Below are 288,358 nucleotides of genomic sequence, written 5' to 3' on the forward strand. Positions count from 1 at the left end.
TTTCTCTCTCCTCTCCTGCCAGCTGTCATTCGCATGAGATGAGCAATTAACAAATGACAGCGAGCCAATCAATTTCTTATATTTTTTTTTCTAATTGAAAAAGCTATTTTACTCCTATATGAATCACAAAAGGGAAGATAATCACGTGCAATGAATTTTCAGTAATATTTAAAGGGGGGGGGGGGTGAAATGCTATTTCATGCATAATGAGTTTTTTACACTGTTAAAGAGTTGGATTCCCATGCTAAACATGGACAAAGTTTCAAAAATTAAGTTGCACGTCTTAAGGAGTATTTCTGTTCCAAAAATACTCCTTCCGGTTTGTCACAAGTTTCGGAAAGTTTTTTTCGAGTATGGCTCTGTGTGACGTTAGACGGAGCGGAATTTCCTTATATGGGTCCTAAGGGCACTTCTGCCAGAAGAGCGCGCGCTCCCGTATAGCAGAGCACTGAGAGCACAACAGACTTCACTGATCAGAGCGAGAGCGTCGCGAAATGTCATAAAAGAAGTGTGTTTTTGGTTGCCAGGATGCAGTACTACTCTATAGGTACTCAAGATTAACATGATATTGAGTGAAAACGAGCATTTCATTTTTATTCATTTAAAGGGGACATCGGGTGAAATTTTCACTTTTTTAGCCTTTTTTGCATTGGATTCTGGCGTATCTGCCAGCTCAGACAACTGAAAAGAGAACATGCAGCCAGTTTGTTATGGGCTGTCTGAGTCTGAAACCGTGTCATCCAATGAGCTGTTACAATTTGCAGCCGGTTTCTATGTAGATAGCTAGCTATTTGAATAAGACTACCTCTGAACCATATACAGAGTCTAAGGCAGCACTTGTACATGAGACATGCACTGAAAAGAGTCACTGTGAACAGAGCTGTTTTTGACAAGGTAAAAAGGGGGTTGTTTTACACAACCATTGAGGAATTTTAACCAAAGTAAGTTACAGACATTTCATGAAGACCAAAAAGAATCATACCAACTTGTGGAAAATGGGCTTCCGATACCCCTTTTAAAACGTTTTATTCAAAGTAAAGTCTGAATTTTGGAGTCAAAATTACTGTAACCATTTTGAAATGCAAGATAGCACCAATTACATTTAATTTATTTTTTTCTCAAAAGCTTTCCAGAAAAAAAACGTTTGCAGAACGCGTGGCGATTATTCAGAAATATTTAAACGAAACCGACTAATCAGAGTCAAGGGCTAGAGAGCCATGTGATAATATATACTGTATTATAGATGCAAAGAATGTGCTGTGCCACATAGTATGTACTTAATTTCCTGTAAAAGGACATTTGAAATACTGAAACATGTACACCCACAAAAAAAAAAAAAAAAAAAAATCTTTCACAGCCTACACAATGATTAGATAGGATAAATCCATCCACCCACTATAACTGACAGAAAGCAGATAAGTATAGACATGTATACACTCACACTCTCTCTCTCTCTCTCTCACTCTCTCTCTCAGGTAAAGCTTTCTTCACTCCAGGTTGTTTCTTTCCTCTCAACAAGTCTCTGCAGGGAAGCAAGTGTGTGGGAGTGCTTTCAGCGAGCTCTCCACGCTTTCTCTGTGAAACGAGCGCAACCTTCCCTTCTTCTTTTTGCTCACTCTTTTCACCCTCACACTCCCTGAGTACTGTCTGTTGTCTCTGCCCCACCTATGTTCCCGTTCATCAAACCAAGAGCAGGATACCTAAGCTTGACATCTGGCCCTGTCTGACATATCTCAAGTGACAGTATGGGCAGAAGGCTGAGAAAGTGAACCTCACTGTAACCCCTTCCCCTAGCACCACTCAAAGCACCAGCAGATAAGCTGTTGTAACTGCAGGCAGGCTGCCTGTGAGCAGAGACTCAGCAGAGGTGGAAGGAGGAAACAGTGAGTCCACCATGACTAGTGCAATTATCTCTTATTGAACTACACCAAAGAGTTGCCCCGGACCAGTGGTGACTGTCTCATCAGCTTGTTGTAGAATGATATGCATTTCCTCTCTAAAGAAACATATTTCACCAAGATGTATGTTTAATACTGATAAATATTGCTTCTACATCACATGTTGTGGAGGTTCCCTCTTATTGACTAACATCATGCATAGGCTGTGACTTGTGAGTGTATTTGCGAATGCACTTTTCTTTTTTTTCTTTTTTTGACTATGTAAATGTACTGCGTTCATTTTTGGGATCGGTAAAAAAAAAAAAAAAACACCTACTAATAAAATCTAATTAGCAAGGATACATTAAACTGGAGTGACAGGAAATAATATAATGTTATAAACAATTTATGTTTCAAATAAATAATGTTCTTCTGATTCTTTTTCTTTTTTTCCTAAAAAATGAATGGGTTATGTTACAACTTCTTTCAACTTCACCTCATCATAATACAAAATGTTTCTTGAGCAACAAATTAGCATATTAAAATGTTTTCAGAAGGATCACATCACACTGCCGACTGGAGTGATGGCTGCTGGTAATTCAACATTGACATCACAGGCATAAATTACATTTAAAATGTGATCAAATAGAAAACATTTCAAATTGTAATAATATATTCCAATATTACTATTTTTTTTGTATTTTTTACTATTTAGTATTTTTGATCAAATAAATTCATCCTTGATGAGCATAAGATACATGTCTAACAAAAATTGTTAAAGAAGGTGGTTTAAAAAAGTGGTTAAAATGTTGGCAAGGCAATATATATATATATATATATATATATATATATATATATATATATATATAATCCTTATTTTTATGTATTTGTATATTTGCTTTTATATTGTATATTTTGTACAAACATAACTGTTGGTTCTCTGTGATGTTTAGAGAATACAATCACAGGCTAGAGTCACTGCATGAAGTGCTTCCACCATGTACACCTAGCTGAAAGTCACCCAGGGGACGGAGGGGCGGGTGATTTAGAGGAGCAGAGGGATGCATGCCTGACCTTTTAGGTGGCAGTCAGGTGCATCATCAGTCCAAAGAGAATGCAAAAGACAGGAAACCAGATCCCTGCATTTACACATACATGGCTCTGACGTTTTTAGGTGATGGTGACCTGAGGACACAGCCAGTAAATAAATACATGAGAAATAAAACGAATAACAAAAATAAAGTGTAAATGCAAAATATGCAATTCAATCTTAACATTTCCTTTAAGAGATGATTGTACTGGTTTATATTTCTCCTCCTCAGGGCTGTAGAGATGACAGATTATTTGTGATTATTTTCCTATTAGGCCTCTGCTCTACTCTGCCACTGCTCGAGAGATAATCAGTCAACAGCTGCAGCGCGTGTCAATAGAGTTGTAAGTTGATGGACTACAGACAAATATCAATCAATTTGCTGGAAATTATTTTGGACTTGCGTACAGCCAATTCTAAAAAATATATATCAGTGTAGAGTCAGTTTGACAAACTTTATGGGATTGGGTGGGGATGTTTTTACAATAGCATGACTCAAGGTTTTTGATAATACTGACATCATAGAGAAAATGCATAATTTGAAACATCCGTATTTAAATAACTCATCAACCATCTGCCATTATGTGTTAACATAACTATTTATGCAATATCTCAGGCTTGGCAAAAATTACAAACATAAGAATTGACTCCCTTTCATCTCATGAGTGAGAATTTGAAGTGAAATTGCCACACCTCATTGGAAGTTGCATTGGAATTAAAATTAATTAGAAACAGGATCTGAAATTCAACAGTTAATGGCATTCTGTGAAATGAAGTGTTCTCCACCTGTTTCATAATTCTGTCTGTCTGTCAGGTATTGAAACTGTATGAATCTTAATTCATTTCAATTCTACATTCTACTTCACATTCAGTTCAGATACATCAAAAAGCATTCCCAATTCATTGTGAATGGTGCACAACTCCAAAACTAAGATTCACAATGGTAGCCAAAAGCATTTGAGTAGAGAATAGACTTAAGCAACTGTCATTTGCATTTATTCTCTATTCAGTTGATTACTGTGGAATTTTACAGTTCAAACATAAAAAATAACACAAGACATAATGTCTCTCAACACAGCAAGTGTTCTTTGCTTTTTATAGATGTCTATAATGTTCCCTGTTTTAATAAGCATAAAATGATGAGAAAACTGAATTCACAAAAGACATAGACCTGAAGTCACTCATTCAAATGACTGAGTAGATCCATTCTGAGAATTACAGATTTGTGAAAAATGAATAATTAGGCCTCACAAAACAGTGCTCCTTCAGCAGGTAGATTGTCTTTCACAGCTTGATGACTTAGAAAACACTGTAATAAATTGGAGCAAATCAGCAGGAGAGAGATTCATCACAGCACAGACCAGCATCCTAGACCAGCAGTCTGAGACGAAAAATCTAATAAATGAAAACACAGAGTAAGGAGGTGAAAGAGAGATCATAAACAGAATGCATGACTTTAAAGGAGTTATTTCAAAAATTGTTTAACTATAACTATATAACTATATATATATATAATTTTTTTTTACATTAAATTTTTTCCCCTTTTTTGAAAAGTTCAAGAAAATACACTTTGTAATGAGCAATGTATGTTGCTATAAGTAAATATAAAGTCAATTCCATGACATGTCTTTATCATAAACTCTGTTGAACCAACAGAAGAGCAGACAAGCCGAATCAAATATGCTAGAAACGAGCTACACATGTGACAGGTTTCATGCTATTGCTAATTAAAACAAGTCAAGCATGTTCCACCTACTGCCATCACTTTATTGATTCCATTAGTGCTTTGTAGATGCCATGCTGGCCTACTAATGGCCAACTGACTATACGAGAGTGCCTGTGTGTTTGTACAGCTATAATTGTGTATACTGAAGCATCTTGACATATCCCTATTTTGTTATTCCCTCAATGCTCGTCAAAATATTATGGCCCAGGTACACTAGGATTGTTTTAAACAAGTTAAGATCCCAAACCCACTTTATCTATTTCTATTAGTGGTGGGAGGTCTATCCAGCACATCTGTGTCACACATTTGGCTTTATGTACAAATTTTTCCATGTGTATGTGAGTCAGCTCTTTAGAAAAACAAGACGAAAAGGGTCAAAATGTTTTTTATTTTTTTTTTTATTTATTTTTTTTTTTCATTATGATAAAATATTAGCTGTATTTGGAGAGGGGCCATATTTCCATTTACAAAAGCCTGAATGACTAACAAAAAAGCATTTGAGTCTGTGTGGCAATTCAAAAAATAAAAATAAATAAAACTCCCTGTGCATTCCCACAACCTCAGAGGATCCATTATAAAGTTGTTTTTGAATTTAGAGCTGCTGTAAATGTGGGGGACAGACAGTGAGTTGGTGGGAAGATAATTAAAAAGAGAGAATAAAGGTTTAGATTTGAAATATGCTTTTGTCTGTTGGCACTTTAGACCACTCCGGCATGTATCTTTACCTAAGGTATCATAAAAAGAGTTCCCACACAGTTAACCTGACAAGTGAATGACTACTCTGATAAGAACAGAAAAGATTCGACATCACCATTTGTAACATTTCTCTCAATATTCTTGCCCATCCTTTGAAAGTCACACATTAAACAGCATGAATCAAGTGGTTTCTGAAAAGACATGATTGCTTTTTATGATGAACAGATTTAATGCATGTAAACAATGCATCAACATTATGGTAAACATGGAGCTCATAAAACATGGTAAACATGGAAGCCCAATTGTATATGTTCGAGCATGTACCTGCTTGAAGTTTGGGAACAAACCTCTCGTTTCAGTTGTGCATGTTTGAGCTTCCATTTACCATATTTGACATGCTCTGCATGTGTGTTCAATGTTTATATCTAAATAAAATCTTGAATTATCTCATAAATCTATTGTATCTTCAGAGGACTTGTGTTGAACTGATCGAATGATATGGATTTAATTTATGACCATTCTCAGAGTGATTTCTAACCAGCATTGGCATGTATGTTTGAATTTGTCAGACAAGATCTTCTATGCTGCTGATTATGAAAAAAAAAGGATTTGTTCAGCTAACATACAAAATAAGGAAATATAATAAGAACAAATAGAGAAGGCCTGTAGCAGATCTGCACAGGTGGTGCTGGGGAGGAGGAGGAGGGTAAATAAGATGTATTATATTACGCTGTAGCACATCATTGGCTAGGTAATGGCATAAATAGTTATGTGTATTAAGAATCTGATCAGGTGCTGCCAAGTTTCATGACTGAACTACGGATTTCTGTTATGATCTCAATGGAGGAACAGATTACATTAAAAAAATATCATAATTTGTGTTTTGAAGATACATTAAACGTCTTAAGGGTATGGAAGAACAAGAGGGTGAGTATATGATGACAGAATTTTCCCTTTAAGTGGCACAAAACCGAGTGCTAATGCCAGGCTTGTGAGGATGGCATGATGGTTTGTCCTTGGACAGAATGACACTTGCCTGCTGACTGCTACAGTCTGACACTGCTGACAGAATCCTAGTGAAACGGGGCTCAGGGTATAGTGAGAAAGAAAAAAGAGAGAGCCGGCGGGGAGAAATGCAAGTTGCTCCCCAGCTGTGCAAGAAAATCCCTATTTCTATGTGCAAGTGTGCACACATTGAACTTCATTTGAGTGTGTGTGTGTGTGTGTGTGTGTGGTTATTTCTCAAAAGCAGCATGACATATTCACAGACTCTAGATAAACAACTAATGAAATCCCTCTTTGCCTCCTAATCTAAATACCAGAGATCACCTTGGGCACTTCAGCAGACTCCTGGCAGGAAACCAACCTGCTGCTCAGAGCTTTCCCAATACCCTCCACGTCTTCCCTCTGCCTTGGCCTGCACATCAAACAATTTATACCTACAGCACAGGCAATGCAGAGATTCTCAAATTGTACTCTGTTTTATGGGTGCTGGGCTACACACAGTGACAAATGTAAAATAAGCACCTGAAAGACTAATGGCCCGGTCGTCTACTGAGGCCATGAAAGAGCTGTAATTTTTGCTTGAGTGACAGGTAACATGGCTCTAAATCATTCGTTCTCTTTCTCTCTCACTCCGGTTGTCTTGTTTCTCCACCCCTGCAGTCTCCAGCTGAGCCCGAACACGGTCCTGCTCTCGCAGCATTGGAATTACTATTGGCAAATCGAGCAAGGCTGGATTAATTGTAATTCAAGGTCTATTACTGCAGCGCTTGCTTGCTTTTGCTGGATTGCCGGTTGGGCACAGAAAGAATGACTGTTCTGAGAACTGCCCCGCTCAGAGATTGTTGATTAGCTTTTTGATGGAATTGGTAAAGCAGTGGAGCTTGACTGACGGTGGCCCCTCACAAAAAATCAGAAGAGTATAGATAGAAGATGCAAAAAAATAAAATAAAATATGATGTGAATCTCTGTGTGGGGGGGCATGAGAGGATTATCAGATTTCCATCAAATGTGGATAGGTGCTGCCCCCATGAGGACAGATGAAAATCAAAGGAATCGGAGAGAGGGACACACTCAAGACAGAGGGAGAGCAAAGAGAAAGAGAGTAAATATCAGTGTTGTTATTAGGTTTTGCATGCCGGCACTGATTTCCAGCTGTCTTGCAGCCGGGGCTCTTGCGACTCTCTCAGCACTCGTAAATGTCAAGCCTCGTATATGCCAGTGTGATTCAACACAGCCTATATTTACCTCCCAGAATGGCATCGTACACAGCCACGGATCACCACTGCAAAGGCTGTTGAATCTTATGAGAGAGGATTTGGATGTTAAGCCTAGTTTTGAAGAGGAGGACACCGTCCCACACCTCCACCTGCCAAACATAGAAACGCATTATGCAGATCTTAAGATCACAGACTACAGAAAGTGTCTGTATAGGAAGCAAACCAAGCTGTCGGTTAGTCAAGGCTTTTATACATAATACAGGAGAACATTAGAGAGAGAAAAGCAAGCAAGGTTATGTAGAGTGCATCACTGAGAACCGACATACAGAGCCCTGAGTATGCTTAACAACACCTCAGGAATCTTCGTCCGCTTCAGTAATACCACATATGATATATGCACAACAAAAATGAAAATATGTATATGCATGTGTATATTTATTATGTATAGATACCATGTGATAGATAAGAATCTTCATAAAAACACAGACAAATACATAAAACTGTACTGCTGCAGATGCATTTCTACTTGTTATATATATATATATATATATATATATATATATATATATATATATATATATATATTTCACTTATATCTTATTATTTAAGTTTGCATTATATTATTATTTACTGAATTTTAAAAACACTGAAAATATTTCTGACATGAATAAAAAAAGAACATCATGAAATTAGCATCTTCACCTGCACTTCGTGGCTTCTACGTCTAACTGTAATTTTTACTTAGAAACATAATTACATATAATAAAGTAGTATATATAGTATATATATATATATATATATATATATATATATATATATATATATATGATAAAACATATGATTAAATAACTTATATTGTATAAATAATTAAAAACAAAATGAACTATATAAAAAATAGTTTATCACTGAAATTTTATTTAAAAAAAATTACAGATAAAGATAGACAATGACAGACGATTATTAACTTAGTCCATTAGTCTGATGGGTAACGATTATTTGAAAAGCAACTGGTGCATCAAAAAACGTTTGGCACTGAACACACAATCTCACTTAAACCTACTTTAAAGTCCTGTTGTGTCAGGGCCATTTGAAAAGAGTATGCATGGCCGGCTGATTGGCTGCATGGAGCAGATCTCTGGCTTGCACAGAAATTCTGATGCTATCTGCACAAATCTGCACAGGTGATAGGTCCACTCCACCACCCAACATATATGTTGTGCATATACAACCTTGTAGCCTTTTGTCTCCCCAGGGAACACAGGCATAACTCTTTTTACACTTGGCTGCACCGACTATGATTATTTATTTATCTCTGGCTGCATTTATTCCCTGTGCAGCTTTCTGGCTATCTGTTCCACTCTGCTCATTAAAGTTTGGCTTTCTCCTGTCCTTCATCTTCTCATTGTGGCTCTTTGGTGGAAGAAGAGGGCGCTGTGGTTGAGGGAGCTCAGTGTGAAGCCGATTCGGCCGACTTGGTAAACATGTCAGACCTTCATCAGAGAGAGGACTAAAAAAAAAGGGCCTGCTGGGTGAGTTGGGCCCCAGACTGAGGGCCTTCCCTCTCGGGGGGAGCTTGAGCGCAGCAGGGGGCAGCCTTTCAACTGGAACTTTGATAAGTACAGAAGGGACACTTTCGCAAGGAGGGTCCCGCACAGATTCATCTGGGGAGGTTGCTGTGTCTGCAACAGATATCCCACCGTATCAACAGCTCATCTATCAAGATGGGGAGACAGCAGGAGGATTCATTAGTGCCTGACTAAACAAAATAACTATTCTATTTTTTTTTTTTTTTTTTTTGCAGAATTAGCATCCTAGCATAGCGACACACACCACATTGTATCAACAGTTTAAATGCAGTCTCATTGCTATGCCAATCTCATTCGTACAATGAGATGTTTCCTCTGTTTTCCTCTGCTGCTAGATTTCTACAAGGACAACATCTCTAATTGAAGAATAAAGACTTTTTTCAGGCATAAACGTATCATTGATTATGAATCATGATCAAAAATTCTGGTTGATGAGGAAATTGGAATGGATGAATGGTAGTTTTCTTTTTTAAATATAATCTACTCATTGATCTTTCTTTCACAGACCAGATAATGTATTTCATCCCTTTGCATCATCTAAGTGAAGTCACCATTTTTTTTTTCTCCCTCAAGCCTCGCAAGTAATTTCATTTTAAATTATTCCCACTTTGAATTGAAATCGATCTATGAATGAACGGCAATTAAAAACCACAGAGCCTTTCTAAGTAAGCCTCACTCACGTTGTATTATTGATAACTGAGTAGATTTAGACAAATTACCTAGGTGACTGAGGTTTAGCCTTTGATGTTTTACTGTATTGAAGAGGAAACTGCATGTTTGTTTTCCCTTTTCAGGCCCCTGTGTGTGATGTTGGGGGAAGAGAATATGTTACCACCAACCCTGGAGGATCAGACTTCAGAGTGATCAACATGAGGTCCGGCTCCTCTCTTCCTCTTTGGACGCTACAAATTTTGGTCAAGAGTTGTGCAATTAAAGGAAGAGTTCACCCAAAAATGAAAATCGTGTCATCATTTGCTCACCCCTCATGTCATTCCAAATCAGTATGACTTACTTCATTCTGTGGTACACAAAAGGTGCAATTTCAAAAAATGTGATGGCCACTCTTTTCCATTTAAAATTAAAGGGGACTGGGGCTGTTTAGGTTCCAAAATAAGAAGTATTATAGAAGTGCTCCATGTCACTGTATTTTAAGCCACTGCAACGGCAATATAGTTCTCAAATCAAATCAAATGGGTTTCCATAGATGCACTGTATTACAGTATCTGATGTTGGATACATGAGACCAAGCAGTGTTTGCATCTTTGTACTATTTTTGTAGTGTATTTTAAATTTCCACTCAAGTTGATTACAACTGAATAATAACATAAATGTTGGTTCTGTTACCCACACAAAACTCTCAATGTTTTCAGAAATCTTGGAATATACAGTAGAACACTTGGACTGCTTTTATGAAAGTGTTTTATTTTGTAGCTGGACAGCCCTGTGGCCCTTTCATTACATGAAAAAAGAGCAGCAAGGATACTAGAATGGGGAAAAAATATTGATTTCTTTATTAATCACAGTTTTCATTTGAACAATTGTGATTCTTACATTTCCAAGATTGATCTTTTTACTCAATTATCTATTTTCAGTGCCTATGTGAAGATTTATTGGTACTGCACTTTTTTTAAGGTACCAAATAAGCAGATTCACTTTATCAGTGTTTTATGTAGCACTTTCCTGCCTAAACTTCAGCATCATGGCAAAAGAAAACTTACTTTGCAAGAGCTGTGATTGTAAGAAATCTACAATAAATGTGACTGAATAAAAAGAGTGCAAGACACACGTGTATTGATAGTCATATATGTGCACATGCATGCATACAGAAGAGAGAATGTCAAACAGGTTTGAAACATCATGATGGCTAATGATGACAGAATTTTCATTTCCGAGTGCACTAACCCTTTTATGAACACAGAAAACGGATTTTGTACAGTTAATTTCTTATAGTGATTGAAGATTGTCGGTGCGTAAAAAATAAATAAAAAATGCTGCTTTATATTTCTATATTCTAGGCTCATCTCTTTGAACGCTGTGTGACACTGTGAGGGAGGTCAAGGCACATTGTGGAGAGCATAGTTTAATTGTATTTTAATCCAGGTTCTCCACAACAGGTCACAGTTTCTCTCACTTCTCTTTTCCTTGCATAGTCAAATCATTAACACTCATTAAACATTAAGAGCTGAGAAGATGGAAAGGCTAACTGTTTTGTTCCAGAGCTCGTAGAAACAGACTTCTGATCTCTTAATGTCACACAGAAAAAGGTACTATCCAACAGTAAGACAAAACAAGTGGATCAGTGTTATATGCCACCCTTGCGCAATTAACTTCCAAACTTTTATAAACCCTCCATAATCTGCACAGCAATATCACATCAAGTCGTATTTAGCTAGACCTTCACTTTGACAGCATATTAGGTCTGGACTCCATAGCAGCCTTTATTTGTAAAGGACTGCACAAGAAGCTGTCTGACTGACATGTAAAGCAAGCAAACACAGTTTTGTTTCATATCACGTTTAGGGGTGTGAAAATGTAAAGTTGATGTCCCTACAATAACGAACCATCACACAATCAATAAATAATTCATTCAAGAACGTTGTCTTCTGTCATTATGAGTCTATGCTCTGAACTTCACATGCTTTTGAAAATCCATTGTTTAGTTGATCCTGATATGCACTCATTGTCAAAAGCCCTATTCAGACAGTAATTGTTTTTCATGGTGATGTAAGCTATTTTCTACCTCTACAGGGTTTAGTCTGATTTTATATCTGTCTGAATCCAGAATGTCAGTCTTTTTTTTTTTGCCCAGTACCCACTTAAAAATCTTCAGCTCAGTTACTTATTGTTTTTTGACAAACACCAAGTTTGTGTGGTAATCTACCATATTTTCTGGACTATAAGAGGGCTTTACACTGGGCTCGTTTGCTGCGGTCCAAGCCTGAGCGCGATTGTTCCTGGCGCCGCCCGCAGCATTGGTCTGCTTTCATACTCAGAGGGCTTTTACACAACTCGACTGAGTATAGTTGTATTTTTTGTTATGTTGGTGCTATTATGCAGAGTATAATAATTAATTTAAATTATTTAAATTATTTAATTTTAATTAATTACATTTTGACTTTTAAGAGTGTGTGGAACTAACATCGGCTCTCTCGTGTGGTGAGGAAACAATGATATTGACAGTGTTACGCATGCGCGGGATACTTTACTTCCTGAACAAATGTGCACCCGAGTCCATGTTGCTTGCACATTCACGCGAACCGCGCCACAGCTCGGGAGCAACCGCACACAGACCACCTTCTTCAGGTAGTCTCGGGTTCGGTACCCCAGTGCGCACCAGTGACAGCCCCCTAAGTCACACTTTTTTTCATAGTATGGCTGGTCCTGCGACTTATAGTCAGGTGCGACTTATTTATCAAAATTAATTTGACATGGACCAAGAGAAATTAACCCAGAGAAAACATTACTATCTACAGACGCGAGAGGGCGCTCTATGCTGCTCAGTGCTTCTGTATCCTACCACTGAAAATTCAGTGATTCAGGGATTCAGTGAAGTGGAATAAGATCACGGGAGCTTTATGAACTTGCTTAACGTTACCGGTAACTGTTGGACTCGCTGGCTTGTTGTATTAATTTTAGCCTATTCAGCCTCCCGGCTATTTTCTTGTATTTTCTATGCTATTGTGTAGCTAACTGTTAATGTGTTATGTTAACATATCGGCACCTATTCAGCCTGTTGTTCCGTGTACTATTGTGTACCGTTAGCTGAATAACTTGCCTTTCCAGATTAACAATATCTGTTCTTGGTCTTGGATTTTGTTAAATAAATTAAGTTAATATTTCAGTTAACAGTTTTCAGTTGTATTCAATGGTATGCTACAGGAGCACTGAGCATTATGGAGCGCCCTCTCACGGCTGTAGACAGTAATGTTTTCTCTTGGTTCTTGGTTCTAAATAAATGCAACTTATAGTCCAGTGCAACTTATATGTTTTTTTTCCTCGTCATGACGTATTTTTGGACTGATGCGACTTATACTTAGGTGCGACCAATTCAAAATCGAAAGGGATCAATTCAGAAGTCACTGATCAATTCTGAGCACTGTACAGTGACACTGTACTATAATTTGCATGCATTTTAAAGATGAAATATTTTATCATTGAAATGCCGGAAAGTATTTACAACAACAGTGGGAGATGTTTAGAACAAAAAAGAACATAGATAACAAAATTACATAGACATTTGAACAGGTAAGAATATGAAAAAAATAATAATAATAATAATCATATAAAATTCTATATATACACACACACACATACCATATATATATATATATATATATATATATATATATATATATATATATATATATATATACAGTAAACAAAATCTGATTGGCTATATATATATATATATATATATATATATATATATATATATATATATATATATATATATATATATATATATATATATATATATATATATATATATATATATATATATATATAAAAGAGGTTGCTTTAATTTATTTCTGCTTATTTCCACATCTTTAATGACATCCATCATTCTGAACAGAAAGTAATGATAGCTTGTCTATCTTGCTATTTTTAAACAGGAGATTTAAATAATAAATAATAAAAATGAGATTATCTGTCTAGTAATAAATTTAATATTACTTTATTCTTATAATTCCAAGCATACGACATTTTAATTATAGCAGACAATCATTTTATTAACCATGGGAGCAGAACGGCCTGTGTTCATAGGGTAACAGAATGTGCTACTTCACTGTGAATAAATCACCATCCAAAGTTTTATAAAAGTCCACATAAAAAAAAATAAAAAAGTATCACCATCTGAAAAGGACTACGTCTGTACACACAACGGCTTTTGTCTTCCATTAAGGGGTTTGGCATCACAATTGCTTTGTTTCAAGGACTGTTGAACTGTTAATGGAAGCAGCACACACATCTTTTGGAAGTCCTGCAGAATTCCTGTAGAATCAATCAGATGACAACTTTGAAACTGCTGAAGTGTTTCCCATTTTGTTTGCCTTATGCATCAGACGTTTAGCCAACAGTCCATGGGCCTAACATCTGAGGCTGAAACTATCTAGCAGACGCCTTTATCAGTGGGGGACATAAATTACAGGGGTGCACATAAGTGGTCTGCAGATCCGCATGCGAGAACAAAATAAAAAAAATGCATTATATAAATATGTTCTGACAGCGCATTTGCGTACCGACATGGTTGACAGCTGTTAATACACAATTACAGATCACAAACTGTAATATATGTTTTATTTATAACCTGAAAGCATAAATCTAGTCTATGCTATGCTTTTTTCAAAGCACAATGCAAAACTGTGAAATTCATCCACTGACGCTCTTTAATCAGCAGCACTAAATCCGGAAGCGCGTATACTTGCCGGCAACCTGCCAAAATAAAAGCCGGCTGATTTTAATTTTGAATAAGATGAAAACACTTGAATTTATTTATTTTAAGATGCTTTTACCTAAAGTGACTTAAAATTAGGGAATACATAAAGTGATTATACTTAAAGAGGCAAACAACGAAAGTAGTAGTAAATATTAGCATTTTATTTTTAAGTTTACTATAAAATAAATGTATTTGTATTTAATAGTAGGACTGCCTTTTATTTTTAATAGTATTATCACATACTATTATTTAGTTTAAAAACTAAATAAATAAAGTGCAATAATATTATAACTATTCTTTTTTTTATATATATAGTTATATTTAATGGGTCACGCTATATGCAGTGTGAGGACCAAACCAAATCTCGAGGTTCTCTTATAAGAACCAGGCTGAAAAAATTATGTGCACCCCTGTATAAAGGTTACGCTGGAACCAGACAGTATTTACAAGTAAGGATGAGACTACAAAAGTGCAAATGAAGATGCTAAGTTGCACAGACAAGCTATTGACTCAAAGTCTGACTTCCTTAAAAATGAAAAGTTTTTTTTCGCTATATATATTTTACTTCACAATTGTTTAATTCTTCTCATAAGAGTTTATATGTTATCAAGGACAGCTGCATCTGCATGAAATGCCTCACTATAGATTTCATCTCATGTCGTAATGTCTCCGCAGCTTGGTGTTAGACCGAGGGCAACTTCCATTAAACAGGCATTGTCCACATCCCAATGGCATTTCATTTGTCAGTTTCACTCGGTAAGTGCCTGAGATATATCATCTTCCACTGCCTTCCTGATAACGAGAATGGAAACTAAGCACTTTCGCTGCACCCCTTCCCAGAAGCCTTGGCATGGAAGTGGAATATGAAGCGAATACAAACAGTGCAATGCACTCACTGAAGGAGGAGTCATCTTCATAGATGTCTGAGTAACTTAAGTGATAAATATAGAGCGCATGGCTAGATACAGTTAAGTATTGATCAGATTTACCAGAAAACCTATTTTGAAGCTCAAGAAATCATGGTTAGCTTGACAACTTTATGGAGAGGTCTGTGCCAACTGGTCTACCATTTAATACTAAGCTTTGTTAAATGAGTTTTAGCCTGATACATCTCAAAGTACCACTTACAACATCTCAGGCTCAAAATTTAAAAAGTATTTTCTTTCATTCGTTATTTTCCTCAAGCTTCATTTGCTTCATAAAATCCAATTATGATTACAGGAATGATGATCGCATAGAATAAATCAACAAGCAGTAGTCAGTGGCTGCTATTTTTCTCTGACACTATTAGGTCTCTGCATGAAGCCGGTCTCCAGGGAGCCTGCTCTGTCTTTCGCTGCTGCGAGAAAACGTCTAAAGAGCATGGCTTCGTTCTTTTTAGTGAGACTGACAAGTCCAGACGGGATATATTGATTTTCTCACCTCTATTTCTTATTTCAGTATAAATGGAGAACATTCGGTAGGCGCAGAGTATTTTTTGAAGACCTTTACGTCACCCCTTCTAGGCCATTTCACACCCATACTGCCCTCTGAGGACAATAAATATCTGAAAGCAAGCACAGCCGTCAGAGCAAAAGGTAATTACGGCAGGTTTTCAGCGGAGCACATAAATCTAACTTTTTATATCATGGGAATTTTTCTTTCTGGAATCATTTGTTCAGTTTTGTAAGCAAAAGAAACAAAACATTTTAAAAGTGAAGGCTGCCACCTTCAGTTAGCGGCACGCTGTTGATGAGAACTCATGCTGACACAGACACCTCCAGAAAACATGCAGTCGCAACCAATCTTCTAAAAGATCTCTATTTATAGCCCTCTGAAGAGCTGCAGCATGCTACAAAGGAGATTTAAAACTGCTTAATTGTGCACATTATGTCTCTAAAATGAATCCCATTCAAGGCACTCTTGTGTGCTACACTCCAACAAACTTGCATTTTCCTCTTTACTCTTTTATCCAATGTTCTGTTTGCACTAATTAGGGCTTAGTTGACATATGGTAAACATTTGTTGCCAATTTGTTCCCGCTTGCTTTCTGTGCATTTGGTTGAGTTTAATGCACCTTGTGCCTGAATGAGAAAGCTCAAATGCACTCTTAGTGCAGGGAGAGGCCTTTCATTAGTGATATTAGAAAGTGGCAGGAATTTAAATTGGCTGCGATAAATTTACAGCCCCACTGGGGAGCTCAGGCCTGAGCCAGCTAATATGCAATTATATTAGGCAGCTTTGCATCTCCATCTCTCCTTATCTGGAAGAGTGCATGCTGGGAAAGGGGCTCTCCCACCCAACTCAGGGATGGGAAGCCTGATGGATTAAATGTTCAAATGGTTAATTTGGAACAGCTTGTATCTGCAGCACTTACGATGAGACATCAACACTGTCTACTTTAAAAGCACACAGATATTATCCCAAACAGATGATCTTTTCAGTATTCCCTTCACCTTTATGTCTTCAGAAACAAAGCAGCTTAATTTTCGATCAAAACATAGTGGACGCTCTTTGTAATGATGTAGCATGTTAAAAGGAATACATCAGCCAGAGCAGTTGAATCATGCTGTTTTCTCATCTAACACCTGTTGGCTTCAAATATGCATTATTGAAAAACCTTGTGGAGAAGACGTAGGCAACCATGTAGAACACAGCGCGAAACAATGTTTGGATTCCCGATTGCTTTGAGTTAAGCATTTGTTCGCATTCTAAGGCGTGTTTCCTACTGCATGTCTTTTACCATTTCTCGACGGCGCTTAAACACATGCCTGTAAGCCGTGGGATGCCTATCAACAAATTTGCCCACTATTGTGCTCTAGAAACTATAGCTGTTCTCTTTAATGGAAACGTGTAAAAACAGGCTTCGCTGTTTTGATTGAAATTACATTGAAATTGACTTGTCATGCTGCGTGGTCTACCAACTCCAAATGATCCAAGTAATCAAGGAAGACATGACAAATTCTGAGGAAAACCTTGACAGGGTTTAACATGACATTCTGGGACAAACAAATTTACGTGCTAACATGTCTGTCATGTGGATGTCATCTTCTCAAATTCATTTTTCACTCAAAGGAGTCTTGAATTCAATTTATTTCACTTTAAAGCTCAATATTGTGCACATGCTGATAGACCTGATAAAAAAGACCTGCATCAGGAATTATCAAACGCTCTCCGGCATCTCTTGAATGCAATATAATTTCTTATGCTCACCAAAGATGGTTATCACAATCTTCTTAACACAAGAGACAGCAAATGTTTTCTTCTTCTGGATGCTATTTGGAGATTTACTACAAAGTGTATCTCAATCAGCTGCACACGAATGGTTTCGCCAGGCTCACGTATTCCTGAGATAAGAAAACACAGCATGCTGAAGACAATCAAACAACCTTGTCCTTTGGACAGTGCACAGTGTGGTTAGTGACCACGATTAACCTCCTTCTCATGGTGCTTGTGTTCATGGGGATTTAAAGAGATAATTCATTTAGCTGGATCACATCAGCTGGATTCAGATATGCAGTCTGATTGAATGTTAGGCCACTGAGTAAAGGAAAGCCTCTTATTGTACCGTCATGCTATGAGCATCCAACTGATAGCCTCTTGTGCCAAATTAAAGTCTGATAGCCTCCACTTTTGTTCTTCAAAATTACTAATGCTAGTTTTGGGAGTTACATTGGAAATCATGTTTGTACATTTATAGTTAAAATCAGGGACGATTCTAAGGTCAGAGCTTTAGGGGTGCTGAGCACCCAATGATCCCCACTGCCACCACCCACCCTCTTTTCACACAAAAACAAAAAATATGTCTATTGGAAAATAACTTTATCATTTTAACATTGATTCAACTAACTCCAAAATCCAGATTTAAATTATTTTTAACCTTTTCAGATCAACATCTTAATTGTGAGAGTTCACAAAGACAGCTCCCAAACACAAAACTTTCTTCACTCAGCTGGTTTTCCTGACCGTTAACTACATTTGCCTCCTTTTTGTATCAATAGTCATCAGATTGGTTAGATTAGATTCAACTTTATTGTCATTGAACAAAGTAACAGGTACTTGGACAGCAAAATGTAATTCATCTTCTGTAAATTATGTTTACATGACTCCCGATTGTTAAAATGAGTATCAAATTAGCGATAAACTTTAACAACAGAGATACATGTACGCACTACACAGGTAGTCAGTTTATTTGTCGCGCTACTATTTTTGTTTCACGCTCTAGCAGTTAATAAACAGAACTGCATGCGTCTTGCGGAAGAACATTGTAACCAGCGCTACTTCTCTCCGTTTATGACTATGGACGAGTCACCCGGGTACTGTGCTCCTCCACAGCGGCGGCGACCCGCTGGACTAAAATAGTCCGAAAATAAACACTCATTATAGGTGTACCATTGTAGTTCAGAATACTGACTCCAGTACTCACCGATTTGGTTTCAGAATCGGAACAACTCTAGGTAAAAGGAAAAAACTTGGAGTATTTCTTACTCCAAGTTTTAGGGGTGCTGAGCTCCTTTTTAGGGGTGCTAAAGCACCCCTAAAAAGGGGCTAGCCTCGCCCATGGTTAAAATCATGGTATAACAACATATTTTTTTCTTCCATGTTGTGAAGTAAAAGTGTAAAGGATTATCAATAAATAAATAAATAAATAAATAAATAAACTTAATGGTGGGGACTATATTTTATTTGAGAAGATCAGGTAAAGGTGTGTTCATAGATGTTTTTTTTTTTCTTGTATCTCACTTTTTCCTCACGTCCTAGCTAACATTTAATCTGATCTCTGCATTGTGGCATGTTTTTTTTTTTTTTTTTTCTCCACAACACGTCTCCTATTACTCAATCTTTCTTGAATACCAAACTGTAATTTTCACATACTATCATGGATTTGCATATTTTTGTTGACTACAGCAAAGTCAAGTAAGTTCTTGATTTCTTAATTTCTTTCTTAATTATGTTTATATCACTCATTCCAGTCTTGTTTATACAGACATGGTGAATCCCTTTCAATATACTGTTTATTTGTTATTCATGCGTTGGTTAAATAACTATATTGTCCAATCTCTTAAATTATAACATAATTATAACTTACATGCACATTAAATAGATGTCTCCACAATGGAAAACATACAGGCCTAAGTCTGAGTGCAAACCAGAATAGACTGTAGACTTATATGAATCCAAGTTTTTTGAACAGGCTGATGGCTTTAAATCTATTTCTGTACTTTTGAAATCAAGTAGTAGCTTACATTTTAGGCACAATATTCCCAGATTTTTATTTCTGCTTCCTGAACAAAAATTGTCCTAAAAAAACCAGCTGTTTTGCTTCTCCAAGTGTGGAGTTTCATCTGTGTTTTGAACGAATCGATACAAAAACTTCAGTGAATCACTCACATGCTGTCACAGAGACACCATCCACAGCCACAGATTCAATCACTCAGCCGTGTGGCCTCGCTCCAGATCATTGGAGTACTGAGAACCTGCACCTAGTTATCAAGGCACTAGAAGAGCAAACTCACTCCTCTGGCTGATCGACTGGTCTCAAGGATACTCCTTCAGTGTCCTTCTCTTCGGCTGTGCTAATAGACTTTTACTTACTGGTGCTCTGCCTAACCCAAAGATCTTTGTGTGCTGATTAGACTGTGGACTAAACCGGGTGCTTGAGATAAGACTGTTTCCATGCACTCTCTGCAACACTCATCTCAGTTGCTTTAACAGAAATGCCTATGTTGTTACAAATTTGTTTATTCTGGTGAGGTGTCAGAATGTAATGGCTTCATGTTGCAATGTCAATTGTATTTTGGGATGCTTCCCCATCAGTATATCCTTCATCTCTCTGCTGTCAGGAAGAGCTCATCAATGGGCTGAATCTCTATGAAGCTCAAAGAATGGTAATTCGATCCCTTGACTCTTTCATAGGCCATTTTAAAGATGTGTTTGGTACTGGTAACTCTTCTCTCTCTGTGCATGAAGAACTGTTCAGACTGTGACAAGCTGAATGGACAATACATGTATACCCCATTCATTTCCACATTCTAATGGAATCTAGAAGCTGGAACGAGATTGCACTCCTCTCAGCATACTGATGCAGATTTTACCCCAAACTTCGTAAACAGATGGCAGAGTATGTACACTACTCATTTCGTCAGGAGTCTACCAGCCTCACTCCCTTTCAGTGTATATTCAGCTACCAACAACGACTATTCCCTTGGACAGGAGAACTGTCCAAAGTCCCATCCATGGACTATTGGTACCGAGAGGGTATGGGATTTAGCTCACGTCCACCTTCAGAAGGCACAGGCAGATGTCTGTCATCGGGATACTCGTCTCTACCATCCAGGTGATCGAGTTTGGCTCTTCAATAGAGACATCTGCCTTCGACTGCCCTGCAAAAAAAGCTGAGTCCCCACTACATAGGTCCCTTCAACATCTTGAGGCAGATAAATGAAGTGACTTATGAACTCCAGCTACCCAGATAATACCATATTTCACCAACCTTCCATGAGTCCTTACTCGAACCCGTCACTGATCCTGTTCTCCCTTCTTCCACAGAACCGGAAGTGCCGCCTCCACATGAGGTCGACAATGACGACACCATCTACTTGGTCTGGTAAAATGCTAAATTCCAGGCGACGAGGTGGCTACCTGCAATACCTCATCAACTAGGAGGGGTATGGCTCTGAAGAGAGATCTTGAGTGGACAAGGATGACATCCTCGACCCTTCATTACGTGACTATTATCACCAACTCTATCCAGACTGTCCTGCTCCCAGGGGCCGAGGCCAGCCTCGTTGTTGTGGTTCCCGTGGGGGAGGGGGTACTGTCATGGAAACCCCAGCCACAGATCCAATCACTCAGCCATGCCCCCAATCACTGGAGTACTAAGCACCTGCACCTAGTTATCAAAGCACTATAGACGGTTTCATCGGGCGCTGCGCCTGGACCTAAGTTAACTTCCGGTCTGTTGGCTGCAGTGCCTTGCCTTCTACAAACGCAGTTAAAGCCAAGGTGATGAGTAGACTCAAGTTTGGCTCAGGTGGTTGTGCTGCGGGGTGTGTTTCCCATACATTTATTTTATTTTTGGAGACTCGCCACAATTTTAAAACTGATCGATTTTCAAAAAGGCTTCGTTGAATAAACATGAGTAACGTTACGTACTGCACTTTTATTAATAATAATTCCTTACATTTATATGTTTAAATATCAAAGCGAGGCACAGGTGTTTTCATATCGCTGTATTTCTGAAGGAAGACTTGCATGTTATATGCCTGATAAAGCAGCGTGTGAGCGTAGCTCTGCTTTGTTTACAGCTGTTACTGGGGAAACCTCTATTTCTCGCGCTTTATGTCTATGCTTTAAAACATCTCCTGCTGGCAAAGAATGAATTTGAATATTCATCAAGTCCGCCTGATCCACGCAGCAAACATATTTTGTTTATTATCAAAAAATATCTACTCTAGAGGGACTTGGCTATTGTTATTTATTCTATTTGGAAGTCTACCGGAAGTTAAGTTAGGTCCACAATACGGGCACGCGCAGTAACGTTTGTTTATATTGTTGCTGTTGAAACTGTTGAAATGTCTATAAGAGAAAATAGCTTGCGTGAATGATTTGGTGACTCATTCATAGATGCTGCATACCAATGAATGAATCAGGGATTTGTACAAATTGGTTGAATTAATGATTCATTGATTCACTAATATCTTTTTAACACCCACTGGTGCATACATGTAGCTTGCATATAGTGTCACTCGTGTGTGTGGTTTCAGTTTAATTTTGTCCAGTTCAGTCTTGAATGCCCAAAGACTTAAACCCAGATAGCACACTTATGTCTGCAAGATGTCTGTTAAAGACCACTTCTTCTGGAAAGCATCTGCTGAGTACAAAAATCTAATAGACATCTTTAAGATGTCAGTTTTACATACATTATAAATCATAAACATCTTAAAGACATTTTCAAACGTCTATTTGACATGTAATAGGAAACGTCCTACAGATGTATTGCAGATGAGCAAACATTAAAAGATGTGTAATTCTCCAAACTTTCTGTTGTAAATAGCTGTATAATAATACTTTGTTTGATAGAAGTTCTTTACATATAATGACATTATGTGATTGACAATATGTCATTGTCATATTATGCAATGACATGACTAAAAGGTTGTATACTGGCTGCTCTGTGATCGTAACAGTGGAAGTAACAAGGATTTTATGCATTTACATGTGTGTTGTGGAAAGCAGCCAGACATTTTTATACGTCATCTACTAGATGTCTTATTCTGGCAGACCTCTTTTCTACAAACTTACTCTCCTTTCATTGTTTGAACATATTTTAGGAAAGATTCTTTCATATGACTTCCCTTATGACTGGTTCAGAACCTCACTCCAGTCTTCAGCAGCCTGACTGAAGTTGACAGGATGTTTCTGAGAGCATATCAGTGGAGTCGGCAGCAGTGAAAGCCCAGAGTTTCATAAGCATGTCTTCTTTAAGTTATGGCACGGCAGAGAGGTGACATGTAGGTGCAGACATGAGTCAGCTCCTGTTGAGCTCAAGTAAACAAGTCCCACCAGCTGTCACTGACAGATAACTGCATACATCATAACATCAAAACAACACAGTGGACAAACACAAAAACACATCTCTGACGGAAAAATAGAGAGGAAGATAAATGCAAACCTCGGTGGGACACTGAGCTGAATACATAAGCGTAGAAAACCCATTTGAAATCACAATTAAATCAAAAATGGCATTATTTTTGTGCCATATTGCAGTATTTGTTATAAATGATTTACATGAACATTACGTTTTCAATTCATGTGTCCTTACAATCTTTAATCAAAAACATTCATGTCCCTTTAACATGACATCTGTGGTGATGTGTACACAACAATTCAAAGAAATCCAATGAATAAAATCAAGTCCCATCTTTTCTTGTTCTTCAGGCCAATTCACTCGTTATATTTCACAACAGAAAAGAAAAGTTTGTAGATTTCCAATTTTTGCTGACTTTAACTGTTTGTATGCAGTGTCACTGCTTATTAAAGTAGGTGTACAAAAAGACAGTTTTAGATCCTCAACATGAATCTTCAGCAAATTGTAGATTAGAAATATCTGACAGCCCTGACTTTGCTTTCCCCACAGTCACCACATCTGTCTTAAAGATGTAGCATCATTATTTGTAATTTAGCAAATGCTTTTTAATGATTTTGTGAGTCATTACCCAAGCAGTTCACATAAATCAAGCTAAAAGATAATTAAAGACAAATACTGTTTGAATGGTTCATATTTCTGTGATAAGAAGTCTGTGGCTGATGGTTTTTCCCCACATACTTGCTGTTATGCCTTTTTATTTAATTAATTATAGTGATTTTTCTCTGTACTAAAGCACAAACATGTTCACTTTATTTATTGTACTTATTTTAGTAAAACCCTTTTTAAGTTAATTAGGTCTTTATGGAGTCCTTTTGAGATGTGAGTCATCCTCTGGCCTTGATGTTGCTCATGATGCAATCTGATCTCAAGATGTAATTCTGATGTTTAATGATCCAGTGCATGAACGCCTCACAACCTCTTGGGCTGTTTGATTCACACATATTTAACCCTCAAGTTTATTTTCACGTCATTCAGCTTATGGGTAGTCAATTCTATCATGTTCACTGATTTTTACAATAGATATGGAATATGTAATGGAATACCCCTGATAGGGATTCACATCGCACCTTCTATAATGATGTGGATGAGTCTGCCCTGACTTTTTTGGGGAATATGTCCATGTTGCATTTTTTTTTTGACAAAATCTTCTGCATGCATCTCTTCTCGACAATTTTTCTTTTAAAAAAAGTTTTATGTAATAGTCAGTGAATTTTGTTTTGCGAAAGTTAATTGTGTGTTTTCATGTTTTATGCCTGTAATGTAACACTAGTCACGGGGGATGTGTTATGAATGTCACAATCGGTTTTCAAAATCATATGATTTGGAAAGTCATGAGTCAACCTAAAAAAATTTGAATGAAAAGTATATTCTTGAAGTCATTAAATGGCTTTAGCATCCAAAAAGAACACAAGGGTTAACCGCAAAGGCAAGAGGAGTTTTGTGTTTAATACTAGTTCAACATTTTTTGAAAGAATGCTCACCAAGGCTGTATTTTTTTTCATCACAAACCCTGAAAAAACAGCAATAGTGTGAAATACTGTAACAGTAAACTCTTTTCTATTTTGAATATGTAAAGATGTAATATATTACTTCAGCAGATGCTTCATGCGTCACAATGTCCTTCAGAAATCATTACAGTTTTTATTTTTTTCAGTCACTAGCAAGCATTTGTCCAACCAGTTAAAAACTCTAAACACAATTAGCACAGCATTGGCCTTTTGTGGCCATACCATTCACACATTTCTTGTCGTTTTCACACAATATGCAGTCAGTGAACACATTTCCTCAATGCTTACATTTTCTGAACAGACAAGCTATACCTCCCAACAAAATGTTCAATGTTAACACACAACATCCCACAATAGCAAAAATAATATTCCAAACCCTAGATACAGTATAAAAACCTCTGCTTCTGCAAAAGATATCAGCTCAAAAACAATATATCTCAGCTGATAATAAACAAACAATTGAATAATTGAATGATTTACATTGGGCCGACCACAGCTGATTTAAAGCTGGCTTAGATTCAGTGGGAGGGATTATTTATTTCTATTACATTGACACCTATTCAGTAAAAGGAGGACTTTGAGGAGTGATGTTTTTGGAAACAGAAACAGAAAAAGACAAACACTGTAATGTCTGGATGAGGAAGAGTAAGAGCAAGGGGCCCAGGGAGAAGAGCAGGCCCAGGAGGACTTTCACACTAAATTGTTGTATTGAACCCAGGTGCATTTGCAGTCACCTTCATCATCGCAAACGCACACGGTAAACGCATGGAGAACACAACACGACTGAGCATAGTTGTAATTTGTTTTTGTTATCTATTATGCACAGTATTATAATTAATTGTAAATATTTAATTTTAATTAATAACATTTTGACTTTTAGGAGTGTGTGGAATCAAACTCGGCTCTCTCGTGTGTTGAGGAAACAACGATATCGACAGTGTCATGCAGCAGGATACTTTACTTCCTGAACAAGTGCACACCTGAGTCCGTGTTGCTTGCACATTCACGCGAACCGTGCCACAGCTCGGGTGCAACCGCACTCAGACCCCATTCGCCAGGTAGTCTCAGGTTCGGTACCCCAGTGTGCACCAGGGTCCGATGACAGCATTCACATTAGCGATTTTTCATGCGAACCGTTCCCCATTCCGCACTAAACTGCCAGTGGGAAAGCCCTCTAAGAGGTGCAGTGAGAGACGCAGGGCCAGGGAGAAGAGCAGGCCCAAGGAGAGGGCAAGGTAAAGGAGTAAGAATGTGTGATGGTGGCATTCCAAAGGCTAGAAGAACTGTAGTCAGTGATGAAATTCGAGCCACTATCATTGACCATGTAATCAACCACGGTCTTTCACTAAAAGATGCTGGTGAAAGAGTGCCGCCCAATTTGAGGCGGTCAACAGTTGCCTCCATTATACGCATCTTTCCACTAACCAACAGGTAAGTATTGCATTTTACGTGGATTGCTTCTATTCTCACTTGACATGTAAATTAGGTCATACAGTAATGCATATGTTGATTTTTTTTTGTCCCTCTAAAAATGCAACGTCTTCCACTCTCTGGGAGAAGAGGAGATCTCCTCAATAATGATCAAGAACCTGCCATTGTAGAAATGGTTGTTGCAAATAATGCAATAAAACTGCATGAAATTTAAACTAGAACTGTGGAGGACCATGAGACATTTGAAAATATTGATAACATCAGCCACACAACCATTACGCGGACATTGTCCAAACACAGAGTGCGGATGAAGCAGCTCTACACTGTTCCCTTTGAGAGGAGCAGTGAGAGAGTCAAGGAGCTATGATGACAATATGTCCAGGTACACTGTATATTCAATTCAGTGTCCAGTTCTATAAGCTTTGCACTTTACAAGTATGTAACCTACACAATAATAGGTTACAGTACAGTATGGTATACAGTAATGACATGATTTACATAAACTTTGTCTCAGAGAGTTATGGAATTGGAGGCCAACCAGGCCCTTCATGAATTCATATACACAGATGAGGCAGGATTCAATCTGGCCAAAAGGCGTCGAAGTGGACGAAACGTAATTTGAAAAAGGGCCACAGTTGATGTTCCAGGACAGAGAGGGGCAAACATTTCCATGTGTGCAGCAATTGCAAATGCAAGATTACTCCTTCACAGATGTCAGGTTGGACCTTATAATAAACAAGCACCTCCTTGCCTTTCTCAATGATCTCCACCAGTGCCTGGTTCCAGAGCAGGATGAGGAGGGTGAAAACATGAGGACCTTTGTAATTACCTTGGACAATGTAGCTTTCCATCATTCGCAAGCAATAACAACATGGTTTGAAGTCTACCCAAGACTGGTAAGCTTCTTCCTTCCACCCTGTTCACTTTTCCTCAATCCCATAGAGGAGTTCTTTTCTACATGGAGGTGGAAGGTTTATGACCATCAGCCACATGACCTCCTTGAAGCCATGGATTCTGGCTGCAGGGCCATCACAGTTCATGATTGCCAAGGGTGGATCTGACATACCAAGCGGTTTTATCCCAGGTGCATTGCCTTGGATAATATCAGACGTGATGTTGATGAAAACATGTGGCCTAAACCTGAAGATCGAAGAGATTAGATACAGTAATTTTGTGCTTATTTTACTTGTTGTAATTTGATTGACTGCATGTACAGTACCTTGTGAACTGAAAACTATTTTGAAATGAACAGTAGGTATATATTTAACAAAATGTGTTGTTGAGAATAAAATTATGCATTTGGCTATAAGTGTGTTTTGTAGGTGTGAGTCTGTGTTAATTAAGAGTCTAGAAAAAGTATTAGAAGTATGGGTTAACACTTGTTGAAAAAAATAAAACCGTAATATGCTGATTGGGTGCTCAAAAAAACAACTTACTAGTATCAGTTAGGAAAGCATTTGTTCTGCTTGATGTTTTTTGCTTAATGGAAATCATTATATGTTTTATCAGGATTCTTTGATATGATGATTCATTGAATAATGGTTCTGGGCATGCCATGCACACAGGAGGTATTGTGTGCAATTGCCATATCTGCATTTAAAATCTAAAATTAATTTGCAATTGGTATAGCACTGATCAAAGCTGTATCATGTAAAGAGATTGCATAAATTATTATGGGGGAAAATTGTATGGTGTTTGCCATTTAATTTAACATCCTCTGCCTCCTCTGTAGTGTGTCCATGTCTGTGTACCTGCATACGTCTGCATGGAATCCCAGATAACTGTCTCTGAATGTTGTCCAAGTTTGGAATGAGCCTCTCCACCACAAGCATGCACATCAGTGATAATTACACAGAATAGCTCGCTGCCTCTTCAAATATGGCAGCCAATGCCATTTGGAGATGCTCCAACGAGGGCTGACAGAGAAGCCTTGATGAAGACACATAGTCACTAGCAGGCTAATCACTGTCTTTCTCGAAAAAGTCTCTGATTATTAGTTCACAAGGAAATTACAGCGATTCAAATTTCCAGCACTCTCCTCTGTCATGTGAGAACATGGACTAATAGAGGCTGCAGAATCGCGTTTGTCCACAAGATGGAGATACAGAGCTATTAAAGCTCTCGGGAATCTCTAAAAAATTCACAGGTGGAGGTGTAAAGGCTAAGATATGGCTAAAAACTAAATATAAATGTGACGTAGCAGCTGCCCAGAGAGTGTTGTTCCTCTATGTCTAGAAACACCCTCTCAAAAACATCTGGATAAAACCAGACCTCTGTCTGTCTTTCTGACCCTCACTAAGACATATTCTTTTGGTATAATATGACATTAACATTTGTAAGAAATGATGCAAGACACAGAAATTCACAATATAGCTTGCACTGGAACAAAATAAATACTTTTTGTGACTGTAGCGGGACAACTGTTACTTTCGTCCCAACAGGAACTCCTGACATTTAAACTCGATTTAATTTTATATAAAAAAAAAATAAAAAAAATTGAAAATGCAAACTTTAGGATGTGTTAAAGCACTAAATAACCTGTAGATTGATCATTACTTTGACACATGAAACAAGAAAAACAACACGACTAATAAAAAAAAAAATTACCGCTTCAATAATTTACTTTTTGTACTCGAAAACAGTTTTACGGTCCTAACTTCGGGAAACGATGAGGAAATCACATGATATGCAGCAGGGATTTCAGACTTTGCATTGCCATGTAAATGCACTTGTTTTTGTGTTCTGTTTCCCAAGTGGGGCTTACTATCGTTAGGAACTTAAGTGATACTAACGTCAAACCTAGAGAGGAGTCACTAGATCGAGATGATTATATCAGAGATACAGGTTACTGTAGAATTCAATCAAGCAGCCTTACATTCATCTTTTCATCCCTCCAACCAAACAGACAGTGCTTCTAAAGTCAAGACATAGTAAAAGACTAAATACTTCATTTAATTTTTAAACTGATTATTGTGTCTAAGATATCCTGTTGATATGTGCTGTTGTTTATTATTTTAATCTATTTAATTCCTGATATATTTCCATAATGATCTTAGTTACACAATCTTTCAGATCTGTTTCATCTTCAAGGACAGACATTGAGCGCATACACATGGTGAAACTGGTTTTAATTGTATTTATATGTTTGGCATGCATAACATATAAATGTTTGTGTCACTTGCAAGACCCGTATTCAAAATCAGAACCATAGTTATACATAAATAATATAATAAATAAATAATTAATATGTACATTTACAGACAAAGTGCTTTGATATAAATATATATAGGGCTGGACGATTAAGGCCTAAAATCTATATATATATATATATATTTTTTTTTTTTTTTTTTTTTTTTTTTTAAAGAAGTCGCTCACCAAGGCTGCATTTATTTGATCAAAAACACAGTCAAAACAGTAATGTTGTCAAATATTATTAAAATTTAATATAACTTTTTTGCTGTTTTAACCCTTAATCAGTCATTGGGCTTCATCTGACCCCACTGAAAGATTGCTTCGTTATTAAAAATTGTTTCCTTCTTATCAGGGGCATGAGACTGTGACTTTTCCTAAATAATCTATTTAAACACATTGGAGATGATCTGGTTGTTCTAAAGGTGTGTTAAAAAAAAAAAAATACAGTTTAAGGTCCTTTGGGTCAGATTAAAAAAAGTAGTAAACCCAGAATAAATCTGTTACATTTTTATTATGGCCTGGATCTAGAGCACAAATGCAAACTGGAACAAACATTCTATCTAATGTGCACACAAACACTGACTGAAATGGAGTGCATTATTTTAGAAATTGTCATATTAAATCAACAAATTTGGCATAAAAATGAACATTTCCACTCATAAAAGAAGGACAAATGCAACACAGAACAAGCATGTTCACACACGCACACACATGTGTGACATAGGAGTCCAGGGCATTTTTCTTTTTTTCTTTTTTTGGTGAATAAAGTGCACAGAACATAAATGCATAACAATGTGAAGGGGTAGACATAACACAAACACGTACAGAGAGAGGGAGAGAGAGAGAAAGAGAGAGAGAGAGAGAGAGAGAGAGAGAGATGATGATGATGCATTTTTTTCTAGTATTTGATTAGAAAGTTCAAAAGCATAGTAACATTATATGTGTCATTGCTGTCACTTTCAATTAATTTAATGTGCCCTTGCTGAATACAATTATACACTGATTTAAAAATGAATAATCTCTGAGGAAAGGAATATAATTTTTTATAGGCACAAGTGATGACGAATAAAGTTACATGGAACAATACTCACTGAAAATAACAACAGTGATTCCATTCATACCAGTTTTACTCTATTGATGAGGTCTCCTATTGTTATTTTCAAAGCACAGCTGAAATGTTTATGCTCTGTATTTAAAAAAGACAGCTAAGCTTATGAGCTAATAACAGACAACTGAAGTGTAATGCACAAAACAAATTAGTGATATTTATATTTAGAGATAATCCATAATATGTGGGAGTGAACTTTATGCTTCAATTAAGACTAAACAAACCCAAAAAGCCTTTTTCGATGACTGCACTGTAATTCCATAAATCTCCTGCCTCTCAAAGAAGCATATTTACAGGAATAGTAGCTTTTGTGCCGCTGTTTGCCCACTCTGTCAGGTAAATTATATGTGTGACTAAAAGATTTAAATAGATGTTTTAGATAATTAACTCTCTCAGAGGCAACATTTAGCTATTATAAATTACAAAATAAAGTTCCAACTCCCAGAGAAGACAAATGTCTGGATCAGTTTACAGCAGAAATCCTGGGAAAATGTAGCAATGTCCCTGATAATACAGCAAAAGAGAATGAAAATCGCTAAGAAGGTGTGGGAAGGGGGGTGGCTTTCAAATCTCACTAAATACTCAAAAACTCAAATATATATATATATATATATATATATATATATATATAGAACCGTGAGAGCACAACACTATAAAACATTATACCATAAGTATGGTTGAATAAGCTTTACCTTGTTTTTGTTGTTGTTGTTATTGTTGTTTATTGAGTAATTGAGCAGTCAGTCTGATATTTCTAAGATTGCTTCAGTTGAAATACAATGATCAAAATTAAATCTGCTGAGTATAAGGAATTGAATATATAAGGATTTTTTATTATTATTATTATTATTATTTTTTTTTTTTTTTTTTGTATTTAAACTAGACATAGCTCAAAGTCCCCAGTGGAGTGGAATTATGTTTATCTTCTAGCTAAGGAATTCTTCAGTCAGCCTTAGGTCAATTCACTTCCTTCTATTGAAACAGTAGCAACATCCCCATTTAAACCCAAATCTTGAGCTTCCTGTTGACAGAATGGAAATCCCACAGATCCAACACAGCTGGCCAGTTCACAACAATTGTCTCTGCTCTCGCTGAGATGATTACACTCAGGAGACTTGACAAAAGGAGTCTCTGTGTGAGAGATATGTGCTTCAAGTCTAAAAAAATATATATTTTCATCTTTGTCCCCAGTTACCTGCCATAAAGACCAAGGTGACCAAGATGTGCTTTCAGTTTCAACACCCCTGCCCTTTAACAGCACATGTCAGCACATGTGTGTAATCGGTTCGCAAAACACAAATCTGTGGTGATTAAGAGCTCAGGGGTGCTAGTCCAAGCCTCCGCGTGTCTGAAGGTTCACACACAGGACATGAGCCGAAGATTAGTTTGGGTCTGGGAGGAAGTCGAGTTTGGCGTTATGGAAATTAATACAGGGCTGAAACTGCATGATTAGGACTGAGGTAATGGAATTAGCAGACCTCTCCATTTTGGAAAGGTCTAGGAGCGGAGAACAGACACTTTGAACCTGGCATTACTAATCACGGTGGGCGTAATGCTCTGCATACCATACACGGGATTGTGACATCAGAAATAAAAATGTTATGTGGTTCATTCCGCGTGACTAATTCCGGTCATCGATGTCTTGCTCAACAGCCCTGCCTTTTGCGAATCTCACACCCCAAAACAGTACCGCAGAACAGAAGCTTTCAATCTTTCACCTCAGTGGTTACATCTTGATTCTGATGCTACAATTCACAATTATTATTTTGTGGAGTACCATGTTGCTTTTGAAATAATATTTAGAAAATCACATGTATTTTCCACCTTCCCGCTATGAGGCAATCCCTCTGCTGTGATTACCCACCCTTAAATATGCTTCCTTCGTTTGTTATTGAAAAAGGTATGAAGGGCAAATTGGCCCATGATGAAACTCTCTGGCAATTTGAACTCTCTCAAGTCCTTAAAACTTAAGGGAATATGTTCTGGGAATGAATGAATTCAACATGTGAGTGCAAAGAAAAGTGACATGAAAGTATTGCCGCAGTCTGTTTTCTCTTACAACTGTGGCTGCATACTTATTTTGCAGCTTTCTGCTCCGGGTCGTCTCTTCACACATCTTAACATCAAAAATGATGTGCTAACTGGCTGTTGAAAGCTGCATTGCAAGCACTGGCTCTGTTAGGCTATTTGCCTGATTGTATGGGTAATAAAATTAGCATTAATATGCTTCCTGAAAGATAAATCAGTAACTAGCTTTGATATTTCTGTGTATTTATTTCTTTGTTATTGAATTAAGCAAAAGGTTTTTAATATCTAAAACCAATCCTGACAACTTATCACAACAATGTGAATGTAACTTTTCCCAAATCTAAAGAAAACAAAAGCCATTTTTAAACTTCAGATTTCATCAAAAGCAGAAACATCCTTAGCCTGAATGTGTCTTGATGATCGTATTCTTCATGCTGCATAATTTAGCTGAAGCCTTGCAGGGTGCTTTCAATGCATATTCCTCAGGTAGTTCTCATTAGCTTTTGAAGGGGTTCTTTGTGTTTCATTATTAAAACAAATTTTTTACTGGTATGACCGTAACAATTATTCATAGACATGTTACAAAAGCAAAACATTTCCAGCTTTTATGCTCTCATTGCTTCATTCCCAATGTGGCAATAAATCATTTGTGCTCAGTGTGAAAGTCTGATTTATTTAAAGTGGGCCATTTTCAATAAGACTTAAGTGGAAGGAGTGCGATTCAAACATGTTATTCCATCCAGACTTATCATGTTAAGTGAACATTAGTGTCTCGTTAAGATCAGTCCAAACGCCTCAAATATGCTGTACATCAGCTTTCTCCAAGGGCCTCCAAGTGCTTGGCTGCTCACCCAGGGCAAATAAGAGAAGACAACAACCCTGCTGTTTTTAAATCACACACTTCACAAGGCATCCATTGTCTCATGCTCTCTGGTACAGTAGGTGTTGGTGCAAACAATGTCTGCTGGACAGCGACAGGGTTAAACACCACAGTTGTGCCTGTAGGAGGCATAAGGAAAGGTCTCCATGACGATGAAGAACATAAGGTATGCTAATCCTAGCTTCTGGAATGAGGAATCCACATGCAAGAAGCAGTTACATTTCGATACTACACTCATACTAGTAGTAGTAGTAGTAGTAGTAAGAGCAGACTGCTGAGGCTACACTGCTGAGACAGACTGCTCTTACTACAAGAGTTCATGTCTCGCTCTGCTCTGCTTGCGGCTCGCTTTTTTGAATAAAGACGGTCCCGCACCTCATCCGCTACAAGCCGATATGAAGAGAATGAGCGTAGCATTTTTTATATGCCAGAATGTGTACACATAAAGATCATCAAAATTCCTCTTATACAAGTGGTTTTATCTTTTTTAAGCCGATTAAAATGGAATGCTGTCACTATGATTTTTATCACTGACAGCTTCAAATTGGACAGGTCTGGGCCACAACCACGCTGAGGCAGCGCACATGGGAGCTGACTGCTCTGCTATGAGAGCATAAAATCTGGCAAAGCATTTTCAGGGAAAGCTAATTTCTTCTTCTGAGTTTGGGCTCCCTATATGGTGACCTGTCTCAATTTAATCCAAGCCCTTGTCACGCGGGCTGAGGCCTAAAAGGCCATCCTCGTATTGCCAAACTAGGTGTTGGAGACAAAACTGGGTTATTCATTGCTATTCACTCGAATACTAGCGATTCACAAAGGTGATGAATTTGCTGGCTTTATGAGCCGTTTAAATGATTCAACCAGCTCAGAGTGAGTCTAGCTTCCACAACCGCTACTGCCTCGTCCCCAGAAAAAATGGTTGCCTCCGGCCCATCCTTGATCTCACACCCTCATGAAAAGATTGTTTAGGGTGACTAGGCTGAAATAGATCATTGTGCAAATTCGCTCAAGAGACTGGTTCCCTATCACTGGATGCATACTTCTACCCCCTTGTACTTCTAGGAAGTACATGGACGTGGCTTTCTCCCCTCGGAAACAGATGGGAAACCGCATTATCAACTATCTCAACAACTAACTCCTTCTGGCCCAGTCAGAGGGAGGATCAATATTACACAAGACCCTCCTCCTCAGCCACCCGGAGAGCCTGGGTTTCAGGGTCAATTTTGCCAAGAGCATGTTGTTCCCCAGCCAGCAAATATATTTCCTGGGAACAATTTTTGACTCAGTCCAAATGAGAGCTGTAGCCACACCAAAACGGGCTCTGGCTATAAAGAGGCTGGCAACCACCTTAAAGAAGAGTTCCACTCGCCCCCTCAAAGTGTTTCAAAGGATGCTGAGCCTCATGGCAGCAGCATCGCGAGTGCTACAGTTGTATCTGTTTCGTATTTGCCCCCTCCAGAACTGGTTGAAACCACAAGTTCCATCCCATGTGTGGCATCATGGACGCCTGAACATCAGGTTGAGTCAGGTCTGTGTAACAGCTCTGCTCCCCTGGACAAATTATCTTTGGATGTAACAGTGCGTGGCCATGGGGATGGCTTGCAGAAGGACTGTTGTCACGACTGATGCCTACGACTCAGGTTGGGGCGCGCTGTGTGAAGACACACCAACTTTTGGCAACTAGTCAAAGGCAGAAAAAGGGCTTCCACATCAACTGCCTGGAGATGCTAGCAGTATGTGGAGCCTGTCAGTTCTTCCTCTCAGTCCTAAAAGGATGCCATTTGCTAATCTGATTGGACAACATGTCTGTGGTTTCCTACATAAATTGCCAGGGAGGCCTCTCCTCGAAGCATCTCTTAAGAACTTGCTGAGGGTAGCACATATAACGGACAAATTTAACCAAGGAGCGGACATGTTATCGAGTAGCAATATCCCCTCAGGGGAGCGGACGCTCCATCTTCAAATGGTTCAGTGTATCTTGGAGATCTTCATCAAGCCCGAGGTAGAGCTCTTTGCCTCAAAAGACAACTCTTAAAAACCAAGTATGCGTTGGCCCACAATTGGTCCGACCTTCTTCTTTATGCTTTTTCCCCAATAGTGGGTTCTCATGCAGGGGGTTAGGGCCAATCTAACCCTAAGGGCCAATCTAAGTGGTGACAGGAGGCTGAATCCACCTCGTCCCTCTACCATCCCTTCATGGGATTTGCCTATGGTGCCGAGGGCCCTGAAGGGCCCCGCCCTCGAGCCGGAGTCTGCGCAAACATGGAAAGTGCTGGTAGTTATCTCTTGCGCGTGCACATCACTCATTGTTTAGGGAATTGTTTAATTTGGATTTCTCTGTGCATGCTCTTTGTGGTGGTGACCATATACCTCAATTATGTGAGTCACAGACAAGAACGGTTTGACCTAAAAATATCAAAATGGAAACTACTGCAGAAACAAAGACACCTACATCTTGGGTGCCCTTGAGGTAAGCTAAAACATACCAAAATTTTATTTGAAAGTGAACCATCCCTTTAAGTAACAGAGTACGTTTTTAACTTTTAAAATGACTATTTTAAATGGCAATGGCAATTGTATGTATAACACCATTAAATACAACCCAGGTTGTCCTATGTGCTTTACAATCAAATAAACAAAAACACATTACTCATGAAATTAAAAACAGAAAGAAAAAAATTATGCGTCAAAATAAGTTGTATGCTTTGTTTTTATGTATATATATATATATATTCCTTCTAAAAAAAATAGTTAATACTATAAATACTATTAGAAATTATCACAAATAAAAACTAATATAAAAATGAATAATAACAATACACATTTTTAATCAGTGAAAATACAGTAGGTACAGTATGTTTTTTTTATGCTCATCGAAGTCACAAAATTCCTTATATATGTATATATATATATATATATATATATATATATTACCCTTATCTGTTATTTTTTTCCGGATTAGATTTTCCTGTGTAGGGTTTAAGGGGCTGCTGGTTCATCCCGGACAGGTGGCCAGTCCATCACTTTTTCTAATTATTACTGGTATTATTCTTTTTATTGAATAATGAAACTCATGAAAGGTTTACTACATTTATACTAACTTGAGTTTTTATTTCTTGCTGAGAAATAAACCTGATACGTGTACTGTATAGTAGCACTTTATGTTTACAATGACAATAATACTGTAAAAAAAAAAAAGTTTACATTTTTCATAAAGGTACTTGGAGAGAGCTGACCTTGACGATTAATTCTCCAAGACATCCACTAAGCATACAATTCTTGCCTCAGTCTCCAACTATGTAACATTCCATATTGTATAATTATATATAAATCTTTACAATTGAACCAGTATCATAGAATGGGGTGTGTAAAATGTTCTTAAGTCAAGTTAGCTGAAGGTTTCCAAATCATTTATTTTTGAAACAGTTGTTTCAAGACCACAACATTAAGCAGGTTAACATCTCTTCAAAGACAGGAAGCAGATTTAAAATGACTTAAAGAGTGGTCTGAGCAAGGGCTAAAAAAGGATCAAAGGTCAGACCTGAATTTATTTTATTTATTTTTTTAACCAGAGTCCTTGTGTGGGAGTCTGTCAGCTCTGTCTTTCAAAGTGAAGTCCAGTGGATGTATTCAAAGAAATAATAATATCCTCACAAAAGCCAAGAAGCAGACAAACAAACAAAATCAAATGTCAAGCAGGGCTGCAATTCAGCAATTGCCTCTGTCTAGCGCCCAGGGGTATTTATCTTAGTTCTGCTGTCAAAACAGCCCAGCCATTCCATGCAATTAATCCTACTAAACTGACACTTAGATCATATACATATATCCACCACAAGTCCCAGTCCCTAAACTAAACCCTCCGCTGAACGCACGAGTAGATTAACCCACCCGCCCCTTTCTCACTTACTAGTTTAGACAAGATCACTGAGGCAGATATGACAGTCACCACCTCTTTAAAATGTAATACCACTCTGAGGAAAACCTCTTGGGATTACTTTAACTCCTTAACCTGTTTATCATGCTCTTTATTCTATAGCTTTGGATAGTAAGTCACTTTTGCTTTCCTCTCCTTTTAAAGCGAGCGAGCGGGAACTTAATGATCTCCCACCTCCAGCCCCCTCAGTCGCAATCGCTCCCCATCTCTCGCTCACTCTCTCTCATTCAGCGGCACAATGCTCCGCTTGCCAGTAAGAGCTTCTGGTGGTCAGGGGGGCTGTGAATCTTATCTGATTTTCCAGAGAGGGGTTTGGAGCTGGACTGAAGCAGGGACAATAACAGGAAGCGGCCAGAGGAACTGCTGGGCTGGGCTGATCACTTTTGCCTCTGTAGGGGCCTGATTAACCAGTGAGCAGCTCTGTGGGAGCTCAGACAGGTTCACATGCAGCTGGAAACAGACACTGCTGACCTGAAACTGAGGAGGATAATTCATTTACTGAAGGGATTTTCAAATCAAGGAAGACTGTTGAAGGGACCCTGGTAGGTGAATATTTTTTTTTTTTTTTTTATGTTTGACAAAACTGTATTTAGTGTATGATTATATTTATGTTTCTAGAGATATTTACATCTTTTAATAACTGTGTAATATATACAGTGTCTCTGTGTGTTCTATTTTATTTGAATTCAGTTTCAATGTATATTGCAATATTTCTTATATGTATCTTATAAAATCTGAAAGTCTGATTTGAATGACACTTCCTGGACTAATGGGAAGGAAATTCCTAAGGAACACTGATTACCCATGGGAAGACTTTGAACTTATCTGGATGGGACATTTTTAGAAAAAAAACACTTATAAATCCATACACCATCTGTTGTGCTTTCTTGAAGCAGCACAGCAGCTACAGGTTATTCTTAAAGTCTCCTCCTATATGCCACTGTAAGAATGTTTTAAAAGGTGCAGAAATGAATGATGTGTCATCATACAAAGAATTAAAGTCGGTGATGTTAATTATTAAAGGTCATATGAAACATCTCAGTTCAGTCTAGAAATAATAAAAAAATAATTAAGAGAGGTGTAGCAGATGAGTCAGAGGTGAGAACAGGTGCAGTGCACACACTTCAGACAATGACAACTTTAACAGGTTTCTGGAACTTGTGACACAGAAGACATGAGATAGAAATGAGGGGAGAGTTGATGTATGTCAGGCTGAATTTCCTAGAGGAGAGAGTAGGCAGACTGCAGATTGCTGGAAGCTGCTCTGTGATTAAACCTATTTTAATGTGAAACCCACACATGGACACACACACACACACACACAGACAGACTTTCAAATGACTGGTTTAAACTGCCAACTGAATTATCTAGAACTTAATATTTAGTAACCAATAGTCCAAATAAAATAAAAGAAGTAAAGCAGAATCAAGAGTTGGAATTCAGTGTAGCAAACACAGACAGGCGAAGTGGTGCTGTCACAATAAATATCAGCACTCATGGAACACTGCTTGTCCAGTAAAAGTAGTTTAAGTTTAAGTAAAAAAATAAATAAATAAAAAAACACAAACTGATATATTTAACTCAAACCGTTGCAGTCTGTCACTCTTATAGTGTAAGTGGATAGGAATCACGGCTAACCCTGCGGCTTGTGATGATACACTGATGTGTAAAGACACTAAATTATCATTCTGTGCAAGAAACTGAACAGTATTTATATTGTTTTTTACCTCTGATTCACACAATGTCTTTACTATTAGAACTGTACTGGGCATGTCCTCCTATGCTCGTTCTCAACAGCAGGAGCGTGAGGTGTCTTCTTCTTGCTTTATAATTTCTAGGAGTCACTCAATTAGAAGTGTCAATGGAGATTACAATTAAGAGATTACACTAACAATTAAGCTGTCTATAACTAACATGATCTGTAAAGGTACAAAATCCAATTACTATGCAAAAGTATTAGGCCACTAGTATTTTCACTAAAATAAATAAATAATAAAAAAAAAAATTGTTGTAAGTCTATTTCTATCTTTTGCTGTAGTGTGTGATATCAGTTTACATTTCCAAACATTATTTTTGCCATTAACTGTAACAATCCAGTGAGATTTTTCTTTGCACAAGGAGTCTGACAGTGGCCATTGATCCACACAGAGATCTGGAATAACATGAAGAAACTGAGACAGACTAAATCCAGAAGAACTGTGGCAATGTCTCCAAGATACTTCAAGAAACCTAACTGCAAATCTACCTGAAAAACTATGCGCAAGTGCACCTAGGATAAAAGTGTTTTTTCAACGCATAGTGGTCACACCAAATGTTGATTTAATTAAGTTAATAGAAGTTAATTTATAAAATCTATAATCAATTTACAGCATTTTTATAGCTTCACGTGTCTAAAACATTGCCACAGTTCTTCTGGATTGAGTCTGTCTCAGTTTGTTCTGTTTCTTCATGTTATTCCAGACAGACTGGATGATGGTGAGATCAGATCTCTGTGTGAAGCACTGGCTACTGACTCCCTGTGAAAACAAAACCTCACTGGATTATTACATGTAATGGCAAAAATAATGTTTGGAAATGTAAACTGATATTTCCTACTGACACACTACAGCAAAACATAGCCATTTTTTGTTGGTGACAATACTACCAGCCTATAAGACTTTTGCACAGTACTGTATATCTGACAAAAATGCAGTGGCGGCATCCGGGCAGGGTTTGATGGGGACTCCTACTATTTCCCCACCAGATTCCCTTAATATTTCTCCTGTGGTCTGTATAGTGAAAGCAGGAGGATAAATTTATTTTTATCGTTAAACATGCTGTTTTTGAATTTTCATTGATGACTGCAGTGTTAATATTTTTTAATAGGCCTATAATTCATTATATAAAATAATAGACCTGTTAAAAAAAAACAAAAAAAAAACATTTTCAATGATGACAGTACATCATGGAGATTACATTTAATAATAAAAGTAACCTAATAAGAAAAATGTAAAGGCCTGCTTTTTAAAATTTCTCTGGCTATCTTCGACACATGATACGATGCATCTCAGCCCCACGGCGTGCACGTCCGCTATCAGTGTGTGGAAATGGTTGAAATTGTCTGCACTTTATCTATGGTTAAAAATAAATAAATAAATAAATGAAGTATATTTTACCATGTTTTCCTGCCAATTGCCACTGAGAGCGACTGACACTTGATGGTCATAAAAAAATGACTAAATAGCTTAGATGTGTAAAAAATAAATACATAACAATAAAATATAATAATAATAATCCTTTCTCTCTTTTCTATCTGCGTTCATAAATTGTATTAATTTGAAAATTTAATATTTGGCAGTTGGGATTAGAAGTTATAATACCAGAATTATTATTATTATTGTATATATATATATATATATATATATATATATATATATATATATATATATATATATATATATATATATATATATATATATATTATATATATATATATATATATATATATATATTATATATATATATATATATATATATATATATATATATATATATATATATATATATATACTTTTTTTTTGTAAATCTGTCTTTTTCGAAGCTGCTGTACATAAAAAAACACAAGGTGGCTGAATTTGCATGCTATTTAGACAGCAGAAGCTTATAAGCATTCATTACTTTAACTTAATTTTTAGCACCCCTCTTAAGCCCTTACTTAGCACCCCCAACAAAAAAATCCTGATATACTGCTATTAAAATACTGCTAAAAAGAATGCAAATTCAATTGATGGGGGCTTTACTCAATCTGTGCACCGCTGCATCATATAATCCGTCCCTGCAATACATTATTTTCCACAAGTATGTTCTTAACTTCTAACTTCTATTCACTAATGCAAAAGATAATTTGTCATGACCTTAAAGAATAAAGTCATTATATAAATTTGCCTTCTTAAATTTGTTTATATTTCTATAATGATTCTTTTAAATAATATTTGTAAGAGAGAATGTGTACAAAAAATATTTTAACTCTTACCAAATAGCAGATAATGAACAACGTTTTCCTTTTGCCCTTAACTTATGTTTGGAGAATGAAAAAAAAGAAAGCACAGACATGATAACAGGAACATCCAAGTAGGAATGAACTCAAAGCATAGTTAGCATAGTATATTATGCACTGCCCTTAAATTTCTGAATCCATTGTTATGATGTGAGGGCTTTTTAAACATTATGTGAAACTAACCATTTTGAGTGGAACAATTTAGGAGTCCCTATAGCAAAGATTTAGCAATTTGGGAAAATTTAAGAAGCATAATCCACCTCATCTTAATAGCATCATAAGAATAACATAACATAAGAATTGTCCATCAAGCTAAAGCATGTTATCTGAGATGGGAAAGTAGTAGGCTAGGCAATGTATTAGTAGGCTTTAACAATGTCACAGAGTTAGTGTCTGCTGTTTCCCATGATTCATAAGAATACAATCTAAAGTGTGTGTGATAGGAGGAAGTTGATAAAAATGAACTTTATATTTCTCTTTATTTCTTATTTCTTTCTATTTATATTTTCCTATTTTTAAGGAATCCTGGAACATCTATGTTTATCATCTTTACAAGAAGCTCTGTCTTTACATCGAAGTCTAAACTCTCTCTATATTTCACAGTAAGTCCTCTCTATGCTAAATCCAATCCAAGTTTTAGCTCATTGAGAAATCAAGCAAACAGTTATCTCTTTCATAGGGTTGGACTGGTGCCTATTAAAAGAGAACAGTTTGTTGTTAGTTAAACAGCTTACAAAGAACTGCTATAAGACCATTGACTTATCAAGTTGCAAATTAATATGGCAAATCAAAAATCTTGCCTCTCCCAAGATGTCTTCTTGTTTCTTCTATAAAATGAACACTTCAGAGAACTGCATTATAAACTTTGACCACAACTGCATATAAGCAATCTTTCTATGGTCAGTCATCTTGTGCAATAGTCCAAAATTTAAGGAATCTCATCCAGTTTATCAATATATAGCAGTTTTATTTTAATAAGCAAGTTCTTCTTTGCTGGAAAAAAGCAAGCAATTCCTTATTTGCAGAATGCAGAAAAGAGTAACCTATTCTGTCTGATATGAGCATTTACTACAATTCTTATAAATACATCAGCATGATGCATATTATTATAACTTCAGACTGAAATCATATTAATAATCTACCAAATACAACAACCAAAGTAAAATATATACAGTACAGACCAAAAGTTTGGACACACCTTCTCATTCAAAGAGTTTTCTTTATTTTCATGACTATGAAAATTGTAGAGTCACACCGAAGGCATCAAGGGCTATTTGACCAAGAAGGAGAGTGATGGGGTGCTGCGCCAGATGACCTGGCCTCCACAGTCACCGGACCTGAACCCAATCGAGATGGTTTAGGGGTGAGCTGGACCGCAGACAGAAGGCAAAAGGGCCAACAAGTGCTAAGCATCTCTCGGGGAACTCCTTCAAGACTTTTGGAAGAGCATTTCAGGTGACTACCTCTTGAAGCTCATCAAGAGAATGCCAAGAGTGTGCTAAGCAGTAATCAAAGCAAAAGGTGGCTACTTTGAAGAACCTAGAATATGACATATTTTCAGTTGTTTCACACTTTTTTGTTATGTATATAATTCCACATATAATTCCACATGTGATAATTCATAGTTTTGATGTCTTCAGTGTGAATCTACAATTTTCATAGTCATGAAAATAAAGAAAACTCTTTAAATGAGAAGGTGAGTCCAAACTTTTGGTCTGTACTATATATATATATATATATATATATATATATATATACCTCTTTTTTTCCCTTTCTTAATTGTTAGCTTAATATGGCCGTCTAAAATAGTCACTGAATCTTGCTCCCATTGATCACAATGCACAAATTATTTTAGTTAAAACAAAAACTATAGTCTCAATCTAGATAACTGACAGAAACTTCATGCCCATAAAGATAAGATGTAGCCTAATGCAATCCATCTCTCTGAAATCATTTAACGTTATACTATTTGTTTATTCATCAATATGATTCCCTTGTGGCACCCACTTTTCATATAAACTAGCCTTTAAAGGCCATGTTGCAGGTTAACCACCACTTTCGATTAATGGGTACATAAATCACTCAAGATATGTATATCATTTTAAAAATGTCTCCAAAATGGTCTTAAAGATCAGTTTTTTTAAAAGTTTTTGGTATTAATGTTTTTTTATGCAACTCTGTAATGACATCAAATTGGGGAGAAGTGGAGGAAAGGTAGCCTCTGTAAAAAAAAGCCCATTCTCTAGCAACCTCTGAAGCACTCGTTGGACGTGCTGCACATGTTCCTGTAGAGAAGAAGAAAAAATAAATATGTCGTCCAGGTAGACATATATGAACTGATCAATTATATCTCGCAGCACGTCATTGACGACTGCCTGGAAGACCGCTGGGGAGTTGGAAACCCGAAGGGCATGACCAAATATTAAAAGTGCCCTCTGGGGGTATTAAAGGCGGTCTTCCATTCATCCCCCTCCCTGATACGAACCAAATGATAAGCATTGCGTAAGTCCAGTTTTGTGAAAATTGACGCTCCCTGCAACCTCTCGAAGGCCGAAGACATCAACGGCAAAGGATAAGTATTATTTACCGTGATGTTGATCAGTCCCCGGGAATCAATACAAGGTCGCAGTGATCCGTCCTTCTTTCCCACAAAAAAGAACCCCGCCCCCGCAGGAGAAGAGGAAGGGCGGATGAACCTCGAAGCTAGAGAATCAGAAATATATTTCTCCATAGCCTCCCTTTCCGGAACAGAAAGTGAATATAATTTTCCTTAAGACGGAGACTTACCTGACAATAAATATATGGCACAGTCGTAGGGACGATGCGGAGGAAGAGAAGCAGCACGAGACTTATTGAACACTTCCTTCAGATGGAGGTACTCCGCGGGCACGTTAGACAAATCCACCGCCTCCTCCTGTAAAACAGACATAGACACAGATGGACAGGCAGACACTAAACAAGAATCATGACACTTTTTGCACCAGGAAAGAATGGAATTGGAGGACCAGTCTATTTTGGGGAGATGGAGGAGGAGCCAAGGGTGACCGAGGACTATGGGTGCCAGGGGAGACTCAAGTATGTGGAAGGAAATAGTTTCAGAGTGATTGCCTGATGTGATGAGGGTGATGTCTTCAGTGATGTGTGAAATGGCTGGGAGTTTCTGTCTATTGAGTGCGTGAACCGCGATGTGGCGCGGAAGGGGTCTGAGGGGAATGTGGAGCTTGTGTGCCAGTGTGTTGTCCATGAAATTACCTTCTGCCCCTGAGTCCAGTAGTGCTTGACAGTGGTGAGTCTGTGCTGACCATCTCAGTCTTACCGGGAGGAGTGTAGATGATGATGATGATGATAGTGATGAGGTCTTCTCGGCGGAGATCCCACCCGATAGTAGCCCCCTAACGTATTACCGGGCTTGGCCTTTTACCGGACTTGATGTCCGGCTCCCCCGCAGTAGAGGCACAGGCCAAGGGACCTCCGCCTCTCCTTCTCCTCCCGGGAAAGCAGAGCTTGCCCTACCTGCATGGGCTCGTGATCGTAGGAGGGGCTAACCTCGTCCCTGCCGCTGAATCGCACGTCCGCTGGTGTTCTGGATGTGGTGCTGGGTAAGCTACTCCTCTCCATCCGCGTCAGAAGTGCATCGACCCGCAAGGCCAGTTCCTTCAGTCTGTAGAGAGACGTGGGGAGATCCAGGGCATAGATCTCCTTCTGGACGCGGTCAGGCAGCCCATGCAGGAACATGTCCCACTTCGCCGCCTCGTTCCAATGACACTCCACCGCCAGGGTCCGGAACTCGATGGAATAGTCCGAGATGGATCTCTCATGCTGACGTAACTCCACCAGCCTCCTGGCCGCCTCCCTCATGGCGACGGCCCGATCGAAGACCCGTCTCTTCTCGGCGGAGAGTGCCTGAAACGAGGCGCAGCATGGATCCTGGTTCTCCCACACCGCTGTCCCCCATAATGCTGCCCTCCCAGAAAGCAGAGTTAGCACAAAGGCCACTTTGGCCCTTTCACTGGCGAAGGTTCTGCGCTGTAGGGAAAAGTGCATGTCACATTGGATTAAAAATGCTCTACAGAAGTTGGGCTCACCCGAGTGCATCTCCGGGATCGGGAGATGTGGTTCCGGCTGGGACGGGGTCTCTGATGGTACTGGGAGAACAGGCTGTGTGGGCGGCACAGTGGGAGCTCATAGTAGCTGGAACTGTTGAGTGAGCTCGGACACCTGCGTCACCAAGGCTTGAACTGCGCGACCAGTGTCATTAAGATTCCTCTCCTGGGAGTCCATCCTCCGAACACTGGCGCTGAGAAATTCTTCGAGAGTGGAAGGTTGAGTACTCGCTACCTCCATGATAGTCGTATGGAAGACAGGAGGCAAATGCAAGTTAACAGAGTTTATTGTAAAGAGGTGTGATGGATGATGGTTAGAGAGTGACGCAGGGACCTCGATGGCAGCACAGACTGGTGAGTAGTGGGTTGAGTGCGCTGGTAAAGATGACGGTGGTGGTAGATCCGTGAGAGGTGAAGATAATCCGTGAGTAAATGGTACAATCCAGAGACAGCCGAACAGGAGACAAAGCAAGGGCAGGAACACGAGAGACTGAACAAACACGGAGGATCTCAAAAATCAGACGATCAGAGGCAACACCCACATGAAACAATCAACATGAATACAGCAGGAGACGGTGCATTCATGAAACATGACAGCCTCAGCCTAGTATGATGCCGCATTCCAGGCAACCCATAAGAGGTGTTTTTCCAACCTTAAACCCATGAAAGTGCACTGGAACGGCATTCAAACCCGTGACTTCCCACCCGTGAACTCGTACTAGATCGATGTACTCCGAGTTCCGAAGTCACACAGCACGCTAAACAATGAAGACAGCCCCTAGTAATAATACTACCTACGGATGCAGTGTTTATGCAAGTGGTACACGTAAAAAAAAGATTTTAGGTCAATGTAACGTTGCAATAAAATAAATAATCTAGCTACAATTCCTTGTGCTCAGAAAGTTTGGCGTTACTTGCCTGGAACAGTACAAAGACATTAGTCGTGGTATGAAATCGTGATTACGAGCTCAAAAACCTGCCTGGAATGCAGCATCAGAACAATAGCGACTGACTGGGATGAGGAAGAGGTGGCAAGAGCTAACATGTATGATGGCCCGTAGGGGTATAATTTCAAACCAGCCAGATGTGAAAGGGCAAATGAGGAATTGCCAAGAACTGATAGCCGTCAAAGGCAATTAAATGCATGGTCCGAGGAGAATGAGTGGAGAGTTGGTGAAGTGTCCTGGTGAGTTGCTATCATTTAGCAACGCAGCAATGAGCACTGTAACTAGTCTACGAGCAGCAGTGCACAATAACGATGCATATATTTTTTTTACTGTCATTGAATAGCACCGAGTGAAAAATCAACGTTTTCTTTATATCTAGTGGCAGTGATAATGACGTTAGTTCAGATAAGTACCGGTCAACTTTGTCTTTGTCATCTAGAAATAGAAGGCATCATGCTAGTTATATCGGCGTTTTTAAGCGTTTATCTCTTCCTCCGGTGAAAATGTTGTTGCAAACGTAGCCGCATGTCTGTCGCTGTGTTGGGCAGGTGCTTGTGTGGGTGCTGTCCCATGGAAACTGCGTTGGAAAGCTTGTGTGTAGGGAAACGAGTGCGTTTGGGTCTCTGTTGGTCGATATCTATCTATCTATCTATCTGTCTGTCTATATATATATATATATATATATATATATATATATATATATATATATATATATATATATATATATATATATCTACAGTATGTATTTATCTATTTATCTATAATCTGAACTATCTTAATACTCTCGTCTACTACTCGTCTCTCTCTAGTCGCGCTCAATGCTCTCAATGCGGGCTTTGGTAAATTATCTCTCCAATGTGACGTGATACAATGCATTGTGGGGGAAAGGAGACTGCTGTAAGGTAGGACCTACTTTTTCGTATTATATTCCATTTTGTGATAACAAACAATATAAAATACAATGAATAACAGTTTAAATGTTTATTACCAACAAGCAAATTGCACAAATTCATTAAAAAATTAACCCTGCAACATGGCCTTTAACTTTACAGAGCCAAATAATACTTCTTAATAAAAATTCAGCCAAGTCATCTAAATACAGTTTTCATTTCTGCTCTATTCATTGTTGTCCCTCTAATCAACAGTACCTACCTTTGGCTGTGTTGGTGACTGACAAAGCTGTGCTTTCATTTCTCTTCAGATTGCACAAACTGACATTGCGAATTGAAAATACGCCTAATGGAAATCCACCAATTTAGCAAAAACTTGCATGAGGTGGTTTTCCAGGCAATGCAAAAAATGAAAAATTTGCAAGACTGAAAAGGAAAAGGGGTTTTCACATTTACAGGTGACCTGTAACAGGTCACATGTATGTAAAAGTCATATGATAATTATTCCATGTACTATAACCTCCAAAAAACACATCATACCTGGCCGTTCTCCAGTATAAGGGCTTTCCCTACCATTAATGCTTAGACAATTTACACTGCACACGTATGCGGTGCAGTGTGGCTCTGATACAGCCATTGAAGCTGTTTGTTCCTGAAGCGCCTCTTGCGGCTCTGCTTCTGTAAAGATACATGCATAGCCTCCTTTGAATGAATAGTCACTTTCACTTTCACCATTCTCAGTCCTTGCATGGGCCCATGGAAAGTATTATGAACATTAAGCCTTTTAGTTTGCTCACAAACTTCTTCCAAAATGTATTACATTCACACATTATATAGTTGTGTGGCGCGGGGAGTCGGTGGGGACTGAAAATGTTACGTCACGGGGGAGCGACTTACAATAATAAATATAACCAGACTACGCCACGATGGGAATTTCACCCAAAGATTTTAATCAAACCACCTTTTAAAAGGGCAAACACAGGTTCGTATCACCAATTATATACGAGTCAGAGACAGAGGTAACAATATAAAAATAATCTTTTTATTGACAGTTATAACCAATATTAAAATAGGCAATGGAGCATTTGGTTATTCAGCCCAATGGGCCACCAAGAGAAATTTGATACAACGCCAAAAGGCAAGGGGCTGGAGCTTACCACAGGACAGCGGCTGACCAGACCACACCACCTATAAGTGAATCACGGTGTGCACACACACACACACACACACACTTGAAGACGCACCACAACACACTGTGAGAAATCACTGCACACTGTGACGGGGGTGCCACCACCTAAAATAAGCTGGTCCTCTGCCCTGGTGCCCAGACCCTGCCAAGACAAAAATATTTATATGAATATGAAGAAACAAAACAACAATATAAACCTCCCACAGAAATAAACAAATAAATGGAAACAGGAACAAATTCAACAAGATATAAGAATATGAAGAAAAGGAGGCAGAAAGGAGGTCAAGCAATTAGGACTTTGTCGTAAAACAATTCAAATATCAAAAATAATAGCAAAGAATGCAACTGATGCAGGTAGACAAAATCAATGAAAAACAACCAGAGCAACAATATTGAAAAAAACAAGAAAGAGAAAAAAATAATATTTGAAAACAAGAAGATAATATTAGAAACCCAAAGGATTGTTTGGTAAAAAAAGGAAAATAATAATAAAAAAATAGTTTCTGGAAACAGGACAGCAATGCAGCTGTAAAAGGACACGAGTGCCTCAAATGAAAAGCAGCTTCTTTACATAGCCGCACGGCAGCAATCACTGAATCGAAACCGATGCTCCAAATTAATTGCAACCTTGATGTTTGCTAGCGCCAGGGAATGACGGAAGTGCGGAAGTGACGGAAACGCGTTACCGACGCAACAATTCAACAGGTGACGTATCTCAGGTAGCACATCATTTACCTTTTTATAGCCTGTGAGCGCCCTCAATTGGCTAAACACAGCAGGTGACGTAACAACTGCCACATCTGCATTGCAAGGGGTGGTGTTTTAGTTTATCCACTGAGATATGGATTACAAGTTAGCTGAGGTAAGCATATAGTCAGCAATTACTGGACATGTAAGGACTAATATTGGCGGAACACTTCAACTTTCAGGATAGGACATACTAAACCCAGTAACCTGTGCCCACAGAGGTCCCCCACCATTCTTAGATGATTCAACTCTATGTATCATCTGCACATGTGCATATACATTGAGGTAAAGAGACATAAAATTAAAGAACAGAGAGAGAGAACCCAGATGGGAGGAGGGATTACACACTCCAACAATAATAGAAAACATCTGTGGACTGGAGCCAGTAAGGGAGAAGGGATTGCAAAGAGGCAAACTCACAGTAATATCTGACAGAGATCATGATATAATCTAACACTTTCTTTCTTTCCAGCATTAAACATACTGAAGTTTGTCAGGCTGAAGAAACCATCTCCAAAGACATGTATTGATGTATATATTTTTGTTCTGTTGTTCCATTCACATGTGCAGATGATGAAACAGTCAGCCTGCAGGCAGTTGACTGAGCCTGGCTTCTGGGCAGGTGTCCTGGTTGTTTTATGTACCCTCAGCATGGGAGCTGATGTCCACCAAGATCTGAAAACACAATCCATGCCAAGCAGAGTGCTTAAAAGACATAAGAGAGACTGGAATTGGGATAAACTTTATGTGTCTGAGGAATTGCCTCCACAAAACCCACCTGGTAAAATTGGAAAGGTAAAGGGTCTTTACAATGACTTAACAATGACACTGTAAATTCTAATTAGTAAAGCTTACTTAAAAAAAGCATGCGAACCGATTGCCTTAGAAAAAAAAAAAGTAAAGTGAAATAAGAATAGGTTTATTTAGTATTGTAAACTTACACACAAGTTTTGGTAATTAATAATTACTTTTTTCAACAACTAAATGAATAAGTACAATATACTATTTGAGCATTTCAAACAACTTTTTTTTGTAAGTTGTATTTAGATTGAACAGCAATCTAGTTTGAACCAACTGTCTTAAAAAAAAAAAGTTAGCATTACTCCAGTAACTTAAGTGCTTCAAACATTCATTACAAATTACTGAAAACTATGTTGAATTCATCACACACAATTACAAAAAAATTAAGATAGTGACAGTTCAAGGGTAAAGGTTTTTTTTTTTTTTTTATGCAGTTTTAACTTGTATTGCAAACATTTTGAAACAAAGCAAAAACATGACATCTGATTTAGGATAAGCTTCTTGTAAACTGAGGAGGTAGCAGTATGATGAGTTTAAGTATGCCACTGGGTTGGATGTACAAGCATAATTACTTTTTTTTTCGTTCTTTCTTGAAGTTACTGAGGAGCAGAAGCTGTTAGTTAACCACATTCTTCAAATTATCTTATTTTGTGTTCAATGGAACAAAGTACTTTATGCAGATTTAGAACAACCTGTGTACATTATGACAGAATTTTCATTTTGGGGTATGAACCAGTGGCGTTTTCTCCATTGGGGCGATTGGGCAATGCACCACCAAAGGAAAGGGAGTTTTTTTTTTTTTCTTTTACATTCAACCACAGTGTTATGCTAGCTTTCACTATTCTAGACTGATTGTGCTGCCTCTTCATAGTCCAATCGGCGATGTTTTGTTTTCTTTTGTGTGGTACCGCCCCTTTTTTGGTGATTTCTGTCAAACTGAGAATCGACCGAGTACTCTCATAGACTTCCATACAAAGATCCTTTTTTTCGAACTGCAGGCACTGCAATGCAATCTCAATGAGTTACGGGATGGCTAGCCCTAACGTGCTTTCGTCATCATGCATAACCTTAACTTGTGCAATGACTGGTGGGAACAGTGACATCCAATAATATTTAAAAACAATTAAAAATTTTAACAACAATAAAAAATAAAAAAAAATACTTTAATATCTTTATCAAATGCGAAACCCCCCCCCCCCCCCCCCCCCAAAAAAAAACAGAGAGACGGGGACAGCCATGCCTTTATCAGGTGAACTTGATCGAAATCATGGTGAACATTACTTCAGCGCAAATTATTTCTATCATGTCATTGAAAGAAATACCATTAATTCATCGTAGCAATAAGGATAACCAAGACCAAATTTAAACATCAAATAAGTATCTACAAAGGGCGGGAAGTCGTATAAACGAGGATTTTCGAGGACCTGGTATGAGCGGAGAAAAAGGCTAATAGGCTGCGAAGTAGCTGAGGCTTTATATTGCTAATTTAACACTGCATTTTGTTCCATCGCAAGAGCGTGACGGACATCACATAGACAACTACAACGTATCACCGAAATGCATCATCTCTCGAAGAAGGTGCAAAAACATGAAAGAGCAAAGATGCATATGGATAGTAGGGAGCAGTGTAATATAAGTGATTAACTTAAGTGAGTAATGTAATATAAGTGAGTAATGTAAGTAAGCAGTGTAATGTAAGTGAGGAATGAGATATAAATGAGCAGTGTAATATAAGTGAGTTGTGTAAACAGTGATTTATGTGACTTCAATTATTTCTTATTAAACTGAAATTTAAGTAAAATGTTTTTTTGGGAAAAACCACATCCTGGCGTCAGTGTTTGCTACTGAATTGTGTTAACACGCATATAGAAAAATAAGGAGAGCAAGAGATTGGTTTCTAACGTCAGTTTATTTTTAATTAATACTACAGTAGTTCAGTTTCCTTTACATATTTAACAAGCCGTTAATTTATCAATTGAATGGGTTACCTATCCTCATTATTCGAGCAAACATTTGGGAGAAGGAGCCGAGGCAGAGACAGAGAGACGAACAACCAGGGTGACTGGGAGGATCCGAAGGTCCAAGGGGGAACTGATGGCTCTGGCGACCGACGCGGAGAGTGGATCGGAGCCGGAGGGACAATGCAGCCAAGCGGAGCTTGTGGACTACAAGGCCACGGTGGAGAGGAGGGAGCTAGGAGCCATGGTGGAGCCGACGGGTCAAAGGGCCGAGGCGGAGTCCAGGCCTTGGAGGCTGGAGGCGGAGGTGAGGGAGACTCCGACCACAGCTGCGCTGGAGGATGGCAGTCCTGCGGAGCTCGCACCGCAATGATGGACACAATGATGGACACTAAATTTAAACTTATGTAGGTCGGGTCTTCTGTCACGTTACGCTGCCCAGAAGGAGCGCAGAGCCAAGGATAGTCGAAATAACACTTTATTAATCCAACACAGGGTATATCCAACATGGAACACAGAGGAAGACACATGTATGTGGTTTGTATAATGAAGGGCAGACAGGTGCATGGAATAACTTAATTAAAAGGGCTTGGAAAACATTTGGAAGAAACTAGACACACCTGGAATCAAACTAACCAAACACGGGAGACAGAAACTGGGTCACAGAGAATTTGGGCAATGGAAAACACACAAAGAGTGTGACAGCAGGTTAGTTAGAGAAGTATCTGGGGTGATCATGAAGTAAAACAAGTAGGCCTCATATGGGTGTGTAGTTCTGTCAAATCTGGGTTCTAAAAGTAAAAACAGAAAAACTAAGTTTAAGACATTTATAAAATACATTACAAATATGTTTGTCAAAGTGTTAATAAACTGTGCAATTGACTTATTTATTTTAAATATTATTATTAATTATAATAAAAATATTGAAATGTGTAAGCTATCAACATAGAAGTTGTAGGCTGTGAAGTGCTTTTATAATGAAAAAAATAAAGAAAAAATAAAATACAGTGGTTACAGGTATACTGCATCCGCAAGAAATTATTTGAAATTAAAAATAAAATGGCCCCCTTAAAATGACTCGTTCTAATACACCCCCACATATCTACTTCAGTATGTGGGAAGATTTGCATAACGCCGCCCAACTTTTATTCTCATTGTAGTATCATTGTTGCCGCTACATTATATTTTTTTTTCACTTCAGTAGTTTCTTTTGTCCTGCACCTGCCAGAAGGTGGGATGTGCACACAATTACTTATTTAACAATATTATGATGTTTATGTCTCATCGCTCTGGCCAGACAGGGCATCACAATATGTTAAAGGGGTCCTATTATGCTGTTTCACTTTTGGAATTGTAGTCTGTGTGTGGTGTGTATGTGTGGTCATAAAAAAAAATCTTCAAATGTACAAATATCACTCCAAAGTCCACTCAAAGAAATGCTGCTGTAGCCATCTAGTTTTTGCTAGTTATTACACATGCATCTGAATAATTATGTATGTTACAATTATGAAAACATGTTTATAATAAATTAGAATAAATTGCTGACAGTACAATAATAGACAATGATGTAATCTGCATAATTTAGAATTATGAGATTACAGTGTTCCCCATACATTGAGTGTGGGTGATTTTATCTCACTGTATTTCTGAAGGAAACGGACTGTCTTGGTTTGGACGTCATTTTAATTTAATAATGCATGTAATGTCTGATAAAGCAATTTTTTGAGTGAAGCGCTGCTGTGTGTACAGCAGTTACACGGGAAACCTTGATCCCTACTAACTGTATAACAGTTTCACTGCAGTTCATGTTATTATGATATAATTAAATAACAATAAAAAATAATGCATATGCACTTATATGTACAGTCATGCCCACAAATATTGGCACCCTTGGCAAATATGATCAAAAAAGGCTGTGAAAATTCATCTGCATTGTTAATCCTTTTGATTTTTTATTAAAACATTTCACAAGAATGTATCCTTTCATTGGATAATAAGAATTTAAAACGGAGGGGAAATATCATTATGAAATTAATGTTTTTCTCAAATACTCGTTGGACACAATTATTGGCACCCCTAGAAATTCTTATGAGTAAAATATCTCTGAAGTATATTCCCATTCATTTTCACAATTTTGAGCACTCCAGCATGATTATAAACATGAAATTATCCAGCCATTGCTTCCTGTTTCACAGAAATTTAAAGTGGAGGGAAAACAAAGCCCAGATGCCAATAATCATCCATCACAATCAGAAAAACCAAAGAATATATTTCTGATGTGCAGCAAAAGATGATTGAGCTTCACAAATTGGTGAAGTGGCTTTAAGAAAAGAGCTAGAGCAGTGACAATTCCCATTTCTACCATCAGGTCAATAATTAAGTATTTCCAATCAACAGAAAATGTTAGAAAACTGCCTGGAAGAGGATGTGTGTCTATATCGTCCTAATGCACTGTGAGGAGGTCAGTTTGAGTGGCTAAAGACTCTCCAAGGATCACAGCTGGGGAATTACAGAAAATAGTTGAGTTTCTGGTTCAGAAAACCTTTAAAAAAATTGTCAAACAGAACCTACATCAACACATGTTGTTTGGGAGGGTTCATCCAAAAACAAACTAAAGCATATTCAGTTATCAGACACGACTGGAACTTCAAATGGGACTGGCTTCTATGATCAGATGAAACTAAAAATGAGCTTTTTAGCAGTAAACACTCAAGATGGGTTTGGTGAAAACAGGGATAAAAAGTACCCCATGTGTACAATGAAATACACAGCTGTATTTTTGATGTTGTGGGCCTATATTTCTGCTGGAGGTCCTGGACATCTTGTTTAGACACATGGCATCATGGATTCTATTAAATACCAACAGATAAAAAATCAAAAAGTGACTGACTCTGTTAGAAATCTTATAATGGGCCATGTTTGGATCATTCAACCGTACAATAATCCAAACACAAACCTCAAAAACAACACCGAAATGGGTCACTGAGCTCAAAACCAAGCATCTGCTATAGCCATTCCAGTCCTCTGACCTGAACCCTACAGAAAATGAGAGGAGTGAACTGAAGAGGAGAACCTGGGAATCTGAAGGGTCTGGAGTGATTCTGGATGAAGGAATGGTCTCTGATCTCTTGTCAGGTGTTCTCTAACCTCATCAGGAATTATAGGAGACAGTTTTGAGCTGTTAAACTGGCAAATGGAGGTTTAAAAAATAATTCAACAAAAGGGTGTCCTTAATTGTGGCCAATGTGTATTAGAGAAAAACATTTATTTTATAATATTTCCCCCCCATTTTAAATTCTTATTATCCAATGAAAGGATACATTTTTGTTAATTTTTCAAATAAAAAATCAAAAGGATTAACAATGCAGATTAATTTTCACAGCCTTATTTGATCATATTTGCCAAGGGTGCCAATATTTGTGGGCATGACTGTACATAGTACATGCAGTTATTTTAAGTGGTTGTAAATAAAAGGTGATTTAGCCAAAAAAAAAAAAACAATAACATTACCATTGTAATATGTCTTGCAATAACAGTGCATGCAAAGGTTTCTGCTCAAACTGATATGTCATACTGACACCATCCTTAACTAAACCGGAGCAGACGGAGGAACTTGCTGCTTTGGCAAGGGACAGGTCAGTAATGAAGCACTGTCTAAACAGTTCACCAATCTAAAGGCACTGGTACAGCTAACCAATCACATCACATTTTGTATTTCAAAAGGTGGGCCTTCATCAAACCCGGAACTAAATAAGCCATTTGTGCCAGGATGGGGAGAAAGTTGTTGTAATAATGTAAATTATGTAAAAAAAAAAAAAAAAAAAAACTTTTTTTTAACCACCAAGCATGCAAGCATGTTCTAGTACACCCCAAAACAAATTCAAGACATTGCAAAAGAGCATAATAGGATGCCTTTAAGGGGCTTAACATTTCTGTCAGACACTTGAGGTTTTCAGCCAGTCACAATGCACTGGGTAGCTGGCCAACCAGTGCGTTTCTGAAGGTGGGACATAGAGGAGGAACTATCATGTATGTGGAATATAATGTGTTTTTCTAACCTTGAACTGCATAACCACATTTCATTACACCAAATAATGTTGTTTTTAGCAACATCATATGACCCCTTTAAATGTGTGATCATTTAATTACTATGATTGTGATGTAGTACAAATATTGACAATACAAGTATGAACTGAAAAATTACTTTTTAACCTAAAAAGTAACCAAAGACTTAGTGTCATACAATTATAGAGAGAACAGTACAAAATATTACAGTAAACAATTAATTATCAGTGGCACATAAAGATTCATTTTAAAACCTACTGTGAGCTCATTTTGAGAACTTTTGATATGTTCTCGAATTATATCTCAGAATTTTCATGCTTTAATTTTTATCTAGTTACAAGTAATTCGCCACAAGATCTGTATTTCTAGTCTTTGTTCTAACAGCAGAGTAGTTCAGAAAAATTGGCGGACAAATTCAAAACATTGCTTGTTCCGCATGCTCTCAAACCGTCCTTATTTCTTCTTCTGTTTTGTTGTTGCACATTAGCAATACATCAGCGCACAGCTGCCACCCACTGGTAAATTAATGTAATTGGTTTTGTTGCGGCTACTTGAATATGCAAGTCGTTTTATTCACCTTAAAATTAGCTGTAACTTAATAAAACCGAGTAAGTATAACAACTAAGTGTAAATTATATCGATGTTTACTTGTTATCTATCTTTTGGCTCTCTTCAAGAGATGCCATAGGAGGTCTGGGGGATGATGGGTGGAGGACGGAAATAATAAGATAATGTTTTGTATAGTGAATAAAGCGAGACCTCGGCTTTACAAAAAGTGTCAGTCAATCTGTCTATACACATCTACATGGTGTCAGAAGTGTGCCTGTAGTGATGATGGCACAAGGACTTCGTAAAATTGACCCCCTCGTCTTTGACGAAAATATTGCGGACAACTGGCCGAAATTCAAGTGCGAGTGGCGCATTTACAGCAACGCCAGCAGCGACAAAAAAAGTGCAATGACACTTTCACTTTCGAGGAGGAGGAGGATCCGGAGTATTCAGAGGTACTGGTAAAGAAGTTTGAGGAAATCTGTCTGCCTGTAAGGAACGTAATTATGGACAGACATGCATTCAATACAACAAACCAGAAGCCAAATGAAACAATCCAGTCGTACATTGTCACGTTAAAAACAATAGCAAGAAAATGCGAATTTGGCACTCTGCATGACAAACTGATCGATTAGTATGTGGCATTCACAATGACAATATCCGCACACAGCAGCTGAAAGAAAAAAAATCAAACTTTAAACTCAGCTGTCGAAATATGCATGCTACATGAGCAGTCTGAAAAAGGCAACAAAGAAATAAAAAAAGAACCAAAGAAGGACAGCGAAGTTTGTGCAGTGCAATTTTCTACATGTTTAAACTGTGGTGGCCAGCATTCACCCAACCGCAGCAGCTGTCCAGCCTTCAACAAGCGCTGCAACACATGTGGAAAATGGAACCACTTCTCTAAATGGTGCAGAACAAGCAAAACACGCACTTATAACAGACTAGGACAAGGTCCATCTCAGCCAAACAGAGCACCCCACACCATACGCAGGGGAGGACAGACACACAGAATCAGTGAACTTGATGCACAGATTGCATATGAACCAGCAGACTTTTTTTTCTGTGAAAGTGTAGAGGTGCCAGCTGATAGAGCAGAGATATTTATATTCCTGTCCACTTCCAACACAGGGAAGCAACTTAAGGTGAAGGTTGACACTGGAGCTTGGTGCAATGTACTGTCCAGAGGTGTTCTCCAGCACATCGACCCAGGCACTCATATCAATCACAGCCATGTTGTCAACCTTGTGGCTTATGCTGGTCAGATCGTAAGGACTTTAGCTCTCACTGATTTAAACTTCACATGTGGCACACTAAAGTTCCATGTCGTTGACAGTGATGTAAAACCTCTATTGGGTCTTAGAGACAGCATCAAACTAGGCTTTCTTCAACTTGGCCTGAATGTGCACGCTCTCCAGCAGGGGGCCCCTGAGCTCACAGTGTATGAAGACCTTTTGACTGCAGCACTATAGGCAAACTGCCAGTAGTGTATCACATGCACCTAGACCCCTCTGTGCACCCTACAATATGTGCTCCCAGACGAGTGCCATTGGCAATGAAAGACAAAATAGTCAATGAACTCAACAGAATGACTAAACTGGGAGTCATTAAGCCAGTTCAGGAGCCAGCCAAGTGGGTGTCTTCTATGGTGGCTGCACGTAAAAAAGATGGTGCTGTGTGACTGTGTATTGACCCTGTACACCTCAACAAAGCCCTCCTCAGACCACATCATCCCATGAAAACAGTAGAACAGGTGATCGCTGACATGCCAGGAGCCAAGGTGTTCAGCATCCTTGATGCAAAGTGTGGTTTCTGGCAGGTGCCACTCAGTGAGGAGTCATCAAATCTGACCACCTTCATGACCCCGGCGAGCCGATATACCTTCCTCCGGATGCCCTATGGAATCTCCACAGGAAGTGAAGTCTTACAAGTGTGCATGGAGCAGCTCTTTGAAGGACAGCCATGTGCCATTGTTATTGATGGCATCCTTGTTTGGGGCAGCCCAGAGAAGAGCATGATCTGCACCTCCGGCAAGTCATGGACAGAATACGTGCCATAAATCTTAAGCTCAACCTTGACAAGTGCCGTTTCCGGGTATCTGAGGTGTCATATGTGGGTCACCTTCTAACTGACCAGGGCATAAAACCTGACCCTACAAAGACAGATGCAGTCCGTTCTATGCCAACCCCAGCAGACAAACATGATGTTCAAAGGTTTTTGGGCATGACAAACTATTTATCAAAATTCATCCCGGGTTATAGTGAAATTACAGCACCGCAGGGGTCAGCTCCTGATTCAGGATGCAGAATGGAGCTGGCTAGAGCACCACATGGCAGCATTCACTAGACTTAAAGAACTCCTCACAAGTCCTCCTGTACTCCAGTACTTTGACACTCACCAGCCAATGGTGTTATCTGCAGATGCCTCTCAGCATGGCCTGGGTGCTGTCTGTCTCCAAAACAACAAACCAGTGGCGTTTGCCTCAAGAGCACTTACAGAGACTGAGTCATGCTACGCTCCGATAGAAAAGGAGCTGCTGGCCCCTGTCTATGCTTGTCAGAAATTTCATGATTACATATATGGCCGTCCATTGACCGTTGAAACGGATCATCAACCCCTCATCACTATTCTAAAAAAAACAATACACACGTTTTCAGAGGATGATGCTTAAGCTGCAGCACTATAACCTCAATGTCGTCTACAAGAGAGGCAAAGAGCTACACGCTCTCACGTGCACACCTGCCCTCGACTGACTGGGCCGAATCTACTGAGGACTATGATGTCATGACAGTGGAAGCCCTCTCCTCAAGGAGAACTGAGGAACTGAGACAGGAGACACAGGCAGACTATTTATGCAGGCGCTTATCTGAAGTTGTTGCCGTGGGCTGGCCGGACTCATCAAAGAAGCTGCCACATGTCCTCAGGCAATTCTATGCCATTAGGGATGAACTCACAGTTGATAATGGCCTAATGCTCCGTGGTCAGCGTTTTGTCATTCCCCACTCACTGCAACACTATTATGTCATACAGCTGCATCAAGGGCACCCAGGCCTAGAACCAACAAAGCGCAGGGCCAGAGAAACCATGTTTTGGCCCAGCATATACCAGGACATTGAACATGAAATCTCCTGGTGCGCCCCTTATAATGCCCTCAGACCACACCAAACAAAGGAGGCCCTTCATCTGCATGATATACCAGACTTACCATGGGCCCTTACAGCAGCAGACGTATTTGAGTGGGGCGGGAAAGAACATCTGGTACTCGTTGACTCAAACTCCGGCTGGTTTGAAATAGACCAACTCCCAAACATGACCAGTGCGACCATTATAACCAGACTAAAGCACCACTTTGCCACCCATGGAGCTCCTCAGCAGCTAATGACTGACAACACAACACATTTTACAAGCAGGGAGTTCAAAGAATTTGCCTGCATATGGGACTTTTGTCATGTCACCAGCAGCCCCATTACCCTCAATCAAATGGGCTTGCTGAGAGGGCTGTTCTCTCAGCCAAACACCTACTAGAAAAAATGCAGGCATGATGGAACAATGTATATGCGGCACTGTTCAATCTACGCAACATACCAAGGGATGGGCTGCCCTCACCAGCCCAGCGCCAGCTTTCTCGACACACCAAGACCCTTATTCCCATGACCAAAGCCATGTGTGTGCCAAAGGTAGAAACACAGGTCCAGGCAGCTTTAACACGTATCAGAAAAAGGGGAAAGACACACTATGACAGGTCAGCCAGACCCTTGGCCTCATTGCAAGCAGGGCAGACAGTGAGATTACAAACGGAAAGGGATATGACAGACTGGGAACAGTAATAGGATAAGCACCACAGTCAAACAGCTACAAGGTCCAAGCCGGAGATGCCTCATATGTGAGAAGCAGGCGCCACCTCCTACATACACATGAACAGTACACCCCACCTACAACAACAGAGGTCCCACTTAACACCAACAATTAACCTCTGCCAGAATCCCTGCCTAATGTCGACCAGCCACAGACAGAACAGGTACAGGAACCACCTGTGGTTGTCACCTGATCAGGGAGAATATAAAAGCACAACCCCCTATACAAAGACTAAACTACATAAGCTCAGACTGTTCATAACTCTCCTATTGCAGCGGTCCTTTTACTTGTGGTCGTTAATGGGGGTTGGAAGAATGTTGCATCCTGTTCTGGTATGTGGGTTGTACACAGCAAAATCCCCAGTGTTAATTAAACACTCTTGAGTGTGGACTCATATAAACACTAAAGCAGTGTTAAAAGTAACACTGAAGCAGAGTTGAAGTTAATGAGAGAATTAAGAAGTTAATTGAGTTATGATTGAGCATTATTGAAGACACCTGATGTTAACAAGCAGAATCACAAACAAGAAATTCACAATTTGTGTATCACCATTATAGTGGTCAGTGTTTGCTTTAGTTGGGATCTTGACCCTTCAGTTAATTAACTTTAGATTTTATGTGGCTGTGGTGACTGAATTATATCTTACATACAGACCACAGCAGAGGCAATCGTGTGTGCCATTGATTGTAGTTAGAGCTATTTGTTATCGAGTGACCTGAATGCCTGAGTTTAGGTTTCTTTACTGCATACATAAATTAAGTGAAAAAGAAAAGTAAGCAACCCAGCATTTCTGACATAGTATGACATGTTTTTAATAGTTAGTTCTACGTAAAAAAAGAAATCTTTTGTTTAGACACACAGAGATCAGGAATCAGCGTGAGCATCACAACAATGGTGACCATCAAAAAAGCATGTTGTAGCCAATAAAAACTCATCCATGGCTCCCATCATGCATTGCGGCATGAATAAATTATGAGCTGAACTGTCTTTTTAACTTTTTATTCTAACTATATTTTATTTTTGCTGTTTTTATGTACATTTTTTGTATCTAGTTTTGTGATGTTCAGAGTTGGTCTGTTTATCTGAGTATGTTGTTTGTCACCGTTGTTGAGATTCATACGTTGATTATTGTTATCTGTGTGTGCCTAAAATTAAAATTCTTTAATAAAAAAAAAAAAAAAATCAGAATCACTTGCAAGAGATACCTACAAAATGTATAGAAAATACAGATTTTTTCATTGTGGAATCAAAGCTGTGACAATCAATATGGAAGATTTACTTTGAGAAAAGACTGTAAATGAGTTCAGTGACTCATGTCAAACAACGATTACATAATCAACAAAACGCGATGATTTTTGCTCTTGGTTTGACAAACAAACTTTAAAAGTAAAAAGTTACAAGCCAAGATCCCAGCTAAAGCAAACACTGAACACTATAATGGTGATACACAAATTGTGATTTTCTCGTTTTTGATTCTGCTTGTTAACATCAGGTGTCTTCAATAATGCTCAATCATAATAATCATAATAATTAACTTCTTAATTATCTCATTAACTTCAACTCTGCTTCAGTGTTACTTTTAACACTGCTTTAGTGTTTATATGAGTCCACACTCAGAGTGTTAAATTAACACTGGAGATTTTGCTGTGTACACTGTTTACCAGTTCCACTGTTCATGTTCACTTTCATAACAGGTAAAGCTAAAGGGCTAACTATATATTGCTAGCATATATATATATATATATATATATATGTAGCTGTTCAAATCTTTTTGTTGTTGTTGTTTATTTAGTTTTATTTTTTTAATTATGTTAAACCTATCCAGGTATCTTATCATTTAGAAGGGGGATGTAGATTATATCGATGTTTACTTGTTATCTATCTTGTGGCTGTCTTCAAGAGTTGACGTAGGAGGTCTGGGGGATGATGGGCGGAAGACGGAAATAATAAGAGAATGTTTTGTATGGTGAATAAAGCGAGACCTCGGTTTTACAAAAAGTGTCAGTCAATCTGTGTATACACATCTACACTAAGTAAAGATAACTAATTATAAGTAAGGTAAACTATTAGATTTTACAGTGTATATAGTGCTTTTTGAATAAATACAAAATCTACTACTTAAAGGGATAGTTTACCTCTCAGTTGCTGGTCCCCATTGACTTCCATAGTATGGAGAAAAAAAAGAAAGAAAAAAAAAGCTATGCAAATCAGAGGGGACCAGCAACTGAAAATGAACTACAGCTTTAATTCAAACACACTTCAAGGAGAGTAATTTGAGGAGTTACTAGTAAATATTATGAACATAATATTTGATTATTGTCTTTGCTTTTGTTTCTACACCTTTTTTCATTGCTTTGCCTTTCTTTTCTAGCTAGATAATACATTCTTCAATACATCCTCAAGATACATTCTCTCAGGGGAAGGTGCTAACAAATTTTTTACTGTAAATGAAAATGGGGATATCAATGTCAATGCAAAGTTGGACCGGGAGGAGAAAAGTATCTACAAACTGTCAGCTTCAATCATCAACAAAGAGAGCGGTAAACCGCTTGACAAAGATGAAACATTTGTAATAGTGGTCCTGGATATTAATGACAATAGCCCTGTCTTTCCACCTGACCTCTCCGGGTCCATCAGCGAGTCTTCTGAAACAGGTATCAGAGTAACATAGACATAGATCTTTTCCTATAGTCACCAAGATGTCCATGTGTATACAGCAATACAGAAAGAACTAAAGACGGATTATGTAGTAGAACATCCATTTATTTATTTATGTATTGATTGATTGATTGATTCTAGGATCAATAGTAATGACAGTAAATGCAACTGATGCTGATGATGGCAGCACTCTGAATGGAAAGATCGAATACAAACTGCTAAATGGGACAGACCTCTTCTACATCAACAAAAAAAGTAAGCAATTATAAAGTTTGGGGTCAAAAAATGTTTTATTTGTATTATCACACACGCACATACATATATATATATATATATATATATATATATATATATATATATATATATATATATATTTTTTTTTTTTTGAAAATGTTTTTGAAAGAAGTCTCTGTTGTATAGATCTTAAGTAACTGGATTTTCTTCTTCTTCTTTTATTTTGTTTTATTTATTTATTTAGGATTAGATAATGTAGGTGAAATCAGATTATTGAAAAGTAGTCTTGACCGTGAGAAACAGAGTCAGTATATAATTGCCATACAAGCCAAAGACCTGCCAGGAAAGGAGATTGGGAATTCTGCTACTACCACTGTGACCATAAACATTAATGATGCAAATGACAACATTGCCACTTTCAAGAAAGGTAAGTTAACCGTAAACCTTTAAACAAATATTTTGCAAAGAAACACTGCATGCTAGACTACTTGCAAAGTCAACTTCAACATAATGTCTTTTTCTCCTGCAGGAAAATACACATTTAATGTAAAAGAAGACAGCAAACAGGAATACGAAATTGGCGTATTAGACGTGGATGACAAAGATGAGATACAAAACAAAGATCCAACGTTTACTATACAACATGAATTTGATGAAGTCTTTGACATTAAACTAAATAATGAAAAAGATGGAATTCTTACCCTCAAAGTGGTAAGCATTTCAAGCTTTAATACTAACCTAGCTACTAGCAAATTTTAATATTTCAGACTAAGCAATACCATTCAATATTTAAGTTAAAGCTGAAATTTTAGCTCTTGAATTATTGATGTTTTGCTCTTTTTCTCTCTCTCTCTCTTTTCACTCACAGCCACTTGATTATGAAACAAGGAATATATACACATTTCATGTAAACGTGGACGAGCACACAGTGTCTAAATCACCAGATAATCAAGGACCCAACCTGCAGAAGACAGCGGAAGTTTCCATCAATGTAACTGATGTTGACGAACCACCTGTTTTCAACCAAACTAAATACAACTTCAGTTTCTACGAAGGCCAATTCAGTAGTCCAATCATTGGAGCCGTTTTAGCAAAGGATCCAGATAAAACTGGTAACAAAATACGGTAACTCTATTTTCATTCATCAACAAACAAAAAAAAAAAGCCTTCTGTATCATCCTGTACTGTCATAAAAGTTACAAAGTCAACAGATGAAAATGGTTTAATCTAAAGATGACATCTGATCACTCTAGGTACTCTATTGAAGATTCAAACTGTCCTGTAGCTGTGGATCCTGTACAAGGACATCTGTCCGTAAAGAGACAACTGGACAGAGAGCAACAATCCTTGCACACATTCAAGGTTACAGCACATGAGGATGTACCAAATGGTAAGATATAAAAAAGCTTTCACAACTTACCCATCAACACTACCAGTCAAAAGTCTGGGCAAAACTTCATATTTTGTATTCTTACTTTTTCCAAATTAGAAAAATATTTACTGTAAAATAAAATAAATTAATACATTATGTGAATGTGAATTGTGTGAATTATTATTCAGAGAATAAGTTGTGTTTTCTATATTAAAATGATTAACTGTTACTTTTAATTCATCCATAAGCACAATACATATTTACGATAACAATTTAAGAATTTTTGCCTAAGCCTTTAAATGAAAATATATTTATCACCATGTCGAACATTAATTCACTTAAAGGTAGTATTCACACACACATACAAAAAAAAAATAATAATATGTCATTTATTACTTACCCTCATGTCATTCCAAATCCATGAGACCTTCATTCATCTTCGAAACACAAATAATAATCTGAGAGCTTTCTGACCCTGCATAGACAGCAACACAACTGAAATGTTCCCAGGCCCAGCAACTTAGTAAGGAAATTGTCAAAATAGTGTGTTACATCAGTGGTTCAAACGTAATGTTATAAAGCTACAAGAAAACATTTTGTGTGCAAATAAACCAAAAATAATTAATTTATTCATTGCATTTCAGGTTCATCCAGGTTCTGTGCATGTGCATGCATCGTGTTACTCTTGTGAACATGCAGCGAAGACTGACATTGTTTATTGTTAAATAACGTGTGCAAAACGTAATCTCGTAGCTTTATTGAACAACTGATGTCACATGGACTATTTTAACAATGTGTGACGGTTTTGGAATAAACCGCACTGTTTGTTGTAAGAGCTAATCAGGAGAAAGGTGTGAAGGATTATGAGCGGAAATGGAGGAATAAAAGAGGAAGTGGAAGGAGAAGCGAAAAAGAAGAGATGGTGACGTGTTGAGTTGCAGTGAGAGGGCAGGCAGGCAGGCAGGCAGGCAGGCAGGCAGGCTGCCGAGTTGCGGGCTGTTTAAATTATCATGTACACGCCGGTTTTTGCAAAAGGTACTACAGCACTGAAAGCGGAATGGTTTACCTGCTGAACTTGTTTGATCCTGTGTCTGACGCCGACAGCAGAGCGTTACCTGACACGTACGACAGAGAGTTGCTGGTTCCTAGCGCTTCCGTGATCGTTTGCTGAGCTCTTGCGTTTCTGACGCCGACTGCAGAGCGTGAGTAAGTCCACTCGCTGGCATTCTGCCTTGGGTCTTCGATTTCGGCGGACAAAGAGGATTAATCGCTATCCTGGCGTATTGTCTCACCGATGTCCATCGAAGAGAGTGTTTATTCATAAAACTGCTGAGACTCAACTCCGGTATTCATTACCAACGACGCACTTTAAAACTTCCAAAATATCCCGCATCATTATTCACATATAATTCAAGAACACACACATACACACATATTCTCCTTTGCTTTCAAAGTTTTATTTATTTAGTTTTCTTTTTGGGGAAACCTTTAAATATTTGATTCTGAACTGCTTTTGATTATTTTGATTGTCTGTTTGATTATTGAACTTTTGTCACTTTATTTTTTATTTGAGTAACAATTTTTTTTTTTTTTTTTTTTTTCATGGACTAATCATTTCTGGTACTTGTTGCACCACAGGAGTGATTTGTGTTTATGAATTTGACTCTCTGTAAAAATGTTTCGTCATCTTGATATTGCACATTACAATTTGATGAAATTGAATTTTTTCTTTTGTGTGTGTGTTTCATTACATTGATATCTATGTGTGTGTAAATGGTGTATTTAAGTCTGCCTGGTGCCCGAATTAGTGAAGATTAGTTTTGAGATTAATTTTTTTATTAATTTCCAATAGTTAGTGTAACCACAGTTACAAATGTCCTTACTAAGGTTCATGGGTCTGGGAATATTTTAGTATCTCAGTATATTAGTCTTTTTTTATATATATTCTGGGGGGGGGATCACAAGCTCACTCAATTAGCTCTGGCTAAATTATCTGATAATCAAAGATTTTGTTCAACAAATCCAACACCGTATAAGTTCTGGGAACTGTTGTGTTTTTCTAATTATGATGTTTATTTGAAAGCGTATACTTTGATTTAACTAGAAGTGAATGTAGTAAAAATGTATTTGTATCATTACATATTTACCCTAGCCAAATAACAATAATATTCATAGGCAAATTCTTTTTTTTTTTAATAGTAGTAGGTCACTGTCATTTTTTACATAAATTGTATATTTCAGTTTTATCCTCTGAATCCTCAGGTCTAATGTCATATGCACTGGTTAATCTGACGGTTCTTGACATTAATGACAATGCACCAGAAATAACTAATGGGACTTTGCATGTTTGTGAGAGTGACACAGCAGGAACAGTAAGGAGTCCCCTGAATACATTCCACATTAACAAATGTATAATGCTTTTCCTTTTGGCTGTCTATTTCATTCCTTTAATCCTTCATTTATTACCCATCTTGCAGATCATTGGGACTGTGGGAGCCAATGACAAGGATGAAAGTTCGCAAAGGTTCACTTTCACTCTGGCAAAAAAGAGCACAAACTTTACCCTTCGTAGGCATCCAAGTGAGTTCATTCATGTTCACTAAAGTCGGTCCACAGTGTAGTTCTAACCGACTTTAATCAGTCATTATAATGTTTGTAAAGATGAATTCAAAAGATGTGAGGTCATAAAAGATACGTTCTAGTGCAGGCACTGTTTCATGAGAGACAATACGATTTTTTTTTTTTTATAGTCCTCCATCTACTCAAAAGCAAACTAACTGATGCTCATTCCTAATCAGGCATAAAAGGTATTGGAGAAAACCCACCAAAATGTTGTAAAATCCATTAGGTAAAATCTTTCTAAAAGCAGCAACCATGCACAATGAATATATGATCTGACACACCATGTTCTAAATGTGCCAGACTGAGGAACAGAATTGAGCTTTACAATGAACTAAAATAAAATTTTACACGGTGGCCGAGAGAGCTCAACATGCTGCAACTTAAGAAAACACATGCAAATTGAAAAAAACACCAGCAAATCAAGAAAACATCTTCATCAGTTTGTCAACAAAAGTGTTGCAAATCATCACAACACATGCATATAATGAAACACACTGCAAATCCTCACAACACTTGCAAAATAAGAAATGCTGCAAATCCTTACAACACAGGCATATGACAAAATGCGCTGCAAATCCTCACAGCACATGCACATTAAGAAACAATTAATGAAGCATTGCAAATATATTTTCATTAACCTTATAATTATATTTAGCTGAAGATATTAGTTAGCCATCTTAAGTAACGTTTTACATTGAATCATTTAATTATTCAGCTTACCGTATTTTTCGGACTATAAGTCGCACCTGAGTATAAGTCACATCAGTCCAAAAATACGTCATGATGAGGAAAAAAACAGATATAAGTTGCACTGGACTATAAGTCGCATTTATTTAGAACCAAGAACCAAGAGAAAACATTACCGTCTACAGCCGCGAGAGGGCGCTCTATGTTTTCAATGTAGAAGCGCCCTCTGGCGGCAGAATACGGTAATGTTCTCTATTGGTTCATTTCTCTTGGTTCATGTCAAATTAATTTTGATAAACAAGGCCACCCGAATGTCAACGTGAAGATTTACTTTTCCTACTATTGTGTGAAATGGGATATTCTTAGGCCTGGTTGCACTGAATTGTCAGAAGAATCTCAGGAACATTTCCCTCCAAGCATCAACAGAAAACAAAAGCAGAGTCCAATGACAACCATAGCACTGCTGATGAAAATTGTTAGCTGGCACCAGTGGCATACATAGTCAGTCATTTCTCCTGAATAAGAGCAAAATGACAGACTGCATCTATCAATTCTTAATATTTGTTGTAGATAACACTGCAAGCATAGAGCTGAAGCATGGTGGTTTCAGTACTGAAAGCTCAATGAAATATGAGCTGGAAATCGAAATCAAAGATGGAGGTAACCCAGAAAAGCAGAGCATTAACCTCGTCCAGATTAAAGTGTGCACGTGCCATGCGGGACGACGGATCGAGTACTGCAAGGCCTTCGCCCAGACCGGAGTGAGCGCCAGCGCCCTCTTAGCCATTCTTCTCTGCATCGTCACCATCCTGGGTACATTTACACACATCTCTTATCTCACTTGCTTTTCTACTTTTTGTAAAAAAAAAAAAAAAATATCCATCTTTTTTTTTAAAAAAGATAAAGCATAATTTAATCAAGCCCAGCAAAACAGATTATGAAGGATTCATGACCTGACATGAAGGTGGTTACATTCTCATTCATTATACATAGATTCTTGTGAATATTTAAAATCATGTCTTTGAGGAACGGCTTTCCACCGTAATATCCCAAGTGGAGACCCTGTTTATTTAATTCACATTCAAAGGATCTTTTAAGTGGCCTGGTGGTATAAACATCCCAGGTATGGAGCGCTGTAAATATGAGCATGTAAGAGAGTCATATAGCTCCATATTCTCTGTCATTGTTAGTTAGTGTACTGTATATCACCATGAAAAAAAAAAAGGTGCAAAAGCTGTCAATGGTGTGGTACCTTTTTAAAGCTACACTTTTTGACTTCTTTACAGCTAAAGGGTGCATATAGTACCTTAAAGTGTTAGTTCACCCAGATAACAAAGTTATGTAAGTAATAACTTTCCCTCATGTTATTTCAAACCCGTAAAACCTCCGTTTATCTCCAGAACACAGTTTAAGATATTTTAGATTTAGTCAGAGAGCTCTCAGTCCCTCCATTGAAGCTGTGTGTACGGTATACTGTCCATATCCAGAAAGGTAAGAAAAACATCATCAAAGTAGTCCATGTGACATCAGAGGGTCGGTTAGAATTTTTTGAAGCATTGAAAATACATTTTGGTCCAACAATAGCGAAAACGACAACTTTATTCAGCATTGTCTTCTCTTCCGTGTCTGTTGTGAGAGAGAGTTCAAATCAAAGCAGCTGGATATCTGGTTCGCGAACGAATCACTCGATGTAACCAGATCTTTTTGAACCAGTTCACCAAATCGAACTGAATCGTTTTAAACTGTTCGCATCTCTAATACGCATTAATCCACAAATGACTTAAGCTGTTCACTTTTTTAATGTGGCTGACACTTCCTCTGAGTTCAAACAAACCAATATCCTGGAGTAATGCATGCACTCAAACAGTAAACTGACTGAACTGCTGTGATGAGAGAACTGAAGATGAACACTGAGCCGAGCCAGTTAACGAACAATAGACTGACTCGTTCACGAGTCAAGAACCGGTTGCATCGGTTTTCGGATCACCAGTAGTTCTTTCAGACAGTTCGATTCAATAAACCGGTTGAAGAAAAAATATCTTAAACTGTGTTCCAAAGATAAACAGAGGTCTTACGGGTTTGAAACAACATGAGGGTAAGTTATCAATTACATAATTTTGCTATCTGGGTGAACTAACCCTTTAAAGGTACATATTATTACCTAATATAGTACAAGTACAAATTATTAAATTTTAAAAGGTATCGACTCAGTGACAGACTTTGTACCTTTTTTTGTGTGTGTGTCTGTGAGAGAGATGACATTTTGCTTGCATCTCTACACATTTTCCAAAATAGAGGTTTGCGCTTGCATTTCTAGATGTGAGAAACAAGGCAGAAGTGATGACAATCAAGACGATCCACTGATCTGCAGCCACACCATCAGACAGACGAGAAGTGTTGAAGTATTCTGAAGCTCTCATACTCCCATAATAAGAGTCTTCCTTTTCAACACCGAGGCTATTTTGAAATTCCAATGGGTCCCACCTTCTGTTCATTTTTCTACTTGCGTTGTCAGTCAACATTTATAATGAGTCTACATTACGGAAATAAACCAGGAAGATGTTAGAATGATTTTTAATGAAAAAAATAATAATATTGACATCTGTACGTATTTCTTTCATCTTTTAGTCATTGTCATCCTCATCGTGTTGAGAAGGCGCTATCAAAAAGAAGTTTTGGTTATCAAGTCTTCTGGCGATATCCACGAGCAGCTGGTGAGCTATGACGAGGAAGGCGGTGGAGAAATGGACACAAACGGTTATGATGTTTCCATCCTGTCCTCTGCTTGTCAAGACAGCAGCTTTCGGCCCGGCCTGGGGCCTTCGCTGTACGCCGTGGTGAAGAAACCTCCTGCTTGTAAGGGAGACATGGGCATGATGATCGAGGTGAAGAAGGATGAGGCCGACCATGACTGGATTCCCTATGATACTTTACACATCTACGGCTATGAGGGATCTGAATCCCTGGCCGGTTCCCTCAGCTCTTTGGACTCGTCCTCCAGCGGATCCAATCTGGACTACGACTTCTTGCATGAGTGGGGACCTCGTTTCAGGACCCTGGCTCAGCTCTATGGAGTAGACGACTCGGACACTGATAGCTTCGACTGATCCTGCTGAAGGTCAGGGTTATCAGAAAACATCAGCTTGATGGAGACTGTTGTCTTCTCTTCATGGGATTTTTTGTAAGGGTCCCTTTAAGAAAGGGATTAACAAGTGCCAATACTTATTTCTTTCAAGTATTATGACATTATGATGAGCACTACTGCATTTGTAATTTTCATAGAATAGGTGTTAGTAGAAAAACGTGCCTTGCTTTTTCAGACTGGTTTTAGTCCAGCTGGATTTTGTATAAAAGGGCATTGGACACTGGTTGGACAAACTCTTCTTTTCAGGTTAATTTAACAGCAAATCTGATCTCATTTTAACAGGAAAATATGTTCATTTTGTGAAGCTTTTTTCCGTTTCTTTTCTTTATGTAGATATTGATATTGAGTCTCTTGAGAAAACAGAATTATTTAACATTTTGGCGACTTCATAAAAAAATGTTACCCACTCCTCAAAACTGAAAACACACAAATGAGATCATACAAATCAAATGAATTTGTACCCCAACATAAAACGTAAAAGTAGCAATGAGATTGTGTTGTTCTTAATATTTTTTCTTTTTTTTTTTTTTTTTTTTGTAGTCCTGTAAAAATCCCCAGTTTGTTTGTATACACGTGCTTTCTGGACTCATGGTCAGTGTAATTGCAGAGCCAGCATTGTTCAGCAGACTTCTCATCAGGATATCACTGTATTGCTATGGGAGCAACAAAGGAAATTGTGATAACTGTACTTTGAAAGAATTAAAGGCTACTCCAAGTTTATTTGACAGATATCATCAGCACATCGATTGTTATGAGTAAAGCCCAAATCTCAAAGGTCGACCAATATAAGGCAATTGCAGACAACGTGCAGTGAGTTTTTTGCCTGTTGAAATGTGAAAAGTGGTCTGAATAACTGTATCACCATGTGAATCATAAGTGGGGCTATATATTTAATAGCGTCATAAAAGAAAAAAAAACAGAAACACTGAACTTGGTAAATAATATTTTGATGATAGTTAAAACATAAATACGTATGTAGCAAGCCAGGCATTATTTTTCATCCTTCATTTGAGACTAAATAGACAAGTGGGTCTCCTTTTATTAAAAAGAAATGTGTAAATCATCTTTATACCGTTTAATATTTACAACTGTGCACAAACTCTACCCTGTTTCCCTCAATAACCAGGGACACAATATGTGGAAGCCACCTTCTCCCTTTCCTGCAGGGAATTACACGCCAAGCACTCTTCTCTCGTCTTATTTAAAATGAGCAGCTCCATCACTGAAATGTCAACTTCCTCTCTGTGTGAGCACAAGCAAACGCACGTCCTGTTCTCTTATCTTTCAAGCGAAGGAACAGATTGAAACTGTTTTCCTGTTTTCTTGTCTGGAAAAAGGATAAAGAAAGAAAACTTGGGAGGGTAGGAAAATGTTAAAGAACAACATAAACCACACCGTCTTGGTCACAAAGACATTGCTGCATTGTTCTTCAAGAGAAACAGTGCTGCTTTTGACTCTTTTAATCATACAATGTAATTGGTCTGTTTTCACCTTTTTCTTAGAGAAACTGCTGGGTAAAGACTATTACAGTAAAAGAAAATCATCTTTTCATGATGGAAATCATATTTCTCAAGTAAAACTGTTGAAGAAAAACTGGAAACATTAACTAAAATGGCCTTCGGTAAATATGTGATTGTTCATTATTGTTATCATATTTCCTGTATGTATGTTTTGAATTAGTGGTTATTGACATTATGGCCAGTTTTAAGTATAATGTTATATGAACGTTTTTCTTAATGAACAAATGTGTCTGAGATTTGTTGGGAAGGTCCAGTAGATGTCAGTGTTGGGCAGTCAGACTTAACATTTCAGTATGGCTGTGTAAGACAGACAAAAATATGTGCCTTTCTATTGTAAAAAAAAATATATTTTTTTTCTCTCTCTCTATTGAAAATGCCAATTTTGTATTTGAATAATAAACTTCATATTATATAATAAAGTTTAACTGTCCTTAATTTAAAATAAGTTGTAGAATAACATGAAGTTTACTGACAAAATGTCAAATAATGACTCTTCTATTACTAAACAGCGTGTGTGTGTGTGTGTGTGTGTGTGTGTGTGTGTGTGTGTGTGTGTGTGTGTGTGTGTGTGTGTGTGTGTGTGTGCGTGTGGAGGCAGAGGAGCGTTTATGTATCGTTAAACCAATGTTGTCTGGATAGCAGAGGGTGCCTTGAGGTGAAGTTCACAGTATCTGTTGTTTATCTCACAGACAAGCCGATCACACAGATAGCGGCACATTAGCAGAAATTCCACAGTGATGTCATATCTAACACATCTGTGAGACACCCAGCTGGGACGTCCTGAGGCTCCAGAGTCATTCATAGTATATACAACCAATTGCTTTCTTACAATGAACACAGAGATAATGCAATATAACATGGTGGGGGGGGGGGGAATCACACTCTAATATGTTTTGCCATCACAATTTTCTTGTATAACCGATGCTGTCTTGTATAATGTAAGAAGTACACTACCATTCAATAGTTCTTTTTTGAAAAAAAAAAAAAAGTATTTTATGGTGATCCAAAATACAGTTAAAAACGTAATGTTGTGAAATACTATTACACTTTAAAATAAGTGTTTTTTTTTTTTTGTGTTATTATTAGTATTAATTTTAATTTGTATTAAATTTAACACTTGTTTTCACAAAAAAAAAGTTCAATTAATGTGTTTGATATTATTAACTAACAATGTGCAATATTTTATAGCATTATTCTTTAAATTAATTAATGTTAATTAGTTAATGATTTATACACATTTATTTTATAATTCATACATACACAACCATTTAAATGTAATAATTTATGCTCACCAATAAATTTTTTTGATTAAAAATACAGTAAAATGTACAATAACTGTTTTTCTATTTTAATATAATTTTTAAATGTCAATTATTACTGTGATGGCAAAACTGGTTTTCAGCATTACTCCAATCTTTAGTGTTACACGATCTGTAAATTTTTTTGCTCAAATATTTCTTCTTATAATCAATGTCAAAAATATTTGTGCTGATTAATCTCTTTGTAGCAACCATGATAGGATTCTTTTCAGGTTTCTTTAATGAAAAAGTTCAACAGAACAACTTTCATTTGAAATCGAAATAGAAGAAAAAAAATAAAAAGCAAAACATGAACAAACATGTGAAGGCAATATACAGAACATACATTTTATCATGTATTGGTCACTTTATTATTTATTGAAAAAATTAATGAGGACTTTTATTTATTATCATTTTCATGTCATCTGAAATTGTAGTAAAAATTATATTGCTCTACCATGATTTTTGCAAAATGCAATAAATGTCAAATGATATTTACCTTAAATAAATACTTCAATAATTCATGTCCATAATTATGTGTATTTGGGAGAGATTTAAGTGGCAGTTTCTCTCTGAAGACGATGAGGAAGTTGAGTTTAGAATTACAATGTTTCTCCTTCCAGTTGTTTATGTAAAATAATTGTTTAAGAAGGTCAAAACTAGCATGAAAGCACTTCGCAATGTTTAAATTAAGAAGAGATATAAAGTAATAGGATAGCCTGTGACTGGGTATGAGATTCTGAACTCCAGAAAATCAGTAATGAGGTGCTTTGACAGTTACAGATTTGAAAAACAAAAAGGCGGGAATAAAGCACCCTAACCATTTCAGCATTAAAGGTTTCTTCAGGATGCTATGGCTCTAAATGAAACCATTACTACATGTAAAGAACTTTTAGAGACACATCTTTTTTAGAGTGTAGTTTGACAAAGTAAACACAAGAGGACACCACAATATCATTACAGTAAATGGACGATGAAGCCTGGCCTATTTTAAACAGCTTGAATACACAAAAACAAAGCAGCAGGACTCGTTTTACATTGACATTTTATTTATTTGGTGAAGATTTGTGATCTGCAAGCATACATTTGTATGTCAGAGAAACAAAGATCTGAAAATTAAAATACATTAAGGCAACAACTATTTGCTTTTGCTTCACACTATGGGAAAACTCTCTGATATTGAAGCCTGATTTGATCACGTTCATGTAGCTGCACAAACCAATAACATTTTCATCAAAACTTTCTCCTTCAGCGCTTGCAGATCACCTTCTTCCTTAAAATCAGTCCTCGCAAGCCTGCTCTTCCCTTTCCCCCCTCCCCTAGGAGAACGAAACTGGGGAGAAACCGGGCTCTAACACCAGGTTCAACTATGAAATCACGCTGGGTCAGTTCCCGCTTGTTTCACCCTTCCTTCAGTACTTCAGTTCACCCATGTTCTTCACACGCGAGGATTAGCGCCCCTCATCAACTATGAGAAGTTTGATTTCCTTCGTCGGGTCAGAGGAAGAGTCCTCCCATAGCCTCCTTGAACAGTGGTTCCTGACAGGACAACGTCAACAACTCTCCCGCCAACAACCCGCCCCGTTACTTCCAGCAGTTCACAAGGAAACTTACCAGGACGTGGTGTGCCTCCTACTCGGTGTGTGGTTGCAGCAATCTCTCCCCTCTGGAAGAGGCAGTCGCTGCACATCTTTGCCCTCCATCAACCCTTTGGTTAAAAGCCCATGCAGTGTATCCATCCAAGGCCAGTGGCCAAGCTGGGTCAGTGCTTGACACGATGGTGGTGCTTCATGCATTCTTTTTTTAAACACTTATGGGTAAAAATGTGGGTAAGTTTCATGAAACAAAGAAATAACATTTTAAACAAAAACCTAAAAAAAATAAATAAATAAATAAATAAGAGACTGAATTGGATTCAGAATGAGAATCAAAATGTAGATGGAGTCGATGAACTTCCCAAAGCTTGACTGTAATTATTACCTCTTCATCGGTCGACATTTTATTCCATTGCATTCAAGTTTTGATGCTGTTTCATGTCAGATGATCATGTTAGATTACATGTGCCAGTTTCTTTTTTTCTTCTTCACTTGTGTTTTTTAGGAAATTCTGTGCAGATGTGTACTAGTGCCCTCGGTTGTGCCCTCAGCCATATAGCAATGAAAACACAGATTCTAGGAGTATGGCTCAAATATATTTAGACTTTTTGTAAGCATTAGTTTTAGTAAGTCAAGTATACTTAGTATAAGTACTAAGTATATTTCTAAAAGGACATAAAGCCCATTTCTGAGACATACATAAAATAAAAAAAAACTAAAAGCATACTTTCCTATTTTTAGTTTAAAAGAAGTATACTAATAGCACACTTGAATAAACTTATTTTTCATAATGGTAGTGGTTCACAGCACCATAGAAGTTATTGCAGGCAATGTGTCACTTCCTGCCAAAGCACTCCAGTGCATGGGCTTCATCTGCTCTGTAGCCCAAGTCTGAGCATCAGCAGTGCCCCCGGACAGCAAAACACTACCCGTTTCCTATGCGTCAAGGTCCCCACCACAGAGTAACATTAGATCCTGAATCTCAGAAGCCTGATATTTAAAATGATGACTTTGAAATATATCCTCACACAAGTATGACTGGTTTATATCGGTGGATCTAAAAGATTTACTTCATTTGAAAGATTCTGATGAAATGACACTCAGAGCCAACTTATATAGCAGTCGACTCCACCCCTTTTGGCAGGTTGAAACACCATTGGTTCATGCAGCTAAACGAATTTGATCAAATCAGGCTTCAATATCAGAGTAAACAAGAGTTTCCCCATTGCATGATTAACAACATTCATTCGATTATCTCAGGGAACCGAGGTTACACAAGTAACCAGAGCTTTTTACTTCCATCCAGATTTAGGGTTGTTGAGAGGTTTTGGGTTAATAAAGTTTTATTTATTTATTCACAAATTGTAATGTTTTAAAGCTGCGGTAGGTAACTTTTGATGCTCTAGCGGTTAATAAACAGAACTGCTTGCGTCTTGCGGAAGAACATCGTAGCCGGAACTACTTCTCTCTGTTTATGTCTATGAAGAATCACAAAGGTACTGGGTTACTCCGCCGCGGTACCCCCGAAGCAATCTAAAATAGTCCGAATATAAACACTTATTATAGGTGCACCCTAGTGATTCAGGACAAGCTAAAAACACGGTTTGGAAAATGGATTCATGGTGTACTCGCTTATTATATACATTTTTCTCCATTTTGAAAACAATCAAAGTTACGGACCGCAGCTCTGATTGGTTGTTTCTTAACGGGAGCGGATGACTTTCTGCAAATGGCAATAGGACCACTGGGAGGAGCCAGAGGAGCTTGATTTTTTCACAGATTATCTGTCTCATATTCTACTGTCAGGACATAATGACAGGTTTAACAAATATGTACAAAATATATTTTTACAAAAGTTACCTACTGCAGCTTTAAGGATTGATAAAAGGTGACAGTTAAAATGTTTATATTGTTACAAATATTCCTACTTCAGGTAAATTATGTTATCTTGAACGTTCTATTCATTAAAGGATACTGAATTCTAAAATTTTCAAAAAATAAAAATAAATAAATAAATAATTAAACAGCACAGTTTATAATCTCTATTAATAAGAATAATAATTTAGCACCGAATCAGCATATTACAATAATTTCTGCTGGAAATGCTACAAATTCAGTTTTGCCATCACAGGAATAAATTGTATCTTTAAACCAGTAGAACAAAGAAGTGTACTACATTTAATCAGTGCTAATTTAATACAGGGACTCTCTTATTTACAGTACACTCAGTTAGACTCAATTGAGATCAGATAAATTATTTGGGAAGAGAAATGGATTACATTTAATGTCTTCATGATGTAGAGAAATGAGGAGGAAAAGTGAGGTCAGCAAATCCAAGGAAATCCCTTTATGACAGTTTCTCTCTCTCTCTCTCTCTCTCTCTCTCTCTCACACACACACACACACACATATACGTAGACTATATGAGAGTGTATTTTCTTAAAATAAAGAAAAAAGTAGATTGGCCCTATTACAGAATCCTGCACAAGAATGTAATATAACCTCATTCAGAAACACTTCCTGTCACATTCCCTCTCTCTCCCTTCCTATCCTTTCTCTCTCTCTCAGCAAGCCACAATGTACCTTCCACTCTGATGCCCTCACATACAGTTCAATCAGATGTCTTCCTTGGCTTATGTCATGCGTATGTTACACACTCACTCGTTCTTTCTCACAAACACACCGGGGACAGCATATGTGTCTGTCTCTTGTGTGCATGTGGATCATAATCTTTAGCCTTTTTAGTAGCACTAACAGCAAAACTGGAGATTTGAAGCAGAAATATACACTTGTCAGCTATGCACTCATAAATAAAGGTTCCAAAAGGAATTTGGGGTTCCCCAAAGTGAATAGTTGTTAAAATAATATTTTGTGCATCTGAAAGGTTCCATGAATGTTAAAGGTTGTTCACAGAATGACTGACAAAGAACCTATATTTTTTTTTAAAGTGTAGTCACTGAGATCACATCACCCTCTCCAAGCCCTTTGTACCATATGGTGTCATATTCATATATTATATTACCCACAGTCTGAACTGGGACCTATCTTAGGACTAGAGATAGCGGGAGTGATGTGGATTTTAGCACTGACCTAACAGATTGGAAGGTGGGATCAGCAAATTTGGCCCCCAGGTCAATCCTGTAAGACACTGGGGAGCACAGGCGGAGATGGGTGGTCTGAGCCCTTGGCCAGGTATGTGGAGGGTCCCCTCATGGGGTGAGCTGGAGAGGCACTGTGGTTTTCATGAGGGGCTGGATGAGAATGACTCATAAATTCTTCTACCTCAAAATTTGAACCATTTAAGTAAAGGACAAGATTAATCAACTCGCCCAAGGGAAAAACAAACGTAGGGAGATTGCAACTGATTGTTTTTTCATACAGCCCCAGCTGAAAACAGTCACAGAGTGCGGCGGCGTCCCAGCTCACCCAATTGGAGAGCTCAAGGAATTCCTCCACATACTACCTCTACAAAGGCCGGCCACCCTGTCACAGGCACCACAGCCGATCTTTAGCATCAGTCATCTTGTTTTGGGTGCAGTGTTCGCTCATGGTTATGCTGCTGCATTGGAATTAGGAGCACAGAGTCGAAGGAGCTTATACTTTACAAACTTTAATAAACTAAAAAGCAAGGAACATAGGCTACGTAGGAGATTCAAAATGATGTTAACACTGGACGAAGGAACTCAGGGAAGACAAGACTTTAAATACACAGCATAACGAGGAACTTAATGAGACACACATGAAATCAATGAAAATAATCAGCACAAGGGAGAAACTAGGTCACATGGAGCACATGGGGAGAAAACAAAAACAAAGGCAGTCCAGGGGCATGACAACTACTGGCAGCTGAGGTGAATAATTGTAATAAATATAATTAATTAATTGTAGGGTCATTTTTGTTTGTTGTTGTTGTTTAAATAAATAAAAAATAAAACAATGTGATATAACAGAAACAGATCAAAGTGCTAGTGTTAGAGGGTCAAGTTTTTATACAAAAAAAAAAAAAACCCTAGTAGATAGAATAGAAATAGAGAGTACGTACAAGTGTTAGAGGGTACATTTTTTTTTTATATAAATAACAAGAAAAGTAGATAAAATAGAAATGAAACAGAGTGCTATTAGAGGGTAGATCTTATATATATAATAAATAAAAGACAACAAGTAGATATAATAGAAAGTGTTACTTCGAAAGTGCTCATTGGATGAAAATCTAACTGACATGCCATGTCACAACCACTTTCTGTGCACGTTTCTGTGCGCTCAGAAAACCCTATGTCAGAAGTTTAAACTGATGGCTTTAAAACATGATTTCAGTGTGATATACATGATAATCAAATCCAGACAGATGTTTTTTGAGTATATGAGGTATAAGCTGTAAAGGCACAGCCCTATTTTGGAAATTGGCATTTGCATTTAAAGATACATGCACAAAAAAACAGTGTGTCTCCGCTCAAAATAGGCATTTTCAAAATTATATAATAAATTATATGTGGGGTATTTTGATCTGAAACTCCACAGCCACATTCTGGGGACAACTGAGAGCTATATTACATCTTGTAAAAAGGGTAGGTGCCCTTTAAAGTGTCAAGTATTTTGTAATAAATACAAATAAAACAAGTAGAATAGAAACACAACTGAGAATGCAAGTGTTATAGGGTCTTTTTTAATAAATAAAAAGAAAACAAGTAGATAGAAATAAGAGTGCTAGTGTTAGAAGGGTAACTGTATATCGAAGAGATGTGTCTTTAGCTGTTTCTTGAAGATGACTTAGGACCCGAGTTGGGCAGGTCATTCCAAATGGAGGGGAAGAGTTAAGATAAAAGTCTGTGAAAGTGATTCAAACAAGTGCAAACCCATTCCACAGACGATCATAGCTCGTGGTGTAGTTCCAAAAAGAGCAGAGTGATTCAAACAGTAAAAACTGGCTTGAACTGGGTTGTAGGCTGTGGTTGTTATTTTTGTAAAAATCTATCTGTTCAGCACACAAATTTAGTTGGACTGTGTGTGGCCAAGGTGCCACAAACACATATACAGCTCTGGGATACAAATATAGAGGATTTAGAACTTTAAAAAATGTTTAGACATTTTGAGTATGATAATAATAATAGATGTATTTTTAAGTTAATTATGCAAAGTGAGTGATGTATGGTGCAGCAAAGTTCATGCCAAGAGCAAGGGGCTGGGATTTGAAACAAGCAATGGCAATTCGTCTAATGGCTTATGCACATTCTGCTCCCATTTATATCTGCTGAGCTGTTGCATTCTCAAATCCCAATGGTGTGATCTTGTACTAGTGTGAGAAAGTGATTCACACTTGCACTTAGAAAATGCTGACCTGCTGTACTATACCTCCTCTGAGATTTAACAGCTGCAAAAAGACAAGTAAAATGAAGGGGCCTTCCTGAGTTGTATGTGAGCCACACTTCTTTGATCATATTTACCAAGAGGGGCTGATATTTTTGGCCACGACTGTATCTCTCAATAAATGTCAGAAAGAACCAGGATCATGTTCTGAGGTTCTGAAACGTAATTATTTCTGGCTTTAAAAAACAGTGAATGGTAAATCACTTGGCAGTCTAAATGTTTTTATCATGTTATACAATACATTAAACAATTTCTGTCATGTGCTTTTATTTATTTATTAGAAATGTATCTAGATTTTATTCATTATTAAAGCCAAAATTTTGGTTGATTTTTTTTTTTTCTACAGTGCAAGTGAGACTTTCCAAATTTCATGTAGTTAAAATTAGCAGCACAATTCTTCAACATTTTGATACAATACTATAGTGTCTGGCCATGGATTTGGCCATGAATTAAGAATTAGTTTCCACCATAAAATTTTTTGGCCACAATTTCACTAAATCAAAGAAAGAAATGTCACATAAGCCTTTTTACTGTTAAAATATTACACAAATAGTTTTTGTTGACATTAACTGGGCAGGGAATTTCAAATTCCCAGCATGTTTTGCATGTGACTGCGTGGGAAAAGTAAATGTTAAAATAAGTCATTATTGTTTGTGGTTTGAGCAAGACAGAGGAGAAAGAGGAGGGTGTTTAAAGGGACACTCCACCCCAAAATGAAAATTTTGCCATTAATCACTTACCCCCATGTTGTTCCAAACCCATAAAAACTTTGTTCATCTTCGGAACACAATTTAAGATATTTTGGATGAAACTGGGAGGCTTGCGACTGTCTCACAGACTGCCAAGTGAGTTACACTGTCAAGATCCAGAAAACAATGAAAGACGTTGTCAGAATAGTCCATCTGCCATCAGTGGTTCAACCTCTATCCTGACTATCCACATCACAACAGCGCCATTTGGGAGAGTCTTTTTTGGAGAATCTTTTCAGAAGCTTTTACGGGGTTTGGAAAAACATGGGGGTAAGTGATTAATGACAAAAATTTTCGTTTTGGGGTGGAGTATCCCTTTAAAGTTCTGTTATGTTGGAATTTAGAAGGATTCATGTTGCAGTGCAGTTTTGGGAATTACTATTAGAGGAATGGACACATTTTATTGCACTCATGATTGTGCTGCTGTAATTGCTGGATGTATTTGTTTATTTATCTATTGTATTTTGAAAACAAATTACTGAATTGATTGAGCCAACTGAATTAAGTTTAGCCAAATAATTATTATTTGAGTGTAAAATAGTGTTGCTTCCTGTTATTATCCTTGTAGTATACAGTACTGTATAAAAATATATGTACACTCATGACAAGTGTGCCAACTATGTGCCCTTTGTTCAAAGTAAACAGAAATGTGAGAGGTGAGAAAGTCACCTAAAAGGTTATGATTCTTCTCTTTTTAAATAAAGAAATGTATTATTTATTTTCATAGCATTCGTCTGTCTTAAGTGCAGTATTCTCTCTCTCTCTCTCTCTCTCTCTCTGTTTAATGGCACAGCATCACCTGCCCTCATTTCTTTATTCAGAAAGCCTATAGGAAGCGCCGGGAGACTCAGCCATGAGGCGGAGAGCATACAGATGCACCAGTTGTTTACAGTGATTTTTTTTTACAGTCACTGCATTGAAAGTGCTGTGATCAAGTAAAGAAATCGTTTGGATTCGGAGTAAAGCGGCGTTTGCGCATCTCTGTCAGATGATTTGATGTAACAGTCTGTGATCGATGGCACATGCATGCAAGACCAAGCGAGATATTTATACGAGTAGAGGAGCCGGATTTGCAAGGATTGTGGTAAAACATGTCTGAGGAGGTTAGCAGAGTAAAATTCAGCTGAGGCTCTGAGTCCATATGGCTTTTTAGAGCACTCCGAGAAACACTGACGTTGAAGTTGCATGGGGCTATTTTCTCCTCTGCGAGCGGGTAAGTAGGTTACGTTACTTCACCTGTTTCTTACCTTAAAGTCATACGGTCTCCACAGTATGCAAGTTTCACAGACTCTGGTCTCTTAATTCAGAACTGTAAAGTATTTTGTCAGGTAACCAATGTGCTTTGCTTCATATGGAAACGCTAACTGTTTAGTTAAAAGAATCAACCAACTGCATGTTTTTAGCTATTTTTTGTAAATTATCGTATTTGACGTAAAATGCACGAACTATATATATATATATATATATATATATATATATATATATATATATATATATATATGTGTGTGTGTGTGTGTGTGTGTGTGTGTGTGTGTGTGTGTGTGTGTGTGTGTGTGTGTGTGTATAATATATATGTATGTATGTATGTAATGTATAAATATATGCATACAGTACATATATTCACACACCAATGCACACACGCACACACACAAACACAAACACATACACACGTTTGTTTTTGTGGAAAGTGGGGACACCCCATAGGCGTAATGGTTTTTATACTGTACAAATTCTATATTCTATGGCCCTACACCATTCCTACACCTAACCCTAACCCTCACAGGAAACTTTGTGCATTTTTACTTTCTCAAAAAAAAAAAAAAAAAAACTCATTCTTTACGGTTTATAAGCGTTTTGAAAAATGGGGACATGGGTTATGTCCTCATAAGTCACCCTCTCCTTGTAATACCTGTGTTATACCCATGTCATTATACAGAGTTGTGTCCTGATATGTCACAAAAACACGCACACATTCTGGTGGGGACTTAAACCTGAATACACACAGACTCATGGGGACTCGTGTCATGGTGGGGACCTAAACTGAGGTCCCCACGGGTAAACAAGCTAATAAATTACACAGAATTAAGTTTCTTGAAAATCTAAAATGCAGAAAGTTTCCTGTGAGGGTTAGGTTTAGGGGTAGGGTTGGTGTAGGGCGATAGAAAATACGGTCTGTACAGTATAAAAACCATTACTCCTATGGAGAGTCCCCACAAGGATAGCTGACCAGACATGTGTGTGTGTGTGTGTGTGTGTGTGTGTGTGTGTGACAACAGCAACCTTTATAATAGTTGAAAAGAAAAGTTGATGTTATTGTGAATAGTTGGGTCTGATCTGTCTGTCTGTCTGTGAATTGTGTATTTTCATAATAAAATGAAGCTTACTGTGTAGTTTGTTAGATTATTAGCAAAGCTGCATGGTGGCTTGTTGCTGTAGTCAGTTGGTCTCCCTTGATTCTGAATAATTGCACTTGCACACACACCTGAGACACTAAGATCCCATGAGATGCAACGCTGTCAGCATCAAAGCTGCAAGCAGGAATGTAGAATTACAATAAAATAATACCTTATGGTAATGAAGGTAAACTTTTTGTCCCCTTCTTGCGTTCACTCTTTTTTGTCTCTCTCCTCCATTGTTTTTCTTCATTTTTACTTCTCCTCCTGCACTGTCATCTTGTTTTCACTACTTCAGATATAACCAAAGTTGGAAAGAATTACACCAAAGCATGTGAGTACTTTTTATTTTAAGTCTTTCATGCATGTTTTCACATGTGAGTCCTGAATTAGGTTATCTAGTAGTGTGCTTTATGTATGCAATTTGATTATGTGCTGTTGTTCCATTTTAACCCATGTTGTGTTCCAGTCATTTTGACCCGTCGTTTTCTTTTTTAATGAAAATGTTGGTTAATGTTATTGCATTGGACTACAACTTACTGACTTTGCTCACATAGGGAATAAAGGATAATTTCCCCAAAAAATTATCTTTTTTATTTTACTTTTTGGAGGGGATTTCCCCCACCTTGTTAGACTTTTGATGTTCTTGGTAAAAAATGACCAGTCTACAAAAATTGCTTATAAATTTCTTCTGATGCTATATTATTATCAGATATTGGATTTATTTAAAATTGAATCTGATATATTGCAAAAATAAAGCAGAAGACATAAGACATTTAAAAAGGCAGTTTTTTGACTGTGAACACCAGATTAGATAAGGGATATTCTGCATAGCATATGGGCTAAATTTACTGTATGTACTCAACTTGGCTGCTGTTCAAGGAAAAAAAAAACGTCACTATTTTTTATTGCCCTGAGAATCAGCTAGAACAAGAAATCAAGAACAAGTTTAAATTCCATTTTCATATTGTTGTGACAACAATGTTGTTTTTGAAAATTATTTAATATGGTCAAATGGAGAAAGTAAATAAATCATTAGTAGCCTGGGAAATGTATGGAGGCCCATTTCTGCCACTCAATAATAATAATAATAATAGTAATAATAATAATAATAATAAAACGGTTATTGCAATTTTTTTATTTCAAAATTACACACCATTTTGAAATATAAACTCAAAATTGCAAGTTCTACAGTAAGAATTGTGAGATATAAAGTCACACTTGCAAGATTTTTTTTTTTTTTGCGAGTTTATGTCTCACAGCTCTCACTATTTTTCAGAATTGTAGGTTTATATTTCACAGTTCTGACTTTATTTTCTCAGATTTGCGAGTTTATATCTCACAATTTATAACCTTTTAACTCGCAATTGCAAGTTTATATCATATAATTCTGAGAAAAAACTCAGAATTGTGGGTTCGTATCCCAAAATAATGAGAAAGTCAGAATTGTGAGATAAAAAAAGTGTCAATTAAGTTTTTTTTTTTTTTTTTTTTTTTTTTCAGTGACGGAAACAGGCTTCCATAGAGCCCTGGTAAATTACATAAAATAGTACATAAAATAAATAACCCAGAGTATTGAATTTGAAGTCATCAGGTTTGATAATAAAGATGCTGTTAAACTCTTTTCAACTCAGTTGTGTTTTTCTAATTATCTCAATATTTGTGCAAACTGGACTTGCAGAGAATACAAAAATAATATTTAAAATCTGAAATTATATGTTTGCAATAAAGTCAGGCATAATACACAAGCTGAAGTGTGAGAGGTGGTTAGTTGGCGTACCTCTCTGGATAAATGTCCTCTGAACTGACTTGATGTGTTTTGGCTTGGAACAGGGTGGGTGGACACTAGGTGAGATGTAGCCAGTGCCTTTAAACATCTGGATGGCTGTAGTTTTCTTTCTCTTTGATCTCTCGCTCTCATACCTGCAGATAAAAACATCTTCCTTCTTTGTCCAAAGGAGAAGGTCAGAATTGGAACCTGCGTTTAAGATGTCACTATAGGAAAGACTGTGGCAGGGAGTACATGTTGATGAAACTTATTTGTTCAGGTAAGTCAAATGTCCATTTTCCGGCATTCACAATGTATTCAAAGAGTGGAGATGTTTTCTGTCATCCTTTACTGTCCCGTCCAGTCCATGATTTATATCTCACCTTTTGCTGCACACCTTGGAGTTATTGAGCACGATTTTACACAAATTTATAGAACAGAGGTTTCACACACTTGTAATGTTGTAGCAGTTTTATCCTGAGGAATAAACAAACAAACCAAACAGTAGGCAGCTAGTTGGTGGTTGAGACAGAAACCATGCCAACGTGGCTACAAGTTGTAATTCAACTGGGCTATCTTGACACGGAGTTGATTAAGCAGTGTTGTTTTAAAGAGATCCCTTTTTCCCTTACTTTGCCTGGCAGTTAAAATGAGCTCAGAGTCACAGCACAGCAAACTATAAAACATCTAAACTACTACTCAGAGTGCCAGAAATGTCATCTAAGGATGATCATTTAAATGTCATACCTAGAGTTGGGTCCGAGTCCACCTTTGTCCAGTACGAGTCAAGACCAAGTCCACAAACATCGAGTCCAAGTCCGAGTCCGAGTCCAAAAGTGGCCGAGTTGGACTCAAGTCCGAGTTCTTAAAGGCAGAGTCCGAGTCGAGTCCGCCCGAGTCCAGAAAGTAATTAAATTAAAAAAGATTATAAATTGGTATTGTACATTTTACATTCTATTAATATTTTAACCTTTCAACCCATTAAACCAATGGCAATATACAAATGTAATAAAAAAAAAAATACCACTGTTACATCTAGTCATTGCCATTGAACATTTTTATTTTATGTCAACAGAACTAGTTTCCTATCAAAAAAGTTTTCAAAGGTTTTATTGTATTACAAGTGCATGAAAATACAAATGAACCTATTTTATTATTGTATCACACTATATTGTCCTCCAGTTAAAGATGACATTTCAGTTATTTAATGCCTCTCCCCCACATTTGACAGAGGTAAAGTGCAGCCAATGAGGAGATCCTTAATGATGACATTATGAATTTCTTGTTGTCTTGGAGAACTTGCATCATAAAGTTGCATTGCTTGTTTGGTCAGTTCTGGTCTTGCAAATCCTGCAATGCTGAGCTATGCAGCATCTGTTGGTTGCTGCTGCTGTCTCTGGTAGTCGGTTGCATTGGTTTTCGGATCACCAGAACACTGAACCGAAAACCGTTTCTTTCGGAGGCGTCCGATTTGAGAACAGATGAACTGATGATACTGCGCATGCGTGTAATTTTTCAAGTATTTTGTTAAACATCGGAAAGTGTGATAAAACTATAAAAAAATATGTATATATATATATATATATATATATATATATATATATATATATATATATATATATATATATATATATATATATATATATACAAAATTACACGCATGCGCAGTATGCGCAGACAAAAAAAACCCTATATATATATATATATATATATATATATATATATATATATATATATATATAGGGTTTTTTTTTTAAGATAGGGGCTACATGTTTCTAATCTGTATATTGTAGATTATGTATGGGCCAAAGGGGTTTTCAGAGAAATTGGACAATAATTAAGACTCTAAAGACTGCATGTTTAATATGAATAAGGGATGATTTATGAAATATCTGTACTGTATTTATAGTTAATGATGACAGATTCACAAACTGAGTTTGTAGTAAACAGAACATGAACACGAGTAGAGCAGCTGATGATACTGAACTGCAGCATGTGCCGATGTCCTGACATTTTATCCTACCCTGTCAGATTTCCCGTCCGAAAGAACCGGTTCGCGGAAAAGAATCGAACTTCCCATCACTAATCCACACTGATATCCAGTGAGTGGTGCGTGTGTTTCGTCTGCAAGCATGAGACTTCTGCCTGCCGGTGTGGTGCAGTAAAATGGCAGAAGGGCAGACATTCATTAATTTATCATTTCAATTTTATGCTGGTTTTATTGTTACACATGACGTGGACTCGACTGTACTCGGAATATTTTCCGAGTCCAAAATGTTCAAGTCCGTGTCAAGTCCGAGTACAAATTCACCCGAGTGCGTGACAAGTCCAAGTTCATTCAAAATTGGACTCGAGTCCGGACTCGAGTCCGAGTCCAAGTTCGAGTACCCCAACTCTAGTCATACCTATATTTGACTGAGAACAATACATCTTCTCCCTGAATTACTGTACATAAAGGCGGGTTGTCAGCCATCAGGGCTCATTCTCTACCTTGCAAACAAATCCAATAAGAAATTAGTTTTGCTAGTCCATTCAGTATGAGACAAATGGTTTCTGAATGTTAATGCATGCCCAAGGGACTGCAGTTACTTCTTTTCCTTGCAAATTTTTAATCAGAATCTCATCTTTTGTTATTGCTGTAATTATTATATGAGACCAGTATTGTAAAAACCTGAGGCAATGCTTGTGATTATGTTACTGTTCTTTCACTGACACATAATCTTGTTTGTTTGCTAAATGGCCACCATTTTTTTTTTAACGCCTTTGTAAGGGACAGGTAGCCCCCTGAGCCAAAGCGTATTTAGGACTGACATTTGGCTAAACTCTTTCCAGACAGAGAGATTGTATCTACTTACATTGATGATGTCACAAGGCTTTTGACACGTAGCAAAAGATCATGACGACTGCATTTCGTTTTACCTCATAAAGCACAACAGTCGGGTTTCAGAAGTAAAAGCTTCTTTTTCTCCATAGAGCCATGAAGACAAACCTACTATAAATTTATGTTGTCCAATGTACTGTTATATACTTTTATTAAAGCCATCGGTTGCCACTATTAATAGCTGAATTTGTTGTAAAAATAAAAATGTCTTTGTTCTTTGCCGGATTTTCTGAGTTTTTAATGTGATTCACCTTGTAGCTGGTTGGCTAGGTTCATGGCTTAACACTTTATTAAAGATTTTTAGAGCCTTATGGAAAAATAGTGTACACACTATTGCACTCTGATGACTTTGAAAATGGCGTTTCGTTGGAAATTGTTGCATCTTGTTGTACTTGTTAGGAATTATGAACAGGAAGAGGAAGGGAATGATGCGCTGTGACAATCCATGTACTGCAATAACAAAGACAGCAGGAACTAGGTGTGATTTTAGTACCGGACTGCCTTTTTTGAGAACCAAATTAGCTCCTACTCCGGAGCAGGGTCTAACCAGCACAACTGGTACTAACCGTGACATTAGTAGACATTGATTGGCCAGAAGAGTTCGAAAACGCCTTCACCCACCATGATTTAAAACACTGTGTAAACATACTGTAAACATTGTGTCAACTTATTTCACAAGTATGGTGAACAGTGACGAAAGGACAGACACTGAAGTGCAGGCACTTGTAACAAATGTAGCACTGCCAGCGTTGTTGGAGATTCTTAGTTTAGCTTTACGTATACGTCGACATTCCATGGCCATTATTGTGAAACCCGTGAGACACGACAAAAACACAGCTGCGATCACAGCCTCCTGTTGTTAACGTTGTTCTTCTTTGTTTTCGTTGTTTAACGCCACACACAAATGACATCACTGACGACCGGCTTACGTCACGTCCTAGTACACACAGTCGGTGCGAATGCAACCCTTTAAATGGCCCTGGGAAATAGTTTGTGCAAAATCATCCCAGCACTTTACTGTACATTTAGTTCTGAAACTAAAGCTGTGTGAAAGGCCCTATAGAGTAGTGCTGTCTAGTTACTCCCCTCAATTCACTCCGATACATGATACATTGCTCATCTATCCAACACATTAAATGTCACGGTAGCCGTGTGATCCCTGCAGCCAGCTTTTTCCCTAGACTCCCAGCCTGCACAGCAGAAGAAAATAACAAGAAATAAATACTGATAAATGGCTACATAAAAGATCATAAAATTGATAATACATTTCTCAATTTCAGAAAAGAAAAAGTCCTACTGACACTAAATTTCATATTTTAATATATACTTATACATTTAAATTGTAACTTTTTGAATTTAATATTTTAAAATGTATATATCATATTAAAGTGTATATTTATCAAAATTCACCTTTTGTGTTCCAAGAAAGAAAGTTACACTGTCTAAGTTTGGAAGAACATTGAAAGAGCATAACAATTTAATTTCTCACTGTCCCTTTTAAATTGTATTGTGTGTTTGAAGAATTTTGTTAACACATAATCATAGCTGTTTTTTTGCATTTCAGTCAGAAAGCAATATATGTCCATATTCTATAGATACTGCTTTATATTACCTGGTTCATATTTGATATTACTTTGACCAATTAAAGAGATTGTATTGATCAGCAGGTTGCCTCACTGCCATTTCCTCTCTTCCTGATGTGACCTTCCATCAGGCACCGTCTCAGCTGGTTAGATCTTTGTGTTGCCAGGTTGCTGACGCTGGCTCTAGCCCACTGGGGATGCCCCTGCTGTGCATGTGGAATAGCACACCCATCATACCTCTTCCTGCATCATTGGCACAAACAGCATCCACCATTTTTATTACTACAGCCCACTCATAAACACTCACACTCCTACATACATCCCAGAGGGAGGCTAAAAGAAGTGGCAGAGAAGACAAGGAGAAAGCACAATTCAAAGTAGTGGAAGATGTTGCCTTTATTGTTGTCAGACCGTTCGGTTCCTGCGTGGTTGCCTCTCTTTTTGTCATATGTTGTACGGTGGCTAAATGGCTTCAAACTTGGTGTCCTCTGGTATTGACATTCATTGCTACTTTCAAGTTCATGCAAATCCCAGATGCAGAAAGGCATTTGTTTTGTTTGATTCAAGTGCATTATCGTTTTAATTCCAGAGTGAGAAAGAAGGTAGTGCTGCTCTCATAAACTCTTCCAATTAGATGAGCAATTGGCTCTAAGTTTTGGGTTATTGGATGAGCAGCCCTCCCTGAGGAAGAGTATGAATGCTGACATATATCCTTGAGTTGGCCGTGCTTTTGCACAGCTGTCAATGACAGTGGTCCACATTAAAACAATGTTAGTCTATCACAGCTATCCCCTCTACTGATAATAATAATGTACAGTCGAACTTGTGATCCTTGAAACAACTGATATAGCCAAAGTGCATTTAACTGTACTGTATATTTTCGTAGCTTAATCTATGAATTCTATTCCTGTTAAAAATGTTAACATGCTCTGTCTGAAATAAAATCTTTTCTCTGTGACAAGTGTTATTCCTACAAAATTTGAAATATTAGACAAATAACACTTGGCATGGAACATGAGACTGGCACTTTTCTTAATATCCATGTGGTCTGCTCATATTTTAGTGCACATACATTTTAGCAAACTATATCCTCCAGCTCCAGCCATCAGTCAAAATCGAGCCTTTTTTTGGGGGGGGGGGGGGATTGATGCAAGATTGCATCCTTTAGCATGCATGACTAATAATTTCAATCTTGGAAAGAAGCAACCTTGCAAGAGCTCTGAATCTATATGCATATGAGCTTTATACGAAAATGAGAAGAGAAGTGGGAGTTAGAATGATGGTAATGCTTAGGAGTTTTTTGCCATTGCTTCTGGATTGCTAGATTGTTATTGCTGTGAAATCCTTCTACTGCTTTGGGACTATTTCACTTTCTATTTCATAGAGCAGTAAACCAATTTAACACAGAGCTGCACAAGTTTGCAAATGCACCAGTATAAGACATTTTTACCAATAATTATTTTCATGTTTATATTTTTTTCCCAAAATCTAGAATTGCATGTGATTAAAGTGTAATTAAGCATTAAAAAAAAATATTAGATATAGTAGAAAAGGAGAATTACGGTCACCCACACAAGATATGCAGACATTATTTACTGTGGCCATGAATTTATTATATGCCATGTTTTAGTAAACCATGGCCACATTGTAATAAAACAATGTGAAAGAAAATCAATTAGTACGTAATTGCCACAACTTAATAAAACATTTTTTTTTTTTTTTTATCCCCACAATGTATGTATCTAGTCCTACATGCCATGAGGTCATAATATACTGTACATCCATAAATTAAATGTGCTTTTTACAATTGTTAGTAAAACTTTATATATCAGAGATTGTCATATACATTTAATGGACTTTGCAAAAAGCAGCAAAAATAAAATAAGGTGCTCCATTTTTAGTTGTGCTCTTTGAGTAGTATCTCAGTAACAGTTCCAGCCGGCAGCGCTTTCAATCTGTGCCTGGCAGTCCGTATTATTATACTAAAGTGAGAATATGTGTCCCTGTTTTTTGGGTGATCTCTATTTGGGTTGAACAGGGACATGGGTGGATTCTTGTTGACTGAGTGAGACATGCAGAAGTGGTTCATGGGTACCACTTAAACCAGATTAAGCCACGGGGCCAGTGCCTCATCCCATGGGCTCAGCCTGCAAGCCATAACAGCGAGAGTGGGATTAAAGCTGCCAAATCCTGTGGAAATGGGTCCTGCTATTGCATCCCCTGACCCACTAAAACCCTGGAGGTCTAGATAATACGGATCTACGGAGTTAATCCCCCCTTAGCTTAAGTTGCTTGGGATATAAGGTATCCAAAGCACCCAGGTTTATCGGCACTGTGCCCTTTAATCTTGTTTAAATGACATGGGAGTGATGTTTTTGAATGGTTGCCCCTGCATGAGAAAAACTGTCTTAAGCCCCTTTCACACTGCACGTCGGACCCGCAATATTCCCGTAACATTGCCTGGTCGCCCTCTGTGTGAAAGCAACCACATCCCGGAATTGATTACCGAATCGAACCCGGGTCGGGGACATAGTAACATTGCGGTAATTGATCCGGAACGAGCGCTGTGTGAACAAAAGCCAGATCTAATTCCGTATCGAAGTGATGACGCGCGTTATCGCGCGACTTTTACCGGCTGTTTTGAAGGAAGATCAACATTCGCGACGAAAACATATATGCAAACTGTAATGAAGCAGAGATCAGTTAGTTCCTCACTTTCCGCGCTGACGCAGAGATCGTTTGCTTGCTTCAGTTAAAGTATAATGTGCCAAGCGTTGTCGACTCGTACATTACACGTCACGTGCTGATGTCACGTGTCATTACGGGATCTTCAAGGGTTGTGTGTGAAAGCACACACATATACCGGGTCATCACTGGCAGTGTGCAAGTGCCAAATCTAGCGACCAGGGAACAATTACAGGAACACTTTACCCCTGTATTTGCCGGAATGGCAGTGTGAAATTGGCTTTAGAGATGAGATTCCAGGAAACCACTTTTCTGTTTTTTTTTTTTTTAATGGCAACCTCTGTGAGTCTTTTACCCCTATTTAAAACACAAATTTAAAGAATGCTACTGTTGCTTTCGAGCCGTGTGCGATGTTACGGTCTAATCTCTAAAGTGAAGTGAGTACTTTCAGCACCTCTAGCATCACCAAACAGAAATGGTTTCCTGTACACCCCTCGTCCTGTCTACCATTGGTCAAACAAACCAACCAATGTTTGGGAGCAGTTGGAACAGACATTATACATTTAAATTAATTTAACCTTCATAACCTTCATCACCTTTAATAGCCCAATAAACATGAAGAAGAACATAAATTAGTCATTTGATTGAGCGGAAACGTATTACTTTATCTAAAATAGAGACTGCTGTAGTTTCCTCCAGCTATTGCACTGCAGTATGAATATGATTTAGTGGTTTTTGCATAGTCAGTGTTTATGAGGCAAAGACAGCTTCCTCAGTCTGTTATATTGTCAAGGGAGTTGTCAGACGTATTGGGTAAACAGAGAGAGAGTACAGCAAGTCATTGTCAAAATCTTCCTGCTCGACTGTCTAATCCAAGTAGGCTTTAAATGAGAGTGCAACTATCTGCTTTCATGTTTACTGCTACTGAACCATATAATGAATCTGTGAGATGTTTGTAAAACTAGAATCTCTCAAAATATCAGAACACGCCAAGAACAGTGCTGCACTACACCATAGGGCGCCTAATCTAAACATCCAACTAGACCCACTGCCCAACATACATTTGGCAAACAGTAGTATACAATCTGTTGTTTTGCTATGTTTACAATAGCATAATTCCACATGACTCTGATTCTGCTGTATGCAGAATGCATGTATGTGCTGTATACTGTGGTATGTAAATATTCTGCATGAATTAAATACAAGGTTGTATGCCAAACTACGCAGTAAAATTTCTTTCACAAGTGATGGTACAATATAATACAATAATAATATTTTGTAATATATTAGTATTTATGTTGCTTGCAATAAATACATAACATAATAAATGTAATCTTATTCTTATTAAGAATATGATTAATGTTAAATATTATTATTATTATTATTATTATATAAATGTTATTTATTCGTTTTTAATCATTATCTGCCCAAACACCCACACTCTTAAAAGTTATGACATTTTTACCCACATGCTTATTTTGCATAACATATTGCGAGTAATCTGGTTTACTATCATTGCGGGGATGCTTAGTAGTTTGTATACTGTACAAACCATATATTCTATCAGCCTACACCAATCGTACAGTGTTAACCTACCTCTCACACAAAACTTTTTGTGTTTTTAGATTAACAAAAAAAACTAAAAACATAATATGTCCCTGAAAAATGGCATAATAGGGGCACTTTTTTTTCAAACACATATTTTTCTGCTATAGATTGGTAAACAAGATCTCATAAATATATACATATTTGTCAACCACACAAAAACCAAACGTGTGGCTTAAAATTGAGCTTAAAACTTCGTCCTCATTTGTAAGTTGCTTTGGATGCAAGCATCTGCTCATGACTAAATGTAAATGTAAATTTGGAATACTTTTTATGGCAGGATATGGTCCATTTTTTCCATTGTTGTTACTCCATTTATTTTACCTACATTAAAAATGCATCTCTCCAGAGGATATATTACAATACAGTGGAAATAAGTAGATTTGGTAAGCATGTTGATTTACCTTGTGCGCCCCTACATTTTTTGGTTGTGCCCCTAAAATTTTCAGTTGAGGGCCACTGTGCTCCTAGTGAAAAAAGTTAGTCTGAAGCCCTGCAACCTCATTCTGTCTTGCTTTTCAGAGTTTGCTGTTAACCAAGGGGTTAAGATAAAACCAACTAGATGCAAATTAATCTTACATTTTGTAAATTTCTTTCTTTCTTTCATTCATTCATTCTTTATTTCTTTCTTCCCCTCCATACAGTGTAATTCAGTGGTCACCAAAAAAAAATATACATATAAAGGACTGGTTTTACAGGGGGTCGTTAGAGAAATTTCACAGATGTACTTGTTGATTTTAATCCCGTCCAAATCTGCCACTTTGGTGTTTTCCTCAAACAAACTCTTTCTGTAATAATTCCAGAGCAAATTACCTACTGTTTTTAAGCAACCTCAGTGATCCTCTGAGAAAACTTATCCCGTCTGAATGTAGATGTCTGTGATCACCGGGGATATTTTTTTCACAACACGTTTCCTAGTGTGTTTTGGCCAATGTGAATTACCGTAGATGCTCTTACTGCATGCATGGCAAATAATGAGATTGTGATTTGTGAATATAGAGCGTCACAGGCAGAAATGTAATCTGTGTCTCCCCTATGGGCTTTATTAATAGGTGAGCCAGAATGAGAGAAGGCTTAAACCTCAGTTTGATTCGGTATGACCTAGATATGCAGAATTTCTCTGACCCACATCTAATTCACTACAGGCTCCACTGTGTACTGTACAGCAGGCTCTTTCTCCTCCATTATACCAGAAATTAATGGCTCTGAATCTCCATTAGAAAAATTCACTGTAGCATGTTGCATTCTTTTTCCCCCTTTGGACTAGATGTTCAAACCAAAAGCAATGCTTTAGACTGGTCTTTGATAGTATTGACAAATTCAATATCATGCATGGTATAGAACGGATGACTGTATGTAATACAAATTAGGTGAAATTATGCTTATATTAACACATTAAATGGGATAGAATAAGACGTCATGTTAGTATACATACTGTAATCACTTGTGTCACTTGCAGTTTCATGTATATTTTATGTAACAGCAGTGTAACATTTTTCATTAGTGGCAATACATTTGATTATTTTTAGTGAAAAAAAAGGATTGACTGCTGCTGAAAATCCAATTTTGCCATCTTATTAATAGAATACATTTTACAACATATTGCAATAGAATTTTAATGTTTCACAATTTTACAGTTTTTTTGTTTTTTGTTTTTTTTACTGTTTTTGATGTTTTTATGATCAAATAAATGCAGACTTGGTGAGCATAAGAGACTTCTTACAAAAATATTACTACCTTACAGATCCCAAACTTAATATCAGCAAACACGCATGTTTTTCTTATGTTTGTTTTGAGCTTATTAAAATTAGAACTATATTGTGTAGATTATTTATGTTTTTTGTAATTGAAATTGTTTTTGATTTTAGGACTTTTCACACTTAAAATCATGAACACTGGGTCATTCTGCATCCTGGGTTACAGGATTCCTGGGTTGTTTTGTTTCAAGTCTCGCACTGCTTATAATTAGCATGGGGTTTACAGATAATCCTGACATTTCACACTGCCCACAAGTTTCTAGTTTTGTTATTAACTGCACTGTGTGTATTTTGGCCTAAGTTTGTTCAGTCCTTTGACTGGTAGTGTTTTTTTTTTTTTAATTTGACAGATTTATGACCAGATCTGCTAGAGATGTTAACAGTTAGACACAAGTGTTGCAGCTATTCTCCAGTCTCCTCCTACTTATTTTTACCCTGATGCGTTCATGCATTGTGTCAGTGAGATTCATGTTTTGCAGTATTGTATGTGTGTATTCAGTGCCCCTCTGCTTATTTCTCTCCGGTCAACAGCTGTTGTCCAGTCTGAGTCAGATGGTGCTGGGTACAGACTGACCTTGAGCTGATGAAGCCCTCCGTTCTGTTCGGTCGATTTGGGGTGGTTAGAGTGGGCCCAGCGTGCTGACAGACAGACTGCCCAGTAACTAACCTCATCAAACGGGCCCGACAGTCAAACAGTGTTCACAGGACTGCCTTCAGCACAGGCTGCAGACGTGAGCAAACATCATTGCCACAATCAGATCCATTATCCCCCATCCGTCAGAGAGCAAACAGCCAGCATCCGTTACAGGCCCGCAGGATCACCGCTGACTCTTCTGCTTAGCCACGCACACACAGACACTCACATTAAAGGCCCTGCAGGGGAAATATTATGAATGCATTATGCCAGCTGTGCTAGAACAGCTCATCCAAAACATTGTGTGGGTGTGCACACAGTTTAGAGGAAATACAGCAGTGTTATGAACATAGATCCAAAGATTCTGAAACTTTAATGTTGGTTATATGAGGTTTTGCCAGGTGTTGCTGAATATGAATTATATGTGTGTTAGGATGCAAATACCATGTCCAAATACTATAAACACATCACATTGCATTTTAAAGGGGTCATATGATGCGATTTCAAGTTTTCAGTTCCCTTTGGAGTGTTACAAGCTGTTCCTGAATAGATAAGATCCCTAAAGATGAAAATACTGAACTTTCAAACACAAAGAGATATTCTTTATAAAAGTTGAGACTAGTCCACGCCCTCCTAAAGCACTTCATTTAAACACGCCCCCACATGTCTGCTGGACTATTTGCATAACTCCGCCCAAATGTTCACGCAAAGAAAGAAGGCGTACCTTTACAACTTTATAATATTGTTCCTGCCACTGCATGTGTGGAGACGCTGTGTGTTTCACTAAAAAAGCGAAAACACTTTGTTTGGCCTTCCAAAAATGGACGTGACTAGAAATCAGTGGTTAAGTTGTATTTACAACACTGTTCCAGAACAGTTCAACCCAAATATTCAGCGCATTTTATGGAGGACCGTTTTCTGATCCTGGGAGAGAAGACTGTAATGCCGGCTTTAGTCTGTGCGCTTTGGGAGACGGCATCACAGTATGATAAGGGTGTAACATTTCCGTCATTTCGAGGCATTCGGCCAATCACAATGCACTGGATAGCTTGCCAATCAGACTCATTTCTCATTTCACTAGTTCACGCTTACATATAATTAGCTGAGGTATGGTATGCGTATTTGGCGTGCTGTCCGGGGAAGGGCTCCGAGCTCGGGAATGGCCCGAAACTAGAGTACCCCCCTTCCCCGTATATTATAAAGTGAACTTGAAGTGAGGAGATGGGGTGGAGGAGGGACGCTGATAAACCATCAATGGATAGAGGTTAGTCAGCGATATTTATACTATGGGATTGATTACTTGATTGTGGTCCACCTGTGTTGATTATGCTAAGTATCTGACGCGCTCCTCACGAATTTTATTGATAATTACATTTAACTAGTTCACGCTTACATATAATTAGTTGAGGTATGGTATGCGTATTTGACGTGCTGTCCAGGAAAGGGCTCCAAGCTTGGGAATGGCCCGAACCTAGAGTACCCCCCAAAAAGGCAAATGTACAAGAGGACAGCCGCCAGTTTAAAGAATGCCCCCCCCCCAAAAAAAAGCAGAGCACTGGCGGGGGCTGATTTGGTTTCTGAGAAGTCATCTCGTTGGCAGGCTTGAAGGGCCTACGTACTCCGGAGGGAGCGACTTGGGCGTTGGGAGAGTAGGCCCTACCAGCTGCAGCTAGTCAACTACGTGGTTGTTGGCGCCCGGTCGGTAGGGCTCGTGCCGATGCTCAACTGGAATGTTTTGCCGTTGGAACGGTGAGCCCTACCGGCCGATGAGGAGGAGCAGCGTGGTTGTGGTGCCCGACCGGGAGGACCCGAGTTGCCTCGAACGGAATAGGTCACGTGTCGGCGTACGGGCCCTACTGGCTGATAGCCCCTGCTATTCAGTGGGTGAAGGGCCTAACGCTGACTGAGAGGGCCCATGAAGCCTCCGACAGGAGATTGAGACTCAGGATGACGGACGTCTGGGTCCTCTCGGTTTGGCAGATAAAAAGCTTTTGGGCTGGCCGACAAGGAGGACTCTGGCGACATCCGAAGGGAGATCCCGACTCACGGCATCGGATGGATGAGACTCGCTTGCGGCCGGCAAGCATAGGCCCATCTGGGAGACTCTCGCCAGATGTCTGAAGGGAGCACACGCGACAGACGGGTAAGCAGACACTGCAGCAGCAGTGGGGAGGTACAGGAAAGGCTCCTGCGGGAGCAGACACTGCTGCGGCGGTGAGGGGGTACAGGAAAGGCTCCTTCGGGAGCAGACGCTGCTGCGGCAGTGGGGAGATACAGGAAAGGCTCCTGCGGGAGCAGACACTGCTGCGGCAGTGAGGAGGTACATAAAAGGCTACTTGCTTCAGCTGCTGTAGGGGTTGGCTGTGGGAAGAGTAAAAAGGGTTAGTAAACTTTTGATGGGGCAAGCTAAAAATGAATGGGTAGCCTACTGTGTTACCAGCTTAGCAATTTGTTGCCTGATTTGACAATTCCTCAAGCCTTGTCCACCTTATTATGTTCCTGTTGGAAAAGCATCTTTCCTCTCATTTGGCCTCCGGGCTCTTTAGACGGTCTCCCGAGCGGATACGTTTGGAACGCTGTTTTCACGTTTTATTATGGACTGTGGAAACAGAGGCTTTTGGAAACGATTGAGCATGTTTAGTCTTGTAAGACGTTGTACCGAAGGACATGATTATAGCAGTTAACCCCTTACCAGACACCCCCCATTTTTGGCATGGAGACAGAAATTACATACCCAGAATAAAGAGGTTTCTGTTCGTGATTCTTTCTGACTAGATCCATGATCAACATTTGGGGAAGTCGTGGCCTATGGTTAGAGGGTTGGACTCCCAATCGAAGGGTTGTGAGTTCTAGTCTCGGGCCGGACGGAATTGTGGGTGGGGGGAGTGCATGAACAGCTTTCTCTCCACCTTCAATACCCTGACTTAGGTGCCCTTGAGCAAGGCATCGAACCCCCAACTGCTCCCCGGGCGCCGCAGCATAAACGGCTGCCCACTGCTCCGGGTGTGTGCTCACAGTGTGTGTGTTTGTGTTCACTGCTCTGTGTGTGTGCATTTCGGATGGGTTAAATGCAGAGCACAAATTCTGAGTATGGGTCACCATACTTGGCTGAATGTCACTTTCACTTAAATTTGTCCACGAGCTAACACTTTGACGTTTACCGTTCAGGAATAGGAATAGTTTTCCTGACATGATGGAAAATTATCACTGGAATGATGTTTTATCGAAATATTGGTCAAATATAAAAGCCAAAAGTCTTTAGACTTCAATTGATGCGGGGTTTATCCAGATCAAGTAAGAGAGTGATGTTTAACGTGCTGTGAAAGTGAAACGATAGTAGACTGGGGCCGTTGGCGATGCTTGCAGAAAATCAGTTAACAGCAGTTATGTGCTATTCCCTTTCAAGTGGTTTCTAAAGATATTTACTTGGCAGTTTTTCCGTGTTACGGTCCTTTAAAGGCGACAGTAATTTTACTCACACTTGCTATCCTGCATCAAAACACGAGGGCAGATACGTTTTGGATATAAATTTTTAGTGATCACACCAGTGAATGGTGAAATAGGTCCCTAAATGATTTGGTCCTACCAGAAGACTTGCATGGAAATTAAAATTTGAAATTAAATTAAGCATTTAGCAGACGCTTTTATCCAGAGACTTACAAGGTTTTTTTTTTTTTTTTTTTTTTTTTTGGAACTTATGTCTGTATAATTTCGGTGAGGTTTAAACGTGCGCGGTAAGCCGAATGTAACAATAATGCATTTTATTTGTAAAGCGCTACAGTAATAAGGTAATAAAAGAATAGAACAAAACACCAAAAGCAATACAACAATTCATTAAAGAAAGACAGTCTTGAATAAATGTGACTTAATCAACTTTTTAAAATCACCCAACATTGGTGCATATCTGACGTGCAGAGGAAGTACATTCCATGGCTTAGGGGCTTTATATGAAAAGGCTCTTTCCCCCATGGTGTTTAGCTCACATTATGGCTGGTGAAGTGAAAGAGAGTTAGTGGATCGAAGAGAGCGTGATGGAATATAAGGACTGATGAGTTCACAAAGATACTCAGGTGCAGTCCCATGAAGTGCCTAGTATGTTAAGATAAGAATTTTAAAATCAATTCTCGCATTTACAGGAAGCCCGTGTAATTGTGAAAGAACCAGTGTAATGTGTTCACGAAGAGAAGTACAAGTGAGCACGCGTGCGGGAGAATTTGTATATACTGAAGCTTGCTCAATGATTTAGCTGGAAGGCATAATCTAACCTAATGCCTTGGCTTCGTGGTTAAAAGTGGCATCATCATCCAACGGAACATTGTATCTGTAGTCCAAATCTATGCGTGATCCACACCCCGGATCAGCGGGTGGCGGTAATGCACCTTTACACTGGTTTGCCAAAACCGCCATAAAACACTAGTAGAAGAAGACGGAACTACGTCATGAAGTCGTTTAACAAACTTTAGCCACGAAACTGCTTTTAGATGCAACACTTTGGATGCCAACTGCCGTAAAAATCCAATGAAGAAAAAGAAGAACCTGTTTTTAGCGTCTTCGCCTGGAAATGTATTGGTTAATGTCGTGCGGTCTGCGCCGCTGGAGGAAGCGGCCTCAAACTGCCACTCGGCCGGAACGCCGTGGTGAAAGACTGAGCCGCAGTGACTGTTCAGCCCAGGCTGGTTGGATTTTTTCTGCTGCAATCCAGCGCTCGACGAGAGCTCGGTCTCGGGCGGCGCGATCATTGTATCGAGCGAGGCGAGCTCGGAGCTTGCACGGTCCATAGAGGTCGGGATCGTTGCGTCACGTTGCAATGCATTGTGGGAATCGCGGTACAGAAGTAGATGTACTGTATAGTAGGCATTAGGTAACGTTGGTCATTTGGTCATTAATTTATTATTTTTTGGAAAATGGTTCAGTATTGCTGTATTGTGAACGGCTGTAATCGGTTTCATGATCGACAGGGCAAACGCCTCGTGAATCATATTAGTTTTCAACATTTTCCTACTTGGAAAAAAAACACAAGGTGTCTGAAATCACCAAGAGGCGTCAGATGGCTTGGGTCGCCGCTGTACGGAGGGAAAGCATCATCTTCGATAATATTATAATACATTATTATTGTGAGACATGTTGTGTATGGTCTCTCTCTCTCCCTCTCTCTCTCTCTCTCTCTCCCACACATACACATACACACACACAAACTCAGACACAGACACATTACGCTTTCTCTAGTTTTTGGCCAGTAAGGGAGTCAGTTTAATGTCTGTATTTTTTGTTTAAACATTTTCTTTTGACCCAATCCTGAACTTAATTTGCTTTTTTCTATATTTTTGTGCTGACTGTATTTAACAAATTTGAACAACTTGTTTAAAAAAAATTTATAAATAAAAAAACTGGAACGAACTTCAAAATAGGAAGTTAAGCGTCTTGTTTTGGTAATTGGTGGGTTGTGTCTGAGGTGAATGTTCGTCAATATTATACCGGATTACAGAACTACCGAATGAAAACAGTGGATTTTTGCAAGTATGATAGGTGAGTAATTACTCCTGAAGTGTAACAAACCCACATAGACAAGCTTCATAGCTCGGAGAATCTGAGAAGTGTGTGTGTGTGTGTGTCACCACTGATGCTTGGTTAATGTTAACATTTCCTTAGTGAGAACGATTGTTTTCTCCATTTTTAATTTGCAGATCCATTTGTGATCTGCAGATGAGCCTCCAGTGACTTTAAATTTTTTAATTGATTGGAGGTGTAAGCGCTCTCTCCACAGACCCGGTAGGAGAAATTATTAGGGAAACTGAGGCTTGGTAAACTTTCATGTGTTCATAGAGATCAATTCCGCCTACAACCTCTTTTTTTTTATTTAAGTAGTGTTGTTTAGCTTCATTATTATGTTTGTCCGTATAGGTATAGGCAACTTTTTTTGTCACGTTCTATAACTTTTTCTGGAGACCGGCTATTATCTTATTACAAACCTGCTTTGCGATGCCTCTAAAATGGCCGCTGTTACCCACAATGCACCATTCCATAACGTCTACGCCTGAGCTCTATTGGCCACGATGTGTGGCTTGGCGAGGAGAGCAGCTGTCGCGATGACGCTTAATGCTGCTCAACGGCCGTGTTTGTCTGGGTAGAAATGATCTCGGGTCCGGCAAAAGCAGCAGGTCTTATAAATCCACTGTGTAGCACTCTTCGTTGGTACGAAAATTGGGTCTGTGATAAGGTGACTGACGAAGCGAACCAGCATGCTGATAAACCGTCAATGGATAGAGGTAAGTCAGCGATATTTATACTATGGGATTGATTACTTGATTGTGGTCCACCTGTGTTGATTAGGCTAAGTATCTGATGCGCTCCAACCCGAATCTTATAGATAATTACATTTAAATAATATGATTCCAACATGTCCTCCAACTTATAATACCATATAGGTTTTTTGTCACTTCCCTGAAATATGACCCATAGGAGCATTTACTAAATTAGCACCCCACAGGAAACGGGCCATGCCACAGAAATGTTCATAATAACATATTGTGTCATATTTTTTATTATTTAGTGTTTGTGTAGCTTGAGTCGTAGAGCATTGTGCTTTAAAAGCTCAACAATCATGGGTTCGATCCAAATGAGCACATATACTGATAAATATATACCTTGAATGCACTGTAAATTACTCTCCAAATTATTTTTATAATTTATTTTTTTATTTTTTTTTGCAGTGTTGGAAAACAGAAGATGTGTTTATAAATCACAGTGTACACTGGATTTATTTGTGTTCATTTTGGTAACCATTTAAGAATTAATTCTTCATGAAAAAGGACTTTCCATTTCTCACCCTTGTGCTGTTCCAAACCTGTATGCCCTTATTTTTATGAAGAGAACTTTGAAAAAAAAAAAAGGAGGCGTGACGTGTGGGCGGAGCTAAAGAATCACGAGCGCGAGTAAGCTTTTGCGTTGAGAGCGTTTGGAAGCTGTGACATTACCGTGAGGAAAAAAAAACATCATCCAAAATCCATATATATTTATGATCCAGAATCAGATCCAGAGGCTGAAATTTAACAAGAGCAGCATCAGCAACGAGGTCTCTATGTGGTATGTACTGAAACTGTATATATTTGCTTAGCGGTTTTGGAAAATGACTAAGTTCCACTTTGTCTTTTTTTTTTTTTTTTTTTTAAGCTGTACATGTGGAAAGTGCAGTTTGATGACAACATCGCATGTTGTTTACTTGATGTGCTTACGCGCCGATAGTTAAGTTAACAACACAGAGATATTTGAAGCATTTTTACTCACCGCCTGTGGTTCCAACACACGATCGTGACCCTTTTTCGTTGGGACTGCATTATCCTTAAGAAATAAACGATGTGCAAATCCGGCGTCAAACTGGGCCTTGTTTGTAAAACAAGCATCTTCGAAATGCAGGGAACAAACAAAAACACTTGCACAACTCCGTTGATGCTCTTTAAAAATAAACTCCATCCACTGGTCCCTTAATGCTGTTTTTTTGGGGGGTAATCTGTGCAGGGTTGTCTTGCCCTGGCAACCAAAAACACACTTCTTTTCTGACAATTCGGTCTCTCGATCTCATCAGTGAATGTCTCTGCTCTCAGTGCTTTGCTATACTGGAGCGCGCGCTCTTCCGGGAGAAGTGCCTTTAGGACCCATATAAGGAAATTCCGCTCCATCTAATGTCACACAGAGCCAAAGTCGAAAAAAACTTTCCGAAACTTGTGACAAACCGGAAGAGGTATTTTTGGAAAAAAAATACTCCTTCAAACGTACAACTTAATTTTTGAAACTTTGTCCATGTTTAGCATGGGAATCCAACTCTTTAACAGTGTAAAAACTCAGAATGCATGAAATAGCATTTCACCCCCCCCCCCTTAAGCTTAAAGGGATAGTGTACCCCCCAAATTAATATTCTGCAATCATTTACTCAACATTCTAAACCTGTAGCTCAATAATTAATCTCATTAATATCTCATAAGCATGAAAAACTTAGTATGCATGGTCCATATGATTCATGCGCTGTCTTCTGAAACCATATGATCGCTTTATGATGTGAGCATTTTTCCCTTAACTGTATCTCACAGATCAACCCCACTTTTGGCACCAGGATTGCCATCGTTAAGTCCAGATCCCACTGGTTCATGTGTGTCATTAAGCGTGTGGTGCCAGATTCAAGGATAATAGCATTCAAAAGCACCAAGAGAGGGAATTACTTTTCCTTTTAATAAAAAAATAAAAAAATAAATGATTAGAGAGTCTTAAATCTCATCATACAGTCTTATCATACAGATTTTGAATGGTGAAAATATGAACACATTTTCACTTTGCAGATAACTGTTCCTTGCTTCGCTCTAGTTTCTGCTATGCACAGACTTGCCCTTGGCGTGAGGAAGGGGATGTTTTTGCGTTGATGGCTTTCCTTACTTCCCCTCGCTCAGTGGCTCATTTGACACGACTGCTTAATGCTTTCCAGGGTGCTGATCTCGGATCAGAGCTGACGTTTGCTCAATATTCGGAAGCTGCACTGCCGCTGCTAAATCAACACGGTGACGTCCCGAGTTAAGCAGAGTGACAGTTCAGCACTGCTGCTTCTGCTGACGTCCCAAAGGCCTCTGAAGAGTTGGGGTTAGAGGTTAGGCTTCTTCTGGGGAAATAACAAACTATTATTAGTGAGATTTATTCAGATGTATAGAGAGCAAAAAGGCATTTATATGCACAAGAGACTGTAGCAGTAATAATTCAGTTGTTGCATTAATTTGCCTCACTTTATTTCTTTCTAATTTTTGCTTCATTATTTCATTATGACATATGGCAGTTGTATTAGTTTATTATTATTATTATTATTATATAAATTATTATTATTATTATTATTAATATTATCGTTTGGTTTGATCTGGTTTGATTTGATTTGTTTACTTTTTCTGTTGGTTGTTTCAGTGCACTTTATAAGCACAATGGTAATCACAGCAGTAATATCCATAGTTAAATAAATAATCTTGATTATTTTAATCCTTGATTATTAAAGTGCAAAGTGTTTGTCTCATTTTAAATGGGTTGCTGGAAAGAAGAAAGCACTGAGGCTTCAAAGCCTCAAAATTCCAAAAGCCTGGATCAATAGCTGTTCATTGGAGCAGTCTTATGAGAATGGATTGTGTGCTCTTGACATAACATCTGTCCGTCCTGTGACCTTGTCAGTAAGGGCTCTTTCCTGTGTCTTATCTCATCAGGCCTTTGCCTGCATTGTATCACAGATTTGAAAACAGTTAGAAAGACACTATGAAACTCCTCTCTTGCCATTTATTTTCTTTTAAAGCTTGATTATTCTAATTATAAACTAATTCTGTACTATGTTTCCACTAATAATGACCGTAACAAATATTATCACTACCCAAACTAGCTGAAATTAATTGGTTAGCGTGCAAAAGTGAGATATAATTATATAGTAAGGTTTTTTTCTTGTAGGCTTTTTCAATTAGTGCAGCTCATGGTCTGTGTTATCTGGGTCAACTGGAGAGATTGAAGGATGTGCCAAGGCTTGCACTATCTGTCACGTCCTTCACAGCTGGATGTCCCAGAAGTGGATATGAGTAAAAGGTTATGTCAACTTTTAACAACTCTGGCAGATGGCATTTCTCACGAGGCTCAGGAGAAGCTTGTATGAGACAAATTTGCCTTGTAGGTGTGAAGCACATTAACAAGTGTACAGTACTTGTCCATATATTTATATGGCATTTCACATGTGTTTGCTGCCTCTGGATTACGCTTCAGTTTATAGTCATTTATTTATTTATTTATTTTCTGAAATTTATTCAGAAAATAAATAAATAAGTCTTCAGTGTAACATTTGTGCTGCTTAATATAATATTATATTGGGAACCACGATTTTTATTAGGATTCTTGATGGATAGAAAGTTCAAAAGAACATTTTACTAATGTCTTTACTAATAGTGCACCATTCAACGTTTCTCCCTCAGTTTGCTATCTTCTTGTCTCTATGTCATATTTAGTCTCTAAAATCCCTGTCGCCTCACATCATTACAGGGAGTGACAACGCAGCAAGCCGTATAGTGACACATACATGTACTCTTAGAGTGCCAAGTCATCACAGTGATATTTACAGATGTTTTGACAAAGACATCCAGACGGTTTCAGCTGCTTTACATGCTGCCTGTGTTTTTGCTCCAAAACAGTAGCACTACATAATATATACACTTGGTTTTGCACTCAACTCTGTGACGTAGTGAGCCGTATAACCATTTGCAGAATCTCTTATTCATTGTAAAGTATAATCTCCTTTATTTTATCATTCTAAAACATTGTTTATTTACAGGTTTAAATGGAATATATATATATATAAATTAAACTTTTGAACCCCACTCCATTTACTGTTTATTTTTTACTCTAATATTGAGCTGTGGTTGTGAGAATCATCAGGAAATTATTAGATTCATCACATTTGATTCATTGAACTATTAGTGCTCTTCTTGGAAGTCATGAAATATTCAGTGAAACAAATCAGGACTTGTTTATTAGAATCAGCTTCCAAGAAGCCTCTCTCTCTCTGTGTGTGTGTGTGTGTGTGTGTGTGTGTGTGTGTGTGTGTGCGTGTGTGTGTGTTGTGTGCTAATGGATGTGTGGGTAGGACTGACCTTCTCTTCACACATTTTCCATCCTTGTTGCCGAGACATCTAGATGAAGTGTTTGTGTTACTGTAAATGCAGTTGCAGGCAATGTTTATTTATGTGTGCAGTATAGTAATCACACTGTGAAGAAGTAGCTACCGCGGAACTAGTATGAATTGAGAATCAAAAGTAAGACTTATTTCTAAATGCATGATTAACTGTGTCTACTTTCTGCTTCCTTGCTTCCTAGCAACCTCATTTTACCCTAACATGATGCTCGATCAGTATAAACATTTTCCACCCGCTCTTTGACCCTTCAGCATTTTTCACACTGCACATAAGCAGTGTGTATTTATTTCTGTGTCCATATGAAGAGGTTATTCACACTGCCCACATGAGAAGAGTGGTGCTGAGTAGCAGGAGCGTAGGTCCATGTAGAGCATATTGAACACATTGCTATCATGCTGGAAGAGCCTTTTGTCTTTTGCAATGAAAAATCACATATAATACTGGATTATTTGAGGAGTTTATAGCTACAGTGTGGTGTCTGAGTTCATTTCCATATAGATTAATACACAGAAGCTTTGCCATCGGGATGTAAATATGTTTCGGATATGAGAATCAAAGAATTTTAGAACAAGCCCTTTTCAGTTTAGTTTCAGTAGGCTTGAGTTCAGGTACAGCTCACCCAAAGATTAAAGGGATAGTTCACCCAAAAAATGAAAATTCTGTCGTCCTTCTTAAGTTTTTTTTTTCTTTTTTCTCTTCTGTTGAGTGCAAAAGTAGATATTTTGAAGAATGTTGTTAACCAAACAGTGTGTAGCTATTGACTTTTGTAGTATGGGAAAAAAAAATACTATGTGTATGTGTCATGATCCGGTCACTGCACATCCATTTATTCACCACACAGACTTTCACATGACACAGTACACCCTGGACTTCATTTCCCATAAACCCCTGCCTAGGAACTCATTATTGAACCACACCTGTTTCCTATCAGTGACACTATAAAGGTTGCACTCATCCACACTCACATTGTGAAGTTTTGTTTAGTTCTGTCTGGCATTTCCGAGCGTTTTCCTAGTGTTTGTTCTTTACATATTTGACTGGACTGTTTATGCCGACTGTGATTCTCTGCTGCCTGCCCCGACCTCTGCTTGTTACTGGTGCTGATTTTCCCCTGACATACCTGATGCTGTTTTCTCATCTCTGCCTGTTTTGACCATTCTCTTTAATTACACCACTGCATATGGATCCGATCACCCCTGACTCCTTGTTACAGATTGGTTATCAACAATTGACACTTTTAAGACTTTTTTCCAGAGAATGTACCAAAGTAAAGTAAATTAAAGTGCTAATTAAATAATAAAATTAAAAGTTTTAAGAATGTTGAGATATTTTTTACAACAACAAAGCAAAGATACAGTACAGTTTAAGAATATGATTTTGTCAGTGTAGGACTGAAAAAGGGAGTGTGAGAAATTACCTAATGTTGAACACAAAATGTGGGCTGCAGTTTTAGAAATCTGTGGCACAGAATTGGAGTGTTCCCAGTGGTAAGCTTGACAAAAGAAAGGAGAGAAGAAGAGGGGTGTGAAAGTATGTTGTTTTTGGTTTATATGTGTGTGTGTGTGTGTATGAAGAAGAGGCCGAGGAAGGGCAGAAAAAGCATAAGTTGTTGTGATTATGCTAAAGAGTTGTGTGTTGGTCTGCCATGACCTTCAGCATATAATCACGTGTTTATTTTTTTTTCTCTTAGTCAGGACAAGGATGCAAGGGCTAGAGGGAAGGACAGCAAAAGGACATGACAACTTACATAAGCCACACACTTACACTGAATTCATTCTGACCGGAGTGAAATGATTTCCCAAATGCAATCTCAGTCGCATTCAACTCATAATGCCACACATTTTGAGTGAGAGGGCACAGCAGACATGTTAGCATACTCCATCTGGATGCCTGGAGGATGCCATGCTGCTGTAGATGAGATTGCAACCATGTGGTCTTTAGAGACCTCACTGCCAACCCCAGCACTGACCACCCACTTATTACTCAGATATACTAATCATGTTGTCATTTTGACCAACCCCCATACAAAATCATCACTATACATGTTTATCTTTCTTCAGAAAAATATTGACGAAATCAAACATTTGAGCTGGGCACCACTGGTTAATTTGTCTGTATAAATATACACGATCATTCAAATGTTGGTGTGTTGTACAAACCTTTTAATGTTTTTTGTAAAATCACTTATCAAGGAAGCATTTATTTGATTAGAATAAATAAGTGAAAGTGACATTCAGCCAAGTATGGTGACCCATACTCAGAATTTGTGCTCTGCATTTAACTCATTCAAAGTGCACACACACAGAGCAGTGAACACACACACACTGTCAGCACACACCTGGAGCACTGGGCAGCCATTTATGCTGCGGCAGGGAGCAGTTGGGGGTTCAATGCCTTGCTCAAGGGCACCTAAGTCGTGGTATTGAAGGTGGAGAGAGAACTGTACATGCACTCCCCCCACCCACAATTCCGTCCGGCCCGAGACTAGAACTCACAACCCTTCGATTGGTAGTCCGACTCTCTAACCATTAGGCCACGACTTCCCACAAAGAGTAATATTGTGAAATATATGTACAATTTAAAAACAATTTTTTTCTATTTTAATATATTTTAAAATGTCATTTATTCATGTTATGAATTTCCAGCATCATTACTCCAGTCTTCAGTGTCACATGATCCTTCAGAAATCGTACCAATACGCTGATTTGATGATCAAGATTTTGTAAAAAAAAAAATTATGTCAGTGTACATAAGTGTCTTAAGTGTCAGTTAAGAAATGTATACATCATCTGAAAGCTGAATAAATATGCTTTCCATTGAAATATGGTATGTTTATAAACCAATATTTGGATGAGATACAACCATTTAAAAATCTGGAATATGAGGGTGCAAAAAAAATCTAAATACTGAGAAAATCGCCTTTGAAATTATCCAAATGAACTCTTAACAATGCATATTACCAATCAAAAATTAAGTTTTTATGTATTTACGGTGGAACATTAACAAAATATCTTCATGGAACATGATATTTACTTAATATCCTAATGATTTTTGGCATAAAATAAAAATCTATAATTTTGAAAAGGAAAAAGAAATTTCAAAAGTATGACATTTATTTGAAATAGAAATATTTTGCAACATTACAAATGTTTTTACTATCAATTTTGATCAATTTTGTGCAACCTTGCTGAATAAATGTATTAATTTATATATGAATTAATTTATAGAATCTTACTGACCCCAAGCTTTTTTAAGGGTTGTGTAATTTTCTAGTTGTCTTTTTGAATCAGCATTTTAAAATGACTACTTGACTGACGGCACTACTTATTTTCTGTATTCCTTTGCTTAATTAAATGTGAGGTTTGTGTATTGATAATAATTAATGGAGTCTGTTACACGACCGGGTTTCTCAAAGCACATTTCTAAAGAGTCATTTTAACAGCAGAGTATTTTTGCACACAGTTTGTCAAATGTGTGCAACATTTCTCATATATATATATATATATATATATATATATATATATATATATATATATATATATATATATATATATATATATATATATATATTCATCATTATTATTATTATTATTGTTGTTGTTTACATCAGCAGTTTATGGCGTTTAAGATAATTACATTGAAGACTTCCTGGTGTTTCTTTTATCCTCAGAATAAATATAGATAGAATTGAAGCACTGTGCTGGCCACACAAATACACTGATTTGATTTCTCTCTTGTTTACCTCCAGGAAGGGCTGGAGTTATCAAGCTCGACTTCCTGGTGTTTCTTTTATCCTCAGAATAAATATAGATAGAATTGAAGCACTGTGCTGGCCACACAAATACACTGATTTGATTTCTCTCTTGTTTACCTCCAGGAAGGGCTGGAGTTATCAAGCTCAGAGAGTGTTAATATCATTACCTTTCCCAATAGGCTTTATTGAATCTGTCTGTATCTTTGTGGCCTATGTGAGTATATGTGTGTGTGGTTTATTTTGGTTTCTCTCTGGTCCTAATGGAAAGGGTGAAATAAGTCAGAGGAGCGAATGGCTGGAGTTGGGCTTCTCGCGACACAATGTGACATGAAAGTCTTCCCGCGTATTTAAAAATTCAAACGGGTCAGGATTAAAATTTAAACACTGCAGACTTGAGAATCTAATCCAGTGAGGGATGAACGTCTGGGGAGCGTTCCTGATCTGTATGTGTGCGATTGTGTCTCAAAGCAGAGTTATTATATAGAAACTGACATAATCCCACACCAGTATGATCTCCCTGTCTGTGTGGGAAAGAAGAAAATGTCTCTTTTGTGTATTATGTAACACTTGCTACTTCAAATTTATTGGAAGTGCTTTCAAAACGGACCATCCGTTTCATCTTTGTCTCCTATTTCCCTTCTTTGTTTCACTCATGCCATCTTTCTGTCTTTATCATTCTGTTGACCTCCACACATCTACCCTCTCCTCCATACAGTGAGCTCAAACCAGAGCAGTCATGCTCACGAGTATCCAGACTGCCAAGAAGGGGGTAATGAAGCCAGCCTGCTGGTGTCCCCTCTGGTGGTGGCTGGCATCGTCATCGGCCTGGTGCTCTTCCTCTCCTGCGTCACCATCATTGTGGGCAGTCTGCGCAAAGACAGCCGCCTGCGCAACCCCCACCTGCGCGCCAGCTACGGTCAGTGGCCTAACTTCATGGGGTTCACAACATGTTTAAAACTCTTCATGCTTTTGTTTGTAGTTTCTGTGTGGCATAATGACATTCAGTTGATTTGTCATACTGTTTTGAAAAAATCGAGAGGAACCAACCCTGCAGTGCATTCAGCCTTATGTTTGGGAGGTCAGGGAATAATTCTGGTGAAAAGCCAGTTCTTGTATAACCTTACTGCTTCTGTCAGTTAGTCTTGTCCAGTAGTAAGCGATGTTTTCCGCAAGACCCCCTCTCTACTATTTGGCATTGACTGTATTATAAACTGTAAAACTGTGAATTTTTAGGTTTACTTTAAACTTGGCATGTCCTAGTAGATTTCCAGCTGCTGTGTTTTATCAAGAATCATGGTCATGTTCCACTATAAGTTTTTTTTGTTGAGTTTGTGCTATCTGTCTTTAAAATAAATGTAATTTAGTTGGATTTTCTTTTTTAACTTATGCAGTGACATTTATATATTTGCAATAAGGTCATATCTTTTAGATTGAGTTCATTGTATTATGGAAACACTGCATCTGTATTTTTATCCTTAATAATTTCAGTCTGATCGTTACAGATTAAGAGGCACATATATATGTTCCTTTACCTTGATGTATTTACATGTAGCAGAAAGCAAATATAATGGTTTTAAGTCATAGTCACCCTCAGATGTACATTTTATTACCAGTGTAAGCACAGTGCTTTAAAGGGATAGTTTATACTTTTTTATAATTTCATAATTTACTTGCACACGTTATTCCAAACCCATAAGAGTTTATATTTGTAACACACATTACAGATACTTGTATCTTAAATCTGTGATTCCTGTCCCTCCATTGATAGTCATCCAAAATTGTAAAGATTCATAAAGAGAAATCCATAGTGGTTTCAGGCTTCTGAAGAGATATGGATTTTCAGTGGATGGACAAAATATCTCTGGTTTCGGTAAAAATATATATTTTCATTTTAAAATTTGTGTTGTAAAAATGTCTTAAGGGTTTGGAAGACATGAGCAAATGATGAATTTTTTTGATGATAATATTTTTTTGGAAATAAATTAAGTATATAAAATGCATCATAGTCCAACTCTCAATATGTCACCTTCTCAAACATGTCATATGAGAAACAGAAATCATCAGTTTTTTCTGCTATTGTTTCTGCAGCTCCAGATGGCCTCTCATATGGTGGCTCCATTGGAGAGCTGAGATCCACTTGTGTTGAGGACTTTCCCCCTGCATTTGACTTTGACTCCTACGTGGAGACGCTGTCTCAAGTCAACGTCGTGTACCCAGACTCCCCGCCTCAGTGAGTCACATTTTATCTCTGGATTGAGTCTATGTGAATAGATGTTGTATGTACAGTGAAGGGTAGGAAAAGGGAAGGTGTGCTTGTGTAATCAGTAATGAGATCACTTTATCAGCTGTGACATAGAAGGCACACTGCCTCTTCAGTGGAATCCATTCTATCATCCTTTTTGCAGCCTTTAAAGGCCTCAGCGTAGCACGAACAGATAACCACATTAAAAGCCAGTTAGAGATGCTAAAGATAAAAATATTTCAGAACAATTTACCATATTTCAACTATATTTCACTCGTTTCTCTCACAACTTGACTTGAATTGTAACATATCAGATTCAGACAATCAGTCTTGAAGGGTCTGATTGAAAATAATGAAACCTGTTCTAGTTAGATTAGTTCGAAAAGCGGGATTACCCTGTGTTGACACACAACTTCGAATTTAGGTACATTTGTTTGCTAAATCTTTGGGGATTCTGTGTTAATTTTTTCGTATTGCTTGAAAATGAGGAGTTAGATACAAATGGTCAAAAACAGAAAGAATTTGCAGAGAACCAGATGAGTAGTTGTATTCACTTTTCTCAGCTCTCATTTCTTCTTTCTCTGTTCAGAAGGTTTCACCTTTCGTAGTCCTCTCTCGTTCTGTTAGGAAGGTTGGACACCTTCAGCTTTTCAGTTCTCCTAACAAGCAGGGATTGCTGATAAATGCCATGGCTTTGCACTGGAAAAGGCTTGGTGTGTTTGATCTAAATGGCAGCTTGTCTAATTGGCATCTTCAAAGAATCTGTCAGTTCCCCTCCTTGCCATTTAGCCTGCCTGCCTTCACACAGCGACCCATAAAATACTCCTCAGGTAGGGGAGCCCATCACAGAGGGATGTGTCAGAGTCAGAAAGGTTTATTTTTTTATCTGATCTCATTCCAACCCTATGATTTTAGGGTGGGTGTCAAAACCTGCACGAATTAACAGTGGCCATTGCTATTTTTAGCATTTATTACTCATAAGAGCACCACAAAAGCGATTTGATTGTTTGAAAGAACCTGTAATACATTACAAAATCAATACCAGATCAGTAGCTGAGGCGATACATTTTTAAATTATTATGGGCTCTCCTCAGGGCTCTCTCTACATCCTGGAGTCATTATAACTATAGTCTGTATTATGTAACTATAATCTATCCATTCGGGATTTATACATTCTATTATTTTATTTTAAGTGAACTCTAAAACCATTATAACCTCCTTGGGGATGTGCAGTATATACTGATATATTTATGCCTTCATAACAGAAGTATATAATCTAAAATTATGATGACCATATTCAATTAAAATGATGAGGTCATAGTGTTTTCGGAATGTGGAGCTTCTGATGGAGCAATAATGTATGTAGAAGTCAGTGATATTAGAACTCAAATACCCCTTAATGCTGGAATACTCTACACAATTTTTTGTCCTGATTTTCTCCCGACTTACAGCTTGGATAAGTAAACGCTAATTGCCTTAAATCAGAGCCAGTCTGCAGATTTGATTTAACAGATTTCATAGAAAATTGCATTTAGTATGATGCTCATAGTCTCCAACTTAGCTTTATCTTAAGACCATGATTCGACCTACAGTAGTTGAAGGATTTCAAAAATGTTTGATATTTTCTGTCAATTTTAGAACATGTTGTAACAAATTAGCTCAAAGTGAGATGTACATAATTAATCATAATGGGTTAATATTAACTACATTCATCTTCAGGAATTACTTGTAGCATTATATCATCAATAGTACAGTAAAATGATTTGTTCGTCCGCAGGGCAGACAGTCTTAATCCTTTATTGACTCTAAGTAAAATTATTTCTCTGGCCACTAAAAGTTATTTTACTACATACATTGCTACATACATTAAAGTGACCTCGTACTGTGAGCTGGGAACACAGACAACCAGGCGTGAATACATCTTGGTTTGCCTAAGCTAAATTTTTCTACTATTTTAGCCTAAAATGCATCATACTATTTGTACCATAGTTTCGGTTAACAGATAACCAGTTCATCACGCCATTCATAAAATATGCAAATCAGGTGTCATTGAGACAAATAAACACTTTCCCGCTGAAACTATATGCCTTGTTATTGGTCAATCCAATCAAAAGGGCTGTTACCGGGAAACCAGATAAAATCTCCTCCACACTCAAAAAGTGGGGCTTTTTTCTTAACTTGTGATTCCCGTGGAGACATCCATTCACCTTGGACACCTCGCGACTCCCATTCGGGGGATAGTCCGATCTTCTGGCAGTTTTTAGCAACTTTGTTGATTCACTTCGAAGCAGTCAACCCATGGATGAAATTAAGAAGATTTCACTCCTAACAGGATTCAACAGGAATCTACGCATTATACATGCACCAGGACACTTTACTCAGCAACTAGAAATCCAATGCAAGTAAACGCTTGTTTTCTATTTAGATGCGCTTCTAGGCTTTGACCCCTTTTAATTAAGGTGATGAGATTCTTTGATGGTTCTTAACAGGTTATGATTTAGTTTATGAGAAAATGCTGCCATGACTCTCCACTCTCTTGCGCGCTCGCTCGCTCTCTCTATCTGCAGTGCGCTCGCTCGCTCTCTCTCTTTCTCCCTCTCTGCAGTGTTCTCTCTCTCTCTCTCTCTTTCTCTCCATGCCTTCCTTGCATTCGCATCTATGTTTAATGTGTGTATGTTTATGTCTGATGTTGCATGTTCCCCTGTAGTGTAGTTTAATAAGGTACCAAGAAAGATATGCAAGAAAGATAGAAACATAGAGATACATTCTTATGCTTGATTATAGGCACATAGAGGTCAACTAACATGACTAGAGAATCATAACTATGCTAATATGAGCTGGGAAACATACAAACACACAGGAATATATTGTATACATTTGGAATGGTTTATATCCTTAGTTAAATGCAAGAAGGTGTGTGTGTGTGTGTGTGTGTGTGTGTGTGTGTGTGAGAGGGAGAGAGAATGTGTGAGAGAATGTGAGTTGGCTGCTCAGCCAGGCCAATTGGCACATCCATATTTCCTTCTTATCGCCCTTTAAATTTAAAAACTGTCCGGATTTATACTTTGAACTTTATTGAATGGATTACATGTAAAAGTGTCCCTGCTCTAAATAAAACCTGTTGCTTGTACGTGGACTTAAGTCAAGGTTCAAATCAATTAAATTCAATTCAGTTCAATTCAAGTTTATTTGTATAGTGCTTTTTACAATACAAATCGTTACAAAGCAACTTTACAGAAAATTATGTTTCTACAATATTTAGTAATAACTTATAAGTGGTGACTGTCAGTTTGTGCACGTTTGACAGGATTTGTAGAAACATTCATACAAGATGTAGTCAACCAGATGATGAACATTATTAATATTATTAATAATTAATAATTATTATATGATGCAGTCAAACTTGTAGCAATATTTGTTAGTTTCTGTTGTTGATTCAGGATTAGCATCATCTGAGGTCCTCTGAGGGTCAGCATCATCTCTTCTCAGGTGTTCTGGATCCAGACTGGAGCTTGTGTAAATCCTAGTTATCCCGTGGCAAAACAGAGAAATAAATAGAGACATCATTAGCATAGCTGCTGATCCAAAAAAAAACTAAAATTAGTTTAACCCAAGCTAATGAATAAAAATGCACATTTGATCAGATGCAACTAGACTATTCGAATGCTTGGCAAAAGAGATGTGTTTTTAATCTAGATTTAAACAGAGAGAGTGTGTCTGAACCCCGAACATTATCAGGAAGGCTATTCCAGAGTTTGGGAGCCAAATGTGAGAAGGCTCTACCTCATTTAGTGGACTTTGCTATCCTAGGAACTACCAAAAGTCCAGTGTTTTGTGACCTTAGGGTGCGTGATGGGTTGTAGTGTGGTAGAAGGCTAGTTAGGTACATATAGGTAAGTAATGATAATTTGTAACTGATACGGAGCTTAATAGGTAGCCAGTGCAGAGACTGTAAAATTGGGGTAATATGATCATATTTTCTTGACCTCGTAAGGCTCTAGCTGCTGCATTTTGGACGACCTGTAGCTTGTTTATTGACGAAGCAGGACAACCTAGAAGTGCATTACAAAAGTCCAATCTAGAGGTCATGAATGCATGAACTAGCTTTTCTGCATCAGAAACAGACAACATGTTTCGTAGCTTGGCAATGTTTCTAAGATGGAAGAATGCAGTTTTTGTGACATGGGAAATATGATTTTCAAATGACAAGTTGCTGTCTAATATAACACCCAGATTTCTGACTGTAGAGGAAGTTACAGTACATCCGTCTAGTTGCAGATTGTAATCTACAAGATTCTGTGTAGTGTTTTTTGGTTCAATAATTAATATCTCTGTCTTATCTGAATTTAATTGGAGAAAATTATTGGTCATCCAATCATTTACATTTTTAACACACTCTGTTAGCTTAGATAATTGAGAAGTTGCATCTGGTCTCATTGAGATATATAGCTGAGTATCATCAGCATAACAGTGGAAGCTAATTCCGTATTTTCTAATAATATTACCAAGGGGCAACATGTATATTAAAAATAGAAGGGGACCAGCATCTTAGAGCCTGCCCTTGAATACCTGTAAGGTTGACTTGTGACTTCATGCAGAAACATCACTTCTGATTGATCTGACTGTTGAGTCAATAAATCTGCTCTTAAAGTGACTCCATCTAGTTAAGTTATTTATCACTGCTGTGGTTATCCTTGCTCAATACTGAAGTGCTTCCTCAGTTGCATAACAAATATCTAAATTGTTAAGCATGTAGCTCTTTGCATGTTAAATACCAGAAAGAAAAGGTTTAGTAAGGGCTATACTTGTGCTCGACTTACCTGCCCTCCATGGCTTGTTTCACAGTGTGCCAATGTTATTTACATCTCTATGACAGTTCCATTAGGCTGGCAGTGCCCTCTGGTGAAGCTCTGTGAAGGGGCTTTTGAACAGGGTGAAATTACCTCTCCCCGGGAGTAAGAGCTACCTGAAAGAGCAGGGCCTTCTCCTATTAAAAAGCAAATTATGACTGATATAGAATATTAGTGCTGGCCTGGAGGCCTATTAAGAATTACTGAATGGTGTGTAATTCTGTTTGGGAGAGATATCCGCCCCTCAGTCCAGATACTCAATTAAATTAGAGACTAGCAGTCCACACCCGCACACCTCTGTGAGAGGAAATGGTTAGATGATGGAAGATTACCACTACACACTCTTGACCACATTTTGTCCTACAGTGAAAAGTCTTCATCAAATGCAGCATTTTTTGGGGGGAATCTAATTCCAGATAGACTGCCAGTCTTTGTTAGTGGTGGGGATTTTTCACTGGTTCTCACCGGTAACATCACTGAAACAATCACTCGGCATATTTGTTTAACAAAACTGATTACCTCAGAAATGAAACATGTGACTCTTTATGATCCAGTCATTGAATCAGTCATTCATCGGATTAGTTCATCACTGCTGATTCATCCAGGAAAATTAGTCATTGAATCATTCATTTAATGACAATGATTCGTTCAGGCACGCCACTACTGTGTGTTGCTCAGAGACGTGAAGCAGTTAAAGGGATACTCCTCTGAAATTACTCAGATGAATGTGACCTCCTTTCCTCAGCTGAACACAAATATTTTTAAAAACCATCGTTTCTGGCTGATGGTTTATATCTTAAAACGTTTAAAAGATGATGATTCATCAGCTGGGGTCAAATAGATTATTTTTTTCTGCTTTATGTGGTTTTTGACGCATCAACATTGAAGGTTCAAGTCACTTGCATTATATGGACTCACAGAAATTGATTATTTTTCTAAAAATGTTTCTTTGTGAAAGAACAAGGGAGTCACATACATCAGAGATGGCATGAAGGGTTTATTGAACTTGTGTATTGTTTATGAACTGTTATAAAATTTATCACACATCCACATGGATCTGATTACCCGTGGCTAACAACACTTTTGCTTATGGGTAACACTTTATAATAACTGCATGCTATTAATCATTAGTTAAGCATTAGGAAACAGTTAATTCATCATTTATAAAGAATTAATAGACATTTATACGCAGTTTATAAATACAGATATAAATGTTTATACCTGATTTAAAAGCATATCTATTATGTATTTAATAATTGTTTTATTCATACTTTATTAATGATCAATTTATCATTTCTAAATTAAGTATAGCATTATTTACACACCAGTTATTAAGGAGTTGTCAGTGGTTCATAAGATCACTTAGAAATTGTAACTAAATGATTAATAAACTATTTAAATGTGCATTCATACATCTTTTTATTCAGACATATAGTAATAGTTACTTATAGTGTTAATAAATGGTTTATTAACATGTATTTCTACTGTAATTCAGGATTAATTCAGATTTGCATAACACCACCCAAATGTTCACGCAAAGAAAGAAGGTGTAACGTTTTTTTCTGGCTGTTGCCATTGGCGACCATGTCGTGGAGATGCTGTTTCGTTGTGAAACTACTTTGTTTGTTCTTCCAAAAGAGGACACAACTAGAAATCAGTGGTTAAGTTGTATTTGCAACACTGTTCTAGAACAATTCAACACAAATATTCAGATGTGTGCAGCGCATTTTATGGAGAATTGTTTGCTGATCTTGGGAGATGATCTTTACAAGGCATAACTAGTCCTCACTTTAGATGAGCTCACATAAATAGTTAACTGACCACTACTAAATGCTTTATAACTACCGAATTTACTACATTTCTTGTGATCTTATGAATCACTGGCTACTCCTAAATAACTGGTTTGTAAATAATGCTATATTTCATTGGGAAATTATAAATTGATCATGAATAAAGTATGAAAATACAATTATTAAACACATTATAGGTATGCTTTTAAATCAAGAATAAAGTATATATATCTGTATTTATAAACTGCTTATTACTGTCTACTAATGCTTTATAAATTATGAATTATCTGTTTAATAATTCTTAATTAATGATTAATAGTTTGCAGTTATTATAAAGTGTTACCTGCTTATGTGACATTGCTTTGCTTAAAAATATTATTTAGCCCCTTTTTTGGAAGAGCTTTCATTTTTAGACCTCGTTTTCAGTGTTCTATGTTCTGTAGTGTTTTGTATGATATCTGTGAATTTGGAGTGTTTTGAAGGAGGAGGAGGTCTTGCAGATGCTAAGGCACTGAAGCTGAACAGAGCTCTCCATCACCGCCTGCCTCTCTGCTGGCCTTCATTCATCTGTGCCAGAAATGAGCAGGAGCAGAATCACTCTTCAGATCAGAAGAGACGAGCCTCCAGTCACATCATAATGTGCATTTATCACCACTGGCACATTGAAGCCTGCCCTATTACTATCTCAGGCCTCTCTGTCTTCACAGTTAAAGCAATATGGCTAAAAAAAATATGTGCGTAGAGGAAGCAAAATGTGTGTGTGTGTGTATGTGGACTGGCATAGGATCATTATGCTGTGGAGGGACTGGGCTACCTAGGCATTTCCACATGCCACGTTTGGGAACGTGCCAGTTTATTCTACATACACATATATGGACTCTAACATGGAGTCCACCGCTATGCTGTTCTTTGATGTCTTCAGGACTTTGGAATGAGGAGCTATTAGCGCAGTGGGTGTAAGTTCAAGCCCGTTGCTACAGAATGGCAGTGTGTTTGTGTGGCTGTGCCTGTGTCTCTGTGGGACTGGCAGGGAGGGGCTGTGGCATGTGACTCATGCCAGGGCTGCTATGGCCACAGATGGCACCTGGGAACTTAGTGCTCAGGGCATGTATATGAGGTGCTCACCTGTGGAGCCCGTCAAGTGCAACTTCCGCAGAACAGAAAAAAAAAAAAAACAAAAAAAACACGCATATCCCAGAAATACACACCCTGCAATGTGTTCATGATTCGAAACACATCACAAATCATAAACTGTGCTAATATATATATATATATATATATATATATGAAGAGTTCAGATGCAAAAGCCTCTAAGTGCCACCTGAAATTTTCATGTAAAATTAGGATTATTATCAAGCTCCTATGCTTATGTTGCGTCATTTTACTTTAATTGCACTGCGCAGGTCCTTTTCCAGGCTATTGAAGTAAAATAACTGAACATAAATATAAGAGCCTGATAAAAATCCTAATTTTAGATGAAAATTTCAGATGGCACTTAGAGGCTTTTGCATCTGAACTCTTCATATATATATATATATATATATATATATATATATATATATATATATATATATATATATATATATATATATATATATATATATATATATATATATATATATATATATGGTTTTTATGGTTAATATGGTTTTTAAAAATAAGAAACATGATTAATAAGTGATGAAGGACATCAGCATATTAGAATGATTTCTGAAGAATCATGTGATGTGATGCTAAAGACTGGAGGAATGGCATCACAGGAATAAATCACATTTTAAAAATATATTTAAATATAATTTTAATAAGCAAATTAAAATATAATGATTTTATATGTTGCATTTATTTTAAAGATTTTAATAGAAAATTATTTTAAAGATTGTGTGTGGAATGACTGAGACTGTATACTATATTCCTGTTGTCTGCAGGTGCTTTGTTCATGGGGAGGGGGAACTGGCTTCATTAGACCAAGGTGCAAAAACAACTGATGCTTATTTTTGTTCTTAGGAAGAAGAATAGTGAAAATAAAAACCTTAAAGCAAATACGGGCTGTTTATTGTTTATGAATATGGATAGATGAGATGAGACTCAGTCATGACTGGGCTGTGACATTTGTATAGCCTGATTAATGAATTATTGTCAGTTGAGGTGGCATCTCAGTAAGTGTGTGCGGAGGGGTCCCTGAGGCGCTGGGCTCCTTAACAGGGGAAGCATGGTGGGGGAAAACAGTTCTCACCTTGTTCTGAGGAAAGTGAACCGCTTTATGTAACACTCACACGGAGGGATATAGAAAGCCCTAACAGATCTCTGCACTATTACCTTCTTATCATTCAGAAAAAAAAAAACTTTTCATATCTTTTCCTGTGATATATCTGTGATATAGGGCATGTGTTAACATTTTGAATGTGCTTTTATTTTGATAGCATCTCTTGCACACGCTTGCACATGAAGGATTCTCGATCAGAGTCATTATGTATGTATGAGGAGCAGGGGAACATGCCACTGAGGGTAACCATGGTAACAACAGAGGTCTTATTCATATCGATTACAGGTGACTCTGCAGGTGTTGTGAACTTTTAAATGAGCACAACTGTATCAGACTGAAGAGTAGAGGTCTTCATGGAAATTGAATCCTAAAATTGGTCTTTAAATCAAACTTTGAGACCTGATCCAGCGTGACTTGTCGAAATCAATCAGTCTTTCAATTACTTTTCAAGTCAGCATGAAAGTAAGATTCAATCTGGCTTGTTTTCTAAATGCTTGTTATTGATCTTGTTGTGAACAATTCATGCATGCATGTTTCTTCTGGTGAAATGTCAGAATTTATCTCTGATGATGTTTGCTAGATTGTTTCAAAAACTGAGTTTACTTAAACCCTGCACCTTTCTTACAATCAACTTCAAGTTTACATTCAGACCCACCCACCATTTTAAGACGAGTTACCTTTCATACGTACAGTATTTAGTTTTACATACTGTGATTTAACTCAAAAATGGAGTGCAAAGACAAAAACAAAATGGCAAACTAAAATGTTTCTTTATAAAATGATAAAATTTATTTTCTGATATTATTTTTCACGAATTACAAATGTCAGTCTGAGCTAAGTAACAAACATTTGGCAGTTAATAAGTAACAATATAATTAGTGATGTAGTCTTCACTGGATGCAGTAAACTGATTCCTCATTTTATTTTTGACATGCTGACACAAAGTCATGTCTGAGGTGCAGACACGGTGTCAGCTTAGTTTGTCAGTACAGTCAGTAATGTAGGAGATTGAAATGTTAGTATCTTTTTGCAGATCAATTTACGGCTGTGCGGTGGTGGCTGTTGAATGGTGATTTAACGCTACGTTGTCACCTAGTTGAAGAGACACAATGCTAAGTAAATAAACCACAATGTCCCCATCTTTACTCTCACAATGAGCTTATCATAAATGTTTGCTACATTAGTAGGGCCTAATGATTTCCAAAATGCAGAAAACAATAACGCGAAATCCAGTTATAAAAACGGAATTTACACTGTAAAAAATATACTGTAGAATTCACAGGATTTTACTGGCAAAAAAGTTGCCAATAAAATCATGTAAAAATGATTTTAATTGCTGTAAAATAGATTACAGTACATTACTGCAAAGCAAATTACAGTTAATTGCTGTATGTGAAATACAATAATTTGTAGTATTTTTTACAGTAACATTTAATTAAACTTGCAGTTTATTTTACAACAATATTTTGTAATTTCACTAAAGTACAGTATTTACCTGGCAACAAAAGTTGCCAATAAAATCCTGTGAATATATTTTACAGAATTTATTTTGTAATTTAATTAAATTACAGTATTTAACTGGAAAATAAAGTTGCCAATAAAATCCTGTAAATGCTGCTAAATCCAATATAATGTTGTAATAATTTAACAATGAAACTCATTTAAAGAATAATTTTAACAGTAAACTATAAAATACTGATATATATGCATTACCATGAGCTCTATCTTAATACATTTACAAATGAATAAAATCCAAGTCAATTATGTTGCAAATAAGTATTTATTTTCAACTGTCAGAAAGACACTGCAAGGCTTTTAATGGTTAAATAAAAATTTCAGTCTTTCAACAGTCAAAGGCAATTTAATAAATACATACTGAAAGTCCATCAACTTTCTGAGATGAGCACATACATGAAGGTTGTCCCTCTTCTCTGAGACCTTTCCACTTGTTTTTCCTCTATGTATCCGTCTTATATCCAAATGAGTGTTGTGATTCCAAGAAAACATCTGCACATGAAAACAAGTAGAAGCATCAGGATAAAGTTAAGTATTGAATGAAACTAGCTCAATAAAATAAATGTCAAAATGCCATTTACACAATACAGTCAGCATTTAATAGTATTTAAAGCATTACTCCACCCCAAAATGAAAATCTTGTCATTAATCACTTTACCCCCATGTTGTTCGAAACGCGTAAAAGCTTTATTCGTCTTCAGAACACAATTTAAAATATTTTGGATGCAACCGGGAGGATAGTGGTTGTCCCATTGACTGCAAAGTAAATGCCACTGTCAAGGCCCAGAAAAGTATGAAAGACATCATCAGAATAATCCATCAGTGGTTCAACCGTAATGTAATGAAGCGACAACAGTACTTTTTGTATGCAAAGAAAATAAAAATAACGACTTTATCCAACATTTCGTCTCCTCTGCGTCAGCGTAGCGCCATTTTGGAGAGTGTCTGCTGGACACAAACTGCACACGCTGTTCTGTGTCAGCTGGGTCACAGTGATACACTTTCTATGTTTATCTATGCTTTGATTTGAACGAAAACAGCGTATCTGTGTGGTGTGGCTGACATAAAAAAAATAATGACAAATAACGGCAGTCAGTGGCACTGTCTCAAACCTCCCGGTTTTCATCCAAAATATCTTAAATTGTGTTCCGAAGATGAAAGAAGCTTTTACGGGTTTGGAACGGCATGGGGGTCAGTGATTAATGATTACATTTTTCATTATTGGAGTAAACCTTTAAACTAAATAAGTAACATTTATCGCAAATAAAATTACTCAAGACAAACATGTAACCTTTGAAAAAATGAAAGTGTGCAAAAGATGCCTGCTCCTGGGATGCCAGACTAAAGTTGTAATGTGCCGTTAAGCTTGTTTTGATGTTGAATGAAGCGTTAATATAATCAGATTCAGTCTTGCATTTCGATGCTTCCTTAGGGTTTTTTTTTTTTTTTTTTACTCACTCAAATTTGAATCAGGCTTACTTGTCCAGTCGGGCATATAAAGATGCCTTTCACTTAAAAATGGCTCAGACGAGCTTTAATGTTCCGTACAACTGCAGAATATACACAATTACTCATGTACATACTAATTATAGTAAGGCGTCACGTCAATATGGGACAGTTGAACACATATGAATAACAAATGAAATTTCACATATATTGCTGTTTGTCAGTTATTTAGACATATAGTAGTTACAATGACAGTCGTTCTCATTGGGCTTTATGATAAAAGTTAGGTAAACACTACTTTAAATGCTCTCAATAAGAAAATGTAACTTCTAAAAATAAAAAAAAATTGGTTAACTATGCTATGATAGCAATTACATGTTTACTGCACATAATTTACCAAGACAACTTGTCTAAATGTTATGATAAGAGGATATTGTGACATAATATAGCTTATACATTAACTTAAATATAAAAGGATATACTTCTTTAAGATATTTTCCTTAAGATATTTTCTTTATATTTCTTTTAAGATATTTTCTTTAAGTATAATTAAGTGAACTTACCTGGAATTATGAATAAAGCCTCTAATCTTCAACCGTTCTCACGCTGCTCCAGTCGGCTGAGTTTCAGATCTGAATGATGTGCGCACAATCCCATAATGCCACACTACAGTAAGTTAGTGTAAAAAGCAGGAACTACAGTGACAACACCTGCTTCTTGTAAATTGAATTACAGTTGACGTGGAAATATACTGTTAACAACTGTAAAACCTTTTTTGACCCATAATGCATTGCGAATTACAGCCGCATCTTGTAAAATGTTTAAACAGTAATATTCTGTAAAATTTTCTGTAGAAACTACAGCAATTGTTTACAGTGTTCTGTATAATGCAGAATTTCATGGAATTTGTCTTATTGTAGATGAATAAATAAAAAACAGGTCAGTAGACTCAGTACAAACACACACACACATACATACATTTATAGATTATATAATAGTAACTCAGATTATATAGTGGTAACCTTTTCCTTGAGTTTTTTAATGTATGTGGTTATATAATTTCTTAAATGATGGAAATACTCTGCTTCAACAATTATAAGTCAGTGTTAAGATATATTAATTCATTCAAAGGCTACTCAGACTATATATTTGATAATTTATTATTATTATTATTATTATTCAGAAATGTGTTTAATACATTAATTGCAGTACTACTGAATCCAAAAAGAATGTGAGGCCAAGACTGCAGAATTGAGTGAATTACACATTACAAGGTGGCCTTTTTTATCTTAGTGTATATTAAAGTGAGCTGAAGTGGACTCAGAAGTTGCTGTTTGGCTTTGTGTATCTATGTGAATCAATTTCATAATTTAACACAATATAAGGTACAAAGACTGTGTAATGCATTTTGTATACAGTCCAAGAAATGTGGTCATTGGCCTTCATTGCCAAGTTCAGAAACAGAGCCTGCCAAAGTGTGTAATTCTTAGACACAATTCAGTGGTACTAAAGTATATCTTTGCAGTATTTTCAGAGATGTGTCCCAGAGCATTGTGGGTTTATGAGAATTCAGCCAAGCTTATAAATACTGGTTGACCTGCTTATGGTGGCAGTGTAAAGTGTCCAGGAATGGAGTCCTGTTTGCTGTGATCTCCAACTGTGGCAAAATGTACTGATATTTTGCATTTTGCATTCATGTGTCTTGTAAATATGACTTAATATATACAATTGCTGGTCATATAATTAGAATATCATCAAAAAGTTGGTTTATTTCACAAATTCCATTCAAAAAGTGAATACACTCAATACTTAGTTGGGGCTCCTTTTGCCTGAATTACTGCAGCAATGCGGCATGGCATGGAGTCGATCACTCTGTGGCACTGCTCAGGTGTTATGAGAGCCCAGGTTGCTCTGATAGTGGCTTTCAGCTCTTCTGAATTGTTGGGTCTGGCATATCACATCTTCCTCTTCACAATACCCCATAAATTTTCTATGAGGTTAATGTCAGGCGAGTTTGCTGGCTAATTAAAAACAGGGATACCTTGGTCCTTAAACCAGGTACTGGTAGTTTTGGAACTGTATGCAGGTGCCAAGTCCTTTTGGCAAATTAAATCTGCATCTCCATAAATTTGGTCAGCAGCAGGAAGCATGAAGTGCTCTAAAAATTCCTGGTATACGGCTGTGTTGACCATGGACCTCAGAAAACACAGTGGACCAACACCAGCAGATGATGTGGAAAGCCAAACCATCACTGACTGTGGAAACTTTACACTGGACCTCAAGCAACATGGATTGTGTGTCTCTCCTCTGTTCCTCCAGACTCTGGGACCCTGGTTTCCAAAGGAAATGCAAAATGTACTTTCATCAGAGGACATAACTTTGGACCACTCAGCAGCAGTCTAGTCCTTTTTGAAGTGAGACACTTCTGATGCTGTCTGTTGTTAAGTAGCTTGACACAAGGAATGTGACAGCTGAAACCCATGTCTTGCATACGTCTGTGTGTAGTGGTTCTTGAAGCACTTACTCCAGCTGCAGTCCATTCTTTGTGAATCTCCCCCACATTTTTGAAAGGGTTTTGTTTCACAATCCTCTCCAGGGTGCGGTTAACCCTATTGCTTGTAAACTTTTTTTCTACCACATATTTTCCTTCCCTTAACCTCTCTATTAATGTGCTTGGACACTTTTTTCTACCACAACTTTTCCTTCCCTTCACCTCTCTATTATTGTGTTTGAACACAGAGCTCTGTGAACAGCCAGCCTCTTTTGCAATGACCTTTTGTGTCTAGCCCTCCTTGTACAAGGTGTCAATGGTCGTCTTTTGGACAACTGTGAAGTCAGCAGTCTTCCACATGATTGTTTAGCCTACAGAACTAGACTGAGAGACCCTTTAAAGGCCTTTGCAGTTGTTTTGAGTTAATTAGCTGATTAGAGTGTGGCACCAGGTGTCTTCAATATTGAACCTTTTCACAATATTCAAATTTTCTGAGATACTGAATTTGGGATTTTCCTTAGTTGTCAGTTATAATCATCAAAATGAAAAGAAATAAACATTTGAAATATTTCAGTCTGTGTGTAATAATTGAATATAATAAATAAATGAAAAAATAAATAAAGTGTTACTACGCACATGTCGTATTAATTCAAATACAAAAATAAGACGAGTAAAGAAAATGCTGTATTATTAAAATAATCACCCTTTACTTCAATATATGAACAGTATGTTAACAGGTTAAATTCTATTTATTTATTCAATTAAGTTTATTTGTATAGCGCTTTTTATGATACAAATAATTGCAAAGCAACTTTAATGAAAGTTAAGTTTCTACAATATTTAGTAGTAGCTTATCAGTGGTGACTGTCAGTTTATGAGCATATGACAGGAATTAAGATTTTTTTTTATATATATATATATAAAAGACATAGTCAACAGTATTAACAGCAATTATTATATGATCCAATCACACTTGTAGCGATATTTGTTAGTTCTGTACGTTGTTTCAGGGTTAGCATCATCTGAGGTCCTCGGAGGGTCAGCATAATCTCTTCACATGTGTTCTGGTTCCAGACTGGAGCTTACGTGGCAAAACAGAGAAACAAATAGAGACATAATTAGCATAGCTGCAGATCCAACCAAGAAAAAAAGTTAATTAGTTAACAAGCTAAAGAATAATAATGCATATTTGATCAGATACAACTGCAGTCACAAATTATGAGAAACATTATTTGAATGCTTGGCGAAAGAGATGTGTTTTTAATCTAGATTTAAACCGAGAGAGTGTGTCTGAACCCCGAACATTATCAGGAAGGCTATTCCAGAGTTCAGGAGCCAAATGTGAAAAAGCTCTACCTCCTTTAGTGGACTTTTTGACAAAAGTCCAGAGTTTTGTGGCCTTAGGGACCGTGATGGATTGTAACGTGGTATAAGGCTAGTTAGGTACACAGGAGCTAAACCATTTAGGGCCTTATAGGTAAGTAATGATAATTTGTAACTGATACGGAACTTAATAGGTAGCCAGTGCAGAGACTGTAAAATTGGGGTAATATGATCATATTTTCTTGACCTGGTAAGAACTCTAGCTTCTGCATTTTGGACTACCTGTAGCTTGTTTATTGAAGAAGCAGGACAACCACCTAGAAGTGCATTACAATAGTCCTGTCTAGAGTTCATGAATGCATGAATTAGCCTTTCTGCAACAGAAACAGGTAATGTTTTGTAGCTTGGCAATGTTTCTTACATGAAAGAATGCTGCTTTTGTAACATATGTAACATATGAAATATGGTTTTTTGAGCTCTCCTTGGAGTAGCTGCGAGCACTACACAATAGGGGTGGTGTTAGCACAGTGGATAAGACACACGTCTGTGGTATGGGAGACCCGTGTTCGAATCCACTGTGAGACACCAATATGTCCATGAGCAAGACGCTTAACTCCTAGTTGCTCCAGAGGCGTGCGACCTCTGACATATATAGCAATTGTAAGTCGCTTTGGATAAAAGTGTCAGCTAAATGAATTAAAAAAAAAAAAAAAAACAATACTGCCACCTAGGAGCTCAACCAAGTACTGGTGCTGGAGTATTTACATGTGGTGTTATCATAAGAGAACTGTTCATTTTAAATATTGCGGTTATCCCTAATACCGATAAGTGTTGTCACGGTACCAAATTTTCAGTATTAGGTACCGATACCAGTGAAAATCCACGGTTCTCGGTACCAATTTCGGTACCAAAGCAAAATAAAAAAATATGCTAATAAAAAAAAAAAACTGCACTTTTTATAACTAAAAATAAAACCAATTTCATTATTTATACTTATTTACAAATGTGTTTAAAGTTTTTCTACAAGTAATATAATTATGAAAACAGTAAACAAGTTCCAACCAAATTTAATTTGTCTTTTAATTAATGAAATTTAAACATTAAATAAAGGAGATTTGCTATTAAAATTAAAAAATGGAAGAAATATTGTGTGATTTTTTTTTTTATTATTATTTTTTTTTTCAACAGTAGTAGCATTATCACATACATTCTACTAAATAATAGTAATATGTCTAGCACAATGCCTTTATGTAAAAATTTACTTTTATTTTGACACGCTACTTTTATTTTGACACTGGTTTTACTCAAATGAAATGGTAAAATGCTTGTGAAGTGTCTCAGAACAGTTCTGGTGATGTTGTTTATGTATTGATGTCCTCATTGAGACGGCAGATGCTGAAATTACTGCGTGCTTCAGTCTGTGTAGTAAACAAACCCGCATGTCTCTGCCATTCATTCGTTCACACAGAGACGCGCAGAACATGCAGGATTCATATTTCAATTTAACTTAACTTTTGTGGCTTAACATTTACAGATACTGGTCCATATGGAGATTTGATTATGCTAACTTTGACAAATTCCGTGACTGTCCATATTAAAATATAAGTTTCATTTTCATGACTGGATTTTGAGATTCCGTCTGCGTTTTCTGCCTCGTGGAAATCATAGTGCTGTATGCACCAAGAAACGGGTTTACCGGGTCCTTGGTACCACTGGTACTTAAAGAAACCTGGTACTGTCACATTTTTATTTTTTGGTACCGACTTGGTACCGAAGTAACGGGGCTTTTGACAACACTAATATAATACAGATATATCGTCACACTCTAAATGAACATGATATTGATAATTGTTGGTTTGAATATCACGATTATCGCCACCCCTATAATATCGTGACACCCCTAATACATATATTATAGATGCACAATAAATATGGATGGACGTGCATGATTTCACGTGCAGCAGCATTTTATACACAGATCCATTGTTCACTGACAAGCTGCGCAAAACCACAATCATATTTTGCACATGTTTTGCGCAGGTTGTCAGTGAACAACAGCTCTGTGTAGTAAATGCTGCTCCACATGAAATCACGCACATGTAGATATTTACCGCTGATTACAGAACCGGCTTTACTGACAAGATGTGCATTAAGTATCGGGCGATATTTATCGTGCATCCCAAATATATATATTTGTTTCTTATTTGGAGGAATGGAGTTCCATTTAAAGCTCTAGGCAGATGTAAAAAAAAAAAAAAAAACGCTCTTGGTTAAGACTCACTGAAACATTTTGTTACTTAAAAATGTCTTGATTACTCTGCTACACTAAAATTTATCTACTTTAGTTTACTTTATACATTTTGAGGCCATTTATAATTATTTAGTTAGACTAAGTGCATTGTAACCCTTGAATTTTTTTTCTAGTATTCACCAGATAATAATCAATGCAACAAATGTATCTGTTACAATCTATTTTTGGTTGATAACTTCAACTGCTATCAGCAGTCTCTAAACTTAGCCAACTATAGATGCAGAGGCAAAAATAAAGAATGACCGTCAAGCTCCACAGATGTTATTCAGAGTTCACATGAAGAGGCGTTTCTCGTGTTCACCACATGATGTGGTATGATTTCCATCATGACATGAGAAGAGAAACACAGAGACAGAGAAACTTTAAGAGAAGGAGAATGAAAATAGATTGATTTCATCTGAACCACTTCATCAGGATTTACCTGCTCCTAGGTCCCAGTCATGCTTAGCCATTTTCCCTGGTATCATCACCTCTTCCAGTTGAGCAGGTGGTGTGTTAATTAGCTCTCATCATCTTACTGAAGCCTGACGGAGGAGGAGAGGAAGTAGATCGTTGAGTCTATGGGAGATACAGCTGCTGCTGCTATTATATCAGTTTATTATAAACAAAGAATTGTACAAGCAGCAGAAATAATTTTGTTTCAAGTCCACAAATGGCAACTTAATGAACAGTTCCTTGAGAGAGTGACCCATAAGATGCCCGCCAGAATCCATGTAACACCAGGTAGTGTTTAAATATTTTAAATAAATATTTGGTTTCCAGTCAGTTCTGTAAAAATTTGTAAGTGTTCAGATTGTGTACAAAATAAAAACTGTTCAAAAGTTGTTGTTTTTAAGAATATATATATATATATATATATATATATATATATATATATATATATATTATACTCTACAAAGCTACATTTATTTGATCAAAAAGGAATAATTGTGAAATAACATTACAGTTTAAAATAACTGTATTCTATTTGGATATGGTTTACAGGGTCATTTATTCCTGTGATGGTAAAGCTGGGTTTTCCTCAGGTATTCCTCCAGTCTTCAGTGTTGACCTGTTTTTCAGGATTCTTTGATTAATAGATAGTTCAAAAGAACAACATTAATTTGAAACGGAAATATTTTGTACCATTCCAAATGGATTTACTGTAATTTTCAAAACATTTAATGCATCCTTGTTAAATAACAATATTAATTTCTAAAATAATGATAAAAAAAAAAAATAAAAAAAACGTACTTACCCATCTGCGCGTCTTTTGTAGACAAAGATGTGTCTATAACAGAGATCTTTGTGCCAACCACAAAGCCCTCTCTCTGTGTTTATCTCTCATGTGTAAGCCTGGAGTGGCGGCTTAAACCAATTCTACCGTCCCGTTTCCGCTCTCACTGACAGTTTGATATGGTTAACCATACCAAGACTCAATTACGCTGCTGCTATTTGCTCTTACTCTTTCTAAAACTCTGTGCCCTGTTCATGCTGAGGTCAGAGGCATAAGACTGCTTCACTTTCCTGAAAGTGCCCATGGACCAGGTTAATGTAGCTCACCTCACACACACACACACACACACACACAGACAGACAGACAACTCACCTTCACACAAACAAGTAGGCCATTTCACTCTCTTTCTCTCTCGTTTTGTTTGCTCTTCTCTTGGATGGACACATCAGGCTTTAAATCGGATGTGCTTCACTGGAGCTTTGTTTGCCGTGCAGCAGGATATCGCACAGAGAATGTGAAATTGGCAATTTGGTGTGATGGGAAGAAACAAAAAGAGAATCAAATGTCAGTAATACTTAGTGTGAGATTCTTGCATCCAGCATACAAAAATATTCTCACTATATAAAAATACAGGTTTCAGAAACATAATTCATAACACTGTCATATAAACTCATAATATACTCATAAATCTGACACTTCTGGTACATTTGCTAACATGAAGTGTAAAATGGCTTGAAATATATATATATATATATATATATATATTTTCTTGGCTACATATTTAAAGCTATAAAGGGACATTTGTTTTTATTACTTTATTAAATATTATATAATATTTATTTTTACTGTAGGCTGCAAGGGGATGGGTGGGGAATGCACATAAAATCTAAAGAAAAAATATGTTACCCTAACATTGTTTAATTAATAATTTTTGTGTCATATCATTGTTTGAATGTTCTTGGTGTATCATTGCCGCCGCTGAGTGCGAAGACACTGAAGCATAGCTTGACCTTTCATAACAAATCATAAGATTAATCAAAATATTTTGCTCTATTGACATTAAGTTTAACTTTTTTTCTGTATATTTCATACAGTGTATTTTAAATATATTTTCCATGTAATATTTGAATCGTGTTTGTGTATTTATCATAATGTCAGTAAAAAAAGCCAAATGTCTAATCTGGAAACAACAAGTGAAACAACAGTAGTATTCCAATGTACTATAAAGATATTTACAAATTAGCAAGGAGATCATCATCTTGGAGGTTCTTGTCATAAACTGCCCTCTAGTGGTTCTAAAATGTATCCTACAATGTTTACAGTACGTGATATGTGGTTCCCTAAAGAGGTTGACCCTCCAATATTTAGCCGTAGATTGTTGTACTGATAACAAATACATTATGAAATATTGATTTTTTTTTATTTTTTTAACCAGATGTATATAACCATATATATATTTTTTATGTATTTTCTTTCAGTTACGATGAATGTGTGGGACAAGGGACGCAGATATATGTTCCTACGGATGATCCGCCCCCCTACTCCCTCACAGACCCATGCCGGGAGCATCCCGCCCCACGCCGTCACAGAGAGATGGAGGATCTGCTCGCTGGGGCTTCTTGGGTGTCAGCAAGTGGCTCTTCCCATTACCCAGCCAGACTACAGGACTTCAGGCACCAGCCAGTCGCCTCCATCTCTTTGTCAGCCTTACCTTTCGATGAGGCGCCCCCATATGAGGCAGTAGTGAGTGAACAAAACCAGCCCCTTCCTCTGATGCCCCTGGATCTGCTCAAACACACTACAGCGGACAGCAGTCCACAGGACAGTGTTTCTCACAGGATCTTGTAATCCTGTCCTCTCCGGCATGCTCATGCATCACCTGTACCAAACCAGCTTTGAGAGGGATTCAATTTGTGTGGCTGGGGTCTCCTGAGTCAAGAGCTGAAACAGACACCTGCTGAAGCCCACAGTTACCTCTGACTTCAGCCGACACAGATACTGTACCTCATGTTTTATGTGACACTGCGGGAGCCACCACAAGAGCACAGGGCTATCCATCACTTTTTTGAGCAACACCTCACCTTGTCTTTTGCTTATGGTATAATTAGATGGCAATGTGTGGTAGACTGATATTCTGAATTCAAGCATCACAGCTAATTTCAACCACCGTGGAAATGTTCCCTTCTGGATGCCCGGAAAGAGCAGACAGCTCCTCAATAAACCTGGGACCATAATAGACAAAATTTTCATAGGAATAGAAATGTAGGTTTCTTTTTGAAAATGTGTTCCTGACTTAATAGAAATTTGAATGTCATCAGAAAATCAATGTGCTTTTAATCCATACTTTTTTTACCCTTGATTTCATTTCTTTGCTCCTCTACATCAGTGGTTCTCAACCAGAGGGCCAGGGCTCATTAGGGGCCTAAACCAAACCTCCTGAAAGTCTTAAAATCATTGAAATTTAGTTATATTAATATCATCTTAATGGAATAGTTCACCCTGAAAACAGATTTGGAGAAATTTAGCATCACGTCGCTTGCTCACCAATGGATCCTCTGAAGTGAATGGGTGCTGTCAGAATGAGAGTCCAAACAGCAAACTTCAGATCCATTGGAGAGCAAGTGATGTAATGCTACATTTCTCCACATTTAGGATGGCCTTATGGCAGGGGTGTCTAAACCTGTTCCTGGAGGGCCACTGTCCTGTAGTTTAGCTCCAACTCTAATCGAACACACCTTGGAGTCAAAACTGTTTTTCTGAACCACTGTTTTACATCTATTTCCCAGATCACTGTGATTTATTTATATTTCCTTCTGTTTGTAGAGACAGCTGTTTTCCTAAAGTCTCAAACGCATCTGGAGATCCTATTAGGAGAACAGCAGATGTGTGAGAAGTGATATCAATGCATATGACAATACAAGCTATAATTAGAAAGGGCTGTAGGGAACACTTTGCCAAAGGGTGTAAAACAATGTCCCATTGTTCTCCTGAACTGCATTGATGCTGTGTACATTATAACATAACATAAGAGCTGAGACTGGTGTCCAAGCAGCTCAACTGCACAGCCTTTGTAGGGCTGACGTCAATGTGAAGTAAAACATAAGATAGTTATTGCTGGACACCTTGTGCTTCCTAAACATTTATGTATCAGATTTGTTTCTTTTTTTGCTCTAACATTGCCCACTTCATTCATCTGAACACAAAGGCTTCCCACATGCATGTTTCTAATACACAACGTGCCTATTAATCACCATGATGACTGTTAGATCAACATGCTGAAGTGAAGAAACTTTCATTTCAAAAGATGTGTGTGTGTGTGTGTGTGTATATATATGTATACACACACACACACACACATTTAAAACCTGCCCAGAAATGACACTGCATGACACCTCACCTCTATTCTCACAACTTCCCACGAATCACAAAAGTATATACTTATAGAAAAGGGTCTGTACGGGATTTTTCCAATTAAATTTGATGCATGAATGCGTTTCTTGTGTAGCTCAAAGAAGAAATGATTATTAAATGGCCCATTCTTTATTGATGTCAACTTTGGACTTACATATTCTATACATTTTTGACTTCCACTAATGTTTAGTAAGAAAGTTGATACTCATCAACTATGAAGAAAGGCAACTTTTTTCTATAACAACAGATCTGAAGTAGCATTACAAGATTATTTTGTAGATGTCGAGCGCATCTCGGTCTGCTCATATAGCTCTGTAAAAGCGTGAGCTGTATCACCTTAGATGAAGAAATGGTCCAGATGTTCTGTGATGTAATGAGTAGAGGTGTATTAGCTGTTGCCAGCGGACTGTAATAATAATACTGTGTCTGTAAACCTTTGACTTTAATTGAATAGTTCACCCAAATCTGAAAATTAGAAGAAATCGTACCCTCATGCCATCCAAGATGTAGACAGAGTTTGCTTCTTCATCGGAACAGATGTGGAGAAATTTAACATCATGTCACTTGCTCATCAATGGATCCTCTGCAGTGAATGGGTGCCGTCAGAATGAGAGTCTGATGAAACAGCTGATAAACACATCACAATAATCAATAAGTAATCAACATGACTCCAGTCTGTCAATTAACATAGTGAAAAGCTGCATGTTTGGACAAATCCATCAAGGCATTTTAACTTTAAACTGTCGCTTCTGGCCGAAATAATGTATAATCCATAACAACGCTGAAAAAGTATATACCTTGATGTCCTTTCACATCAAAATGCACTGACATATTTGCTTAGACCTGTTTTGGTTCGTTTCCACTTGTAAATGGTGCAGACTTCCCTGAAATCATATGGATAGAAGACTCGTGTTTTAGTCAGAAGGAACAGATTGAAGTTAAAAAACGTTTTGATGGATTTTGTTTAGTCCAAACATACAGCTTTTTGCTTCACGAGATCATTAATCAATCAGCTGGAGTCGTGTGGATGCTGAATATGTCTGAATGGTGAAATTCTTCAAATTTGTTCGGATATGAAGTAACACCCTCAGGCCATTCAAGATACAGGTGAATTTGAGCAGATTTTCATTTTTGGGTAAACTTTTCCTTTAAGTCACACTTTTTAGCAAGGATGTATCAATTCTGTATGCACATACAGATGGAATGAACACACAAAGAACTTAAAAGAATATATTTAAAAAAAAACATCCCTAATGATGATCTATTTCCCATTGGTCGCATAGTATTTCTCTTCTTTCGTTTTTAGGGTTTTGTGTATTTTAGCTGCATCTAGTGAGCTGATGTTCAGGAAAATCACTGGCTTACATTTGTGCGCTAAACTATTTTGATTAGTTTCATTAGACCACGTGGATGTGTTTCTTACACCAGAATAGCACCTTAGCTTCCAGGCCCATTGTAAATGTCACATCTCAAATGTGTTCTTTCTCTGTCACTATGTTGTGGTTGGTTGTCCGAAGTGATAATCTTGTTTCATAGAGCTGCAGATATTAATGTGCGTTTTGTATTAAAGTCTTTATTCCTTTACCACTGTATCATCTAAATAAATAAAAACACAAGACTTCTATCTGTTGAGATGTCCATCTTTCAATGCTTTCTGGGATAATCCAATGTTTTGTTAAAACCAGACTAATAGTAAATTAAGGAAAAGAGCAATGAAAGATTTTGTTGTGCTCAGTTGGCAAGTTTCAGAGAATGTTGTGCAGTTTAGGAACAGATGATGATTGTACACTGAAGGCTTCCAGATGGACAGAATGTTTCCTGAATCATTTTGCTCATTGACTCCTGTCATTCATAATGCATTACGAGCCTCTCACTAGCACTGATGTGGATATTCATCTCTCTCCTGCCTGTTTGCATGGTGGGCTCAAAGCAAGCATCTTGAACAGATGGCCTGGGCCATAGCTCTGCCCTTAATTAACCTCTTATCCCAGAGCTCCTCTTCTATTAAACTATACCAGAGGAATGATCATTTCATCCAGAGCTGACACACATGATGATCCACACAACTCTATCAAACTAACTACACTACAGCGATAGAAACACAACCATTTGAAACCACTTAAATGTATTTTAAACATAAATGAGACGTAATTAATGTAAATTTTCAGGTCAGATAAGGTAAAATAAGTACGATTCTGGAAGTAGATTCTTCTCCTTTTAGTTGCTTTTATTCAGATCATTGTAGTCATCCTCCAGTAACACTCTCTTTATTTGGTGACACAAATGCTTATGATGGTTTTGTAAAATAAATATTTCTGTATTCAGGATACATTTTGATACATTAGGGTGATTGTCATATTTTATTGATTTCGAGTTCCATACAGATTCACTATTGTTCAAACATGTTACTGGTTTTTAAAATAATGGCACAGCTTAATTTTCGGCAGCTATAGCGTCTCATGATCCTTTGGAAATCAGGTAACACTTTAGAATAATAGTCCATTAGTTAATGTTACTTAACTACTTTAGTTAACACGATTTAAGCAAGAACCATCCTTCTACAGCATTTATTAATATTAGTTCATGTTAATTTCAACATTTACTAATGCTTCATCCAGATCAAAAGTTGTGCTTGTTAACATTTGTTAAAGCACTGTGAATTAGCGTGAACTTACAATGAATAACTGCATTTTCATTAACTAACATTAACAAAGATGAATAAATACAGTAATAAATGTATTGTTCATTGTTTGTTCATGTTAAACAATGAATTAACTAACATTAACTAATGGAACATTATTCTAAAATGTTAGCTGAAATCATTCTAATATGCTGATTTGGTGCAGAATTATGTCTTATTACTATCAGTGACTTTTTAAGGATTTTTTGATTAATTGAACGTGTAGAAGAGCTTATGCATGCATCTACTGCTCAACGAACCCCGTAACTCATTTCCTTTACATGCTGATTTAGCAAAAAAAAAATTGTATGTGTGTGTGTGTATATATATATATATATATATATATATATATATATATATATATATATATATATATATATATATATATATATATATATATATATATATAAATGTTCCACATCATTGTGTAGTTTAAGCAGGATTTCCCCCACGGGGTCATTGATAAATTCATTGGTGTCAGAAAGGTATTTTCCTTTCTGACGTCACTCAAAAACGTGTTTGACGTGAATGAGCGTAAATGTTGTGATTACGTCGCCATCTTCTGGACATATTTTTACACGTAGGTCATGAGAATTACATATTTTTTGCAATAGATGTCAGTGCTTCCCACATTCGAGGGCAGAATAACAATGGTGACATGTACCAGCAGGCGTTTCTCGGACAAATCATGGACAAACAGTCCATGTCCATGGAGTCTGTTAAAGCTGAGATGAGAAGGAGATCGTTCGCTGATGCCTATAGGACAGTTATATCGGTCAGGGGCATGTATGGAAATGGAAGACTTTCATTACTGTAACCCTTCTCAGTTATTATTAAACTACAGTAAGGAAGATAGTTGAGGTTCTTCCGTTTTTGCGTCGCTTGCGATACCTGCATGTTCATCATCATCATCATCATCCCTCATTTGCATACTGTCTACTTTCGCTTCCTCGACGGGAGTTGATCAGCTTGATCACGTCCTGTCACGATCATGACCAACAGCGTCGAAGACCAAACGCCCGTTTCGCGAAAAGACGTGTTCGTTAAGTATCTACAGTACTACGACAGAGTCTGTTGTGAAGGCGACGTGAAAGTGTGCTCAGAGACACCGGTGACAGATGAAGCCAGGCGCGTGCTGCTGTTACCGGGAGAAGAGCCGCGGAAGAGACTCGACGCGCCGCACTTCTACGAGACTCTGTGTGAGTGCGCACAGTACAGAGACTGCCAGAGACGAGTCCACGGCTTGAAAAAAGCCGTCGAGTTACTGGAGATGTTCTGTGTCAACCTGTTTTTGTTTCCGTGGAAGAAAGAGATTAAAACCTTAAAGGTAAATTAAAGCCGCTAGTTCTAGGTCTGTCCTCTCTACTCTCCCAGCTGATGATAAGAAGAAGTTACCGGCCTCAGATGGTTTGCGGTTCTCATCTGGTCTCCTAGCCTGGTCAGACTGATCTGTTATGGTTTTAGAAGGTCGTGGGGTACTTTTCAGTCGGTCAGACCAGCTAGACCATCAACAAGACATCTTAGCCACGCTGGAAGGCCAAGAAAAACCGGCAAACTATTTGAGGCTGGTTAACTGTCACTGGCTTCCTTTCATTTTCATGTTCTGTTTGATCCCAAGCACTTTTTGATGAACACTAAATCATTTTAAACACCAAAGTGTTGATACATAATGACTTTTGATTTAAAATTTTCGTCTTCTGAGAGCTGATTATGATATAGATATACCAGCCCTAGATGGTTTGCTGATTTTCTGGTCTCAGAGCCTTTTCAGGCTCATCTGTTTTCTGGTTTTAGAAGGATTTTTAGTAATTGTCAGTTGTTTAGAACAAATTTGACATCAACTAGGAGACATCTTAGACAGCCTGGAAATGGACCACAAATACTGCTGCCCTCAAAACCATATTTAACACAGAAGTGTGAATTTATATATATATATATATATATATATATATATATATATATATATATATATATATATATATATATAAATTCACACTTCTGAATATATATATACACACTTTTGGTAAGATTCTTCGAGTAGTGTACACACTGTCGATCTAAGCAGAACGTGAAGACAATAATAATTGTTTGCAGTACAGTAATTTAACACATCAGGTCACAAGGTTTAATTATGTTAGAAGTGAAAAAAATAATTAAATATACAATTAATCAAGACTGTTTTATTCCCCTGTTCTCTCAGACATTTACAGGACACTTTGTCTATTACATCAAGCCGGTGTTGCCTTTTGCCAGAAGTATTCTTCAGATTATTGGATACTGCATAGAAACAGACACTGAGTATAGACTGTCAGACAGTTTTGACCCTGACAAGGCCAAGAGTATGGGATTCAACCTTTTCCTTGTCAGGTTAGAGTGTGAGAATCTTCTGGAGCTCATGAACCAGAGATCACATGTAGAATGTCTGGAGATCATCCGAACAAGAGCTGCTCCTCTGACCTCCGTCGCCGGGGAAGAAGCTTCAGAACCTATCAGCAACATCGGCAATCTAAACGAGGATGTTTTTAAGGATGATGGGCACGTTGAAGGTGGCTCACTGGTAAACCCAGGGGAAGAGCAGCAACAGGGGTCACTTAAAACTCATAACTTCATTGATCAGGGAGTCAACAAGTCTCAAGATGTTTCTATCTCTGATGTTGAGAGAACGGCCAACTCATTTATGACTGATGACAAGTCTATCTTAGAGATGCAGAAGAACTACCCAGACCTGGCCATCCGACAAAAGCCCATTTTCCGAAAGTCTCAAAGATCTGTGCAGCCTCTCAAGGCCCAGGAGTGGGCTGGATCCAGGGGCCTCAACGCGAGCCCATTCCCCGAGGCCATGACTGACATGAGCGGCCCCCAGTCTATAGCCATACACACTGAGACCACGGCAGGCCATAGAAAACTACACATCCCAAATGCTCTTGTAGAAGCCCCGCCCTCAGATGACAAACCATTGGTTCTTCAAGTCGGGAAGCTGCTGCAAGGACGCAGCCGTGAAGGCTCATCAGAAGACTGCCTGGCTGAGCTCACTGAGCAAATGGGGAAAATGCACATGAAGGAACTCAATGCAGATGAAGTGCTTAAATACCCCATAGAGGAGACCGCACAGGCCCAGCCATGCACTGGACCCAATGACGTCTTCACGGCTCCACCCACAAAATCCTCAGATGGCATGAGCCTGCCCATCCTGTGCAGCTCATCCCAGGAGCCTGTCTGCAACATCACAGGTTGTAGGAGCGGTGTTGCATCTAATGGCATTTGTGCACAGGACAGCCTCATTAAAGAGCCTCCTCAGTCGATCTACATCCCTAGTGCACTAAATGCCTGTCCACCAGTGTTTGGACCACCAGCTGACCACAATGAGGGCTCAAACGGGCACAAGAGTCCCACAACTCTGCAACCAGAAGACGACCTAGTCCAAACATATGTGCTGATTTAGAGACACACAGTCCTGTGTTTTTCTCATCCATTAGCAGAGATTTTAAAGTGTACTAGACCGCGGCAGTGCACCAAAACGTCTGTGTGCTAGTCATGATGTGCAAAGCATTTTCACTGATAGGGAGTCTCTTGTTCTATTGATTTCGGATTAGCTTTAGTAACTTACAGTTTATAGGAAGAACATCTGTTGCCTTTGTCTTTAACTTCTATCATAGCTTTTTGAAATGAAGGAACGTTTCTTGCTGCTATAATTTTCATGAACCTGCTTGGGTCGAATATATTATTACAGCTTGCTTTTCTAAGTAGGCCTTCTGTGCCTTATTAAATGTAGAGACAAGTAAATGTGCACTTTAAAACTTAAGTGTTAAAAATAGTGTTCGGCTTCATTTATAAAATGTTTGTACGCACAGATTTGATCCTAGAGTGTAAGCTTAAATTCATGCTAACATTAAGATTTGTGAAAACGTGTCTATAACATATCTTTAACATGGAAAAGTGCTTAGTGCCATGTCAGGTTCTAAGCATGTGTACTCACTTTGTTTTTTTCTTGTAGCAGAATTGGTACTCTTTTATATGCTAATGACATTGATTAGGGGTGTTTACAAGATTGATTTAAAAACAATTCAGCTTTGCACAATTTCAAAAACATTTGTGATTTATAGATTCACATCTGGAAGAGAGGCGTATTGTGCGTACATTTGTTTCTCTGAATTACATGCACATTTGAGAAATGATCTTTGATCAGTGGTTTATATGCAACATTTTATAAATGAAGCCCCTGGTGCATCTGTATTATAATAGCTGTTATTTAAAGTAATAAGATGCAAACAATTTTTGTATTGTTCTTAAACTGCTACTGGGGCTTCAGTGGAGCACAGAATTATGTGACTGTACATTACAATGTAATAAAATCAATATTTTCAAATAATTTTTTCCAGTTTATTTAAAACAATGCCTTATGCAGTATAAATTACACTGGTCACAGTAACACTTTCAGTAACGTAAACTGACCGCAGTGTCTGTACTTGTAAGTGACACTGTCCGCAAGTGGCAGAATGAACTGAATTCATGGAAATAAAAGGATCATCAAGACCCTAGTATGATGATTTCACTGTAAAATGCAGGACTAAATCACATACAGTATATTTGCACGCTTTGGAATTGCCATTTAGAATTTGAAATGTCTACTGACACAACAAAAGAGCCAATGGAAATGTTTCTAAGTGCAGCACCTTTAGGTAGTATGGAATGCTTCCATAAACAAGGCTAAAAATAAAGACTGTGTCTCCTCTTAAGTGCCTAAACCAAGTTTGCAAAGACTGCAAATCCAAATACAAAATATCATAAAAGGCAGAATTTAAATAAAACTATTATATGAACTAATAAACAAATCCTACTATACAAATCAACTGTCCACTGCAGGAGGAATGTTTGTAAATCCAGTTTCAAGTAAAATAAAAGTGCTTGCTTCATCTGTCTCTCTTCTGATGAGAGCAGAAGACGCGTGTATGGATTGATATGATCGTCGTTGTCTCAGATCTTAAACTCAGCAATGTGCCATTAATATCTTCTCTCTGTTCTCCTCATACTGATGCAGCATCTTCTTAAGGTCATGATCTGCTGGGATTACCTGCCCACCAAAGTGAAATCACAAATCACTCCATGATATAATGCATGAAACGTTATTTATGAGTTCAGCTCATCAACAAGTGATTACACATTATTTCACAATATGTATCAAATGATGCATAAGATAAAATAAGGCTTTTAACCAATGATATTTGGCAGAAACTCACCAGAACTGGAGCAGGAACCTCAAACGACTTGTGATGAATGAGCCAGTCCTCATAGAGGTGATGGATTGATTCTAGGTACTCCTAAAGAGTAAACATCAGCGAAAGGGCAATCACTTTCAGAGTATATGATAACAACATGTAATCTAGCCTTCTGATACCATTACAAGTGAAAGTCATCTCTGAGCTAGAACCAAAGCTTTAAACTTAAAGAGGTCATAAATGGGCTTTTTAAATTATGTTATACTGTGGTCTGAGGTCTACGTATGACATCTGCATGGTTTTTACATTTAAAAACCTCAAAATCAATAATAGGACATTTTCTACCCTAGTTTTGAGGCTGGCTCGAGAAACGCTCTGTTTTTATGGTCGTTCCACACTGAAGACTTGAAAGTAAACACCCACTGCTATGATTAGATAAAAGTTTTTCATCCGTGGTGAGATGAAGCGAACATACGCTCAATTTTTCACTCACATGAGCTGAAACTTTATTCAAAATAAAGTTCAACCATGCATTCCTAACATTTGAATCAAAATGAAGGTTTATGCAGCGACTGTGGTTTTTTTATGGCATGTTTATTCAGTTTAGCGCCACTTGTGTGAATCAGTGGGCGGGGCTACAGAATTAGGAGGCGTGTTTAACCCATCTATTACGTAATAGGTAGGCCCAATCCAGGATCTGGTGTCAGCTGGGCCTGGTGTCAATAAAAGCTTTTATTTCAGTAACAAGGACATTTTCAGTTCAGTTCATTTTCAGTTCTTCTTTTAGTACGATGATCTCTTGTATATCAAAGGCTCAAGTTAAAATTTGATTTCTCAATTCATAACCCCTTTAAAATGTGTCTGCCATTTGCTCTTTCGGCATTGACAGCAGAGTAACAGAATCTATTTTGGGTTGTTTCAGTTCAGTTTTGCATGCACAGCTTTTCACTTAGAACTCAACAACAGCTCACCAAGGGAATGACCTTCTCTTCCTCTCTGCACCTCTGCTTTAGTCTTTCGTAGCAAGTCTGTGGAGACGTCTGCAGGTAGACTGTATAAAAACATGCAAAAAAATGTTTTAGTTCGGCTACACGAAGACATTTGTTAAAAATTGTGGTTATCCGCATCAAACGAGCAACATGTGGTGTTGCAATGCAATACAGATATATTTGCCATACCAATAAGGTCCACAGGAATAGCAATATTCTTTATGATCCATTCAAACCATTCACTTAAAACAGCAAAGTCCACCTCGGGCATCTTTCCACTGTAAACCAATTAAAATAATAACATTAGTACACGTTTAATGATCAGATCATAATGTGTTTACATTCTATTTAAAGGTGTCTTTGATATAGTGTAATGAAACAGTACTAAGCAATATTACTTAACCAAATGTACTTACTATAGGGATAGGGTTTGATTGAGGGATAGTTGCATGTCATTTTGCATAATTTACATAAAGTACATGTAGCGTATAAGAAGGACACTAAAATAAAGTGTTACCCATTTATTTGCTCAATAGTGGGCAGGTAAAGTGCTTTCAACGTTATAGACCAATTTTAGTTTTGTAAAAATTCAGGATGCGCACGCATCATGGTTGCAGAAAACCCGGGAGCTAATAGCCTTTACGGATAGAGAATTACACGGATACAGTATAAAATTATTAGATTTAAAAAGATGGCCGATTATATTGATTAGATGTCATTTTCAAATTATTCTCTGCATATTACAAGAGCTTGTCACTCAGCGATAAGCACTGTTATTCCACGAAATTGATGTTAGATAGTGGGATAGTCTCACATATCCGAAACAGGGATGAAGTTTTTTGTGTGTGCGGAGACTAGTGGCAAAAGATGACAGTTTTCAACTGGAATAAAAGTGAATTTGATTTGATATTTCAAGATTCTGACTTTATTCTCGCAGTTCCGATATTATATCTCACAATTCTAATAAGGAAAAACAACTCATCTTTCTCTCTTTTCCCCTCAGCTCTTCGTTTTATTTTTGTTTTGTTTTTTTCAGAATTGACAACCTCAACTCAAACTATTTGTAAAGTTGTAAAGTTGTGAGTTGTAAAGTGTGAATTTGGATGTATAAACTTGCATTTGTAAGGAAAGTAAAGTCAAATACATCATTGGACAGCAAATGTGAGTATTATGTAGACATCATTTTTTTTTAAATCAAATGTATGTTTTAGAAGTAGAGTAATCATAGCAGTTTTAATGCAAAATATGTAAATTTAAATGTCAGCGTTTAGCTTCAAATGGCATCTTTGACGACAGTATTCTATAAAAATGATTTGCATTCCAATCTTGACATCAAAAGGCACAAAAATATATATATTGTTCTCTTATTACATGGATTTTACCCATTTACCTCCACTTGTTCCCAGTGTTTTTCTGCAACCACCATGCGTGCGTAGCTGCAAGTGACGTAACTGTGACGTCTGCTCTGAATTAGTCTATATGGAAACATACCTTTTGTAAAGATTTTCCACAAAAATATACTTTGCACTGTAAATAGATCTTTCCATCATTCTGACTGGTGCTGACTGTGTGCAACAGAAAGAAAAAAACAAAACAAAAAACAGGTTATTACAGTTGTGATTCACATTCCATTTCCTCTGTTCACGCAGAAAGCAGAGGCTCATTTCTGTATCGCAAAACAAAAACAGATACATGTAAAGCAACTGAACAAAACTGACTATAGGGATGTGAAAAAAGACTTGTACATGCCATTGGTAAGACATGCCGATCCAGCATTGTCAGTTGGACATACGTCTGAAGAGTGAGTCCCCATCTAGAAGGGTCCTGGTACATCAGTCCCTGTGGCAGAATAAAATACATTTACACGATGATCAAATATGCAATAAATATGCAAATAATGCTCATTAAATTCATAATGAAGTGCCACATGCTCCCAACCAATGGATTGCATCCTTGCACATTTCTCCATTTGGACACGGGCTCTGTTAACACCTAAAACACAACACACGTTTCAGATGTATATTAAATAAACGATTAACAAGAATAGAGAGATTTCAGAAAATGTAAAAAATATTATTCATCACAGATTTACGGTTTACCTCAATGTCACTGGTTTTGCTGAAGTATTCCAGACATGTTGTCTTTCCACTTGCGATATTTCCCTCCAACCAAATCTGAAAAGAGAGTGGATGCAAATTTCAAAACAACCCATAAACATATTTGACAATATTGTGTTCTCAGTATTCTTCAGGCGTGCGATTAATCCTCTTCCAGATCTATTCATCCAGACACATGCTAGTGTGTAACTCACCACTGATTTCTTCTCATCGCCGTTTCTAACCAGCTTCCCTTGAGAAGAAGAAGACAACATAATGAAGCCTGTCTCGGATTCAGCAGCAGATCTCTATGGCAACAGTCAAAGGATGGGAGATGCTCAAGCTCGTGCCAGTACGGTTAATGCAAAGCTGAGAGAGCATGATATAACTCGGTTAGGGACGATATATTATAATAGTAATATTATACTAGTAATATTATCAATATAAATGAATCAGAACGAGAGCTGTGGTCGCCGTTATATTGCGTAGACCGGAAGCTGGCGCAGGACTTACGGTGAACGACAGATGTGCTGCTCCACGAACGTCCGCTTAAACGCTTTCTCAGAGCAGGCGTCTCTCGGACAAGTACATGTACATGTGTTGACAAAGATTTGTGTGAATAGCGAGGTAAAACAACACGACAGAACTCTTTTAAGAATTCACCAATCATCTCGCTTGTTTCATCGACGTCTAGTCACACAGACAAATACACAAGAGTGATGTGAACTCATGATGCGCAGAACTTGCACTGCAACACTAATGAGCGACAAAAACATGTCAAAATAAAAGTCAATTTTTTTTAAATCGTCACTAGAATATTCGTAAGAATATTCGTAAGATGTACAATATTATTTGTGAAATAAGCCTACATTATTATTATTATTATTATTATTATTATTATTACCACGCAATACTTCTTGGGACTAAATTGGCCCACTTTCTATATAAAACTATAAAAGTATATAATGTTTTTAGTTTGAACTGCAATTATACTAAAAGTGAACTTACAGGTATACTGACAGTTTACTAATTAAATACTTTGTACACTTTGAAGTATAGTCTCAGTAAATTAATAGTTTAGTAGTTTTATCCTGCAAGTATACTCAGACGTTTTCTTAAAGTGAACTTTACATCATACGTTCAGTATACTACTATGTCCTATTTATGATGTGAATATATGTTGTTACATGAGTATCTGAACATACTGTACAAAACATCCAAAGAAAGAAAAGGGTACCTGCGTGTATTCTAGCTTCATGCATTCTTAAAAAAAAAAAAAAAAAAAAACACTTTAATGTGGGTAAATTTAATCAAAAATAAAGAAATAACATTTTGAACTAAAAGCTTTTTTTTTTTTTTTTTTTTGGAAATTCTGAGCAGAAGATGTGTAGGCTACTAGCGCCCTCTACCGTATAATAATGAAAACACAGATTCTATTGTCAAGTGTAGTTATACTAAATATATTTAGACTTTTTCTAAGTAAAAGTAGAGTATACTTAAATTTAATTTTAAGTATATTTCTGAGAAGTACATAAAGCCAATTTCTGAGAAGTACATAAAGTAAACCTAAAGCATACTTTGCTATTTTTAGTTTAAAAGTAGTGTACTAATAGCACTCTTGAATAAACTTCTTTTTCGTAAGGGTAGTTCAATAAGTAGCTTACAGTATATAGATCTCATTGGCCTTAATACGGCATAATCACAGTGCTCTCCAGATCATAGACCAGCTATTTTACAATATACATAGCTATGCTAAATACAGTACTGTTTAACACTTTATGATTTGCACTTTACAAAACTGTCACTGCATGCAGAAATATTACCCGCAGATTCTTAACAAGTGTAAATGTCTGAATGTATACCATAAACTGAATCAGACTGCCTGCTAAAAAAAAAAAGAAAAGAAGGTATTTAGTCATTTCCTGAGACTAAGAGGAAACACTCACTGAGGAAGTAATGTGTCAAGATTGACAAGCTGTGTTATAAGAACTACTCATCGACATAAAACATAGAGATCGTTTTAATGCCAAAATGGAGGTTGATTTGCCCTTGTTGAAGTCTCCAAAAGGTCTACTGAAAATATCAGAAATGGTGAGACATCTCAAATTTAACAATGATAGTTTTGATATTTGTGATCCATTTTGGGAACCACTCGCACTTACTTATATAAATAGTACTTGCATAGGCTTAATATGTAGCTAAAGAAGGGAAACAATGTAGGCCTGTTAACTAAAACCACATTACACTTTACATTTCAGTCAAGTAACATCTAGTCATCTTACTAAAAGTTCTTAAATAATCTTTCATTTTCATTTTCAGGTATGTGTTTTTGTGGCTTTTGTGTGTTATGCAGTGGCATCTAGGTCGCCCTACATTGCAGCGACATGCATGGAATTTTTAATCACACTTGGTTTTCTTCTGCTCTACCTACTGAAACTCAACAAGATGTTCACTCTCTTCGTCTGGCCTCTTATTGTAAGAGCATAAATCCAGTGCGCTTGATTGAATGAATGCAAATATTTTGCAGCATTGTTATTGCTCAGAGAACTTTGTATAACACAACCAATGCCTGCAACTTTAGCTTTGCAAACAGAACCATTAATGACCTTATGTTCTCACAGGATGTGTTCAACTCGTTCTTTGCAGCTGCACTGATGTGTATTCTTAGCCTGGTAGCAGTTTCTACATACACAGTGAAGGGCACTTTGAGCGGAGGGGTGAGAAACCGTACATCCTCCATTCATTGAACTCTCTCTTTATCTTTTTAAGCACTATGCAGGCTTTAAATCCTTCATGTGAATACTCACTGTGAATGACCCAAACATTAAGACGCATCATGTTTCAACAGATCGTGGGTTTTGTAGCTGCAGCCTTGTGGTCTTTGGATGGCTATATCCTTTTCAAAAAAATCACATTCAACAAGCCAAGAACCAGCCCAGAGGCCCAAACAGGGAACAATTAAAGCTTTACAGGACCAACTGTCTCATTTTGTGAGCGGACCTATTTTGTAAAACCAAAATAAGATTGTAAAATACTTATATAGGTATAATGTATTCATTATTATTATTATTATTATTATTATTATTATTATTAAATAGAGTTGCCACTCTGTCCTGTGAACTAAAGTGTCCAGAACTGTCTCTGGGAATGCATGTTGCTTTAATACACATAAGTGTGCAAAATGATGAAACCTATCCACAAATATTCACCACTCAAAATAAATTCCTCCATAAATTGAGCATGTTGTTATTGTCTCAACAAATAATTTTCTTGTTCTCAAAGTAAAAATGCACTTTGTCTGAAAGATTGTTGTTATCCAAAGTTACTAATTTAATGTATTTTCCCAATCATGACAATTGTAGGCTATTCAAATGCATTCATGACTTATGCCTTATGCCTTTTTTTTCATGGTAGACTTTTAAACTCATTCTGAAAGCGTTATATGTTATTATGAACAACACGTGACGCTAACTAAAGTTAAGAAGTTTCAAAAACAGTTTTGAAGGATTAAAAGGGGCTTGAAGGCTGACCCCGAACAGTGAATGAGATGAGATCTGTTCAGTCGTGCAGTTGTTGTACAGCAGATCTCTCCGTCCTGTGAGAGATCGCCCACATTCTCTGTTCACTGAGCTAGTAACAGTCTCCAGATTTCGGGAATGCAGATCGTTTCCGCACTGTCATGATTTCCGTTTCCACTCTGCGAGTAGCTGTCTCACAGCGGAGAGAGAGTAGGACGCATCTCTGTGAGGTTGACTCGGAACAGGAATCATGGGGGACATCGAGACTCCGGAGAATAACCGATCACGACAGACCGTTATTCATTCTCTTCTCCCGAGTAAAGAATTCGTCTCCTCCCGAAAAGGAATTCTGCTGCTCGGTGAAGTGGTATGCTTTTCGACTTTAATCATGTTAAATACATCCATGATAGTGTAGTCGTTGTTTTGTGTCATGCTATATCTTCTAAATTGTATGTATTTTTCCCGTGCTGTTGGCATCTAGATGCAGCCACAGAAGTACGACGTAACTTTGGATGATTTTAGTTTCTTTTTCTTATCGATCTGTTTTTCAATGGTTATCTCTTAATTATTATATTTTGTTCTGAAAAGTTTCTGCATCTTTGTTCTATAAGTAAGAGTTGTTTTTTTCTTCTTCTCTGCAGTATAGGCAATAGGTCAAACTTTCAAACTTTCCTCATTCATCTGAAGGGGGAGGGTTTTTTCTTTTCTTTCTTTTTTTTAATTCAAGGCAAGTAGTGGCTTTCTTATAGAGGTCACAAAACGCCCCTCATATTTTACACCACACAGACACACACACTCACACTCACACACACTCATGTTTGTTTTCCTAGTGAGGACTTTCTTAGACTTCTATTTTTTTTTTTTTTTTTTTTATACTGACCTAACAGTATTTTCTATTCCCTCAACCTAAACCTACCCGACAGGTTTTTTTTATTTCCCTTGTCAGGACCAACCAAATGCCCTCACAAAGTAAAAAAAAAAAAAAATTAAGGTTTTACTATCCTTGTGGGGACATTTGGTCCTGTAACTATAACAAAACAAGCAATTTAACTTACCAACACAATTTAATTTATGTTATATATAAATATAATGGCTATTTAAACTTCTCAGGCTGTAAAATTCAGGTTCATGTATAAGGCTTAGTGTGCTTGTATACAGGACATAACAAATACAAAACTGTGTAGCTTCATTTAAATAACTAATTTTTAATTATCATTATCATTCTATGAGAACAGCGACCCACACCACAACTTCATGATGTTGGAAGCAATTTCAGAATTTTTTTTTTTTTTTTCTAGCTGCTAATCGATAAAAACATTTACAGCCAATCAGATTCAAATCTGCACTTGACTATTAGAATTGGCAGAAGCCATAACTGTTGCATATGTTCTGTTTAAACAGAACATCCTTTTGTAGCCGCTAATAGTTGTGGGGAAGTTGTGGCCCAGTGGTTAGAGAATCGGACTCACAATTGAAGGGTTGTGAGTTTGAGTCTTGGGCCGGCAGGAATTGTGGGTAGGGGGAGTGCATGTACAGTGCTCTATCCACCCTCAATACCACAACTTAGGTGCCCTTGAACAAGGCATCAAACCCCAAACTGCTCCCCGGGCGCCGCAGCATAAATGGCTGCCCACTGCTCCGGGTGTGTGTTCACAGTGTATGTGTGTGTGTGTTCACTGCTCTGTGTGTGTGTGCACTTTGTATGGGTTAAATGCAGAGAACAAATTCTGAGTATGGGTCACCATACTTGGCTGAATGTCATGTGACTGTCACTTTTATATAGTTAGTCTACTGTTCTTGGTGTGAATGGTCATTAGGAGTTCACCACGTGTGTATGTGTGTGGTCTTGTGTGAGTTGCCAGAGGTCTTTGACGTGGTGTATTAGTACATACTGTTCTGTTCAAGATGATGTTGCTTTGTGTTAAAGGGTTAGTTCACCTGAAAATCAAAATCCGTCTATCTTCTACTCAACCTCAAAGCATTCTTTCAGAATAATCCAATCTAATATAAAAAATTGTCCTTGCTCTTCCTAGCCTTTAAATGGGTGTAAAGCTGGATAATCAGGCTGATTTTGGTCTGATTTCCCCCCATAGCTAGGATTGACCTTCTGACAATCCTAGCTATGTCCCGATTATCTTGATGGTTCTACAATACGCAAATCGTAATTATTCAACATGTTTAATATTCACGATCAGAAATCCTCATGTGTGGGGAGAACCCCCGAGGACAAACGTGCGCACGCTCTGGAGATTATCACGTGAAACGAAACAGTATCCAATCAGAAAGCGAGATGATGGAAGACGGAAGCAGTCATGCAGCACAGAGTGAAATTGATGTGGACAGCAGAGATGGAGCTTGTTGCAACAGCACGAATGTTTAAACAACGTGTCATGTATAAAATCATTCCGGACACTTATCATTGATATTTATTCCTGCATATCATTTTGTTTTGTTCTCTCTCTGCACTCGTCACTAATCACGCAGCGCTGACATACTACAACATCCACCTGCATGTCTTCCGGTCCTTCACAGTCAGCAGAAGTGAAAAAAAAAAAAAAATTATTATGTTTGAAATCTGGATATTTATCTTACAAAAATTTACTATAAGGGGGACTTTATTCACCCCCCGGAGCCGTGTGAGGGACGTTTTATTACAGATGCACACTTTTATTTCACGTCTTCTTAACTGTTGACAACAAACACCTGCTTACCCCCATTGGAAGGCTTGGAAGAGCAAGGAAAGTTTTTAATACAACTTTGATTGGATTATTCTGAAAATGAGAAGTCGCATACACCTAGGATGCTTCGAGGGTGAGTAGAAGATGGACGGATTTTCATTCTCGGGTGAACTAACCCTTTAAGGCAGACTGGTCTCTTTTCAGCCCTATCTTTATGCTGTCAAAACATTCATTTCTGCTTTATTGATTAACTGTGAGTTTTTCTCTTTAAAAGGTCAAGTGCACTCACCCTGTCACAAATGTTTAGCAATTAACAAAATGATAACAAACAATAATTAAATAAAAGTGCTGTACCCTCAGGTGATGTCCTTCATCAGCTTTGTGTGCTTTGCTGCTTCGACAGCAGCTGCCTTCGTCACAGCTCCCCTGATAGAGTTCTTGGCTGCCCTCTTCTTGCTGTTTGCTTATTCTACAAAGTTCAATGAGAGATTTAAGGGCTTTTACTGGCCCCTCATGGTAAGTTTACTGACCTACAAAATTACTGTGATGGAGCTTTTTTTATTTGTCCATGAGAACCAGTTCTGTCCTTTTTCCCTTCACCATGCCTTTTGTTTCATCAAGGACTTCCTGCGCTGTGTCAGTGCATCCATCATCTTTTTCATCATCTCTATAATATCTGTGTCAAAATATGTGGATGGAGCCTCAAAAGCTGCTGGGGTAGGTTCACATCAGTTCAGTCTAATTCTCTTTTATCGGCACTATCAGTGACAGAACTGTTTTTTTTTTTATTTACAGTTATACAACATGTGACTTGTGTGGTGTTTGCACTGGTTTCATGTGTCTGTGACATGTGTTTCACTTTCACTTCTTAGTTATTTGGCTTTATTACCACAATATTCTTCGCCCTGGACTTTTATTTCATCTTCAATGAACTGGCCAACTTCCTCAAGGGAGGTGATCCCAGTGAGGAACCACCAAACACACAAGGTATCAGTAATACTGGGTTCTTATTTACACTACCATTCAAAACTTTGGGGTCAGTATTTATTTATTCATATTTTTTTTTTTTTTAAGAAGTTCATACTTTTTTTTCAGCAAGCATGCATTAAATTGATCAAACATGAGAGTAAAGACATTTATATTGACAAAAAAAAAATGTATATTTCAAATAAATGCTGTTCTTTTAAACTTTCTGCTGGGAGTCTCCGTCACATGATATTTGCATGAAGCTTTACACATCGAACTAAAGCGGCAAAACTATTAGTGAGAGTAGACATAGGAAGTGAAAGGTGATGTGGTTTCTTAGGAAGTGTGGTTTAGTCATCCACAGTGTAGCTTTTCTTCTAGTCGCTGTAAGAGACCAGACAGACTGAATTCCCGCAGTATCATTTAAAGGTGCTGGATGTAGTATTGACGCCAAGTGGTTGAACTAGGTATTGCAGTCCAAATTCAAAATATTGGAGAGTGTTTTTTTTCACCTGGCCTCTCCTCCATACACTTGATGCACATGCAGGTTGCCAGATTGACGACACTAACAGGAACGAGCGCACATGACAATGAATTTAATGAAATACATTGTGTTTTTCGCTAACTGGCAACCCAGGGTGGCGAAATACAATTGGGCAAACTGTCAGTGGGCGGGTTCCACAAACCAAAACAGAGACCTAACAGCACATTTTCAGAGGAGATTAACTGACTGTACATTGACATTCTTTTTCAGATGAACAATTATGTTAACACGTTTCTTAAATATCTGAAAATATATTATGGTATTTTTATGCTTTAGTAGTCAAAAACTTACATACAGCACCTTTAAAAGCATGTAGTACCTCTAGCTACAAGCAAACTGTCCTAGCAATTTTCATGCATAGTCACATGCATTAAACTTCCATGGAATACTATTTTCACTGGGAATCCCCCATCTCGTTTTTCCCTTTCCTGTTGTTATTCAGAGACTCTTTCTTCCGGAATAACACATTCTTCTTCCTCACAGATGATGACTCAGACTCTGACTCTGACTGAAGCTGTGATTGTGTCCAAAGACCTGGTGCGTGACCACTACAGTGCCTGATAACCAAAACAGACTTTAGTATAACTTTTTTTATTGTTTGTTATTTTGGGTATGGTTTTTGTGACTAGAGTAGTCTAAAGCAGTCTATTTCAAATCACAAGCTAAAGAGTTTTCAACAAGTTTTGTATGCGTCCAGACAATCCAAGCCTCTCTTATTTGATTTCCCCAAAGCTGTGAATTATTCCAGTGACGCAGCTTCACATCAGTCAAGTTTGTTGACAGGTTTTTTAAAAAGAAGGGCAGTATTGTACCATTTGTGATGTTTATGTATGGCCTCTTACAGCTTAGACGTTCTTATAGTGTTCAGTTCCATTTTTACAGTATGTACGAGTCTTTTTCTATTACTATATTTGGAAGCTGTGTGTGCGTGTGTATGTTTACTAACTAGAACTATTCTGAGGGAATATTTCCTCCAAATATGTTCTCTTAAATTGTCTTTTAAAAAAGATGCATGACTTGGTGATGAAGCCCTGTTCTGGGAATAATAATTTGAATGTTTTGTAGCAACAAAGTAAGTTTACATCATGTATGGAATTAGCAGGTGGTTGGCTGGCCACAGTCACCTGTCTTACTTTCACAGGTCTACACATTGGTTTTAGTCTTGTAATGTTGAAGTAATACCAATGTTTTGCCAAAGTACTGCAAAAAAATGGCAGGATTTGTCTCATTATGCTCACCTAGCAATGTACTATTCTTGAAGTGGCACTGCTCTGCTATTGAACCTGTATTATAAATGTGAGCATCAGTGTAAGAATAAGGGAGCGTCGCCTGGTTTACTATAGTATTCTCAGGCATGCTGCATGTATCCATTTGTAAACCACCTTCTAGTGTAAAGACGCACTGTCAGATTGCCACATCAATAAACAATTGTGATGCAGTTTTTGTAGTATTGTTTATTTTTTAACAAATAAAGATTTTAATTTTGCCACTAAGATTGCCATCACAAATGTTTGAAACAATTAGCATTAAGTAAGTCTATGCACATCTCTATAAATACAAAAATACAACTTTATAGCACTGTTACATGGGATAAAACATTGCGTTCTTGAATACGGGAAATGTCAGCAAGAAACACTACAATCATTATCAAAAATTGACTCCCTCAAATTGTCAACTTAGTTCCTTTTAAAACACTTCAATGATTTGGGAGTTGAAAATAGTCAAACAATAAGGTCAAAATCAGTGCTAAAATCTTTCAGCACAGAGTCCGAGCTCTTGCACATTATTAAAGCATAAGCACATAGTATTGCTTTCAAAAGAGGAAAAATAAACTGCACTTTCATTGGGAGTCCTTCTTTAAGAAAATCATTCTTGTGATTGTCTTTTAACATTTTCAAACCCACACAGTGTTGATCAATGTCTATAATATGAGTCCACACCTCAAAATGACTTCTTTTCAACATTTGGTCTTGTTCCAAAACATAAAAGTGAATTTGTTTAAGAATTTAAAATAAGACACAACTATTAATACTGTATATAAACAAAAATGATCACATACAATTGCACAATGCCTTAAAATCTGTAGTAAAAGATACTTTTAATTTCCCCACGATGTCGTTCTACGACACTCCTTTTAAAAACATCCATTAGAGTGTCAACAAAGCACTTCAGAAAAACAGATCATCATACCGGGGATCAGTTCATCAGAGACTGCGGATAAAATGTTTGAATTTCACACCCTCTGAAGCAGTCATTCTGCTAAAGTGATTGTAACATTAGTGTGCAAAAGTATTGAGCATTTTGACTAGCGTCTACGATTAAGGCACACAGAAGAAAATCAAATAAAATACAGTTTAGCTAATGCATTTGTACACTTGTTCCTTCAAATACAGTCTATTAGTGTCAGTCATAATAAGAATTCATACAAATAGGAAACCTTCATAAATGTCAAATGTCACACACGGACACATAATATTTACACCTTCTTTAAAAACTCTAACCTTACTTAAATCAAGGGTTGGAGTACACAGTGGAGTAGAGAAATTCTTACAAACAACAACGAAAAAAAACAAAAAAACTATGCACACACAATTTTGTAACCAAAACCTTGTATCAACTTTAGATTAGTATCTAGACTACATATGTATCTAAAAAGTGTCATGAACTCACACCTCTCTTCACCCACACAGACGATCTGTTGCTGTCTGTTGTAACGCAGGGTCACACTCACAAGGTGAAATACGACATTTGATACAATGTAGCTACCAAAGTACCTGTGGTATTGCAAAAATAATTAACATTCAAATAAATACTGGTGCTTCTAATATCTTAGTCACACCATCTCTACCCAAAATCATCCCGAAGGAACTTCAGTTTTCACAACTGCAGAGGGGAATTTAGGAGCACAGTGGAGTCAGTGTGAGTCAATAATTATCCAGACCATGGTAAGGTAAAGCCCTTAATTAGCAGACAGATACAGTATTTGAGCATACAGTCACATGACAACGACCGGAGTCTGATGGTGATGAAGGTGCCATAAGTTTGTTCCATTGTTTGTTTGTAAGCGCTCATCCTGACATCAGGCTTCCATCATGAGAAATGTGTTGTCTCAGTGTTTTTTGGTCCAGCTGTGTGCTTTACTGCAGCTCAGGCCGTGACTCCATCTCTCCCCGCGAGGCTGTGCGGGCACGGATGTACTCGCTGGTCTGCAGGGGTCCGTCTCGCGAGTCCCCGAGACGCCATCTCTGAACTGCCAAATATGTGTTCAGACCATACACACCCATGACCAGGAACCCACAAATCTGGAAGTAAATGCACATAAAAACAATTATTTATAATCAAAAAGTCTCAAGGGATTGTGTTTAGCTTTAAACTATGAATGGTACCCATTCACTGCAGAGGATCCATTAAGCAAATGACAATCAAATCATAAACTTATATATATATATATATATATATATATATATATATATATATATATATATATATATATATATATATATATATATATTTTAGTACATTGCAATATGTTGTTGATAACTCCATCTCTTTGGCAGGCTTGAAGGCTGAAGGAATTTTGCAGTGCCCCGTGGTTCAGAACAATCCCTGTGTTAGAGTGGTTTCCAGCTGTGAACATCTGTATCATAAAACTCTTAGCCTTTGACTTCCAAAGTGTTGGTGGATATTTTGCTGATCTCAGGTCATTCTTGAAGACACTGAAGTCATAAAGGTCAGGATCTCAGTAAGAGAATCTGATCCTGTATCAATACTGGGAATAACTTTGGCCTTTTACTTCTCTTCACTGAACCATCTACAACAAACCTCTTCCCAGTCACAAGAGGTGTGTCCCCAGTCACTTGACCAAAACAGACGAACTAACTAGAAAGGTATGTGCATCTGAAATGTTTATGGTGGCTTATAACATACTATAATGAGCAGGCCCAGATGGAGTTAATTGACTTTTGGGCCATTTTCAGTGCTGAGTTTGGGGGAAAATCAGTAGAATTTCAGGAATTACTTACGGAAGCCAGTTTCCAGCAATCATACTTCAGCTTAAAACTTAAAACAATTAGCAGCGTAAAATATTTTAAAAACAAATACAAGGTTGATCGGTGACCAAATTCTGTGGGAATTTGTAATGAGCTACGCAGGAACTTGACACACATTCTAAATCCTGAGACAGAAACTAAAGAAGAAAAACAAAAGTCTGAATGAAAAGAGAAGTGGGGTGGAGACGGAGAAAAATAGGAACCAGTGAGTTAAAAATCAAAGAATCAAAGCAAAACATATAAAACATTTAGTTGGATGCTGACTATGACTGCTCAGAACTTCCCACTGTCTGCCTGTCCGGGACTCTCTTCAGGAACGACTCTGTGCTTACTCCGGTTCAGCCACTGGAGGGTAGCAGAGCCCGGGCAGATTAGGGCCCACTTCAAATACTTGGGAAATGACTAAACATTCAAATTCAACCACAACCAACCACAGGGACAGGATTGATGAAATAAAGAGCTGAGTAAGGGGATAGGTACCACAGCTGCAATCTCTGCTCCAGTTTGATGGTTGAGAGCTGCCAAAACCACTGAAGCCAGAAAGAAGAACAAGGTGCTGGTGGCAGTGTTGATTAGATCCTGCAAGAGAGAAAGAGAGAATTAAAGTATACTGAAAATTATAAATATATATAAATGTCTTCATTAAAATATTAAGCTACACAACCTTTTTTTTTTTAAGATTGATAATATGAAATGTTTTTGATCCTTAAAATCAGCATATTAGAATGATTTCTGAAGGATCATGGGACACTGAAGACTGGAGTAATGACTAATGAGAGTTGAGATATATATTAAAAAAACTGTTGCACAGTAGTGAACAATTTTTTTCAAAATGACCTCTGGTCTGTTCATCATACAAGGCACATAGGTTTGTAAGCACTACAAAGTTTAGGGAGTGACAACCACATTTAATAAATATGGGACTGGTGTTGGTGAAACTAGCAAATAATGCACATCTCCACACACAATAACACACACAAGGAACACATGAGTATAGAAGAGAATCACCCCCTTTAAAATAATGCTGTTCTTTTGCAGCTTAAAAATGAGGACAGATACAGTTTTTTCATTTTATTTTAACCAGCTGTATTTATTCAGTGCGACTTATAACATCCAAGTGAAAGACATAGTGTTGTTTTTTTTTTTTTTACATTTTGGTGCTGAGTTGGAAAAAGGATCACCCCCTCCTTAAAATGACTTTAAACTCAGTCAGGTGTAGCTAATCACCTTCTCGGTTGCAGACAAAGCCAATTGACTTTCATCTATGAGCATTTTGAAATGAAAATAGCTTTCCTGGATCATTTCAGTCCTTGGTAGTGCAACTGAAGCAAACAATCCACTATGAGTGGCAAGACACTGTCGAAAGGTCTACGGGATAAAGTTGTGGAAAGGCACAAGTCAGGAGACTGATACAAACACAAATCAGAGAGGTGACCAAGAGACCTACAGCAACTCTGAAGCAATTGCTTTCATGACAAAGAGGGTTCATTGTGTGCATGTGACAACAATATCACTTATTCTTCACAAATGTGGCTTGTATGGGAGGTTTCAAGAAAAAAGCCACTCCTCAAAAAGACCACATGCAGTCATGACTGAGCTTTGCCAAAACACACCTCGAAGATTCGGAGGCAGAGGAGACTAACATTTTATTATTTGGCCTCAAAACCAAACTATATGTCTGGCAGAAATCCAGTCCAAATAACAGCATTCCTCCAGTAAAGCATGGAGGGGGTAATGTCCTCTTCTGGGAGGGTTTCTCTGCAGCAGGGACTGGAGCACTTGTCAGGATAGAAGTAAAACATGGATGGGGCAAAATACCATCAAATTCTTGAGGAAATCTGCTGCCCTCTGCCAAAAAGTTGTCAATGTGAAGAAAGTGTACCTTCCAACATGACAGTTACCCAAAGCACACATCAAAACTGAGCACACAGTGAATTGAAGAAGAAGGTGAATGTTCTTGCATGGCCTAGTCAGAGCTTAGACTTAAACCCCACTGACAATCTGTGCAATGTCTTGAAGACTGCAGTCCACAAACGATCACCATCAAATTTAACTGAACTTGAACAGTTCTGCAAAGACGAGAGGGCAAATATTGCAAAGTCTAGATGTGCAAAGCTAGTAGAGACACATCCCAGCAGATTAAGGCTGTGATTAAAGCAAAAGGTGGTTTAACAAAATACTGACACAACTTAATGATCTTTTTTTTCTTTCTTCTGATATGTTTGCATTATATCTTTCAATTGGATGTTATAAGGTGCACTGAATAATATAGCTGGAAAAAAAAGCTGAAAAAAAAACCCCAAAAACAAATGTTTCTCTTCATTTCAAGCTGAAAAGTAACTAAATGTTTTTTTTTTATTTTATTTTATTTGCGGGGGGATTCTTTTCTATACCTAATGTATATTTTCATTGCCATGATTTGTTCCTGGAGAAGAGACAAATTTCCAACAAATAGCAAATTATGTCTACAAAAACAGCAGGAGGGGCAACTAATAATGTGCAGTCTGTATGTGGCCACAGATGTTAGCTCATAAAAAAATAACATTAACATGAGTGAATTCATATCAAGACACATTTACATATTCACAAGTACATCTAACTATAAGCAAAACCCTTTAATGACCAAAGAGTCAAAACAAGGAGCTGGCAGTGCAGTGTGGTTGTTACTGCAGTGATGTAGTTTGACAGGCAGAGGGAAGCCAAATTCACCAAGTATTTACAACATTCATGAAGTCCTTCAGAAATTACAGTATATAATGTACCGTATATAGTGCATTTTTGTTTTTGATCCATTTATATATATATATATATATATATATATATATATATATATATATATATATATATATATAAATTTGAATATCATGGAAAAGGTCTTTATTTTTTGCAATTTCATTAAAAAAAAAAACTTTCTTATATTCTAGATTCATTGCACACAAACTGCAATATGTCAAGATATTTTTTGTTTTAATTCTGATTGTAACAATTTACAGCTTAGGAATATAAAAAAATTAGTATCTCAAAAAATTTGAATATTCCATTTTGAGCTTGATTAGTTTGATCAATTTTGAGTATAAATACTGGGTCCCTCTTGGGCTAGATTAGAACATGCAACCACAATTATGGGAAAGACTACTGTTGTCCAGGAGACAATCATCGACACTCTCCACAAGGAGGGTAAGACACAGAAGGTCACTGCTGAAAGCACTGGTTGTTCACAGAGTGCTGTATCAAAATATTTTCATAGAAAGTTGACTGGAAGGAAAGAGAGTGGTAGGAAAAGGTGCACAAGCAACAGGGATGACAACAGCCTTGGGAAGATTGTCAGGAAAAGATGATTCAAAATCTTGGGAGAGCTTCACAGGGAGTAGACTGAAACCGGAGTCAGTGCATCAAGAGTCACCACACTCAGAAGGCCTCAGGAAAAGGGCTACAGCTTTTACATCCCTAGAACCATTGACTCCTGAACCACAAAAAAAAAAAAAAAAAAAAAAACACGTCAGAAACATTTCACCTGGGGTAAGGAGAACAAGACCTGGACTGTTGCTCAGTGATCCAAAGTCCTCTTATTAGATTCAAGTCCAAAGTCAATGCAGCCATCTACCAGGAGATTTTGGAGCACTTTATGCTTCCATCTGCTGACATGCTTTATGGAGATGCTGATTTCATTTAGCAGCAGGACTTTAGCACCTGCTCACAGTGCCAAAACCACTTCCAAGTGGTATCCTGACCATGATATTACTGTGCTTGACTGGCCAGCCAACTCACCTGACCTGAACCTCACAGAGAATCTATGGGGTATTGTGAAGAGGAAGATAAGTAACAGTGGTGGACAGTAACGGAGTAGCTTTACTTCGTTACTGTACTTAAGTACATTTTTCAAGTATCTGTACTTTACTGGAGTAGTTTTATTTTGAGCAACTTTTACTTTTACTTCACTACATTCCAAAGCATAAAATCGTACTTTTTACTTCACTACATTTCATAAAACATATCGTTACTCCCTATATCACGTGCTCCGACACTCAGAAGCGGTGTCTGATTCATCATTAACGAACGGAGTCTTTTCAAAAGAAACTTTTAAATCGGATCGCGAATCGCACCAAACGATTCGTTTACGAATTAGAATGATCCGATTGCAGCTGTTCTAGAGTCGACCACTCACTGATTCAAATGAACCGTTTAGTGCGAGTCACCAGAAGTAAGAACCGGGAGATCTTGTGAGCGCGCGTGCGTCTGATGTTGCTAAAAGTAAGTTATGTCGAAATTTTGGATTAATTATTGTAACTGAAAATCATATTTAGGTCAAAACTGTCAGTTGTTTGGGAACTAAATCCGTTGTAAAGAGAGATCTATTTAAGCCCACTCAAATGCTCGAGTGCAGACAATGCAGACACATCAATTTTAGGTAAAAAACAACAACAACAACAACAACAACAAAAAACCTTAAAACAACACAGATTAAATACAATAACTCATGCATGTTCAAATTCACCGCTGCCGTAATGTTAACACAGTTTTATTAAAATGTCCTATGTGACGTCTGTTTTTATATTGTTTATCGACACGTTATACATATGTATATTGTTTGGATTAACTAGACGAGTAGACAGACATGAATGTTCATCGTACTGAAAATAATTAAATATTGTTAGCTGATGCTAACTGTCTAGCTAACAAGCTTGTTGGTGCTAAGTTGATGTAATTTTGATAAATGTCCATATATTTTTATTCAGCCACACATCTATCTATCTATCTATCTATCTATCTATCTATCTATCTATATATATATATATATATATATATATATATAGATAGATAGATAGATAGATAGATAGATAGATTACATCTGGTTAGAAAAGAAAGGATTTGATGTTCAGAACATGGTAACTACAGTAATTATCAGTGGGAAGAGATGCACCCCGTTTGGCCTGGGGTGTTTTTAAACCACAGACAAGATTTGAGAAGGAAAAAATCATTATGAAATTTTTTTATTATTTTTTCCTTAAAATGTTCTTCCTAACTTCAGGCCATATTATCAAGTCATATATACATTACAGACCAAAAGTTTGGACACACCTTCTCATTCAAAGAGTTTTCTTTATTTTCATGAATATGAAAATTGTAGATTCACACTGAAGGCATCAAAACTATGAATTAACACATGTGGAATTATATATGGAATTATACACATAACAAAAAAGTGTGAAACAACTGAAAATATGTCATATTCTAGGTTCTTCAAAGTAGCCACCTTTTGCTTTGATTACTGCTTTGCACACTTGGCATTCTCTTGATGAGCCTCAAGAGGTAGTCACCTGAAATGGTCTTCCAACAGTCTTGAAGGAGTTCCCCGAGAGATGCTTAGCACTTGTTGGTTCTTTTGCCTTCTGTCTGCGGTCCAGCTCACCCCTAAACCATCTCGATTGGGTTCAGGTCCGGTGACTGTGGAGGCCAGGTCATCTGGCGCAGCACCCCATCACTCTCCTTCTTGGTCAAATAGCCCTTGATGCCTTCAGTGTGACTCTACAATCTTCTTAGTCATGAAAATAAAGAAAACTCTTTGTATGAGTTTTCCAAACTTTTGGTCTGTACTGTAACTTTGATGTTCTGTAAAACAACTAACTTTAAAATACTTTTTTCTTACTGGTGAAAATCAGATGGTCATCTCTGTTTTCTCTCAGGTACATCACAGTGTAAGCTTCACAGTGAGCATTACTCTCATCAGCGTAGTCCATATCAACAACAAAAATATATTTCGACTCCATATAGTGGTTATTTTGGAAAAAATCCCAGGTATTTTGAGCAGTAGGATTATAAAAAAATGTGCTAATATAAAATTAAATTAAGTAGCCTATGTAAAATTGCAAACATCTATCTTGCAGTACTTTTTTACTTAAGTACATAAAAAATTGAGTACTTTTGTACTTTCACTTGAGTAAAATTAAAAAAGGAGTACTTTTACTTTTACTGGAGTAATATTTTACCATATGTATCTGTACTTTTACTCAAGTACTTGATTTATGTACTTCGTCCACCACTGATAAGTAACATCTGACAAACGATACAGAGGAGCTGAAGGCTGCTATCAAAGCAACCTGGGCTTCAATAACACCTCAACAGTGCCACAGGCTGATCGCCTCCGTGCCACGCTGCACTGAAGCAGTAATTTGTAAAAAATCTTTTTTTGATTGATCTTTGAGAAAATATTCAAATGTTGAATTCTAACTCTCTCTTTATCCTTAAAACATCCATAAATGCACACTGTAAGAGGAGAGAAGGAATAACGCTGGGTGGTTTGTCTATGTGCAGCCAATAAGCACTCCAGTGGGACTTAGGCACGGCCACCCATGTGATAAAATGCATGATGGGAGTGATTGCCCACACTTGTCTCACATGATAGTCTCCATCATTCTCTCTCAACCACATGCACTCAAGCAAAACCATGCTCATCTTACACACAATATAGATTACTAACAATATGCCAAAACCAGGATACGGTCTCAATCATTCACACACACGTCAAACCAGCCTTTGCCTTCACACATACTTCAACAGATGGATCAAATGCAAGCCAAACCATACTCTGAAACTGCTGACGCCTTTAAAATAAGAACACAAAGCATATGCCTGAGGTTGAAAGACATTACTTAACCCACACAATTATTTAGCTATGAATAATATACATTACTAGCCTCATAAATATAACCATGGAGGTTTACATACAGTACAATGATTAAGCATTTAATGCAGGGAATATGAAATTGAACACAAACAAAGCACAGCAATCATGAGTTGTCTTGAAGTGTGTGTGTGTGTGTGTGTGTGTGTGTGTTTTGGCAGGCTGCTTGTAGAGAAAGCAAACTGATCTCAGGAGGGGTCTAAAAATGGGAAATATTGTGTTCACACTGGATTCAGATCTCTGATGTATTTAACAGCCACTGCGGCCCTCCACGTTGTTAACAAGGGACTGAAAGTCAGATCTCTGTACTTGAAATGGTCCTGTTTTATAAAATTAGTGATACATTTTAAGTAACACTACCATTTAAAAGTTTGGGAGTCAGTTTTTTATTTTTTGTTCTTGAGCAAGGACAAATTAAACTGATTTGCGTTTATTATATAATAATAGATATTAATAATGTTACAAAAGAATATCAAATAAATGCAAGAATCCACAAAAGTATTAAGCAGAACAACTGTTTTCCAAAAAGTTTTTTTTCTGAAAGTCGGCATATTACAATGATTTATGAAAGATCACGTGACACTGAAATAATGACTGCTGAAAATTCAGCCATGCCATGACAGGAATAAATTACAAATAAATAAGGATTTTTTTTTTGTATAAACTGTAATAATATTTAACAATATTACTGTATTTTTGTTTAGGGGGGGGGGGGGGGGGTGAAATGCTATTTCATGCATACTGAGTTTTTTACACTGTTAAAGAGTTGGATTCCCATGCTAAACATGGACAAAGTTTCAAAAATTAAGTTGTACGTTTGAAGGAGTATTTCTGTTCCAAAAATACTCCTTCTGGTTTGTCACAAGTTTCGGAAAGTTTTTTTCAGGTATGGCTCTGTGTGACGTTAGATGGAGCGGAATTTCCTTATATGGGTCCTAAGGCTCTTCTGCCGAAAGAGCGCGCGCTCCCTTATAGCAGAGCACTGAGAGCACAGACATTCACTGATCAGAGCGAGAGCGTCGCGAAATGTCACAAAAGAAGTGTGTTTTTGGTTGCCAGGGCAAGACAACCCTGCACAGATTACCAAAAATAAAACAGCATTAAGGGACCAGTGGATGGAGTTTATTTTTACAGAGCATCAACGGAGTTGTGCAAGTGTTTTTGTTTGTTCCCTGTATTTCGAAGATGCTTGTTTTACAAACAAGGCCCAGTTTGACGCTGGATTTGCACATTGTTTATTTCTTAAGGATGATGCAATCCCCGCGAAAAAGGGTCAGGATCGTGTGTTGGAACCGCATGCGGTGAGTAAAACTGCTTCAAATATCTCTGTGTTGTTAACTTAACAATCGGCGCGTAAGCACATCAAGTAAACAACATGCGATGTTGTCATCAAACTGCACTTTCCACATGTACAGTTTAAAAAAAAAAAACAAAAAAAAAAACAAAAGACGACAAAGTGGAACTTAGTCATTTTCCAAAACCGCTAAGCAAATATATACAGTTTCAGTACATACCACATAAAGACTGATTGCTGATGCTGCTCTTGTTAAATTTCAGCCTCTGGATCTGATTCTGGATCATAAATATACGCTGAATCTGACTGTTAGCCATGGTTTGTTTTGGATGTTTTTTTCCTCACGGTAATGTCACAGCTTCCAAACGCTCTCAACGCAAAAGCCGACTCGCGCTCGTGATTCCTTAGCTCCGCCCACACGTCACGCCTCCAGCTGGGCGTGTTTTTCCGGGAAAAATCAGTACAGACTATCTTTCTCTTATGAATATAATAAAACTAAAGACTTTTTGGAGTTATGAAGGATGCAGTACTACTCTATAGGTACTCAAGATTAACAGGATATTGAGTGAAAACGAGCATTTCACCCCCCCCCCCTTTAAATAAATGCAGCCAAGCTTAAAGACTGTTCAGCTACACTAAAAAAAAAAAAAAAAATTACTGACTTACTGACTTTTCTACACACATTAAAGTGTGTTATTTGGGGACCAAGTTTATTTAGAAACCCACCAAAAAAAAAACAAGGAAGTGCTATTTATGCTAAAGGAGCATATTTTTTAAAAATGTATGCATGCCTATGTGTGAGTAAGACAGAGATACTCAAAATAGCTTCTGTGCCGTATACAGCCTGTACCAGATATTCTCAGTGGTGCGTACAATTTTTAATACATCTTTCCTCTCTCAAGACTGTTCTCTTGCTCATGTTCAATAATGACACATAATAATAGGATCACTGCAAAGCTTTTCAAAGCTCCGAGTGGTCATTCCATTAAAGCACACAATATAAAACCAATCATTATCCCGTCTCCTCACAAAGTCAAATGTCTCCTCATTTTCTATTAAAATACCCAGTATATCTTTCATTGTGTTTGATGAACTCTGGTCGTGTTTTTTCTGCGTATATATGTGTGTGAGGTTAAAGATGGTTTATGAATGGGTACAATGGTGCCAGCCTCCCACCGCGAGCTGAATGCACTCATTCTCCTGACCTATCACTTTCAATAATGTCAGTCACCATGCCAGCCCCCTTTGAGCCTGGCACTGGATCGAAGCACTCAAGGGAATAGGGGGTGTTGTACAACAGATGGAACCAACCGCCACAAGAAACTAACAGTTAGTTTTGTGTGTACGCGCCAATCTGCTGCCATTTAAACTAAATCAGCGTTAGAACACATGAACAGATTTAGCACAAACATCTGATTTTAAGATCTTAAAGTTCTACCATCCATATTTCTGCTCTTTATAGAAAGAAGTTTAATTGCTGATGTGATTGGGGGGATTGTATCTCCAAATAAAAAATATATAATTAAATAAATCAAACCCTCTTCTGAGACAAGAAAGCACAATAACTGGACCAAAAATGTCTGTTTACTTGCACTGTGTTATGTGAAAGTTCCTGAGGCACAGCAGTGGTGAAGTTACTAAGAGATACAAGCAGAAAACAGGGGAGGAGAGCAGACTGTTACTGAACAAACCTCCGTCCCAGTGCACCCATTCCAGAACAAATGAGAGACCTGGGCCCATGGGGTACACCTGGCAGGAGATGATGCCAAAAACAAAAAGATCATAGTTCTTCCAATGAGCCATAGCGATATCAAGAAAACCCCAACCCGTCAGTATTCAAAATGCACCAAAGCATACAGACTCACACACAATCAGCCAAAATATGGAATATGTCATTTGGCAAGTTGAGATTTGATGCTCATGTGAGCTATTCAAGTTTGAATTCAGCTCTCAACATTTCCTGATCTCAGTCTTTATTTTCTTCCCCCACCTTTTCTTGTTATTCATCCACTGAACATATAATAATATTAGGAAGCAAGCTAAAGAATAGGAGAAATGCAGAGAAAAGTAGACGTCGTTTTTAAAATGCACTTTTACAAAAGAGGCAAAAATCCAAAACAAAAAGCACTTAGACTTAAGGCGTTGTCCTAAATAAAACTATGATGCTCTAAGCCAGGGGTGTCAGACTCAATTCCTGGAGGGCCAGAGCCCAACTCTAATTAACTACCCCTGATCCAACTAATCAATTCCTTTGGGCTTATTTGAAAAACTATATGGTATGTGTGTTGGAGCAGGGCTCTGGCTCTCCAGGAACTGAGTTTGACACCCCTGCTCTAAGCTTTATTTATATGTGTATAATTGAGGTTAAATGCATAAATATTTGCATTTATACGAACAAATATATGCAGGGTCCAACTTTCTCCAACAAAGTTAGGGTGGACAAACCAAATATTAAAGAAAAGACTGATATTTGAATTTAAAATGGCAGAGGCACTTCATTGTTGTCTGTGAGAGGTTAAGTATATATTCTTCAGTAAACCATCATGCAACGCTATAGTTATGGTTGGATGGGAGCTGCTGTTACTTTTCTTGGTACGTGCACAGCTCTGGAAATACAACTCCACAGCTTTTTCCATCATAAGCTCTCTAATAGATCCACAGCGCTGAGGTCCAATTATTCCAAGCTTTGTGTGTGTGTTAGTGTGTGTGTGTGTGTGTATAGGCAAGGAGACAAAGGGAACCATGCCTTATTAATCTTTCAGTGAATCAGTAAATTCATCTCCCAAGAGCAGCCATTCATGTTTGCTAGAAGCGGGGTTTAATGAGAGCTGTGAGCACTCAAGCTCCATTCTGAGCATTATGAAGCCCGTGTGCACGGCCTCCTCCTAAGCAGCACTGGCCGCAAGAGAATGGCTAACTTTCCAAAAAGCACAGAGTTATTGGCATGTCTTGGAAACATAAGTCCTTTTCCATTTATGCAGACAGCTGATCGACACAGAGAACTTCTGCTTCGTCGTAATCTATCACAAGTGCTTCTTAAAATATATGCCATACAAACGGATCGAAGGAAAAATAGTTACACTGCAAAACTGTCTTCAAGTCAAACACTTTCTCAGTGCTCAGACAAATACACATCAGAAACTGACAGAAAAAAAAGTTCAATGAAATTAAACCCCAATAACGAAGATTCGGTAAAAAATTAAAAAAGACTCAAATCTTGGTCCGTTTCTCATGTTAAGCTGTGGGATGCAAAGCCACACAGGTCTGAAATGAAATGAGGGTGAATAAATTACAATACATTTTTATTTTGGGGAGGGCAAACTATTCATTTAAAGAGGGGGTGAAATGCTATTTCATGCATACTGAGTTTTTTACACTGTTAAAGAGTTGGATTCCCATACTAAACATGGACAAAGTTTCAAAAATTAAGTTGTAGGTTTGAAGGAGTATTTCTGTTCCAAAAATACTCCTTCCAGTTTGTCACAAGTTTCGGAAAGTTTTTTTCGAGTACGGCTCTGTGTGACGTTAGATGGAGCGGAATTTCCTTATATGGGTCCTAAGGCACTTCTGCCGGAAGAGCACGCGCTCCCGTATAGCAGAGCAATGAGAGCCTGAGCACAGACATTCATTCACTGATCAGAGCGAGAGCGCCGCGAAATGTCACAAAAGGAGTGTGTTTTTGGTTGCCAGGGCAAGACAACCCTGCACAGATTACCAAAAAAAAACAGCATTAAGGGACCAGTGGATGGAGTTTATTTTTACAGAGCATCAACAGAGTTTGATCGGAGCAAGTGTTTGTTCCCTGTATTTCGAAGATGCTTGTTTTACAAACAAAGCCCAGTTTGACGACGGATTTGCTATCGTTTATTTCTCAAGGATGATGCAATCCCAACGAAAAAGGGTCACGATTGTGTGTTGGAACCACAGGCGGTGAGTAAAACTGCTTAAAATATCTCTGCCTCCTTGTTAGTGCGTCCCCCTCCCCTCCCGGAGACCCGGGTTCGAGCCCCGCTCGGAGCGAGTCGTTGCTGCTGCTCTTCTCTTGCAGTTTCAGCCTTCACAGCTGTCACAGCTTCCAAACGCTCTCAACGCAAAAGCCTACTCGCGCTCGTGATTCTTTAGCTCCGCCCACACGTCACGCCTCCAGGCATTCGTGTTTTTCCGGGGAAAATCGGTACAGACTATCTTTCTCTTATGAATATAACAAAACTAAATAGTTTTTGGAGTTATGAAGGATGCAGTACTACTCTATAGGTACTCAAGATTAACAGGATATTGAGTGAAAATGAGCATTTCACCCCCCCCCTTTAAATTTCTGTTGTGAAGGATTTAGCAAAATGTTGTGGATCTTGATAAGAACTACCTACTGTTAGACTCCAGTTGATATGGGGCACTTTGGTGTGCAGGTTCAGGCCGAAGATGAGGAGCAAGACTCCTGTGACAATGAAGGCACTGCAACTGACAAACTCAAAGAGGTAGACGGCGGCACAGGGCGAGCACATCATTATGGTCTCAATGAAGATGAATGAGATGAGAGCCAGGACCTGCAACAGAAAGGAGAAACCCACAGCTCACATTACTTTATCAAGCAGAACATTAAAGAAACATCTAATATAGACTTAAACGATACAACAGATCAAATTGATCTCTTTGCAAAGCATGGTGCCTGATCCAAGACAACAACATAATACAATGCTGTCCCTTTTGCAGAGCAGCGAAATACCACAAGAAATTATTTCTCGAAAAAGCTGTTTCAAGGCATAAATGAGTCGTCTATATTCAGGGTTTACTTTGTAATGCATTTTCCACATGGTCATAACAGGGCCTTGCGGAGTATGCTGAACCCTACTGAAGTCGCAGAGGGTTCAACCGATGTTTTCCTGCAGCATTTGTCAGTAGACCACAGCATGGGAAGAATTCTGAGGTTAACGTGCTATTTAGGTGTTATGCAGCCTCGACTCTCCAGCACAAAACCTCAGACAGATTACAGGTCGGCCCGCTCCAACAGGGGAGACAGAACCACTGCCACGAAACATTCCAGCATCTAGACGGGGGCCCAGCATTTCCAGCTGGCCCGGGCTGGATGCTGTCATTGTGCAGACACTAAATAAAATGGTGCGCATATCTAGGAATTGTGGAAACCTCCCTGCGTAAAGAATGATTTCTGTGATGAATAAAGAACTGGATGTGGGCTTGCTAATGGAATGGCAGAGATAATCTGATCTTCCTGATACTGAAAAATAAAAGCAAAACCATCTACTGGACCATGGAACTATAGGGTAACCAATTTGCCACTTTAGGGATTAAAAGTTACTCAAAATTGAGCCCCGATGCACCTTTTGTAAAGTCCACACCAGAAAGAACTTGATGGCTAGGTCTGCTATCCAACAGTTTATGCATCATGTGACCAAAGTGTGGACTCATAGATGCAAAGGACTGAGGGTTTCAATTATATATACTGTATGTATGTGTTAAAGATACTGAAATAAACTTCAGAAGCTTCCCCCACCATTTAAAATACAATATTGCTATGGACTATACAGTATAGTTTTAATTGTCGACTGTTGCTTGTGGTGGCATGGAGAGGATCAAATGACCATTTACATTCCCCTTCCATGTTTGGTTGATTTCTTGTCACTGAACCATTTATTCAAAGTAAACAACAGTAAATCTCAAGGTGGGGTTTCATGCCTTGTTAAAGGGATGAAACTTCTGTCATCATTTACTTACCTTAATCTCACTCAAGCCCGTATGACTTTCTTTCTTTTTCAGAACACACAAGAAGATGATATTCTGAAGAATGTTGGTAACCAAACAGGTTTGGTGACCACTGACGCCCATTGTACGAACAACACAAGACTGTCTCAAAATATCTTCTTTTATGTTCTAAACAAGAAAGATAATAACCGAATTGGAATTACATGAAGGTGAGTAAATGATGACAGAAGTTTCATTTCTGGGTGAACTATATGTCCCCAACCTTGGACTTGGCAACACTTCTTATTAGCGACAATGTCATTTAAATATTTCCACAGAATTTCATATGAAGGCCAACCTCATGTAAGTTCTGACACTTGGAAAACCCTTCTTTATCTCATCCAGCTTATTTGCATTGAAGTGTGGACCAAACATAAATTGCCGCTCACATCATGACGTTCCTGTCACAGTGCCAGCAAAGCCAGCATCACTTCAGTTGACCGTCACACCCCATCAAAAAGACAGATTAAAAATATGCATTTGGAGATGAGGTCATTGCTTTTGATAGACGTAGCTCAACTTGCGTCCCACAAGGAGATAGGTGTCAAGCAAACACAAAGCCCAAGATTTTAATGAATGATTATGTCACTCCCCACCCTCCTCCTCAACTTTTTGCTGTCCTTCAGAGCCCCCCTACATTAGGCAATCAGCTAGTTCCTTGTAGCAATGGCCAAATGGAGTCAAATGCCAAGTTTGTACACATGCCATCTGTTGTGCCCAGAAAATTAATGTTTGGAGGCATGGTCTGACAGCTTGCATTGTGTTCCAAAAGCTCCTCCTTAAACGGAAATGAGCCTTCCAGCTCCCACCCAACAGTCTTTTCCTCGCCTGAAGGGAATTGCTCCTTGCACAAAATTTAAACCACTATTTCTTAAACTTGGAGATGTTTGCAGAAAAGCAAACACTCCACATTACATAAGTTTTGCGAGAGCTAGTAGAGAGAGGAAAAAACATCTGGTAAATCCATCAGATCGCTACATTACAGAGAGAGCTCTTTCATTATATTTAACAGTCTCTCATCAAAACATACCTTGAAAAACGATCCTTCAAGGTAAAATGACATGTTTATGATGCTACTTCACTGCTTATGGCTCCTTCAAAAACATCTGGTGGCTTCATTCTCAGAACTTGAATCAGTTAAAAGGTCAATAGTTTTGCCCTTCAGGGCTGACATAACCTTAATTGGCAGGGTACTTCCTGGTCAAAGTGGTTGTAGAAAGGAAGCCATATAAAAAAAACATCTCGAGCTAAGAACATTTCAAAGTCTTCAATTTAGTCATGACTAGTGGCAACTAACTAGTTGATTAGTAGGATCATCTAGTTTACTAGCAGGACAGAATAGGGAGCACATGTTCAGCACACAGGGCCAGATAGGAACCCCCACAAAAACATGATGATGGGTCAAAATCAAGAACCAAATATATAGTAACTAAAGTCTAACTAGCAGAGCTCATTACTGCCTCTGACTTGAGGAATGATCGATCACATATTCAAATAAATTTGAGATTTTATGGTCACAGATCAAAACACCAAGGAATATCATTGGAATGCTGTAAATTAAAAGTTAAGTGGGAACTTTCTAAATCATTTCCTGTTTAGATTTAGTTTTAAGTAGTGGTGGGCTGTTATCGGCGTTAACGTGCTGCGTTAACGTGAGACTCTTATCGGGCGATAAAAAAAATATTGCCCTTAATCTATTCTCAAAGTTGGGTTGGGAGCTGGTTCTATACTAAGCAAGCTATGATTACTTTCACCTTGATATTTTAGCGCGGATGTATACCTAGCCAAATATTTAAACCTACTGTGAAATGACCACATCAAACGTGACGTGCTAACACGGTGCGCACGCAGAGAGAGAGAGCCCCGTATCCGGACAGCGACACTGAACAGGGCTCTCTTCTCCAAAGTTCTCCTCGAAGTCCCTCCTGCACCTAAACGAACAAATATAAATCGCAGTTTGAACAAACAAAATGATGTAAAAGAGCACAATTCAGCACCGCGGTGTTCTGGTGTTCATGGCTCATGCAGAGAAAGGCGTCTCAAAACACTTGAACACAGAATCTGCTTCTTTGTGCCGAAAATTACATACAAAATATGTCACAATACCGTATGCTTGAAAAAACTGTCAGTTATTTCTTATGGAAATTAAACAGTTGAGTAAAAAAATGGGATGTGTATAATATTTGATGCGTTCATCGTCTCTTAAAGTGACCGCGCCTAATTTAGCTTCTAGCTGCTGTAATGTTAATCCAAGAAAATGAAAGAAAATCACTCACTGCTCTTGACTTAATTACTTTGTAGTTTTAACAAGAATTAATGCACAGTCAAACCAAAAATTATACAGACACCAGATTTAATTTTTTATATATTTGACAAATAGGTACAGGACACCATAATACATTTATGTAAGTGAGTATAGCAAAATTAAGTGAACTGTGACATAATATACCAAAAGATTCTACAGTGAACTACTAGTGAAATTGATTAAAAAATATATATATATTGTATATCAAAAATTATTCAGCACCTTATAAAGCACCATGTATTGCTTATGTGTTTTTTTTTCTGAATTGCTAATGCAACCTTTGCACACCACAGTCTGAACAAAATTAAGTATTGCTTGGTAATTGTTCAACAAAGTATTGATGGTAGTGTACATATTGTCATAATAACAGTTGTCTGTAGTTTTAGTTGATTGTAATCCATTACATCATTTCTATCAAAGTTATGACAGACATTATCAAGACAAATTTGTTCTGACAGAGTTTAACTCTAAGTTCTTGTCATAATTTAGAACCATTTTACAAGCGATAGCAAGTAAACTGTAATAATGTAAGAAATGTTGAAGGTGTCTGAATATATTTTGGTTTGATTGTATATTTAATTTTTACATTGAAGACTATCCAGAGCTATTTTACATTTAATTATTCAGTTTCTGTACCTTGACACCTACAAACTTGAAATAATAATAAAAAAAACTTAAACATTGTGTAAATAGCACAAATAAATAAAAATGAACGAACATACAAATTAAACAATTTCAAACAGGGCCCATAGGTACAACCTTCACTGGGGCCCGCTGACCCCAGCTACGGCCCTGGGTGCAGAAGCAGAACGGACTCATACTCATTGTGCTTTCACACAGGACGCGTTTGCAGTCCGCTATTCGGTACGTAAATGATCGTTCACCTGAAACGCACTGACGGACCGCAACCGTGTGAACGCTGGAATCCGTTTACATGTGTGCGTAAAAAAATATGAAATGCATACGCACTGCAAACAGAGTATGTGTGAAACAGGCGTAAGGTTGTTTGCACCTTGTGCAATGTGGAATTCGTTTACAGCTTCCTCAAGCAGTCTGTGATGCATTTTAAAAACAGGAGATGAGGGGTGGGCCGGTCTAATGCACCATCTGGCTTGAGAAACCCGTTCTAAAAGACTTCATTTTAGTCATTATTTTATTTGGGTAGCACACATATTCTGAATGTTTTCGGCAGAATTCAAATGAGCCATTTTAATCTAGATTAATCTAGATTAATTCCAAGATTACAGGGAGATTAATCTACATTAAAAAAAAATGTATCTATGCCCACCACTAGTTTTAATTATATCGTTTTAATTGAACCCCTCTTACTAACCTGTTCATTATCGCAGTATGAAATGTCCCATACCGTATTATCCACCTGAGGAAAGTAACAGCTCAGAGAAAAGGAGCCGTTTGACCTGCACAGAGTATTAGAAAACACAAACATCTCAAGTGTGTGATTCAAGAATCTGATGGCTTTTTCTATAACTTTAATTTAAGTCTCTTGCATAGACTTTGACATTTTTGCTAATCTTTGACAAGCAGCAGTCGTATCAAATACGAGTCAAAACAGATATTAAGGTTGAAGAAGCTGGTTTCTGGTCAGTACTGAACAGAGCTTTACTAAACTACTCCTCATGCCTGCCTGTAATTTGACTCCACAGGCAAATGAAACTTCTGGATGCACACAAAACAGCTTAGATAGAAAGCAACACATTACGTTCATGAAGATAAAAGTGCTGCATGTACTCCATATGTCCACTATCTCAGCTATTCTCTGTGTTCCCAAGTTTTGAACCATTAAGCAATCTTTGAGTAGACCAGCTATCTTCTGTATCTGCACACAGGTTGTTTCCTTTGGCAGCTTACACAAGCCCTTGTTTCACCTAATTGTTTCCTTAGTTGCACTCTGTTTTCCCTGTGCATGTATTTTCTTAACTGTGCATCACCATGAGGCCCGATCTGAGATGCTTTGGGTTTGCTGAGCCAGCAGAACAACAAAGCAATACTTTTTTTTTCTCTCTCCTTATGCTTCCTACTTCTTTTCCAACATCTGGCAGAGGTTCAAAGGCAAAAAAAAAGCTTTTCTGTGAGTTTCTGTTTTGACCAAAGTGACTCTATAGCTTTTCGGGTGTTTTGTGAATCAAGCCGACCTAAAGTGCTGAAATCTGAATGAAGCCGATCTGAAAGTTAATTCAATCAGACTCCAGACAACATTCCCCTTCGTCAACGATGCATTCCAGAGATGCTGACGCCGGTCGGCATGTTTCCAACAGGAAATATGTTGATTTAAAAATCCAAAAAAGAGGAAATCTGCTCTCCTCGCATTAATCCAATATGAGAAAAACATAATCAGGAGTGAATTTCTAACTGAAATATATGGAAAGCAGATCTGTTATCTTGTGCAGAAAAACACTTTTTTGAATGCCACTGTTTGGATGGAGACATCTGTCTTGCCTTGAATATTTAGGAGCCAAATCCCAAAGGGGCGTAGGCCCTATTGTATCCATTGGTTATCTTCACACAATATTCTTCTTCTATATGGGGTGTCTATGGCAGCCCTATGAACCGCAAGTAGGAAAATGATAACATTTGGCAAACTTGTAGTGGTGGTCCTGATTAGTGATCTGGCCAACTCTGGGGTCTCTAGGGACAAAATAGGGTGCACATTATTTTTTTTCAGCCTGGTTCTTATAAGAGAAAATTAGTTCAGAGGCTGTATCTTCATCAGCACCATGACCTGAGGGCCCATGCCAATAAATGTTGCCACCTATGGTTAATGAGATTGGAAAACTTAGACTTAATTTGACTTAAATTTCAATACCCTTTAAACAATTTGACATATCTGCACAAAAAATTGGTAGGAATCATCGACAGCATGTCCCGGAGGTACCTGAGAAGTTTGAACACAGTGCCACTTAGTCTTTCAGAGATATCTGCAAAAACGCCTTTTGAAAACATTGTCCAAATTGTGTACTTTTTGTTTCTTTTCAGACCTTGAGTTATGCCAGTTCTGACAATATCTTAGTGATGTGATGTTCGGCACAGAGACAATGAAACTTGTATAAAAAATAAATAAAAAAATCTCACAATGAAGCACTGTACTGGAGTTTGATTCGTTTTGCCATAACCACGTGATCTGTCATGTCTGAAGCTTTGCTTTCGCAGTGACTGCATCGTATTCGGATTCAAATAACTTGAACCCCATGCACAGGCTTCAAGTGTCACTGACTTCTTAGATAAGAATAAATCACAATACAAATACATATTTTCATCTGTAGTTTTGTACGTGTTCAGTTTGCATTGATCTCTGCTTCACAATCACTTCACTTGACCATTACACAGTAACCTTCATGTATTTTGTGCTCGCTGTACATGCTGTGCTTGAAGGAGCAGTGGTTGCTTTGCTTGCTGTGCCTGCTGCACCTTCAGGGCTTTGCCCCTCTTTGCTGCTTGTAGCTTTTGATTTAAAATTCAAAAACTGAGAAATCTGTCTTGCTTACACTAATATGATCAAACATGAGAAGAATGTCACCAGGGAGGGACATCCAAAAGAAAGAAAGAAAGAAAGAAAGAAGTCAATAAATGATGACACTGTTGATGAAGACATGACTTCTGCTGTCTTGCTCAAAAAATTGGGAGACATCTATCTCACATCAATAACAATGTAGCACAGAAAGAAAGGAAGAGAGAGAGAGAGAAAGAAAGAAAGAAAGAGAGAGAGAGAGAGAAAGAAAGATGTCTATTAAATTTACGAAAGAAGAGAAATCAAATGATGACACTGTTAATGATGAAGACATCTTGACTTATTCACAGGAAGTCACCTTGCTGACTCTAATGTGTTGCCAACACCTTGCTTAAGTTCAGAACAGAAAAAAACTTTCTAGGCTCATATGGTTTTCAAGGAATAGAAAAGCACTGTGACTTTTTGAACTTACCACTTCGATAATTTTTAAAATCCCGAAATGTGATTTGATGTAGTCCAGGTCACACCTGATGGCCCTGAACACGTTCCTGGGGTTCACGGGCTCGGTGGTCGGCTGATACGGACTATGGGCTCCTGAAATCATCGAGGTGTTGGAGGCCTCGCCATCAAAGCCCTCAGTCTCCTCGTTTTTCCTCATGTTGAACTCTTTTACCTCCACGTCCAGCCCAGATATAAGAGCAGATTCGAGGCTGAAATCAACAGCTGTCCACTGGTCCTCTGAAAACAGTGTCTCAACAAAGAACAACCCTCGTTACAAAACGATCACAGTGAGCTCCTGCAGTGTTTATGACCCACAGATCCCTACATCCCCATCCACGCCTCGGTCATCTTTGCGCTGTGCTCGGATCGTGTTCTGAACAGTGCTGAACGGTCTCGGCTGTTCTCATGGCTGTGTCCATATCTCACGCTTCGGGATGCAGACTGTAATGTTGCTGCGAGTCTCCGCCCTCCCAACTACATTCCTGCGAGGACAGACGCTTTCTTGTAAAGTCTTGACGACTGATGTCAGAGAAACAAAAGCACGAAACAGTCACACTTCTAAACGTCTTGCTTTGAGTTCTTGCCTTTCCTTATGCAGGTGAAGATCGCAATATTTGATTCATCATATGCGAAGCGACAGCAGTTTAAAGTGTCGCTATGGCAAGCTGTTAACATTTAAGACTCAAGTTGAAACCAACATCAGTTATAACATTTTGATATTGAATTCTACGGGCATAGTAAGTATCCAAGATGTACTAGTACATATTTATTAGATACCTATTTGAAGCGGAAAATGATAAGTCACTAAAGGTTTACTTACTACCGATGAAACTGTACTTGTAAGAAAAATTTAGTTAAATTAATACATGTTTATTTGGCTTGCCATAGTAAGTGCCTTTGCAAATCCTAGTGCGTAGTCTTCCTAGACAGCATGTTGATTTTGGGGAGTTTTTAGTATGTACTGTTGGTAGTAAGTACAACTGTGGAGAAATATTTAGTAAGATATTTAGTAAGCCACTTGTAGCCTTATTTAGAAACAATGTAAATACTGTTTTTGTGTTGTAACATTGGATCTTACAACAGTGCACCTAAATAAGCATGTATATATAAATAAAACAGTATTATATAATACATTATGCATTCAAATGTATGTAAAAGAAAATAAAAATACATATTGGGAGAACAGCACTGCCCCCTACTGGTGTGGTTCCCAAAATCATGTACAATATTTAAAACTGTGGCATCTCATAAACTGTGGTTCAAAAGGTCAAAATTAAATGAAATATTTTAAGGTTTTAATCAGTGCTGTAATGCTCTCTCCTAAAATGTTGTGGATCTTCAGAAATTAACTGACAAGAAAGAAAGAAAAAAAAAAAAAAAAAAAAACTAAATCATAAGACAGCTGTAGTCTGGATTTGTATTTTATTTAAGCCAGGACTGAAAAAAAAAGACATTTCCTTATCTTTGTTTGTTTTAAAAGCAAGATTTCACATGGCTACATACTGCATCAAGTTAAAGCCATACAATCAGACTCACTTTAAGGTACAGCTCACAAACACAGTCCTTTGTGTGAACAGACAGGTGTTTCAATTCCTGTATTGATCATTTTGGAAGCCAGAGCATTTTCTCACCATTTTCTTTCTTGCAGGGGTAAGTGAACATTAGAAGGATTATACAGAACAAAGCGGTCAACTGCCACCCTAGTCTGAATAAAACATATATATATATAAAATGTGCTGGTCATTATATATAACTGCAATCTTCCCCAACCAAGGGAAAGAAATCAATAAAGCGGAAGCCAAGTGAACTCGTTTCTTTTGGTGGCCACCTTTAGACCTTTTATCCACTGTGTGTCTCCTTTGGGAAAACAGATGGGTTCTGAGTTAGGAAGATTTTTCAAGTACTTCAGGCATCTCAGTTTTTTCAATTTTATTACTCCGTTGGCTACATTTGCACCAAGCTATTGAAATCGGTAACCATCAAACTTTTTGGAGGTGGAAAAAAACTAAATATTTAGCTGACAATATGTCGCTTTTGACAATTATACGAAGATGAACTAATAACAGTTCTTCATTTCCAGTAAAACAGTTACAACGCCATGAAATAATATTGAACCCTGAACTCAGTCTTTTATGGAGGACAATAAGCTGTGTTCACAGGAATGCATCAGTGCTATTAGTGAGATTTCAATCACACGGCAAATGCAGAGAATGCAATGAAATCCTTAAGTGCGTTTAAGGTTATATGAAATCCTTAAATGCGTTTAAGGTTATATGAAATCCTTAAGTGCGTTTAAGGTTATATGAGTGCTTCTGAAAGCAGTAAGAACGTTAGATGTGATCCGAGGCTTCATCTTAAGTTCTTACACGATCTGAATAGATGAAACACCTTAGCCACTGAAACAAGAGGTATATAGCCCAGACTTAATGTTGTGCTTGAATATCAGCAAATGTTTTAGCCCTGCCCATCATAAATGGAAACCGTTAAGCAATATTATGCAGCATCAATGAAAATTTCATTCAAGTTCCTTATCTCTAGTTTGGTATGAGATCTTGCTTTTCATATTTCGAACACAAGTTCATGCAAAACAACAGTAAACCTGACATGTCTTGTGGTCTATTCCCTTAAAGAGCTTACAAAAAGTCTAGTGAAAAATAATAATTCATATGTATCTGACATTGACCACAGACTGCCAGTAAGCAGAGGATCCGTTTCTTAATGATGCCTTCTCCAGGCTTAGCCAAGAGCGGCCACCTGGGAGGAATTTAGGACAGCTACTCGAACCTGACATTACACGTGGATTCTACATCTTTGGTTCCAGATTCCAATTCTCTGCATTTTCCTTCTTCATCTGAAAATGTAATGATCATTTAAAAGCCACTTCAGCTGCTCAATTAACAGTTTCTCCACTGCAACATTAGAGAGAGCGAAAACTCTCATCTATCTGTGGATGATTTGTCAAGCTAAACAAACTAACTCCAAAAAAAAGAAAATCTGAAAACATTTAGCTAGAAACAATAATATGATACAGTATCAGTAGTGGACGAAAAAGCTGAGTAATGTACTGTGAAGACGGACAAGGCTGTTGTATGGACTCCGACCTCCCCTGAGTGAAGAGACGGAGCATATGGAGTGACAACAGTGAACGCTACACTGAAGGCAAAGAAGTCATCACTTCCTGTGGGCACTGAGGCAGGGCACACGGAACAACCGGAATGTTTCATACGAATCACTACACAGTCCTCAAAATATATGTAAAAAGAAGTGCTAGCAGACCAATCTGAGATCTCATTTGTAAGGACTGAGAAAAGACACGACGAACAGTCTGTCACTTGGCCACATGAGAATGGCGCTAGTGGTTTAAGCCACATTTGGGACGAAATGTCCCGCTTAGATGCGAAACATGTTTTATGTGGACGCTGACATTCACAAAAAAGAAAGGTGAGCTCCCTATGCCAGCAAGAAAAAAAGAAGAAGAAGAAAAAAAAAAAAAACTATCTAGGCCACTGAAGTAAGCAAAAAGTGTAATTTTATCAAAAAAAAAAAGCAATAACCACAGAAATGCATTTTCAAAATAAAATAACCCAAAAATAAATTACACGAAGCAGGACATTGACTGTTGATGCCACAGTGCAATTCCTCTTTTGGAGACGAGCACCTCCACTATGACACAGGCACTTGGGAGTTATACTAAAGATGCTGCCCTGCTCCTCTCCTCCAAATCCAAACATAGCCAAAAGAAAAAAAAAACGTTCGGCCTGATACTCACCAATGCTTGTTTTCATCTGAAACAGTTCTTCATAAATTGTTAAAATAATTCAATTTTATACAAAATCAAAATCCAAGCTTGTATAGCAAATATTTAGCGCATATTTACATCATTTAAAGAGACGGTGCGGCAGCTGAAATCCAATGGGTGTTTGTCGTTAGTGTCATGACATCAGTGATGTTAACCATGTTAAGGGAAGCTTAACGTCTCACTGATAAAACACAGACAGAAAATAAAAGCTTGATTTGCTTTCTTTGTTATAAATACATCAGCATAAATGTAACTATGTTTGTACACACTATATATCTTTTGCAAGTACTTCTTGTTTTCTAATTGTTTTCGGATTTTAGCAGGAGTTGTAGCTGATTGCTCGTTGAATGCAGCGGTGTGTTTCTGCTCTTGTCAGGAGGAAGAGAATGGGTGCCGTTGAAGGTTCCCCAAGCTAAGCAAGGCCCCGCGCTTCAGAGGTTTGACTGCCTCCTTAAGGAGAGAGCACCCATTACCTGACCAGCCATACGCCACACCAAAAATGTATCACCGCAAACTAACAAACATAGAAAGGGTTCTGGAAATGAAAACAAAGAAAAGCAGCTGCATCTCTCTTTCCCCCACAACATCGGATAGAGTCCCAACACGTTTGGTAAACCATGGTCTGTTTGCTGATGACGCACAAGGTGGGGGAATTTTGGTCATGAATAGCTTTTTTTTTTTTCCTTTATGTCATTAGATGTTGATTTCCAGAGTGGACAATGCTGTTGGCGTTCTCATGCCTCGTTCTCTGTCGCAGGGGTGTTGTTGGCCGTTACCGTCGAGTCGGGTTTACCAGTCATTCGGTCCAGTTCTGCCTGAACGTCAGTCAAACCCGGCTTCTGCCCTTGGAAGAAAGAGGAGAAAGAAAAAAACAGAGTAATCTCCTGTAGCTTCTGTGTTTTATATATAAATATAAATAACAGGTTGGCTGTGTGGATGAGTGCTGTATGCTGGTATGCATTCAAAAGCAGCATGCTACGTGCAGCTACACAAATGCAAACTTAATGAGAAAAAAAAAAACCCACTGCATGCAGTCCTTTATTCAAACACACTGTCATTTAAATGATGGGGACATAACAGCAGTTAAAGAACACAGAAATGTGTTAATATGTTAGCAATTCATCGCAAACAACTGAAACTAAATATCAAAGCATGAAAAAGTGCAGTTGGTATGAACTCGACGTCATCTTAGGAATGAAAACCAGTCAGTATGAGATGTAACCATCCATGCTGGCGTCACTCACACAGGCTTTTCAGCCCATTTCTCCTGCTTTATTCTCTCTGGCTCTGAAGGTAAAACTCACCCCCCCCCCCTAAAAAAAAAGAGCATTGTCCAGAGGAAAAAAATATATAAACATTTTGACAGAAGGTGATCAGGTGAATCTTATGAATGATTGTACAGGTCATAATTCAACCAGGGAAATAAACTGAAAAAAAAAAAAAAAAAACCTCCTCAGATTGTCCTGTTGTCCATGTATACCAAGTTTTGTGAAATTGAGACACTTTATTCAAAAGATACAGGCCAATTAGACACTACAGACCAAAGCCACAATATACTGATCTATCTCTCCAAAATAAAAATAAAAAGTCCTTTTGTCAGGAGTATCTTGAGTTAATGCACAGCCAATTTCATGCAAATCAAGCATGCATTAAGAAACTGAGGCCAATTTTATGACAATTTTGACAATGCATTTTAATCAATAAAAAAAAAAAAAAAAAAAAAAAAATCTTACCCACTGCAATACTATATTACATTAAATCAAGTTTATTTTATTTTATTATTATGCAAAACAAACCGTTTTCCTTCCCCTTTATGATTTTAGGGTGAAATATGACCTATTCGTGGCAGTCATCTTGTTTGTTTGTTTTTGTTTTTTGTTTTTTCACCTGTTTCTGGGGTTGAGGCTGGCAAAGGATGAATGTACCTGTTTTCTTGGCAGAGCCCTGTACAGCTGCTCCTGCTGCCGCCCCTGGTGTCCCAGGACTGCCCGGCACACCCGTCTTTTTACTCAGCAGACTGTTGAAGAAGTTGGCCAGCACTCCTTCATTCGCTGCTGCTCCTAGAAACACACACAAACTAAATATAATGACCTCAGGTGGCAATGTCCAGACATCATTCACTTGCACTGTGAGGTGTTCAAGAGCAAACATACATCCAGATTTACAATCAATCAATCGTTGGAGGCTGAAGTCAATTTCACTGCACAGCTCTAGCTAAAATGCCAACAAACTTAAAGTTGGCAAAAACCAAACTATTTGAAAAAGAACACAATTAAATGAAGAAAAAAGTAATATGATACCCAAAAGGGTGGGAATGTTTAAGAATTCGATTAAAGTTGATTTACTTAAAACGACTGAATGTATCACTGCTGGTATGAAACATGCTGTCTAGCTGAAATATAATTTCACATCCCTACATTCTCCTCAGGAGGGCAGAGTATAGAGAGGTTAGACTGAAGCAGAGGGACGGAACCAGCAAAATGAGATGAGTGTGAGAGGGAACAGAAGAACACAGAGAGAAAGAGTGAGAGAATAAAGTGCTCATATTTAGACTCTCATGAAAACACTGTGTTGTGGCTCAACTGCACAATCATGTGCTATTTGTGCCAGCTTAATGAACAGAGAGCCATGAGATCACAAAGCTTCATTTAGGTTTTGTGGTGTGTGCGTAATCTTGCGAGGTAAGATTTCGTACCTTTCATGTTGGGGTCTGGTTTCTTCACTGCAGTCATGGGGGAGACGCTAGCCACATTGGTGGGCCCTGTCCGGCCTGTCGGTCGGGGTGAACCAGACGCAGTCCGGGCAGGAGACTCCTACGCACATAAACAAAAAAACAGTGGTAGGAGACTGCAAAACCAATTCAGCAGACTACTCGAATTCCCACTACACGAGATCACCATTAAAAAGAAATCTTAAGTACAATTAAAAAATAAAAAGCATTTGTAATGCAGTTTGTAAAACATTAGTGTCACAACATTATCACAGGATCCTCAAAGCAGCATAATAGTATCACACTTTAAAGTGTGAGAGCTGTGTGCGGTGTCTGAAGTCACACTTACTGTTCCTCTTGTTGGTGTGGCCGGCTGCTTGGCTAACAATGACTGTAATAAAGTGACAGAAGACATAAGAGCTGAAATATTGCTGTGTAAAACAGTTTTGAACCATGTACAATACTGTTCAAAAGTTTGGGGCCAGTCATTTTGTTTTAAAGAAAATTGTAAAGGTCCATTGAAGTGCCTTGAAAGGTGCTGGGCTATTCTGTGGTGATCAGTAAAATCAACTGAAACAGGAAGACAGGGAGTCATAGAGCAGCCCCGCACACTTTTTTTTAAAAGTAGCCAATTTGATAAAAGCCGCATTTGATAGTTTCAGACAGCCTTTAGATTCAATGTTACTAAAGCAGAGCAGTTATCACAATCATTCGGAGGATGTGTAGACTGAACAGGGTGTTATATATTGATGAATGTCATCGGTGTTATCTTCTACTCATCAGTTCTAATACAGTCTAACTAACAGTTTCTCCTCCTAATCTCATCCATTTCGCTTCAAAATATAGCATTCGGTGTTGAATTCAATATGTTTTGTGGTCTGAGTCGATTCTGTGGTATTATGTTCCTATGTAACAACCAATGACGCATTAAATTGAATAAAAGTTAAACTAAGTGACATTTGTCTTACAAAATACTTCAGTTTCACATGGATAATTATATAAAACTGAATATATTAAAATAGAAAAATTATTTTAAATTGTAATATGTCATAATATTGTTTTTTATTGTTTTAAATTTTTTTGTATTTGGGTGATACATAAAACATTGTTTGTATGCAGTCACACTGATCTTTTCATTTCAAATACAAAAAAATCAAAAGCAGCTGCTTAAAGCGGTCATATGATCTTGATTATTTTGTGTATTTGGTGTAATGAAATGTGTTTATGCTGTTTAAGGTTCAAAAAACACACATACTGTACATTAGTTCCTCCTCTATGCCCCGCCTTTCTGAAATGCATAGTTTACAAAACTCAGTCTGAAAAGCGAGGTGTGCTCTGATTGGTCAGCTATTCAGTGCATTGTGACTGGATGAATATCTCAAGCGTGTGACAGAAATGTTACCCCCCTCACCATACTGTGATGCGTGCCCCTGTCAGAACACCAGCGGGACAGGACAAAAACAATAAAACCCATTACAAACTAGGCATTTGTTGCATCCAGTGGGGACATAATTAATGATTATATTGACTTATAACATGCCAGCCAGCGGCTAGAGTTAGGAACAGCCAGCAGCAAAGAAATAATGGCCGCTGAATTCAACGAAGACTCCACTTTCGTGCACAGTGAAAGCCCATCCAGCGGTCCACAGTGAAAAATGTATGCATTTCCTCAGCGACCAGCACGGATCAGCTCTAGGCATTATGAAGCGGATCTTGTCCTCTTTTGGAAGGCCAAACAAAGTTTCGCTTTCACAATGAAACACGACTATACGACATGGTGGTGTGGCAACAACAATACTATAACGGATTTGAGCCTTTAGTCTTTGCAACATTACAGGTCTTCTTTATGCACCAAGAGCTTGTAACACTCCAAAGAGAAAGGAAACATTTAAATCGCATTATATGATTTAAAGGGATAATTCACCTAAAAATGAGAGGAGAATGAAATGAGAGATAAAAAAAAAATGGACCATTTGAGAGATAGGTGGCAGTGATGCACTTAGAAGTCTGCAATCTGCCGTAAAACAAGACGCCTCACGTGTAGGCTGAAGAAAACGCGAAATTCAGCCATTGCGTTGGAAAACTATATAAATACTGTTCAGTTTCTGGCACAGACCGATCACTTTGTGTCTTTACACCTCACGAGGTGCAGGGTTTAACTGGTTTTGTTTGTGTATGTTTTATGACTCTCAAAGCCTTGATTCCTATCCACTGACATTATAGGACTGACTGCCAAATGGTCTGAGTTGAAAATCTCTGTTTGTGTTCTACTGAAGAAACAAAGACACCTAGATCTTGGATGCCCTGGAGGTAAGCAGATATAACATCAAATTGTAATTTTTCGGTGAACTATCCCTTTAACAGCAGTGACAGTGCACATACAGCCTACAATTGTGTTAAAGACCACTCAAAAAAAAAAAAAAAAAAAAAAACTTGCATAAACAACATTCACAATTGATTAAACCACATGGAGCCGTTCAAGATATATGACAAAACCCATGGTGAAACTCAAGAGCATGTGCCAGCATAAAAAATCTGGCTTGCAATGTCCATTAAAACTAAATTATTATTTTAAATTTCCAAATATTGTGCATGTAAACAATATACTGCATATCCGACCCTGGGTAAGTCGATGAAAACAATAAGAGGGCTTCACCAGCTCCTGATTGGTCAGACGACTCCGGAACCACGAGGGAAAAGAAACAAGTCAAAAGGGTTTAACTGCATCTAATCAAACTAATGAAGGACAGCAGGAAAGCTTTGTGAGGGATGCATGTTGACGTCAGAGAAAAGATCACTTGATTTCAGCTGCCTTTCAAATGTGTAACCTCAGCACTGAATGAAGAAACCAGATCCTAAATCTGCAGGTTTTCCTGTAGTCCAAACATACCTGCTGCTTCATGAGGAAGACCTGCTCATCCTCTGCACTGATTTCCTTGTCATGCACCAACTTTAGAAACAAACAAAAAAAGGCAAATGTTATACAAGCAGAAGCAGACGGAGGTAAAATGTTGATTCCTAGGTTCTTTTCTCACCTTTCGTACAGGAGGTTTGGTTATAAAGTCCTCAAAGGGATCCTCAGGTCGAACCGTTGTGAAGTTTTCATGCAGGATGGCAATTTTCTTGTCATTGTCCCATCCGGATGGACTACGCAGAGATATATAATGTTTTAACAGAAACCAGTTCGACAGACTGACACCAAATTGAATTAGATATGGATATTCTCACATAAAAAGATGAGAAATGCAATTTTTTAGGGGATTTTGAAGATCTCACATGAACACGGCGTCCTTCTCCACTACTAAGGCAGGCGTAGTAAACTGGAAGTCATATATTTTGTGCACCATGTATTTGTAGAGAAGGTCCATGTTCTTTTCCTCTTTGACCGAAGTGTAAATCAAGCCAGCTCCATCTGTGAGATGTGATTAAGGATGTGTACACCGTAAAAAAACACACACACACACACACACACACACGCACACTTTTGGCTGTTTTATGGACAGGTCACATTCATCATGTGACTTTCTGGTTTTACCACCTGTATTATTACCGGTATTTTAAAAGGAAAAAGGCTAATTTAAATGTACTTTTTAAACATAAAAAGCAGATCTTGATAATTCAAGTAGGTTGGCAATGGCACATTGATATTATTTCCCTTACTGTAATATACAGTTATTTTTTGCAAAATATAAAGAGCAACTATATACAATCCCAAAATACCTGAAATATGATGGTGAGTTTATGGCAGTGTCTGCCATTTTTAACCATATATTTAACAAAATCTTTCTCTTTACAGTGTACTGCATGGGGAAAAAGAGAAATATTTATGACAACACAAATGCTAAGACTGAGTAGGATACACTGTAGACAGAACCGCCGGATGTGTGACTGAATGAAGTCAAAGTGCTCCTCCTTGTAGTCGTGCTCCTTCTCCAGTACACTGACAGCATCACACTAGAAGACACAGACAGAGATAATCAGTCAACGGAAAACACGGTCTTTCATGCAGTATATCAGATTATATTAGAAGTGAACAACATGAGGGTGAGTAAATGAGAGACTTGCTTTTCTGAACCATTCATTCATCATCATTGATCTCCTGATTTTAGATGACAGACACACCACTAAAAACCACAGACAAGCACACACATGCTTAACAGAACTGAAGCAGCAGCCATCTTGTTGAATGCAATCTAGAATCATTTTGGCAGGAAGAGGAGGTGCCAGCAAGGCTGCATGAAAATCCAAGAGGCTTTTTTGGGTGAACTATCCTTTTAAAGTTATTGCAGTATGCCAGTGAATTGCTGCTTTGAGCACCATCAGTAATGATGATACTAAAGCATATTGATAAGAGCAAATTTTGTGCTTTCAAGTAAACTGGAAACTGGAACTGCTTTCTGAAATTCAACCAGGCTCTATTCTTCTCTATCCCAGGGCGAGGCTGTTTGATCACTGTGCCTGCTGACATTGAACAGAACAAAGAGTGAACCTTTTACTCTCAGACCTAAACTACCTCATTTAGAAACGGGTTGCCTTTCACGCACCCGGGGCTGGAGGAAGACTAACACTAGAAGAGATCATAGAGCGTGTTCTGATCCGAGAGAGCATGTGAGGGGGGCATGGCGAGTCTGCAGCTCTGAACCTGCAGGCTACTGAGACGCCATAAAGAGAGCTTTTCATCCGGTTAAAGACACTGACACACCAAATCACCAAACACAGAGCAAAACAACTCAAAATATCCACTCAGATTTCAGAAATTGTACATCTACTTACTTATATTTATGCACAGGGCATACACTACCATTTAAAGTCAGTTGTATATATTCATACCTCTTGTTCAACATAAAGTAATTTGTCTGTAAAGTCTGTTAAGATGTGTAATGTTACAAAATAATTGACCCTTTGCTGGGAGTTTGATTGACAGGCGATCTGACCCATCACAACACCGAATCCACCATTTTATCCGACAAACAAACCAGACAGGAGAGTAGACTAATGTTGAAGGACTTGAACTTGAACAAGTTTTGCATTGATATATTTCCGCGGTTGAAAAAAGAGATACCTTCTGATATTCATTTTGTGCTTTAACTAGTTAATATGAAAAGACGTACAGCAATCTGTCACAAGTTCACTAAAGACTTTTATACTTTTTTTCATACTAAAAGTAACCTTGTCTGACGGTGACCTCTTTGTTCCACGATGTAGCTTTTTTTTTTTTACATTATATTTTTCAACTTATACTTCACAGCATTACTGTATTTTGTAGTGTTACTGTACCTTTTTTTTTTTACATTTTCATAGACTTAACAGACCCCAAACTTTTGAACAATATTGTTGGTTTATAAACACACAGCACTCTTAAACTAGAATGCTTTAATAATGTGATCTCAAATACGCTGATCTGACTTTTATTAAAGCAATAAAACACCTAAGACTCAATATGCCAGGTCAAAGGGCCATATCACCTTTGTGCAAACCATGAGCACTGGAATGCCCAGGTTGTGTGTGAGGATGTTGTCTCCCAGGGGCAGCAGCACACCCTCATCCTCTCCCCCGGCCGCTGGAGCTCGTCTCTGGGGTGACTCCTCTGGCTCTACATACTCCTGAAAGGCCTTAACCACTGCAGAGAAGAGAACAAACCTTGACTTACATATTTACAGTCAACAGTGTCAACTGATACATTATACAGCTGACACAGTAACAGAATCATCAAACCACTGCACATTACGGTTCACATTACACAAACCATTTATACTTACACTTACTAGCAATAATATAAAAGTATTTAAGAGGTATGAGTGTACTTTAAAAAAAAAAAAAATCAAATGACTGAAAGCAATGTAGATAAATAAACAAATCTATACAAATAAAGGGAACATCCACAGAATTAGGGCATTCCAGTCAGGTTACATAAGATCCAAACAGATGATTTGTACCAAAAAAAGATTGTTGAAGGGAAAATATCTAAATCAAAAATCAAATACAAAAAAAAAAATAGATCTTAGCATAAGCAAGGACTTGTAGCATTGACCTGACAGTTTATTATCTGTTGTGTAACTTGTTATGGACCGATTTGAGCAGCCGAGGCCTGTGGAAGAGCAGCTCAGACGTGAACAGAGCTGACAGCACATTCTTAAGACTCAGTCTGATCCCTGCACAAGTCCTCACCCTCACACGGGACTAGAGAACATGCGAAAAACCACCAAAAACAATGTTATTGACTGCCGGGCTGATACACTGCAGTATATGGAGAGGGCATGATGGTGATGTGTGGAAGTGGGTGGCTGGAATGGCCTTTAATCAGTGGTATATTCAGGAGGGAGGTAAGAGAGGTAAAGGGGGAGGAACTTCCTCAGGAACCTTAAGAATGCAGCTCCAGATGACCCAGAAACCAGACAAGCTGCACGACTTCCTTCAACGTGCTGTTAAAGAACAACAGCTCCAGTGCTGCTGGAATAACAGACCACAGCTGTCTGAGAAGCAGATTTCAAATAAATGAATGTTAAAAAGCTTGGGGCCAGTCCTTTTCTCCTTTTGTTCATTTGTTTTAAAGAAATGAATACTCTTATTCAAGGAGGACCCATTCAATTGATACTGATGACTGGAGTAATGGCTGCTTTTCATAAATTCAGCTTTGCTAAGGAGTAAATGAGAATTTAAGCATTTATTAATATAGAAAGCACTTAATTTAATGCCTAATCTAATAATTCAATACTTAATAATATTACTTTTTACTGTATTTTTGATCCTGCCTTGGTCAACAAAAAAAAAGACTTCTTTACAAAAACATTTGTCAAAATATTTCAGAAAGTCATATAAACTCATGAAACCCTTCATTAATTGGTTACATCACACTCAATTACCCACACCCCGTGATGTGGGGCGCATACGTGTTTCCACAGGAGCCAGAGATCAAGATAATATGGTGCATTTACAGCAAACCAATAAACAACTGTTCAAAGAGTCCATTAGGAAATTTTAATTAGCTCCAGAAGGCAAACCGATGATTACCATCTAGTGATTCTTCTTAAGAGTTCATATCACATGGCCCAGTCTTCACATTTTACATAATACCCTTGATTCCACTGCCTCATGTTATCTCAGTTCTCAACAAAACCATTTTTTAAAACTTGATCAGCCCGTTTTCACATCAGCTGAAAGTGAGGTATGGATTTTAATGTAGAACCACCAACTTCCTTAATCAATGTGGCCTAACCTCAATCAAATGAAGAACCAGTTTACAGTCTCTTTCTTCTGTCGACTTTGACCAGCTTCCACAAACAAGGGTGGGGACAGTCAGCAGAATACACGGCCAGTGTGCATTTCCAGCTATGAAGCCGTCCGAGTGTCAAATGGGTCTAAAAATCATGATGGCAAAAAACTAAATAGTAAATATCAAATAAATAGTGCTGTTTTTGCAAAAAATTAAATGTTAAAAAAAAAAGTGGTTATATGGACACGTTTAGCCTTTGAACAACACAAAAAAGTACATCCAGTCGTCTCTACATGTAAGATAATATTCAGTTAATGTGTTAGCTGACTAAGAGCTGTGAGACGTTGTGTTTTAGCACAGTGGTTTGAGATGCGCTCGGGTGTTGTGCTTAGAGCAACGAGTCGAATGTCATGAACAGCTAACGGAGCGGACCATGATGCAACGTCTTGTAAGAGGGGCTGGACTGTCCTTCCCACTACAGTGCTGAGTCCGGTCAGAAGCGAGAGGACGCTGCCTGCTTGTGCTGCCCATGTTGATCTCAGCAGTGCTTAAAGAAGCACTGTCTCTTTTTTGGGCGGGTCAGTTTCAGAAAGCTATGGGCGGCTTAAAGGCTTAGTGTGTTTGTATTACATTTAAACATATATCCAACATTTGGCACTATAAGATGTGAACTTGAAAAATAAGGTTTTTATGCTTTTGAAAGAAGTCTCTTATGCTCAAGACGGCTGCATGAATTTGATCGAAATAGACTGAAAACAGTAATACTGACATTATTACAATGCAAAACAACTTTTCTATTAAAATATTTTATTTCTCTAATGTAAACATGAATCTTTTGTAATAGTATAAATGATAAAAAAAAAATTTTTAAAGATGTACGCCGTACAATTAGAAGGTCAGACTGGCAGATAGAGAGCAACTGATTCAGATAACCATTCATTTTAGGGATGTTTATTTTGGTTATTTTTCCTCGCTTGTTAACCGATTATTAAGTTTTAGCCGACAAGATTATTTTAAATTAGAACCAAATTACATTAGAAAGGATCACTGTCTGTGATAGGGCTGTGCGATATGGTAAAAAAAAAAAAAAAAAAAAAACTTTCACGTTTTCCGATTTCGATTTTAGACACTGTTTTGACACATACAGACATCCTTTACAGTCATAAATGTCTTCAGTATAAATTTGAAACATATTTCCAAAAGAAAACCAATGAGAGCTTTATCAAAAATTTGTAACATTTCTCTAGAACAGACTTAAGTCAAAATAATCACTAAGTAAAGATGTCAAACAAAATCTAGACATATAGCAAAACAATATAATAAAAATAAATAAATAAATTTTTTATTTTTATTTTTTTGCCATGCATTGGTCATAAAGCTCACCGTAGCAGTGCCTCAGGTGTTATATGTTTTGCCCAAGGTTCACACATACTCCGTCTGCAGTGCGTATACAGTAAGTTATGTGTACGCGGTTCAGAAGCAGCAACGAGAGCGCATTATTGTAATGCGAAAGCCAGTGTTGAGTACTCGAGACTCGGACTCGGACTTGGACTCGGTCTCGAGACCGTACTTTAATGGTCTCGGTCTTGTCATGGACTCGTGTGCATTTTGACTCGGTATTGACTCGGACTCGAACATATTAGGAATCGGACTTATGCCCGAGTCCACTCGAGTCCCAATCAAAATATTTCATGATTATTACTGTATGTTAATGTTTATTTAAATTGATGTATGTTTGAGACATCCAATGACTGGTGATTTTCTTTTGACGTGAGACATTAGGCCAGCGACACACTGGATGCGTGGCGCAAGCGCCTCAGCTGCGTGGCGTGTCTGTTTTTAATTCGGCTCCCATGTTAACAGGTTAGAGCTTGCAGACTGCCTGCGTGAGACGCGCGTAAAACCCGTGCATGCTAGAAATAGAACTGACGCCTATTTTTCACGCGACACGCGTGCACGTTGGAAGCGTTTCCAGGCAAAAAAGTAAAATATGTTTATATGTCATTTTGTACACAAATACATATTAATTCATGACATTTTGATATTTGAAAATCTATAGGTTGGCATAAATTCAGATATAAATGTAATTTAAAAAATAAATTAATAATGAACGATTTTCAAATATTGCACCTGTCAAACATACTCTATTGTGCCGTCAATACTGTTGACGGTGTCCTATCAGTAGGTATGTAAAAAAAAATAAAAAAATTGATATTGTTGTCATGAAGACAAGAGCCTGGTTTTTCGGCGCCCTCCCTCTATGTTTCCTACAGCAGCAGCAGTGCGCCAAGCGCCGCGTGCAGGCACGGTTCTGGTGTGTAAAGACACAGAAAACGCGAAGCAGCCACCACCTTTCTGGCACGCAGTAGAGACGCCACGCAGCCAGTGTGTCACCGGCCTTAAGTTACCCTACTGCCATCCGCCTGTAGTGATCCCGCTTTCCAGAAAGCCACATTCCTACATTATTTCTCTCAACTGTGTTATTTTTACAAAGTAGGACACAATGGTCACAGAAAAAAAACAAATATCGTTTTATAAACTTATATAATGAATACAGACACAGACTGACTGTCTCAACACTAATCATCTCCCCCCAAAAACATGTCTGACAGAATGCATTGAACTTATATGGCATTTCATCCAGCTTTCTTCCCCTGGCACATACACACTTTTGCATGAAATTTTCCTGGACAGTCAGTTGGCTCTTGTGTGTATGCCCTCCGTAACAAAAAAAAAAACTTGGACTAGTGTGTATTTTACCCTGCATTAAAATGCACCATCCAGGGAAATAAGCATTAGATTATCCGTTGCTGTTACAGAAAGTGATAAAATGGTAACTGTTGTCAGTCCCCGTTTCCTCTGCACCAGTAGAGAGAGTTTTTTAGTTGGGGTGGATTGATCATGAGACCACATCGTGCTTGGTTGGGTAGCAGGATGGTCTCCTCACTTATTTTTTTGAAAAGTAATTATGCCCATCTGTAATCTTCACAACATCTAAAGTGCACATAATCCAAGACATTGTAAGGATATTAGCAGTCATTAGTTAAGCTTCAAGGTTAAAAGTTATGTAAAAGCTGTTACAGTTTAACATTTACAGTTATAGTGGTACAGTAATGTTACTTGTACTAGAAAGGTTATATGGATGTGTATAGTGGTACAACGATGTTATGTGAAAATGAGCACTTAATATTGACAAGTTACAATTCATAATACTAATAAAATTACCTTTACACCACATACTATGTGGCCCTTTTACCCTTTATTGTTTCCACCAAACATTTTACATACTCTTGAAGATTTCTTTAGGTCTTGTCAAAGACCCAATCTCTCTGGTCTCGGTCTTGACTCGGACTCTACCCTTTCTGAACTCGGTCTTGACTCGGACTCGACCCTTTCTGAACTCGGTCTTGTCTCGGACTCGACCCTCTCTGGACTCGATCTGGACTCGGACTCGAATGAGCTGGTCTCGACTACAACACTGGCGAAAGCACATTAAAATAATGTGCGAGCGTGAATCTATTTTCTGTTCTCATCTTTTACCGCGTGCAGTGTGAACGTTCTGTTCCGTTAATATGGGCTCGAAAAAAAAGGCTACGCATCACAGACAGAGTGTGTGAACCTGGAGTTAGGCATATGCCCAATCTGCTCTGTTCTCGCGCTCAACTTAGGTGCGCTGCATCCTGATTGGTTCAGATAACATACTGCGGGAGGTTGGGGCTGCGGAAAATCGTGCTATAAAGTGATTTATTAATCATGCACACTCAAATCGCAATTTTATTTTAATTTATTGCACAGCCCTAGTCTGTGACCTGTTAAAAATACTAACATTTGTCTCCCGGGGATTAATTTGCCATGTGCAAAAAGCAATAAACAACAGAACATAAGGATTCACATGGTCTTCATATCACATCACGCACGTATTTTCACTTGAATAATAAATTATGAAAATGAAAGTTTCGGTTTCAGTTCATTTTTGTGCTGCGCGAAAGGAAACAGACGGCAGAACGCAGCATCTTATTTTTCTTTAGGTTTATTTTATGCATAAAGATTTGTTTTTATTGGGAATGTACACAAGTAAAGGCAAACCTTTTACAATTTGATTATCTTTATGACTAAAAGGACTATTTGCTTCCATTGTTGTATTTAAATACGCATAACGTAGCCTATTTTAACAATGCAGCAAACCTTTTAAAATATTTTGATAAATTACTGAAAATAAATGAATTACTTTTTAAACAGTTTAACTGATTGTATTAATCTGTCAAAATTCTTAACGGTTGGTTAACAGTTAACCAGTTAAACTTAACATCCCCTAGTTCAGATGTGATGCAAAACCACTGGTCTCAATATTTCATACACAAGCTGAAAATCAATCCCATTGCCAAGCCACTTCCCTATTCTGCTCTCACAGCCCAGTTTCTAGGGCACAACAGAAACAGTCATCCTCAGAAATAGCCTCTCACTTCATGTCAGAGCACTCTCTTCTTGTTTTCAACACTGATAAGAAGAAATATGTGACATTGGACCATAAAACCAGTCTTAAGTGTCCTTTTTTTTTTTTTTTTTTTTTTTTCAAAATTTGGATTTATACATCACCAGAAATCTGAATAAATAAGATTTCCATTGGTGTATGGTTTATTAGGGTCAGACAATATTTGGACAAGATACAACTATTTGAAAATCTGGAATCTGAGGGTGTAAAAAAATACCTGGTTGAAAATATACCCCAGTGACTTAAGACTGGTTTTGTGATCCAGGGTCACATATATTAGTTTTGCTATCACAGTAATAACTTACATTTTAAAATACATTGAAATATAAAAGAGTTAAAATTTAAATATTTCAGATTTTCCTGTATTTTTTATCAAACAAATGCAGCTTTGATAAACGGATTACCAATGCATATATATATATATATATATATATATATATATATATATATATATATATATATATTAGGGGTGTAACGGTTCACAAAATTCACGGTTCGGTTCGATACGATACACTGATGTCACGGTTCGGTTCGGTTCGGTTCGATACGTTTTAGATACAGCAAAATGTAAAAACATCTCAACTTTTCAGAATGCCGCAAGCGCACCGCGGGTCATGTGACAAGAACCAACCAATCAGCTTCATCCTTTCCCGTAACAACGTTGAGAGCTCAGCCAAGATGAAGGAACAGCTGATCATAGTTGTATATGGATTGCAATTTTGAAATAAATTCAGTAGCAGAGCTACTGCAAGCGATTTTTAGAGCTGCAAATCCATTTATCCTTCGCTGAAATTTCCGCGTCTCATGGAGAGAGCACGTCATTGTTGCTTAGCAAAGACAGACGCCTCAGGAGAAAGACGCGCTTAGCGTTTTCCACGCGTTTTTAGGAGCGATATGTGAACGGCCCCTAAGGCGCTCGCTCACTCAGCACGCGCTGAAGGCCCGTTGCAAAATGTCTAATGCATTTAACAGACCAGAAATATAAGATCCTAAAATAACCAACAGGTCTGGTGTTTGGGTTGGATTCCCTGTAAGCTATAGTTTCTAAATGCTGCAGGGATAGTTTGCTGCGTGCATGTTTCTCCTTTTTTTCGTCTTTTCTCAGATAGTACTGACGCATATATCCCAGATATTCCCGCTGGGTTTTTTTTTTTTTTTTTTTTTGTAATCCCGCTGGTGTACCCTGTCATGTTGCAGATGCGACATACCGTTGTTTATTTATCCACCACTCTCTTGCCATCACCATTATAGCTTAAAGGGAATCCAAAGTGCACCCAAACACCAGACCTGTTGGTTATTGGGGGATCTTCTCATTTCTAGTCTGTTAAACGCATTGGCTATTTTGCAACGAGCCTTCAGCGTGTACTGAGTGAGCGAGCGCCTGACTGAGTAGCCTAACATAAACATATAAGATGGTGTTTTTTTCTTCTTCGGGAGTGTCAGGGGCGTTGCCTGTTACGTTGTTTGGGTTATTGGGCTACCTTGTTGAACGCATATCACTATATTTCTTTCTCTCTCTCTTTTTTTTTTTTTCAAATATAATTAATTACTCCAACGAACCGTTCGGTATACATAATGCGTACCGCGTACCGAACCGAAAGCGTCGTACCGAACGGTTCAATACGAATACCGTATCGTTACACCCCTAATATATATATATATATATATATATATATATATATATATATATATATATATATATATATATATATATATATAAAATAATTATCAACCCCAAACTTTTGAACCATACTGTATCACACTACCAGGGTTTTCGAAACCATGATTCTCAGCTTTTTTATTATCTTAATCATAACTAACACCAGTGAAGCAGCATTTATAATCACTCTTCTTCTTACAGCAAGTGTTGAATAACATGCGTTATGCAAATTCAAAGCACAAAGAGTGCTTCATATATAAACTTTCAATAAACCATCCTCCCTGCTAACTCCCAAAATAAAAGTGGATTATGACTCATGTAGTCAACAACAAAAAGCAATTTTAATAAAAGCATAAGAATCCCTAGATCTAGGCTAATTCCCATGACTTTCTAACTACAATCACTTATTCACAACAGAGGGGAAAAAACTGTCCTAAGTTGTCCTAATGATTAAATACTGAAACATTATCATTCTTCACTGTATCAAAAAACAAACCGAAAACCTCAACATCTGCATCTCAACAAGAATTCATTTGTGTCTTTACTTTTGCATCACAATCTGACAGTTACTCTCCTCCGTCTGCAGCTGATTCTTCTCCTGAAGTCAGTATGTAAACGCAGCAGTGTGCTACTGCATCTCAACATTTACATATGATCAAAACCCACCAGAGAAGGAACAAATCTACTACAGAAAGCATACTTGATATGATAAGTCATTTCAACATCCATCACCATCTTTCCATCAGCCTGATGTGGGTTAATACGGTACCTCACCGTAAAGTTCCTCTAGTTGAACTTTCAGCTACTCAAAGCATGCTTATTTTTACCACTGGAGTCAAATAAGAGGTTTAGCGGAAAGACAGCTGGAGGTAGACTTTTTGTACAAGCAATCACCAATAGACACACTTGAAGCTGAAGGCCCCTACATGCTAACACCAAGCTGTTGGTATTACAGTACATCATCTTAGTAGTAAAAAAAGCAAACCAGGACTTACTCCTCTGCTCCATCTCTTTCATTTCCTCAGGTGGGATCTTGAGTTTGTCCACATGCTCACGCAGCACACTCGTCCACTTCTGCAGCGACTCCATGATGGTCCAAGGCCGTGACATGTCCACCACGAACACCGCTAGACTGTCCTTCAGCGACTCGGCAGTCACTGCGAACTTCAGCAAACCTTTGTGGTACAAGTCTCCATCCAGGATCCACACGCCACAGCGAGTCAAATCTGGAAGATTTGGAAACATATAGAAACGTGATCAACTGCATTTTCCATAGACCAAAAGTGAACAATAAAAAACTATATTTAAAACTCATCCTAGTCTTATGGATTTATTTTTCTTTTTTTGTTTAATATGAAAACTAACAAGTTTTATTATCATGACAGAGCTAGTTCGGTATTACTTTGCAATTCTTTGAATCTTTTATCACTTATTCCAACTGCACTTACCCTCTCGGTCTTCATCCTGGACGTTCAGGTACAAGTACTCCAGCCCTCGACCTGTCTTACTGTGCTCGGCTCCTTGAAGTTTTGTCATAAGTGTTGTCTTTCCTGAACCATCCTCCCCTAAAACATCACCAGAAATCATAGCACGTTTAAATCATGACATAAAAGTGACCAAATCCACATATAAGTAATAAGAGTGTTTAGACAAAGATAATGAGTTCAGTTTATGACTGGGATAACGTCTAAGTACAGCTTACCCAAAAATTCTGTGATCATTTACTCACCCTCATATCATCCCAAACCTGTACGAGTGACTTTCGTATGCAGAACACATAAGATATATAAATATTTTTGTACATGCAATTCAAATAAAAGTTAACTAAAACCATTTGGTTCTTCACAACGTCTTCATTTGGATTCCGGAGAAGAAAAAGACTCATACAAGTTTGGAACAACATGAGGGTGATTAAATGACAGAATTTTACTAGAATTCAATATCAGCTTCCAACAGTACTTCTGAAAGATTTCTGTTAGAGATCACTTCATCTGGAAGGAAATCTGCTCAATACAAACGTCTGACAGATGTCTTTAAGATGTCAGTTTTACACACATTCTAAATCATTAACATTTTAAAGACGTTTTCTAAGGTTGTTTCACTTGAATGTGCCTGTCGACATTTGTAAGCAAAACTATAACTTTGGATTAAAAATCAAATTCACCAAAAAGAAGGGAGGAAAAAAAAAAAAAATCAAAAAGGCACATACCAAAAAGCAGTATATTTTTCCCAGAAGGCAACTTAGAGCTGGACCGTGTGGAAACTTCGCTGAGGATTGAAGACCTGAAAAACATAATAAATGAGCACCGACAAATTGCCGTCCATGACATCAACAGACATGGGCTTTAATAAGGTAGTTATTAGACTGAATGTAAGTTCGGACTGCAGACAACTAACTATGTAAGGTTAACTTTACTGTCATGCTACCAAAACATCCGCAGAAGGCCGTGACCACAAGGAGCTTCTCTCGCGCGCTGGACGTCAGTCAACCGTTAGATCGCATTAGAAACGGACATCAGGAATCAGTTTCCTGACTCTTATCATAACTAAACAGAAATCACAAGCCGTACACAGAAAATTAGCTACGCAAAGCTCCTTCAAGAACGACTTGGACACTACAGATGTCATGTAAAGCGTTGAGTTTTAACAAATACTAGCCAGCAGCACACGTCAGAAGCCAGAGAGCATGACATGAGCATATAAAGCGAAACAATCCGCTTCCTAACGCCTCCGAAGACTGCCTTTATTGTTAAGCCCGCTGTAAAGGTTTAATCGAGCCTGATCCAGACTTTGCCGTAAGTTTATGTCAAGTATTCTGTGCTCATCCGGGACCGGCGTTTGGGCAGCACCCGGCTGGAGACAAAGCAAATCATCACACTGACTGTCAAATAAACTAACTCCCTGCAGAACCCGCTTCACTCCTGGACACTCCGAGGTGAGGCGTACCAGAGGTTTTGTCCTTCATCATCCTCGTTGCTGTTCTCCAGAGTGTCGCCCAGTAGCTTCTTCTCTAAAACGGGAGCCATCTTGAGTGGAGAGGCACAAAGGGAGGCGCACACTGACTGCTTGAGGACCTCACACGAGACGCTTCGCGAATTACCTTCCCTACTACGGCGAAGGCCTACCTCATGAATATTAAACAAATACTGGGCGGGTCTCCCAGTTGACGCAGACGTTAAGTGGGCGCTTAGGTTGGGTCATGAATATTAATTAACACATCCAAAGCACAGACAGCCTGACTAAATTAATATTTATGAACAACGCCTTTACCGTAGTGCGAGCTATGTGTACGAGTTATCGCCATAGACAGTAAAATAAAAACAAAGACAACTTTACAAAAAAGAAAAAAAAAAGAAAAGAAAAGAGCGGGAAATTTCACCGAATCATTCCTCAGAAATCATAAGTCTTATTTTGTTTGTTTAAAATGCTATGCAGAATACATTAAATCGTAAAATACTTGATGCACTGCTGTATGAATTATGATCAGGCACTTGAAAAGGCAGCACTATCCGCGTTGGCTTGAATGATGTCATTTTCAGACTTTGCCGCGCGCTGATGTCAGTGTCAGTGCATGCGATATGACTCATGCGCTGATCTGAGGTCAGTTGTTCGGTTGCGTTGTTATGGTGAAGATCTGACTGTAGATGGCTCGACCTGACACAAAGCGCCGCGGATCAGTTTCCTCTCCTCATATATATATGGATCAGTCCACGGTTCACGAACCCGTGTGATCACGAACCCGTGGAAATATTCATAAATGTATCGCGGAGTATATACAGAGTTATGCGTGGTGCACTTTTCACTCCTCTGTTATCTTCGAGTAATTTCTGGCCAGTCTTCAAAGAATGGGTAGTATGACATAAAAAATATGTACAATAAATTATATATATATATATATATATATATATATATATATATATATATATATATATATATATATATATATATATATAGACTCGTGAAAAGTAGTAACGTTAGTGTTTCATCTTTGCAGGTCCAATTTTGACATGTTTTTAAATCTTGACATGTTTTTTTGTCTGTCAATCAATTTTTACGCTTTTTTTAAATGCAATATTCTTAACCAAATAAAATACTTTATCCTAACGTAATGTAGCATAATCAAGAACAAGAACTGGGTTTTAAATAGTTACTTAGAAAGGTTAATTCAGGTCAAATTTGTGATACCAAAAAATAAAAAAGATTATCTAGAAAGTGCAGAGACGACATCTTCCGGTGGAAAGATCACATGACAACATACAATCTCGCAATTAATTTAATTAATTTATTTATTTATTTTTCAAGCAAAAAAATAAAAATTAAAAATACTTGTAAAAAATGTAAAAATCGTCAATCCATTTACAAGCGTTCAAAAATACTATAGGGCATACAAGGTAAGCATCACACTGTTAAAGAAATGATCAAACTATGGTGTCCAGATCTGGTATAAACAGATATAGAAATATACAAGGAAGAAACTAGTAAACTAAAATAACAGTAGGGGAATTAAAAATAAAGACCACAAACTGATGGATGTGTGTTTATAGGTGCTGAGTGAAGGTCCACCTAAAAATGAAGTGTTTTGGTGAAGGGATGACAGCTGAAGCACTGCCTCCATTACGTCTAGAGGCTGTTCCCTCTGGCTGCTCCATATGACGGGGGAAACTCAAACTGTGCTCTACTGGCAGGAGTGGAGGGGTAAGACTGAGGTCTCCTGAGAGAATTAACATGCCAAAACCCTGACTCATATAGAGGCCTGTAACTTGACCTTCTTCCTTTTATTCTTTATCCATGAACACCCTGCATGTTCTTTTACTGACAGGAGGAGCAAAAGCCTTGTGTCTTCAGTTGTAAATGGTTAAATTAATTATTCTATGAATTTATCTTCAACATTTTTATTTATTTATTGTTCAGATTGTATATCTTAAGTAAGGGCTTCATGATGTAAGTAGGCCACTGTTATTTTGACAGTATTATATGTAGTTTAGGTTTAGTTTTAGTTAAAGGAATAGTTGCTTCAAAAATTTATATTTGCTGAACATTTAACCTCAGGACATCCAAGATGAAGATGTGTTTGTTTCTGCATCCCAACAGAGAAATTTAGAATTGGATCACTTGCTCAGCAGTGAATGGGTGCCGTCAGAATGAGAGTCCAAGCAGCTGATAAAAACATCTCAATAATCAACTTGACTCCAGTCCGTCAGTTAACATTATGTGAAGTAAAGATCTGCTTGTTTGAAACTAGTCCAGCATTAAGAGGTTTTTAACGTAAAACTTGGAAGTCGTGGCCTAGAAACGCGAAGTCGTGGGTTAGTGGTTAGAGGGTTTGACTTAACCCCCTAGGGTTGTGGGTTTGAGTCTCGGGCCATAAATACCACGACTTAGGTGCCTTTGAGCAAGGCACCGATCCCCAACTGCTCCCCGGGCGCCGCAGCATAAATGGCTGCCCACTGCTCCGGGTGTGTGTGTGTTCACTGCTGTGTATGTGCACTTTGGATGGGTTAAATGCAGAGCACGAATTTTGAGTATGGGTCACCATACTTGGCTGAATGTCACGTCACTTCACTTTGAATGTTTAAACACCCTAATGATAGATTGGTTTCTTACAAACATGCATCTGTACACTTTATAAGAAATTAATTGATGGACTGGAGGTATGTTGATTACTTGTGGTTTGTGATGGTGTTTTTATCAGCCGTTTGGACTCTCATTCTAACGGCATCCATTCACTGCAGAGGAATCACTGGTGAGCAAGTGATGTAGCGCTACATTTTTCCAAATCTATTTAAATGAAGAAACAAACTCATCTACATCTTGGATGGTCTGTGGGTGAGAACATTTCCAGAAAATGTTGTTTTTTTGTTGAACTATTCCTGTAACTGTAATAACCCGAAGTGAGCTGCAGTTAATCTTATTTTAAACTCAGATCATCAGGATTGTGATTTTTTTTTTTTTTTTTTTTTTTTTTATATAAATACGTATTATTTTTTTAAATGTCATTCTTGTTATTCTCGTCTTGTTCACAGGCATAGTCTAAAGAGCTGATGCACCATCATTCTTCAGACACTAGAGGCTGCTGTCTTCTTTTGCTCCCAAAGAGAGCTGCATCCTGAACAAACGTTTTTGTTGTTTTGTTGACATGAGTTTTATGATTAATGACATATGACACGCTTGCTAAATATTATATGTGGCATAAAGCTCACAGATCATAAACCTTTCAGCACACAGAGTCTGGGAACTCTGTAACCCTGAACTCTCTGCCCAGAATAGCTGGGCATTTTAACAAATTACCGACATACCAGCTGTGCGACCGAAATCTAAACAATACTTGCAATTTTTAGACATGAACGTAGATCATTAAATCTGTCAAGATATAAAACATGTATTTTATTATTATTATTATTATTTTATTTTTATTTTTTTACGAGACCACAAGCTCTCCAGTATCTTAAAGTAAAACCCTGTGTTACGTTGTTAGTTTTATAATCTTGCCATTTAGTACAAAAAGTAAAAAGAAAATGCAAGCTGTGCTGTAAAGCATGCAGAACTACGGAGAGGAAACTAGTTTCTCACGACCATGTTTCATCACATTCATGTGTCTAGCTTTGAAGGCGGTGCTAGTTCATTCCTCCCCTCAGTGGGATGAAATCACAAGCTTGTGATGAAGAAAAAATGCATATATATATAAAAAAAACCAAATAAAACATGGAAAATAGGTTTGTCTACATAAGGATTGACTTATAATTATCCACACAGCTGGCCTGCCTGGCCGCAGGGTGAGTTTTCTATAAGATCATATTTTATTACAGCATATCTAATCATGAACCTGTATTTATTATTCTTTTTTATTTTAACAAAATAATCATCATATTAACGGAGATCATCATTCAGAAAGGTGAATACTTGTTGAATCTGAAGCTTATACAAGGTGAAAAAGAAGAGTCGATGTTGTTTAAGTGTATTTTGTATTTTCATACTGTATATTTACACATTTCTAGATCTCATATGAAACGGGCCTATAGTATAATCTCATTGCACCTCTGCTTATACTAATAACACCAAGTAGCCATATTACACGAGTGTGTCATGTGTCAGACCCCTGTAAGTGGAATGTAATAATGAGCTCCTGGCTCTCTTACATGTTTCTTGACCTCCGGCACATATATGATTCAGAAACATTATTCTGCTGAATGGCAGACATGCAAAGAATCTGAGCCTTCAGTGTTGTCAAGATAAGAACGAATGGATGAATTATCTTTTACTTTTTGTTTAAGGTATAGTTACATTTCTGGTTCCTCCTTTACCAGGACCGGATCAGTGCATGGACGTCTTTACGCTGTTAAAACAATGCTGTGTAACTGAATTTGAAGGCCCTGCTAACAATTCACTTCATTCTCCTCTCCTTCAGCCATGGGGGTGGAGTATTGCTGTAACCCTGTCTTTGCACACACACACATAAAGAAAAATGTATGCTAAAACCAATCAGGCAGGTGGAAAAAGGCAAATCTTCCAACTACAAGTCAAATGAATACGGTTGATATAAAGATCACTTCAAAAAGTGAAAGAAAAGGGGGCATTATTCCCAAAAAGCCATTATAAAGCCAATCTAATCTAGTAAAATATGCACCCAATGTGAGGGGGAAGGGAGAAGAGAGGAGAGGAGAGGAGAAGAGAGGGAGGGTATATGGATTGTGGGCAGTGGGCAAGAGGGACTGTGATAACGACAGATGTCTCACAAACCGTGGGTTTAACAGGAGGACTGAAAAGAGAAAAAACGCCCAGTCGCAGATCGGACCTCAGGGAGAGAGTACTGCCTCGAACTGATTCACATTACAGGAGAAAAGAAAGTGTATTCAACGCACTCTTCCTCACGGATTAACACAGAAACAGATAAAAAGGTTAGTGAAATGTTAGTCGCGATTTTATAGTGACTGTTTGAATAACGGGGAAAAACAAAGCGTTTTACCGGGGCTGGAGAAATAATTGAACGCTGACTGCACGAGCAGTTCTTTGTTCTCGTTATTTTCATGTCACTCGTGAAAACTAAAAAGGTACAACAAAAGCATCCCATATCTATATTATTCATTAACTGAACGTGAAAAAAAGGTATTTTCCCGAATGACACTTTACAAATGTCACGTTTATAGTCTTTGTGAGTTTAATGTTATAGCCTAATGGGAATCTGTGGCTGATCTAAATGCAGCTATACCGAGGTTAAAAATGTGTTAAAGTAAAAATAAGTCAAATATAAAAGCATTCGTTCATTTCAGGTCATTTATTCTCTTTTTAATGAAACCGGGTTACAGGCAGCTTTTATTCTGTTAAAGCTTGAACCCCTTAATTTCGATTTTCCTTTTACGTTTCTCTATTGAAAGCATTGTTTGACGAAATAAGCTTGGCAAAAAAAAAAAAAAAAAATTGCCCTAAAAAATAATTGTTATTCAACCGTTAGGAGTGAGCTGGTCGAGATGAGGAAAGGGGTGGCGCGGTGGGAGGGGGTCTTGGGTGTTGGATGTGTGTTAAAAATATATATACAATTGTGTGTGTGCGCGTGCACGCTAGAAGTATGTTAACACATTAAGACATAAAATAGGCTATATTTTTGTTTTCATAAAATATGTTGAAAAAAAAAAAATATATATATATATATATATATATATATATATATAAAAGATATTGTAACCTGCTGCCAGACATGGGATAGGCTACTTCTACTATTCCTTTAATTAGTCTTCAAGGACATCACTTTCAGACAATCATTAGTCTACTGCAAATTTCTTTACTTCATTATATTAATGAGTTACTTCATCAAGCAAGATTTACAGGAATAATGGAGGCTGTGAAGTCTACTGGCTTACAGTGCTGTGACAGGCTGTAATAAAAATTTAAGTAACGCTGATATAGAAAGCACATGTTAGGTGGACTCAACTGCAGTTTGGACTGGGACATGACTGTGTATCCGGTCTTTGTTTGCCCCAGTGCAGCACTATGGACAGCTCCTGTTTTAACCCCATCATGCTGCAGCTTAAAGGGTATTGACACCAACAAACCATTTAATCTACCTAATGCGTCCATAATTCCACATATATTTGAAGCTAATTCAAATTCCAGTTTACAAATTAGGTTCCTTGCCATTTACAAGAAAAATTTTTGGTAATAGGAAAAATTGTTGTATAATAAAAGCTTCTATTGGCTTAAGATTTATTATTTGTTACTATTGATTTAAGTAGCAACAGTAGCAAATGTCTAATCAGTCTTTCCCATGAATAATATCTTTACACCTCCCCAAACCAAGCTGCTTTACTAACCAGAACAAGCCATAAAAAAAAAGTGTTAAGAGAAGTGAATAACGTTTATACATATTTTTTTATTGATTGTAGTGAAACTGTGTACAGATTGAGAATAATGAAAAAAAGCAGATATAATATAATACTTGACATAACTAGACCTGCTGGTTTTTAAGATAGACTAGGTTTTATCTATTTTCTGAGGATTCAGGAAGTGCTGTGTTTCGCTTCCAAATCCTTCCAAACCCCCATTTTATACAATCATTGTATGTTACCTCAATGTAAGACTGGGTTCTTGAATAAAATTTTTACAAGTTTAAAAATAATAATGTGACATTCACATCAAGTCACTGTGTGTCCTTAAGCCACGTCCTCCTCCATAACAAAGTTGGACTGCATTCAAAGTCCTTGGCAGAGATTGCATTGGGTTGAAATGATTGAGTGAGCGCCCTTTAAAAAGGAGAAACTGGATGGGCCATGTGTGCAGTTTTACATTTTACAACCTCATATCCTTAATGAGGTTCTAAGAATATTGGTTATTTTTCAGTGGAGTTTTTAGAACAACCTTTTCCATAATGTAGCCCGAACAGAATGGTACTAGCAAGGTCATGGGTTTGATTCCCAGTGAATTTCTGAACTGATAAAAATGTGTAATGAATGAATGCAATGGATACTGCTAAAGTGCAGTGGTGTTTGTAGATTATATGAGATATTCTTCTGTTCCCACAGAACATCATGGGAGGCAAGCTAAGCAAACGGAAAAAGGGATACGATGTCAATGACCCTAAGGAGAAGAAAGAGGAGAGTGTTGGGGCAGCAGTTGAACCAGCTGAGAAAAAGGCAGAGAGCCCTGTGACTGAGTCGGAAGCTGCACCTCAGGAGGCTGCTGCAGTAAGTGCAGCTCCACCAGTGGTAGAGTCTGAGGCACCAGCAGAGTCTGCCTCTCATTCAGCAGCACAACCAGAGGTGAAGATGGATGATGCCGCACCAGAAAAACCAGTGGCTAAAACAGAGGCATCTACAGCTGCACCCAAGGAACCAGAAAGTGCTCCAGAGAAACCAGCAGCTGTACCAGAGTCACAAGCAGCAGAGGTACCAGCATCTGCATCAGAGGCAACAGCAGTAGAGGCAACAGCTGCTACACAAGAAGAACCAGCAGCAGAGGTACCAGCAGCTGCATCAGAGGCAACAGCAGCAAAGGTCACATGTGCTACACAAGAGAAACAAGCAGCAGAGGTACCAGCAGCTGCATCAGAGGCAACAGCAGTAGAGGCAACAGCTGCTACACAAGAAGAACCAGCAGCAGAGGTACCAGCAGCTGCATCAGAGGCAACAGCAGCAAAGGTCACATGTGCTATACAAGAGAAACAAGCAGCAGAGGTACCAGCAGCTGCATCAGAGGCAACAGCAGTAGAGGCAACAGGTGCTACACAAGATAAACCAGCAGCTGCATCAGAGGCAACAGCTGCTACACATGAGGAACCAGTAGCAGAGGCAACAGCAGCTGCATCAGAGGCAACAGCAGTAGAGGCAACAGGTGCTACACAAGAGAAACAAGCAGCTGCATCAGAGGCAACAGCTGCTACACAAGAAGAACCAGCAGCAGAGTCAACAGCAGCTGCATCAGAGGCATCTGCATCAGAGGCAACAGCTGCTACACAAGAGGAACCAGCAGCAGAGGAACCAGCAGCAGAGGTACCAGCAGCAGAGGTACCAGCAGCTGCATCCGAGGCAACAGCTGCTACACAAGAGGAACCAGCAGCAGAGGAACCAGCAGCAGAGGTACCAGCAGCAGAGGTACCAGCAGCAGAGGTACCAGCAGCTGCATCCGAGGCAACAGCTGCTACACAAGAGGAACCAGCAGCAGAGGTACCAGAAGCTGCATCAGAGGCAACATCTGCTACACAAGAGGAACCAGTAGCTGCATTAGAGATACCAGCAGTGGCACCAGAGGTATCAGCAGCCAAGGAACTTGCAGATGCACCAGAAGCATCAGCAGCCGAGGACCCTTCAGCTACACCTGAGGAACCAGTGACAAAAGAACCTGCAGCTGCACCAGTAGAAGAGGAATCTGCAGCTGCACCTAAGGCACCAGTGACAGCGAACCCTGTGGCTGCAACAGAAAAACCAGTCGCTGCGCCAGAGATACCAGTGACAGAGGAACTAGGACCTGAGCCACCTGCATCTGCACCTGAGGAACATGCAACTGTCCCAGAGGCTGAGGATTCTGCAGTTGCACCCAAGGATCCTGCACCTGTGCTAGAAGAGCCTGTATTGTCACCTAAACTTGAAGCTTTGCCAGTGGAACCTGTCACAGAGAAAGCAGTGGAGAAAGTGGTTGAGGAGGCTGAAAATACCAGTGAATTGTCCACCGAAATTACAGACACCACTGAGGTTACACCAGAACCAGAGACTGTTACTGAGGCAGCAGCTCCAGAGCCAGTCGCCATGTCTGCCCCAGTGTTTGAACCGGTCTCCAAGGAATTGAGTTCAGAGGTTGAGATGACTGTGCCTTCGCCAGAGGAACCCACACCAGTCACAGAACCTGAATCTGAAACTGCTCCACCCCCTGAGGTTACACTAACACAAGCAAGTCCTGAGCCATCCCCAGAAGAGCCAACACAACCCGAGCCTATGGCAGAACAAAAGAGTGCAGATGAGTCCATTCCTGCAATCGTCATCTTAGAATCAACCTCAACCAATGAGCTATGCCTTGAGGAACCTGCCTCAACTGTCACAGATCTGAAGCTGAATAATGGAGACTGTGAGAGTGCTGGGTCAGCAGAGGAATCTGTGTCGACTCTCCCTGAGGTAAATGGAGAATGCCATGAGCAAGCACCAGACATAGCCCCTACGGAGGTCTTTGAGTCCCCAGTTGAGGCATGTATAAATGGTGTGAAGGACAAAGAACCCCCTCAAGAGCTAAGTGACTGTGAACTGAAAAAGGAGTTGAGTTTGGGTGCTGACTTTCAGGGTCCAGCTCCAATTGGCGACATGGTAGAAGTGCCACAGTGAGTCAGCTGAGCTGTCGACCTCATTTGAGAAAACACCTTCAAATGTGAATTCCATATTGATGCAAACAAAAAAGTGAAACAATCGCCTGACAACACAGGCTTTTTGAAAAATAAATGTGAAAAATGCCTGTTGGTTCTCTCAGGCAAAAGAATTTCTGGTTAACCAAAAAAAAAAAAAAATACAACCACCCAAGAGCTAAGATTGTGAGAAACAAAGAATTAAACAGTGAGGGGAAAAGCCTTAAAGGAAATGGGAGGGAGAGACTGAGAGAGCGAGAGACAGAGAAAAAGAGAGCGCATGGTCTTTGAAGTCTTTGTGGTCGGTGTCCTGCTGTCATTGCAGAGGGTGAGCTTACAGGCTTGGTTAAATATGTAAGCCACAGAAATGATGATTAGACGTGAACAGAATTAGAAAAAAGTACATTAAGATGGCAGAACAGAAATGCTGGACAGTAACAATGGTAAAAATGAATGAACAGAATCAAATTTTGTGTGTGAGACTGATCCATATTGAAATGGTTTATTGGATTAGCATTTAATAGTACCAAATCTAATTTAGACTACATTTCTGTATACTGAGATTTGAGGATGAAGCATTTTGAACTTTTCATGTTGGTAGAATCAGTGGGGAATGTTCATTTCAACTTAATGGCTTGGAAAATAAAATAAAACACTGTTATACCTTAAAAATGGTTATTTATTTATTTTTATTTTTTTGCGCTGTTGCACTAAGTGGAGGCAAGTGTGGAAAGGTTTTTTTTTTGTTTTAGTTTTTTTACTTAAAAGAGTATTTCAAATAAGTGTATGATACAGACCCATTTAGTTTCAATGCAAGTGCTCAGCATGTTGGCTCTGAATTAATATAAGAATACTGTAATCTGGGTTAGCAACAGTTACATTCAAGGCCTGTTTTTAGCCATTTTGTGTGATAGTAGAGAACCAACTTGCAGGTCACCAAATTTACGAGTCATTGACTTTGTAAATTTGTTCTGTGGCGCTGGGCATCAGACATGTTGTTTTAAGTAACATGGAACATGGCCATGAATGCAAATGTCTGTTCAAAGGCTTAACTCAGAAATCAGGTTGTGATAGAACAGGGGAAAGAATTTTTAATTCTTCACAGGGGGGAAAGAGGTTCCAGGATAACAAGAGGGTGATGTTGTTCAATACAGCAGACTGCAGTGGGGAAACAGGACTGGGGAAGGTCTCTTGCTAGAAAGGAAGAGCTCTGAAACAGTGTAGCGGGGGAGAGATTGGCCATGAAAAAAAAAAGATAATGCCTTCAGACATTTTTACACATAAACATATACTTACATAACCCAGAAAGGACACATCTACGAATTAGAAACATGGAACACAAAGATCTCAATAACCTCAAAAAACAAATACCTCAAACATGCTCCTCTCACATACTCTCTAAAAGAAAAGAAAATATCTGAAGGTACCCAAGTACCCTCCACCACCATAATGAGCTCCTCCACATACCAAGCCTGAATTCTTGGGTTTCTTTAAAAAAAAACTACGCATACAGATTTATGACAGGAATGTTCTCTTAAGCTGGGGTGGTTTGTGAACCACTTTCTATATACTGCTATTTAAATTGTATACAGTAGCATTACACATTTAAAGGGCTATAGTATCCCCCAAATGAAAATCATTTTGTAATTGAGGCTACTCATCCTCTTGTCGATCAAAGATATTTTGAGAAAAACTTTTCAGTTGTTTTCCACAATTGTTGTTGTTGAAAGTGAAAAAGGTCTTGATATCTTGCGCTATACGGTCTAATTTAAGGGGAGAGGTCCAGTGTAAAGAATGTTCTATACAAGGTATCCAGTTTCATCCCATCTTGTGACTGGGGAGCAAGTTTCCTTCCTTCCTTCAGCGCTCTCTCTCTCTCTCTCTCTCTCTCTCTCTTTCTTGCTCCCTTTCCTCTCATGTTCTTCCTCTCTTTTCCTTAGCTTTCATGCACAACAGATGAGAGGCCCTGCTTGCATCTTGATTTAAAGGCTCTCTACACAGTGCATAGTTGTGCAGCCGCAGCTGCAGTGCTTGAATACACCAGCACTATGTGTTCTATACTGGTGCCTTGGCACAAACTCAACGTGCTTTCCTGTCTCTTTATACACATGAAGACATTTGATCATCCACTTTCACTCCCCTTAATATAAAATCCCCTTCCTTGTATAAAACATTCCAAAGAATGGTATAGATCAAATCTGGCACATGTAATAAAAGTTTTAGGTTATTTCAACATTATTTGATGCCTGCATTTACAGAAAGTCACCCTATTCAGATCTCTTTTAAATGCATATTTTTTTTAATGATTCAACTGTGTATGTCTTGATTGTTTGTGTTGATCTGGTCACACTGGTTGTGAGGTTGTGATCAGGGAGATCACAATACTGCAACACCAAATATGTACTTACATTTTAATATATTTGTTTATTATTATTATTTACATTTGTTTATTAATTTTGTCTGTTGTAAAATTTTTGCAATGTAATTCTGGTGGAAATGCCCATTAAAATGATTTGAGCTATGATAAAATTGTGAAAGGGAGGAAGACAAATAGAAAGAAAAATGCAAACAAAAGTCAGTATCCAGAAGTTGACAAAAATGTGTGGTTTCTTAGTAAATCCATATCACATGACCACAAATAGGCTCGTTGATCCTTACAGAAAGTCAGCGATTGACTGTGGTCCAGGTCACGAGACTATTGCAGCAGTGTACATTGGAGAAAATGACTAATTGTCTTACACAAGGGACTTCAGTTCTTGAAAGAACAGTGTTTAAAAAAAAATACTGAAAAACTCCAAGGGGGATTCCCTTTGTTTTTACTACTCCTCTCTTCTCACTCCTTTTGTGATTCATGGCCTGGCAATGCTCTGCCCATCTGTGCAGCTGCTCTTTAAGGCTGTCATTATGCTGGTCTGCAGAAGGCTTTCAGCCTGAGTTCAGTCATACTTACAGCCAGTATTGATCCACGAGTTAGTTTAATGGCCACCGAGAGGTCTGGGTCTGCCTCCTTACCCTTTCCCCTCTATTGTGAGAGACCAGGCCTGCTGTTTTTTCAAGCTTTGCAGCACACTTTTGTAACAGACCCAGCTAATTGCACATTTGAGAGGTGAGGAAAGGCAAGACAGTGCAAGAGTGGGGGTTCTGCATGTGTGTGAGCTGGTGACAGCCCCAGCATGGAGTCTCTATGGGGGAAGATGTGTCTTTGTCGTGCTACCCAACCCCCTTCCTCTCGTCTTTCTCCCCTCAGCCAACAGGGGAGAGAGTATTTTATACCCTGACACTTAATCTTTCTAAACCATTAAACAGAGGAAGAAGTAAAAAGAATCCATGTGCTAAACAAAGCTCATTTTCCCCTGAACAGCACAGTGATCCAAACTGATTGTGTCTGATGTTACGCTCCTCTTTGAAGGCATTTTAGAAAGTAAAATCAACAATCTAGGCAGTGGTTATAAGGTAATATGGCAAACTTTTGGTGGGGATACAGACATGATGATTGCCCTCAGGTTCATGACACATTGAATTTAGTTTTTACTCTCCCAGCGTCCGTCCTCCCAAGTTTCTTTCAGGACGTCCAACACCCCTCGGGGCTGGTGTCAGTAATGAAGCTCGAAGGGGGAAAACCCTGTGGAGACATGGGGGACGTCGCGCACAGTGAATAAGAGGGGTTCCAGCCATCTGTCCCAATTTTTCGCGTCATCTTGTACGAATTTACAAATCATCGTTTTCAAGATGCGATTAAAGCGTTCGACCAGACCGTCCGTTTGTGGGTGATAGACGCTGGTACGTACCGCTTTAATGCCCAATAATTCATACAATTCGCGTAACGTGCGTGACATAAACGTGGTGCCCTGGTCTGTGAGAATCTCTTGTGGGATTCCCACATGGGAGATCAAATGAAACAGGGTGTCCGCCACACTCTTTGCCGAGATGTTGCGGAGCGCCACTGCTTCGTAATATCAGGTTGCGTAATCGACTATGACTAGCGCAAACCAATGTCCGCGTACCGATCGCTCTAATGGCCCGATGAGGTCCATCCCAATTCGTTCAAAGGAGACCTGCACTAGAGGAAGAGGGTGCAACGGCGCTTTTGGGGTGGCCGGTGGGTTTACCAACTGGCATTCAAGACACGACGCACACCATCTACGCACATTCTCGTGAATGCCCGGCCAAAAAAAAAAATGGGTCATTAGACGATTTAGTGTCGCTGTCATTCCCAAATGCCCTGCCATAGGGTTACAATGCGGCGCCTGGAAAAGCATTTCCCGACGGCTCCGAGGTACTAACAACTGGGTTGTATCCTCCTTTGTTTGAGTGTCATGGGTCACTCCATACAACCGGTCTTTGATAATGGCAAAATATGGATAAGAGAGCGCACAGTCAGGATGGAGGACCTGTCCATCTATGGCCCGGACCTGTTGGAACGCATGTTTGAGGGTTTCACCCTGGGACTGTTCCAGGGGAAAGTCATCGCAACTGGAAAGGGTCAGCCTCGCCAAGCCGCTCAGTTCCCCTGAGACCGTCCCACTGGCTCCTGGCACAGATTCTCCCACCTGAGCAAACGCTCCCCTGTCCTGCCGATTATTATTCCCAGAGGCACCCACTGTTAAACACCACAGTAATTGTTCGATTCCTGGCTAATTGGTCCCTAAAATTAGTGGGTGCCGGAGGCGCGGACTAACGGCCACCTCTACATAATGTTTTTGACCCCTAAATTTGATAGCTATGGCCTTTACGGGGTATTCCACGATATCCCTGTGCACACACCTCACTTTAACCATGTGGCCCATATCCAATGCCCCCGATTGTATCAGGCTTTGATGAATGGAGGTCTGGTTACTGAATCCACCAAAGCCCGATGGCTACCCCCCTTTATACTCACTGGTATTTGGTACAACCTGGCTTGATCGGGGGCAGCCTGTGGGTCGTCCGGGATCCGGACCAACGTCCCCACCTCCATCAGCGGGCACCTATCCACGAAATGGCCCGGATCCCCGCAACGCCAACAGGCCGGTCCAGGCCTCCCCGCCGCCCTAGTGGCCGGAAGTGGGTCCAGTGTTTGGGGTGGGGAAGCAACAGGAGGTTCCTCGCCCCCCTCCCAGCAAACCGGCTCCTGGGGAAAGGAACGGGTTTTGGGGAAGGGGACAAGAGTGAGGTAGGGGAAGAGAGAGAGAGAGAGAGACAAATGGAAGGGGTTCGCCGACCCCGGAACATGCCGCTAGCTGATCCTCCGCCAAGACAAAGGGCCAGCCTGCTTCGGTCAATTCCAATGACCAGAAGCGCTGACGGTGCTGTTCGGGGCTAAAGCCGACCCTCTGGAGTATAGCTCATCTCAGATCGGCATACATCGGCAGGATGATGCGGACTGGCCAGCTGTCCAATGGCCACCCACATGCCTCGGCCGTCCTTTCGAACAGGTCTAGGAATGCCTCCGGATCATCCGTGGGTCCCATCTTCGTCAGAGGCATGGGAGAGCGGCTGGGGCGGCACTAGGGGAAGTCGGGCTAACCCGAACCCCCCCGTCCAGCAAGCTCAGGAACATCTCGCGGTCCTCCTGCTGGGCCTGCATCATAGCCTGGAATCAGCGGTCGTGGTCGGCCCGCAGGTCCAGCAGGGCTTGATGTTGCTCCTGATGCAGGCCCGTGAGCGACGTGATGATGTCCGCAAATGGCGAACCCGATGGGCCTGACGGGGTCTGCATGGCGGTGTGTTTCTCCTTCCTTCCCGAGTTGCGGCACCAGTGTAATACAGTTCACGTTCTCTTTGTGGGTGAAGGAAGGAGACCAGGGTCGGCGTACTGAGAGTCGAGGAAGATTTATTATTTCTCAAACACAAAAACAAAATCATAAAACAAAGTCGCGTCACATGCGCAACACATTAACTCGCCGCTAAGGATTCACTCACGTGCTGCAACGTTCCGGCTGCTGCTGCGTCCTTCCCCGAATCCTCAGGTCTCTCACTCTCTGCCGATCCTCGGGCAGCTTAAATAGCGTTTCCCCACGCCAATCAATATAACGAGAACCAGGTGTTACTTGTTTCTCACTTGAACCACTTACCACCGCTCGTCTCTTCGCTCTCTCTCCCGTCGCAGACCTCGCTGAGCCACACCTCCACCGCTGCACTTCACTGTGGACCTGGTTTCTTTTAGGGCAGTGGTCGCCCTTTTGTGGAGAAAAATTTATTTATTTTGGAGTTCATCAGTAGTAGAACAGGGCATCAGTTTATTTTCATGAATTTGTGTTACGTGGCGCCATATTCACAGCATCAGTGGGTCCCATTTGCTTTTGTCATGTCACGGTGCTTGTTTCTGTTGTAGAAACGTTGGCTGTTTCTCAGTATGCATTCTTTAGCGATCTTGCATCCTTGTGTTCTAGTTTTACGTCATCATTAACCCCTGAAGTTCAATTCCAATTCTCAAGTGTGTGTTCTCGCATCCTCCCGAGTTCATCCTTCCAAGGAAGCATAGCAAGACCAGTATCCACGAGAGCACAAATCTATTCTTTGTGTTCTTTGAATTTAGAAAAAACTGTTGTTTTGGTATTTGTGAATCTTAAGTAGGCATATATTCATCATCTGCTTTTACGTACCTGGTACTGGCAGTATTTTCACAAACTTTTAACTTACTTAGAGCAGAATCATGCATAGTTTATTTATATTTCTACATGACTCCCTGTAATACAACACTTATACTTCAATCATACCATCTAGTTGTCTGTTATTGATACAGCCACATCTGCTACAACTGATAACGGAGCGCTCAAGTGGGTACTGCGAGTCATTTTGAGTAATTAAAATATGTCAAATTAATATTTTGCTTTTAAGTATTTACTTATCAGGCAAGTGGCCCCATGATAAGTGGGAAAATTACGCAATGTAGTCTTTATCACCCTACAGGTTTCTTTTGCAAAATAATCTGCTGACTGTACACTATCCCTCAACCTTTCCTCACCCACCAGTTTGGAAAGATGTAGTTAGGGGATGTACTGCATCAAAAACGATATTCCAGGTCAGTGATGATCACCCTCAGAAGAGTAGATCCCAGCGATGCCTCCAAATGTTTTACCCCTGAAAAAGGGGAGAGAATTAATAAGTCACAGTCAAACTTTATTCATAATGGAGAAACACCGCAAGTTCTCCCCATGTGTTCGACAAGGCACCACTAATTGATTCACAACTTATTGGACTAAACTAATTGATTAGAGATTAAACAACATTATTTACATAACATATTTACATTTGATGAACATTTTTAAATGAGTTCAGAATAGCCTGAATATATTATATGGTGTATGTGTGTGTGTGTGTGTGTGTGATTTAGTTCTGCATGGGGTTTTGGTTGTTTGAGGCACTTTATTATGGTCTGTCACAACCTGTCACTGGACACACATGCTATTAGACCATTGATGCAGGTTCAGTATACAGAGATTGTGTGTGCACATGCGAGGACAAGAGAAAGGCCTTTAGGACAAAACAAGAGTAGTCTTTCTGAACTAACATGCTGACATGCTACACAAGCAGACAAACTGACACTGATAAACCTGGGATTCAACAATGCTATCTCTTGTAGCAGAAATGAGTCAAATCAGACAAATCAAAGAGTCTATCAGAGCTGTGTGCATTGAAACATGAGCTGAATTCCTCAGGAAGTCATAAATCAGTTCTAGTGCCACAAGAACCAAGCAAGATAACCAACCAACCAACTTGTTCACACAACAGCTTTCAACATTAACACCAATAGAACAATTATTGACAATTTTAATTCGAAGAAGAGATTGTCAAATTTATTGTTCGTGATTGGAATGCAACGCTGGACATCACATGTAAACCCAGGAGATCAAGTTAAATACTTGCATTGACTTCCCCCCCCAGCCAGTGAAACCAGACTGAAATTCCTAAGGGGGAAGGGCTTTAAACCTTTGTCTTCACAGAAAAGTCCTTTGCCAGAGAATGGCAAAGAAACCCTTTTTATACATTATATATGGACCGGAATGAACTCAAAAAAGACTTATGAATGAATCATTCCATTGCTTAACTCCATATTCATTTACGTGTAACCCACACATTTGACTATCATGTATAATCACTTATTGTGTATGTCTTTTGATAACTATAGGATACCTAGTCATGTCTAGTATTCAAATAATCGCATTTTCTTGCTTGATATTGTCCTGACAATCATTTATTTGTAAAATATATCATAATCATGTTATAGGAATCATGTCCAAAATTAGACCCTGTGAGGCAAGAACCACATGCTTGGTAAGATAAACAAATGATTTATGATACCCACCCCAAGAACATATCTGATTGGTCAAGGCAACATTTGAGGGTTGGCCAACAAGGAAGTTTTAAATACTTTGGATCCCATGAAATTTAGTCCGCTTTTAGTCTGCTTTTAGTTCTAGTCTAGCTGCTGCTATTAGCCATGTCGGCTTTTAGTTCTAGTCTAGCTGCTGCTATTAGCCATGTCGGCTTTTAGTTCTAGCATTGCTCGTGCTATCAGTCATGCCTGCTCTTAGCTTTTAGCTTGTAGCTTTGCTACCTAGCTTTAGCTTGTAGCATCTAGCCATGCGGTAGTCATCATTGTTCTTTGAGCGCGGTTCCAGCGTGCCTGCCTGCTGCTACTATGCCACGATGAGAAAGAAAACAACCTAGTCTCGTCAAACTTTATTTCTTTTCTTTTCCGTTTGAGAGTTTCGTGTTCTGAGTTAAGTTTTGTAACGTCCATTCAACTTCAACCAGCGAACACGACTCTGCACTTTCAGCCAACGCCCAACAACCACGGGCTTCCCAAGACGTCACTTCACTACTGAACTTCCAGCCAATCAGCGACACCGGGATACCCCTTTCAACTGGAGTCCCTTTCACAGCAAACGAAGGCAACGTATTCCCAGATATTTGTTGTGCTGGTGTATCTAATATAATTTTAACCCCATTGAGGAACTCAATGCGAGCGCTAATTACGTGATTGATGGTTGTTCATGTCTATGCAATTTAACGTATTGCTGTAAACTTGGGATTCCATATTTCCATTCTCTTAAACTCATCTTTCCCTAACTTTCGACCTTCCTGCAACTTGTGTGAATGTGTGTGTGTGTGCGTGCGTTTATGTGTTAGATTAGTTTATATGTCTTAGATTTATCTAATAAAGCCTTATTCATATTGAAAAGAGAAGTATCTTGTGTTTTGTGCTTACAAGTTAATGTCTTAAACTGCCGATCTTGTTACTGTGCTAATTGATAGTGTTTTCACTATAGTTTGGATATTAGTATCCAGCGCAGATTTGATGTTAAACGGCTAGTTCACTGAATCGCAGGGCGTCTCCGTGACCAGCCGTGAAACAGTGATTCTGTTCAAATTCCCTTTAAAATCTTAAATGATTCCCTTTGAGCTAAATTGACCTGTTTCCCTTTACACTCTTTCACCATATCTACAGTCTGAGTGGAACAGAAAGCCGACGATCAAACCATGAGTCCTTGCACACTAGGCAAGGGAAGGCAAGTTTATTTATATAGCACATTTCATACACAATGGTAATTCAAAGTGCTTTACATAAAAGAAAGTAAAATAATCATGAAGAAAAAATAACAAAAATAAAACAAGCAATTTTAAAACTTTTAAAATGATTAAAACAGTTAGAAAATGATAAAAAAATAAAATAAAAATAAAACAGTGAAAGTATAGTGCAATCTGTTCGGACATTGCACAGTGCTCATTCAATAAATGCACAGCTAAACTGATGGGTTTTGAGTCTAGATTTAAATGTGACTAGTGTTTTAGCACATCTGATCTCTTCTGGAAGCTGATTCCAACTGCAGGCAGCATAGTAACTAAAGGCGGACTCCCCTTGTTTTGTGTGAACCCTTGGTATTTCTAACTGACTTTATCCTAGTGATCTGAGTGGTCTGTTAGGTTTATATTCAGTGAACATATCTGCAATATATTTCGGTCCTAGGTCATTTAGTGACTTATATACGAGTAAAAGTACTTTAAAATCAATCCTAAATGTAACTGGAAGCCAGTGTAAGGACCTGAGGACTGGTGTGATATGCTCAGATTTTCTGGTTCTAGTCAAAATCCTCGCAGCAGCGTTCTGGATGAGCTGCAGCTGTCTAATGGTCTTTTTGGGAAGGCCAGTGAGGAGCCCATTACAATAGTCCACCCTGCTGGTGATAAAGGCATGAACAAGTTTCTCTAAGTCTTGGCTGGAAACAAAACATCTAATTCTTGCAATGTTTTTTTAAATGATAGTATGCTGATTTAGTTACTGCTTTGACATGACTACTGAAACTAAGGTCTGTCTCCAGAAGCAGACAGAGGGAGTAAATGGGGCTGTAGTCATTTGGAGATAAGGCTAGGTAAATCTGGGTATCATCAGCATAGCTGTGGTAGGCAATTTGGTTCTTTCTCATTATTTGACTTAGTGGAAGCATATACAGGCTAAACAAGAGCGGTGCAAGAATTGAGCCTTCTGGGACTCCGCATGTCATGGATGTCCACTTAGACTTATGCTCTCCTATACTCACATAATAGCCTCTCCCTTCTAAGTATGATCTGAACCATTTGAGTACCATCCCAGAAAGCCCGACCCAGTTTTCCAGTCTCTCTAGTAGTATGTTACTAGAGACATAGTAACATACTACTAGAGATCTAGCAATACCAGCACCGATATTTTGCCAGAGTCACAATTTAAGTGAATATCATTTATTATCTTAATGAGTGTTGTCTCTGTGCTGTGATGCGGTCGGAAACCAGATTGAAAATTGTCCAGGTATCCATTTGAGTTTAAGTATTTGTTCAGCTGATTAAAAACTACCTTTTCTATAATTTTGCCTATAAAAGGAAGATTAGACATTGGTCTAAAATTGCTCAAAATTGTGTTATCAAGATTGTTCTTTTTCGGGAGGGGCTTAACAACTGCAGTTTTTAGGGAGTTTGGAAATGTTCCAGAAAGTGAGGCATTCACCACTTCTAAGAGATCTGCTTTTAAGCAGTCAAACACACCTTTGAAAAAAGATGTGGGAAGTGTGTCAAGACAACAGGTTGATGATTTTAGTTGCTGCACTATGTCTTCCAGAATTTTCCTATCAATTGTTTCAAAAATAGACATAGTATCATTTTGATATTTTGGCCGAATCTGTCTGACCTCTGCATTACTTGAGGATGTGCTAATCGCCTTCCTGATATTTATGATCTTCTCAGAAAAGAAAGAAGCAAACTCATTGCATTTGCTGTCTGATAGCATATCAGTGGGAATCTGACTTGGGGGGTTTGTCAGTCTCTCAACAGTGGCAAAAAGAGTACAAGTGTTATTTAAGTTACTGTTTATAAGGTTTGAGAAGAAATTCTGTCTAGCTGTGACTAGTTTCACATTAAAAGCATGAAGGCTCTCTTTATAGATGCTATAGTTAATTTCAAGTTTCGTCTTCCTCCACATTCGCTCGGCTTTTCTGCATTGTCTTTTCATAGTCTGAACTGCTGTTGATGTTCTCCAAACTGATTTCTGTCTGTTTGTTTTTCTTACTGACTATTATTGGAGCAATATCAATAACATTCTTAACTTTTGAGTTGAAGGAATCAAGGAGAATATTGATTATGGTTGATTGTGTGTGTGTGTTGCGCCCTGGCGTTGTGGCAGCGGTCGGAGAGCTCTCATAGGAACAGGGCCCACAGGCTTTGGTGGTTGGGGGGCCCACCGTTTTTTTGTTGATATCTGCGGGCTAGCAGAGAATGAGTTGGAGAGTTTAGTCCCAACATACACCAATTCCTCCATTTTCTGTGAGAAGCACAGAAGTGGAGATGCTGGAGAGAGGGATAATGTTTCTGGTGAGATGGGCTGTGTCTCTGGTGTTTCCGGTGGCTGTGATGTGTTGTCCTGGCTTCCCTGGCTGTTTTCCAGAAAGTCGTCACTGGGTGGTGAATCTTGTAGCTGTTTTGATACATCACAGTCAGTCTGTGAGGAGCTCTGTGGGCAGGGCTCAGCAGGGATAGTGTCTATCAGCAGTGACTGTTTTGGCTGCATGGTGTTATCAGTGTCCTTTTGGGATATGTCAACCACTTGATGACTCGGACCTGGTGTGTGTGTGCTGAATGGATTAACACGCTCTGCTTAAGGATGACGAAGGGAGAAGTAGATATTGTCCTTAAACACTCTTGCACCAAGTTTGTTTGGGTGGAGGCCATCTGGTTTAAACAATTGTCTATGGCCCCAGAAAAGATTGAAGTTGTCGATGAAATTGACTCCTTTTGTATTACAAGATCTTTGTAGCCATGTGTTGAGCCCAAGCAACCGTGAAAACATATTTGTTCCCCTTGCTGGGAGTGGTCCACTGATGAACGACTGAACTTTGAGTCTTTGAAGTGTTTCAAAGAGTTCAATGAAGTCCTTCTTAAGGAGTTCTGACTGCTCTTTCCGAAGATCATTCTTTCCCACATGGATGATGATTTGATTTGCAGTCTTGTGCTTCATCAGAATGTTCTTAAGTTCCTTGTTCACATCAGAGACCATTGCTTGAGGAAGGCAGCATGTTGTTGTAGTTCTGCTACGGATGTTTCTGATAACAGAGTCACCCACTATCAGAGTCCTGGGCTCAGCTGCACTCTGAGTTTAATGCCGCTGTCTGCTCGACCTTGAGCACCTGTTAGTAGCTGTGTTAGCTGCTGGCTGATCAGATCCATGTTTAAATACATTTGGGGATTCCTCACCCACATTTATTATTGCTTCAAATCTGTTCTCCGGATGTATAGGGGGTGGTAGAATACCAGTATTTACAAGCCTTGTCATAGTCGAATCTGGGGTAGAGGAAGCAATGGCAGCAATACGATAAACTCGTGACAATCTGATATCTCATGTTCCTTTGGGTCTCGCTCCCTGTTTGTGCCATCGATTAGTGTAGCGATCAGTTTCGGCTTGTTCCTCTACACTTGGTATAACTTGTTGAGATTCAGAAGATTCATGGGACTCACCGGCTGTATGCTGAGGGGTCCATGACGATGGTCTGCTGAGTGTTCCGTCTGTTTTGGAAGTCCAGAAAGTAACTTTGTTTCAAGAATCACAATCCTTTGTAGAAGTTTGCAGCAGTTCATGCAACAAGTAGATCCAACAGGAGGCATTTTCTCTCTCTTCTGTTTGAATGTAGGCAGTTGTTATCCCGTCACAGGAATGTAAGCTGTTAGCAGTGGGAGTCTTCTTTTTGTAGTATTATTCCAGTCCCAATGTTTTTAGTTTTAGCGTTTGTGCCAAAAATCTGTTGTTTGAGCACTGTGCTGATCTGCTGAAGTAAAAATCTTAGAAAAATCAGAGAAAAGTACAGAAATAAGAAGCAAAGCGCAGAGCAGTAAGCTAGAACGTCCGAACGGTAGCAAAGCCGGAAGCTGCTTGAGTGCAAACCCTGCACCCAAGCAATTCACCAGTTCAATCATCTTCATAAATAAAGGCTGCCTTTTGTCAGAGAAGTGAAAAGGGAGGAAATAAGAAAAAAAAAAAAAACGAATGGGAAAAAATAAATTGTATACTTATACACACACACACACACACACACACCCACACACACACACACATTTGCTTTTGTGAAAAGTGGGGACATCCCATAGGCATAATGGTTTTTATAATGTAGAAACTGTATATTCTATCGCCCTTCACCAACCCTAACCCTAACCCTTACAGGAAACTTTGTGCATTTTTACTTTCTCAAAAAAACCTCATTCTGTATGATTTATAAGCATTTTGAAAAATGGGGACATGGGTTATGTCCTCATAAGTCACCCTCTCCTTGTAATACCTGTGTCATACCGATGTCATTATACAAAGTTGTGTCCTGATATGTCACAAAAACATGCACACACACACACACACACACACACACACACGCGCGCGCACACACACACACACACTTCATTGGAAGTGCCTGAAAAATACATTTATTTCGGAATGATCTGAGGTCAAGAATTTAAATTTAGGATGCCACTGTCAGATTTTATTTCAATAACCCATTATATGATTAGAAAAAGTTTCAAGTAGGCGGAGATAACAGTCCGACCTCACAAGCCAAAAAAAAACAAAAAAAAAAACGGTTTCACTGTCTACACTTTAACACTGCAAACAGAGTTTTTCTTCACCCTGGCAGGCGTTTTTTTTTTTGATTCAGTTTCAGTGACCTGGTGCTGTGTTTGCATGTGGACGAATGGCCAAACCTTGCAGCAAAAGCTGTAGTTTTAAAAATAACCGCGTTTGTGTGGACAGGGCCTGAATCTGGAGTAGTGCAAAAGTCCCCGCCCACTTTTTCAGCATTGTTTTACCCCGAAAGTATCGATTCAGAGGAACCACATGAACCCCAACTTTAGAATCCAAAATGGCTGATCAGCAAATCGACAGTAATTGAATTTTATGTATTGTTTATTAGCAATTTTTGTTTGTCTTTGTCTTAATAAATCAAGGTAGCTACTACTGGCGCACACAGTTATTTTCAACCTGACATAATACTTCAGCATTACCTGTGCAAAATACCACTTTTTTATGTCTTTAAATGTCTTAATATTGAGATGTGTTGCTAACAATGGACAGTGTAGGGAATTTTTATTTAAATTTTTTACCAGGAATTCCACTGTTAAACACTTATTATCAGAACAAATAAAGCAAACAAATGCATATACCATTGAGTAACAACCTCGTAGCTCACAATACATCTGTCATTTATGGTTAAAAATAAATTTCCCATTTTTTAATGGCATTTTATATTTCATTGTGTATAGAAAAATCATCTCCATCCAGACAATGCTGGATCTGAAGGTCTCACCCCCTCGAAGCGAGTCTGTTTGTAATGTCTGCAGGGTGACAACCCGTTTCTAACCAAGGGTTAGTATTGACATATTCGCTTGTTAAGTCTGACGTCACATAGCAGCACTTCCGTCTCCAAACGCTCTATCAGTTACCACGAGAAAACAACACAAGGTGCTAATATAAACACACGTTGTGATACAATATTACAGAGAAAGTTATAATCTTAACCTTTAACTCCATACCGAAGTTCCAGAGAGCCAGACAATGAAAATATAAATATAAAAAATATATAAAAATTATTTGTGTTTGGGATGCTGTGAGCACGGAGACTGTAGTGTATACCGTAAGTTTGAAAACGTTTAGCTTAAATGATTATTATGAATAAACAGTGCTCATAAACGACTGCTGAGGTCGGACCCGGAAACAGTGCTTCTTACGTAATCACATAACAGCCAATAGGCAAACAAAGACAGCTAATTATTTCTAATATTTATATTCACAAAACCCATAGCGAGTTTTACCACCCTTTGGTTATCTTAGCCACAATTTATTAGATGATACCAGTCTTTCAGACCCTTTTTTTTACTCTCCATATAACCAGACATTCACAAATGCTAAAAGGTACTATTGTCACTGCCTGTTTTCACTAATGCTGCATTCACGTGCTACCAGAGTGATTGTGAACAGATTGTTAATGTGGTAGTTAAAAATTGCATTTGGAAGCAGTGTGTGAGGTCAGTAACTGGGTCACCGTAATACCAGTCTGCCCGGGAGCATGAGCTGTTTAAGCTCCGCACTCATCTGAGAAAGTGAGCAGGGTTGTTAGGTTTCCCTCCAATGGACATTAAAAGCAACCCACAGCAACAGTGGTAAAGTATCCCAATTCCGTGGGAAAACCGCTGACTTGGCAACATTGGAAGGAAGGCAGGAACACCTGCTCATTTTCATTTAAAGGGAACATACACATAAACAGAGCATTTTGTCCCATACCCTAAAAGTGGCAATTTCAACAAGCTATAAAAAACTATCTGTGGGGTATATTGAGATAAAATTTTAAATGCACACTCAGGGGACATCAGAGAACAATTTAAAAAAATTTATCAATGCATTCTATAGCACCTTTAAACTGTAGGCTTAATGCATTTCAGATGCAGATTCCAGAAATGCTTTCTTATGTTGGAATGAAAGACACTAAGTACTGGATGAAGTGTTTCTTATTTTTACCCAAAAATACTAAATGGTAGAAATAGTTAAAACTGAACACAGTCTTGCTACTGAAGCTGTGTATGAACATTTATGTATATATGTTTATTTGCCTCTTTTCCATTTTGTATTTACTTGTACTTTTACTTTCAATACGCACGTTTAAAGCCCGGGACGCACCAAGCTAAAGATCGGACGTTTGTTTGGTGTGTTCCACTGGTCAGCATAAGAAAATAGAAAGAAACTTCCCAGAGGGAGAGGGTGGTATAACAGAAAATTAGCAAACCAAAGCAAAACAGGAAATGAAAGGATACTTCCCAATGTAATACAATACAGACTCCCCTACACAAATATTAGAACATAATACATAGAATTCATTACATGACAGTTTGATTTACTGTGGTATTTTTGGAGAATTACACATATATAACACAAATCATGTTGTTTTAACACACTGTAAGTTGTTTTGGATAAAATATATCTGCCAAATGCATTAAAATGGTAAAGTATTGGTGAGTTTTGACATGTCCTTCAATATGGAACAGTTCTTTGAACCCGAGAAAAAAATTCAAGCCACAAAAACTGTGGAAACATTTTTGACCATCAAGTTTTTCTAGAGAAGGAGGTAATGAAATGTAAAGCAGAAAAAAAAATGTAGTCTTGTGGTCTCTTAATATGTAATCCTGCTTTTTCTTTTTGTGAGGCTGCCAGGGTCAAAAAAGTAACATTAATAGCATACGTTTTCAAATCTCAGCTCTCACAAATCTGTTATAAATAAGCATATGGTATATGCCAAAGGCCACGTTATACATTTCTAAAGGTCAGTAAAGATAATTGGAATTGATTTACATGTTATAAAAAAATATATATATATATATAAAAATATATAGGCTATATATTTTTGTGAGAAGTACTTTTTGGTGCTGGGAAAAAATGAGAAGGTTAAAATAGGAGATAGCATGGATTCTGTTTTTGGATTTGCTGCAGTGTGCAACCATAGATAAAAGAGAGAGAAAAAAAAGAGGCTATACCCTGATGACGATGGACATTTTGGTGTGGAGTGTTTTGGCTGTCGCTCACACTCACACTAACAAGGAGAGATCGACCACATTACGAGAGAGAACTTCTGCCTTCAAGACACTCCGACATTTCTGTAAACACACACACAGCCACCCAGGCACCCAAACACTTGCATAACACTGTCTGATCCCTGCTTTGGGACCCTGCAGCATGCCAAACACAACACTGATGCAGCAGGGTGAACAGAGGTCCTTGTCTGTCTGTCTCTCTGTCTGCCTGGTGAGAAGGAAGTCAACTTCTTATCGAATAACAGGCCTCTACCCAGTTTCAGAGCTCCCTTTTAAAACCAAAATCTGTCAGTGAAAGGGTCAACATTTCCTTCAGTGAGATGAAAGTTGTGTATGGTTCATTTGATGTTTTTCAAAAAGGCAGGTGAGCGATAACATCAACAATAACATCTCCTCAATAACAAACAATAAAGCTACTGTTTAATCCACCCAATAGTCTAGGATTACACAGCTGACTGTAGACTGAACTCTTCCTGTGAGCGTGCTCGAGTGTTTTTGACAGTGAGAAAGGCATATAATAGAGTGCATGCATTACACAGTTAGTTCTGGCCATCAAAATGATCAAATCCTGAGATAACTGAACTGATCCACAAGAACAGTGTTTAAATCAAGGTTAAACAACTGTATCAAGACCTTCATACTGTCTGCATGGTAGGCTATAGCACAATCATAATGCAATTGGTTTAATAATTAAACTGATTGCAGTTTGAACACAAGATGACATCTTACAGTTTTTTTTATTCGCTTTGGTACTATTTTCATTAGCAAGGTGTACATTTTCACAACTCATAGTACTAATATCACAACAGATCATCAAAAGTGCACTTTTTTCAAACATTTCAGCATATTTTCGATTGTGTTAGTACAATACACAAAACCACAAAGTATCCTTTTCACTACACAAAATAAGTGTTTCATCTTAATAAATGTTTCATTCACAGTAACCACCTTTCATAAATCTCTTACTATCAAACTCTTTCAGTTTAATACATTTGTCTATTATTTAATCCAACTGATCTTAATGTTTAATCACTGAACCGTTTGGTAAACCTATAGATTTTAAATTGGTTTGTCAGCAATATACAGTATATGGATATTGAGAACTACAGAAATAAAAATTTGTGTTTGTACGAAGGTGTAAATTATGTCCAAGTGCCTGGACAACGTGGAGGAAACATCTCCATGTGCGCAGCTATCTCTGAAGATGGTGTTGTAGGATGTAAGCCATTACTTGGCTCCTATAATGCTGCACATCTTATTGAGTTTCTCAATGAATTTGAGCCAGCCTGTCAAGGTGAAGGGGTCACCTGTGTAATTGTGTGGGACAATGTCAGGTTCTACCACGCAGAGGTAGTTCAAGCATGGTTTCAGGCCCATCCCCGATTCATGACCCTCTACCTGTCTCCATACTCTCCCTTCCTCAACTCTATTGAGGAATTTTTTTTCAGCATGGAGGTGGAAGGTCTATGATCGCCAACCACTTGAGCGTGCTACCCTCCTTCAGGCCATGGATGATGCATGTGATGACATCAGTGTAAACCAATGTCAAGCATGGATTCGCCACGCCAAAAGGTTTTTTCCAAGGTGCTTGAACAATGATAACATTCATTGTGATGTGGATGAGAATCTATGGCCAAATGATCAAGACAGGCTTGATCCAAATTAATGTAATGTGTGTGTGGCGAGTGGGGCGGGGCCGAGAGGCGTGGGAACGAGGAGTGAGGCCAGGTGTAGTGATTGAAGATGAGCTGCACCTGCGCCCCGCCGCTAGTATCGAGTCCCACGTAGGAGATGGAAGGATATAAAACTGGAGTGACGACCGTGAAGGACGAGAGAGGACCAGGCCTGGGACATTATCTTATCTTTGGCTTTTATTTGCGCGCACCAGTCGTCCGCGAGGGGCTGGTGCGCAGTTTTGTATTTACTTTGAATATTAAAGTGTTTTTGATTGTGCGCCGGTTCCCGCCTCCTTCTTCCCAATGAGTAAGAAGTTCATATGTTACAGTGGTGCCGAAGCCCGGGAGAAGGAGGGACGCGCTGCTGAAGATCCCTCGCCGCTGTGGTGAATCCGCGGTGCCCTCGAGCTGGCGAGGTATGTGCCGCCATGGACGCTCGAGGCGGTGGGCTGGAGCGAGTTGCCGGGGACGGGCGAGCTCGCTGCCGACCGCCCACGACAAGGAGGGGCGGCTGCCGTCCGTGAGGGAGCGGAGGAGTCGGCGCCGTTCGCCAGGGGGCCGGAGCCTGCCGCCTCCGTGACGGAATCCGGAGGGGCAGGGAACAGGGGACTCCTGCCGCTGCCCAAAATCGGAGGAGCCGTCGCCGTCCACCGGGCGGCGGAGGAGTGTCGTGCCGTCCGCCGAGGGCCGGCCAGTGCCACCGCCGGGCACCGCGGAGGAGATCACCCAGCCGGTGGAGGGCCGAGCAGCAGTGCGTCTGGGAACCGGATTTTTTTTTTTTTTTTTTTTTCCCTCTCTCCCCTCTCTCGTCCCTGTCGCTCCTCCTTCCATCTCCTTTTCTCTCGCCTCGTCTGTCCTACCCCCAGGTTCCCGCAGGTCCCCGTGAGCGGTCTCCCCCGGAGGGAAGGGGGGGGGGGGGAGTAGAGCGCAGTCTCGGGAGTACCCCCCGGCCTGCGAGGGGCGATGGGGGTATGTGGCGAGTGGGGCGGGGCCGAGAGGCGTGGGAACGAGGAGTGAGGCCAGGTGTAGTGATTGAAGATGAGCTGCACCTGCGCCCCGCCGCTAGTATCGAGTCCCACGTAGGAGATGGAAGGATATAAAACTGGAGTGACGACCGTGAAGGACGAGAGAGGACCAGGCCTGGGACATTATCTTATCTTTGGCTTTTATTTGCGCGCACCAGTCGTCCGCGAGGGGCTGGTGCGCAGTTTTGTATTTACTTTGAATATTAAAGTGTTTTTGATTGTGCGCCGGTTCCCGCCTCCTTCTTCCCAATGAGTAAGAAGTTCATATGTTACAGTGTGCATGTAAATGTTGGGTAATGTATTAAATATATTGGTATATAAAAGTGTATTGCCTAATGAGAAAACTGTGTAATCTGTCTTTTATAGTACTGTAGCATATTCATTTCAGCACTTCTAAGGCCGATTTGAAACCAGTATCTTGCATTGTTTGCTGTTGGATGAACTGAATGTTAAAAGTGCTAAATTGAAAGAAGATCATACTGTTGTGTTTCGGTGATTAAACCAAATGTTCTCATTACATATTACAATAATCTTGTGTTTGAAACAATGATTATATGGAATGAAAACATGTGCAACTGAATTAAAGCATAAGATCAGGTTTTGAAAGAAGGACTAGCTGTGTTACAAGTGTGATCAGTTCGGATTTTTGTACTAAGAGTTTTGAAAATGTACACCTTATTTGTGAAAATAGTACCAAAGCGAATAAAAAAAACTGTAATGCTGAAAGAACATCACTGTCTATAGATAGATTTAGTGCTGGGAGAAAAAAAATGATTGTAAAGAGGGAAGGCAACGTATTTTTTTAATTAACTTTAGCACTTATGAGAAAGAGGGAGAGAAGAAACTAGAAGAATGGAGTAAAGAAACAAAGAACGAAAGAGCGAAAGAAAGAAAGAAAGAAAGAAAGAAAGAAAGAAAGAAAGAAAGAAAGAAAGAAAGAAAGAAAGAAAGAAAGAAAAAACAGGATATTCATCCAGGAAAGTTCTTCTACCTTGTCCCATAAAACAAAATCAATTTAATAAATACTTATCAATGTATCAAAAAAAAAAACAAAAAAACATTCTAGGTGACATTTCAATAATATCTGTGTTTCTGTAAGGCATGTAAACAAGTAGTTGTTAACCAGGGGCCTCAGCAATTTTTAAATTATACCACAGGATGACTTTTACAAAATGCGTGGAGGCAGTGCTGGCACCGTTATGGCGTCAGCGGACAGCAGAGAGCAAGTATTGTTGCAGACACAAGCACTTGTTTCCCATCTATGGGCTCTGGGATTTTTTTTTATAAATCTCAAGAAGAGCTCCCTGGTTCAGACTAAGCAGATTTCATATCTTGGTTTAGAGATAGATTCCATACAGGACACAGCTATGCTGTCAGTATGAAAAGCGGATGATTTTTGCAGCTGTCTGGCTCAGTTTCAGCTGTGCAAGTGGGTCCAGTTTCATTTTGTGTTGAAACTACTGAGGCTGATGGCCTCAATGATAGCAGTTGTCTGGCTAGGTCTCTTCTTCATGCGTGCGTTCCAGAGATGGTCATTGAGCATGAAGTTGAATGTCGTACAACAATTAAAAAGGGTGACGATTATGCCATTGTGGGTCAGGCTCTGATTCCCAGGGGAAACCCAGTTTTGTTTTCAGAGAGAATTCCCCTGGACAGGGTTACATCACGTATGTTGGTATCGATGGATGTGTCACTACATGGATGCTCTGTGTTCTGTGGCAGGGGAGCTCTGTAAGAGGGAAGTGGTCAGAGGTGCGAAGATGGCATCACATAAATTCTTTGGAGTTGTAAGCTGTTTGTTTGGTGCTAGAACACTTTGCCCAGTGCTTGCTGACAGTGCATGTCACAACATAAAAAAAGCAATGGGGTAGCAGCTCTCTTCCCCTGTTGCAGCTGACACATAAGCTCCTGATGTGGAGCAGTGAATGTTTAGCATCACTCAGGGCAGTGCACATCACGGGCCATCTGAATGGTGGGGTGAACATGCTATCCAGGGGCAGTCCTCAGGTAAGGGAGTGACACTTGCACCTGCGAATAGAAATGCAGATAAGGGATCAGTTTGGCAAGGCCGAAGTGGATATTTTTGTGTCTGCAGAAAACTCATACTGCCCATTGTATTTCTCGATCACAGACAGGAGCACTCCAATGGGTGTTGTAAAGGACCACTTTAGAATTGTAAAGTTTTGGGTTATTGGTACATATTTGTAAATGTTTGTAATTTATTTAAATAATTCTTATTTAAATTATATTTGTATGCACATTAGTGTTATTTGTATGTGATTGACCGGAAATTCTGTGCACCTCTAATATTTTAATTTGTCTCTTTGGTGGCACCGTAGTTTGCACAAGAAAGATTAACTTTTAAGGTGGCTGTCGGGTGCGAATGATACGTAGCAGTGTTTGAGCTAACATGGATTTTATCTGAGATTGTGTTTATACAAGAAAGGACTATCCTATATTGTTTTGCATTCCTTGGTGACCGCAGCGAAGTACGATGTTTCATTCATAAAATTGTTGCACACATGTATGCTTTATTTTGCTGTTTGTCAATCGTTTGTGTACTTAACGCTTGTAACCATGAAAACAAGTTCGTGAAATGATTATGTATGTTTTCAATACAGTTTTCACGGTGCTAAGGTGATGATGAATTAAAAAGGCTGAACGTCATGCCGGTTTAACGAACAAAATAAAGATCACCTTATGCATCAGTCGAGACTCTCTTTTTTGGATCCAAGGGCTACATCCGTGTCATCTGCTATGCTGCGCGACACGTCATCTTCGTTCCTGAGGTTGCCATTGTTTGTTCCACGCATTCAAGCAAGGTCGTAAGTCAGTAGCACATCTAACAGAGACTACAGATGCAAGTGAGAGACTGGTTATCGAGGCTATTTATTAAGGCTAAATAACAGGCTTTCGTTTTTTGTGAATGAATTGGGAAATACCTGAAAAGGCTACGTGCTGTTGCATGCATGGCCCAGGACCCTGCTGTATGCATTTCCGCCTATGGATGCGGGCTACACATTCTTCTGATCAGCTGTTTGCCTGTTTTGCCAAACCGGTTTGGGGGAAGCTGCTGTCTAAGCAGTGCCTTGCAAACTGGATTGTGGAGGCAATCTCTATTACATACAAGAGCAGAGGGTTGGCCCTACCTGTGGGGGTGCGTGCGCAGTCAACTAGGGGCATGGCTACTTCATGGGCATTGTTTAGAGTGGTGTTTGTGGAGGACATTTGTGCAGCACCTAGTTGGATGTCACCACACACGTTTGTTCAATTTTACATGACTACATGTTACTCTGGCAACAGTAGCTATGTCTGTGCTTACTGCAAGCGTTGCAAGCCAGGAGCTGTCACTCCCATTAAATGCACAGGGTATGTGGTGGTGCTGGTCCCTTATGTTACGTTTGGCGACTTTGCATGGCATGAATACTGTATATGTCCCATAGTCATGTGTTGTACCAAATATGCCAACTGAATGAGAACACTGAGTTTTGCATAGGAGGGAAATGAATATAATTGTCTTCAGCAGATGACTATATCCAGGGTGCGATTTGCTGGGGGGGGGGGGGGGGGGGGGTGTCCGTGGGATTTCCCCCTTTCTGGTCAATGTATCCCTGCCTCTGCTTAATTATTTTTATCCCCAGTGGGGATAAATTTATCCCTCCCTCAAAGTGATCAGTGCTACTACACTAGTGGCGAGACGGCTCATAAAACTTAAAGTCAATTTATTTTCAAATGCACTACTTTTGGCCGCTCATGTATTCACGTATTCATGCTCTGCAGACTTGCTCAATGTCCCGCCCACGGCAATCAATGTGGTTACACCTCAGGAGTAGCCTATCAACACTTGCGTGACGGTTGAAGCCGGTCCGCTGGGCAGTGGAGTAGAGTTGCTAACTTGGCGTCTAGCGACAAATCCAGCGACTTTTTGAGCAATCATTATTTAGTCTCTGAGACTTTGGTTTTGTTCAGCGAGTTCAGAGAGGAGCAATATTTTTTTTATTAAAAAAAAGATATTCTGTTGCTTCTAACTCTATTTTACAAGCAAGTATAGCCGACATCAGTCATAGCACAACCACTGACTTTATCGTATGTGTATTTGATTTCATTAGTGCAGATTAATGTTTGAGAGATGGTTATGTATGTGGTTATGTCTTAATGGACCGTGTTTCAGTCATTATAATATTAATTCCGTCGTCTGACAACAGAAACATTAAAACATAGTAATAAAAACTGTTTTATTGAGAATTTAATTAAATGGCTAAATTAAATTGCAGTATGTGAGCATAGGGAGGCAATACAATATGACGCATTAGGTCATAAATATGCTAATTAGCGCATGACGTCATCTAGTTAATGTTCGCATGATATATTTTTATGAATTAAAATGTTTCAAAACATCCACCCCTCTGTTTTTTCAACAAATAGCACCCTGACTACATCCCATAGTCATGTGTTGTACCTAATTTCCCTCCTTCTGGGAACAGTAGCTATCTCAATGTTTGTCTTTCAAACCTGTGTGGTGTATCTGAAGTGGCTCTCTCCTGTGGCTGTGGAGGTTAACTACACAAAGATCTCCACACCCTCTTGACAAAAAAAAAAAAATCAATGTTCTGAACTGACTCTCTGACCTCTCCCACTTTATGGCTACGTTCACACTGCAGGCTGAAATGACCCAATTCCAGTGTTTTTGCCCATATGCGACCTGTATCTGATCTTTTCATGACAGTCTGAACGACACAGATCCGATTTTTTCAAATGTGACCCAGGCCACTTGGGTATGTGGTCCTGAATCCGATACGTATCTGATCTTTTGAAATGCGACCTCCGTCTGAACAGCCAGGCCACATATATCCAACCCGTACGTCATTGATACGCTACAAATGTCATAATTCTGCGTTGAAGTAGGCGGGAAAGAGAAGAGCAATTCAGATCAGTATCCCACCACTCCTGGCTGCGACTCCGCACCCACACGTTTCTCTGTACCGACGTTGGTTGCTAACACTGCTCCACAAAACGCCATGGCCAAAAACCTTGCTCTCCTCCTTTTTTAATTTTCTTAAAACGAGAAGATTGTAATTGTGCTGGCTCAGTTGGAAAAATAACTTTAATATTGCAAAAAGAGCTCCGCTGTTGACTACACTGTTGTTGACATCCATGTTTAACATTAGCTACTTCCGCAAACAACAAGTGACGCCGTTCACCGTTGAGTACACTTCTGGGTCATTTCACGTTCACACAGGAGATAACAAAAGGTTGCATTAAATTGGAAATGTGAACGGCCTTGCAAAAAAATCTAATTTTTTCAAAAAATCGGAATTGAGCATTAAGCCTTGTAGTGTGAACGTAGTCAATGTTCCCTCCCCCCTCCTCTCTTGCTGAATTGTGGGTCTCTATACAGTAGCATGATGTTGGCAGAGTGTATACAAGCTGCTGACACATGCAAAGCGGCACAGCCAAACATCCTGATAAATCCACACACACATACAACAGCCTTGATTAATATTTTTTATGTTGCATAAATGCTGATGTGCTTTTAGTAACTAGTCTGCCTACTGGTCCTTATTGTTCAAAGCAGTAATTTAGCCTGAAAAAAATAATAAAATAATTGATAAAAATAATTTCAGGCTATAGTCATTAGTAGTTAGTGCTTTCTAAATAAGAAGCACATAAATAGTAAACTAAAAGCGTATTTTCCTATTTTTAGTTTAAAGGGTACATATAACATACCCAGTTTCACCTAATCTCATGTTAATCTTGAGTACCTATAGAGTAGTAGTGCATCCTTCATAACTCCAAAAAGTCTTAGTTTTATCATATTTATAAAAGAAAAATACAGCTTTCCGATTCTTTCCAGAAAAAGCCGAGCTCCTGGAGGCGTTCCATGAGCAGAGCTAAAATACTGATGTTTCATGTCGTTTCCATTAACATATCTTCGCTTATGTGCAGATTTCCAACAAAATACAGAAATCTGATGTAATTGTACTTACATGAATGGGGTCTTTTACCACTGGGATCGCTCCATGTTTTAATAGCAAACGATGTGCAAATCCAGCATCGACTTGGGCCTTGTTTATAAAACATTTGTCACTCAAATGACCAGAACACACAAACGCACTTGATACACTCCGTTGCTGCCGCGGAAAAACAAACTGCATCCACTGTTCATGTAACGCCGGGATCTTGGAGAAGAAGCTGAACACAGTAAACTTTCCCTCACATCCAAAAATGCATTATGATGTGCGCAATCTCGCTCTCCTCTGGTCAATGTGTGCGCGGGCACGCTTTTCCAGGAGAAATGCTCATATAAGGACTTCCGTTGTCGTCTACATCATTAGATCCATGATCGAAAAAAAAAACAGCCGAAAATTTGTACCAACCCGGAAGTAAGATTTTGGGCACAGAAATTCTCAGTCATTTTTTTTTTTTAACTTTGGTCATGTTTAGCATGAGAATCCATCTCTTTAACACTGTGAAAAACTCTGAATACATAAAACACCATTGCCCCCCCCCCCCCCCCCCACTTTATAAGAAGTATACTAATAGCACACTTGAATAAACTTCTTTTTAGTAAGGGACCCCCCAGAACACCCTTGCAATTAAACACTAAATCCAGTTAAAAAACCTTAATAATCGTATACCAAAGCGCTGGCGGCCAAACACAACACAATAGTATCATAGCTGTGAGTTTTGACCTGGAATGCACCGAACACATTTTTACAGATACATGCCTCGCTCTCACTAGATATGGATCTAGGTATGATATCTGTTCTTCCTTGTTGTAACAGAAAAACTAATAAAGTGACATCAGCCATGGCAGTGCAATTAGTAGAAGGAATGGCATGAATGTTGGAAGAGCACACACTTATTCGGTCTATGGTGGCAAAAATGCCATTAATCCTGGGGGTTTCCATATGCTACAGGCTCCCAAGCTGGGCTCTCAGCTCTATTCTAAGATGTTAATATGCTCATATGTTTAAATTAAATGAATCCATCCGTGACCCCAAAGGTGCAGGCCACATCACTTATCTGTGGAATTATTGTGTGTCTTTCCATGTTCATCAACACCTCACTGTAGATTCTGACAGGTTCACAGAGAGAGAGAGAGAGAGAGAGAGAGAGAGAGAGAGGGGATGCTGTTCCAGTGAAGCACACTTTTAAACTCAGTGCTTCCTCAAAGATGTGCCATTGCTTATTAGAAGGAATTCCATGCATAGCTGGGATTGGTGAGGTTTTTTAATCAAATATGGCAGCTGACAGTATCTCTGACTATAGACTACTGAGGTAAAGATAAGAGGCCCCACTTTTGAAGGGAAGAGAATGAAACAAAGTATGTGAATTTGTAATATCAAGGGCCAACTCTCCTCTTTGAAGTCCCTTGCTCTGGAAGTTTTTTTTTTTCATCCCTGGCTCTTGTTTTCCCAGCATGGCCTCCAGAAAGTTTCCACCCAGTGTGGGGAAGTGAGTACTGAAGTATGGGTCACTGGGTTTGTGCTTTGGATAACTTACACCCACCCCTCTCAGTATACACACAGTCTCCACACTGCCTTTAGCTTCAATGATAAAGAAAAGACAAGTTCACTATCAGCACATGAATTATGAATGATTAATACAAACAGCATATTTGAGTAACAGGACGTGTGTGACTAAGCACAGGTGTGTTTGTGTGTGCCTTTGACTTTAAAGAGATAACAGTGATGGTAGAGAAAGAGAATGCAAAAAAAAAGTGTGTCAGTGATAAGACTAGAAGATAGAGAATGCATGTACTGAGCATGTCTGCAAGTTTAGCATGCATACAGGATGCACATGCACCACATATTTTTATATACATACAAGACTTTTCCCAAGTTTGGGGTCAGTAAGAAATTAATAATTTTATTCAGAAAGGATGCATTTAAACTAATCACAAGTGACAGTATACACTTTAAATATGTTTACCCAAAAAATACTATTTCAAATAAATGCTGTTCTTTTGAACTTTCTATTAATCATTGATTATTATCACAAATAATAATAATAATAATAATAATAATAATAATAATAATAATAATAAAATAAAAAAGAATAAAGGAAATATAATTGTTTCAACAATAATATTAAGCAGTACAACTGTTTCCACCACTAATAATAAAATGAAGTGTTACTTGGGCACCAATTCATCATATTAGATGATATCTGAAGGATCATGTGTCACTGAAGACTGGAATAATGCCTGCTGAAAATTCAGCTTTTTCATCACATGAAGAATCACAAAATCTACCATCATAGACTAGTAATTAGTATTTCACAATATTTATGTTTTTACTGTATTTTTAACCAAATAAATACATCCTATTGAAAAGGTTTTTTTTTTTTTTTTTTTTTTTTTTTTTTACTCTGTATGATACATTGTATACTTAAATATGCAATTGTCATCTAAATACAGTATGTATACAGTACATACTGCCTGAGGCTGATCTACAATCACAAAATATATGCCTGTTAGTCAAATTAAGCATTTATATGACATTAAAAAAAACCTTTTTGAAGTGCATTTAAACATAATTTGACCCTCTCTGTGTGTTTGCAATACATGCAAATACATGAGCCAACACAATTAGACAGCAAGACTAATATTTTACTATGTAAATAATTTTACAAAACTTTAGAAGAGTTGTACAAATGTTTATTCATAATTCGTATTGTGCATTATTATAGATAGTAAGTATTTTGTATATATGATGACCTATGGTGGCTTCACTTTTAAAGCTCTGAACTGGACAGATAAATATCGCCAGAGAGATAACATCTCTGAGGAATGAGGGTCCTCTTCTTTCTCCACACTCTAAGATCTGTCATAGTCTAGTTTAAGTTTGCTTTGGAGGAATAACAGTGTATGGCTTCTCAAGAGCCATTGTTTACAGAAGCACACAGATAAAATGAACACAGGGTTCTGGTGGCCAGTTATGGGTGTGTTGCATGTTTGGTCTCAGTGTGATCTGGAGCTTATGAATGTGTGTAAGCGTGAATAGAGTAACAAGACACACTAGAGCAGAGGTCCAAAGAGGGGAAGATAAGAGGAAGCATGTGGTGCCAGACAGGGAACTGGCGAGGAGAGGCTCCTTGTGTATATCAGAGAGAGACAGAGCATATACGAGAGCACTGACATTTATTAATCAATTAATTAAGCTATTAAGAAAAAAAAAACTGTTTTATAGGATTGCAAACTTCAGTATGCTCACTTCAGTGTATACACAAGTGTAATAATGTGTGAAAATCTTGTTTAACTCGTAACTTGTAGGAATACATCACGTATAAAATATATTACAATAGAAAACAGTTATTTTAAATGATAATAATATTTTAAAATATTACTGTTTTTTATTTGTTTGTTTTTTTAGCAAATAAATGATTGGTGAGGATAAGAGACTTCAAATTCATAAACATTAAAAAATAAAAAATAAATCCAACCCAATTTATCCGCAAAAATGTGTACACAATTATTAAAAAAAAAGACATTTAAATGTATGCAAAGAGGTAAACTGATAAGATTTTACCTCTTACTCCCTCTTACTCTTACTCCCAGGAGGCTCTGGATGTCTGTAACTGCAGTTGTGTTGCATAAACACACCATAAACTAGCTTGTCTGTCACGGGTGAGCCTGAAGACCTCATCACAGGCACTGTGGAGCCTCTCTCTGTTCTTAAATACAGGCCTTTCACCAGCCTGATTAATTGCCAGTGTGCTCTGAAAGCAAACTGTTAAGATAGCCTAAGGCTGCTTCATGCTTCCTACCAAACATGTTCTTTAAAATCCAATCTGCTCACTGACTTACAGTGACCATACTGGATGCTAATTGACTTGTCAAAGACTTTCGTTCTGCATACTATGATTTGTATAATAAAAAAAAAAATAGATTTTGACATCAAACCTTGAAGTATTATTTTAAAGGGGTCATCGGATGCTACATGCGCTTTTACAAGTTGTTTGAACTTAAATGTGTGTTGACAGTGTGGGCACACAACCACCCTATAATGATATTATTATTATAATTTTTTTTTTTTTCGTCAAATCATTTCCCTTTCTCAAATCAAGCCGATCTCTGACACCCGTCTGTGTGATGTTACAAAGACAGGCCCCTCCCACGGTAGTTTGATTGACAGTATCGTTTCAGCACAGACCGATGTCTTACTTTAGACCTGCCCTGAGTGAGCCACCATCAGTCCTCCATTGTTTCACCGCTGGAGCAGATGTAGACAAGAATATCTCCTAAGTGATTGGGGTGTTCTATTGTTGGAAATGATAATGAATATAGCAGTATTGATTTACTCCTGACATGTTTGTTTTTGAAGGGAATGTGCCCCCGATCTACCTAAATGCATCTATGTTTGTCAGCAGAGCTCATTAACATTTAAAGGAAAATACTGTAAAACGGCTTACTCTGAAAATAGCTGTTTTTCAACCAAACTATGTTACAGACTTTTCATTAAGGCCCTAAAGAATCATATCAACTTGTGGGAAAAGGGCATCCGATGACCCCGTAAAGAGTACGGTAATCATTCAGTGTTATGGAATATATCAAAGTGTCTTGGATATAGCATCTGACCAACATCATGGAATTATAGTATTTTTAAGGGCCTCAGCCTGTTCAGGGAATGTTTTGCTCATACTGTGCTCTAATAATTCATCCAAGCTCCACCAGACCCCAGGAGAGAAGGAGAGACATAGTACAGCACTGGCAGATGGCCAAGCAAATATCCAAAATAATAATCAGCAGATTTCAGCAACCTTCCTGCCTTTTTCCAGCCCTTTTCTCCCTAGCTTTACCCTTTGTCTGTGTTTATAGGCATAGTTTGGATTTGTATAAAAATAGGTACAGCATATGGACAGATGTGTTTATTTTGAGCGCTCACTGAACAGCATGGGGAAATTAGTGCACATACAATGGATGGAAAAGAAGCACTTGTGCTGTGTCAGTGCTTAAGACTGGCCCATTGATTTTCACATTACAGGACTGTGTACACAGAAATGGCTAGCTCATCTATTGTTCACTGCCTCCTCCTGTGTGTGCAGATTATGAACCACCCAACGGCCTTCATTCAGATCCAGATAATGTGTGAATGGAACCAAGACACAGTGCATGTTTATGCATATGAGTGTTTGGTTGACCATTCAAGTTACTGAATATATGTACTGAATATAGGTTATACACACATATAGCATTGTGCATGACACTCTGTCCTATACTCCAAAAGATTGTGTCCTCAGATAGTGAAAATTTTTTAATAAAATAAAACAAAAAATACGAAACTGTACAAATGATACTGTAACAACATTAAATGGTTAGTTTTATATTACTATACCATATACAGTAAACATTGTTGTTTTACTGTAAAATACTGTCGATTAAATCAATTAGGTTAAAAATTATATCAGGGTTATTGTAGTTACCAAAAACTAACTTGTTTCACTAAAACTAAAACTTAAATAAAGATTAATCTACTATGGAGATAAAAAAGAAGAAAAAAAAAACCCACTACAAAATAACTAAAACTTCAACTAAAATGAAAATTGGAATAGTATACATATAAAAACATTCAACATATTAATAAAAACTAATGAAAATAATACTGATGATCATACAGTTTACAGTGGAAATATTATACACAACAAGGTATACCACAAGTATTAGTGGTATACAAGTATACCACTAATCAAATGTTTTATATTCAGTACAATATTACAGCATTTTTACTGTAGTTTTGATCAATTAAATATAGCCTTGGTTTAAAGAGACTTCTTTAAAAAAAAAAAAAAATTGTACTGACCCCAAACTTTTGAATGATAGTGTACACGTAAACATAATTGTAAGCAAAATAAATAAATAAATACAATTATATATATATATATATATATATATATATATATATATATATATATATATATATATATATATATACATATAATACAAAAAAAAAAAAAATACAACTGCATCACCTCATCTGATCAAAAACAATTAATGAACACGTATCAGATGTCTCAGATTTAGAGTTTTCTGATTTTCATTTTGTAAAAAACTTAAATGTATTACTATTCAATTTGTTCTCACATTGTCAGCTTTATATTCCTCCATTTCGGAGTGCCGGACTTTCCCGCTCACATGGCAGATAGAGAAAGAATGCAGTATGAATGTGAATGAATGTGGTGATAGTATGCTACATTACGGTCTCTTTATCTCTAGAGCAGGCGTGTTTATGAGAGACTGTGTGTCACCTCTAGATGCTTCTGTCCTCAGTCATCTATATTAATGAAGAAGAGCTGCCCTGTTCAGCAGTTCTGCCAAAGGGAATGGATTCTGGACATGGATATCCAGGTTCGATAGGCTACAGCTTCATTTGAAGGCTTAAAGTGCTTTACTGCAGATTTCAGAAAGAACATTACGCCAACCATGTAATCTCTGCAGATGAAAATGTAACAGCAATGCAATACAGCATGTCAACCCTGTCATGCCATAAAGCCAACATAACTTACTATAGCTGTAAAGTTGTTAACATTAGAATTGCAAATGGTCATAAAATGTGATTGGCAGCATATGCAGTAATATACACAGTAAAGAAAAAAAAAATTGTTATATCTATTGCAAAAATAATGTATTAATCTAACTGAAACCACCTTTGGTTTACTCCACATGGTTCTCTGGCCAAGCTGATACAGCTGAATGATATGCTGAACTCCAGATCGTCTACTCTCCACACTGAAGACATCAGGAGAAGCATCTGCAGAAATGTTCAGCCAGGATTTTTATTTTTGTTTTATTAAAAAGAAAGAAAGGAAGGAAGGAAGGAAGGAAGGAAGGAAGGAAGGATGGAAGGAAGGAAGGAAGGAAGGAAGGAAGGAAGGAAGGAAAAAAGAAAGAAAGAAATTAATGAATAACTTTAACTTGATAAAATGAAAAAAGTTAAGTTTAAGTACTGAAATTACTAAAACTAAAACTGAAATTAAAAGAAATTAAATCTTTAGCTATGGAAATATAGGCAATACCCTTAAATTTATAAAAATGGCAAAAAGCACACAAACAATTAAACCCAATTTATATTAAGAATACAATTTACTAACATTTAAGTGAATCATTTGATATAATGCACTTATTGTGTACATAGGTATTTTCTATATATATATATATATATATATATATATATATATATATATATATATATATATATATATATATATATATAAATCAAATCCTGCATTGAAACTACTGAAATTAATAACAGATGTAGTTCTACAATAACATTGTTGTCCATGTATTTTGCAATAAAAAAAAAAAAAAAAAACATAATAACTACATTGCACCAGAAAATGGTAAAGACATATAATATGGAAATACAATAATAAAATATAGAAATGTACTTGATTAAAAATACTTGAAACTAAAATGAAATCTAATTCAATATATTAATACACAGTATAATGGTACATGCAGTAAGTAATAGTATACTGGCAAGAATGAGAACTGAAAATCTGAACTGAGCAGATATTGTTATTACATTCAGTACCAGGACATATGGTGAACAACATAGATATTAAACAGATTATTAAACAAGTCATCCATGAGATGGTTTCAATCTGCTAGTTGTATGTCATAGTCAAGCTTTCAGTGTCATTTTTGGTCCAGAAGGGGTAAATCACCTCGGGGGAATTTCCATTGATTTAGAAAAGCTGCAGGCTAAGCACAGCAATCCTTCATAAACACGGCCCAGATAGGCTGTCCTCCTCATGCAGGGGTCACAGGGAAAGTTTCGTAACACAGTCATCTATATATTAGTCAGGAGAAGAAGAATGTTTAAAAAAAGTGGTAACAGAAAAACATGGCTTGATTTCTTATTAACATTGTCCTGCTCGACTGATCAATTTAAACCTGTAGTTATGAATTACTCACTCTAAAGTGAAAAAAAAAAAAAGGAAGGAGATACATGGGTCAGAAAGTGCTCCAACAGAAGGAAGAGGGTGCCCTCCACTGGATTTGGGCTGACAGAAGTGTTCTGACTTTTCTTTTTCCCAAACATTTTTTCTGGTTAAAGTAGGTCATTCAGGAAGTTTTAGATTCTAGGAGGCTTGGGTCAAGGAGTAAAAATATACATTAACTTGCCACTGATTTTGTCCTTCCTCTGTCTAGACTCCCTATGAGGAAAAGCTAGCTATTCTCTGCAAATCACAGAGAGCCGTCTGCTTTTAGACCGGCCACAGAAACAGCACTCCACCCTCCACAGGAAACAACTCTCTAATCGACTCAAACAAACAGCAGCAGCAGCTAAAGTTACCATGTGAAAATGTCACAAGTGTTCATCAGATAATGTAGGCCGAATGCATAGCGAGACAATACAAATATAAAACTGTCTGACAGCTAATCTGCTCTTAAAGGGGTCATATGATGCTGCTAAAAATAACATTATTTTGTGTATTTGGTGTAATGAAATCTGTTTATGCAGTTTAAGTTCATACTGTCCTTTTTTTCTGTTCTATGCCTCGCCTTTCTGATATGTGTAGTTTTTTACAAAGCTCATCAGTCTAAAAAAGCGAGGTGTGCTCTGATTGGCCAGCTATCCAGTGCATTGTGATTGGCTGAATACCTCAAGCATGTGACAGAAATGTTACACCTCTTAACATACTGTGATGCCATCTCCCAGCACGACTAGACAAAAACAATAAAAACCCATTACAAACTAGGCATTTGTTGCATCAAGTGGGGACATAATTACTGATTATAATGACTTAATGATATAAAACTCGCTAAATAACAGAGATGGTGATTCGCACTGGACTAATAATATTCAGCGAAATATGGTAGGTCCAATGTGGGGGTATTTTTACTTTACAAATTACAGACAGTGAGTCAGAACAGCTGGCATTGTAGTCTCCTCTCCCAGTATCAGTCCTCCATAAAATACGCTGGTCACATCTGAATATTTGGGTTTGAATATTTCTAGTCGTGTCCTCTTTTGGAAGGTCAAACAAAGTATTTTCGTTTTAAAAATTAAACACACAGCGTCTCCACAACATGGCGGCGGCAGCAACAATATTACAGCGAGAATAAAAGTTACGCCTTCGTTTTTTATTATCATAATCCTTCACACATCGTGACATAGACATGTGGGGGCATGTACTGTATAAAAGAGGCATTTTAGGAGGGCATTTATAAAGAATAAATCTTTGGGTTTGAGACTTTAGTCTTTGCAACTTTAAGGAGCTTATCTATTCGCAAACAGCTTTTAACTCTCCTGAGAGAAAGGAAAATTTGAAATTGCATCATATGACCCCTAACCAAGGCTACATCAATTTGAACAAGAATACAGTAAGAAAAGTAATATTGTATATTATACACTTAATATTGTATATCATATATATATATATATATATATATATATATATATATATATATATTAAACTGTTATTTAAATATATTTTCAAATGTAATTTATTCCAGTGATGGCAAAGCAGAATTTTCAATAGCCATTACTCCAGCCTTCAGTGATCTTTCAGAAATTATTCTACTATGCTTATGTGCATTTCTTATTGACAGTTATCCTGCTTCATATTTATTGGAAACTGTAATACACTTTGAGTAAGATAAAAAAATAAAAAAAATAATTATACTTGCTTTTATTAAGCCAGGATACATTAACTTGATCAAAAGTGACAGCAAAGATAGTGTACTGTATATGCATTCAAACTGTTGCGAAAAGAGCACAAAAATCACATACAAAAGCTTTGGAGATACATGGTTTATTTAGTACGCAGCACCAGTTCTGGTCTTGTCAAAACGCAACACCACTGATCAATGTAGATATAAACAAACGTGTGCCAATTTGTGGCCAACACTGATAGAGGAATGAGGAAACACGATTGGAAGGGACGATTGCTCTAAAGTTGAAAAGTAGCAGAGGTCTGTGACATGGCATTATAGAGGAACGTGTTGTTGAAAGGTACAAACTGGTGTGTGATGATTTTGATGGCTTCTTGAGCTGCTGATCCTGCAACAAAAGACAGAAAACAGGAGCCTTTACCAATGGCATTACCATGTTGTTCACATCTGGATGGTTTCTGGACAGGCAGTGAGACTCTGCTGTATTTGTATTGTCACTTACGTAATACATTTAAGGTTGCGTTGACCAAGCATTCTCAGTAATTAACCTAATTTGTGGTTGACCTCATTTTATCACATGGTTTTCTTACTAAACCCTATATTCCTCCACTATTTAAGATTCTTATAGTAAAGGTTCCTAAATAGGAATAAAGAAAAAAAGTGTCTACTTGCAGTAATTCACAGGTTATTGTTCATTAAATCAGGTGACCAGATCATATCACCACACTTTTGGTGATAGTTGTATAAAAAGAAAAAAGCCAATAACCTGCAGCACAGCACTTGGTAAGATTAATTGAGCTCTTGCTACATTAAAAAACAAACAAATCTATGAATCATATCAATGTCAGATGGAAATAAATAGAGCCTGAGAGAAACTTTTCAACCCACTCTGTGAGTGACAGATAATGATTATTTACAGCACATCACTTAAGTAGCTGTATACAGATAAGGAAATATTCATTAGCATTTACATCTCCATTGAATGTGGTCAGAATCCTTCCCTGACCACCTCTGAATGTGGTTCTGCTCATCTGATCACCAAATGCACTCAAAACCAATGTGTCTTGGGTGCATTTACACCAGACTTTTAATGTGGTTAAGTGCTATCCGGAAGCTGTATGAATATTGCAAATGCTTATAACAATGCAAGCAGTAAAGACGGCCAATGAGAGAGTTCATATTTGCATGCGTAAAATGATTTGCCTTTACACTATAAAATCCATATCGTAGAGGATGCCACAATATGCATAATGAATATATGATGGCGTGTGTGTTTGCAGGCTCCTGAATAAGTTCTGTACATAAACACTCACCTCCCAGAAAAGCTGCGACCGTGTGTGGCTCGGCAGCTCCATAACGGCAGCTGGAAGATATGAAAATAACATTTACACTGCTGCCATCTGATTATAAACAGAGGGACCAGACGGACTGGAGAACGTATGCTTCTTTATTATCAATATTACAAAACCATTTTTAGTATAAATATTTAGTTTGTACAGCTTCAAACCAAATAGGCCCAACGGTGAGCTTAAACTTACAACTCATGAATGTAGTCATCTTTCACATTGACGTTCAGACTGTACTCCTGCAGAAGACTGTTTACACACAGCTTGAGTTTGTTAATGTCTTCCTCCACCTGGTAATTGTAGACACCTGAGAAAAACAGTCATGCTCAGTAATATCAGAGTGACAGTTCAGACATTATTGTCTAAAGGTTTGGTATCCGTTTGAATGTTTTTGAAAGAAGTCTGTTATGCTCACAAAGGCTGCATTCAATTAAAGACACAATAAAAACAGCAAAATTGTGAAATATTGTAAATATTTTGTAACAAAGTTTTGTAACAAAACTGTTACAATGTAAAATAGACTGATTTAGAATTGATTCTGTTATGTTTTCATAGGTATTTACGGAGCCCCGCACATGACATGCAAGAAAAAATAAATTGTGCGCACGATTTATAGTACATTAGTTCCCTCAATGTACTAAAACGTTCAAACGATTACTATTGCGTTCACTCGATTTACTATTGCGTTCCCTCGTTTTGCTAAATCGTGCACACGATTTAGCAAATCGAGCCAATGAATTAGGAAATCGCGCGCACAATTTATAAATCGAGTGGACGCAATAGTAATCGTTTGCGCGTTTTCGTACATTGAGGGAACGAATTAGTAAATCGTGTGCAAAATTTATTTATTTTTTCTTGCATGTCATGTGCGGGGCTCCGTAAATACCTATGAAAACATAACAGAATCAATTCTAAATCAGTCTATTTTACATTGTAACAGTTTTGTTACAAAAAACTTATATTTAAGTACATTAAGGGAACGAATTAGTAAATCGTGCACAAGATTTAGCCTAATATATTTTCCTTCATGTCATGTGCGGGGCTCCGTAGGTATTACCATAGTACAGTGTAAAAAAACGAAAAAACAAATTCTTAATGAATAAAAAAGAGTGATAAATCCAAGTTGAGATTGCTATACAAAAACCTCATTTTAGCATAAGTCTTGATGTCTTGATGGAAATTTTAGACACTGTGCTATGGTTAAATTATTTTTATTTGTTGCCTGGTTTGATAACTCTTCTGACCTGGGTACCGGGAGTGTTGCTGATAGAAGCGATCGACTGAACGGAGCATGAGGTACAGCACCATCTCACTGTCTGTGCTGTCCATACAGGATGCTATGGAGACAGAAACAACTGCTTAAACACAAACAGCAACACCCATGCATGGATGTGCACAACAATGAACTATCTAAATACAGTAAATCCACTTAAACAATCGTGAACAATCGTGACTATAACAGAGACAAACCACAGTCAGAGAACCGTAGAGAAGACATACTGATTTCATCTTTATTGAAAGTGTCCACACTGTATTCCTCTGCCAGAGACCTGCAGCGCACCACTCGGAGGAAAGCTGCGTTTTTACCTGTGGGACACAAAACACCATACAATGTAGGTATTACACAAGGAGGTTAGAGGAAGCCTCCTGTTCAGATTCCCAAAGACGTACGAACAGCACAAATGCAAATAAACCGATGGAACAGGAAAACTGCTGCAGAATAATCACAGGATTTTGCAAGGTGTTGGATTATCTAGTTTCCTGACAAAGCCTAAAACGGCAAATATTCTGATCTGAGAGCAGACTATGAGAGGGTGCATGGTGTACTTACAGAAAAGTCTGATTTCCTGTTCAGAGGTGCTCTCTGGAGGCTTTGAAATAAACAGATCATTAGTGTTGATGTGTTAATAAAAGAGATAAACTGCAGTTATTACACAGACGGGACTATGTTGATTATGTAAATACCTTTCCAACTGATTGTAAAAGCGCTTCAACATGTTTGGACACAACTGCTGCGTCCTTCATGGCTTTGTCTCTGTAGCTGAAATCGAAAGTGTGTCAAACAAAACGCCATTTTACCAAAAACACAGCCAGCAGGATTCATTCCAAGCAAACTGACAGATTGACAGTCACTTTACATGTTTGAGTGTGTAATGCACACACGTCACTACTAATAAGATGTTTCCTGACTCTTTGTCATCTGAATACCTACACGTTTTGTAACTTGATGAATTTGTCTGAATCTGCAATCATGTCTGGGATGGTTCCTCGCACAGGTAGGTTTCCATTCCCCTCATTTCGGACAAAGTCCCGCACTCCGTGTGCTATCACCCAGAAGGATGGGCTCTGCCATGAGAAAAAATAAAGCTACTGGTGATGTATAAACTCATATTATTAAACATCATTCATAACATAGATGTATAAAAGTGATAAAACAGTCTCTATGGAAGGTAATTGTTTCTTATATCAAAGCATTTATCCGTAAGTTAAGTAAGAGACAAGGAAAGGCGGCTTAGAAGTAGTTTTGCATGTTCCTACTAACCTGTGAGGTAATGTTATCACACTGCTCAGCATTAAAAATGTCCTCCGTTCCACTGGGGACCTACATTACAATGGGACAGAGATTAATACAAATCAAATGCGAGGAACATAAACTATAATTTACAACTCTCCAAATGTGAGGAGCTCTACCTTGGTGGGGTTCAGAGCCGTGTTCACGTTCTTGATTGCCTCTTCAAAGTTCTCTTCGTCTTCAGGTGCTCCGTTCTCATTCGTAAGGATTCCTGAAAAAAACACACACATTCAGGAAAACCCACAATAAGAGAAATGAGAAGAAAAAAAAAATGTAATCTGAAAAGAACAATATAATGAACCTTGGATATGACAGATTGCATTACCTCCTCTGATGAGTTGTCTGAAAGCTTCCTTCTCCTTATAATTCTTCGGTAACTGAGAGTTGTGCTGGATCAGAAAATGTCCACTTTCAGAAAGTCTAGTTAGGATGTCATTCAAGACATTTAAGAACATGTCAAAACTTACCTCACTACACCACTTTTCCAAGTATTTGGCAACCACAATGATCCATGGCAAATGACTGTGATCCTAAAATAAAACAAAATACAGATTTTTTTAAAAATTTTTAATTTTTGTTTATTGCAATTGATGTAAAGTCAGTCACATACATTAACCCCTTACTAGTAACCCCCCTTTTTTGGCATGGAGACCGAAATTACATACCCAAAATAAAAAGGTTTCTGCTCATGATTCTTTCTGACTAGATACATAATCAACCTTTGTTCACAAAGCTGACACTTTAAAGTTTACTGTTCAGGAATCAGAATCACTCAGACTGTTATGATAATAGAGATATATAAGCTCAAACATAAAAACAAAAATAAAAATATTAAAAACATATGTTTTAAATGTATTTAAAAAAATGTTGATGTAGGAAATGAGTTTGAAAACACAGTGTAGCTAAGGCCACAAGTCTTCCAAGACTTCATAAAAAATTTCATAATCGAATCTGTAAAACTGTGAATTTTATGAAATATTTTCTAAGGCCATGTCATGTGTGTTTTTAGAGAAGGCTAATCAGATTGATTTATGGCCCTTGTCATCTCTGTAAGATCTCACATGTAAACACTGCTGTGCTCTTTGTGTATGTTTCACTGTTGAAAACTGCCCGAATCATGATTGTATTGTTCTCACCAAACGGTTGTTTCACACCTCCGCCAAGTATGACACATTATCCGCATTATTCTTTTATCATTATTCTTTTGTTTTTATTCCACCTTTATTAGCCTTGATTGTGGTTTTTCAGGCTTTACAAAGCAACAAAGCAGCGATCTCACTTCAGTCTCTCTTTGCATTTAGCCCTTATTTATCAAAAGTCTTACTATAAAAATACAACAAAACATTTTCTTACGACCTTACGTGAATTATTGAGACAAAAATGCATTATGAAGAAGAAAAGCACCTGCTATTAGTAGCATTGGTGCTAACGTTAGCATCAAGCTACATCTGACAATTTATAAAATTATTAGTACACTTTTACTCAAAACTCACTTTAAACCCCGATCGAGTGTTTATAATAACTTCCTTTAGCGATCAGGGTTGGAATTTGGTCGTTTACTGTTGTAAAAATATGTTATTTGTAGCCTTTTTCATCGCTGCACAAGTTAGCATTTCCGATGTACATTTTCGATTTTTTTTATAAAAACGCCCCAGATCTCAAGAAATTCTCATACCAAGCTTTACTATCGTAATCGCGGGTTTATTATTCGGATATTTTGTGTGTACAGAGGTGTTTCAGTGTTGTTTTGGCCAGATAACTACCAGGAAGTGTGCAGGAAGCATGTGACACGATGGGGCGGTGTCCAGATATGAAACTCTAAGATTGACGTTTGAAAGACCCAATCAGAGTCTGAGTCACACACCGCACGAGCTGTGACACTGTGCACGCACACACAGATCGCTGGGAGAGGCTGTTTATCATCTGATCGCATAAATCCGTGGAAAATGAATAGAAATGACGATTCTGTCTGAAGAAATATGAAGTAAACATCAGTAAATATATCCATATATCTCCGCAGATATGCATCTTTGGTCTGTAAATCCTTATTGACGCTGTTCAGTGAGTCTATGTGAACACAAATAAACCGCTCTTGACGTGACTGAATATGAGTGAGTTGTGAATTTCTATTCAAAATGTGGCATAATACGGATTTATTATTTTGCACTCCTGACATAAATCACTAAATATCTGTCACTGCAACAATGTTTTATCAAAATATTGGTCAAATATCGAAGCTTGAGTCTTTAAACTTTCCATTGATGCACAGTTTGTCCAGATGAAGTAAGACAGTGATGTTTAATGTGCTGTGAAAGTGAAACAATAATAAACTGGGGCCGTCAGCGATGTTTGCACGCAAAGGGGTTAAACAGTGCATCGGTAATCAACATTTGTCTGACCTTCTTCTCCATGTTGTCCAGGTCGTAGGACTCTATGTGGTGTTTGAGCTCTGTGAATGGCAGATCTAGTCTCAGGTCCTCTAATGCATTATCTGGATGAGATTCAACCACTGTAGTGAAAGACACAGACAGACCCTTCAATGTTTCCACATAAAGATGCATTAACGATAATGCTGAGGATACGCAACGTGACACTTTAGCAAATGTACTGAATTACAAGTCAACCGTTCTGTCTCCAGCTAATAAATTAATCTCTTAAAAAAATGATTTGCTTCAGGAAATCAGGAGTATTACCTGTGTGCTCCTTCACAATCAGCCTCATGTAACCGATGAGTCCATATGTTCGACATATAAGGAGCGGCACCCCAGCCTCCCATAACACACTGCCCAGTCTCAGATATGTGCTGTCAAATTAAAGATACGACGATATAAGCTGGTCTGAGAACAAACATCTACAACACATCAAATATTAGCCCGTCTCTTTTATCCAAGACTGTTTGGCAAAACATTTAAAAGAAACCAATGGAAAGGAACAACACATTCAGATTACAGGAGCAATACCTTTCTGGAAGCTGGACGCCAATTACCAGACTAAATCTGTGAAAAAACTCAGGGCTGCTGTCCAAAAGCTTATCAGGACTCTGTATATATATAAAAAAAATAGATCAACTAAAATGAAAAGATGAAAAGACACACACCGTCACAAAAGGTCTGAACAAAACTGACTTAATTTATGTGGTTTATGATCTTAAATCCCTTGTTAAAAGTTAGACAGTAATACGTTTTTGAGAAAAGATTCTTATAACCATAAAGTAAAATCAGTATATTGTGAAATGTTATTAAAAAGCAGTATTTTTAAATGCAGATTATTCCTTTGATGCCAAAGCTGGATTTTCAGCAGCGTTTCCTCCAGTCTACAGTGTCACAAGATCCTTCAGAAATCATTCTTATGTGTTACTTCGGTGCTCAAGAAACATTTCTTATTATTATCAATGTTCAAAGCAAAGTTATCAGTGTAGTGCTGCCTTTAATGTCACTTAATCATTTTAACGCATCCTTGCTGAACGTACCCTTTTGAATGGTAGTGTATGATTTTTGCCTTTTAAATTACATTAAACTACATTTACATTTTAAGCCATAATCCTGGCAAACCCTGAAACCTTAAAATATCAAACTGTTTTGATTTTCTTAACATTTCAGTCACTATATTATTTCAGTTCATTCAGTTTCATAGATGTGTCCAAACCTATGACTGGTTTTGTACAGCTTTGTATATACTAAACGTAAAACTCCACTATGTTTCGTTTACATTAAGACTGACCTCTTCTACAAAGTTTCCAGACACATCACCGTTGAGCTCCTGCAGAAGTTCAGTGGCAGCCTGAGCCCTGCTCTGCAAAATCAGCACAACATCATTCAGCATACAGTACGTGTCACTTTAGGTTTGGAGCGTACTGTTATGGACACACAACCCTGTGCTTACCTTCCCAATACTGCTGCTGGTGAGAAAAAAGCTGCAGAAAAGATCATAACATGACCACGTCTGAATCAGAAGCATTTTCTATACTATGCAGTCTGATACAGTATATGTATCCATATACCACACTATGTCTCTTAAACCAAGAATCTCTTTAAGATGAATACAAAAACAAGACAATGACTGGCAGGCCAGTGACTTTACTTGTTTCCAACATCCTCCCCTGACACTTTGTGCCCATCAACTATGGTAAAGGATCCTATTCCTAAGAAGCAGAGTGGAAAGTGTGATGTTAGCACAATAATCTATATGAATTGGTGTCTCAGTGTTGTGCACGGTGAGAAATACTGCTCATACCTGGCAGCACAAGGTTTTTGAGGATCTCAGTGCCGGTTGCAGTGGCGTTGATGAGACACACATGGGCATTTTCAAGAGCTTCCTGTCCATGATCTCCCCACAACCTGAAACAAACAACATATAACAACCAATAAGTGACCGGTATAGCTATAATAACCTCCAACACAAAAATGAGTCGAGCAGATTAAAACATCCAGTGGTTTCTGATCAGCTGTGCTGTTAGTAAGACAGATATGGAGTTTAGGCTGATTATTGCTGTATTGAATTAAAGAATGGTGAATCCGATTAATCTCTAAATGATTTAAAGCTCTTGCTATGACCGATGGGCCTCTAACGTTGCGTGTGTCAGCTTTAATTATATAGGAAAGCTTAAATTGAATGGTGAAGGAGAACCGCTGTATATGTAGCGTATACTGCATTATTCTGTTGTTTAAAACCAGACTGATATTTACCTGAGTTGTCGATCATACTTCTGCTCTTTGCTCGTTTTGTTGTCTGTCATGTTCTTCTGTGTCTGCTTGGTTCTACCGGCACGCTGCTGTTTCACTATTTTGAGATTGACGTTCACAGATTCGATACAGGCAGACTTGTTATTCTTCTGTTTGAACAAGAGGTGGAGCCATTGCGCCCTTGAGTGACACAGCTCGTTTGATATCTGTCCATCTTGCGGACTACAGTTTTTTTTTATAATCGCTAAGACAGTTTTTTCAATACATTTAACCCGTTTCCTAAACTGTTAACGCACCAACACACCTAAAACACACAATTGGCAAAACGGTTAATTTCATGCTCAAAATCACACATTGTAAACTAAACCCCAAAACTAATTTTCAAAATACAATACAGTTTTTTTTTACAGACGCTAGGACACATTTTTCAATACTTAAGGTCACTTTTGCAAAACTCTTCACACAGTTCTCCAAACCAACTTTCAGCTTGGCAAAGCAGTTCATTTCACATTCAAAATGCACTATAACCACCAAAACACTTTCTTCAGGTCTCAAATCAACTCATTCTTCCAGAACAAACACACTTTGTCAACCACAAAACAATGACCTAAAAAACACTAACAACATGTAGCCTTATACAATGTTTTCTTGTGTAAAACAAAGGCACATCTCTGTTTATAATTCACTGCAATATATGTTACTGAATGAATCAGACATGATGCAGAATCTTTTAAGTTATATTTTAAATAATATTTTATGTTGTTTATTTATTTTTTATGCACTGAGTAATTCCAAAATACAAGAAATTGTATACACATCATCCACTGATTGTGATACAATAGTAAAGCTAATCTACTAAATTTTTTTTCAACTGCTTACATTTTCCGAAGTTTTCCTCTTTTTTTCAAAACTGTAACACACAAATTCAAGAATTGCACACACAAGATGCAAAATGCCTCACATCTCTTTCAAAATGAAACACCACTGTCAAAATATCACAAACATATTTCAAAAGCAAACATTTGTCTTACGTTGTAAACACCTTTACCATGATGTTATATTTTTGATTATGTCATAAACACACTGTTATTCAACACCTAAAGCTCTTCTTTCAAAAACTCACATGTACATGATTGAATGTAATTGGGAGAGAGCTGTTGAATATATAAAGTAAAAACAAAAGCTAAATTTAAACCAAACTTTTTATTTTTATTTATTTTTTATTTTTTTGCTCTTTGTGGTTGTAATTGTAGTATTAGTGTGCACAGTTTGAAAAGAAAAAAAAAAATACATCAAAAATATGTAGTGTTGTAGCATGTAGTGTAAAACCAAACATAATGTGTGTGCTTGCATGTGGAGATGGTTGGGTGTATCTAGACTCCATCTCTCCTCCGGGCTGGGTCCGGCCAACATATGTCATCCACTTCACATGCTATATTCTCTCTTGATACCTTACCAAACTGTGACCAATTCAATGCACTGTAGTAAATGAATGCAAGGGTACTAAAGTAAAATATATTTATTATAGTATAGGCCTATTGTTTGTTATGGTAAAAAAAAGCCATTATGTGTACATTAGAACATGTGTACATTACACAAGATTGTTAAATACCGGTTCTCATTTCTAAAGGTTCGAATTACACCTGCCACAGTAAATCTACTTAAATTAGGACTCTCGGTCCAGCCTCTCTCATTGTTAAACCATGGTTTATCACATGATCGACTACTGAAGCCCTAATCTCATTCGAGACCACTCTTCTTGTTCCTTGTCCTCCTCCATTTCTGACTCGTCCTTTTCCTCCCCTTGCTCCCCTTCCAACTCCTCTTAGTCAAACTCGTCCTGTGGCTCTCCCTCCAACTCCTCTTACTCTGTCTGCAGTGTTTGCATTCATTGTCCAAAACCTATTACTTGACCTTTGGCCTATTTATAGGCCACTACTAAAGTTATGATTGGTTGTTGTTAAGTAAAGCAAGAAGTGTTTGTACATGTGAGGAGTTAGTGTGAGGCACTGATGAATCAGTGTGACATTTTGATTGGTTGTGTTTATAAAAGGAAATCAAAAAACTTCCTGTCAGATTTTTGTGTGTTGCATAGACAATTGTGTGTTGTGTTTTGCAAAAAGTGTTTAACGAAATTGAAAACTGAGTAAAAGGCCAAACATTTGTGTGTGGTTTTGCAGATTTAGTGTGTGGTTCTGGTGTTTGAGTGTCAGGTTTTAGAAATTGTGTGATAAGTAATAATTTTGTGTGTAAGCAGTTGAAAAAAAATTTAAGTTTTGAAAAAAAGAGGAAAACTTTGGAAAATGTGTGTAAGCAGTTGAAAAAAACTGTATATTCAACCGCTCTCTTCCAGTTACATTCAATCATGAACATGTGAACTTTTAAAAGAAGAGCTTTAGGTTTTGAATAACAGTGTGTTTATGACATAATCAAAAAGGCATTTTGCATCTTGTGTGTGCAATTCTTGAATTTGTGTTTTAAGTTTTGAAAAACAGAGGAAAACTTTGGAAAATGTGTGTAAGCAGTTGAAAAAAACTGTAACACACAAATTCAAGAATTGCACACACAAGATGCAAAATGTCTCACATCTCTTTCAAAATGAAACACCATAGTCAAAATATCACAAACATATTTCAAAAGCAAACATTTGTCTTACATTGTAAACACCTTTAACATAATGTTATATTTTTGATTATGTCATATGCACACTGTTATTCAAAACCTAAAGCTCTTTTTTCAAAAACTCATGTACATGATTGAATGTAATTGGGAGAGAGCTGTTGAATATATAAAGTAAAAACAAAAGCTAAATTTAAACCAAACTTTATTATTTATTTATTTTATTTTTGCTCTTTGTGGTTGTAATTGTAGTATTAGTGTGCACAGTTTGAAAAGAAAAAAAAAATACATCAAAAATATGTAGTGTTGTAGCATGTAGTGTAAAACCAAACATAATGTGTGTGCTTGCATGTGGAGATGGTTGGGTGTATCTAGACTCCATCTCTCCTCCGGGCTGGGTCCGGCCAACATACATCATCCACGTCACATGCTATATTCTCTCTTGATACCTTACCAAACTTTGACCAATTCAATGCACTGTAGTAAATTAATGCAAGGGTACCACAATAAAATATATTTATTATAGTATAGGCCTATTGTTTGTTATGGTAAAAAAGCCATTATGTGTACATTAGAACATGTGTACATTACACAAGATTGTTAAATACCGGTTCTCATTTCTAAAGGTTCGAATTACACCTGCCACAGTAAATCTACTTAAATTAGGACTCTCGGTCCAGCCTCTCTCATTGTTAAACCATGGTTTATCACATGACCGACTACTGAAGCCCTAATCTCATTCGAGACCACTCTTCTTGTTCCTTGTCCTCCTACATTTCTGACTCGTCCTTTTCCTCCCCTTGCTCCCCTTCCAACTCCTCTTAGTCAAACTCGTCCTGTGGCTCTCCCTCCAACTCCTCTTACTCTGTCTGCAGTGTTTGCATCCATTGTCCAAAACCTATTACTTGACCTTTGGCCTATTTATAGGCCACTACTAAAGTTATGATTGGTTGTTGTTAAGTAAAGCAAGAAGTGTTTGTACATGTGAGGAGTTAGTGTGAGGCACTGATGAATCAGTGTGGCATTTTGATTGGTTGTGTTTATAAAAGGAAATCAAAAAACTTCCTGTCAGATTTTTGTGTGTTGCATAGAAAATTGTGTGTTGTGTTTTGCAAAAAGTGTTTAACGAAATTGAAAACTGAGTAAAAATGTGTGTATGGTTTTGCAGATTTATTGTGTGGTTCTGGTGTTTGAGTGTCAGGTTTTAGAAATTGTGTGATAAGTAATAATTTTGTGTGTAAGCAGTTGAAAAAAAAACTGTAATTGTCCAATCGTTTTTATAGCATTTAATTTTAAGATTTAAAATATATTTCATTCAAATATTATTGTAGAAATTTAGTAAATTGCTGTCTTATTCAGTTTTGTATTATGTTGTTTTGAACATAAGTTTAACAGTTTTGAAAACAGTATATAAGCATGTGCAAATTGGCCCATAGGTACAAAGAGTTTTGGCGGTTGTTGTGTGTGAGTGAGAAAAGAATTCATGAAATTTGAGAGATGTAGTCATTGAATGCATTTTGTGCCAAAGCAATGATAACTGATCCTCAGTTTAGCCCACATAGACTTCTGTTGTGCTCACTGTGGGAAATGTGTCCTAACGTCTGTAAAAAACTGTAATAAACTAACACAATACACTATGTCTAACAAAACACTGCAAACATGTTTCAAAATCAAATAATTATTCAAAACACTAACCCTTGTTCTCTTCCAACAGGAACTTTTAGTCAATCATAACACAATGACAAAAAAAAAAAAAAAAAAAACACTATAAAGTACAGAAACTGCATTATTTTATGTGTCAGGTCTGCTCTTACACAATAGACAGTATATTGTATTGATCATAGATTGTGTTTTGCACTATAGTTTCTTTTGAAGCCTCTCTACATTTTTGTTTTGACGGATTTAGTAAATGCATGCATTTTATTTCTTTTGCTGCAGAAATTCAATACAAAAAATTATTGACCATCTCAGAGTAGCTTTTTAAATTGTAAAGTTTATGTATAAAAAATAAATAATTACAGACACAGATTTGCTGCAGTAAAGGCTTTATTTGCAACAGGACATTAGAAAAGGAGCGAAAACTAAAATATAAGGAAAAAAATGCAATATAGCTGTCATTTATTTATAATATATGTCATTATGTGAAAATACTAAATTTACAGAACAGAAAAAGCCACAGAATAAAAAAGTAAATAAATAAATGTGATCTAATCTGCCCAAACTTCTACGTTTGTAAGTTAGTTGCGAGTTAGTCTTAGAACATGATGTTATCTGTTCTGACATACAGTGTGAAAGCATTTGTAAATTTGACTGTAAAATTACATTGTTTTGGTCTTGGTTGAGCTTGTGTGTTCAAGCATTTCAAATTGGTTTTCACTGAATGCATTTTGTATCAAAGCAATACGAAATGTGTTAACTGTATAGCCTACAAAGACGGATGTTGGGCTAACCGTGTTAAGAGTTTAGGAAACTTGTTAAAGGTATTGAAAAAACTGTCATAGCGATTGTAAAAAAACTGTAATACCATATTTTTTTTTTCTTCACAAGAATTTGATTTGTTAATAAGGCTACTACATGAAAAAGGACAACAGATGTTTATTCAGAGGAACACTTGGTCACAAAATGAGGATTAGATTTGAAATGTTGATGAACGACTGACTTTTTCATAGTCTTCTGTCTCAAAATGTGACTCAGTTTACACAAATTCACTCTAATGCTGACACAATAGGGTCAATAACACCATATCTTTTCACAAAATAGCTACAGTTTATTACAAAACAAACAAATCTCAGCATCGTTTATCTTTGACTATAGCCTAATAGTAATCACTATTACCTTCATCTACCATAATTCAATGAATTTTTCACCCTGTGAGCCACAGATGAAGAGGAAAAGTCTCAACATGGGTATCTTTTCTGTACTTCGAGTCCTTGTATGATCTAACTTCACTTTATCAAGACAGTTTCCGACCTGAGGACGCTCGCCTCCTCAGTGGCCTTCAAGAAACAAAATGTGTTTTTTTCTTTCTTTCTTTCTTAAGCCTCTCACTATAAGTTCCCAGTAAACATATGAACTTAACTTGATTACACTCAATGAAATGCAAGATGCTTTGGATAAAAAGCATCTGCCATATATCAAATGTAAAGTGTTGTCATAAATAGACGTGAATAAATGTGTTCCTGTGGCTCAGTATAGAGCAAAGATTGTGGTTTAAATTCTCAGGGAACACACACATTAGTAATAAACAAATGTATAGCCTGACTGCACTGTAAGTTGCTTTGGATAAAAGCTTCTGCTAAGTGCATAAATGTAAATAAATCTTTACACTTTTGTTGCAACAGTACAGTGACAACATCTCCAACCTCAGTGACTGTCCTGTTATGTCCTATTTATAATGTTTCTTGTTGCATTGAATTATTCTTATTTTGACTATTCTACATTTGTATCTCTGATGTGGTATATGTAGTGAACTTTTCATTGGTTCTAAAACTAAAAGCTGCCTAGGTTTTAAGTAGCTATTTTGGTGTTAATAATTTTGGAAATTACAGTTATAGAGGAGTTGAGGTAAGCCGTCCAGACTACAGCTTTGACACAGACACATTATTTTTATTGCATCATATTCAACTCATTGTTTTGAAGTATAGCATGCTGTTAGAGCAAAGGGTAAATGTCTCATCATTGTGCACTTTTTGCTAGCGTTACATATTTTTATTGCTGTCACAGCTGTTTTCACATGTGCTAACTTACGATTTTGACATATGTCCTCATCTCTCTCTCTAGAATCTGTTATTTGAATGTGGAAAAAATATATATATCTTGATGTAATCATCAGTCTCATGTAACTAGGTTCCAGTAGTGGGTAGTAGCTGTACATAAAAGCCAAGTTCACTCACACACACACACACACACACACACACACATGAATTTATCATGTATCATCACATTAATAATTATTAATTAGTTAAAATAATTAATTAGTTATATTATGATAATCATTATAATAGTCAAAAGTTAATTTTAAATGCAAATGTTTATAAATTGCTACCCATATACATCAGATATTTTGCTTTACCACATCCAGCAATGAAGGTTATCAAAGTTTTTCACAACAGTTAGGCCTAGTTCTGTTGCTGCAGCGGTTATTTAAACCCAACAGGAAATATTCCTTACATATTGTCATGTTTGTTTGTTTCTACCAAATGCCACACTAAATATGACTCGTGAAATACAGTAAATTGAATTTACAGGTTTTTTTTTTTTTTCGATTGCTAAACGACAGTGAGCACAACTGGAGTCACATGTGCAAAACTCTAACTACAGTCTGCACAGCAGCAGTTCATGTGGACCAAATTACAGTATGTACTTTAGTTTCTACCTTTTTTTTTCTCATTACAGTAATTCCGTAAATTACTGCAGACTATTGAAGCAAACTGCTAATTTTCATTTACCTTAAAGAATTTTTATGTTCTAAAAATGTAAATAAATCATGTGAAAGAATGTCAGTCTTTTCTTTGAAGAAAATATTACTTTGTATGAAGTCACTGAAATTGTTCAAACTTTACATAAAGATGAAAAGTGAGTAGTGTCTGTATTGGTGTTTGATGCTAGTGTTTTTCCTCTCAGTGTGTTCTGAGTTACAGTGTGTGTTATCTCAGTGAGGGTTGTGTGTAGTTTTTGGCTGCACCGAGTCTGTTTTGAGCCATGTGTTAAGAGTTGTGTTGCTTGGAATGAGTTCTGCAGGTGATGTGAACTGTTTAGCTCAGGTGACTGTTGCTAGTGCAAACTAGTTAGAGTTTTGCACATGTAGCTCCCGTTGTCTTTTAGCAATAAATCAAAAAAAAAAAATAATAATAATAAAAAAAAAATATTAATAATAATAATAATTAATAATTAATAATAATAAAAAATAAATAAAAGGCTGGGCTATTTGAAGCAAAAGTTTTATTAGCGATTATTCTGCATTCTGAATGTTACCAAAACATTCAGACACAAAATGAAATGTCAGTGCTAAATGTCCACAACCACATAATTATGTGCTCCCTTCCGAGTGCTCATGTCAAGTGCTCGTAGGGCACAGTGATGCTCACTTAATTCGCCCTTGATGTTTTTCTATTCAAATCTCAGATTAAATGATTAATTTGTCGACAGTTCAGTTAAAAGCTACTAAATCAAAGTAGATGTATTGTAATTATTTAACAAGTCAAGACAAGTCCTGTCGCGGACAGTGCAATCGGCTTTAGAGGAGGCGGGGCCTGACCGGATCAGCTCATCTGTCAATCAATCACAGCGCTCTTCATTCACCTGTTAGCGCTGACATTCACTCGATCCACACACACTGCTCTCCACTGCACACTCACACACTCGCAGACAGCACACTTCTGCGCTCTTTCCAGCATCCAATCCCCTGTTCAGAGAAGAGGGAGCAATGACTGGCAACCACTGGGGATATGGGGAAGACAACGGTAAGTTAATTGCGTGGTCATTTAATTTAATTTACTGTACTTTTATTTTTTGAAATGCTGGTAACTGTTTTCAAGAATAAAAGCCTACGTCACTGCACCACTACAGAGTGGAAGCTGTTATCAAGAAATGCAAATATATTTTTGCAACATCCGTTTAAAATATGTATCAGGCCGATATGGATTCATATAAATTAGGGTTTGCACGACTTTCCATTTTAGCCGACAAGTTAGATAAAATGTTTACCTTATGCTTATGTTTACCTTTCTGATAATATATCCATCATTTAGAGATAAAATCCATGACAGAACACCACTTGAACCACAGACAAATGACTAAATTATTAGCCTATTTTTTTAATAATCACAATCAGCTTTATTCGCCAGGTGTGCGCAAACCCACGAGGTGCTCATGGTACAGACATGCATAGGCTACAAACATACACATCTGACACGAGAACAAAAAGAAAATAAAAATTAAATAGTAATAAATAATGAGTATGAATCTGGAACAGCTTAATGTAGCCTACAGATGTGTGCATTATTTACTAGCCTATAGCCAAAAAACGGTATAAATAAAGATATATTTGCATATGTATAAAAGGCTATGTATATGTATAATAATGTCATAAATAACAATAATAATAATAATTATTATTATTATTATAACAATAATAAAATATTTATATAAATGTGAAAAGAGCATAACTCGCTCCTCCGCCGTGAATAAATCGTCATCTGTATGCATTTTAATTACATGAAAATGCATTTTTACAGAAGTCAATCACCGTAGGAAAAGGGTTTAAGACAAAACATGTCTTCTAGAACGACAGTGACATCAATGAAATATATCTTTAGAATCACTTTTATTCATAAATATTTGTTTCAAGCAAATGCAGAATAAAAACATTGACAAGTCAGTCAAAATCCATTTACACTGATGCATTTTAACAGAAACTTATTTTAAAATCGATCTGATTTAGCATGAAAGCCAAAACAACAACAACAAATTGTTAGTAGCCTACACATTACTAGTGTTGTGGTGAATAATTAATCCTTTCGAGTTAATCCACCAAAATATTTGATTGTCTTCATATTTTAGTAATCAAAAAAAAAAAAAAAAAAAAAAAGATTTCCTCTTAGGAATGGCATTCCTCTGATGACATCAGTTTGTCAGATGACTAAGGCACCATATGGTTTTTGGACAGCAGAGCCAGGCAGCAGTATGAGACCAGGAGTTAAGGTGGAGCTGTAGATAGGATAACCCGCCCCAGCTGCCCTAACTTCACCTCAACTATAAGCACCACCATAGTAGCTACTAAACCATAATGATGCTATAAGCTCCACCCTGACTTCTGGACTGAGACTGCTGCATTGGCTATTGCAACCGTCAGTTTGTTGGGAGCTAGAGATGGTGACAAATGTGTGCAAATTCAAGCCTTACCCTTAATATATTTTTTTCTCTTTTACTATTTAATTTCACAAAAAAATTGTTTGCAATATCCAGTTTACTAAGACTTTATAGAGTGTATTGTGGTTATGTTCAGAATAAACATACTTTCACTGTTGTCTGTTGGTGTGGCCACTTTTGATAGTTTTCTGTGTTTGGTGTGAACAGGGTTGCCAGTACAGGAAATTTCATTCAGATACCATGCCATTCACCACTTACACCAAATGAAGAAACCTGATTAGATTATATTAAGAGCTGTTTGATGAGTGTTGCATCCAAATTAGTAACAAGTGTAATTATAACTACAGTTAATATTATTAATGGACTGTTTTGCAAAACAGAAACCAGTTAACTAACCGTGTCACTAAAACAAACTCATGTTTAGCCAGCCTTCAATGGTCAGTTTTTGTGCTTCTTCTCTGTCATTCATTAATATGTCCAGTCATCTGTCTATAGATTTAGTGTATATTTGGTTTCCAAGTCCATTGGTAATGCAAGATTAGCCCAATTATCTTTTAAAGGGATAGCTGATGCTTAAACAACATAAACAGGCTATAGGCATATGTGTTTTCAAGACTTGCATCCTGCTACAATTCACTGAGACAAACATTGGAAGACATAGAAACGTTGTTGGGTCACACTTGTACTATAAGACGTGTGTAACTCAAATACATAAAAAAAAAAAATTCAGAGACGGCAGTATACTGTGTTTATTTTATTTTATTTTATTTTTCACCATGAAGATGCCTGGTTAAACTATATGGAAATAAAAGTTTGCATTTCTTTTTTCTTTATAATCTTTCTCTATTTATTTTTAGCTTTAAGTTGACTAAAAACATTATTGATAATCCATAAAGTTATGTCCCATACTATTATTATACATTTACCTCCTTTTAAAGTTAATAATGGCATCATCATTTCAAGGGGTGAGCATGCTTCTTGATCACAAAGCTTCACATAAGTTCATGTTAAATTAGGCTGTAAAACTGTCAGCCATGTGTTACCTTCCTAAAGGCATAATTATATTCTCAGCATATGTTATGAAATATTTTAATTCAGATTAAAATGGTACAATGCAATTTATAATAGATAATGTATCTGACAGAATGTCTAAAATGTAACATACACACACACACACACACACACAACAATATCTAATGTAATGTAGATAACTACATCAGATGTAGTAAATAACAATACAGTAAGTTACATGTCTGTATCCTTAAAGTTAACTTGGAAATCAATTCACATTCATTAATGTCTAGTTGCTTGATATTGTTTTTCTAGGTCCATCAGAATGGTACAAAGACTATCCCATTGCAGAGGGTAACCGCCAATCGCCTATTGATATAGTCCCTTCAGAAGCTGTATTTGATGCCAGACTGTCTCCTATCTGTCTCTCTTACAACAACTGTACCTCTGTCAGCATATCAAACAATGGCCATTCTGTGGTGGTGGAGTTTATTGACTCAGACGAGAGATCAGGTTGGTATCAGTGGTAACATTATTACTGCCTTAAAATGTCACTGCCATGGTGCGTTGATTGGTCTCCTGATGTTTGGAGAGGAATTCTTTGGGCTGGCAAGTTTTAGTGTTTTTTTTTTTTTAATCCTTCTCATATTCAAGTTTTTACACACAAGCTTCTGCTTCTTACTCTCAGCCTTCATGTTGTGTACCACTGTGAGATTGAATGTATAAAATTGTTTTATTTCATTCGAGCTTAGTTCGTCTCACCTTACCACTTGAGATCTGGAATATAATGACTGCTGTATTAAATTATTTACATAAAACATAATAACTCATTCTGCAGTCATTAAAAGGGAAGAGAATTTGTGATTTCTGAGACCTCTTAAAGGGGATCTATATGCTCCGTTTTACAAGATATGTTTAATAATAAAAGTATCAGGTGTCTACAGAATGTGTCTGTGAAGTTTCAGCTCAGAATACCCATAGTTAATTTATTATTCCAAGCTGTAAATGCCATTTTTAAATGGAAGGAAAAACATGCTGTTTTCTTGCATGAATCTTTAATGAGCTAATGCAAATGAACTGCTTTTCCCCGCCCCCTTTCCAGAACGGCGCTGTGCCTTTACAGCGCGTGCCTAGCGTAGGCAACAACAAACAAAACATCTGTTTGGTTTTGATTATCAAAGCTCAATCGTGGTCAGTCTCATTTGACATTGCAGTTCTTCGTCATCAGGAAAGCTTTTTATTTGCATGCATTTTAAAACCATATCAATTTAATCTTCTGATATATGATTTTCTGAGCACACACAGCAGAAGCACGCACACATAAACCAGGCTCACAGATAGCATGTCGCTAAACTAAGTTCAATTCTACATCTTATTCTGCTTACACTCTCAAATACACACAAGGTTATGTCTTAAACACAAAGTTTGCATAAGCACAGTCGGTTATGTCTGTGAAAATCAACGGATGGGAAAGAAAACGTGCACTGTACATTGGATGTGTGTGTTAAAGTGACATTAGTATGATTAAAGTACCTACTGCTGTCTATGCTGTTAATAGGATATGATAAACCAAAAGAAACATAGAAAATCACTCACTGCTCTTGACTGAATAACTTTAGTTGCTTCAATAAGAATACATTTCTCACTTGAATACTGCTGTTAAATGCTTTGGTGAGGAGATAAACATGGTGGACCGTGTACAGCTGACTCAGGGCAGGAACTAAGCTAATAGGGCAGATCTGTTGCCAGTTGTGAGAGGGGCCTGTGACGTCACTTTGGAGTACATTCTTGAACTGCTTATTTCAAGAGACTTTCCTGTTTCTGATTTATGAGTAAAAATAACAAACAGAGTGGATGGATTACTACCACAGTACTGTGGACACATTATTATGTTCAAAAAACAACTGACAAGTGATTTTTGTGTAACAGGTTCACTGTAAATGTTTGGGTAGCAGACATTGATGCTTAAGTCAGTGAAAAAGAGATCTCTGGAAACAGATTCATGGTTCCAGTGGTGTAAGATGTATATATATTATGTTCTGCTTCGACTCATTAAACTGAACTCCAGTGGTTAGACATATTTGTTATGTAATACACCAAGCACCTATTTCAGATACTATTTTTCTTCATTCTTCATTGCACTTTAAGTGATTATTTAAAAAAAAAAAAACTTTTACTTTACATGCAAGTCGAGGGCATTCACACAGAACGTGTTTTTGCATTTCTTTGCACATGCTTTTCCATAGTTTTTTCTATGTAAAGACCGATGTGATTGACTGCTGTGCTCGTGTCTCACATCTCAACATGGCACTACAGTTAAAAGAAGCTTGTCTCTACACATTGCACTTGTTATTAATTGCTGCCTGTTTTTATGCCAAAAACACATTCAATATGACTGCTCTTTCCTTTTGGCAGTGATCCGGGGAGGTCCTCTGGAAAACATGTACAGGCTTAAACAGTTTCATTTCCACTGGGGATGCAAGGGGTGCAGTGGCTCTGAACATACAGTTGGTGGGAAAACCTACGCTTCTGAGGTGAGCGGGCAGAACATCTCTGTGTAGCCTATATACGGTTTATTATATTTGTTAACACAGTCTTCGTCATCACAGTCTTTGGCCTGAACTCTGTCTCCCATCTCTCTCCAGCTTCATCTGGTTCATTGGAATGCCATAAAGTACAAGTCCTTTGGTGAGGCAGCAGCAGCACCTGATGGCCTGGCTGTCCTTGGCATCTTTCTGGAAGTTAGTCTTAGTGGGCATTAACACTCATTTAAAGGGACCAAACACAAAACATTAACTCATCTTAAGGCCATCCAAGATGTGCATTGTTTCTTCATCAGAACAGATTTACAGAAATATAGCATTACATCATTTGCTCGCCAATGGATCCTCTGAAATGAATGGGTGCCATCAGAATGAGAGTCCAAACAGCTGATAAAAACATCACAACAATCCACAAGTAATCTAGATGACTCCAGTCCATCAATTAATGTAAAAAAAAAACAAAAAAAAAAAAACGATTTAAGAAGAAACATATTGCATCTGTTCTGATGAACAAATAAACTCATCTTGGATGGCCTGTTTATGTGTGCATTTTCAGCATTTTTTTTTTTTTGGCAAACTATTCCTATTAAGAACAAAATAATGCAGCATTAGTTCAAGAGAATGTGGTTTTGTATTAGAATCAGTCACATTATTCAATTTGGGATAAGACTTTTTTTGTTGTTTAATAAACAGATCCATAAAATGACGCTTTTTAACATGACACAAATCAAATAGAGGAAGATATATACAGTGAAATGCATATTGTACCTATTCTAGTAATGTTTTTTTTTTTTTTTGACTTTTTGTTTCAGATTGGTGATGAGCACAGCGCTCTTCATCAGATAACAGATTCCTTGTATATGGTTAAATTCAAGGTATGTGTATTTATGTAGTTTATAAAAAATTGGGAGAATACACATTTCTTTGTGCTATTTTTGAGAGAATGCATGCATGGATATGTTAGATCAGAAGAGGTCTTTAGGTAGCTTGTCAAACATATATGGAACCTTGGTACCCCCCCCTTTGCATCTGAATGAATTTGGAAACACAGAGATGCCTCTTTGCATGTGATTTAATTTGGAAATATTTGTCTTGAAATATGTTAATCAGGTTCTATTCAAATGAGCACCTCTCCGTGTCTATGACACTATTAGTGGTTTTGTATTCCAAATATTTGACTTTCCTTAATTATCTGGTTATTCAGTATTTTTTAACCTTATTTATGAATTCCTAAATTAATCCAATTATTTAACTGTTTTCATTTTATTCGATTATTCTTACTTGTTTGACATTTTTGTTGAATTTACGCAAAGACCCCAGCCAAATATCCAATAGTGTAGACAGCTAAATGTAATATATTGAGAATTGGCCCCTGAAAAAACAACAACAACAAAGAAAAACATATTAGTCAACCACTTATTAAAATGTTTTTGCATGTGTCTTCTTCAGTATTTTGTGGATACAGCCCAGTTCAGAGCATCTTTATTTCCCAAAGCTTTGCATTACAGTCCACTAATTCTATGCCAGTTTTTATTGAAATTCTTTGTCTCTTGTAGGGAAGTGTTGTTGATTTTAAGGGCTTTAACCCAAAGAGCCTCCTGCCGAACAGTCTGGAGTACTGGACATACCCAGGCTCTCTCACAACCCCTCCATTGTATGAGAGCGTCACATGGATTGTGCTGAAAGAACCTATTTATGTGTCAGATAAGCAGGTGGGTTGCTTTTGTGCTTAAGGGTTTCTTTCGCTTTATGGACCTTATTTATAAACTGTATCGCTAGTGTTTGTCACGACCATCGTCTGGTCTATTGACAGATGTCGGTTTATGAAAATGAATGGTTGTGGAGGGAGATGGATGTGGGAAGCATTGGTAAATCATTGGTAGTGATGTAAATGAGGGATAATCCACAGTTTCCCAGTTTGTTGGGGGAGACAGTGAATCTGGTCAGATATGATCTCATCTGCTGACATGATTGCATGTCGGTTTTTTGTAACTTATTTTGCATAAGTAAATGATTATATGTTTGTGTGTGTATAATAAATAGCAAGAAATATATAGTCTAAGTATCTAGTTTAAAGGCGTCTCATTTTGAAATGAGAGGGGTTCGACTCAGAAAACATTAAACACAGCTGAAATCCTACACTGGATTCAACACGTACAGAGGTCAGATTTTAGCCCCAGATTTGTGCAACATACACTACAGAAATCATTTACTTTTAAACAGCAAAGATGCATTAAACTGACAGCAAAGACATTTATTATGCAAAAAATATCCTATATTTCCAAATATCATATACAATATATATATCACAGTTTCCACAAAAATATTAGGTAGCACACATTTCATGTGACACTGAAGATATATATAAAAAAATCAATAATTATATATATATATATATATATATATATATATATATATATATATATAATGTAACTTTTTTTAACAAGCAATTTTTACTGTATTTTTGATAATAGAGATAAGAGATTAGAGATTTTGTTTTAAGTTTTAAAAATTCTTACTGACGCTCAAACTTTTGAATGGTAAGACCTTTGCTTGTCTTATATGACTAGATTTGCATTTCAGATACATAAGTCTATGTCCATCTGACCAGAAAGACTGCTATGGATTTGGGATCTGACTCTTGTCTAGTCCCTCAGACTCTGTACTAGGTAATTGAATTAAGGAAGCTTGGCATGTTGGCGGCATGGTTGTGCCAGTGGCCTAGTGTGTCTGGCGTAAGGCCACAAGACTTTGATCTTGTACAGCTTAGTAAAATGATTGATGAGCTATAAGTAGAACAAGCTCAGGAGCTTCACAGCATGGAGAACCAAGCCTATTACATAAGACCTGGTACCAAAGTTGATTTCTTTTGCAGTGCAGCTTGTTGCTTTGCCAGGTTCGTTCTTACATGCTGTTTTTCATGCTTCTGGACTTAGATGGGAAAGTTCCGGATGCTGCTGTTTAACGGAGAGGAAGAAGACGACCGAAAGCGCATGGAGAACAACTTCCGACCACCACAGCCTCTGAAAGGCAGGACAGTGCGGGCCTCTTTTAAGTAGTTTGGTTGCTTACTGGTGACCTGGACCGCCTAGACCACCAGTTATGATCCACTATGTGTCAAGACTGTTCTAGAATCACCTCAGAAGTTGAAGCATGAATAATAAGGGTTTGGGGTTTGTTCAATCATGTCACTCTCTATCTGTTGCTTAAAGGTTTTGGCCGATGACCTCAAACACACTTTGACTTTGACATTGAGCTCTTTGAATCCGAGGCTCTACATTTTTAGATCCCTTCTCATCCACCTTTAACAGGCTTGTGCAAACAGATCCTTGTTGCAGATATTTGTGCTTTCAAAGGGTCCAAGCTTGCCGTCGTCTTCTTTCTCACTGCTATAGGAAAGGGTCAGTAAACCAGGATCCTGAAATGTAACCCATTAGTCGCTACCAGAGACTCTTGCTAACTTTTGATATAGGACATGTGTGGTGTTATTTAAGCTTTTCATAGTAAAGCTCATGGTGCTTCCAGGAATATAGTCCTGGTGGTGCCAGGATTGCACTGCATTAACAGTGAAAGCTGCATGAATACCTTGAAATGCCTCAGTAATGTAGATAGCACTTCTGTTTATCTGATTGTTGTGACTCCATGAAGTAAATCTTTACAGGATCTTTGATCAACACTGCTGTAGTGAATGTCCCTGTGCTGTCAGTGAAGCCTTATAAATGCTCTGACAGTAATAGTAGGGTGATGATAGATGACAGAAGGTTAAAATGACTAACTGATTACACTGTTCATACTTTAAAAACAGTTCCTATTATTAATGTCATTCCTAATGGAATCTCTGGCATGGCTGTTGGAGTGTTATGGAAGATCTCTACTCCTAGACATCATCCAGCTGGAATAGCAGGGATTTTCTTTTGGGTGTATTTGGTGGCTGGCATGGTTTCATATATATATTTTATATATTGCATTTAGTTTTTATGTTAAACATGTACAAAATAAAATTATTTTAATAATCCATCCTTGTGACTGACATTATTTGTCATTATTTATGCATTAAAAACTACTTCTAGATGCAGGTATATGGATGCAGTCAGATAAAGTTACAAGATCCTGCTGCTTGCTTCAAAAATCAAATAAACGGAAAAGAGGTAGCAAGGAGTGTCTTGAGACATTCAGCATATTTGTATTCATTTATTTTTGTATTCATCTAGCCTACATTATAAGCATACTTCACCTTGCATAAAGCACACCATAAGATTCCAAGTGTCTCATGACCACTGTAAAAAATAAATCAGTAACTGAATCAGACAGTTGATTTGTATTAGTTATTCATTAGTCATTCATACACCGTGTATGAATGAGTGAGTGAATGGGTGAATGTGAGGCAACTTGTAAAGCGCTTTGGATGGCCATGGGTCTGTTGAAAGCGCTATATAAATGCAGTCCATTTACCATTTAAAAAAGGGGGTTCCTGAACCTCTCTGGCGCCCTCATAAGGTGACAAATGGATCTACAATAACTTCCATTTAGTTTGTAGATGAGATGGGTTGTACCCATTCAAGCCAGTCCAATAAGTGTTAATTTTGGGTTGAAATAGCTGGGTGAATTTGAATTTCCATCCTAAAAACCATATGCAACCAATTGTTTTGCAGCATGAAGACATGGACCTTAAATTAAGTTGCATGGCACTAAACTGTAAACTTATCTGTTATGGCAGGTTGTTGTTTCATTATATTCACGTTGGCTGCCACTACTGGCTGTTGTTCAACATCATGCATTAGGCTACCTTGTGATTTATGAACCATCTGTGCCAATAATATTACAAACTTAAACCCTATAGCTCTTGCACTGGAGATTAAATGCACCAAAGAGTAAATCTGCAATGAAGCCTCTGTTTATTAATTCAGCATTAATTATAAATGTTTTCTATTTAAAATATTTAATGTTCCATTGCAATGATAAAATGAATATTACTTTTCCTATCCACTGTACTCTCGATCGATAACATTTATCTAAAAATTATGAACTTTTATTATGATCATGAAACTGCAGAGTAAGCAATTCTGTCCTCAAAAGTTCGTTCAGTTGAATGTCAAGAAGTCACCATGGACCTGAAAGTGATCTGAAATCTGTAAATTCTCAGTTGTCCATATACCACATATATTCATACAATACTACATATTTTTACATCCCATGAACTCTCAAGCCTTTACCAAAAAAGCATGTGTGCTTTAACATGCTTTTCCGCAGCACAGCATTTTTCAGCTCAGCATTCAGACACTGTTTGCAGCCTTTAGAAGTGACAGAGGCTGGAGAATGTTTAACCTTGTCGCTCTGAGTCTAAGTGTGGAATATTCAATAGCACAGGCTTGTTCCATCAGATAATCAGGCTATGGCTCATTACACGGGGAAAGAAAGGATAATAAGGAGGACTGAGGGGTGTTCACTGTTTGTCCATGACACGCACAGCAGACATGAGCAGAATAAAAGAGCCTGGAACATGTTGTCTGGAGCTGATCTTGACATTTACTCAAGGTCTTTCCTTTTATGATTTTTTTTTTTTTGTCTTTTTAAGCACCAAGGAGGCCTGAAATAACTGGAGGAAGCATTCAAGGGCAGTTGCTCGGCTGGCACATGTCTGCTTATTGCAGGGGTGGTCAAACTCAGTCCTGGAGGGCTGTCCTGCAGAATTTAGCTCCAACTCCAATTAAACACACCTGAACCAGCTAATTAAGGTCTAGGCTTACTGGCAGGTGTGTTGAGACAAACTGGACTATACTCTACAGGACAGTATAGCTCTCCAGGACACCTTGCCTTATAGACACTCCAACTCCAGACACAGTATGTAAAAGCCATGTGTGTTTCAGGAAACAATATATACACTTATGAAACAAGTTTCTGTTACAGTACCAGAACATTAAAAAAAAAAAAGGCTTAAAGAAAAATAGTGGTTGTGATATCATCCATGACGTCAGAATGATGTCTTACAGCACACCTTCACAATCAGCAGTTTAACACTTCCAGCAGGCTTTGTTCTTAAATTATTTATTTTTGCTTGCATTGTATGGAACTGAGTTCACTTTTAGTTCCAAATGGCAAAAAATTTTTATTAAAATGATACGTTTGATGATACTTATAAAAAAAAAAAAATTGCAAGGTAAAAGACTACTTGTGTAGACCAGCCTAATGTTTTGAAATATATATATTTCCATTTAAATGTTAAAAACACTTACACTCAACACTTCTTATTCCTGAAGGGTGTCTACACGGTTTCTTTTTTTAATTATTTGTAGAATGGACTAGCGATTTCTGAGTAAAATGTAAGTAAATCCAACAATGTAAAAAAATTGACAACATTTTTCACTCATAATTCATAATTCTGAAAAATTCAGAAACAAATACAATACAAAGAAATGGCAAGTGACACGCATTCAATTCTGAAGTAGAAAGACTTGTTAAACAAACTCCAAAAAAAAACATTTTTAGTATCCATCATTTTTCCCCAGTGTGATCATCATCACCCAGCAGATGGCAGCATAAACAAAGTAAACAGGTTTTAGCCAGGCGCCACAAGAAGCCTTCAGTGTACTTAATTATTATTATTTTTTTTTTTACAATAGGCGCCCTACATAAATAATTTTTTACTAGTCAAAACATGTTGTATTATATTTTATTATATATTTGCACTAATTAAAACATAACAACAATAGACAAACCTGTATCACATTCATTCTCTATTTATAACCCAATGACATCATACACCCTTCTTTTCTCAAGGTCATGCATTTCCTGATGACATCATAGTATTTGATTCTTTACATGAAGGGATGATGTCATGCTTCTGGTTGCTAAGTGATCCCAGGTGGAGCCATATCTCTGTTGTCTCCATTGTCTGTTGTCTGTCATTTGAGCAGTCAGATTCGTGGAAATGTTTCTGTTTGCAGCTTCATTAACAATGAATGAGGCTGGATGTCTAGTATATATTTAACATATTTGCAGAAATAGAATTCCCAGAATAGCCACCGTGCACTGATTGAGGACACCTGAGTAAGCACAAAACGTATGGCTGCAATCAATGTGGCATGTAATGTGAACTGCATCTGGATGTCACACAAATAGCAAGCTGAATTTTTGGTAGCATGGATATCAATAATATCAACCACCGTCTCAATCTGAGAAATAACCAATATTGCCCAAGGGGATACAAAACGCAGACTCTATAAACAAACCTATGCTATTGCTCCCTGTTAGTTGTTAGATAAGAGACATGGTCACGAAAATACAGATAATGAAATGTTGTGATGTTTTAGATGCAGCCTCACGCTCCTGATCCTGTTTTTCTCTCAGGCTAAGAATACACCAACAGACAAACATTCACTGACATTTAACCTCAAAGCAATCTTTTTCTTTCTGTTTTTAATAAGCTATTTAGAGGGCCAAACGCTGTATTCAACAGCAAGATAGTGATTATGCAAGAATGTGATATGAAAAACTCACAAAATACAGGTTTGGAACAACATGAGGCTGCGGAAATGATGACAGATTTTACATTTTAGGATGAACCATCACTTTACGTGGAGAGATTAAGATAAAACTGATTAATAATCAATATCTAGAGTGAAAAATATTTATGCAATATTTCATCTGCAACAACGTTGCAAACTTAGTTTATTTAAATGCATTATTATGCAAACACATGAGGAGAATCATCAGCAAGAAAGACCCGGGACCGGCAGAGCAACATGCTACTTCATTTCTCTCCAATATATTAGGAAAACAAATGAAATCAAATGTGGAGGATGTTAACCGTGACAAGATGATTGACAGCAGTTCAAACAGTGACAGGAAGCACGTCACCATGTGGTCTGTTAAGTTATGACAAAGTACAGTAGTATGTCCCAAAGCTAGACTACTCTCAAAACTATGCAATTTTCTTCACAAAAGCAGTTCATTATTTTAGTGCACAGTAAGTGATTGTCTTGTTTTGTTCAGCCTTTTGCAGACTAGAGTGAGGAGACGGGAGGTTTGAGTGTTCAACTGCAGAGGGCAGTCAATGTAGGCCGGGTTAAATTGACTGGACCATATCTCTTCACAGGCTGATGCTGCCATGGTTACAAACAAACACACTGTCTTCACAGCACACTTCACATCGATGCCTCTGAACAAGCAATCTTCTTGTCTTCGTACATCAGACAAATAAAGGACACTGAAACATCGTCTGCGTTTCTGTGAAATATGATGTTCCACGGGTATTTTTATCCAGGTTCACGTCACTGAGAGATTTCAGTGAAATTCGCCTGCGTTTCATTCATTTCTCTTCTCAACCTTGATCTTGAGCAGTCAGACCCAGAATCGCAGTCTATCACCATTAGTCACTGCACTGAAGTTACACATGCAGGACGCATGTATCATTACTGATCTGGCTATCAATAACTCATCATGCTGGTCCCTATGTCGGGGGTCAGGGGTGGTCCACGTATCCTCTCTGACATACCAGCAGGGTATACGCTTACAGGCCTGGCGAGGTTAGTACGAGCCTGTCCTGCTGAAATAGCTCTGCTGAGAAGTACGAATCTGGGCAGAAGCACAGGCATGCCTGTATCATGTATGCACCGGTAATATTGTCAGAGGTGCTAAGAGGGATTGATTCCCACATACAGTTTTCATTAATGAGAATTACTTTATTATAGTCCTGGATGCCATCGTCAGTCACAAGATTCAGCCAGTCTGGGGTTTTTCCCTGATGTAACCAGCTCTGAGGACAGTGACATGGCCTAGTTACGCTCTGTTACTAATTCGCTGATTCACAGTCCAGCCATTTGAATTGGCATCATCATAGCATCGGGACAGAGAAGCGGGTCATATTGCGGTGTTGGTATTACTGGCAAGGTGTAAAGGATATTCAAGCATGTATCATCTCTTGCAACATTTTGGAAATGACACACCCAGGGTGTTCCACTACCCTTAGTGGGACATTTATAAACACTTTAAAAGGATTTTAGAACGTAAATGTGCAGCACGTACCAGCATTCACCAGAAATGATTCATTAGACAGGCAGTGACATCTCACTTTTAAACCAACACTGATTTCATTTATATATGATTTCTTCTAACCCGCACAATTACAAACAATTTGTGTACATACATCCAGATTTCTGCAATTTTTTTGATTGTTGAATTCACTCAGGTTGAGCCTATGATGGGAGGAACAAAGTGGCCACCATGTCTGCTTTCTGTCAGCTGAAAAGCGGCCCTCTTGAACATGCCATCACATTAACCTTTCAGCCAAAGAACAACACTCAGATGTGTCAGAATGGTCAGTCTCCCACCGCACAGGTCACTTATGTCTTAACTGTTCTAACTGCTTCATTTATTGTATTCATTTTAATACTGATCATTTAAACCAAGTAAAAGGGTCCATATTTGAATTTAATTATAACTAATTACTGAGCATATTTAGTTTTGGCTATTGAATCAGTGAGCCTCACATCTCAAAAAGCAATCTAATACAGAAAGACTGTAGTTTATTATAGATGAAAGATTATAATTATTACAGGTAACTGGTAATAAACAAAAAATAAAATATTAATAAACCTGATACCTATTTCATTTCAGCAAATTACCAAGGTATTTCCATTTAGTCTTAATTTGATATATATATATATATATATATATATATATATATATATATATATATATATATATATATATATATATATATATACATCAAATCAAATCATTTTTTTTTTACATTTTATTTTTTAAATTTTTTCATTAGTTTTTGTTTCTTTAAAGTACATCTTATATATATATATATATATATATATATATATATATATATATATATATATATAAGATGTACTTTAAAGAAACGAAATGTACAACATAAAAATAAAAAAATTCTACCTTTTTTTTTAATAAAATGTTTTAAAAATGAATAAAAACGAATAGTTTCTCACTTATACTAAAATAACGCTGCCTTACAAGGGTGAAAGCCATTCTGTACAACTAAAGATTTGTACCTATAAAAATAAGATGTTTTTTTTCCATGAATGGGAAAATAATCCCATGCTTATCACTGTCATACTGTCATCTTACTTGACTGAAGGGTTTTCCTTGAGGACCTCCACCACAGGAGTCCATTACTGCAATAGCATTTCTTCCTGGATGGCCTCCAGTACATTCAGACTTTGGCTGTTGTGCCACTCACTCTGCACCAATCACTATCTCCCAAAAACCCCAGACACACTCAGGCCATGGGGGTCAGTCATGCATCCATCAGAAGTTTCCATCAGAAGGCCGGTTAGTCAAAAAATAGACCCCTTTGCCTTTTATAAATCAAAGCATCCCTATAAAAAGCGTAGCTGGTTGGTGAGGCCCTATCTTTAGCTTTATTTATGCACTGGTGTTGACAGTAGCACTTGCATGCTTTCCAGTCACCATTCAGTAGGTCACATGTCCACCAGAGCTTTGATGCTGGAAAGCACCACCTTGAGAGAAAAGCCTTGCACATGTGTTTCGCCAACAGTCGTAACCGTAACCGTGCCATTTTTAACTTAACGCCAAATCAGCTGCTCACATTCTTTCCATTCAAATACTACTTACTTAAAAATACGATTCAAATTCAAAAGTACTTTTGTATTATTTAGACAAACTGGTAAATACTAGAAGTGGGGAATTAACCTTTTCTGACTGACATGTAAATAATAAAATACATTTCTTAAAAAAAAAAATATTTCAAATGACAGGATGAAATGAGAGAGCTTTATGAAGATAAACCATGAATGTATTAATACAAATAATGTAATAAAAAATCTAATAAAAAGTGATCACCGTCTATTGTATGACACTATAAGCTGTCTGCAAACTAAATCTGATCTCTGTCCAGCTCTCTTGTCAACTGTGTCTTTATCTGTAGGGTCAATGCAGTCCATTTTTCAAGTTTCCAGAGGAGGTGCTCAACAGAATGGCCACATTCTCATCACCTGCTAACATGGTACAGGAGTACATTCAATTTTCACCAAGCGAAATCCAGGGGTGCGAGTAGGGTGACTCCTCGCTCTTATTCTGTTTTTCAGCTCTGGTGTTTCCTTGGTAATGGCTGAAATAACAGGTGACCTGAAATCGGTCTTATGCCTGGGATGTAGGCAAAGGTACTGGAAAGTAATATTTGAGAAACAGCTGATCTTACCGAAGACAGACACTCTGTGGTTTAATGCAGGATAAGGATCAGTTTACCATTCAGTATAGAATACCTGCTCCAATCATTGGTCTCAAGTCCCACGGAGGAGATCAGAAGGATACAAAAGAGGAGTGACAACTGTGAAGGACGAGAGAAGACCAGGGGCCCGTTTCATTAAAGAGGTTCAACTAACTCTGAGTTTAAACTTGAACTCTGAGTTGACTTAGCCTGAGATGGGAAGCTCTGAGTTTTCAGTAACAGAACAGCTGAAATGAGTTGGTTTAATCAACTCTACATTGACTGACTCTGAGTTAAGCGCGTGCACCACAACTATAAAAAGCCATTATCAATGGAGCGCCGATATTATGATTCACCATGGCACAGCTCCCGTCAAAGAAATTTAGATCACCCCGCCCAAGGAAACAAGACTAAGTATCTTATTTCATTTTCTTATATAGAAAATCAATCTTTATATACTTTGGAGGGAAAAAAGAAGAAAAAAAAAAAACACTTAGTAAGAAGAGCATTTTTCCAGCGTGCATCAATGAAGTGTTTAAAAATGGGGAGGAGACCCAAATAAACTCTGGGTTTACAGAAGAAAACCTGCTCCAGACCAGGATAGGTCCATAGAGTAAGTTACCATGGTAACTGACTCTGAGAATAAGTTAGCTCTCTTTCAGAAACGTGCTTGACTTACCCTGCTTTCTCAGGTTTGACAAACCTCCTATTCTGAGACAGAAAACCTAGAGTTTCCCTCATTTCAGGGTTAACATACTCAGAGTTTTCACTTAACCGTCCGCGAGAGGCTGTCGTGCTGTTTTGTTTTATTATTAAACTCTCAATCATTTGAATGTCCGCTGGTTCCCGCCTTCTTCTTCCCGAGATTATGAAGTTTTTATACTGTTACACCCTATTATTGATTTCCTTATAAATCAGGAGGTGGCACTCCATCTGTGGTCATTCTTCGGATGGCTTTGGCTTTAGAGAAGCTGTCATTGGTCAATGATATTTAATTAATGTTTTTGAGAGTAAAAAAAGCCTTAATAATTAATTATTTGCCCATAAATGTCTTCATTAGCAAACAAAGTAATGTTAATATAATTTTCCTTAGTTATATTTTATCACCTTCATGTCATTCCAATACCGTTATTTCTTCTGTGGAAAATAAATAGGCTCTGTGAGTTTAACAACACTTCTGCTCCAAAGAGGTCATAAGTGATCCGTATAACTTTTGTGCTGTAAAGTTTTTAGATTATAATTTTTAACATTTGTGGAAAACTTATTTTTGTTTATAACTAGATTAAATAGCGAGTTATTTTGTAGTCTAGTGAATTTATGGAATTAACTTATTTAATGAAAGTTGATGGATTCATCATTTAGCTTCATACTTTGGAGTCCCTGTAGTTCTTATTTAGAGATTTTCACCACTGACCGTGTGGATGAGCAGCCACCATACAGATGAGAGCAGAACGTCTGCCGGTCTCCAGGGTTTAGGAGGGAGAGAAAGGCAGGGTCAGGCAGGCTTTGCAGGAGATCTAAGCTGAACAGCTGTCCAACCGGCCTGTCTAAACTTTTAATGCAGCCACATCGGGGCTGTTGTTCCTGGAAGAGCACAGCATGACAAAACACAACAAAACAAAACTCTCCAGTTGAGCTCTCAGCCTGCCTGCTTGTAAGTGAAAGGGTCAGAGGTCAACAGTTTGAAGGGAGGGCCTGAGCAAATGGAAAAACTGAGCTCAAGCTCTCTACTTGTCACATTTAAGAGCCACAAGGTTCAAGGCCTCTTGTGGGGGACGGACAGATGATCATTACAAAGGCTGAATGGTGTTGCAGACCTGTGTTATTATAGTATCATTTTTATGCTGCTCATTTACATTACATTTTAGTAAAAAATTGTAATTGTAATTTTGCTTATTACTGTTGTTTGTGTGTGTGTGTGCTATAAATAATTAGCTTTCATTTATTTTTGTACATTTAGTAATGTTTAATTTGGACCAAGCAGGCACACAATTATTCATTGTATTTAAGGAATAATCCAGCAACCCCCCTCTGTGGACATCCCCTGAAGAGCATCTAACAAAAAGGCAGAACAGGTCTCAAGCAATGACAAATCATCTGATAACACTGGTTTTATTGCTCAAACGTGGAACTCTCTCTCCATTTCCCCGCAGGAAAGACACATACAACTGGATTTTCCCCCATTCTTTCATAGAAAACCTTCTATGAATGACATACATATCACTAGGACATTCTGTGTGTGTGTCATTATTGTATATTGTATATTTTCTATATTGTCATGTTTGGTATAGGCATTTGGTAGGAATCTGTATTTGATGATCTAAATGATTATTTGTTGATACGTATACAACATATCAGTGTAATAATAATCTTTAATAGTTTTGCACCAACACGGTTACTGTACATATGCAAAATACCATTCTCAAAGACTCATAAACATTTCCTCTTTAAGTTTAAGTCACCAGTGGCTCCAATACCCCCGGAAAGTGTGAGCTCCACAGAAGTAAAAAGGCCACTACATCAGTGACTTCAATCTCACATCATTTTCTGCTGCTCTTCTGCTTCGTCTTCTGGTTGCTGCTTGTGTGGGACGCCATGTTCCCTTATACTATACATTTCTTCTGGGGTATGAGACCTCTTTGTCTGGCAGGCCTCAACTACAGTCATGTCTTCACTTTCAACCTGGGAGAAAACTCGCCCGACTACCACTGAGTCAGAATCTTTGGAGTACATTACTCTTCAAACCCTGGAAGACTGTGAACGCAATACCAACACCATCAAAACTTCAAACCATCAACATTTTCATCTGAGACTGCATCCGGACACTCGTTCAGTGGCCAACGCAATACAAGTATAGTACATTTAACTAAACAAAACAGACCCCACTGAAGAACTGCACTGATGGTTTCACTCGGTTGGTTAAATGACTCATTTTCATAGCTCCATTCCCAGTTTAATTTTTTTCAGTCACTTTTGCCTTTCCCCACATGTATGTGTGATTGTTTGTTTGTTTCTTTAGACTGGTTATGTGTTATTGTTTAATTAATAAAACATTTGTGCTCAAATTACACAAGTTTCTGATTCTGTCACTCCTTTTGGATAATGTCCCAATTCCTGATCTTGTTACATGCTCCAATGCAGTACTGTAAGAACGTTATTTCTGAAAGTGTAAGAAAGTTATTTTCTATGGCCATGAAAATATCGTTTCTTAGAGCTGATATGAAATGCACTGGCAAACAGATTAGTTGATGATAATATGAATTAATTCGGTCACAGTTACTACTGTGGCAGCTGTATATATACATTTAATTAAATTTTAATTATATCGGTCATCATTATTTATTCATTCATGTTGTATGACTTTATTTCTTCTGCAGAAAACACAAAAGAAGATATTCTAAACAGTTTTTTTTTTCTCCATAAAACATGGAAACTGTATCATCCATTCACCCTAACGTAACCCATATATATATATAAAAAAAAAAAATACAAATTAAAATTGGGGACCAATGTTGTTTTGGACCCCATTGACTTCTATTATATAGGGGTGACATGAGGGTGAAGGAATGATACAGTTTTCATGTTGGGGTGAACTATCGCATTATATTATCCTATAAAATATTCAAATGTATGCCGTATGACATAATTAACTGTAAACGGGCAGCTTTATACTACTGCTCCATCTTGAAAGCCAAATCTCACAGAATAATAAAGGATGAATCAGTGCGTTATTGGCATGTAACAGTCAGTGTGGAAAATATCACAATGATAATGCACTTGGCCCACATGCGTTCAGGGTAGTGGATGCAATCCCACACATAGCAGCTATATGTCTGCTCATGATGGCCTGTGTTCACACCACCTAGTAAAGACTCAACAGTGGGCGGCTCGTGTGGGCGACTGGGCATATGACTGTAGAAAGACTGAGCCCAGAGAGTGTGTGTAGGTGGCTATGCTGTTGCTTTCTACATTCTGGCTCACTCAGGAAGGAGCGCTGAAAAAGAGCTGTGCAGTAAAGAAAAATACACATATTGATCTGAGGACAGAGCTGTATTTGTCCTGAGCACTTCAGTCATGTTCTTTGTCACATTGTGCGCATAATAATTGCACTGTAGCTTTTCATGTCTGGCAGACAGGCTGGGACGAAGCTTTTCGTTTTGCAGAAGGACACTTTTTGAGTGCACTGTCAAAGGTGCGGATAAACCCAGTTATTTAAGCGCTAGTTTTGCTCCGCAGGATATCTTCAACACAAAAGCGAATGACATACAAAATAGTGTTTCATTCAAAAGAGGGAAAAAAAATCAATCTGAATTAAATCCCAGAGTTGGGCTGTTTCTATGACAACTGAGACAATGCAGCGGATGTGCCCGCAGAAACTTCCTATTCAAGGTACAGAAGAATAGCATCATTTGGCTTTTTATAACATTAAGATCACCCCTTGAGTAGGAGTAGGAGTATTCGCTATGCAGCACTGCCTATAAAAAGGTTTAAACAAAACTAATGTCGGCCTCCTAATGAGGAATACAGGAATACAACATATAATGAGGCTATTATGTTTGCGCGGTGTTGTGCTGTCACATATATCTTTGATTCACGGCTTTCAGCCAGGCTATGAATCACGCCAAACATTTTCTCCAGCTGTGTGATCACGCCTCTATGTTAGAATCAGGCCAATCACAACAGCCACTCTGTCTTTGGTGCTTATGTCATCAGTCTCAATAGAAAGAGAGTTAACAATATGCTTTTAACTAAAGCTGAACATCTCCAAGTTAGACTGAATAACACATATGATGTTTGGTTGGGTAAATTATGTTTAATATGATTCTGTCATACATAGATCAGCAGTACTAGTATAGTGATCACACACACACACACACACACATATAGCATTATTTGGCATTGCCATGGACAACAGTGAATATTAGAAAATATATATATATGTAAACAGCAATTATCAAAGTCTGCATGAACATTATGAAATGAGTACTGTTACTGCATTGGTGTTGTACAGTCAACCCTTCTGTTCAACATGCTGGCATTTAGAGATCTTGACAAGGACAGACCATCTGAGATGTAAAGCACGTTGCATTCTCCACAGTGTAAACTCAGTTTAATGCAGTTAGCATGGCCAGGCACCATTTTCACTGAGCAGCAACTAGCTGACCTCGTAATGCAATAATGGAAAGGTCTATTCTATCAGCCCCAAGTCTGTAGCTTTCTTTGAGAGATAACTAGGGCCATTAGCTGGCAGGCATTTTAAGCAACGGGGCCTCTTTCTGAAAATAGCAAATCACACGACCACCGAAATCACCGTAAATGCCATTTACAACCTCATCATTTTAAAGTTTGCTTTATAAAACAAATAATAACAGAGGTGCACATACTGAAGATCAGGCCAACCGGACAAGAAAATGTTATTTTATTTTAAAAATAGGCAAAGGAAATTACAAACCAATGCAGAGGTTCACAGTTATGACTCTTGTCCTATAATGTCACTCCAGTCTTCTGCACATGTATCCTAAAAAATAATGGCTGAAGTGGCTCTGAAGTGAGTTTTTTTTTAACTGTGGTAGATTAATAGCTGCTAATAAAAAGACCACTGTGCAATGTCAGAAATTATTAAAAACCCCTGCAATACTAATCTACCTGACATGCATTTATGCCAAAAAACATTCACATTTTGTACCATTATTCATAAATACCTAAAATATATTGTTGGAAAAATGTGTTCTTTAGCCAGTTATCAGTGTCCATACTCAGAATTTAATATCTTTTTAATAGGATAAAAAAAAAAAAAAATCATTTAGATAGTGTTACTATGATACAATACCTGCTCACTCTTTTTAAAACATTTTAAACCAGGGGTTCTCAACTCTGGCCCTCCCTGCAGAGTTTAGCTCCAACCTTAATCAAACACACCTGGACCAACTAATCAAGGTCTTTTGGATTACTAGAGAGTTACTTTCAGGTGAGCACTGAAGGAATATTAAACAGGCAATCTCAGCCATTGTCCTGACATTTAGGCAAAAGCATGATTGTTTAATAGATCAATTAGTTGAATAAACAAGATGTTAATGCAATTAACTTGCCATTTAGACTAAATTGGCAGTTCCTTTTTGTAGTTTTGCTTCCGTTGATAAAAATTGCTCCACGTAGATCCACAGAACCATCAACCCAATTTTCTAGTAAAAACACCTGGGGCCTTATTTATAACCATTGCATACACTTTTAGGATGAATTATATGTAAAGTTTTATAAATGAGGCCCCATGTGTGTTGTTCCTGAACAAATCATTTTGAGCAAATCGCTTAAGAGAATGATTCAATGACTCGCTCATTAAGAAAGTTACTCGTTTTGTTCCTGAGGTATTATTAAGATTTTCCCACCAACATCCGTAGTATTATAAAAATAAAAATACACCACATAATCTAGAACTATTAATTTTACTATACAGTTATAATATTGTTTCATATTAAACCCAGTTTACTTAAAAAAAATAAATTAAATTAAAATAACACAAAGAAGCCATTTTGATGGCAACATGTGAAATAGACTACAGGTTTGGATGTGGTAAATACGTTTCTAAAATTTTGCAAGGAGACATGGTTTTGTGATAAAAATTTAATAAATACGTTTTCGCAACAGTGTGAAAAAAAAGTACATATTTATAACGTGAAAAACCCTGGCATCTGTCTTATTAAATAGGCCTACGTCTGATTAAAACATTATCACAACCTTTTCACAATGCGAATAAAACGTATTTATAACATAATTGTGTTTGCTGGGTACAGTTAGGGTAATACTAAATGACGTAATGAAGTGATATAAGATTTTGGTCATATTGCTCATAAATCATTCATCCCACTATGGGAATCTGTTTTTTTTTTTTTTTTTTTTTTTTTGCAAACCAGCAAATCTTTCGGACAGTTTGTTTCAATGAACTGGTTCTTTTACGTCATCACTTAATGATGTCAATTCTATCATCCCGGCAAATGAAAATACATTCAAACACATTCAAATAAAGTAACTTGTAATCATAACTTAAGATAAATAGTAATATTGTCATCATCATCTTGGATAAGTTTCTTACTGTACATTTACGTTTTGCAAAAGCACCCAAACTGGCACTGATGTGTCAACGCGGATGTCTTAAAGATATAAACCGTAGCAAAACCTTAACCGTACAGAAATCCAGCTCATAAACCTGCTAAACTTCTTGTATTTAGTTTGGGTGCTACAAGGTGTAACTACTGTGGCCTCAAAGCTTACAACTCACCTACTCTGACTCGAATGCTATTCCTCAGGTGAAACACCCTCCTTATTACCCAATGGACAAAGAAATGTAGAATATTTTTTTTAAATAGATACATGCATGTGGAAAAATATATATACATAACTAAGAAAATAAAAGTAGAAATACTATTACAACTACTATTTATTATCATTTGTATTATTAACTTTTGTTTGTATATTTATCTACACATCTTTTTTATTTTATTTATTTGTTTGTTTATTTCTTATTAAATTCAATTTAAGTATTATTATTTATTTTTTTATATTTATTTATTTTATTTTATTAATTTTTTTTGATAGGTTTGACATTCCATACCCATTTGCCAGTGCCAGTAAGCACTAGTTGTATTATCAGTGCTGGCCAGGTGGTTAAATTTAGATCTGGCATTCATGTAGTTGCAAAGTCTAACAGTCCCGGAACTCAAAGGTAACATGCCTCACAGCATGTCCCAGGGCTAAATATCTCACGTGTCTTACTAATGCAGAACTATCTGTGCAGGGCAGAGGATGCTATTCTGTTCACAGACTGTGAAAGTAGGCTTCCATTGGAAAAACATAAATGAAGAAATCAGGAATTCAATTTGAAGTGACCCTAAGGAAAAAATCTATAATTAGACATTTACTATGAGAATATATAATGGAATGAATGTATGTCTAATTAGCATGGTGTTCTAGTCATTTTGTTAAAATATTGTTTTTCCCATTATTTGTTGATAATTTTGGCAGTGTTACCTCAAAAGCAGAGGTGCATGAGACTTATGACCAATCCAAGATGTGTTAATAATCTAGCAAGATAAGCATACGATTGCTTTACAGTTTTAAAAGGGCAGTCACCGAATCAAATTAGAACACCAAATTAGATACATACTTTTGAACACAGCAAGGGTTAAAAGTGAAATACTGTACCATACTGAGTCAAAAAAGGGGTTTGACAACAGAGATTACAAGTGTTAGTTTGGTTCAACAGTGTCTGATTTTGATCAAACTTCAGCACTTTGTTTGTTGAAGGAGACCGATCCGATATCTTGAATTTTTAAAGGATATATCAAATAAAAAAATGCACCAAATTTTTATTTCAGAAATTGGATAACCTTAGTGTACAACTCAGTTACAGAGTTACCTTTGCATACCTTACTGGTAAACACAACAACAATAAAATGTGACATTAAGTCTCAAATATGTGAAAACACAGTTAAATAATAATAATAATAATAATAATAATAATAATAATAATAATAATAAAAAAAAAAAACTATTGTTGTAATGAAAATGTAAATGCTGAAGAGGACAACTTGATGAATATGTCACATGAGGTTATTCTGCAGGGTGCAATAGGGTGATCTGAATCTGAATCACTGATCTCAATGTTGTGAGATTAAATATGCGTCAGATCAAGACAATTACATGTGTTCTGTTTGAAGGAGGCCTCAACGATTTAGACGACTAGCCTTCACTCGCCTTTTCCAATCTCAGCTGTGGTAAACAAGACGGGTCGACAGGGTCTAAGTGTCCAAGGCCCCTATTCAATTAATCAGGCAGGTGAACACTTGGCTCATTTTGTATA

General features: G+C 37.9%; 11 protein-coding genes and 1 long non-coding RNA gene across 22 annotated transcripts; 8 read left to right on the forward strand and 4 right to left on the reverse strand.

Annotated features, from left to right (window-relative positions):
- The first annotated feature begins 37,611 nt into the window (after nucleotides 1–37,611).
- Nucleotides 37,612–72,119, forward strand: LOC113051571 (cadherin-5-like). Of its 6 annotated transcripts, none has more exons than XM_026215460.1 (13): nucleotides 37,612–37,886; nucleotides 41,901–41,982; nucleotides 49,827–50,051; nucleotides 62,856–63,138; nucleotides 63,284–63,397; nucleotides 63,621–63,803; nucleotides 63,906–64,087; nucleotides 64,245–64,501; nucleotides 64,630–64,766; nucleotides 67,011–67,120; nucleotides 67,226–67,328; nucleotides 68,628–68,870; nucleotides 70,375–70,674. In XM_026215460.1, the coding sequence occupies exons 1-13, from the start codon at nucleotides 37,789–37,791 to the stop codon at nucleotides 70,419–70,421; spliced, it is 2,064 nt and encodes a 687-aa protein (XP_026071245.1). In that variant the 5' UTR covers nucleotides 37,612–37,788; the 3' UTR covers nucleotides 70,422–70,674. The 6 variants fall into 6 exon arrangements, with proteins under 6 accessions (XP_026071245.1, XP_026071240.1, XP_026071241.1 ...); XM_026215455.1 differs by lacking the exon at nucleotides 70,375–70,674 and adding an exon at nucleotides 70,686–72,119 and having other exon boundaries at nucleotides 37,617–37,886; XM_026215456.1 differs by lacking the exons at nucleotides 41,901–41,982; nucleotides 70,375–70,674 and adding an exon at nucleotides 70,686–72,119 and having other exon boundaries at nucleotides 37,769–37,886.
- Nucleotides 72,120–82,456: 10,337 nt separating this feature from the next.
- On the forward strand, nucleotides 82,457–137,943 carry LOC113051573 (protein BEAN1-like). 2 transcript variants are annotated; one of them, XM_026215462.1, is made up of 6 exons: nucleotides 82,457–82,941; nucleotides 84,420–84,455; nucleotides 86,051–86,169; nucleotides 112,195–112,395; nucleotides 113,568–113,709; nucleotides 134,405–137,943. In XM_026215462.1, the coding sequence occupies exons 3-6, from the start codon at nucleotides 86,145–86,147 to the stop codon at nucleotides 134,772–134,774; spliced, it is 738 nt and encodes a 245-aa protein (XP_026071247.1). In that variant the 5' UTR covers nucleotides 82,457–82,941; nucleotides 84,420–84,455; nucleotides 86,051–86,144; the 3' UTR covers nucleotides 134,775–137,943. The 2 variants fall into 2 exon arrangements, with proteins under 2 accessions (XP_026071247.1, XP_026071248.1); XM_026215463.1 differs by having other exon boundaries at nucleotides 86,080–86,169.
- Nucleotides 137,944–139,632: 1,689 nt separating this feature from the next.
- LOC113051574 (uncharacterized) lies at nucleotides 139,633–143,358 on the forward strand. Its single transcript, XM_026215464.1, has 2 exons — nucleotides 139,633–140,344; nucleotides 141,218–143,358. Exons 1-2 carry the CDS (start codon nucleotides 140,009–140,011, stop codon nucleotides 142,457–142,459), a joined length of 1,578 nt encoding a protein of 525 aa, XP_026071249.1. The 5' UTR covers nucleotides 139,633–140,008; the 3' UTR covers nucleotides 142,460–143,358.
- Nucleotides 143,359–143,383: 25 nt separating this feature from the next.
- Nucleotides 143,384–148,116, reverse strand: LOC113051575 (thymidine kinase 2). Of its 3 annotated transcripts, none has more exons than XM_026215465.1 (10): nucleotides 147,832–148,116; nucleotides 147,534–147,571; nucleotides 147,322–147,396; nucleotides 147,161–147,214; nucleotides 146,972–147,061; nucleotides 146,714–146,787; nucleotides 145,412–145,500; nucleotides 145,205–145,284; nucleotides 144,255–144,335; nucleotides 143,384–144,088 (listed from the first exon to the last, which is right to left on the reverse strand). In XM_026215465.1, the coding sequence occupies exons 1-10, from the start codon at nucleotides 147,986–147,988 to the stop codon at nucleotides 144,005–144,007; spliced, it is 822 nt and encodes a 273-aa protein (XP_026071250.1). In that variant the 5' UTR covers nucleotides 147,989–148,116; the 3' UTR covers nucleotides 143,384–144,004. The 3 variants fall into 3 exon arrangements, with proteins under 3 accessions (XP_026071250.1, XP_026071251.1, XP_026071252.1); XM_026215466.1 differs by having other exon boundaries at nucleotides 147,534–147,687; nucleotides 147,832–148,025; XM_026215467.1 differs by having other exon boundaries at nucleotides 147,534–147,626; nucleotides 147,832–147,971.
- A 1,133-nt stretch (nucleotides 148,117–149,249) lies between these two features.
- On the forward strand, nucleotides 149,250–151,005 carry cklf (chemokine like factor). The gene is made up of 4 exons (XM_026215471.1): nucleotides 149,250–149,409; nucleotides 149,638–149,793; nucleotides 149,940–150,035; nucleotides 150,167–151,005. Exons 1-4 carry the CDS (start codon nucleotides 149,350–149,352, stop codon nucleotides 150,278–150,280), a joined length of 426 nt encoding a protein of 141 aa, XP_026071256.1. The 5' UTR covers nucleotides 149,250–149,349; the 3' UTR covers nucleotides 150,281–151,005.
- On the forward strand, nucleotides 150,171–156,462 carry cmtm3 (CKLF-like MARVEL transmembrane domain containing 3). Its single transcript, XM_026215470.1, has 6 exons — nucleotides 150,171–150,308; nucleotides 151,026–151,203; nucleotides 153,875–154,030; nucleotides 154,136–154,231; nucleotides 154,387–154,501; nucleotides 155,508–156,462. The coding sequence occupies exons 2-6, from the start codon at nucleotides 151,087–151,089 to the stop codon at nucleotides 155,534–155,536; spliced, it is 513 nt and encodes a 170-aa protein (XP_026071255.1). The 5' UTR covers nucleotides 150,171–150,308; nucleotides 151,026–151,086; the 3' UTR covers nucleotides 155,537–156,462.
- LOC113051576 (CKLF-like MARVEL transmembrane domain-containing protein 4) lies at nucleotides 156,461–179,718 on the reverse strand. Its single transcript, XM_026215468.1, has 4 exons — nucleotides 179,050–179,718; nucleotides 171,417–171,593; nucleotides 159,554–159,652; nucleotides 156,461–158,326 (listed from the first exon to the last, which is right to left on the reverse strand). Exons 1-4 carry the CDS (start codon nucleotides 179,233–179,235, stop codon nucleotides 158,162–158,164), a joined length of 627 nt encoding a protein of 208 aa, XP_026071253.1. The 5' UTR covers nucleotides 179,236–179,718; the 3' UTR covers nucleotides 156,461–158,161.
- A 763-nt stretch (nucleotides 179,719–180,481) lies between these two features.
- LOC113051581 (cytoplasmic dynein 1 light intermediate chain 2-like) lies at nucleotides 180,482–201,978 on the reverse strand. Of its 2 annotated transcripts, none has more exons than XM_026215475.1 (13): nucleotides 201,899–201,978; nucleotides 201,162–201,235; nucleotides 200,401–200,517; nucleotides 199,948–200,178; nucleotides 191,053–191,207; nucleotides 189,448–189,541; nucleotides 188,864–188,999; nucleotides 188,623–188,734; nucleotides 188,478–188,537; nucleotides 185,937–185,978; nucleotides 185,573–185,690; nucleotides 184,803–184,937; nucleotides 180,482–183,716 (listed from the first exon to the last, which is right to left on the reverse strand). In XM_026215475.1, the coding sequence occupies exons 1-13, from the start codon at nucleotides 201,976–201,978 to the stop codon at nucleotides 183,700–183,702; spliced, it is 1,371 nt and encodes a 456-aa protein (XP_026071260.1). In that variant the 3' UTR covers nucleotides 180,482–183,699. The 2 variants fall into 2 exon arrangements, with proteins under 2 accessions (XP_026071260.1, XP_026071258.1); XM_026215473.1 differs by having other exon boundaries at nucleotides 180,482–183,721.
- On the forward strand, nucleotides 201,266–205,701 carry LOC113051582 (uncharacterized). 2 transcript variants are annotated; one of them, XR_003276921.1, is made up of 3 exons: nucleotides 201,266–201,887; nucleotides 203,497–203,647; nucleotides 204,976–205,701. It is a non-coding gene; the product is annotated as an uncharacterized LOC113051582 (long non-coding RNA). The 2 variants fall into 2 exon arrangements; XR_003276920.1 differs by lacking the exon at nucleotides 201,266–201,887 and adding an exon at nucleotides 201,975–202,801.
- Nucleotides 205,702–206,714: 1,013 nt separating this feature from the next.
- On the forward strand, nucleotides 206,715–211,940 carry LOC113051580 (cell surface glycoprotein 1-like). The gene is made up of 2 exons (XM_026215472.1): nucleotides 206,715–206,847; nucleotides 208,966–211,940. Exon 2 carries the CDS (start codon nucleotides 208,972–208,974, stop codon nucleotides 211,249–211,251), a length of 2,280 nt encoding a protein of 759 aa, XP_026071257.1. The 5' UTR covers nucleotides 206,715–206,847; nucleotides 208,966–208,971; the 3' UTR covers nucleotides 211,252–211,940.
- Nucleotides 211,941–246,786: 34,846 nt separating this feature from the next.
- Nucleotides 246,787–255,381, reverse strand: LOC113051583 (NEDD8-activating enzyme E1 regulatory subunit). Its single transcript, XM_026215476.1, has 20 exons — nucleotides 255,262–255,381; nucleotides 254,810–254,913; nucleotides 254,657–254,717; nucleotides 254,459–254,489; nucleotides 254,297–254,368; nucleotides 253,537–253,616; nucleotides 253,270–253,379; nucleotides 252,976–253,085; nucleotides 251,044–251,106; nucleotides 250,902–250,965; nucleotides 250,696–250,787; nucleotides 250,547–250,606; nucleotides 250,217–250,350; nucleotides 249,970–250,045; nucleotides 249,836–249,875; nucleotides 249,505–249,591; nucleotides 249,249–249,341; nucleotides 248,197–248,311; nucleotides 247,972–248,021; nucleotides 246,787–247,046 (listed from the first exon to the last, which is right to left on the reverse strand). The coding sequence occupies exons 1-20, from the start codon at nucleotides 255,309–255,311 to the stop codon at nucleotides 246,937–246,939; spliced, it is 1,602 nt and encodes a 533-aa protein (XP_026071261.1). The 5' UTR covers nucleotides 255,312–255,381; the 3' UTR covers nucleotides 246,787–246,936.
- Nucleotides 255,382–263,130: 7,749 nt separating this feature from the next.
- LOC113051584 (carbonic anhydrase 7) lies at nucleotides 263,131–272,280 on the forward strand. The gene is made up of 7 exons (XM_026215477.1): nucleotides 263,131–263,339; nucleotides 266,074–266,271; nucleotides 268,174–268,292; nucleotides 268,404–268,499; nucleotides 269,114–269,176; nucleotides 269,858–270,013; nucleotides 271,238–272,280. The coding sequence occupies exons 1-7, from the start codon at nucleotides 263,303–263,305 to the stop codon at nucleotides 271,358–271,360; spliced, it is 792 nt and encodes a 263-aa protein (XP_026071262.1). The 5' UTR covers nucleotides 263,131–263,302; the 3' UTR covers nucleotides 271,361–272,280.
- The last annotated feature ends 16,078 nt before the right edge of the window (nucleotides 272,281–288,358 follow it).

This window comes from Carassius auratus, chromosome 32 (genome assembly GCF_003368295.1).
Source record: "Carassius auratus strain Wakin chromosome 32, ASM336829v1, whole genome shotgun sequence".
Lineage (NCBI taxonomy): Eukaryota > Metazoa > Chordata > Actinopteri > Cypriniformes > Cyprinidae > Carassius > Carassius auratus.

Excerpts from the sequence above, each read along its gene's own strand:
- LOC113051576 (XM_026215468.1), bottom strand. The coding sequence starts at position 179,235 with ATGAGGAAAAACGAGGAGACTGAGGGCTTTGATGGCGAGGCCTCCAAC. Across the intron at positions 171,594-179,049 it reads TTTTAAAAATTATCGAAGTG|GTCCTGGCTCTCATCTCATT; the intron begins GTAAGTTCAAAA and ends TTTCTGTTGCAG. Across the intron at positions 158,327-159,553 it reads GAGCAGAGATTGCAGCTGTG|ATTTGTGGGTTCCTGGTCAT; the intron begins GTACCTATCCCC and ends ATTTACTTCCAG.
- LOC113051581 (XM_026215473.1), bottom strand. The coding sequence starts at position 201,978 with ATGGCTCCCGTTTTAGAGAAGAAGCTACTGGGCGACACTCTGGAGAAC. Across the intron at positions 201,236-201,898 it reads GATGAAGGACAAAACCTCTG|GTCTTCAATCCTCAGCGAAG; the intron begins GTACGCCTCACC and ends TATGTTTTTCAG. Across the intron at positions 189,542-191,052 it reads TGCTCATGGTTTGCACAAAG|TGTGATGCTGTCAGTGTACT; the intron begins GTGATATGGCCC and ends TGTGTCTTCTAG.
- LOC113051584 (XM_026215477.1), top strand. The coding sequence starts at position 263,303 with ATGACTGGCAACCACTGGGGATATGGGGAAGACAACG. Across the intron at positions 268,500-269,113 it reads TCCTTGGCATCTTTCTGGAA|ATTGGTGATGAGCACAGCGC; the intron begins GTTAGTCTTAGT and ends TTTTTGTTTCAG. Across the intron at positions 269,177-269,857 it reads TGTATATGGTTAAATTCAAG|GGAAGTGTTGTTGATTTTAA; the intron begins GTATGTGTATTT and ends TGTCTCTTGTAG.
- LOC113051574 (XM_026215464.1), top strand. The coding sequence starts at position 140,009 with ATGACCAACAGCGTCGAAGACCAAACGCCCGTTTCGCGAAAAGACGTG. Across the intron at positions 140,345-141,217 it reads AAGAGATTAAAACCTTAAAG|ACATTTACAGGACACTTTGT; the intron begins GTAAATTAAAGC and ends CTGTTCTCTCAG.
- LOC113051573 (XM_026215462.1), top strand. The coding sequence starts at position 86,145 with ATGTTGATGAAACTTATTTGTTCAG. Across the intron at positions 86,170-112,194 it reads GATGAAACTTATTTGTTCAG|TGAGCTCAAACCAGAGCAGT; the intron begins GTAAGTCAAATG and ends TCCTCCATACAG. Across the intron at positions 113,710-134,404 it reads TACCCAGACTCCCCGCCTCA|TTACGATGAATGTGTGGGAC; the intron begins GTGAGTCACATT and ends ATTTTCTTTCAG.
- cmtm3 (XM_026215470.1), top strand. The coding sequence starts at position 151,087 with ATGGGGGACATCGAGACTCCGGAGAATAACCGATCACGACAGACCGTT. Across the intron at positions 154,031-154,135 it reads GCTTTTACTGGCCCCTCATG|GACTTCCTGCGCTGTGTCAG; the intron begins GTAAGTTTACTG and ends TGTTTCATCAAG. Across the intron at positions 154,232-154,386 it reads GAGCCTCAAAAGCTGCTGGG|TTATTTGGCTTTATTACCAC; the intron begins GTAGGTTCACAT and ends TTCACTTCTTAG.
- LOC113051571 (XM_026215455.1), top strand. The coding sequence starts at position 37,789 with ATGCAGCTGGAAACAGACACTGCTGACCTGAAACTGAGGAGGATAATT. Across the intron at positions 63,398-63,620 it reads CTTCTACATCAACAAAAAAA|GATTAGATAATGTAGGTGAA; the intron begins GTAAGCAATTAT and ends TTATTTATTTAG. Across the intron at positions 64,502-64,629 it reads AAAACTGGTAACAAAATACG|GTACTCTATTGAAGATTCAA; the intron begins GTAACTCTATTT and ends TGATCACTCTAG.
- LOC113051580 (XM_026215472.1), top strand. The coding sequence starts at position 208,972 with ATGGGAGGCAAGCTAAGCAAACGGAAAAAGGGATACGATGTCAATGAC.
- LOC113051583 (XM_026215476.1), bottom strand. The coding sequence starts at position 255,311 with ATGACAGACAACAAAACGAGCAAAGAGCAGAAGTATGATCGACAACTC. Across the intron at positions 253,380-253,536 it reads GGCGTCCAGCTTCCAGAAAG|CACATATCTGAGACTGGGCA; the intron begins GTATTGCTCCTG and ends TTAATTTGACAG. Across the intron at positions 248,022-248,196 it reads GATGACTACATTCATGAGTT|CTGCCGTTATGGAGCTGCCG; the intron begins GTAAGTTTAAGC and ends CATATCTTCCAG.
- cklf (XM_026215471.1), top strand. The coding sequence starts at position 149,350 with ATGGAGGTTGATTTGCCCTTGTTGAAGTCTCCAAAAGGTCTACTGAAA. Across the intron at positions 149,794-149,939 it reads TCTTCGTCTGGCCTCTTATT|GATGTGTTCAACTCGTTCTT; the intron begins GTAAGAGCATAA and ends ATGTTCTCACAG. Across the intron at positions 150,036-150,166 it reads AGGGCACTTTGAGCGGAGGG|ATCGTGGGTTTTGTAGCTGC; the intron begins GTGAGAAACCGT and ends ATGTTTCAACAG.
- LOC113051575 (XM_026215465.1), bottom strand. The coding sequence starts at position 147,988 with ATGATTGGTGAATTCTTAAAAGAGTTCTGTCGTGTTGTTTTACCTCGC. Across the intron at positions 147,215-147,321 it reads GCAAAACCAGTGACATTGAG|GTGTTAACAGAGCCCGTGTC; the intron begins GTAAACCGTAAA and ends GTTGTGTTTTAG. Across the intron at positions 145,501-146,713 it reads GTGGAAAATCTTTACAAAAG|TGGAAAGATGCCCGAGGTGG; the intron begins GTATGTTTCCAT and ends ATTGGTTTACAG.